This window comes from Polypterus senegalus, chromosome 10, assembly GCF_016835505.1.
Source record: "Polypterus senegalus isolate Bchr_013 chromosome 10, ASM1683550v1, whole genome shotgun sequence".
Lineage (NCBI taxonomy): Eukaryota > Metazoa > Chordata > Cladistia > Polypteriformes > Polypteridae > Polypterus > Polypterus senegalus.
The window spans coordinates 37,963,286-38,251,643 of NC_053163.1; the positions used below are offsets into that span (position 1 = coordinate 37,963,286).

Genomic DNA, 288,358 nt, shown 5'->3' on the forward strand with positions numbered 1-288,358 from the left:
AAACTGCCAAGGTCAATCATATGACAATGCATCCCACATGTCTGGACACTCGACTGGATTGCAAGCACAGATTCGAGAACTGAACGAGTTTGCTATTTATGTCCTTTGTGCGGGACACAGCCTGAACTTGGTGGGAGTGAAAGCAGTAGAGAGTCCTCTACAATCTGTGAAATTTTTTTACTTCATTCCGCATCTGCATTTCCTTTTTCTCTGTTTCAACACATCAATGGAATATTTTAGTTTCATCTTGAGGAAAACATATGGTGGTCAAGCACCTGTCAGACACAAGATGGTCATCACATTTTGATGCAGTTCATGCCGTATGTCTAGGGTTTGAGAAAATTAAGCACTGTTTTGTCTTGGTAGAGTAATATTTTACTGTACTTCCCCCTTTTGTATTATTAATATGTAGTCTTTGTCAGTATGACTCAAATCTCCCAGACTTACCACTGTTTATAAGGTACTGTACCATATAACTTCTCCCCTCCTTCCCTTCTACATTTATAACCTCAGGCAATTAGGTGTAGTAAAAGACAAGCAGGAGTTACGTGACACTTTAAATAATGTATTATTGGTAATATTCATAAATAATAATAATATGCAAAGTACATTTGAATATTGGCAACCATACAACCTGATTAAATGGTGATGTGTAGTTTCAGGTGGCACACAGACTTGTTAGTTACTTAAAATGTCTCTAGTTAAGGCATCATTTGTGGTCAGCTTTCTTCATAACAGGCCACATGCCTGTCTCAGTATGACTCCCGAGCTGTGCTCTTCATTGTGTTGTCCTTCTCAGTTCATAGTGTGCGAGATGTTTCTTCATTGATGTTTGTAAGAGAGAGAGAGAGAGAGGGTGAGGTAAAGCAAGCAAATTTATAGGTTTTCTGTCCAACCCCTACAGCCAATAGGGCATCATGGTACTTAAAGGCTTCTGATACAAGCCAATACCAAACAGCCGTACTTCAGACCAATGCGTGGACAGAATACCTTCACACCTGCCCCCAAAACCATATGTTAAGGTGAAGCTTGCCAGCTAGGCAGTCTGGCTTTCCTGTGGGGGTTGACTGGGAGAGCCCTGCAGAGAGACATTTGCCAAACTGGTTTGAGGCACTTCCCCTAACCCTGTCGTAAAATTACAAAGGACTGGTTCTTAAAAGAGGGTGGCACGGTGGTGCAGTGGGTAGCACTGCAGCCTCGCAGTTAGGAGACCCGGGTTCGCTTCCTGGGTCCTCCCTGCGTGGAGTTTGCATGTTCTCCCCATGTCTGCGTGTGTTTCCTCCGGGTGTTCTGGCTTCCTCCCACAGTCCAAAGACATGCAGGTTAGGTGCATTGGCGATTCTAAATTGTCCCGTGTGTGTGGGGTCTGTGTGCCCTGCGGTGGGCTGGTGCCCTGCCCGGGGTTGGTTTCCTGCCTTGTGCCCTGTGTTAGCTGGGATTGGCTCCAGCATACCCATGTGACCCTGTGGTTAGGATATAGCAGGTTGGATAATGGATGGATGGATGTCTTTTTCTTAAAAGGGGGAAAAGAGTTCTTAACCATCTAACCATTGCTGTTCTTATCAATGATAGACATTAGGGTTGCAAGTTACCATTAAAGACATACAAAATATTTATCAACTTATATACAAAGTTTGACACCACAGCAAGTATGTACTTGATTCTATATCAGCTGATACTGAATAGGAAATGAATGCAAGGGGAGAGGCAGAAGGACTAAGCAAGAAAATGGAGAGCCTAGAAATGATCTATATGGCAATCTTTTGGAATGACATTCTTGAAAGAATTAACAAAATAAGTAATGCTGTACAGTCTGAGAATGTGAATATACTTACTGCCATGAATCTTTTAGAGTCTCAAAATCTGTCTTCAGAAAATTAATGATAAATTTAGTGACTATGAATTAAAAGCTAAGAGTAGGTGTCCAGCTTTAGATTATAGCTACATAAAAAAACGTGAACGAAAGCAAAGTGTGCGTCTTACTAGATATGATGGAGCAGAAGAGGAGATACTCGTCAAAAATTTAAGGTAGAAACGTTTCTTCCTGTTCTGGATTCTTTCATTTCTTAATTAATAAAATGTGCAGAAGCTTATTCATTGATTGGAAATAGATTTTTCCTCTTTGGTGAATTGAAAAGAATTAATTCGAATGAGCTGAACAAAAAGTGTGAACATCTTGCTGATATACAGTATATCACCAAGATCTTGATCATAATGATCTTTTAAATGAATGAGTCTATCTCAAGCACTACGTAAGTATTGATGAAAATTGTGAGACACTGTCTGGAATTTATGTAAAAAATTATTTCAGGCAACTTGAAAGTTGTGTTTCCCAATATTGAAATTGCACTCAGAATATTTATGTGTATGATGGTTAATAACTGTACAGGAGAACGTTCATTTTCAAGACTTAAATTAATTTTAAAAAGTCAGCTTTGCAGCATTTAAACTGGCTTTCACTGATGTGTATTGAAAGTGATGCACTGAAGACTATGCTGATTTTGAGGCAAAGAAAATTCACAACGCTTGTGTTAAATGATTGATGAAAATAAATAATTTATAGTAATTTTTTTATGACAATTTCATTTATATAGCATACCAATTAATTTATTGTGCATGTGCTGAAATTTTTATTCTTCCAAATGTACACTTTTGCATTGATTATACATACATAGTATGTATTTTAAATACAGTACTAATAAAATAACTCTCAGCAAAGAAAAATTGCAAAGGTTTGTGCTAAATACTTGATTAAAAATAAATAAGTTGTAATAATTCTCTTGTGCTGTCTTTATTTGTATAGTTTAATGACATATTGGGTATAGGCTGAAATTGTTGTTCTTCAAAACTGTTATATGGTTTGGATATTTGTGTTGATTGGTCGTTATGACATTGTGAAGACCAGGGCTTGTACAGCTGCCCTAACCCAACACAAATAGACAACACCAGCAGCCTTTATTTTTATGAAAAACACACTCAGGTCTAAGAGTCGTCCCGAAGGACCGATACCAGTTCTCCTAAATAGAGTAAGCTGCCCTCTTTTCTGCAGAGCCTTGCAGTCTCTTCTTCACAGATGAACCTCACCAGCCTTCTCCTTCGACTCTCAACTCTGGCTCCCTTTGGGAGGTCGCTGGCTCCTTTGTAAGTCACAGCCGGGAGCACTTCAGGTGGCTCATTAAGGAGGTCTGGAATTGCTCCCAAGTGTGGCTAAGGCACCAAGTAGGGCTCTGCTGCACCTGCAGTTCTCACAGCTCCCCCTTGTGCCATCCACGAATCCCAACGGGGCTATGCTGGCAAATAATAATTCCCACAGAACCCTGCAGGAGTCCGAGGCGTTGTCACAACCTGGGGGGGCTGCCAAATAACAGTTCGGGGAAGGAAGCATCCCCCGGAAGTCCTCTCCAACTGTCCTTCCACTTCGGAGGCGTCCTGGCTAAGTAATGGGGCCGGCTGACATCCTTCACAGACATTTTTTCTTATTGTTTACAATCAATTTTATTTAAAGTACAAATATACAGTATGTTTAAATCTATCAACTATTTACATTTTAGTTCTTGAGGGTAGGTGCGTAGGATGGGCACAGGCTGGTAGGGGCCCAGGATGCTGTTAAGACTGCCTTGGGTGCCAGCTCATCGCAAGGTGAATACAAGCACACACGTGCACTAGTGTCAATTTTCCATCACAATATCCCCTAACCTGCCTGTCTTTGGAAGGGAACCAGAGCATGCCAAGGATACCCACCAGCAGTGCCAGTGCGACATTATTTTGTGCCCTAGGCCAAGCTTATTAGTGCACCAATTGACTGTTGGGTAGCTAACCAGTGTGGCTGGGTTCCCCCATTAACCCCATCCCCTGTGACGATGTGGGTTCTGCTCCATGCCCCCATCCACTGTTCAGGAGCCCTTGAACCCTACACCGTCGATAATGCTACCGAGATGAGCTAGACAGTGAGACAACAATTGAGCAAGGGGATGGTTTAAAAAGTGCAAAAGTGCTTTTATTAAAATAGTCAACAAAAAAAAGTTCAAATAAAGTGCAGTGCTTTCAAAATTGTTCAATAAATAATCCATAAAAGAGATGTGAAATAGTGGAGGTTAAAAATATACAAAAACTATCCTTTAAAAACAACGAGGTTCAAACCGTTACTGGAAGCACACTTCTAGATAAATAAGCCTGGTGCTCTTCTACACTAGCGTTAGCGTCAGCGTATCACCTGCTTCTCCCATGCGGGCCCTGCAACAGGCGAGACGCTCTCAATGCAGCTGACCTTCTGCCTACACCTCCTGCTACTGTCAGTCGCCTTTCCGATCCTTGGCTCCGGTCGGCTCCCCCTGACAGTGACTTGGGAATTCCTCCCATGGCCAAGGCTCTCACGTGGAGGACACCACATCCCAAATCCTGACTCCCGCTGCCATCCGCGGCCCCATGCAGAGTCACCCATCTCCCGGTCACTCCCGTACTTCCTGCAACAAATTCTGTGGGAGCGACAACAACTACTACGCCCTGGGTGTCGGCCTAACTGACTATCACTATTACTGCTCTCACTCGCTCACTCTCTCGTACCGGCGCACGGTCTCTTTCGCTTGCTTGCTTGCTTAACCTCCGTCTTTCTCTCGTTCTCTTTTTATTCCTCTCCCTAACCGTCTCGGGCTTCTCTATATATGCAGAGAGGACATGGCAGCTGCAGCACATTAGCCCCAGGAACAATCACGGATGTGGGCAGTCCCTCACCTGTGCACTTAGGTGAGAAACGCCCACACCACAGATCGCCCTGAGACGCTACAGCCACTACGACCCCCTCGCTAAGCCGCGAGCGCGGTGATTATTTAAAACAAAAACGGCCTTTGCTGGAAGAGCTGTGGACTCATATCACCCCATCCCCCTCCCCAATCTGTGCCCTACGAGAATGCCTATTTCGCCACAATTCCTACTCATTCAATACAAATGAAAGTATAGAGAGGTATACAAAAAAAACTTATTTCAATTTTGACCTTAATTGAAATATTTAGTTGTTTTTAAAAGCTTTTAATTTTGATGCTTTAAATAATTTTAATATAGACTGTTCAACAAAAGGATAACAAGAAAAACAAAAGAATATCTTATTTAAGGTCAAAATTTAGATTTTAAATATTGAATTGGTTTTTTTTCCCCATTTTTTATAAAACAGAAAACCGTTTATGGTCTTACCTTTATTTGCAAATGAAGTTCATGTGCCTATCCTTCTCCACGAAAATCTCCATCACTTTCTTGTAAAAGTCCTCCTTATTTTCCTTTAGTTTTAAAAATCTTAATTTTCCATTTTGGCAGTTAGCCGGAACAATAAATGAAAATAAACGGACCACTGCAGTGCACTGGACTTTCTGATATCGCTAACTTATTGGCACCTCTGTGTAGAAGAACAGCAGCAAAAAGCACCTGTTGGGCTCACATGCACCCGCTTCAGTGCGGCTCGGTACTGTCTGCCTCATCTTGTGCCTTTTCACTGCGGTTTTATGTCCGATCAGCAAGACTGAATATGTCACACACATTCATTACAAATATATTAGCCAGACTGTAGAAAGTCAGGGTGTATAATAAATGTGTCTCCAAACATTATATTGTTGACACACAGAGAGACAGCAACAGGCACGCGCCAATTGCAGGCATCAACCCAGTGTGTGAGGGAGAGCTCAGTCCAAGGGGAGGTGGGATTTGTTGCTGACATACGTCATGTTTCTGTATTTGAACAGGAAATGCGCAAATTCAGTGATTTTGACTATAAAAATTATCAGAATTATTGGAATCATACAGAAAACAAATTTATAGCACAAACCAGTGGACACGTTTATTTTATGTTATCATTATTAGTTGTTTTTACCTTTCATGATGGCCTCACCTGACCGCACTTCCCTGTGTATTTCATCATGTAAATGGTATCAAATATAAATCTTGGGATTCTAAATGTTCAGACATTATGAACTTAATATATTCTGTGTGGCGATCGCTGCCTGTGTGCTCCTTGTTTAAGAAGCACAAAGTGATTAACGACTGGGTCGGGGAGCACCTAGAATATGAAGTATTTAATGTGCTACTTTAGTTATGTTGGTGTTTGGGAAACTCCAGAAGAATTAAACATCAATTTTAATATGGAGGTTACGAGGTTCTACTGTATTAAAAATATTAACTACGTACAGTGATCCCTCGCTATATCATGCTTCGACTTTCGCGGCTTCACTCTATCACGGATTTTAAATGTAAGCATATCTAAATATATATCACGGATTTTTTGCTGGTTCGCGGATTTCTGCAGACAATGGGTCTTTTAATTTATGGTACATGCTTCCTCAGTTGCTTTGCCCAGTTGATTTCATACAAGGGACGCTATTGCAAGATGGCTGAGAAGCTACCCAATCGGAGCATGTATTACATATTAAATAAAACTCCTCAATGATATACGATATGCTTCCCATGCAGTGCTTCGCATAGTTGAAAGCCCAAACAGCACATATTGATTCTTGATTGTTTGCTTTTCTCCATCTCTCATTCTCTCTGACATTCTCTGCTCCTGACGGAGGGGGTGTTCACAGAGGGGTTGTTCGCACACTGGCCTAGAGGATACAGACGCTCCTGTACAAAATGCTGAAAGACTACCTTCACATTGCTGCCTTCCAAATAGCTGCTTTGTCCGGCGGTGCCTCGCATACTTAAAAGCCCAAAAAGCCCTATTGATTTTTGATTGTTTGCTTTTCTCTCTCTCTCTCTCTCTCTGACATTCTCTGCTCCTGATGGCACTCCTTTGAAGAGGAAGATATGTTTGCATTCTTTTAATTGTGAGACAGAACTGTCATCTCTGTCTTGTCATGGAGCACAGTTTAAACTTTTGACTAAAGGGTGTTGTTTCATGTCTAGAGGGCTCTAATAATGTTAGAAAATGTATTTAGAAGGTCATAAACAGGTTTTCTATGCTCTAACTGTGAAAATATGGGATGACAATGACAATTTATGATATCCCAGGCATTTAATCTACTTTAATATTATTCTATAATTGTAGATTTACACAGTACTATGCAAGTTTAGAGAAAAAGCAAAGGTTAATTATTGAAATTTAATATATGTTTTACATGTTGCAACCGTCCCTTATATGTGTTGCAACAACATCTGACTTCTTCAGTTCAAATCAATATTGTGCAGGATATGTAAAATATAATTAACTACAAGTACTATGGGTAATTAGCAGACAGATGTAAGTTTATAGTATACAAATTTGGCTGGTGTAGTCCAAATAGTCTCTGAGTAAATGAGAGGAATGCAAAAAGTGTTGCAACCGTCCCCAGTCTCCCCTATTACTTTCCCCCGACCCTGCCTGACTGCTGTGTCTGTGTATAGGAGAAAGGCAGATCCCGCTACAATAAAAAAACACGCTGTTGCTGTTTCAAGCTGAATAAAGCTGGAGTTGCTAAAGTACTGAGACTCAGCTTCGTGTTTTCGGGTGCAAGACGGGGACTCGCACGTCACAGCACAAACACACACACACAGTCACAATGCTGTAGTAAACAGTATACACTCGTACAGATGTTGACTATATGAGTGACAGAGTTAAGGCTCTAGAAACTGCAATTAATTACATTGAGCAACAAGAAGAAGCTACAGGAATCGACATAATGATGCTGCAAAGATGGCAAGACTTGACAGCGAAGAAACGGCACTCATCAGGAAAGCAGACTACGATCAAAAATGTCTTTAAATCATCACAGGACTGAACTTTTTAAGTACAGTACATAGCTGAACTTCAGACCATTCTGTAACTGTAAGTTCAGTTAATTTATTCTGTTGTTTTGTTGTAAAACATGATTATTAGGTTCATAATGTGTAAAATTATAACATAGTTTGACATTTAATAGGCTTTTTCTTAACACCTGCCATTATCCAACATTTTCGCTTATCTGACGTTCTGCCGGCCGGTTTATGTTGGATAAGCGAAACTCTACTGTAAATAAAGACACAAGCAGTCAAGGGCTGAGCATATTACAGGTGTTAAATAAGTGCAATTGTTCATTTAAGCCAATATTTAGTTTTTTAAATAGTGCAATTTAAATAATTTACACTTAAAAAAATCATCAATTTACTAATACAAATTTTGATAATGAGGCCAATATAATGCATGTTCTGTTTAATGTTGGAGCTTTTCTAGGGTAGCTTGGATGAGTCCATCCTTCTTGAGTTGGGGCAGACCTAGGTGTGCAATGTGACATTTTGGATTGTTTTGAATAATATGCAAGCATGAGACGTGTATAACAATGTCAATAAGGAACTCCGCCTTACTGGCCTTTTCAATGGTGTGACGGAGGCTCTGATTGTGGCTCTTGAGAGACTGAGCGAGGAGTCTGAGTGTCTGGGCTTGCGAGTGTCCTGCATAAAAAACAAACTCCAGGACTTTAATGACCTCTTAGGCGCAGCCATCAGCAGTGTGTCTGTTTGTGGAGGGTGTGTTGACCTTGTCGAGAGGTTTACTTACCTCAGCAGAGGCTCTGGTGACTCTTCCTATGAAATCAGTAGACGGATTGGGAGAGCATAGGAGGTCATGAGGTCACTGGAAAGGGATGTGTGGCGCTTCCGATATATATGCAAAAGGACAAAGGTCCAAGTCTTTAGAGTCCTTCTCCTTCCTGTCTTGCTATATGGTTGTGAGACATGGATCCTATCCAGTGATCTGAGGCAAAGACTGAACTCTTTCCGTACTGTGTCTCTTCAGAGAATCCTTGGATACCGTTGGTTTGACTTTGTGTCGAATGAGCGGTTGCTCACAGAGTCCCAAATGAGGCACATTACCTGCATTGTGTGGGAGAGCCAGTTACGACACTACAGCCATGTGCTGCGATTCCCCAAGGGTGATGCTTGCAGGATCCTCATTCTCGAAGACCTGAGCGGCTGGACCAGGCCAAGGGTACACCCACATGACACCTGGCTGCGACAGATAGAGGGTCATTTCTAGAGCGTGGGAGTGGGGGAGTTGCCAATCAGGATCCTAAGCTGTTTCGTCGTCTGGTGGGTGCAGCAACACACTATACCAGTGTATGCTCCCCAACCTGACCTGACACACGTTTGTTGTACAGTAGTTTGCAGTTTGAAGGGGGTTTTCATTCAGCGCATATCATGAGCAGTTTTTTCCAGAACAGAAATTTGCGGTGGTAAATAGAGTATTTCATTCTGTTATTTGCAAACATTTGTGAGATAAATGTTTCTGATTATAAATATTATTAGATATAATGTTATAAATGATATGTACTATGGAGACAGCCCTATTTAAGTTAAAAGCAGAGTATTATTCGGTTTAGAGACAATAGCAGAGACTTTTTTCCTTAAAAAATAGTGTTATTTTGAAATAATGATTGTATTATATCACAACAGAATATTATTATAATTTTTGTTATTCAAATTTTATTTTAAGAATTTACAGAAAAATACACTTTAAGGGTTTGGAAAATAAATCAATATTGTCAGCATTAGCAAATTAACACAAGATAATATATTTTTTTAAAATGTACATCTAGTACATCACCAGCTTTCAAGTTCAAATTTATTGTCACATATGTGAATAAAAAAATCACTAACTGATTGAAAATAACATTGTGGCTGATGGTGGCTAGTGCTGTTGCCTCTCACTTCCAGACTCCTAAGTTCAAGTCCTAGCTACATAGTTATTTTTATTACATGTGCTTTTTCTCCCCATATTTACGTAGGTTTTAACAGATTACTTAAACCCCAAGCCCATGCCCTCCACAAACATACATTTTGGAAATTATAAGCAAACTCCATTAAACCAATTTGCATAACTGCATTAAGTTATTAAAATGTGAGATTTCTTTACATCGTGTAACGTGGACGTGCATAAACAGGATTACTTGTACCACGGTCGCTATAATGAACTGTGTGTTTTTTTCTTCTGAGCGCTCCATTCTGAGGCAGTAAGGACATCACACCTGGAAGCGTTTAATTGGTCCACAAAACTAAATTCATACTTCAACATACTGGAAAAACAGAAGAAGAAACAGCCTGAAAAAAAATGTATAACTTAATACATTTATAACAGCAATCTATGATCGAAATGCATTTTTTTATTGTTTAAACTATGAAAAAATGGGACATATAGCAGTTAGCTAGCCTAAGAAAATCATATAGTCAACATAGCAAAGTTTCTTTTCATTATTATCTCGCTGCTCCACGACTCCAACATGCTTTAAACACTCACCTTTGCTCATGCATAAAGTGAAAAAGAGCAAAATAACTTCTAAAGGGGGAGAAGTTTTCGCAAAAATGTCCTACACGTCCACTCTGGGGAGAAAAGAAAGAAAGGTTTGTTATATATTGTACTTGTCTTATATATAAATATCTATGCGTGGAAGTGTGTGTCTGTCTGGCCAAGAAGTGAGAGGTGGAGTCGGGGTAAGGGCTCCACCTGCGACGAAACAGAAAACTCTCTTAGCCGCTAATAACACAAGTGAGGCCAGCACGTCAGTAAAACAAAACCTCAGAAGAAAAACAAAGTCGCTTAGCTGATAACATCGGCAAAACGGTATCCCTATTACTTTTGCTCCCATCGCTAATACACAGGTTAGCACGTCTGCAAAACGAATCCTCCTAGGAGAGAGACACCCAGAGTAGTTCCTTTCAATTACCTGACATCTCTACATTTCTGTTTTTTTTCTAATGATTTCAATAGTTTCTAGGACCTTAGGCTTTTTACAGTACAGGCTTACACAGCTAATATTATATATTGTACTTTATTGTATATTGTACTTGATAGTTTAAAATTACAAACGCAGAATTTCCGAAATTGAAGAATATTAAGTGCAGGTTAATAAGGAGCTCTACATTCTACAAAAAACAGTTGTTATGCAATTCTGCAAAGCAATCAATGCTTAATCTGAGTTTTAACGAAAATTGCGTACTTTTTGTATGTTTTCATCAAATGCATTCTTTCTAATTTATTCTTTGCTTTGAGAGTCAATTGCTGATCGTCACCCTTGCAGCAGCCATGAATCTGCAGAACTGAAGCGTGTGAGTGGAGGGCCAACCAATAATATGAAGAGAAGTGCTGAGATGATGTTTGTCAGCAAGGAGGCTCTCATTGAAGTAACAATTAGATTAATTTGTGAAAACCCACATTCTCACTCACTTTATGAGACTGGAATACAGCTAAGACTCTGCATACAATTGATTATAGAACCATTTAATTTTTTGTCAATGCCACGATCAGCTATCGTGGTCGAGATGCCGGTACAATGTATTGGCATGTGCTGCCACAAAAAAGAAAACCACTAGAAGGGGATTGCTGAAGCCTGCGACTGACTGTCGAGTTGGAGGGGAGACACACAACAACGTGCTGCATTATGGGTTGAATGTTTCCAGGCTACACAGTGTATTGCATTCATGGTCTACACGACTATAGTAATTTATGTAGGCATTTCTGAAGGCTTGCAACCTTTGTATGAACACATTTTGATAACAAAAGCTTGATTTTATTTTAGCAGATGTTGTAAATGTTCTAGTCTGTTTTGTCCTATTTTTATCAATTTTAAAGCTTTAGTTATTTTACTGTTGTGTAATACAGTTTGTTAAACATAAGATTTGTTTCCTAATTTGCTTGGACTGCCACATTTTTAATTTTTTGACACAATTTCCTGAATTCCTTATAAAAGTGATAAATTCATGTACAGGCCCAGTGTATGTGATGCCCCGCCACTCAGTCACATGCTGTAGGCATGTCAAACATGTTGACTTTCAGCAAGGTTTTTATTCATCATATTTTTATTAGAAGTCTTGCTTTTTGAGCTTTTTTCTTATAGATAGATAGATAGATAGATAGATAGATAGATAGATAGATAGATAGATAGATAGATAGATAGATAGATAGAAAGAAGACTTCTGACTTGGCATTTACAGCCACAGTCACAGTGAGACACTATACAGGTATTTTGTCACTGGTAAAGAAGAGCCTGAGGAGTTTCTTGACACACTTCTGCTGAATAATTTGTTGGCTGAAAGTCCTCAGTGTTAGTGTTAGGGTATCAAATTTTGTAAACTTGATTTCAAATTTCATAATCAAAATGACAAAATGTGATATGAGAGTTTACAATCAGCATGAGTTCTTTTTTTTGATATCAAGTTTCAAAATGCTAATATCAAAATTGGAAAGACCGATATCATATTTTAAATGAGTGATATCAAATTTCCAATTGTTAATGTCAAATTTTTTAAATTAGATATCAAGTACTTAACTCTTGATATCATATTTAAAACTGACGATATCAGTGTTGTAACTGCTGATATCAAGGAAAATGTATTAAATGTTAAAACGGCCCACCATACAGCTGCAGCTGTCTCAGTTTGCACAGCGCACACCCCTCTGGTGTTTGTATCACCACTGAAAAACGCAGACTTCTGCACAGTAGCACTGCTGCCTCGCGGTAAGGAGACAGTTAAGATGATTTTGGTGAAACAATGGTTAACACTGTTCCAGCTGCAGCTTTAGCTCAATCACTGTCTGGGTGGAACTGGCACATTCTCTCTTAAACGGTTTTATCTTACATCCCAAAAATATGCAGACTGGATAAGTTTGTCAAGACCAAGAATGAATGTCTCTTTATGAGTTAGTGTTCATGTGCCTGAGTTTGCTGTGTGATGGGCTGGCTTCCTGCCTTATGCTCGGTACTGTCAGGAATAATGACTCTGGTCTTGCGAATTGGATTATATAGGTTTGAAACTGAATAAGTGGATGGATACTTTCAAGGTGATTTGTGCGTGTAAGTCCACATTAAAAAAACTCGTAGGCAGGTGTATTTGGGACTTGATGATCTCTTTGGTATTATCATGTCGTTTTGATATTTAACCTTAGTCATTTCCTTTGACTCTCTTCCACTATGCATTCTAGCAGTTGTTGAAGATCCTGTGTATCTTCAATCAATGTGGTATCATCTGCAAATCTTACACCTTTGATATTTCATCCTCCTACCTTAATGCCACGCAGCTCTGTAAATGTATTAAATATCTTTTCTGTATAATAATTAAACAACTCTGGTGACAGCACATATCTCTGTATTTCTTTTAAAGATCTTGATTTACCCTTTTTGATTGCTGATGTTTGTTTCCATTGGAGATTCTCCTTCAGTGTCCAAATCATTCAGCATTACAAAATGCTCATTATGTTTGCCATTGTCAGCAGCTTTCTGATTTATATATATATATATATATATATATATATATATATACATACTGTATATACTGTATATATATATTGTGGACGCAGCCCGGACACAGACAGGCGGACATGTTGTTAAACACCACCACACATTTATTTACACTATTATTTACAAGTTTCAAGTGCACACACGAACCCCAAACACAGTCCTGGCCACACAATGCCTTCCTCTTCGGGCCGCCTCCACTCTCTCTCCTGCTTTGTCCTGCTTCCACCTGACTCCAGCCTCAAATGAAGGGAGACGGCCCCTTTTATCTCATCCCGGATGAGCTCCAGGTGTTTCCCGGCATTCCTCCCTGGACACGCCCCAATGTGGCGGAAATGCCAGCTGTTCTCCCGGAAGCTCTCCGGGTGTCCCTTCTCTTCTTTCCCCAGCACTTCCTGGTGTGGCGGAAGTGCTGAGGTCCAGGATCCCCAAGGCATTGGGGCACCCAATGCAACCAGGATGGCAGCCCCCACGTGATCCAGGATGCAGGGTGGGCGTAGACCCTCTTCCGGTCCCTCAAGGTGTCCTGGCCGGGTCGTTGCCCCTGGTATCCCTGACAATATGTGTATATTATATATAAAAGTCCATTTGTGCCTGTATGTATGTTCCAGCATCACGTCCGAACGGCTGGAGCGATTTTCATGAAACTTGGTACACATATTTCTCAATGGTCGACTAAAAATACTGTAGGGTAAAATCAGCTGTAACCCACTCCCTTCTGGGTAGGGCGGGGGGTGATCTTACAGTCTTGTTTGCATGTTATCATTCAGTTGACACTCAGAATGACCAGCAGAGGGCGACGTGGAGGCGACTGCCAGCATTCTTTATGTCTGAGCGCCACCGGGCCCCTGTTACTTTTCAAATTAAATAGAGATCTACGCGTGCAAGTGTGTGTGAGTCAGACGTAGAGTTGGGGTGACGACTCCAGCTCCGATGATACACAAGCGAGGCCAGCACACCGGCAAAAGGAAACCTCCTAAGAAAGACAGTCGCTTAGCTGCTAATACACAAACGATACGAGCACATCAGCAACATGAATCCTCATAGCAGAGAGATGCCCAGAGTAGTTCTGACGATTTCAATACTTTCTATGATCCCGTGCTGTTATTTAGTATTTAGCACGGGAATGCCAGCATTCTTTATGTTTGAGCAGCACCGCGCCCCTGTTACTTTTCAAATTAAATAGTTGGCCGGTTCCGAGCGTCAACTAGATGATAACATACATACAAGACCGCAAGAAAAACACATTAGTGAATCTTTATTGTTTGTTAATTTATTTTTATTTTTAAAATGTGTTTTTTTAACTATGTTTTTCTCAAACAATTAATTAAAAAAACACTTTATTTTCCTCCCAGGCAACGCTGGGTATTTCAGCTAGTAGTCAATAAAGCAAACAAACAAGTTCTTCAGTACTGTATTTCTATTCGATGTTCACTCAGCATCCTAAATACAAATATAGCATTTCCTTTCCACAAAACCATACTGTTCCTCTGTTAACTCTGCCCTCACTTTCATACTTATTGTAAACTAGCTAACATAGCTGAAATACCCGACTTTGCCCAGGAAGAAAATAAACTGTTTTTTGTAATTGTTTTAAGAAAAATATATTTAAAGAAAACACAACTTTAAAAATCAAAATAAATTAACAAACAATGAACACTCAGTAATGTGCTTGTCTTGCGGTCTTGTATTTATGTTATCATCCCGTTGACGCTCAGAACCGGCCAACTCTATTTAATTTCAAAAGTAACAGAAGCGCCCTGCTGCTCAAACATAAAGAATGCTGTCAGTCACCTCCACTTCCCCCTCTGGTGGTCATTCCGAGTGTCAACTGAATAACATGCACACAAGACCTCAAGATCACCCACCACACTACCCAGAAGGGGTGGGTTACGGCTGATTTCACCCTACAGTATTTTTAGTCGACCATTGACAAACATGTGTACCAAGTTTCATGAAAATCGCTCCAGCCGTTCGGACGTGATGCTGAAACATACATACAATATACACACACATACATACATTGAATTTTAAACGTACAGATAGATAATAACACATGTAAAATTATTTTTGTCGCATGTCTCATAAGCTAATCGTTCTGTGTTTTGTGTACACAACTCTTCCTGTATGCAAAAATTGATTCGTTGTTGTCATCTGCGATACACCAAGTGTTATACAGTATATGTCTTTTGCTAACTTTGTCAACTTACTAGTTTAAAGTCAACCAAGATGACACCTTTTATTGGATAATTAAAAAGATTACAATATGCAAGCTTTCGAGGCAACTCAGGCCCCTTCTTCAGGAAAAACTATCTATGGTACAAAGAAAAAAGAAAAAAAAAAATAGAACAGATTGGAAAAGTAGATATACACTGAATGTTTAGGAAAATAAAAGAATTAACGTCAGTATCAGTATGCACCGGGGACGATATTACTGTAAAAAAGAAGAGATTTTAGTATGCTGGGGGAAAAAAAGAATTCGCTTTCATTCTTTAGGCTCAGTTCTTACTCCAACCAGTAGGTGTCAGCAGTTTGAAAAAAAAATCCACGCTCGTGAGAGCGACAATCTAGTGCGCTCCCGGCTGTGTCTCGTTATCTGCGCTTCTGACGAAGGCGGAGGTCCTTTTCCTTTTAGACACCGCCATGGTGAGCATACTTTATGTTGTCTACAATCACGTAATCTATATTCATCCTTTTCATAATTCTGCTTATGCCATGTTCTGAAAGCGGAATTTTAACCTTGAATCAATGAAGATTATTTTCATACTTATTTCTTTAATATTTGACTTGTATATATTTTAAAATATTCGATGAATCGTATCCTGGCTGGATCGAACGCGAATCGCCAATAGTGTCACAAAACAATTTGTTACCTTTCAAACTAATGCATTAACATGATTTTCTAAATGTTGTAATGTTACTTCGCACCATTTAGGTTTTGTTTGCTTTAAGAAAATGTAGTTATACGTGGTTTTTACACTTCGGCGGCCTCCATTATGTGGATGGATTTACATTAATGGTTTGAAGTCCTGCGCATGGGAGAAACGTGATTTTAAATGGCAACCTGGGCATTGCAGTTATAAAAACACAAATGTCCGGGGGCTTGGTTTTAAACTGAGACGATTTTTTATACTGAGTATTTTTTTTTCTTTCTACCACCAGGCCAGAGGACCGAAGAAGCACCTGAAGCGCGTAGCGGCGCCCAAGCACTGGATGCTTGATAAATTGACAGGAGTGTTTGTAAGTGTATAAAGTTTCACTTTTCATATGTTGCAATTTGTTTTATGCGTTGCTATATATTTTTTCTTTTTCAGATTCAGCTTTTTATGTGCTATTACTGTGCTTCGTGTGAATGTATGTGTACATCAAGAATGTTTTGGGTTTTTTTAACATGTATTGTGAGATTATAATTCGACAGAGTAGAAATTATGATATCGTGTTAAGGCTTTGCAATTCCATGTAGTAGTAATGTTATTAGAATAAACAAATTAATAGGTAAAAGTTAAAGCGTATGCACGTCAGAAGTTTAAGTATTTAAATGACAGTTTGGCTGCATAAATCACAGCGTGTGTAAATGTTTACAGTTTTTTTTACCTTGTGTATATTTGGAGCCATTTCCACATAATTAAGGAGTCTCAATTTAATGAAGACCTTGAAAATAGTGGCTGGTAAAAGTCTGAGACGGTGGCTTTTCAGCGACAATACTGAACAAGACAGTAATATTAGCTCTGATATGTATGTAATAATTTGTAAATGTAGCATTTTACACAATGTCAAAACCAAGTCGTTAGAGCATGTGTGGAAACTGACAGTTTAGTGCATTTGTGTTTGCAAACAAAATCTGCATAGAAGATTAATCTGTGGAAAATGACTTCCACGTTGCCTTCAAAGGTTTCCGGGTTTAATTTTGGAAATAGTTTAACAGTTGTTGAATTGCTTGTACTAGTTTGGTACATTACTGTGAAGAAATATTTTACTAGGTGACAACACCATATAGAAGTGCTTAATGAAGACCATTCCCCTTTCAGTAAAGCCAACCATTTAGCATACGGACTCTGTGTTGGGTTCGCAACAATTGTTACTAAAAAGTTTTCTTTATTTTGTACTCCTTGTGAGTGGATATAATGGCATTATATACACACTTTTGGGCACTGATGTAAATACCTTGTTATTCAGCTATGGTAATATAGATCACTCAGAATTGTTCGCCTTTACGCTGAATTGAAATAAACTCCTGATGCAGAATATCTGCAATTTTTCCACATCTTTTGAGAAACTTCCACCCCTGTTAGTTAACCTCTTCTCCCCACAGTACAAGAAGCAACTTTTATCCCATTGCGTTTAGGAATTGTCTAACATGCCTATTTGTTTTGCATGCCTGGTGCTTTTGTGTAGTGGAAACACAAACTGTAAAGTTTAAAATTAGCTTCTTTTTTTTTTTTCACCCCCCATAACATTCCTGCTTATCACTATGAGAAGTTGGTACTCATTCAGCAAATATGTAATTTAAATAGTTTAGATGCCAGGATTAACTTCACTGTTACCCACAATTTATATAAAAAAAACTAGTTGTACCATCCAAATTTGATTCATGGAATTGCTTACATATGTGCACAATGTTTTGATCAAATTTTCAGTTTTTAATTTTTCTGTAATGTTCCAGGCTCCTCGTCCATCTACTGGTCCACACAAGCTAAGGGAATGCCTTCCACTCATTATTTTCCTAAGGAATCGGCTGAAATATGCCCTAACTGGAGACGAAGTCAAAAAGATTTGTATGCAGAGGTTCATCAAGATTGATGGCAAAGTACGCACCGACATAACCTATCCTGCTGGGTTTATGGGTAAGTAGTCTTGAATTGTTTAATCTATTTTATACGGTTGGCACACCACATTTTTAATTGTTAGATGTTAAAAAAAATTATAATGGAATTGATTGTAATCTTTATTTACCTTAGATGTGATTAGCATTGAGAAGACAGGTGAGCATTTCCGACTAATCTATGATATCAAAGGACGCTTCACAGTGCATCGCATTACTCCTGAGGAAGCAAAGGTCAGTAGATGCTTTATTCCCTTGTGACCAATTAAATTTTTTATTTTAGTAGTTTAAGGATTTGTGGCTAGTACAAATGTCTACCAAAACTATACTTTTTTCCCCTCTGCTTCTTAAGGCCTACTTTTGGTATTTGAACAGTGCACCACTTTAAGTCAAATTCTCTCTCACTCTATCTCTTTCAGTACAAGCTTTGCAAAGTAAGAAAAATCTTTGTTGGCACCAAGGGAATTCCTCACCTTGTAACTCATGATGCCCGCACAATCCGCTATCCAGATCCTCTCATCAAGGTTAATGATACAGTGCAGATTGACTTGGAGACTGGAAAGATAACACAATTTATCAAGTTTGACACAGGTATGTAAACTTATTGAATATATTGTTAGAAAATTGCTTTGTTTAGGTAGTAGTCACAAGTACGGACAAATCTGATTTGGGGTAAATCTTTATTCCTGAGCAGCGCAGTTCCAGATGACCATTCTTGTATGGCAATGGTGGGGCGAAGCTAAACACAGTTCTGAATCATGCCCTGTGGGATCTGTGTGCAAAACAGCAAATAAATGAATATCTGTGGCCAGTTCTCACTATATCTTGTTCACTTTTATGGTAGCTATACCTTGAATACGAAACATCTATTGTAGAACACAGTGTTGCATAGCTTTATTATGGGCATGATGATTGCAGCATTTTTTAACTTACGGATTGGAAAGTGGAGAAGAAAAGCAGATGATACAAACATACCAGCACCACACATGCAATGACTAGTCGATTAAATAGATCCAGTCTGCTGATGCCAAGGCAGCAGCTACGACAACAGTGCTGCCATGCAGTCCGTGAATAAATTAGTGGTTCAGTTTCTCAAGTCGAAGGGTTTTTCACAATCCTAGTAAGTATTTATTTGGCATAGTAAATTATTGAGTGAAGGAGCTTTTATATATGGGGGTGGTGGTGGGGGTAATATACCTGTCTGTGAGGTGTAGAATGAGGTACAAGGGACAGTGGTCCAAGCATGAAAGCAAAGGCATTCAAAATTGCTTTCATGGTTTAATAGTATGTTGTACCCAATTAACAGTTGTGGATGCAATAAGAAGTAAAGCAAAATGACACATTTTATTGGCTAACTGAACAGATTACAATATGCAAGCTTTTGAGGCAGTTATGGCCCCTTCTTTAGACTCTGCTTGAAGAAGGGACCTTAGCTGCCTCAGATGCTTGCATATTGTAATCTGTTCAGTTAGCCAATAAAATGTCATTTATCATGGTTAAGCAATGAATGGTCTTGAATATTGAGCCACGTCTTGTGATTGCACATACACCGTAAAGCTTCAAATTTGTCATTTGGTGAGAAGGTGTTTTGAAATTGTGAAGTTCTGGCATTCTAAAATAAGTTTGCTGCTGTTGTAATGAATTATAGCTAATTATGCTATACATAAATTAAGGACAGTCATTTTTCCACAAAAACTTGATGTTTAACTTCTCAAATGTGATGGATGTTGTTTATGTCAAATTTAAACATTCCTTTACTCAAAAACCGAGGCCAAAATAGTAAAAAAAAAAAAAAAAAAAACATAGGCAGACACTGAGACATTTTTCAAATTTTTGTTATAAAATAGTGTCAGTGAGTTTCTTCACATTTGAGGTGTTACCAGAAATGTTAGCTGTTCCTATGAAAAGTGCAGTATTTGGCACCATGGGGATCCAACCACCTCCAGAATGTTTACAGTTAGGGATGCCCACACTTCAAATATAAATAATATGTGTAAAATATTATAAAACATTTATATAACAGTTTCTCATTTATATCATATATATATATATATATATATATATATATATATATATATATATATATATACATACACACTCATCGTATGTGCACACAAACCTCCGCCCCAACACCCCAAAAAAAAAAAAACTTTATTTTGTTCACCTTTACCACATTCCTGTTTTTCAAACGTGGACATGTTATACATCGTTGGAAATGTCTGTCGCACCTATACAAAGGTATAAAGCTTACAATGGCATGATCCACAGAGCCAGAGGGACCAAACTGCAATTGCCAGATCACCAGTGCTAAGCTGGCAAGCATAGCCACTAATATTGATAACACTTCATCCCATGATAACAAGCTTGAGCTAGTTTTTATTCAGCAGAATCTGCTGAAAATTTTGATACACAACATGTCTATATTCGTTGTTAGTTTGTGATATCATATGTGACAAAACTTGAAATGTCTGCCGAATGGTTTGGCATCTGAGGTTGATTTGGATGGTAGGGCAGCAGCTTTTGAAATAACACGGCCGCATTGGGTGTCATCGGAAACGTCACGATCTCATCTATCCTGTGGTGTGAAGTTTGAAATGTTATGATTGACAGAGCAGGAACAACCCCCACATCTACCATGCTGTGTCTTTGTGTGAGATTAATGTGTGCTGCATCCATGAAGTGACACATGCATTGGCTCGTTTTACTTACAACAACCTGATATTAATGGTGTGTTTTTGTATATTTATACTGCTGTTTTGCGGAGTTGTATGTGTAAATGGAAAAAAATCAGACAATCGCCGTGTTGGTATTGTCCGGTTTTGTTCCCGTGTTGGCTGGGTGTTCGGTCTAAATGACTTATTGATTGAAATCTACTGCTGGAAACCTTTCGATTGATGTATGAAATGTGGGTATTGTATAGAATTAATTACTGGACTGATTTTAATTTATTTTGACGACATACGTACTCTATGATTTCATGCCAGATAAAGTCAACTGTGCATACTTGTAACAATGTGACCACCGTGTGTATAGTAGACCCCGTTACTTTCAAACAAAGTATTGTTTATATCTGTGTGTGGCGTAGTCTGTATGATGTGACGAAAGGTGTTTTAAAGATTTTTTTGAACCTTAATAGGCCTGTCACCGTGCACCTCAGTCTAGAAGTTGTTGGGCATGGATTTTATCCATGCAGTTAATTTACTTTTAAAATATTTTGGTTGATATATTGGGAATCTTGTTTTAAGTGTATTGGGCTTTTGGCTTCTATAGGGTACCTGACTTTTAGCTTGTTCCTAATTTAGGCTCTTCTCTGTTCTGCCTGTTGATGCCTCCTTCAATTAGAGAAATAAAAAACATGCTCCCAAGTAAGCTTCAGTACTTAGTGCCCTTAAGTGTTTTATTAACTGCTAATTTGGTATGTGTTTCTTGATAGATGGCTGGTGTTCTCTTGCCTGCCAGTATAACTGTCCACCATTTGGTACCTTCTCTTAAATAGCACCTTCTTCAATCTCGGCATGAGCATAATGTAACTGTATAAGTAAGAATGTACAAATGAGTTTTTACAGATTAGAGATAAATAATTAGACAAAAGGAAATTAACACTATAAAGGTAGTTGGAAACTGAGAATACATTTTTCCTCCATTTGTATATTACAGATACCAGCATTTTTGAACCAAACCATTTTAGAAGAAGACCAGTTTCAATGTAAACACTTTCAGTTGTTTGTAGTTTGGTGTTATTTTACTTGTTTACTACCAGTGCTACCCGATCAGAAATACAGCAGAACAATATCAAACAATATTATATCTTCAAATAAACAGATGCAAGTTAATGGATTAAAGTGTAATGTATTGCACTAATTTTAGCTCAAGTTCCAATATAAAAATGTAAGGTAAATCCTCTTCGTAAAAGTAAAGAAACTTGTGCCTTGTCTTCCTGGAGAAATTAAGGTCCATTATCCCTGTTAGTGTAAGTGACCTTAATTCAACTGACTATATATCTCTCCATTCACTAAAGTAATAATAGCAGTGTCTTTACTGTAGAACCATGTTTGTTCTGTAATGTGATTTAAGTTTTGAGTTCTTAGAGTTTGTGAATTAATTTTTAAGTGGTCAATTTTTTTTTACAGGCAATCTTTGCATGGTTATTGGTGGTGCCAACTTGGGTCGTATTGGTGTCATCACCAACCGGGAGAGACATCCTGGTTCCTTTGATGTGGTCCATGTGAAGGATTCTGCAGGCAACACCTTTGCTACCAGACTCTCCAACATCTTTGTTATTGGAAAGGTGAGGTGATAGTTTAATTGTTCTCTCTGAATTTCATTAAGTGAGTAGTCATAAGTCTACCTGAACTAGTGAGTGGAATAGCTGCAAACTAGCTAATTTGTTGAACTAATTGACCTACTAAAGCATATGAAATGTTGCTGCGGTTTGCTGTTGAATGGCATAAATGTCACCCATTGGGTGCCAGTCTCCCTCCATCACCACCTCCTTGAAAGGACTTGATGATATTGCCATAAAGAGGATGCTCAGAATTGTACATGATGCCTGTCAATTTTGTCTTTATTCTCCCCTCTATGTAGCTGAGCCTGCTATCTTAATTAGCTTATTGATTTGGTGCACGTCTTTGGACATGTTACTGGCCCAGCACCACCATAGAATATAAAATCACCCGGCTATAATGTTGTAGAACATGTAAATGATGTTACCATCCACATTAAAGGAACATGGTTTCCTAAAGGATATAAACAAGTCTGCTCTACTCTTTCTTATATAATTTCATTGTTGTTATACTAGCCCATTTTGTAATTAATATGAATCCCATAGTACTTGTAGCTGTATACCATCTCCACAACTTCTCTAGTGATTTTTCAGTCAGTTCAGTCATGTGCATAATTTCAGCAAGTCCAAGTGGTTGTGGCACACTTGATACAACATCAGTCATGTAGTTTGCCATTCCCAGCAGCACCGTCAGACTGGTGGTTTGAATCTCAACAGAATCTAAAAAATAGGAACAGGCTCGTGTATGCAACACTTGACAACCAATGAGTGCTCACCTAGAAGTAAAGTGAATATAATTTGCTCCCAGGGAAAGGAGGAACAGACTTTTTTGTATTGCACAAGCCGAAGAGCAGCTTCTCTGTCTGGTGTCTTGGGTTTGTTGTACCACAACAGATTGAAAAGGAAAGTAATTGGGGCAAGATTGCTGATGAACTTAAAATCCTTCCTACAAGCACCAGCACTTTTGGGCAGCAAACCATTGCCTGTTGGCAACCTTCAATAATTCTGGAAAAGTGAAACTGAACTGAAAAGTCTGCAAGAAGTTTAATTTACTGTTCCTTGTAGTTGCTAGTCAAGTAATCCGATACTCTCAACATTCTCAGCAACTTAAGTTTGACATCCCCCTCTCACGAGAAGTCATGAAATGCGCCTTGTGCTTAAGTAAACATTATAAAGATGTATTCTTCTGCTTCAGATTTTAGATGCTTTGATTCCCATATAGGACTGTTGCCTTCTACAGTGTTTTAGGTGCAGTTGTATCTTAATTGTTCAGTTTCCTCTCCACCCCTTTGATTTTTAAAGCTGTATTTATTTACAGGATCACTGTGTTTATAATGTGAGTAAAGTGTACCATTAAAAGGGCCAATCAGTCATCAGGTCTTGACACATGGATAAATGTCTTTTGTGCAGAAATTGGGGCCAATATCTCAAGCTTTCTTTGGGTTATTGTATAGTCATTGCTCTGATGTTTCCTTAGCTTATGGTTTATATGTGAAAATAGAAACATGCAGTATCTTTACAGTTAAAATATCTTGTCACATTAGCTCATCAAGGTTAGGTACTGGGAGAGGCTTTAGGGCTCTGGCAGTAACACTTTGTCGCACTGCACAGACTGACCTAGATACCTTCAGTTTTAATTTGGTGCATTCACAGATTCTAGTGTTTTAATTCATTACTAAGCGTGTGCTAAGTATATAACTTAAAATAAAGTTGTATTTGTAGTATGATTTCATTTTTTGTTTACTGAAAAGATGGAGGTGTATAGTTTAATTTTCAAATTTTGAGGATGAAGAGTGATTTGACTAAATCATGGGCTCCTTAGTAATATTTAAGTTTGCTTTATTGCAGCAAAATGTTTTCTGCTTAAAATTCCTCTCTTGACCTGTCAGCATCTGGTAGAAATTTGGATGATAGTGGTTCATGGCTGTCTGATCTGAAAATAGTTTTTAAATGTAGTTTTTATTTTAAGAGTACTGCTCTTAAAACCTTTTGTTCTTCAAAACAACATAGATTAAGAGGCTTTGGAAGTAAAAACCTATGACCAGCAAATACTTTCTTGTATTACAATAATTGTGTTCAGGTTTTCCTAGATTTTTCTCTTGAACATTTACAGCATTAATGAAAAGATGTCTGTCACACCTAGAGCTTGTATCTACTTAATGGCAGGCCCACCCAAAAAGCCATGTCCTTTTTGGGATTATCTGATAACTGCTCTTTTTCTTTTTAATTCCTTTTAATAGTAAGCAAATCTGTCCAGAATTTAGCCTATTTCCAGAAAATATTTTAAACTCTTTTGTAAGCTATTGGTGCCATAGTTAAAAATGACTGGTTAGTAAAGTTAAGTTTTATTTTCTTTCTTGTAGATTTACAATTTGTTTATTTCTGTTTTTGTTTTTACCTCTCCAAGTGATGCTTGAAAAATTGCCAATAAATAACTTGGTGAATTTTATCAGTTATTTTTAAGACTTACAACTCTAGTGTTGATTATTTGTAATACTGTGTGTGTACACACACAAAATGAAAATATATAGTGCATCCAGAAAATATTCACAGCGCATCACTTTTTCCACATTTTGTTATGTTGCAGCCTTATTCCAAAATGAATAAATTCATTTTTTTCCTCAGAATTCTACACACAACACCCCATAATGATAACCTGAAAAAAGTTTACTTGGGGTTTTTGTAAATTTTTATTAAAAATAAAAACGTTGAGAAAGCACATGTACATAAGTATTCACAGCCTTTGCCATGAAGCTCAAAATTGATCTCGGGTACATCCTGTTTCCCCTGATCATCCTTGAGATGTTTCTGCAGCTTAATTGGAGTCCACCTGTGGTAAATTCAGTTGATTGGACATGATTTGGAAAGGCACACACCTGTCTATAGAAGGTCCCACAGTTGACAGTTCATGTCAGAGCACAAACCAAGCATGAAGTCAAAGGAATTGTCTGTAGACCGAGACAGGATTGTCTCGAGGCACAAATCTGAGAAAGGTTACAGAAAAATTTCTGCTGCTTTGAAGGTCCCAATAAGCACAGTGACCTCCATCATCCGTAAGTGGAAGAAGTTCAAAATCACCAGGACTCTTCCTAGAGCTGGCCAGCCATCTAAACTGAGCGATCAGGGGAAAAGGGCTTTAGTCAGGGAGGTGACCTAGAACCCGATGGTCACTCTGTCAGAGCTCCAGTGGTCCTCTGTGGAGAGAGGAGAACCTTCCAGAAGGACAACCATCTCTGCAGCAATCCAACAATCAGGCCTGTGTGGTGGATTGGCCAGATGGAAGCCACTCCTTAGTAAAAGGCACATGGCAGCCCACCTGGAGTTTGCCAAAAGGCACCTGAAGGACTCTGACCATGAGAAACAAAATTCTCTGGTCTGATGAGACAAAGATTGAACTCTTTGGTGTGAATGCCAGGCGTCACGTTTGGAGGAAACCAGGCACTGCTCATCACCAGGCCAATATCATCCCTACAGTGAAGCATGGTGGTGGCAGCATCATGCTGTGGGGATGTTTTTCAGTAGCTGGAACTGGGAGACTAGTCCGGATAAAGGGAAAGATGACTGCAGCAATGTACAGAGACATCCTGGATGAAAACCTGCTCCAGAGCGATCTTGACCTCAGACTGGGGTGACGGTTCATCTTTCAGCAGTTCAACGACCCTAAGCACACAACCAAGATATCAAAGGAGTGGCTTCAGGACAACTCTGTGAATGTCCTTGAGTGGCCCAGCCAGAGCCCAGACTTGAATCCAATTGAACATCTCTAGAGAGATCTTAAAATGGCTGTGCACCAACGCTTCCCATCCAACCTGATGGAGCTTGAGAGGTGCTGCAAAGAGGAATGGACGAAACTGGCCAAGGATAGGTGTGCCAAGCTTGTGACATCACATTTAAAAAGACTTGAGGCTGTAGTTGCCAAAGGTGCATCGACAAAGTATTGAGCAAAGGCTGTGAATACTTATGTACATGGGATTTCTCAAATGTTTTTATTTTTAATAAATTTGCAAAAACCAAGTAAACTTTTTTCAGGTTATCATTATGGGGTGTTGTGTGTAGAGTTCGGAGGAAAAAAAATGAATTTAATCCATTTTGGAATAAGGCTGTAAAATAACAAAATGTGGAAAAAGTGATGCACTGTGAATACTTTTTTGCCTGTGAGCTTCTAGGATTTATCAACCTTTGGTTGAAATTTCCAACCTTTCATAAAGCTCGAGTTTAATTGCAGTTTAACTGAATGAATGTAAATGTAACTGGTTGCATTGCAAAGTCTTGGGTTTTGTTTTGCATTTGTTAAAGACCGATTTAACTATTTCCTGAACTTTTGTCAGTGGATATTTTAAATGATTAAGTTCATTTGAGTTAATGGCTGTTTTCATTTGGTTCCTGGATTCATCTTAGCTTTTCATGTCCAGTGGTATCAAAGCTGTGTCTAATGTGTGTTGAAATTTTATTTCAGGGTAACAAGGGTTGGGTTTCCCTGCCTCGTGGAAAGGGTATCCGCCTCACCATTGCAGAGGAAAGAGACAAGAGGCTTGCGGCCAAACAAAGCACCAGCTAATTAGTCCACAGAAGTCATTTTTCAATGATTTAAGAAAGAATAAAAAATATTGTTTACCTGTATTGTTTGAGTTTCATTTCATTGTTTAAATGTATTACGTCAATGAGAAATTATTTTTCGGGGGGAAATTGATATCATTTTTTAAAATAATCTAATGGTATTTGTACCAACACAGCAGCATTCTTACTTTGAAAATGTGTAGTATTTCAATATACATGGATCATGTTTTAAAAATAATGCTTATTTGTTGCTTGCTTACTTAACTTCTACTTATTCTCTTACCTTTGTAAAAACTCTAGTGCCACATTTCCCTTGTTTCCCTAAACATGTTCTTATTTTGCTTAATGGTTAATCTGTGGCAACCTTATCATGCAATACCTGCATGCAAACATTAAATCACATCACAAATTTATTTTATGTTGGCAGCAAAGAGTTGTAGTTTTTTAGTTTAAATTTTTTTTATCTCTGCATTTTTAGTTGCTCAGTCATTTAACATTTGTAAAATGCACATGTTAGCATTGTGCAGAAATCATGTTAACTGACACCTTCAAAAACCAATGGTTTTAAGTTTTGACAATGATAACAATGTGTAATGTTGTCATATACCTTACAAAATAAAAACAACCTGAGGTATAGCACAGGAAGAACAGACACAAGCAGCTGTTTAATGGTCCTTGAAAGGTCTGTTGTCCATTTAAAAAAGAAGCCTGATCAGCTCCTGCCTTGGGAGATGACCTTCTTCTTCAAGGGGCTTTGCTGGCCTCCCGGGTCTTGATGTGGCACCAGTTTCCTTCTTTTCTTTGCCAGGTCCACTGCTGTTCATTGCACTTATTTTTAAGCTCCTTCAGCACACATCTGCCCTCCTCCCCCACCCCTCATGATGTCTCACCTGCCTGTTGTTTCACAAGTATCACTACAGTAGCAATTAAAATACATATTTTAAAATTAATAAAACAAAAGTAGCCAGAGCTGGACTCCCATCTGATTTCACTGTCAGTGAGTAGTATTGTAACATGCATTTGTAAATAAACATATACATGTGTAAATAAATCACTGAAGGAAGCGCACAATTCGGACATGTTTGATATGGTTGTGAACATTCAAACTTGCCTAAAGGGCTGCTTCAGTCACCTCAATTCTCTGTATTGTGTCAGAAGGTAATGAATGTCAACTTCCCATCTCGCATCACATTTGTGACAAGTAACAGACTGCTTCCTGATGTGCTACACTGTGGCATAAGTAATGTATGACATTTGTACCACTTTACTGCCCTCCACAACCTTGAGAGGAAATCTTGCATAACTGCTCAAACATGAGGACTGATTGGCATGCAGAAGCAGCATTGTCTGAGACACATACTTCTGACGTGCATCCTGGGAGATACCTTGAGCCCCACAGGCCTCTAAGAGTCCAGAGTGCAGGTAGATTCGATTTTCTTTCATACTACCATAACTCAAATGAATGTGCAGATACAAAGAGGTGGTGTCCTGTTCCATATTTTGTTTGGTGATAAAATTGTGGCTCTTGAATGGTGTCTCTGTTCATGTCCAAGGAAAGCTAACAAATGTGACTTCCTAATAAAGTCCTTTGATTGTCCCAGTTTTTCTGACAAATATCACCATCCCCGTGTGCAAGGTGTTTTACTATTTCCACCACCCACACATCATTGAAAATGTGTATTAGCTTAAACAAATCAATCAGAGCTCATCCATGGCCAGAAGTGTGGTTTCTTTAAACACCATTCATAACCTCAGGTGGACCCAACCGCAGGCAATGCTTTTGAAGTTGTCTGATCCAAGCCGTGCCTATCGGCAGAGTTTAGGAGTTCCTCACAATAAGCCTTCCTCCTAATAAAATCCCCAGTCAAGGTCTGCACTTCCTCATCCTTGTGGAGAGACAGGTATGGGTGACACTATGACTTTACACTGCTTTGCTAAATGTTTTGAGTGCTCTTTTGAGGCTATCGCCTTTTTGACCTGCTGGTACTTCTTGGTTACATCTGGAGATCCTGCTGCTAATGTTATCCGGAAGGACATTGCCTCATTTCCAATTCCTTTGCAGAGTAAAGATCGTACCCTGCTGTAGTGGTAAGACCGTCTGTCCTAGAATGCCAATGAGTTGAAGGACCTCACTGTATCTGGTAAACCCATGACAATCATTTGAAATGACCATTGGCAGATGCTTAACGTTTAGAACAACATTGCAAAGAGTATGATTTCTATTTAGAATGTCTTGGGAGTTTCATTAGGCCTATACTGTATAAATGAAAGATCTGTTTGTGTGCATATGTAAGAAGCAGTCCATTCTGCTGACGCTCTGCCACATCCACTAGATGGCACATGCATGCACTTTTACATTTTTTTGCCGTTTGCATGCACCTGAGTTCTCACTACAAAAGACGTGTCCTTGTGAGAGAGAGTATGGAACAGGCTGCTTTCCTCACACTCGACCACAGCCACAGCAGTTGGTTTGAATTCTACAGATGTAGAAGCTTATATAAGTGTGACTTGCATTTAGTGAGATGGCGCATGTATGCCCTTTTCATTTTCTTTGGTGCTTGCATGCACCTCACATCTTATTCAACCCAAGCAGACAAACCCAGCTTTGTGGTACATGCACTTTATACACTCACACAATGAGCTGCTATACGTTTCCCTGAGCCAGGTCCCAGCCCGTCCAGCTCAATTTGTGCCACAACTGCACCTCTGCAAGTTCACCAATATAGTAAAACTGCTAGTGACTCTTCGGGTTGTTTTTTGTCCCAAAGACCACACACAACTAGTAACAACAAAGATTTTCATTTGATTTTGATATAATTTGTGCAGGTAGGTTGGTATAAATCCAATGTGTCTTGAAAAGTGAAGGCTCTGAGACACTAAATAGCCTGTGTTGCAGTAAATAAGCAGGTTTGGTTTTTGCACATAGATACAGAGGTTCAAATTCTGACCTGGGGCCTCATTTATAAACAGTGCGTGCATACAAAAATGTTAAGTGCGCCCATTTCGATGTATAAAACCTAAACTTGGTGTAAAGCCACACGCCAGCTCAATCCCTTGCATCAAAGCAGTGCTACTGTTCCTGCGTGGTTTGTCTTTATTTTTTAGATTGACATCCCTGATGCGGCTTTATCAGATACACTGAAATTAACCACATATCGTTTATTAGTTTAAGGCATTTGATTGTAATCAACTTGTAACAGTGTAATGGTTCACAGAATGGCCAGACTATTCCAAATACCATCACTCCTTTAGCGTTGTTACTCTCACTGCACCACTCAGAGTATTTTAACCCACTGCATCTGAGTGTGGAATCACATCTGTACAGCAGGTGATCGGATTATCGGGATACAACATCTAGCATACGCTGCCTCAGCCATGCGCGCAGTCCATTTGAATTTCTCCCATACAGTACAGCAAACGCTTCAGAGCCTTCATGTAGGGACCTCACGGTTCGGAAACAGTTTCATCCCAAGTGCTCTAAACGCATTCAATCAGTCCATCAATTGTTCATGGTAGAACTGTTAGTACTTATAAGAACAATCACCTCACTGTAAACTTGCGATACAGTTATATTGTACAGCCTGAGCCACTTTATTAACCATTTCATTATCTGCACTATATAGGGTGGTCCAGATCTAATTATGCAATTTTCATTACGCTATAACTTATTAAGTTTATTGCATAGAGAATTCACAAAAAAATCATTTTGTTGCAGATAGATGGCAGCACCTGCCCTGCATTCCAAAATGGCGGGGAGAAAGTTGTCAGTCGAACAGCGGGTGCAATGTGTTCGCCTTTTCTTGATAACGGGCAATGTTTCCGAGGTGCATTGCATAATTAGATCTGGACCACCCTGTATGTACATGCTTTTATATTGTATATTTTTCATTGTTTTTTATCTCATTATTAGTATTATTATTATTGTTGTTATTATTTTATCAATTTATGGGAAAATAAGTTAATGTATGATTTGCATATTGAATCTCATTGTACCATACAAAAACAATAAAGGAATTCAATTAAATTCAATAGAAGAAAGGGTGTATTTACAGATGATGACAACTGGCTTCTTAGTCGATTTAGATTTCTAAGCGCTATCTTCTTGGAACTCTTGATATCATTTTTAAGATGAAATGCAGTAAAGTATGTATATTACATTATACAAATAATTTTTTACTTCATTTAAATAATGTATATTATTAATAATTAAACATGTTGGACACGGTGCCACAGCGGTAGTGATGAACTGGCACTCAGTTCACAGATTGTTCTTGCCTCGCGCTGTATTCTTGCTGGGCTGGCGCGACACTGGAAGGATAGATGGATGGAATAATTAAACATGTACTATGAAGATATTTCAATGTTCCTTAAAAGTTTTGAAGAATCAGCATCTAAGCTTACAGATGGCTTAACGTCTATTACAGAGCTGATTGTGTGGTGATTGGGTATTTGGAGAAAGAAAAGGAAGGACAGGAATTGGTTAGTAAGTTTGAAAGAGACAGTACTGCTGCAATAAGTTATTTCATCGAAGGTCGTGCACGGTAAAGCAAGCATCTGGCATGTGGCAGGAACAATCACTGGATGAGGTGCCAGCTTGTCACTATCCCTGTGCCACCGTATTCCCATGTTTAATAACATGCTTTAACTCCTATCATCATGAAAATTATATCAAGTATACACCTCAGTATTTTAATTATTCAGAGAGCTGTAATATCACGAATGTAATGGATTCTGTGTCCTGTCGGAGGAAGAGAAAGCCCAGAAGCACGTAGTGATTCACACACATAGAGCACATAGAAGATCAAATACAAAACAAAGCATTTAATGTGCTACTTTGTTGCAATGGAATTTGAGAAAATAGTAAATTAAACGATTTTAAGATGAAGTTTAAGATGTTCTACTTTAATGACAAAATAAACTACATGATTAAAGTGAAAATTTCAAGATTAAAGTTAACATTTCAAGCTTTTTCCCCACTGTGTGCTTATTTTTTTTTTCTTTTCTCTGTACCCTAATAAGCTTTCATATGAAACTCAGAATGTGGGCTACAACTCACCTTTTCATGGCGACTTTAATATCTGACAACTTCTTTATTTCGGGCACTGTGCGACTTTGTGAACTTGAGCTTTTGAGTTTCTCCGACACTCTATGTCACTCGATCAACTTCCTTTTGTTGTTTATACCACTGTTTAAACCAACAAATAGTACGTTTTTCTTTACCTCCACTATTCACTGAAATTCTTTTTTCCCCCGTGCATTTTCCATTGTCTTTTAACTGAACACTGAACAGAAAGGGCTATTTATATTGATTTGCATATTAAAATATGCAAAATTCTGAGAGGAGTCAAGTTGCATGAGTGTTACTTTTCATGCTGACTGGGACTTATGTTGCGGAAGTGCGTGGAAGTTGGCTTACGCACAGTTTTGTGCATCTGAATTTTTTTGTGCATACGCATATTTCCACTTTTGTCCATACACCATGTTTTAGTGTGAATTCTACGCACGGCATTATGCATGAGGCCCCAGGTCACTGTCTGTAGAGTTTGCAGATTTTCCTTGATCATGTGTCGATGTTCTTTGGATACGCTGGTCTCACCCTACATTCTAAACATGCAGGGGCAACATATTACTGGCCACGTGGCCGTGTGATTCTGACCGTACCCTTCAGTGTCCAAAGTCATGGAAAGGGACACAAGGCAGGACAAGTCTGGATGCAAATGTTAACTGGGCTGATCCGAGGGATGAAGAATGGCTAGAACATTTTTCAGGGAAATGCTGCCCATGTTTATCTCAGCCTGCACAGAGCTCATCAGCCTGAATGATGGGTGATCTTTGATTTGACTCACTTTTATCTTCTTCTCTGTGTTGCTTTTTAATAGTTCGATGAATACGCCAGCCCTTCATAAATACTGATTTCCAATTACAGAAATGTAAAAGATTTTGCGCTCCTGTGCACATTTCACATGCGTCTGTTCTTAATATTTTTAATAGATTCAGTTTGCGCACAACTTGCTTTGCATTTAAAATGTAAACTTTAAAAACAACACAAATATCCAAAAACTTTAAAGCCCCTTGGCAGCATTAGCAGCAGAGAGCCATTTTGGACAGACATCGACCAGCTCACCACAGCAGGGAAGTGCAGTTCCTGCTGACATCCCTTGCTTGAGCGCTTTCAAGTGGACCAACTGCGGCTCGCAATCCTCCAGTTGTGGTCCAGATTTTCAGTTGGGACTGTCAGTTTCTTTCACTTTTTGCCACTCAACTCAAAGTGACACTTCGGCCAAGGTGCAGAGCCACACTCACACTGGTGGAATGAAACTCCACCTGAAAAAGCCTTCCCTTTATGGACCCGTTCACCCTTGAGCTTTGAGAATTTCCAGTGTTGTGTTTACAATACAAAACAATACAATTTATTTTTGTATAGCCCAAAATCACACAAGAAGTGCTTTAATGAGCAGTTCAAAGAGAGACCCCTTTCCAGGTAGGTTGGGCGTGCAGTCGGTGTCAAAAAGAAGGGGGTCAATACAATACAATACACAGAACAAAACACAAGTAATCCTCAATACAGTATAAAATAAAAATTTTAGAAGTACAGAATAGAATTTAACAGTAGATGATATCCCATAATATGATTTGGATTTGTTCAGAGTCCTGGAGACCTCATTCATCAAACTGCCTCCCCCTATTGGCCATTCCACAGCTGAAATAGCTCAAATCCAATGAAAGGACCCCTCTTTCCCACGATTCCTGCGATCCTCCATCAGGGATGACTTTACCATAGGCAGGCAAAACAACTTGGCAGGTGGGCCATGGCACCAAGTGCCACATTTGAGTACTGAGAAGAGAAACAGAATAGGTGAGGGTTAGTATCAAATTATAACTATCATGTTACTTATGTTTTTGTGCTAATGACTAACAACAGCGATGCAGTCTGTATAGTTAATCAGCAGCTCTAGTCAGGATATGCTAAACTGATGTAGTGAGTCTTCAGCCAGGATTTAAAGGCTGGGACCGAAGGGGCATCTCTTATAGAAGCAGGAAGACCATTCCACAGTTTAGGGGCCTTGTAACTAAAAGCTTGACCTCCCACTGTTATTTTATTAATCCTTGGAATCATAAGCAGACCGACATCTTGAGATCTTAATGTGCGCTCAGGTTTGTAAGTCATGATAAGTTCAGACAAGTAAGCCAGACCTTGGCCATTTAATGCTTTATACGTTAAAAGGAGGATTTTGAAATCTGCCCAAAACCTAACCGGGAGCCAGTGTAAGGATTTAAGAACTGAAGTTATGTGTTCATACTTTCTTGTTCTTGTAATAATTCTTGCAGCCGCATTTTGGATTAACTGGAGGCTGTATTGAGAACAATTTGAACAGCAAGTGGACACTGCATTGCAGTAGTCAATCCTACTAGAGATAAATGCATGAATTAATTTCTCAGAATCCTGTTTATTTAGAAAGTGCTTTAATTTCCCAACATTTTTAAGATGGAAGAAACACGATTTGGACAACTTAGTAATATGTGCTTTAAATGACATGCTAGAGTCAAAGATAACTTCTAGATTGTGGGCTGATTTAGTAAAATTAATTGGGATTCCAACTGACTTAAATGATGACAGAATATTGTTGTGATCAGCGTCATTCCCTCCAACAATTAATGTCTTTAAACACAGATAAAACAAAGATAAGTAGTTCTCATCCATCCACTCCTGTAATTCATTAACACAACTAATTAAAGACAACATCGGAGAAACTTCATTTGATTTAAATGAAAGTTATAACTGGGTGTCATCTGCATACGAGTGAAAATTAACATTATGTTTCCTAATGAGAGATCCCAGTGGAAGCATGTAAAGTGAAAACAGTAAAGGTCCCAGTACTGAGCCCTGCGGGACACCATATTGAACTTCTGTGTATAATGATGGAGTACTGTCTGCACATTTCTGTACATATTGGAATCGATTTGATAAATAAGAACTAAACCAAGCGAGCACGGGGCCTGTAAGCCCAACATCGTTTTCTAGCCTGTGCAGTAAAATACTGTAGAATGGTCTGTGGTGTCAAATGCTGCACTTAAGTCTAACAACATAATTACAGTGGAGTTTCCTTCATCAGAGGATATCAGAATGTCGTTTACAACTCGTGTTAGTGCCGTTCCTGTACTATGACCAGTGCAAAAACCAGATTGGAATTTCTCAAATAAATTGTAATGCGTAAGGTGTTACTGAAGCTGATTGGCGACTACTTTTTCTAGTATTTTAGAGAGAAAGGGTATGTTTAGCATATTGAAAGTTTTTTAATGACATTTTGTAATTGTGTTTCAGGCATTTTTCCAGCATTTTCAAAGAGGTGTTTTGCAGGGAAAATATGATTGACATCATTACCTGTCGCCATGTTGTGGAGTTGTTTGTGAGGTGATCTTTCTAGCGTTTTGATGTCTGCAGAATGTCTTCTGTGACTTTAGTGCTTTTAATGTTTTGAGGTGCTCCCAGTATGCAGTGACATTTGGCAGTGTTTTTTAAACTGGCAGCTTGGTTCTGTAAACTCCAATGCATTAGTAGTTGACTACACACATTTTGCCTCTGATTAGGCCTACCTGAATTTACTGGAAGAATAGCCGCGACTTCAGAAACAGCTCAAGCCCTGTGCTGTATAAAATTTCATTAATTGTTACTTTATGAGGCATTTACTGTGACCATAACAGCAGGAAGATGATTCTTCTGAAAGAACAGCTGTGGATCATTTATTGTTAAATAAAAGTGCCCATTACTGATCTTTACTATCACTCTGTGTGTGTGCCAGTCTGTCCATCTCGACACTCGTTACAATATTACTCTTGATGTTGTTGCGGACTGGCAACAATTACATGCAGCTTGGTGCAATATTTTAGTTTGTTATGTTTTCCTTCTTCTTCTCCTTCGAATATTGTTATAATTAGAATTATTATCATTGTGGTGAAGCTTTAGCGTCAGTTTCAGATTACTACACAGCATCATTAATATTTCCAAGGAAACTAGAAAACGTCATCATGTGTACCACCTTGTGGCTCAGGGTGTCATAAAACAGTGAAGTCATTCATTCTCAAACGTGAACTCCTACTCTTAGCTGGGAGAAGGTGCAGGACAGTTTGTGACCACATTTCTCAGGTCGTACTCTGGAGGAGAACTAATTCTTATTCTAGCCAGACTTTTAGTACAATCCCTAGAAGCAATCATGAGATAATTGATAAATACGGGCCCTGACCTGATTACATGCCAGACTCACTCAAGCGTGTTATAATAAAAGACGTCCAGCAGATGGAGCTGTTTGTAACGGTGACTTTGACTTTTCGTTATTTAAAATACTCATTTCCCCAACAGTGGTTCTGACTTGTCCTCCTCAGACAGGTCTCAACAACCTGTGGAACTTATGTGGAAAAATGTCACAAACTCAGACACAATTCCAAGCTAAATGAAACAGTGAAATCTGAAGTGTCGCATCGCATGGTGTTACGGGCAACAAATGTGTGAACACAAGAAAATCTGCATTTGCCTCGGAAGTCGGAAATGAGAATGACATCACACCCCAGTCGATCACATTCTGGTAAAGAATTTGGAAATCTAGGATGGATGCATCCAGGAAAACTTTTGTTGTGCTTCTCCATTGGAATAAATAGCAGTTGATAACAATGCATTACATGGGATTTTCTGTACCCAAACACTGTAGCAACATGTCCACAGATAGAGGTGGGACAGTACTGTGTGTACAGCTGATTTAATGAATCAAAAATAGACAAAAGAGATAATGAACAGTATAATACTACAGCTTTTACTAAAGTTTAGAGTGTATGTACCTATTGTGGATTGACGTCATGATCTAAAGTTGGACAATCCAACTTAATCCGACTTAACGGGATGTTCCAGTTTAAAATTCAGACTGAGAAAGCAAAATTTCCACTTAAAATGGGATGCCTCGTGGCTACAGATCATGACATCAATCCAAACTGAGGAAACAACTACCTGGAAATGCTTTGCTATCTTCTAATAGCCTTCATGTAATTTGTGGGCATCACTTCTTTTATTTTTTTAGAGTGCTAGGCAGCTTCTTGAAGAAGCACATGGCTGCTGATTTTTGGGACAAGGTTCGAGGAGTCAGGCGGCACGGTGGCGCAGTGGTAGCGCTGCTGCCTCGCAGTTAGGGGACCCGTGTTCACTTCCCGGGTCCTCCTGCGTGGAGTTTGCATGTTCTCCCCGTGGCTGCGTGGGTTTCCTCCGGGTGCTCCGGTTTCCTCCCACAATCCAAAGACATGCAGGTTAGGTGGCTTGGCGATTCTAAATTGGCCCTAGTGTGTGCTGGGTGTGTTTGTGTGTGTCCTGCGGTGGGTTGGCACCCTGCCTAGGATTGGTTCCTGCCTTGTGCCCTGTGTTGGCTGGGATTGGCTCCAGCAGACCCCCGTGACCCTGTATTCGGATTCAGCGAGTTAGAAAATGGATGGATGGTTTGAGGAGTCAGAATTTATACAGCTTTGAAATTTACATCACCTGGCCTTTCTTAAAGATGACTGTGATCAAGCCACAGCCCTAACAAGCTACAGTAATTATAAGTTACTTGAGACCTCAGATATCTTGGGATGCCCAGGCATTTGCATGGTGCTCATTTTCTTTTGTTCATTCTATAATTGTAGTAAATGAAAACAATACACTATCCCTGGTTGACATGCTGAAAAGAATGTATCATCTTTATCTTCTGCCTTTTGGAGATCAGTTCATCTACTATTCACTCAGCTATTGATTGTAACAGAACTTTTAATCAGGGGTGGCCAAACTTTTGCATGCCACTGTACATTAATTCTGAAACTGATGTTTCAAAAAAGTTGGGCTGGGGTAGTTTAGGACTAATAACAGTGTGACAAGTTGAAATACCAAGGTGATGTGATCGTGATCTGGTGTAGAAGCAGCCCCCAAAAAAGGTCAGGCCCCTCAAGAGCAAGCATGATTCAAGGTTTGCTTATTTGCCAATAGACACCAACAGATTTGCACTTTAAGAACGTTCCCAACAGACAAATCTGTAGTATTTTCAGTATCCACCCTCTACAGTACAGAAAATCATTAAAAGATTAACGGAATCCAATGTGTAAAAAGTGAAACCAAAAACCACTTCTGATCTCCCATCCTTCAGACGTCATGCATCTGTAATGACTACCATGACATGGGCTTGGAAAAACTTTTGTTAGTCAACACCATTCATGGCTGCATCAACAGATGCAACTTAAGGATTTACTATGCAAAGTAGACGCCATACATCAACACGGTCCAGAAACTCCACCAACGTCTCTGGGCTTGGCCTCATCTGAGATGGAAAGTAGCACAGAAGAATCATCTTTTATGGGCCAACAACTCAATATTTCAAATAGTTTTTGGTAAAAAAAAAAAACCAGCCATCGTGTCCTCTGGGCAAACAGAAGAAGGATCATCCAAGTCATTATCAGCATTAGGCCCAAAAACCACCATCTGTCAAGATGTGCGAGTGTGTCACTGCCCATGATATGGGCAACTTGCACATCTGTGAGGTCACCATTAATGGAAAAATATGTAGAAATACTGGAGCAACATATTCTGCCATCCAAATGCCGTCTTTGCCAGGGACATCCCTGCATTTTCCAACAGGACAATGCCAAACCACATTCTGCCCAGATTACATGGCTGCGTAAGAAGAGGGTGCAGGCTAACTTGATTGGCCTGCCTGGGTTGTGACCTGTGAGGTGTATTATGAAGCTCAAGATACGATAACAAAGACCCTATATGGATGAATGGGGGAAACCTCTGCTTGTTAAACTTAAAGAACTTGGGTCTTCAATGTTGAAATCTATACTAATAAAAGGCACAGCCCTCACTGACTGACTGACTCACTTATCACTAATTCTCCAACTTCCCATGTAGGTAGAAAGCTGAAATTTGGCAGGCTCATTCCTTACAGCTTACTTACAAAAGTTAAGCAGGTTTCATTTCGAAATTCTACGCATAACGTTCATAACTGAATCCTACTTACGTACATATATACGTCCATAGCCTGCAGCTCGATCGCCGTGTGAGGCGGCATTGCGTCCCCCATCCCCACGCCTCCCATGTAATTGACTGCCTGCCCATATAAAGCCGTCCATCAGCAGCAATCCAAGCTGTGAGAAAACAGTAAAAAGGAGGTGTGTCAGACGTCGTGGTGCATTTTCTGATGCAGCTAGACGAAAACAACTTCGTGACGCTGCCACCAAATACTCGCAGAAAAATCCACAATTTAATAGACACGCTGTCGCTAAATACTCGCAGGCAAATCCACAAATTCATAGACACGCTGCCGCTAAATATTCGCAGGCAAATCCACAAGTTAATACTGGGAATGCCTGTTAAACATCTTAGATTCACGAGTACTGATTTGGGTAGTGAACACTTCGATGAATGAAACCTGTTATCTTTACAACGGTTGACAAACACGAAATGTAACTTGAACACAACACTTCCTCCAAATATGAACCTGATTGAAAGAAATAATGATAATAAAATCCTTGATGACAGCAACACTCATAACAGTCACAAAACAATTACATTGACAATCATGTTACGTTATTTTTAAAATGTTTCCTTTTCTTTAACATAATTTCTTTAACACACTACTTCTCCGCTTTGAAGCGCGGGTATTTTGCTAGTGCTTAATAAGTGAAAGAAATGGATATGTTACACAGTTGGAAACACTCGACTGTCCCAGATTTTTGGAGCATGTTGTAGTCATCAAGATTTAAAACGACTGCATAATTAAAAAAAAAAAAAACTAATTCACATTAAATAATGTGCTGTTGTATTGTTTTCATTACAGTACAGGGTGAACAGAATCTACAAATAACTCTTTCCATTTCTTAGCATTTTCCACACTGTCACATCTTTTTTGGAATTGGAGCACTATGTATTTATGTTATTAATGAATGTGTTTTACAAAATAAAAATCAACTGAATAAAAATGGCTGTTTGACGAATTAAGTAAATTTCCCTGCACTGCAATTTTGATCACGACTGCTGCACCAATTCAGTTCCCAGACTCGTCAAACTGTGCGCTTCTAAATAAGGTCGGCGATTTAACATCTGCCTTTGTTCGTGTGTGGTTTAACTAGCTGTATGAACGTCTCACAATTTTCCTTTATCTACAGTGAAGTGTTTTACTAGCTAAACTTTAGGCCGATAATATTATGTCTGAGGTGAGACGGCAGATGCAGAAGAAAACAGCAACCAGAAATACCAGAACAGAATGAGACAAAAAGAGAATCACATAGCGACACTATTAATATCTAAAACTCGGACACTAAAATGATGTACGCTAGGCCAGTACTGAAAAGCACAAAAATATTAAAACAGTACTGTACTACTGGTATGCTAACTTACGCAGACTCTTGTCGTATACCTACATGATCAGAGCTCCATGGGAGAACCTCTTTAATATAATACGTATGTTACCTGGCTGGAAACTCCAAGAAAGACAACACAACACAATTCGAGGCACTGTTTTTTATATTAAAGCGCTGGGAAATCCAAGGGGAAGAGGTCCCCTGAGTCCTTGTCATGATATGCAGTGCTGGATAAGCAAGATTGTAATATTCTTTATTCGCTCTGGAAGCTTCCGTAAATGATTCAGTGCAAGACAGATGGTTAACTCAGAAAGGCGTTTAATTTATTAGAGCACACGAAACAGAACTTTACGAAAGACGCCCGTCTCCGTTACTCTCTGTTACTAACCACACCCCTTATTTATTCGTATATTTGCATTGGTTATCTGGTTTATAACAACTTTATTTAAAACCTAAATTCACAATATACCACATCCCTCTTTTTCCAAAGTACTGAGTACTGTGTGCTTATGTAGTCCTAAGACCCAGAGGTCTTGAGTACTTGGCCTACTGCTGGATCTTACATTTTCCTGGTGCCCATTACAAAATCTTTTAATCTTTCAGGTATTTTTACAACCCTGCCGCTCCTAGTGGATCTTTCTCGAACTTGACTGTCCATATGGTCTTCCCCTTGGTGGTTTTCTGGAGGTGATATACCTGCATCTTCTTGTGTTGGCACCTGTTCTGTGCTACAGTGGTCTTCTTCTTCTTCCTCATCAGCTATAAAAGTGTCACCTTTACGTGCCCTAAGATGTCGTCTGTTCCGTCTATACTTCTGGCCTGTTGAAGTCACAATGTCATATGACCTTGGTTCTTGACGTTTCCGTACCACTACTGCTGGTTTCCAGCCTTGCGGGGTTTCCTCCAAGAAAGTGACTTTGTGTGTTGATCATAATAAGTTTTCTGTTTTTGTTGCTCCTGTGTTAGTCTCTGCTTCATTTTCTTTGTGTGTCTGGGTTTCAGCATGGGACTTGTTACAGGGAGGGTGCTTCTGGGAACACGGCCCATCAATAACTCTGCTGGTGAGAAACCTAATCATGTAAGTGGTGTATTTCTCAGACTGAGTAATGCAAGATGTGCATCCGAGTTTGTCTGGAGAGCCTTCTAAAGCATTAGTTTGATTGTCTTTATTGTTCTCTCTGTTATTCCATTTGACTGGGGATATCCCAGTCTTTGGCAAACTACCGTACCTCAGCAATTGCAAAAGGAACGTGGTCACTAATCACTTTCTTAGGAATTCCATGCCTTGAAAACGCAACTTTCAGTTTTGCAATTACTGTTTGCGCCATTTTGTCCCTAATCTGCTGTACTTCTGGGTATTTAGAAAAATAGTCCACTGTTAGAAGAAATGATTGACCTTGTAGCTTGAAGATATCTACACCAACTTTGTACTACAGCAATTCATGTAAGTCATGACTTTTTTGGGGTTCTCTTTGATTTCTTGGAAGATGTTGTTGACAAGCACTGCATTTTCCTATCATTTGTTCTATATCTCTATGGTTAAATCCCAGCCAACACAGGACGCAAGGCAGAAACCAAACCCTGGGCCCACTGCAGCACCGCGGTCATGTACAGCCTATATTTCTGTTCCCATCTACACCAGTTTTCACTAACATTGCCAGTTAGGACTAGCGGTGGCGGAGGCTTAAACTGGTCCATTTCACTGGTGTAGACTTAAAAGCAAATTAAATAACTTACAGCCGGTGTTGTTGGCTGTCGTAAGTTCTGCGGGTCTCTTTATCTCGCAACAGGCAGCTCTCGCTGTTTTCTACAGGATGAACTCTCTCCACTTCTGTCACCATGTAATATTCTTTATTCGCTCTGGAAGCTTCCGTAAATGATTCAGTGCAAGACACACAAAACAGAACTTTACAAAAGACGCCCGTCTCCGTTACTCGCTGTTACTAACCACACCCCTTATTTATTCATATATTTACCTTGGTTATCTGGTTTATAACAACTTTACTTTAAACCTTAATTCACAATATACCACAAAGATGAGCTTGTGTGCTGCAGATCAGGGAGGCGGGCGTATTGATGTGGTGGAGCAGTGACGTCACACGCAGGGAACTTCTGGTGCCTTATGGGATTGATCGTCATGGAAAACATTACGCTAACTGCAGTGCACAAACATGGAAGTGTGGGGAAGCGATAAACAAATCATAACTTTTCTCTGCAGACATCTAAGAACAAATTAATATCAGAAATTAATCTTTTGCATTGAGAAAATACAAAAGTAGATGACTAAAGAACGAAAAAGCACTGCATGTAATTTCCAGGTCATAACAGCTGAGGCCCAGCTTTCAAAATGGTTTTACGCTGTGGCCAATACAGGCACCAAAAGGAGAAAGATGCAACAACAAAACACCCCTTGTAGTATTTAGTAGTGAAAACCAATAAAGATAGAGAGAGAAAACCATTAAAAACTCTGCCTCTTTAAAATACTGAAAATGTATTACAAAGGAAACAGAAATATGCAAAAATATCAAAAAGGAGCAAAAAAAAGGGTGCGCTTAAAAGCAATGCAAAACAAGTACTATTTAGTAATCCAAAGTATCCAACCAAAAAAAGATTCAAGAAGTATTTACAAAATAGGGAAGGTTCACTAAACAAGCATTCCTCATGTGGGTCGCTTGACACCCTAGATGGGTCATCAGCCTAAGTTAAAAAAAAAAGATTAAATCAGCCGTCACTAACGTTTTAGGGAGCTACTGATTGCAGATTTTAGTTTGGTTCCTAGCCAATGTGACATTTTGTTTCAGTATACTGGGGACCTGAAATAAGTCCGGTTACAAGCAGATGATATCCTACTTTATAACGGAAACCAAAAACTTAAACAAGTTCATCAAATACCCCATAGCATCACTTATTCTCAATTCTTCCACTTTAATGTTAGCCTCACAAGATTGATCCTAAAATCCTGAACCAGACAGGACTGTTTAAAGAACACAGAGCCCAGATTTTCTGAGCTATAGATTATCTTTCACCATGACGCATGGCGAGTAATGGCTGCTGTGTGTTATCTGCAGTGTGGTATCACCAAATTAAAGCCATCCCAATGATAAATATATTTGGAAACAAGGCATGCTACTTGCAAAAACATGTTAATCAACTTTTTTAAAATAAAAAAGTGAAAATCTTGAGGCTTAAAAGATATTCTCGTGTGTTTGTACAGTAAGGAAGCAGGCACTCGGGGTATTGCATTGTCTCGTTGCACATCGAAATGGCAAATGTAAGAACGCTCACACTGTTTCAGAGCAGCTCATCTTGCCTTGTGTAGTGAAATTGTAGACGAGCCAGCAAATATCACATATTAATGTCTGCATTCTCTTCACTTGCTGTAGCCCTGATTTTTGCAAATTTGTGAAAATTAGACAAGCCCAGGTTACCTATTTGAAAGATCAATGGACTCTAAGTTTGATTCAGTACTAAACACATACGTACCGAGTTATTTTTGGATAAGCACCATATTTATTTTGTCTATTATGTACAACATATTTAAATGCTTAAAATGTATTTACTGTTACTTGTTAATGATTGCCATTCAGGAGAAAATGCTAGCTGGTTTACATTAGAATGACTTCTAATAAAAGACAATCGCTGACCAAAAAGAGACAAAACTGGGCCAAAAAAGGATGAGAGCCACTGTGCTAAACCACACTTATGTAGAGGACCTGAGCCCCTGCTAGGAAAATAGGCCCATGGCAGTGTGACGATGTGGGTTCTGGCTCCACGCTCCCATGGCTGTTTGGGAACCCTTGAACCCAACACCGTCGATAATGAAACCGAGTGAGCTAGTCAGTGAAGGCAATAATTGAGCATCTGAGCAAGGGGATGGTTGAAAGTGCAACAGTGCTTTTATTAAAAAACAGTCCATCAAAACAAAAGTGTTCATAAAGTGCAGTCCATTCAAAAGTTCATTAAATAAATAATCCATAAAATGAAAACGTGGAGGTTAAAACAACAATAAGAAAAAACAATCCTTTAAAACCAGAGGTTAAAATCTTCTCTAGGAAGCAGTCTTAAAAACAACAACAAATCCGGTGCATCGTTTATTAGTGTTTCTGTTAGCGTCTCACCTGCTCCGCATGCTTCCTCGCTCCCTGTAACCTCCGTCCTCTTTCCTTTCCTTTTTCTCTCCGATCGTTTCTTTTTCACCCACCTCTCCACAACCGACTCGCGCTTCTTTTTAAAACGTGAGGGGCCATCACAGCTGTAGCATTAGCCACGGGAGCAATCACGAATGTGGCCAGTTCCTCACCTGTGCACACGGTGAGAAACGGCCACATCGACGACTGCCCCGCGGCTCGCTACAACAACGCCCCCCTCACGAAGCCGCCTCGGGTGCGGTGATTAATAAAAATGAATGGCCTTTGCTCAACGAGCTGTGGACCCATAACACCACAGGCAGTCGTCCAGCTGTATGTCTTGGTGGTCCCGTTACTTGAAACTCGATGGAGACTAAAGGCCAGAAGTCCACATGACCGTCCTCATCAAGTTCTTCTTCCATGAGAACCCTGAATACCATGAGGACTGACTGAGGTCATTTATGTTAGGTAGAATGCCTAGAGGGGGCTTGGTGGTCTCGTGGCCTGGAACCCCTGCAGATTTTATTTTTTTCTCCAGCCGTCTGGAGTTGTTTCGTTTTTTCTGTCCTCCTTGGCCATCGGACCTTACTTTTAATCTATTCTAATTAGTGTTCCCTAATTTTAATTCCTATTTATTTTGTCTTTTTTCTCCTTCTTCATCATGTAAAGCACTTTGAGCTACATTGTTTGTATGAAAATGTGCTATATAAATACATGTTGTTGTTGTTGTAAGGGAACAGGGCACATAATTAAAAACACTAACACAAAATTGAAAATACTCAAAAAAGAAATAATTAATAATGAAAACAATACTCAAAAATGACAGAAAACATGATCTGCACAATAAATTAGTTTCTGGGTGCTGTACAAGTAGCAGTCATTTACAGAAGCTCTGTTTTTCATTTGTGTTTCTGAACTAGTTTTACTAGTGTGGCAGATGGCCGGGGCCCATGCCTTGCCAGGTTGCCCCATCACCACATCTGCCAGGCGGACAAGGGTGAGAAGCCCAGTATCTCCCCCTGGACGCTAGATGGCAGCATCCCTGGGTTGCTGCGGTACCTCAGACTCCCCCAGGGCTTCTTGGGGATTGGAGTTCCGTGCAGCTCTGTGGGGTTTCGCAGGCGCTGCCAGGAGGTGCTGTACCAGGAATGACTGGCCCCTTTTGGGCACTGGTTTCTCCGCACCTGGAGGTGCAGCTGGAGGCCAGCAATCAACCACCTGGAGCACTTCCAGGTGCCTGATAAAAGGGAGCCAGAAACCACCACTCGGTGGCCGGAGTCGGGAGGAGGAGGACAAAGCTGCGGAGGAGTGTGGTGCCTCAGTGGTTAGTGCTTGGGACTGTGTGGCCGGGGGGATTACGGGGAAGACGTGCCCTCCAGCTGAAGAAAAATAAAAGAGTATTTGTTTTACATGTGCCTCCTATGTCCAATCTGTGTCGGGTCAGGCACAATATAGTGCCTTTCTTACACTAGTCACTACTACTAAAACTAGTTACTTGATTAAGATTAAATTTGACCTTGCTTGTCACTGATAGTATCCAATAGAAAATAGATACATAGATTTTAAGTGGATTTACAATTTACAGATGATCAGAACTTAATGCTGAAGGAGACGGCTGGCAGCTCAACCTGTCTGGGACGCCCTGGAAGTGGAAGGATGGGGGAAGGCAGCTGCTTTGGGACACTGCCTCCCCCAGGACACTAGTCGGCAGCTTCCCTGCAGCATAGCAGTGCCCCAGATTCCCACAGGGCACCTTGGGATCAGGAATTCGGCTTCACAGCCCTGCTGGGTACCATGGGTGCCATCAGGAGACACTGCAGGGAGACTGGGGAGTCCCTACTGTCTACATAGTACAGAAGGACCCCAAAGTCATGGGGATGGAAGCACAGAAGTACTTCCGGGCTGAAACAAATGCAAGTTCTCCATCTGACGAGTCACGTGGATGGAAGGACAGAATCACTTCCAGGTCAAGGATTATTTAAAGGACTGCTGTGAACCCAGCCAGCGAGCCAGAGTCAGGCGGAGGTGGACAACACTTGCTGGGAGGTGTGGAGGAGAAAGAATATTGTGTTTGTTGCTTTATTGTTGTGTTTATTGTGGCTATGGTGCTTTGGAGGCACTGTTTTTGAAGAAGAAAATATATTAAAAGTCTTCATTGTGTTTTTAACCAGTGTCCAGAGGTCTGTCTGGTGGGTATGAAAAGGGCAATAGTGCCACCTAGTGTCCACTCATTGACAATGCAAACAGACACCAGCTCGCCTTGACTGCCTTTTGGACAGGCTGCAAACTTGGGGGATGTTGCAAAGAAGACTTGAAGGCTACCTTATTTCTACGACACTGGGAAACATAAAAAGGCACCGAGAAAATTAAAGCGTGGTGTGCAAATATTAAAGATGTCTTTAAGTGTAATCTACTGGTTCCTTTAGGTAAATCTGACCACAGTCTGATTCATCTTATTCCCAGTTACAAGCATGTTATTAGACAGCAACCTGTCACTACCAGAATAGTGATGGCTCCAAATGACTGCTTCCAAATGATAGACTGGGAAATGATGTGCGAGTCCACTTGGGGACAATATTGAGGGACTCAGTCACTGCATCACAGGCTATGTTCTGTGTCGACACAATGGTACCCACAAAGAAGGGTGCATTGCTTTCCGAAAAAATTAGCCCTGGATTACTAAGGAGCTAAAAGGTCTCCTGAATGAGAAAACGAGAACATTCAAATTTGGTGACAAAGATGCTATGAAGGACATAAAGCATGTGCTAAAGAAAAAGCTGAGTGAAGGAAAGGAAGCTAAAATAGAAAACCAACTCCCTCTGACTAACATGATGGATGTCTGGAATGGACTTAACATAATTACAAGACTCAAGCTCTCCAGGGCTCAGGTGCTAGAAGAAGATGTGGAACAGACTAATGCCTTGAACGAAATTCTTTTTTCAGTCTGTCATTAAGGTTGTTGGAGGTGCCACTGCTGTGGAAAACATCCTGCATTGTTCCTGTTCCAAAGAGGACAGACAACTCTTCTCTTACTGGCTACAGACCAGTGACATTTACGTCTCATATCATGACCTTTGAGAGACCGGTCCTGGGCTATATGAGTCAGCTTGTGGTAGATCACCTGGACCCACTGCAGCTTGCCAATTCCATAGAGACTTCTTATTTATCTTCTCTACTAGACTTACTCTCACCTAGACAAAGCTGGCAGCACAGTGATGATTATGTTTTTGATCTCTGCAGTGTCCTAAGCGCCCCGGTGTTTAGATGTTGAGGTTCCTCTCTTGAAATAATAAGCCTTGTCAGACTATTGGCACAAAGCTTTGGCTTGACAGACTGGGTTTCAGCTTCATGTTCACGAAGAGAAGAGTTTATCGAATTTGGCTCTCCAACTTCTTCATAACTTGTTAGGTTTCAGAAGGTCATTCTGCATATTTTCCCCTCCTTGGGAGAATCCCAGAGGGGGTTCCCCAATAGAATCTCTGAACTTCTCTTAATTTGCCATTTTCTCCTTTCTTTACTTCTCCCCTTTGAGAGATGAAGGTGCATGTGGTTTTAGGGGAATGTGGAAACTTCTTCTGATTGGATTAAAATCACTTAAAGTTACAAAATTAGTGACTTGTAATTGGCAAGATTCTTCTGTCCATTTTAGTTGTCATGCTTTGAATTACAGGTCAATGTCCTTGCTTGAGTGATTTATACCATTGTTATCAGATGAAGTCCAGGGAGATCCTGGTACAAATCGAAGTTCAGTCACTTAGTTTGGAATGCAAGTGAGGGAATGTGCACCTGGATGCCCACATCCCTGTTAAATCTGCTTTCTTAACGGGCCTGGTGTGCCACTAAACCCTAGCAGAACTGGCAATGCCCACTATGCCCAGAAATGGTAGCATTAAACACTAGGCCACCATACCATATATGGATAATATAAATTTCCTTATTCTGTTTGTCTGAAAATTAGAACATTAGAAAAACTTTTGATTAGAACAATTTATTCAGACCAACAAAACTCACCAATCCTATCCAACTAATTCCTCCAACACAACAAGTCTGGTAATGTGTCCTAAGGGTTTTTAGGTAGGGAGGACTCAAGTTTCAAGGGACGATAGTTCTACTTCCTAATCATGCTGCAGGAGAGAGGAGTATGGATTAGCACATGCCAGCAAGAATTTCACTGTACTCTGTACCCATGACAGTAATGACCCTACAGCCCATCACTATATCTCAGACTGGCAACATTTAGAAAAGTAAGGACTGTTTCTAGAACCGAACCTTATGAGACACCATGTCTGCCTGCAGACAGGAATGAGGGAGTACTGCCTCCAGACATCTGTGTGCACTGAAAAATATTTTGTAGGTATCAGATAAACCCACTGCGAGCAGGGTGTGAAAATCTAATTAAATGATCAAATATGTGCAGGTAAATGGTATAGTCTAAACTTAAAAAAAAAAAAAAAGCGTAAATCTAAAAACATAATAACTGAAGCATTTTTTGCATTGCAGGATAAAAGATTATTTTTTATTTGTCCAGGGATGCTTCTTGCCTTGTACTGAGTCCTACCTGAATAAACTCTGGTCCTCAAGACCCTTTACAAGATTAAATAGGTTTGAAAATGAAAAGTTATTTTAGAGCCAGTTGGCAATTTATTAATAAATAGCCACATGACCTGTCAAAGACAGTATAAATTAAAACAATATTTGATATCTCTTGCCCTACATATGCCTTCAGCTCCTTTCCTTGGTATCTGCGTGAGAATGAACCTCTCTTGACAGATGATCCCTCTGTCGAACATGTTCCTGTAAAGCCTGCTTCTCAGACTCTGTTATTATTTTCAAAGTGCCTCACTCACCTCCTGTCAACTTTGAAGGCGACTCTTAGCACGCCTGTCACTACCCGATTTGTGCGGCCTGGTAGCCACACGTGCCTTCTGTGCCTTTATTTTTCCTCGTATGACTCACACTTGCACTTCCTCCTTCAACTGCATCACCAAAGCCCAACTGACCAATCAGATTGCTCACATGGAAAGGACACACACTGACCTTAGTGTTTTATTATTTTGTAGATAATATTTTGCCTTATTTAAAATTACTATGTTTTAAAATCCATCCATCCATTGTCCAACTCGCTGAATCCAAACACAGGGTCACGGGGGTCTGCTGGAGCCAATCCCAGCCAACACAGGGTGCAAGGCAGGAAACAAACCCCAGGCAAGGAGGCAGCCCACCGCAGTGCCCACACACACACACCAAGCACACATTAGAAACAATTTAGGATCACCAATGCGCCTAACCGGCATGTCTTTGGATTGTGGGAGGAAACCGTAGCAATGGAGGAATTTTGTGCAGAAAATGAATTAAATGCACAAATGAATAAATGTATTGTGCAATGTTACAATCCACCTTAGCAAAAGGACAAGTGCCAATGTGTCTGTTCGGTTTCTATGTCTCTGTTATATGAAACTAGCAGTGCTACCCATCTAAGACAGGTTGAAATTTAAATAATCAACATAGACCTCAGCATATTCAGCGTTAACACTTGCAGTACACCATCTATTTGAATGTATTTTGGAATTATGTAGTAATAAAATGCTTTGTATTTTTCATCCCAATATATCCCACATCATAAACATTAGCTCAACTTTTACAAATCCCACGGCATATAACAGAGACATAGCATCCAGACGGACGCACAGTCGTACACACAGACACACGTCCATTTATTAGGATTCACTTGGTATGGGATTTATAAATGCAGTACTAATATTTGGGGTGTACCGTCTGTTGGAATGCAAATGCAATGCCTTTTATTACTACATTCATTACAAAACACATTCCAAAAGATGGTGCATTTGCTAATGTTTGTGATGCATCATCTGTTGGAATGAAAAATGCAATTCATTTTCTTAGTACAATTATTACAAAATAGATTCAACAAGATGGTGCATTGCAAATGTTGAATACATCCAACAGAGAGTAACTGCTGGACGGATAGAAATCAGTTTATCCACCCTAATAAAAGGACAAGTGTCTATGTGTATATCTGTGTATCTGTCCGGTTGCTAGGGATAGGAAGAAAATATTCATCCATCTATCCATTATCCAACCCACTATATCCTAAATACAGGGTCACAGGGGTCTGCTGGAGCCAATCCCAGCCAACACAGGGCACAAGGCAGGAAACAAACCCTGGGCAGGGTGCCAGCCCACCACAGAGAAAATATTCAATATGGGCAAAATATATACAAGGGTCAAAAAGTCAAAACAGATACAAATAACTCTAAAAATATGAAAATTGGTCGTTCTGACCTATTGTGTTGCCCAGCGTTATACGCTGGCAACAGCAGCATTGTAACGACTTTCTTACACCTCTTTGGGCCACGTGAATGAGGTTTATAGCTGTAATGTTAATTAATGACTGATAACTTCATGTGATGGGTAAGAGGTAGGTGAAAATAAAGACAAATCAATGCAGACATCATGAAACCAAAGTCCCAGCTTGACTAGGCTAGAGTTGCTAAACCATGCCAATGACATGTTTCCAAGAAAAACACTTTGACTATAAAGGTGGTCAGTTTGACGAGCGACGCTGAGAGGAGGCTCAATTCTGAAGAGGAAAAGGCTGGGATTTCAACCCGTCTTAGATAGGTGGCACAGGTAGTATATAACTAAAAACACAAAAAAATGCAAGCATAAGTGATTAAATATGTTTTTGTTGCTTATTCATGCAGGTACTGGTCTAACTAGATCTTCACTGACGCTGGACAAAATGTGAAATACGCCTTGAAATGAAAAACAGCAATTTCATCTGTCAAAGCAGAGAGGGTGGACTCTAGCAGGTACTCATTTCTGACTGATGAATCGTGGTTCCAGTGGACACAGATCTTCAGCCATCAAGTGCTACATTTCCAACAGACACTTCAGGATGAATTGAGGGCTTCACAAAAGTGTTTTTCCTGCCACGGAGGCGCACAGTCACAACATTGAGAATGCACTTTGTCTGCATGGGCAATCTTGCGGCTTACTGGCATGTGCAAAGTTGTTACTGTGTGCGACCCTTCGAATACTCTCGACTCTAATGGGTTAAAGTGTCAGTTCTAACACTTATCATTTCAATGTGTATTTCTTGTTGTTTATGGTGTCACTGAAATAAACAAAGAAATAAATTCAAAAAGATATCTGCTATAAAAAACAATTATTAATTATTTTTGATCTCATTGTTTTTATTCTCATAGTTCACACTATATTTATTTATTTGAACATGTATTTATTATTGTCCAACCTATTTCTCCATACTGTTATAAATGGTTTTAAATAAATCAAATACCTCACGTCAAAGAATGTCTCTGTGACCTCTTCCTAAAATAAGGAGTGCTATTTGGACTGGTGATGCAATTTCTTCATATTTACTCCTTCCATGGTAATTAAATGTAGTTTTCATTTTTTCATTCTGGGCCACTGACAGATGAAGTCTCCTGATGAAGGGGCCTTAGCTGCCCCGAAAGCTTGCATTTGTAATCAATTTAGTTAGCCAATAAAAGGTGTCATTTCACCCTACTTTCTCCTGTATCAATCTATGGCTAACACGGTTGAACACCCGACGGGGCCTACCATTTTCACCGCCACGCCTTCTAGCAAAAAGGCACCTTCGGCATTTTTTTATTAGTACTGTATACCTGACTAAATTCCTTCTCTTTATATAAAAATAAAATTGAACAATGAAGCCAACGCCATGATTTTCATATGAAACATTACATTATAGCAGTAAAAGACAACCTTTTTCGAGTTGCGGCGCACTAAGTCCAAAAATTTTCTTTCTTGGCGCACCTGAGGGACTGCCCATAAATAAAGTCGTGACGACACAATCTATGGAAAATCGCCAATAAAAACAGTTAATTTTACAAGTTTGAAAGACATTTTATTAATGAAGGAATCAAAGGATAAATCTTAAATTTAATTAATGTGAACGTTGAGATTGTTTTTCAGCACATATGAGATTGATGCGAGGATCTATTTCGAAAGACAGACGCGCATTTCCTTGTCGATCATTTGAAGTCTCTCGCGTTTCTTAGACTTCATTTCCGTAAGTGTTCCGTTATCTGTTTTTCCAACATAAAATATTTTTTTAAACATTATCTTTTTAATCAACCAAAAGTTCAAAAACACTAGCAATTTAAATATTTTACAAAAGTTTTCGCGGTGCCCCTAGAAAATTCCACGGCGCACTTGCCCGACAATGCTTTATAGGGTTGTGAATAAGCGCATGCGGGGTAAATCCGGCTCGGGTAGTGACATCACCCTATGGGCGTGTACAAGCTATTCACTCATGCGCGGAAGATTAAGGTTCTGGTAGTGACAACAGTGACAAGGATTGAGAAATAAAATGGATCCGGCGTTATGACGACTGAAAAGAGGGAGGGGCGCTTCGAGGTTTTTTTTTATTTTTATTTTTGTGTTAGGAGGGCTGAATTGAATGAATCGGGCATAGGGATGGCCGAAAAAGCAGCAGCAAAGTATGATGGGGAAAATTATGGCAAGCCAATTATCATTAAGCCATAGAAAACCGGAATTTTTCTCTGGCAAATTCCCGATTTCTCAAAATCAGCGCTGTTCTTGTTACGGCGATAGACAGTGTAATACACTACAATTCCCAGAGTCCCCTTCAAACCGCGTGTCTCAGTTTTAGGTTCAATTCGCAGCGTGATCAGATTTACTTTTTGAAGTGAACGAAACATAAGCAGTGGGGTTTCAGACTCTTGTATATGTTATTAGTAAATCTTAAATGCGCTTTTATTTTGATGTTCTTTACAGGCGGAAACAAAAATTAAGCGGCCCTCTTGTATTTTCATCCTTGTTTCTTTCTGGGTGGAGTCTTTTCAGTGAAACACAGTTTGTCCGTTTGGTTAATGTAAAGTGAGGGACATTTAAAAAATAAAGTTAACGATGAGTGTGAGTTGCAAAGCCGACGGTGTTAGTTCCCCCGACCCCGACATCGTCTATGTTTACTGCCCGGAGTACATCGACACATGTGACTCGCTGTCTAAGGTGCCTAAAAGGGTAAGCGCGTACCATCCTTTGTCGGTGTCCGTGTGTATTTATGTTTAAAAACGTCCCATTAATGAACACGGTAGTTTACCAGATGGCAGTCTGTGCACTTTGTGTGAATAATGACGGCCAAGGAAATCCGCAAAGGTGGTGATATGAAATAAGCTGACCTCTTACTTTTAAGATCATGGTTCGTATCAGACCTGTCATGGATACCTTGTGCTGGTAGCTGGGCTGCCCTGGTGAAGTCACACATGTGTCTCAGGTAACTTCCAAGAATTAGCGTTTTACGTACTTTATGAAGGCATCATTGATCAAGAGAGAAACAACAAAGAAGTGCATTATTTGGCAATTGGATAAAAAAAATATTTCTGCCTATTTTAAATACTGGAGTCTCTTCCAGGTTAAATCCACAACTGGCGGAGCGCGTTTGTCTCTTTATGTCACTTATGATATGAACTGAGCATGTCTTGGGGAAAAATCATTCATTGTCATTTGCAGCTTTTTTGCTTATCTTGAAATTGTGAGGTGAAGAATCGAATGGATTACGAAGTAGCAACTCGTGCTAAATGTTAAAATTATGGAAATCAGGACCGCATAAGATATAGGTATTCAGAAAGGTTAATTAAAAACGTGAATTGGTGTCAGTTGGAAATAAAACTAGAAACTACAGTCATGAGGATTGAATCATTCTGGTCCTTAAATTGACCTCCTTTTTTGGATCCTTGCTTAATGTGAGCTTTTTTTATGATATGCCATGCCATGTAATGGGTGTGTTTAATTTGATAGAAACGGTGGAATTAAGTGATCTGAAATCTGTTATATCCTTTCCTTATCGATTCATTTAATTTTCTAACCCACTTAATCTAGTTTTAAAGGTTGCACAGGACTGGAGCCTGCACCAACTAGCTTGTGTCAAAAGGTAGGAAATTACTCTAAATGCATCACAGGGTACACTCGTAAGGTAGCGTATGACACACAGGCATGAGGGGGACATGCAAATCATACCCAGACGGTACCCTCGCCAGGATGTGAACCCAGTTGCTGGGCGCTGTGAGGGCTACTACAAAGAGGGGAGATATCACACCAGCATCAGCCTCACTGCACTGGCTTCCAACTAATTTTAGGATACAGTTTAAGGTCCTGTTGTCCGGTCTTCAAATCAGCTTATGCCCTTCATTCCTTAGGCCAGGTGGAAGTATAAAAGTGACCGAGCTTTTACTCTTGCGGCCCTGAGACTTTGGGTCAGCATACCCTTAGAAATATCATCAGTTGTGTTTGGTTTTTTTTTAAATCCAGGCTTAACACATTTCTTTCAGTAACTTTAGAATAGTAAATTGTCCTAAAGTTATTGACTGGTGTGCAATGGCAAGCTTTGCTTGTGTTGAAATTTTAAGTTCTCACCCTGTGCCGAGTGTATGTTTTGTATTTGTTTATGTTCTCTTAATGCTGTAAAGTACATTGGATGGCTTATCTGTTTTTAAATGTGTTTTATAAATAAAATTGTACTTTACATTGCTAACAAATTTGCAACCATGTCATCCTCCTTTTTTTAATTCTTAAGTCTATCTGTACATCCATTATTCAAGGCCGCTATATCTACTTCAGTGTTGTGGGGGGGCTGCTTTGGGTGTGTGGCACTAACAGCAGCTCTGAATGGGATGTGCATTAATTCATTATAAATAAGGATAAAGTGTGACTGACTGATTGATAAAAAAGGAGTAGGTAATACATCAGCATTTTGAACTGCCTTTACCTTCAATTGACAGCAGGTTTGGAATTAGCTAATGTAAAGTCTTACACACTTTGGCAGAAGGTGTTCAGTGAAAGTAAATTCAAATGCATGTTGTTTATTTAGAGCAGGGGTCCTGGAGGACCACCGTGGCTGCAGGTTTTCATTCTGTCTTTTTAATCAATGACCTGTTTTTGGTCCTAATTAACTTCTTTTCAAATCATTTTATTTGACTTGCTCTTGAACATGCAGACCCCTTAATTTAGGGGTCCTCAATCACAGTCCTGGAGGGCTGCAGTGGCTGCAGTGGCTGCAGGTTTTGTTCCAACCTAGTTGCTTAATATGAAGCCCTCATTGCTCAAGTAACACTCTGCTTCACTTTAGTTGTCTCGCTTGAACCCTTATTGCTTATTTTAGTCTTAATCAGCTGTATTCTTGGTTTTTAATTGATTCCTAACTAGCAATAACATGGCAATGACAAAAGAGACCAGCATTTCTCCATTTAGCTTGCTACCATTTTACACCTCTGTGTATTTATCATGCACTATTGGGTTTAATTAAATACTTGGAAGGAAAGTGAAGAGAAAAAAGTGAAGGACTGAGAATTACTCATCCATTTTAGCCTTCAAATCATTTGGATGATATCCTTAGAAAGGGAAAGAAAATCTAGGATATGAGAATGACTTGACATGGTAGAGTTAAAGCAATAACAAGCTATAAAATTACAGTAAATTATTGGCAAGAATTGCTTTCTAATTAAGCAACCGGGTTAGAACAGAAACCTGCAGCCATCCAGGACTGGGATTGAGGACCCCTGATCTAGAACAGTGTTTCCCAAACCCGGTCCTGGGGGACCCCCTGTGGCGCAGGTTTTTGTTCCTAATCAGTGAGCTGATAGCATTGATCTCATTTCATTTCTTTTAGTTTACATTCAGAAAAGCACAGCAGCCTGATTTTTACATTTATAAGACATTTAGAAATAATTCTGATTTTGCTAGAGATTTAAATGCTTAACTCTCTTTTGTTGATTTCATTCCATTGTGCCCTTTCTCTGTGCAGTTTTTCCCCTTCATTTTATCTTATTAATGATAATTAAAAATGAGCAGAGCAGACCCGCTGGCAAAGAACAGCAAATAATCAAAGGCTGCAAGAACTTTAGCATCAGACCCACTAACTAGTAAATAATGGATTAATTAAACAATTAAAACACTTAGAAAAGTAGAATGAAAATCAAGATGAACATATTGTTAAAAAGAAAAAAAAATACATTATTCCCATAAAACTGCTTGGTACATTTTAATATATATATATTACCAAACTTAGTTTTCTAATTTCTATATTGTTCCTAAAACTCAGAATTTGGGAAATAACACATCACTTAATTAGCCCAGGAGTCCAATTAATAACAGAAGCTGGTGGGAACAAAAACCTGCAGCCACAGCGGCCATCCAGGGCTGGGATTGAGGACCCCTGGTTTAGAAAATACGTTGTGGTGAAGATGTGGATTAGCCTCCACGCTGTAGAACAACAGCATTTATTTATATGGCACATTTTCAAACAAATAAGCTTTACATGATGAAGAAAAGAGAAATAAAAGACAAAGTAAGAATTAGAATAAGACAACACTAATTAACATAGAATAAGAGTAAGGTCCAGTGGCCAGGGAAGACAGAAAAAAAAAAAAACCTCCAGACGGCTGGAGAGAAAAAATAAAATCTGCAGGGATTCCAGACCACGAGACCTCCCAGTCCCCTCTGGGCATTCTACCTAACATAAATGAAACAGTCCTCTTTGTATTTAGGGTTCTCATGGAGCACGCTGGCAAACCACCATGTCAAAAGAAATTGGAGAAAAGAAAGAAAGAAACATGACTATAATAATAAAGCAGAAGTGTGCACTGCGTGTTTATTTGGATATTTTTTGGGGACTGAAGAGTGCAACATAATGCTGCTTGGCTCAATGCACAACTGTCTGCAGTGGCTTTTTTTTTTTTTGTAACTATTATCTTATGCAAAGGTAAATCTTAAATGTAAGCTATTCTGACAATCTTCTCAGAAGAAAAAAGCAACAATATTAGAAATGACAAACAAGACATGGGTTTAATTTTTCTGCAAAAAAACTAGCTTCTAATTAAAACCAAACATTGGAGTGAAAAAATACAGCTACTTTGACATTATGGAAGCTTGGTTTGAGAATCGTAATTCTGAAGCACAGCATCTCCAGTGTCTGCTAATTTGGCCTGGGGTGGGAAGCAGCTCTGGGTGGTGTTCTAGTCCATCTCAGGGCCCAGTCATGCATACATCCAGACTCACTCACTCATAGTCGATTTAGCATTGCCAGTTAATCTTACCAGAACCTGTTTGGTGGTGAGGGAAGAAAAAATGACAACCTGTGTAGACATGGGGAGAAGGGGCAAACATGAAGATGTGCTGCAACCTGGTGTAGGATTCAATGCCAGAATGCTGGATCTGAGAGGCAGCAGGGTGAGCCACAGTGTCACTCGCTGTTGCTTCTGGTTCCATAACTTACAGCTTTGATTTTAACATTGCATACTCTGTTTTGCACTTCCATTTGTATATTATGCTATTATGAGTCATCAAGTCAAGCAAAACGACACCTTTTATTGGCTAACTACAAAGATTACAATATGCAAGCTTTCGAGGCAACTCAGGCCCCTTCTTCAGGTGAGATGTAATACAGAAACTGCAGTTCCCTGTGTTTATGTAGACACCAGGACAGACACAGCATTGGAAAACCTTTAGGTGAGACATCTTAGATGTAAAAATTAATAGACCTCTCCAAGCTAAGATTCATTAAGCAAGAGGGGAGAACAATGTCTAGTCAAGATCTGGGTAATGAACTGCAGTTTCTGTATTACATCTTGCCTGAAGAAGGTACCTGAGTTGCCTCAAAAGCTTGCATATTGTAATCTTTTTAGTTAGCCAATCAAAGGTGTCATTTTGCTTGACGTGTCACCACATTCATAATGGCTAAGACGGTACAACACCCTAGTATGCCAGTGAGTCAGAAACTTATTTCTGTTCATATTTTTAACAGAGGGGTATAAAAATTACCTTTCTGGCTAAACGCATAAAATAATATATTCAAGGCTCCGTTTCTACATTTATTTAATTATATTATTCAGGACTACAGTTAATTAATAATCCCACAGTATTTAATTTGGATTTACTGATTTTTGTACCCTTGATCTTGGTTTGGAGTGATGATTTTTCTTCAGTGTACCTTATTTGTTGATTCACATGTAATCGCCATTAAGTGCCAGTTTGGTTACTTTGTTTCTGGTTTCTTCACTCACTGCTCCCTTTTTATATCAGGTTTTAGTTTCCTTAATTAAATGCACTGCACTTTAAAACTTGCCCATGAAAACTCACTGAAACCTTATTAAATGCCAGTGAATATTGGATGGCTGGAATACATGTTGGCGTTCCACCATTTGTCTTGTGCTGGAACTTGTAAAAAGGTGTTGTTTGCCCAGAACTGAGCTGGACTGTTGCGCAGATATTCTGGCATCCCTTCAAAAAACTGGAACCAGGAGACCACCATAATAACACATTATGTGTTTAATGGCAAAGCAATAGGAATGTAAATATTTGTAATAGATTACCATGTTTAAATGCTTTGATATTTATTTTAATTCATCACTGCTGCTGTTCTCTATTTGTCTGGAAAGCTAATCTCTGTTATTACATTCATTTTATTACTATCTGTGTACAATGCAGTGCTGGGCTACTATACAATATACTGTATGAAAGTGGCTGTTCAGTATTAATACTAATGTTTCCATGTCTTCCACACGTGTATATTCTTTAAACCTTATGCTGCGGCATGATTGGTTCAGTAAGGAGATGGTAGGCAGAACTAGAATTAAAAAAAAACTTTCTCATTAATCATTTATAATACTGATGTGTACTTCTTATGTAGGTATTATCCCCTCTCTAGCATATTTATGTTGATGCTGCTGCTTATGGGTATTTTGTATTTTATTTATTTATTTTTTAGGCAAGTATGGTACACTCATTGATTGAAGCTTATGGACTACTTAAATGTATGAGGTAAGTAATATTAGAAGACTTGGGTTGTATTTTTTTCAAAGGATCCCAGCCCCTTGGGAACAAACTCTTGTTAATATCATGTTAAGAATGCACACATTCAATTACTGGTATTTGATTGCAGATATTTGGTGCTGCTGCCTCATAGGTCCAAAGTGTTGGTCTGAATGCCCGCTTGCATGGAGTATTTACGTTCTCCCTATTTCTTCTGATACTCAGTTTTTCCTCCCACATCCCAATAGTGCACTTGTTCAGGTAATTATTAATAGTACATTTTCACAGTAGGAAAGAGTGTGCATTGGGAATGTCCTGCAGTTGGCACTTTTCGAGGTTGTTTCTTGTTTTTTGCCCAGATTGTCACTGATACCACCCTCTTGCGCCCAAAAAAAGAACATGAAATAAATAAGCAGGTTAGAAAGTGGACAGAGGCATGAGTATCGGTTTAAAATTTTAGTACTGGTTTGGGGCCTACCTGTAATATAAATATATTAGACAATTAAGAGTCACAAAAATAAAGATCACGTGGTGCAAAAGAAACCATACACTTCCCCTTAATGGCTACTTATACAGGATTAAAATATATCTTGTCTGGGTGGCTGGCTCATCTGCATGCCCACCTCTTAAATATCTAGTGTTTCTTTTTCTCTTAGCTGTGGCTTCTACTGCAAGTAAACCTTTGCTTCATACTCTTGTCCCACCCACCCTCAGGAGGCTGTATACCCCTCTCATGGATCATTTATACCTAAGGTCAGGGATCACAGGTTGACCACCTTTGCACTTAATTTCTATCTTTTAGGTCTGGTAGCACTGATTGAGTTTGTGCAGTCATTAAAGGACATATTTTTTAACATTTCCTTACCTTTTTTATCCAATGCTGCTGTTAGGTATTGTGTTTCCCACTGAGAGCCAGGTATAAGTGTTCCGGCCTAATTTTTGGGGTAGCCTAGTGCTGCTACGTTCCACATATAGAGATACTGTTATGCCACCTTTCTGGTAGGTCATCTTCTGTCCCCTTGGTGGCCCTCCAAAGAGTTCTTTTTCATTGTTTAGGATTGGATACACCTTTAGCACCTTTTTCATTTTTGGGCTGTCCAGGTGTACTGCCCTCTAGAAGCCTCTCTCTTCTAACTTTTGCTTTCAGTAATGCTTTGTGGTAGCCAATGTGGTACCCTTTTTCATTTGGATGTTGGATCAAGCGATGTGCCTTGCTCTGTGATTTCCTGGCATTGTCTTTGCCTCTGGTAAGCTCTTTCCAGTTGGGCACCTCATCACAACTAGTTCAAAGCACTGAATTGTCTATTTGAAAGTTCTGCATGTTGACTCTGGCCTCTTGTATGCTGTTGATTGAACACATCATTTGCCCCCTTCATGAGGACCATGACTAGATATTTATTATAAAGGCACAAAGAATCTCTGCTCTTTTTATGTCTTCAGTTCTTTTGCTTTTTCTTTTATTTTGGACACTTTAATGAGGGTTAAGACAGTTGTCTTATTTGCTAAGATCTAGATTTGAACCATTTTTTTTAGGTGCGTTCACATACAATACGAAAGCACCTACTGTGGTCAGCATGTCAGCCTGCCTGTCCACATGAACACCATGTCTCCCAGCCGACTGGGTTTCTTTAAATTTGCCATACTTATTCTTCATGGAAAGTTGTTGTTTCCATTCAGATGTTTCAGGACCCCCTTTGAAAAGCATTGTCAAATATACAAACTCTTCTGTCTCAAAGCAGGGAAATATCCTGTGCGACTTCAATTAGTTTAGTTTACTGTTTCAAATTTATCTTGAAAAAAGTGACTTTAACTTATTTGTTTTTTATACTTTCCCCTTTTTACTCATTTGAGAGCTGCTCCTGACAGTAAAACAGTGAAACGCCTTCAGAGTTGTGCATGGTGCTTGATATGCTGTGTGCGGTAGCAGCTCCTGTAGCAGCATGTGTAATCCTCATTTACAGTAGCTCACTTCTTCTGCTCCTTCAAATCACAGCAGATAAGTGACATGGTGTTTGTCAGCATACAAATTAAAAAAATACAAGCAACTTATATATATATATATATATATATATATATATATATATATATATACAATGCTGCAGAAATCAATGAAAGAGGAAACAAGCTCCCTAACTGTGGCTTGGTGACACTTTCTGCGTACCTCACAGCAGCATTCTCTGCAGATCATGATTTAGTATTTCTCAGACACTATTCATTTATTGAGAAAGTGCCACAATAATTGGCTATCTGTTATGCCCGGGTGCTGCCAACAATTTTAACTTGAGACTTCAGCACAGATTTTAAATCTTCTGCAAGTACTTCTTTTGAAAAACTTCATGTTGTTAGACAATTTAATAACAATTAACTACAGACCCTCCACAAATCAGAGCTAATAATGGGGCATTAATCAATGCAATTTCTCATCATTAGAGTTGGACTCTCCAGTCAAAAAATATTTCAGCCGCTTCAAACCTTTTTTGGGTTCCATTTTTTACCTGCATGATAAAGTAACATGGTATCATGCAACATACATTATATTTTGACATACTCTACCAATTCATGTAATTAAAATCCCTCCTTAATGTTTGGGATAAAGGCACATTTTTCCTTGATTTACCCCTGTTCTCCACAGTTTAAAATTACAAATTAAACTATTTAGACGTGACTAAAGTCACTCAGACCTTAATTTAAGAATATTTGCATACATTTTGGTCACACTATGTAGAAATTACAACAAGTTTTCTACATGGTCTCCCCATTTCTGGGCACCGTGATAATTGAGACATAGCAAAGGTAGGTATATTAAAGCAGTCATATTTATTACTTTGTTGCGTACTAAAGAACTCCTAAATGTACTAAAACACTCAACAACAGTACTAAACAACTCCTGTGTCATCTTAGCAGTATGTTTGTGTTCATTATCTTGTTTTAGGGTGAAGTGCTTTCCAATAACTTTAGAGGCATTTACTGGAACTTGAGCAAATTTTTCTATACACTGTAGAATTCATCATGCAACTGCTATCATCAATGTAGATAAGTGCACCAGTAACTGTGGCAGCCATTCTTGCCCAGGCCATAACACCTCAGCACCATGTTTAACAGATGAGGTGGTTTGCTTTGGATCTTGGACATTTCATTTACATCTTCACACTTGGCTCTTTATGTCACTCTTCTGCAGGTTCATCTTTGTGTCCACAAGACCTTTCCCAGAATTCTGCAGACTCTTTTAAATACTATTTTGCAAATTGTAATCTAGCCATCCTGTTTTTGTGACTAACTAGTGGTTTGTATCTTGCAGTGTGGCCTCTGTATTTTTGTTTATGAAGTATTCTGCAGATAGTAGTCTTTGAGACATCCACTCCTGCCTCCTGAAGACTGTTTCTGATCTGTCAAACAGGTGTTTGGGACTTGTTGAGTGTTCTTCTGTCATCAGCACTGGCATACCAGTCCCTTTGCAGTTACTCTAAAAGGTAGAGGCAAACCTTGGTATCTTTTGCTTGCGCTAAAGAAGCAATAAAACCCACCCGAGTAATCACAAACGCCTTTGATGCCAACTGTCACAAACATTATGGTGCCCTAAAATTGGGGGATCATGTAAAAAAATTGTTGTCATTTCTACATGCTGTGACCGAAATGTCTGCAAATCCCCTTAAATTAAAGTCTGCAATGCACACTTTAATCCTGTGTAATTTTAAGCTAATCAAGGAAAAATGTTTCTTGGACAAAACATGTATGGCACTGTACATTCTTTTATTACTTATTTTTAAATAATTTTACTTGTTTAATTAATAAATATGGAAGGTATTTAGCTATTATTGTCAAAGTAGGTAAAGTGAGTTTGTAACTTCATAATATTTTATCACTGTCTACTGACGCAGTTGTCAACATGGGGACCTGAACGCAAGCAGTAAACTGTTTGCAGTATCTGTTCACTAGTTATATACCAAAAGGAGCAGAAGCTGTGTATGTCGAAGCAAAATCATCGGAGCAAAAGACGCACCCAAAGGTCTTCACCTGAAATGAAGGCTCTAGGAGTCAGAGGATAGGCAAACAGAGTAATCAGCTTTATTGCAATAAGACAATAACACGGACGCAACCCAATTTAGCAAAAATTGAACTGAGCCCCGAACAGTCCAAAAATCACAGTTTATATAATAATTTCTTATCATCCTGACCTCGCTCAAAACAGCTCATTCGCTGTTCCTTCTGTTTCTCTTCTGCAGCTGGCTAGCTGGCTTCCCAAGTTTTCATGGGAACCATTATTATCTCCTGACTCCATTCTGCACCTGGCCACCGGTATTTTTACTGTGTATTGTTGATCTTTATTTTTCAGCTTCGCTTTTTTTTTTGGTCAGCCTTGTGCCTGCAGGTGTTCCCTCTCTTCCATTCTTGAGCTGTCTCTACCTTATCATGTCCCCTTCCTTGGCATTCGAGCTAGTTTATATTGGTGACCAGAGCTAAGCTTTAATTAAAAAGAAATATGGCGTGTGCCTTTATTTAACCATTTGCTTGGCAGGCCTGACTTTCATTAATATCTGCACTAAGGTTAATGCTTATACATTTTTCTATATTTATTTATGCTAATACATGAATATTCTAATTTTATTTTCCATATGTACAAACATATTAATACTGTGGTTTGTGTTGCTACCCAACAACTGAAAACCACTGGATTAGAATTCTCCCAGGTTCTGCTAATGTGAAGTTTACATGTTCTTCCAGGATTTGTGTGACTTTTCTATGGGTAGTGACACTAAAATGGCTGTGTGTGTGTGTTTTTGCATGTGTGCGAGTTTGTGTGCACGCATGCCACTTTGATCGATTGGTATCCTGTGCAAGGTTAGTTCATGCCTTGTGCCCAGTACTGCCAGTATGAGGAACTTTGGTTGTCTGATAAATAGCTGGATTTGTTCAACACAAGGTTGCTTACAAGCCTACTTGGTACTAAAGTAGCTTTGCCTAAACCCTGTTGTCATGTCATTGGACCAAAATGAATGTGTTCTGGACATTTTGGTGAAGTTGTGAGAAACCTGCTAAATATTCGCCAGTGATTTGAAGTTGGCACAGAGAGTGGTGAGTCAAAATAGGTAGTAAGAGTTTCTTGAGAATATCAGCTTGTTATGTACAGTATGTCTCATGAGGTTCAGTATTACCACAATGAGTCTGAATAGGGCATGTTTTAGGATTTGTAATTAAGAAAAATGATTCACTTGCAGTGGCCTAGATCACTGTAGTTGTCACTGATTTCTACAGAGTTAAGACTGAAGGTTGACAATATTAGGTCATAGATTGTGAAGACAATGGACATGGTCAGATTAGCACAGCAAACTGTGGTGGTTCACCATGCCTTTCAGAAGCAATACCAGAGTATTTCAGTGAATCTCCATACTTGACCTTCCTATAAAAGCCTATTTGGGGATTAGAAATTATGCCAGCCAATAGCTGAACATCAACATTACTCAAGAGTAATATTGATTAGACATTTTTTTTTCATTTTATAACTTTTTTATAACAGGCATACAAATGTGTAATTTGACCCTTCTTGTGTTGCATGAACACGAAGTGCCAAGTTTTTGCTGTGTGAAACTCTTTATGCGTGTATATTCTGGCAGTATTATGTCTATTTCCTTACATTAAGTCAAAATAGTTAAAAATAAGTATGTCTCGTTACCATCCCTATTTATTTTCAAGCACAGGATAGTGATGGGCAATGATCTATTTTAGACTCTAATGGTGGTATCTTTTGTTGTAAATGTTATCTGTTTGACCACACCTGAATTTAGTTTCCAGTAAGTGTTTTTGGTTTACAACTTGTTTTGTACCTGGCCTTTACCTGTGGTCATGAGCAATTGGTAATGACCTTAAGGATGAGATCATGTGTGAAACTAACAAACAGTATAATCCTTAAGCTTGTTCTTTCTGATGGTATGAGTAGCAGTCTATAGGTTAGGTGAAGGTTTTAAGTGATTTACATTTCTTTGCTTGGTTGAGCACACCTGCAGATCTCTTTGTAGAAATAAATTTGCTGCACCCTGCTCTTGTGAGAGAAATTTTACCTTGAGAAACAGCGCTAAAATATCGTTTTTTTTTTTCTTCTGCCATGAAGCAGAGGTGTTGGTATCTATTTTCTTTGTCATGTTAAGTTTGAAAAACTTTGTTTTGTATCTAAAATCCTACATCTGTCAAAACAGAGAAAGGTCTGATATTTTGCAGAAACATAAAACCTATATTACACTATGTATTGTATTAGTGATATTTTAAATTCTTTTACCTTTTATTGGTGAAGGTGTTACATAGTGTTGGAGACAATGTGAAACTTCAAAAGGTTTGTGGTCTACTTTTCAATAATTTGAATGTAGTTTTTTTTTTCTTTAATTCAACTTCCAAAATGTTGTATGTTTATAGCAATTATATATATTACTAGGGGGCTTTGCCCCCAGCCCGCTTCGCTCGCCAAACCCAACGCCTGTGCTACGCACCAGCAACTTCACATCTCTGCTGCTCGCGTATATTGATTTCACTTTCACCAAACAACAAAACTTTTAATTCTCGCAGATATGCCTCTTCATTTAGGAAGAAACTCTACTTTTCTCTGATGGCAACTAGAATTAGACGATCTACAAGTCTCTGACTTAAAGTTTAAAGCCAAACAATATCTACATACTTCTGTCATATTACCTATGTCCATATATTCAATCTCTTTTTGCTTTTACCTTTTCGTCAACATCACATTGAATTTTGATTCCATGTTTGGAATTATATCATGGCAACACAACACGAGTGAGTGAATATTGTTTCTTTCTCTCTACAAGAAATGTGTCTGACAATAGCATTCACATAAATGAGGAATGATTGAACCGTGTGTGTGGTTATGTGGGCAGGACTTTTCCAAATCTCTTTGCATAAGCTCTTGTCTCACGGGGCTTGAAATTTTCTCTCACGTGATTTCACTTTCACCAAACAACAAATCTTTTAATTCTCGCGGATACGTCTCTTCATTGGGAAGAAACACTACTTTTCCCTGATGGAAATACGAATTAGACGATCTACAAGTCTCCGACTTAAAGTTTAAATCCAAACAATATATTAGATTTCTTTTCGCTGTTCCGTTATTTCACTGAGTAATGATTTCCATTTGTTTGCCCTAATGTGATCTTTACTATCGTTTTTTTGAGACCTTTGAATTTTAGTACTTTTATTATCTCTAACCGGCTCTGCATGTGTATCGCGCCAACGTTTCTGAATTCTTTACAACATTCTACTTTGTCATCTACTCTTTGTCTTTTATTTTTTTTTATAATAGAGAGTCATACTTGCAAGCTTGCAGTTTTTAGTTTCTTTTTTAACATTTTAGCAATAGAATAAATTAGAATAAATTATAAGTTAGTGAGTCTTGAAATTAAGGTTCTAGGACAAAAAAATATTAATTTTGAATATGTTTGCTGAATATTTGTAGGCACTTTAGTCAACCAGTGTTTTTTGCCAAACATGCTTGAAGACAGAGTCTTAAGTATTGTTTTATGGTTTACCTTTTTAAATGTAACATTACTGGCAAATAATATTTTTTCCGTCATTTTTGACTTGGAGGCAAAACATTTGCTGTTTTTTGACCAAAACCAAAACAAAAAAGAAAAAAAAAGCATTAATCTCCAAAATTTGTTGAGATAGATCCTCTTGAAAAATGAGAATTTTCAGCTCCTAACTGAAATCATTGTTCAGGGTGTATCTTGTCATGACATGTTCTGCACAATTTACCAAGTACCTGAACTGAAATGATTTTTCCATTGTTCATTTTCTGCTACCTTTGACTTTTTGCATTGTCATTTTGTGTTTCTTTCCTAGGGATGAGGTGCTGTATTAGGGTGCATGTCTACATTTAGTCAGATGTGTGTTTTATGTCATAATTAATCCAACTATAAAAGACCAATTGCCACTTCCTTTGGCATCTGCATATTGTTTTCAAAGAAAACACTCTTCAGTTGAAGTCAAGTATCTTTTGGTGGCATTTTCGTTTGGTTTTTGTTTTGTACCACAGTAAAGACTGTCAAGCACTACGTGCTGCCAAAATTACAGCTTATCATAACTGTAGGTGCAGCTATTGAATACCAAATAACCTATACGGGCACACTTCACTCCTTTTTTCAGATCACTGCATCATTTCCCTTCAATGGCATGTGGAAGTTCAACTTCTTGATGCTTGCCTACAGAGTACCTGGTAGATCATCATCTCTATATACATATATATATATATATATATATATATATATATATATATATGTATATATATATATATATATATATATATATGTATATATATATGTATATATATATATATGTATATATATATATATATATATGTATATATATATATATATATATATATATATATATATATATATATATATATATATATATATATATATATATTGTCACGCACGCACGAGTAGGAGGTCATGATTGATTCGACAGCACCTGGGAAACCACTCGCGCCAGGGAATGGTGGGGTATTAACTTTCTCCCTCTGCTTCCTCATAGGAAAAAGACCGTCCTGCACCATAGGCATGGATGACCGCAGTGCGATACTTCCGCCCTTCCTCCGCCATCTTGCCCTGACGCCATCCTTCCCATCCTCCCTCGGTCCTTCCCGCATTCCTCCACTTCCGCTCCTCCCCAATAAAATGGCGCGACGCCAGGAGTCGGCGCGCGATTATGAACTGTTTGTTTATGATTTTGACCTGTTTTTGTGTCTGTACAATATACGGGCCGGAAAACCCCAACCCTTGCTACTGTCTCTCGGTCCTTACAAGTGGCGAGTCGGCAGGATACAGAGATCCCGGAATGACGGAGGGACAGGACCTGAACACCGTGCTGCAGGAATGAACGCCCAGCTCCAGGCCCTGCAGCAAGCGCAAGCCGCTACCAACCGGGAGCTGGAGGCCACGGGCCAGGTTAGTGGAAGCCCAACGGGCGAGACCAGACCCGCCAGGCAGCCGCCTCCTATGGTCCGATGGGCCCTTCGAGGACGCCGATGCCTACCTGGGCATGTTTGAGAGGACGCCACCCGAACGAGTGGCAGCGGTCCGAGTGGGCGCCCATCTTGGCGCCATACCTGAAGGGACCAGCCTGCGGCCTATTATGACCTCCCTGAGGAGGAGGCCGCTAATTACGACCTCCTCAAGCCCGAAATATTGGCCCGCTACGGCATTAGCCCGGCCAGCAGGCGGCGAATGGCGGAACTGGGTCTTTGACCCGAAAAGCCGCCGCGCCCAGGCGCTCGAAGTTCTGGGGCAAGATGGGCCGCTGGCTACGCCAGAGAGCCCGACGGGCGGAAAGTCGTCGAGCGGGTGGCCTGTGAAGGCCTGGTCAATGCAATGCCCAGTTCCCTCGCCCAGCAGGTCCGGGCACGCCTATCAAACATGTCGGGCCTCCTCGACGCCCTGGAGCGCCAGTTGGCGGTCCTCCGACTTGGGGGTCAGAAAAGCCTGCTCGCGGGAACCGCAGGGACGGGCGGCCACCCCGAGCCCTCGACGCGCTGCAGAAGCGCCAGCCAGAGCCAAAGAGAGGCCGGGTCCGCCGCGCTGTTTCAAGTGTGGCGAGACCGCCACCTGCTGCCAAACTGCCCCATCACATCGCCCGGAGCCTATGGACTGCAGCTGGACATCAGCGGAGAGGTATTGTACCCGCCGCATCCCTTGGCGAGTCCAATACGGGAGTGGTGTTGCTAAATGGGCACGCCGTGGTGGCTTTGTTTGATTCCGCAGCAACATTACCATTGTTGCTCGCCGCTTGTCTTACCGCAACAGTGGTTAAAGCAGCATTTGTTGGTTACCTGTGTACATGGGGGACTAGGTCATATCGCTCCGCCACTGCTATCTTACCTGGAAGGGGAACCAATCCAAATGACGGTCGCTGTGTTACCTGACCCCCTTCCCAGTGATCCTGGGACAAGACTGGTCTAAAAGAATCAGCGGTAAGCCATTCGCGCTCCCCGGCCTCGTTGGATCTTGTCATGAGGGGAAAAGGCACCCTCCGCGCCTCCACGCCGTGCACAAGGGCAGGCCCTATGGGCGCTGGTGTCTCGGGGACCTTTCCGTGGCTACGGACCTTGACCCGAAGATTCCGCCGGAGAAGGGACTAGCCAGGAACTCTCCCGGCCCAGGCCCCAAGACCCTCGGCGCCTGGACCATCAATTTCGGTCCACGCCGCCTCCTTTAAGAGGGAGCAGTGGAATGATGACTCCCGCGCTTTGCCCGAACGCGATTGTTCTGCCTAACAGCTCGACAGCGGACGGATCCACACCGCGAACCCTTCTTTGTCCTTGAAATGATCTGTTGTACCGAAAGTGGCTACCCATGAGGGCGAGGTGCGGAAGTTGTTGCTAATTCCGCGCACCTTCCGGGCGGGAGATATGCGAAGTTGGCACATGCTCACCTCCTAGGCCCACCTCGGGCGAAAAACACTGGAGAGGATTAAGCTCCGCTTTTACTGGCCTGGGATCAATGAGGAGGTCCGGCGGGTCTGTCAATCCTGTCCGAGTGCCAGACCCGCCAGATTCCTAGGAGGGACCGTGCTCCTCTAGTCCCTATTCCCCTCGTGGACATCCCCTTTGAAAGGATAGGGGTCGATTTGGTGGGACCCTGGAGCCCTCAACCCGTGGCCACAAGTATATCCTAGTCATGGTGGACTATGCCACCCGGTACCCAGAGGCGGTTCCCCTGCGCCCGCTAATACTAAAAGCATCGCACGGGAACTGGTTAACTTGTTTTCACGCTGGGCATACCCAAGGAGGTCCTCACGGACCAGGGTACGCCTTCACTTCGGATACGCTCAAGGAGGTGGCCAAATTACTGCAGATAAAGCACCTGAAAGCGTCAGTCTATCACCCGCAAACTGACGGGTTGGTCGAACGATTTAATCAGACGCTTAAGCAGATGCTCCGCAAGGTAGTCAGCGCGGACGGCAGGAACTGGGACCAGCTCCTCCCGCCGTGCTTTTGCCTACCGGGAGGTACCCCAGGCCTCTACGGGCTTCTCCCCTTTGAATTACTATACGGGCGACAACCCCGGGAATCCTCGACATCCTAAAAGAAGGCTGGGAGGCCGAGGCTCTTCCCTCCTCTAATATTTTGAGTACGTGCGCAACTGCGCGACCGACTCACAAAGATCAGGCCCCTCCTAAAAGAGCACGTGACTCGGCGCAAGCAGCGCAGGCCCGTGTTACAACCGCAACTCCGCCCTCAGGGAGTTCCGCCGGGGACCGAAGTTATGGTGCTCGCCCCGACCTCCCACTCGAAGCTGCTCGCCACTGGCAAGGGCCTTACGAGGTTAAGGAGAGAAAGGACTCGTCGACTATTTGGTAAAACAGCCCAACGCCGACCGAAAGTGAGAGGATCTATCATGTCAACCTGTTAAAGCCCTGAGAGATAGAGAGGAGCTTCCCAGCTCCGTAGGTCACTCTCCCTTTCGCAAGCACAACTGCCCTTAACCTCGGCGAAGAGCTGACCCCCAAGCAGCGGCAGGAGTTAGCCCAAACACCCGAGCCATCCCCGAGGTAGTGAGCGAGTCACCCGGCCGGACCGCGCTGATTGAGCACGATATAGTCACGGAGCCCGGGGTAATCGTCCGGGAGAGGCCCTACCGACTCCCGGAGGCAAAACGCGCAGAGGTCGAACTGGAGGTGAAACGTATGTTGGACATGGACATAATTGAAGAGAGCCATAGTCCCTGGTCCAGCCCTATTGTCCTCGCCTCCAAGCCAGACGGCTCCTGGAGGTTCTGTAATGACTTTAGACGCCTGAATCAGATCTCCAAGTTCGATGCCTACCCCATGCCCCGCATTGACGACCTCCTTGAGCGGCTGGAGTACGGCTCGATATCTGACTACCCTTGACATGACAAAAGGGTATTGGCAAATTCCTTTAACGGCATCCGCAAAGGAGAAAACGGCCTTTAGCACCCCTAGCGGGCACTGGCAGTACAAGGTCCTCCCATTTGGGCTGCACGGGCCCGCGACCTTCCAACGCCTGGTAGATAGAGTGCTGAGCCCACCAGTCCTATAGCGCCGCTTACCTGGATGACGTTGTCATCTATTCCGCACCTGGGAGGAGCATCTACTGCAGGTCGCAGCTGTCCTCCGAACACTGGCTAAAGCCGCCTCCGCATAAACCCCGGAAGTGTTTTTGGATTAAAGGAGGCCAAATATTTAGGCTACCTCGTGGGACAAGGACAGGTGCGCCACAGAGCTCCAAAGTGAAAGACATCTTAGAATGGCCCGTCCGAGTACCAAGAAACAGGTGCAGGCTTTCTTGGGGCTTGCGGGTTACTACCGCCGTTTGTTCCCGTTTCTCCAAAGAGCAGCACCCTTGACTGACCTGACAAAAAGGGCGCCCCTATACGTGGTGTGGACCGACAAAGCAGAACACGCGCTCAGTGACCTAAAGAAGGCCCTAACGCCGGCACCTGTGTTACGGACGCCCGATTTTGGGCTCCCGCTTATTCTCCAGACCGACGCCGGACACAGGCCTGGGTGCCGTGCTGAGCCAAAGCGCCGATGGTGTCGAGCACCCTGTGATGTACCTTAGCCGGAAACTGATGGACCGGGAGACCCGGTACGCGGCAGTGGAGAGGGAGGCCTTGGCCATTAAGTGGGCAGTGACCCACCTCCGTACTACCTGCTGGGTCGCGAGTTCGCTCTGGTGACTGATCACGCTGCACTTCAGTGGATGTCCCTGCACAAAGAGTCGAATCCGCGGGTCACCAGGTGGTTCCTGGACTTACAGCCGTATAAGTTCACTGTCACTTATCGGCGGGCACCCTTCAGGCCAATGCCGATGCCCTCTCTCGTATTCACGACCTCTCGGTTAGGTCCGCCCGACCTGACGGTCCTGGGCTAAGGGGATCGTGTCACGCGCGCGTAGTAGGAGGCCGCGGATTGATTCGACAGCACCTGGGAAACCACTCGCCGCCAGGGAATGGTGGGGTATTAACTTTCTCCCTCTGCTTCCTCATAGGAAAAAGACCGTCCTGCACCATAGGCATGGATGACCGCAGTCGCGATACTTCCGCCCTTCCTCCGCCATCTTGCCCTGACGTCATCCTTCCCATCCTCCCTTGCGGTCCTTCCCGACATTCCTCCACTTCCGGCTCCTCCCCAATAAAATGGCGCGACGCCAGGAGTCGGCGTCGATATGAACTGTTTAGTTTATGATTTTGACCTGTTTTTGTGTCTGTACAATATACTGGGCCGGAAAACCCCCAACCCTTGCTACTGTCTCTCTCGGTCCTTTACAATATATATATATATATATATATGTATATATATATGTATATATATATATGTATATGTATATATATATATATATATATATATATATATATATATATATATATATATATATATATATATATATATATATATATATATATATATATGTATATGTATATATATATGTATGTATATGTATATATATATATATATGTATATGTATATGTATATATGTATATATATATATATACAGAAAGTATTCAGACCCCCTTCAATTTTTCACTCTTTGTTATATTGCAACCATTTGCTAAAATCATTTAAAATTTTTTCCTCATTAATGTACACACAGTACCCCATATTGACAGACAAAAAAAATAATTTTTGAAATTGTTGCAGATTTATTAAAAAAGAAAAACTGAAATATCACATGGTCCTAAGTATTCAGACCCTTTGCTGTAACACTCATATATTTAACTCAGGTGCTTTCCATTTCTTCTGATCATCCTTGAGATAACCTTCATATGAGTCCAGCTGTGTTTGATTATACTGATTGGACTTGATTAGGAAAGCCACACACCTGTCTATATAAGACCTTACAGCTCACAATGCATGTCAGAGCAAATGAGAATCATGAGGTCAAAGGAACTGCCTGAAGAGCTCAGAGACAGAATTGTGGCAAGGCACAGATCTGGCCAAGGTTACAAAAAGAATTCTGCTGCACTTAAGGTTCCCAAGAGCACAGTGGCCTCCATAATCCTTAAATGGAAGACGTTTGGGATGACCAGAACCCTACCTATAGCTGGCTGTCCGGCCAAGCTGAGCTACCGGGAGAGAAGAGCCTTGGTGAGAGAGGTAAAGAAGAACCCAAAGATCACTTTGGCTGAGCTCCAGAGATGCAGATGGGAGAAAGTTGTAGAAAGTCAACCATCAATGCAGCCCTCCACCAGTCAGTGGCCTGTCGGAAGCCTCTCCTCAGTGCAAGACACATGACAGCCCACATGGAGTTTGCTAAAAGACACCTGATGGACTCTGAGATGGTGAGAAATAAGATTCTCTGGTCTGATGAGACCAAGATAGAACTTTTTGGCCTTAATTCTAAGAGGTATGTGTGGAGACAACCAGGCACTGCTCATCACATGTCCAATACAGTCCCCACAGTGAAGCATGGCGGTGGCAGCATCATGCTGTGGGGGTGTTTTTCAGCTGCAGGGACAGGACGACTGGTTGCAATCGAGGGAGAGAGAGAGAGAGAGAGAGAGACACACACACACACACACACACACACACACAGGTGCGTGCGCGCGCGGCAGACAGACAGACACACACACACACGCACGCAGGCCCGAGACAGAGACAGAGACAGACACGCACGCACACACTCACACACACACAGGCCCGCGACAGAGGCAGACACACACACACAGACACACGCGTGCATTGTTGCAATGTTACTTTTCTTGGTTGTTTATTAGAGTACGGATTTTTCAAATGTTCTTTTTTTTCCCTGTGCTTAAAGCTCATTAAAAAAGGTGTTTTTAGTGAGCGGGTCGTAAGGCTATAGCGTGAACTCTTGCAGTGTTAGTTTTCTCTGTTGTTCAAGGTTTTCTTAGTGTTATTCAATGTTTTTACATTTAGTTTACTGTTACGCTGTGCATTCAATGGTATAATTAACTATATTTGTGCTTAAAATCTTAAAAATATATATATTTACATACAGTTCATACGGCCTGGAACGGACTAATTGTATTTACATACAGTCCTATGGGGGAAATTACTTCGGTTCCACCGAGGTTCCACTTTATTACTGTCCGACAAAATTACAGGCATTTTACGGAAGTACAAACCAGTATTACTGAGAGAGAAAATTAAAGGCACACAATACAGTGACGCATATTACAGCCACATACAAGGTCCCTTGCCATTTAATATAGACTGTTCATACAAATGTTTATGCACTACTGTTCTAGTGCCCGTTATTGTAACGGGCTTAATGTCTAGTATATATATATATATATATGTATGTATATATATGTATATATGTATATGTATATATATGTGTATATGTATGTATCTATATATATGTATATGTATATATATGTGTATATATGTATATGTATACATATTTATGTATATATATGTGTGTGTGTGTGTGTATGACACTTTTAAGGTCCTACAATCCTTCTCAACAACTTGGGTCTGCTGATGAATAATTTCTGCTGATGGCATCTCTATGTGGCATCAAAACTCAATCCGTATTCTTTTCTTGTATAGCTTCTACCTGGTGGTACAAGATGCCAGCCTCTTTTCAAATTTCTGACTCCCTGAATATATTTAAGAAGTTTTTGAAGACTCAATTTTTTGATGAATTTCTATCTAATTGACATTGGCATTTTTTGTAAACTAGGAATTATAACTTGCTTGCATTTTGTTCTAAGCTCTTATTATTGGTGATCAATTTTGTAACCTTGTCCAGTGAAACTTGTCTTAATTAAAATGTTCCACATACTGATGTTTACTTGATTATGCTGCCCTCTTTTGTTAGTAACTTTGGATAAATTTGTCTGCTAAGCAAACAAATAAAAATGTAAATGTAAAGAGGTCTGGTAGGTAAACTGTTATTAATTATGAATGTGGTTGCTGAAATTTTATAATATTAAAATATAAAGCTTTCATTTCCCACTATATAATATTAGTTGGGGTATTACACACAGAACACATTATCATGTAGCAAAACAGTGTACACTTTGGTATGTGTCAGTTGTGAAAACTCAAATATAGATTGATTGCTGGATTTTTTTGACCTGTGTAATATGCAAAGCAGAAAACATTTTTTTTTTTACCACTTTTGGTTTAAAAAAAAATGTCAGCTTGGTAACCTCGTGTTTAAACTTGGTTAATACTAGTTTGATTTTAATTTATATACAGTATCGCAGTTACTTTGTCTTTTGCCAGAGTAGTGAAGCCTCGGATAGCAACAGTGGAAGAAATGGCAGCATTTCATACCGATTCCTACCTGGAGCATCTGCACAAAGTCAATGAGAGAGGTGATGAGGATGATCCAGAATCATTAGAGTATGGACTGGGTAAGCATATGTAACTTTGCACTGTAATGCCTTTGTTTTTAGAAATACTTTAGACAAATTAAAATTTTCTAATGATGGTTTAGAAGATGGATACATTTATTATAACAAAGATCAAAAAAACACTGTGAGAAATTATAAAAAAAGCAGAAAACAACACTTCTGTATTTGCTAAAGATTAAAAAAAAAAGTCAAAGCCACAACGAGACATTATTCAGATGTATTGCCATAATTGTGAAGAAGCCCCAGTAGCGTTTCCTGGCACTCTTCTGCTGAATAATTTGTTGGAAAAATGATTTAATGCTAGTAAAAGAAATGATGTGAAGTACTGTATTCTTCATAATGGCTATCAGATTTGTCTTCATTCCCTTTTCCGCTACTACCTGTAGTTGGTCAAGAATGCATCCCATAACTAAAACTGCTGGTTTCTTTATTCAGTGGGCCTGTCCTGAAATTATGTGGCCAGCACAGTACAGCATAGAAAAATCATACTGGCTATCATGGAGTTATTGAATATGTAAAGGATGTCAGCACCCAAGTATAAAGAACACACTTTCCCAAAAAAAGAGTCCATTCTTGTGTTTTTTGTATAGTTCCTATGAGACCAGACCAGCTTGTCATTGATGTGGGTCCTGAAAGTACCTGTAGCAGTGCAGCACCTACATATCAGCTCCCTGAATAGTGACCTGGTGTAGAGGCTTTTTGATGTAGCAAAAGTTAATAACCATCTCCATGGGTTTTACTGATAATGAGATGTAGACAATTCTCTTTGCCCAAATAAACAAAGTTCTCCATCTGATTCCTATACTCTGTCTCATTCCCCCTATCAGTACACACCATTATTGTAGAATAATCACAGAATTTTTGCATTTGACTTGACCTGGTGTTATATTTATAGTTGGAAGTGTATCAAGATGGGCGGTAGTAGTCATGATACACTGATTATGACACAGTGATTTTTTTTTATTTTTGATGGTACACGCTAGTACATTGTATCAGCACCTCAACCACAATAGCTGGTTGTGGCATCAACTACATATTCAATGATTTTATAATCAATTGTGTGTGGAGTCTTAGTTGTATTCCAGTTTCATCAAGTGATTGCGAACGTGGGTTTTTGCAAATGAATCTAATTGTTACTCCGATTAGCGCCTTCTAACTGACATAATAGTAACGCCACAGCTTCACAATAAGCGGATCATTTGTTTGCATCATGGGTCCTCCCTGTGTGTAGTTTACAAAGCACTTTGAGTAGTGAGTATTGTGCTATGTAAGTGATCAAGAATTATTATTTTTGGTATACTTGATGATATGTCAAATTTTGAACATGTTTTTTCACCAAATAAAGCACGTAGCTTGGCCTCCTTATACCTTCACAGTTCCTCACCCTTGATCCAAACTAAACGTTTCGCGTTTTTTTACTAAAAAAAGACAAATCCTAAGTGTGCAGTAGACATTGTATTCATATGTGTTATTTACTTCTATCACTTGTTATGGGTTTGTGCACTGATAGCTTTGATAGCATTAATAGTTCTTTTTTTTTATTCTGTTAAACACACTTTGTGATGTGCCTGGGTCATATATGAACAAAATATTTATTTCATTTCAGAAGGTAAACAAATGTTATTGCTAATACTGTGCACTATTTTGTTTCTATGCACTTCAAGGTGTGCCTAGGTCAGCAATAACCAAAAGTGGAAAAAATGTATTGCTACTACCTCAGATTCTGTTCAATTATGGCATTTTTTTGTTTTTTTTATGCACGTTTTTTGATATTCTGGTCCCAAATGTGCCCAAATTTAAAAGGACATTTATTTAAAATAAACATTACTTGTTTTTTCAATACATTTATTTGTGTTGGTTTAGAATTTCTTATTACCTGCTGCTTACCAGCCTCTGAAAATATCTGTCCCAGCTAAAATTTTTGGTTTGAAAATCTGGCATAACTGAATGTGTAATTGGATAGCCCTGGTATAGGACCTTCCCAAAACATGTGATGTAGACAAATGACATCGCTCATATATCGGATCTTTCAACTGGATACATTTTAGGAAGTTTTAGCAGAGATACTGTTTATGTTAATGGTAAACAGTTTTTTAGTTGAATTAAGGTGTGGTCCTGTACTAGAATGTGTTTTGAGTATGGCTGAATTCCATTTATACAGTATTCTGATATTTTAGTTGAATGATCTCTTTCCTATTATTCCCCAAGATTATCAAGAAGACCATAAACTCCTTGGAATTTGTTGATATAGTGTAAAGATGTTTTCTGGACTATCATCCAAACTAGCCAGTATCACATCAGGAGTAGATATAGTTAGGAGATAAGGGAAGCTGGGTAAGTTGCTTTTGATGATGTTTGTATTTTGTACACAGAAAAAAAAACTTGCTGGAAGATTTCATTTGGAGCTTAATAGTTCAAAGCATTCAAATACATTATCAGTACCAGCTCTATCCTGGTACCTAAGGACTTCCATAGACTGAATATTACATGTGTTTTTTTGAACAGTGACAGCAGGTCAGAGCTTCTGTGTCTTAAAATGTACCCTACATTGGTTCTGTCTCTTTAATAAAAGGTGAACCATTGGATTGCTGGTTAATTGATGATAGTTACTGTTAACTGGAGCATGCTGGCTTAAGAAAGAAGGATTATCTATTACGGTACTCTTGTTTAATGTTATCCATTGTGTTACTGAAATTATTTTAAAGAACCAAATTTGGTTTTTTATAATAACAATTCCCAGGTAGGGCGGCATGGTGGCTCAGTGGTTGTGCTGCTGCCTCGCAGTTAGAAGATCCGGGTTCGCTTCCCGGGTCCTCCCTGAGTGGAGTTTGCATGTTCTCCCCGTGTCTGCGTGGATTTCCTCCGGGCGCTCCGGTTTCCTCCCACAGTCCAAAGACATGCCGGTTAGGTGGATTGGCGATTCTAAGTTGGCCCTATTGTGTGCTTGGTGAGTGGGTTGGCACCCTGCCCAGGATTGGTTCCTGCCTTGTGCCCTGTGTTGGCTGGGATTGACTCCAGCAGACACCCGTGACCCTGTGTTCGGATTCAGCGGGTTGGAAAATGGATGGATGGATAATTCACAGATATTTAAGTTGTTCTAATCACTTAGGAAGAAACATGCCCTTATCAAACTTAATTTATAATATACGGATCTTATGGAATTCTCCAAGCCAGTTTAAATACTATTGGCAAAAATGAACATGGGTCTGAGATATAAAGCACTCTATTACTGGCATTACAGAGATATCTTCTGTTCAAACTAGGGCTGCTGTTCAATTGAAAAATGTAATCATGATTAATCACACAATTATACATTAATACAAGCGGCTGAAATGAGTTTCATCCGCAGGGTGTCTGGGCTTTCCCTTAAAGATAGGGTGAGAAGCTCAGTCATCCGGGAGGGGCTCAGACTAGAGCCGCTGCTCCTCCGCATTGAGAGGAATCAGATGAGGTGGCTCGGGCATCTGATCAGGATGCCTCCTGGACGCCTCCCTGGTGAGGTGTTCCGGGTACGTCCAACCGGGAGGAGGCCCCGGGGAAGACCCAGGATACGCTGGAGGGACTATGTTTCCCGGCTGGCCTGGGAACGCCTTGGGATTCTCCCGGAAGAGCTGGAAGAAGTGGCCGGGGAGAGGGAAGTCTGGGCCTCTCTGCTTAAGCTGCTGCCCCCGCGACCCGACCTCGGATAAGCGGAAGAGGACGGATGGATGGATGGATTATACATTTTCATTGAAATGAACTGCATATTGATTGAAATTGTATGTGTATTTCTTTCAAGTATATTAATATTTTTCTATAAAGCAGAAATAACTTTTATATCTTTCTAATACAAAATACAAACACATTTTAATAAACACTTCCCTCGGTATATTAAATTATTCCTTTTAGTTTACTTAACAGTTTTGTGAAAAAAATATGTCTTCACATAGAGGGCACAGAGCCCGCAACCCAACAATCCTTTGTGCAGTGTGCATTATCCATTGTAGGACCTTACAGTCAGTGACACTACAGTTCCCAACCAGACAGTGATGCGGCTGGTTAGAATGCTTTCGATGGTGCCCCTATAGAATGTGGTGATAATGGGGGGAGGTAGTCCTGCTTTCTTCTGTCCCTGAAGGAAGTGGAGATGCTGCTGTGCTTTATTGGCTATGGAGGTGGTGTTAACTGACCAAATAAGTTGGTGTTCTTGACCTGTTCCACCGCAGAGCCCTCGATGTACAGTGGGATGTGGACTGCATGGCCTTCCTGAAGTCAACAATCATCTCTTTCATCTCAGTCAGTCAATTGTCATATCTTTATTATCTATGCTGGCTTGTCTCCATTGCTGATGAGACCTATCACCGTTGTGTCATCTGCAAAATTAATGATGGTGTTAGAGCTCTATGAAGCCATAGAATCAAGAGTTAGCAGAGTGAACAGAATTGGGCTTGGTACACACATGTACCATGTTACCGAAACTAGCAGCCAATGTGTTCACGAAAAAAGGCATCCTCTGTAGGAGGATGCAACCCACTTAACAACAGTTTAGTTTTATAATTGCTTTCACCCTCTTTCTGCATGGAGGTAAGGCTTAATCTTTTCCACCTAAAGATCAATGAAAGGGCACATACCTCCATCCTTTCAGGCACACATGAAGGCGGGCAGAATGATGCCAGTGACAGAGGGCTTGGTAGTTCTTGGAGGTTTTTTGGGACAACGTTAAGGCAGTCTTTCCTCAAAGGGTCCTCGAGGAAATGTGTTGTCCATTACCTGTCCACTTCCTTTTAAGTCACTTGCTTGCTGGTGCTAGATTGAATGTGGCAAGAAGGCAAAAGGAGATAGAGTTTTGAAAAGTGCACATTTGTAGCTTTATTGAAGTGTGCTGGCTGGGGATTACAAAGGGTACTTCAGCAGGTGTGGAAAGGAAGAAACAGGAGTCAGGAAAAGTTCATGGTTGAGCACAGCCTAAGTTTCTTGAGCATGCATACGAGAGGTTTGCTCGCTTCTATAAAGGAACTGCTGACTCTGTCTTCAAACAAAGTCAGAGATGAAGTGATCAAAATATAATTTTTAATATTTTGACATTTTTAATATAATTTTGCAATTGTGTTTTGATTCATTTGAACTTTTTAAACTCCAGTGTTGAACCAAGCAAACAGTTATGTCTCAGAATAACACTGTGAGCATAGAATAAAGTGAACAATTGCTCTTCCACCTTTCCTTCCCTACCATTCCGCCCTGTCTTGTCTCCCAAATCTTGGCTACGATTGACCATTTATAGATTTCTAATGTGGCAATGTATATTAATTTACAACAATAGATTGATCATTAAGCAGTGACGTTTTATTGCTGTCTTAGGCAGAATATTAGGATTTTAAAATTCTGCTTGATAACTGCATTAGCCTTTCATTCCATTTTATTCCATAATGAAAACTTAAGCATTACCAAAGAATTGTAGTGCCTTATAAACATACCATCAGCAACTGAAGATAAGAAAATTAATGCCCGGATAATACTGTTATGGCAATATTATATTTTGAAAAAAAAAATAGTACACTATTTGGAGCATTTTTTTATTCTTTGAAATAATTGGAAAAAAAACAAAGATATGTCTTTCTGCCCACAGGTTATGACTGCCCTGCGACAGAAGGAATTTTTGATTATGCTGCTGCTGTAGCAGGGGCCTCTCTGACGGCTGCCCAGCTTCTGACTGAAAAAAAATGTAGAGTGGCCATCAACTGGGCAGGAGGTTGGCATCATGCGAAAAAGTAAGAGGATAGGTGTTTTAATTACATTTCATTGTATTGCTGCTTTTATTAAAGGAAAGCACATCTTCCTTTTGCATTTAAAAGGTTAAGTTTATCTTGTATCAAAAAAAGTCTGATTTAGCATAAGCCAGCCCAAATTCATGGTGTTTTTAATAGTTCAAGAAGTTTATTGTCATATGCACGGTTAAAAACACAGTGGTTCAAACCATTCAGTGAAATTCCTACTTTGCCAGTCTCCGTTACACCAAGCAATAAATTACATAGAAGTTAACCTAAAAGTAATAATTAGGCAGAAATCAGAAAAAAATATATATACTGTATGTATATGTTTATGTATGGTATGTATGTATGTATGTGTATATATATATATATATATATATATATATATATATATATATATATATATATATAATTAAATGACAGATTAAGTGCTTGCTCGCACCCTTGCACCCTCAGACACCACGTCAGACACTAGGTAAAAGTCCAATAATGATATTTATTATATCAATAATGTGCACAAAGCACCCTCCACTCCCAAATACTCCAATAACAACAATAATAATAATAATAATCCTCCACTCTCCCAGACGCTTAGCCACCCTGCCTCCCAACTCAGTTCATTGTCTGGAGCAAGGCACTGCCCTTTTATAGCCCCTGACCCGGAGGTGTTTCTGTCCCAACAGTCCACAGTTCCTTTTTCCTTCCGGGTCAGGGCAATCAGTCTTTTACTTCAACCTGGGAGCACGTCGTTCCTTCCCGTCACATGACCATGACGTATCTCCGGGTCATAAGGCACAAAAGAGCCCATAAGCCCCCCCACAGCGACTCCTGGTGGCCCCCAAGGTATCCAGCAGGGCTGTGTATAAATACTACAAAGTGCATGAGGCCCTGCTGGACCTCGGGGCACTATCCTGCTGTCGGTAGGGCTCCTCCTGGCGGCCTGGGGTATGTATATATATATATATATATATATATATAGTGGTCCCCAGCCGGGCTGGGACGCCAGGAGGATGTGAGGAGGGCTTGTGCCTCCTCCAGACCGCGAGGGCGTCCGTCCCTGGTTCTGTTGGGGCCACGGATCGAGGGCATGGAAGCCCTACCCTGTAGGGGCCGTGGTCACCGCCAGGCGGCGCCCCGATGCCGGTTTATCCTGTGTGGTCCTCGGCCGGGGCTGGAGCCCGGCCGGGACACCTTGGAGGACCAGAGGAGGGCGTGTGCCTCCTCCAGACCAAGTGGGGGCGTCCATCCTGGTTATGCAGGGGGCCTCGGTTAAGGGGCTTTGAAGCCCAGCCCTGTAGGGACCCATGGCCACCGTCAGGCGACGCCCCAGTGCCTGTTTATCCCGGGAGCCCGGCACTTCCGCCACACCAGGAAGTGCCGGGAAGACGACCGGGGAGACACGGACGGCTTCCGGGTGCGCAGCCGGCACTTCCGCCACACAGGGGTGTGGCCACCGTTAAGTGCCGGGAAGCAGCTGGAGCCCATCCGGGTTCCCATAAAAGGGGCTGCCTCCCTCCAGTCAGTGTTGGATGTCGGAAGGTAGCAGGACTGAGCTGGAGAGAGAGGACGGGAGGCGGCCAGGAAGGCACAAAGACTGTGGGCCCTGGACTTTGGGGAATCGGTGCTGGAAGCACTGGGGTTGTGAGTGCATTTTGAAACTGTGTAAATATTGTAAATAAATTGTGGGTGAAAATATGTTGTCCGTCTGTGTGTGTCCGGGCCAGCTTTCACATATATATATATATATATATATATATATATATATATATATAGTGGAACTGGACCCAGACACAGACAGGTGGACATCGTTTCTTCACCCAACACACGTTTATTTTACAAATATTTACAAAGTTAATTAGTGCACTACCCAGTGCCTCCAGCACCGATCCCCCAAAGTCCAGACCTCACAGTCACTAAATGCCTTTCCTTCTGGCCACCTCCAGATGGGCTTCAGCTGCTTCCCAGCAATCCCCCGTGGACACACCCCTGTGTGGCGGAAGTGCCGGCTGCGCACCCGGAAGCCCTCTGGGTGTCCCCAGTCTTCTTCCCCCCAGCACTTCCTGATGTGGCACCGGGGTGCTGCCTGGCAGTGGCCACAAGCCCCTGCAGGGCTGGACTTCCATGCCCTCTACCCATGGCCCCCAACACAACCAGGGCAGTCGCCCCCTCGTGGTCACACAAGTCCTCCTCCGGTCTTCCTGGGCGTCCCGGCAGGGCTTCACCCCCAGCTGCATGCCACAATATATATATATATATATATATATATATATATATATATATATATATATATAAGTGGAGGGAGCAGTGATGAATGTATTATTCATGAGTCTGATGGCCTGTGGATAGAAGCTATCTCTGAATCTTGTTGTCCTTGATTTCACACTCCTGTAGGGTGTCCCTGATGGCAGAAGTGTGAAGATACTATGTTGTGGGTGTGGACTGTCTTTGATAATATTGTGGGCCCTTCTGATGACCCTGGTAGTAGAAATGTCCTGGAGTGATAGGAAGACTGTTCTAGAGATGAAATATGCAGTTTTTATCACATGTTGGTGGTCCTTCCTGACCTGTACGGAGCAGCTTCCATACCACACTGTGATTGAACTAGTAATAACACTCTCCACTGCATATCTGTTAACATTGCTGAGGATTTTGGTTGACATGCCAAATTTCCTCAGCCTTCTCAAGACGTACAGTCTCTGCTGTGATTTCTTTGGAACTCGCGAGTGTTGTGGGACCAGCTGAGATCCTCCCTGATGTACGTTCAAGGGAATTTAAAGGTTTTCACCCTCTGTTCATGGTGTTCATAAGTAATGCAGTGATTTACTTTATGAGCTAGAAGTACATAACTAACAATAATAGTAGTATCACATATTTGAAATATTAAAATGTGTGCTTCAGTTTAAATGTTTAAAGCCTGCAAATTCGGGATTGTAGTAGAAATGTGTAATGTTTACCCTCTGTTTGAGGTCCATAGAGAGCTAGGTCCAAAGTAAAGGATTAAATATAACATTATATTCATAATCACTGACCTTAAAATCGTCTAAAACGATACCCCACATGGTTATGTATGAAATTTGTCATTTTTAACCTTCTGGGAGTGGCTCATAGAGGACTAGAACCACCGATAAAGAATCAAATATCAAAAATATTATAATATTCATGATCAACAACCTCGAAGAAGCATAAAATGATGCTCCATATCGATATTACTGATTCCCATTTTTTCGAGGTTTTGTGAAAAGGAGTAACTTAGACCCTTTACATCCCATTAAGGGGGTGAACCCCTGGGGTCAGTTGATATGGCATGCACAACTTAAAATCCTTCTTAAGACACCCATTGATTTGCTTTTTATCATAAAGGTGTAACTCCCTGCACAAAATATCATCCAAAAATGAACTAATAAGGAGGATTGTTTTGGTTTTGAGGACCAAAAACAGAGTCAGTGTAATTCATGTCCCATAACTGTTCTCTTGTTTCCATACTCTGTGCCTCATTAACCACATAAGCACTTTCAAGATTGTGCTGTAGAGGGAGGGTTATTTTAACAATGAATTCATTGTGATCCTTTTTGCTATATTAACTTTAGATTTTTTCCTAATCTTTTTTTTAAATCTTTTCATGGATGTAGCTTTTTTATTTAAATAAGTTAAGCTTTTTTAATGTCTTGATCCATTGTCATTTTGTTTTTCATGGGTGCCATGACTTTGTTTATGGTTGTCAATATGTTGCTAAGGAAATGACCTGGAAGTCTGTGACCTGTGACTTCATTGTAGCAACGGGATAAAAGGTCAGCATCAGCCATCTGTGATTTTGGATAACCTTGCGTAATTATTTTTTTTATTTCTGTATTTGTAGGTATAGCTACATTTACCCAAAATTACCATAGTTCTGTAGCTTTAGTTTGCTTCATGGGATTTTTAGCAAAAGTGTGATGCATTGAAATGATTCCATGGACAAAACATCTCCATTTTTGAAAGCTCTAGTAAAAATTCAAAGTGAAGCAGTTCACGCAAAAATAGAGAAAAGGTTGGTATTGCAAAGGAAAGTCCTTGCTTAAGGAATATTCATTTATGGTTTTTATCTCTTCATTTATTTAAGTTTGCTCATACAGTCGAACCATTTCTAAACGGTCAGGAAACTGTATGCCTATCTCATTTACAAACTGCAAATAGGTCAATCAGTCCATGCTAGCAATGAGACTAATTCTAAACTGACTTAATTAACACACTGCATTGCAGATATAGCCGAGAAGGTTCAATTTCACATTAACTACAGGGCGTAAAGGCTATACCATAATTTATAGCTATGAAAGAAAAGTAAGTTCTACTCCAATTAAATAAACACTAATACAAATTTAACTTAAAGCATTAACTTTCTATGATTGGCTCTTACACTAGGAAATGGACTCAATTTAGGGTTTGTTTCTGGTCATCTTAGTGTGAATTCAGGGAGATAAACACCATCAATTGTAATAAACCATAGCTATACTTCACCTAACCAAGGGCTTGGTCACTTGTGCAGGGTCTCTCCCATGAAGTAACTCTAGAGTAGGAGACAGACCCTCCTTGTCCATGAGTTCTGATTTGAGAGTCGGCGCTGTTTGTAGATTTGAGTCAATCTTTATCTTGTGTTTTTCAACCTCTAACAGAGTCTTTGAATACTTCTTCACTAGAGAAGCTTATAGGCTACTTTGCCTTGCCAATGCCAAATATGCATGGATTTTTCCACTCATGCCCATCACCTAAATGGCACACGACATTCATGCTTCACCTTGTAGGTGATTAAGTGGCATAGCAACTCAATATCATTTTTTGAGCTGAGCAGGGATGGACTGTGTGGCTGACCTACACAATAGGCACCCACCAGAGAATACCACTTCCACGCCTCGCTCTAGTAGTAGGTCCAAGTTAATTTTTTTGGTCAAGGTTCGCTTAGATTTATTTGGAACTATTATTAGAGTCATTTTTGATACCTGTGTTTTGCTCTTGTGATTTTGACCTTGGCTTGTATCTTTTGGTTTCATTCATCTGTCAGTTCTTTTTTTGCCAGTTTTTCTCCGGCAGTGAAGTTTGAGGTTAAAAGTGCAGGCGGGCTTTCCTTTCTTGCAACCCAGTAGAACTGTTTGTGTTATCTTCTGGCATTTTTGAGATTTTTTTTCTTCCTGCATAACATCTTACAGGATGTTTTCTATTGAGGTCTGATCAGACTTCATATCCCTGACTTTTCTCAAGATTTAGGGGAGCTCTTCCAGAGATGAGAGTTGCACTAATGCCAAGCTGAAGTGTATTCTTAATTCCCAGCACACCCTTACTACCCTTTTGGTTCATATGTGAAAGGCAGCAACCTGCCAAGTGGTGGTCATTTGACACCTCAACATCTAATTCCCCAGAACATACTCTGTAATCATGTGATCCATAAAAGATCACATGATTACAGAGTAAAACATTTACCTTTGGCCTAAGTACTCTGGTACATAATAATAATAATAATAATAATTCTTTATATAGTGTTTTTCTAACAACTCTTAGCACTTAGTGAGTAGGGAACCACTTCAACCACCATTAATGTATAGCATCCACCTTGATGATGTGATGGCAGTCATGTACACTCACCACACATTAGCTGTTCTTTAATGAAGTGGTGAGAGAGAGAGAGCCAATTAGAGACAGGGAATAATTAGTAGGCCAGAATAACTAGGCCGTGGAGGGCAGTTTACCCCAGATCTTGGGATATGCCCTGCTCTTTATGAAGGATGCCCAAGGATCTTTTATGACCACTGAGAATTGGGACCTTGGCTATATGTCTCATCTGAAAGACAATACCATGTTTACAGCACAGTGTCCCCATCATAGCACTGGGGCATGGAGATCCACATTCAGACCACAAGGTAACTGCCTCCTGCTGGCTTCACCAACACCTCTTCCAGCAACAACCCAAACTTTTCCTATGTGGTCTCCCATCCAAGTACTGCCTGGGCCCAAACATGCTTAGCTTCATGTGGAAGATCTCTTCTGGAGTGCATGTGGTATGGCTGCTGACTATCCGATATCTGGCATATTAAGAAGAGTTCTTGTGTTTGAACATGTTTCTATGGGCAATCCATGACTGGCAAATAATAACTTAAATAACAATTCACTGCTTAGGTTCAGATGGAGCCAACTGTTCCTTCTAAGTTACACCACTCCAGGTTCTCTGTAATGTGCCACTAGCAAGTTTATGTCACCAAAATGTATTCTTTGAGGAACTGGAAGTCAAACTCTGAATAGTTGTCAGTTACATACACACTAAAAGCAAAAGTGGTCACCTTAGTGTGAATTCAGGGAGAAAAACACCATCAATTGTAATAAACCATAGCTACACTTCACCTAACCTGGGCCTTGGACACTTGTGCAGGGTCTCTCTCATGGAGTAACTCTAGAGTAGGAGACAGACCCTCCCTGTCCATGAGTTCTGATTTGAGAGTAGGCGCTGTTTGTAGATTTGAGTCAATCTTTATCTTGTGTTTTTCAGACTCTCACAGAGTCTTTGAATACTTCTTCACTAGAAAGGCTTATTGGCTACTTTGTCTTGCTAAGGCCTAATATGCATGGATTTTTCCACTCATGCCCGTCACCTAAATGGCACACGACATTCATGCTTCACCTTGTAGGTGATTAAGTGGCATAGCAACTCAATATCATTTTTTGAGCTGAGCAGGGATGGACTGTGTGGTTGACCTACACAATAGGTACCCACCAGAGAATACCACTGCCATGCCTCGCGCTAGTAGTAGGTCCAAGTTAATTTTTTTGGTCAAGGTTCTCTTAGATTTATTTGGAACTATTAATAGAGTCATTTTTGGATTGTTGTTTGCTTGGTCTCCTCTTTTGCTAAAATTGACAATAGTAATCTCATCAGGAGCATGTACCTCTCAACATTCTTTATTTAAATTTCATTGAAGCACACAAGACCCTCCACACCTAAGGTCACAATCCTAGGTGGGAAGAATTAAATTGTGCTGGTTATAAATAAAAAATATACTGTAGCTATTGAGCTTTTGCTAGTTGCCACTTATGTTACTACATATTCAGTCTTCAGTTACTTTGAAAGGGACCATATCTCAAAGGCAGCACTCCTACTGACTTCCCTTTTATATGGACATACCAAGCCCACTAAGGCTGCACACTTTTTCTACCAGCAGTGTTAGTCATTTGGTCCTATTGTTAAAGGGAGCAAAATGGCTTCCTATTGGATTTCTTTTTCTCTCTCCTTTCTGGGTTCTTCTGTGTCCTACCTTTCTGTGCATTTTTAGGGCTTATTTCCTGCTGAAAGCGATGTTCCTTTTGCCCTGGCCTTGTAACACACACTGGTAATTCTAGCTAATGCCTCATTCCCTCTCTTAGAAAGTTTCATGACCCTGTTACTGCACTGCTCCACCCTTTTCAGCTTGCAACCGCCGTGTCCAGGAAGGCATTCAAATGAAAAGAATATAGTTGAAGTTTGATTGTTTAGTTTTGAATGATCACAGGTTTACTTTGGAGATTCCACAATTACTAGAGTCCAAAGTCAATTATATTGTAAGCTGGAGGGGTGATCGCACCCCAAGAGGACACAGACGCCCCTGGGAATACCCCTGAAACACAGTCTACCTTCACGTTGCTCCTTACCCTTCTCACTTGCGCTATAACGCGTAATAAAGACCTCGCGTAGTACTCCGCTAAGTTAAAAGCCTTGTGCAGCGCCTGTCAGTTTTGGAATTGATTGTTTGCTTTTATCTCTCTTTCTCTCTCTCTGACATTCTCTGCTCCTAGCGGAACTGTCATCTCTGACTTGTCATGGAGCACGTTTAAGCTTTTGAAAAAGAAACAAATTTTTGTTTGCAGTGTTTGAATAAAATTCCTGTTTTCTACAACCTCCTGTGTCTCTGTGCAAATCTGTGACCCAAGCGTGACAAGCTTGCAACCGCCTTGTCCAGGTCTGCACAATGACTTAAAGTTTATATTGTCATGTAATTATTGTATAGGATAGGGGTACAATTTAATATTAAACTTACAAAAGATATCTAAAGGTCCAGTTAACAGTAGCATGCTTTGCTTGCTAGGATAATCTCCAGCTGCCCTGCCACTCTGCCCTGGATCAGTGGGTTAAGAAAATTGATATGTGTCCATTTTCTGTGAAAAGCTGTTTAAATCTTGCCAGCAATGGTCCCTTAGTATAGATAGACACCATGAAAAAATACTTTTCTGATAATGCTTCTGTTTAAAGCAATGGAACAGTGATTTTAAATAAAGTAAAGGTCATCAAACTGATTTTAAAAAGTAGGAAGTCATTGATTTGAATTCACAGATATTTAGATTATTCAGTCATAGGCAGTCAGTCAGTCATTCTCCAACCCGCTATATCTTAACAAAGGGTCACAGGGGTCTGCTGAAGTCAATCCCAGCCAGCACAGGGCGCAAGGCAGGAACAAACCCTGGGCAGGGCGCCAGCCCACCACGACAGTCATAGGCAGAGAGTCTTATATGTTTTCTCATGACCAAAAGCATTTACTTTCATGTCATCCTTACTCTGCGAATGATGTATACCTAATTCATGGTTATTCCAAGATTGTGATTTACTATTTCTGATGCATTTCAGAATAGTGAAGCATGCACTGCTAGAATAAAATCTTTAGCTTTGACAGTCGTCGATCCAGCAACTCAGACTATTAGAAAGATGCCAACAACATGTACTACTGGTGATAGATCAGTCACAGCTCCAGCAAGTGTAGTTGGATATTACAGTTAAAAAATGGGTCTGACTGTATTTACCAGGGGTCTCATGTATAAATGGTGCGTACACAAAAAAATGTTGCGTACAAACGTTTCCACGTTCATATCACGATGTATAAAACCTAAACTTGCCGTAAAGCCACGCACATTTCCACGGTAGCTCATACCCTGGCGTATGCAAGTTCTGTGCTCAGTTTTGCAGACTGGCACCACCCAGCGTCAAAGCACTGCTACTGTTCCAGTGTGGTTTCCCTTTCTTTTTTAGATCCACATCCCTGACGCAGCTTTATAAATACACTGGAATTAACCGCATATTGTTAATTAGTCTAATGCATCTGATTGTAACTAACCTGTAACAATATGATGGTCCACAGAATGGTCAAACTATTCTAAATACAATAGCTGCTTTAGCGTTGTTACTCTCACTGCACCTTCTTCTTCTTCTTTCAGCTGCTCCCATTAGGGGTTGCCACAGCGGATCATCTTTTTCCATATTACTCTCACTGCGCCACTCGGAGTATTTATATCACTGTATCTGAGTGTGAATCACAACTGTACGGCAGCTGATCGGAAAGAAAATTATCGGTATACGGCATCTAGCACACGCTGCCTCAGCCATGCTCTCTATTGAACTGCTCTCATATGGCAAATGCTTCAGAGCCTTTCCTGTACAGACCTCGCTTTTCAGAAACAGTTTCATCCCAAGAACTATAAACACACTCAATCAGCCCATCAAGTGCTCCTTGTAGAACTGTTTGTACTTATAAGTACAATTACCTCACTGTAAACTTGCGATACAGTTGTAATGTTACACAGCCTGAGCCACTTTAAAAAGCGCGTATTTACATATGATGACGATATCATTTTTAAGATGAAATGCAGCAAAATATGTTTATTATATTATACAGATAAAATTTTGTAACTTAATTTAAATAATCTATATTATTAATAAATAAACATGTGAGGACATGGTGTTGCAGTGCTAGCAAGGAGCTGGCGGTCCGTTAACGGATTGTTCCTGCCTCGCGCTGTATTCTTGCTGGGACTGGTGCAACACTGGATGGATAGAATAATTTTACATGTACTACAAAGATATTTTAGTGTTCTTTAAAAGTTTTGAAGAATCGGAATTCTAAGCTTACAGATGGCTTAACATCTGTTACGGAGCTGATTGTGTGACAATTGGACATTTCGAGAAAGAAAAGGAAAGACGGGAATTGGGGGTTAATACGTTTGAAAGAGAAAGTACAGCTGCAATAAATTATTTCATCGAAGGTCGCACAAGCATCTTGCGTGAGGCATGAACAGTAACTGCGCCACCATGTTCCCATGTTTAATAACATGCTTTAACTCATATCATCATGAAAATGATATCAAGTATACATCTCAGTATTTTAATTATTCAGAGAGCTGTAATATCACAAGTGTAATGGATTCTGTGTCCTGTCGGAGGAAGAGAAAGCCCATTTAAGAAACACGTAGTGATTCACACACATAGAGCACATAGAAGGTTAAATACAAAACAAAGCATTAAATGTGCTACTTTAGTTACGATGGGATTTGAGAAACTAGTAAATTAAACAATGTTAAGATGAAGTTTATGATATTCTACTTTAATGACAAAATAAACTATGTGATTAAAGTGGAAATTTCGTGCCTTTTTTCCCACTGTGTGCCTATTTTTTTTTTCTCTATACCCTAATAAGCTTTCAAATGACACTCAGACGGTGGGCTACGACTCGCCTTTTCATAACGACTTTGATATCTGACAACCTCTTTTTTATTTCGGGCACTGTGCGACTTTGTGAACTTGAGCTTTGGAGTTTTTCTGACACTCTATGTCACTCAATCAGCTTCCTTCTGTTGTTTATACAACTGTTTAAACCAACAAATAATGCGTTTTTCTTTGCCTCCACTTGGTATTCACTGAAATTCTTCTATTTACCCCCGTGCTTTTGCCATTGCCTTTTCACAGAATGCTGAGCTTAAGGGCGTATTTATATTGATTTGCATATTCAAAGAGGCGTAATTCTGGGAGGAGTTTGGAAGTGGCAGCAGGTGTGTGCACGTTCGTTACTTATCACTTTGACTGGGATTTATGTAGTGGAAAAACGTGGAAGGTGGCGAATGCACAGATTTATGGATATGGATTTTTTTGTGTGTACAAATATTTCCGCTTTTGTCCGTACGCCATGTTATAGTGTGAATTCTTCACACGGCGTTATGCATGAGGCCCCAGGTGACCTCAACCTTGTTTTCTTCCTTTACTTCCAACTAAAATATCATATTACAAGTCAACATTGTTTTAGCTGGTCTTTCAGCAGAAGTCACAAATAGAAGAAAGCAAAATGAGTTACAGTAGCTGATTGGACAGAGCAATAGCAATGTGCCATTGCCCAATCTGTTACCAGTACACAGAGTGAATTGACACAGGCCATATGCACAAAAGATATTAAGAACTTTCTAATTGAATTTATATAAACTCCAAAATCATTTTACCAAGTAAATATCAATATTGCACTACTAGTCTCATTACATTCAACATACAACATCCAAACATCATTGAATTGTCATTTCGTTAATGTCCTGAGGCCATCCATGCTTCTGAGCTATGCTGTGCATTACTGCACAAGCCATCACAATGTAGCAAACGTTTATGAAGCTAAACAGCAGTATGCTGCCTGACGAGTTGTGGTATAGTGGGTTTGTGGTTCACAAAAACTGGGTGTTTTAATAAATAAATAATGCACTCGCTCATGCTGGGGAGTGAAGCAGGTGTGAGTAATTTGCCGTGAAGATGCTGCTTCTCCAGGTTGGTGTGAGATATTCAGCCATCCATGGATTGCCTTGCTGGCACATGCAGGCAGTCTGATTGCCTTATTATCAGCAATCAGATGATTACACCTGCAACAGCTCCCAGTTCTATAAAGAGGAGCACAAGATCAAAAGAGGGGAGAGTCAAGAAAAAAGAATAGAGGTTGAAAGACAGGAGAAGAAGCAGGCTGGAGAGAGAGAAAACAAGCCGGTGTAATGTACGGAAGCAGGTGGACGGGAGTGAAGCCCTAAAAGGAGCGTGTGGCCATCGCTCAGGAAGAGGGCTATGGTTCCCTCCTGTTGAGCACTTTGGGAGCAGGAGTAACCATCATGCTCTGGGGTGCTTTTGCCGGGTGGAGCCATTGACAGCTATGGAAACGCAATGCGACTATGCCAGGTGGAGTCTGGATTGTCAGCGGTTTGGGTGGAGTAGGGCTTGGGATTGCCCGTGGATGCCGTGGGATTGATGGCGGGACACAGGCTGGATGAGGTGGGTGTTTGCTGCTGCTGGTCGATGTCTATCTGGGCTGCAAGGTCCAAATAGGATCAGCTGGAGAGGCATTAGCTTTAAAGGAAGGCACCAGGGCTTGCAGATTTTTAATGAGTTTCCTGCTTTGCATTGTTTTAACCTTGTTTTTAAAGGATTTTTCTATTTATTGATTTTAACCTCCTATTTCACTTCAGTTTATAAATTATTTATTTATGGAAGAGTTTTGGAGCACTGCACCTTTTGAAACACTTTATTTTAATAAAATCTCTGAGCACTTTGCACCTTCCCCATGCTTTAGTTGTGTTTTATCCTCATCTGCCATGCTTATCTCAGTTATGGTACTGGCAGTGTTGAGTTCAAACGGCTCCCATTATAGAAGAGGGAGCAAGGAGCCAACCCACACTATCGCACGAGTCCAAATGCTGCCGTCTACCTTTTAATGAACCAATGGTCTATTCTATCATTGTGTTGTAGGACAAAGTGTGCATTGTCTATTCTGCTATGCTTTTAAAGTACAAAAAAAACCTAAAGACCTCCCTTTAAAACCACATGCACCACAAACAAGTAGTTGGAAGAAGTGTGAGGAGATGAGAAAATGGCAAGTTGAGGGAAGTTCAGGGATTCTCTCTGGGCATCCTTCTTGGAGTTTTCTCAGGGAGGGGAACTCTACAAAATGACTGAAAACATCTGAATCCTGATCTCAAACAAAAAGCTATGAGCCTCTTGCTTGGAGAGCCTAAACCAACAAACTTTTCTCTTTGTGAACCTAAGAGCCAAGATACAGTCTGCCAAGCTAAACACTGAGCCCTGTCTGCTTAGGAAGAGCCATTACTTCAAGAAGGGAGCTTCAACATCTAAACTCTTGCGCAAAAATTGACCTATGAAGTGGCAAAAGACAGCAGACGGCAACATGAGAACACAGCAGCACAGTAGTGACCATGAAAATGCGGGAAAGAAAAAGAGTGCACTCCAACGCACGAAGAATCTTCCATTTGAACCTGGAGCAACAACAAAACACCAGCTCCACACATTGGACATCATCCATCAAAGACTTGATATTGTAAATCTATTTTCTGTGCCAAGATAAAGAAGAACTCTAAATGCCAGTAAAGAGCCAGCCTATATTTTATGTTTGCCTGTCTTGACTATCTGCGTCAAGTCTTATATTTCAATATATTGTGTATATGACTTTATCATATTTCTTTGCTGCTTAATAAATTGTATTATTCTGTTTCTTAATACGAGTGTGTCTCAGTTACCTTAAAATAAGTCTAAAGGCCGGAGACCCCATCCTATAACAGAGACACATAAGGTAAATAAAGTAGGAGCCTTTCCAAAATATTGGATTAATCCAACATTATTATGCCATCCTCCTGGATGACCGTCTTATTGAATATTAAGCAATAAAAATTCCTACAGTGTGCAGGAATTAGGTTTACGTACCATTAAGCCAACCTTGACACTCAGCGTAACCCTAAAGTCTGCTTTCCAAACTACTGTTTGATAAAATAAACAAATTGTGGGATGAGTTGTGCAACAGCATTAGTCAGACACATTTGAGCATCGTATGTTCATTGTGTATTGACTGAATGAAAGTGCTTTTTGTTTGCAAAAAGAAATTAATTCCATGATGGTACCTTTATCGCAACATGGGTGCAATCAATTGTAGCTATTACATTAGGAAAATCAGCAATTACCGTAAATTGCCTTTTGTTCTTGGTTTTCTCAACCTGATGATAAGGATATTGTATGTATCTGGATGTATACCACCCCATACAGATGCTGCGACTCTGCTTAGAGATGACTACGAGAGTCCTAATCAGTCAGCCAGTTCAAGCTGAAAAGCGCCTGTTGCTAAATACCCTACAGTTGTTAAACCCTGTAATGGAACAGGGATTCTGTGATGGTCTTTGTAATGTAGGTCTCAAATCAGCATACAACTCAGAGGACAGCTATAGAGAGTCTAAATTGGCTTTTAAGCCAGTCATCATCATGAGCCAAACATCTAAATTGGCTTTTAAGATCATCATCATCATAAACCAATCACTGCATTCCCAGAAAACTTGTTTTAGTCTTTCATTGGTACATTCTGTATAGTACTTGCCTGTAACTTTAAGCCAAATTCCATGCCAAGTTAGAGTTTTATAAATCCAGACTTTGAAGGAAGAAATAGGATATGCACATTTCTGAGGGCAACAGGTTTTTTTAATATATTAGGCTTTGGACTCTCGATTCAGCTGTTTTAGCTTTCACAAGATACATTTATTAATGTAATTAAAATGCATTATTTTGCCATCTCATTACAGTTTTAGTTTTTTTTTTTTTAATTTTAAGAGATGAAGCTTCTGGGTTTTGCTATGTCAATGATGCTGTCCTTGGAATATTGAGATTGCGGCAAACATATGAGAGAGTGTTGTACATAGACATGGACCTACATCATGGTGATGGTAAGAGTATTTTGAAAGAATTTATCTTTATGTTTGCCAGAAAATATACAGTATTTACATTTTAAACATATTATATATTTTTGTTATTTCTAAAGTTCTAGTAGTAATTATGTAATAATTGAAGAAAACTATTTTAATAAATGTATTTTAATAATGGTTTATTATGTCAGGTTTTTAACTTGATGGTTTTGTTGATTCTTAACACCTGCTCAAATTATTTGTAAAATATTGAAAGCTTTGAAAAATATAAGCATATTTTTAATTAATAATTAAAAATGTAAATATTTTATAGATTTTAATATGGTTTTTCAACAAGTATACATTTTTAAAAGTGCTAAAGAATTAATTTTCCATTTAGTATCACAAGTTAAAACTGCTTAAAGAATTTAGATTAATTTCTTATGTCAATCATGATGATGCATTTTACATACAAATTTGACAACTTTTATATACAAAACATGTGGATACAATATGCCTATGTGAAATATGCAAAGTCCCCTCCTGTGAGATGGTAGGTGTTTAATATTAAAATACATGAAAGCCCTTGAAACTCCAGAGAAGACCACTAGATGACATGATTGGGCTTTTACTTAGTTCTTGTTAATAGCAATTTATTAATCATAATACTTGTTAGCAGCAGTAAAAAATCTTTTATGCAATGATTCAAATCTTATCAAATGTTCTTCTTAAAAGACAGTGAAACTTAATCATGAGTTGTTCTCCTTTCTTTCCTCATCAGGACCCACATTGTCTTGTGCATGATGTGGGGAGAATGATGGTACAGATTAATCAACTATTTAATTCATTCATTCTTTGAAATATCAGTTTAGCAAATTTGAAAATGGGAAATAAGTGAGGGTCAAGCAATTAAATGAGTTTTTTGTTAAAAGAGGCAGGTGAGAAATCTTACACTTAAGTGGTTAGTTGATAACTTGTAATGTTTAAACAAAGACTTTTTGCTTTTTTAAAATGGCTGTCAAGAGTCTTTTATTTTTAGGTAAGTTAGACAGAAGCTGAAATGTAATCCCTGACTCCACATTTGAAATGTTAACAAGTCACACATACAGAGTAATACACTATAACAAGGAAGTGTTTTTTCATGTGAAACAGGACGTGAAATTCAGCATGATGTTATCAGCTCAGCTACAAATGAGGTAGCAGATATAACGACTAAACTAAACTAGTTTTCAAGCCTTAGAAAAGATGTTGGGGGAGGCCAACCAGCCAAACTGAACAATCATAAAACAAGGGCAATGGTTAGACAGTTTCTTTAGAGTTAAAGGGCTGCCACAGTCATGAAATTTAGTTGACCAAATAATTGTTATAAAAATAACTGTGATTAATGATTTAACTATATAAATTTAAAATAGATATATAATAATATATAAATAGATATAAATAAAAATGCATTTCTGTTTGCCTTTTTGCCTTTTAGGCTTTTTAAACAAAAATTGTACACGTACATATGATATAAATAATATGACAACCAATAACACAATAAGCAAGGTACCATAATCAAAATAAACAATGTACTATGGCCAAAACAGACCATATCCCTGTCATCTATAACCATGTTCAATCATACTCCTCACTGGCTAGGCAGAAATTGGGCAAGAAACACTAACATCTGGTTTAAAGCAACATCTCACAGTGGTCACAATGCTGCTAGCCAAACAGAACATTCTGTTAGATGCAATGCCTGTTGAATTATTATTCTTAAAGTAAAATACCTGTGTTATTTAAAAAATGTTGCTTTGTTACTATGGAAGATTATTCTTGCCACTCAGAAAAGAAACGACTGTGTTATTTGGCAGAAGTATTGCCTTTTTTACTTAAAGACGTTGCCTTTCCATGTGAAGCTTGCTTGAGGTCAGCAATCAAAACAGTACTTGTATACTTGTGGGCAGCCTGTTCTATCAGCACAGTAACATTCTGCTAGTCAGGAGTTGACAGTGTTTGGTCAAAGTCTCTAACCTAACAATGCCACAGCTGAGAAAGTGAGACTGCTGATAGAAGTGTGCCTATTATTACTGGATTTAAAAGGCAAAAGAGAAAGTGGACGGTCAGACACATTAACTAAAAGTGGTAAAAGGAGGTTGAGTATAATGTTCTTGTGAATGGGTGACCTACATAATGAGGAAATGCACTTTAAATAGTTTTGCATGTCAGTCTTGTACTTTGATGACCTGCTTCCCCTGTGTAACCTGTCTCTCCTTGAAAGTCACCACTTTAGAAAACCCATCACGTACAAGCATTGGCACATCGCCACATCTGGTGGCATTCCCCCAAGCAGCTCTTGAAGGCAGCACAGATCAGTCAAATCAAAAAATAATGAACAAAAATTATAAGTGTACGTGTTATCCTGCATGTACTGAGGTGAAAATTTTAATCCACCCACTTTTTGGTCACAGCAAGCCAGTGATGTTCGCAGCAGTGCTAGTTGTATGGCAAGAAGCGGATGTGTTGTATGCTAAGAAACTGATGTGTTTTAGCAGCCGTGTGGAATACAGGGTTCCCTAGTGCTGTGTCTCGCCCTCCTGCACTGCTTAGGAGGCTGCTTTTTATATTGCCAATTTCTACAGGTATTCTGCCCCTTCAGACCGCTCTTGGCTACCTGTGGTGCATGTCCCTCTCTGGTTCCAACCTAGGTCAGCTACATTATATATAAAACACAAGAAAATTATCACATTTTGGGCATATTTTTGGTCGATGTCATGAAAGCTGTTGGGTTTAGGATTTAATCACAAACGCTGGCCAGTGAAATCTCCAGTTTTCATACAAAAGAAGAAAGAGTAATGCAGAAGTAACACACTGTTTGTATCACATTTTATAATAAACAAATACAGTATACCTCTGAAATTCGTGGGGTCTACGTTCCTAGAACACCCACGAATTATGGATGTAGTTAAAAAAAAATTCCTTTTTATAGTTTAAACCCTAACTATACCCCAAAACACTAATTTAATTTCAACCTCAGCTTAATGCATTACCTAAAAAAATGTAAAGGTAAACCCGTATACTGTACAGTACTGTACTGATATGTCTCCCGTAGTGCTAAAATGTAAAATACCAATTTTACCATTTTATGGATTGGAATTCATGCAAGTGCATTTTAATTGCCAGAAGCCTTAGAAGGTGCGGGGCGTTTTGGCGGCATCTTGGGACTTTGACCCTTAAACTGTCACATACTTGGGGGTTAATGCATCCCTGGACGCCAAATACTTTTTTGCTGCACTTTTTAAGTAAATGTCACAATTCACAAAGAAAAAGTGAAATTTTAATGGAACACATTTTTTTTCATGCAAAGAGCATCACAATTATTGCAACAGTGATCATTTTACACACTGCCAGTGAACTGTAAAAACTGTTTTAAAAACTTCTGAAACAATAAGTACAAGGTGCAACTGACGCCAGTGATGAAATTCAGTAAATCACCAAGCCAACTGTGCTTGAACTGGCTGCACGCAAGCACACAGAGTTAAACTCTGATGCTTGCAGGCTAGTCTAGTGCAGCGGCTCAATCCCAGAGACAGTGATGCTGCATTCCTTCTGGGGGCGACAGTGGTCATGAGCTGGCTGCTCAATGAATGTATGGCACTGACTGATCAGCTCTGTTGTGCTGGTAAATTGCACTGGGAACCGACTATAGCCGGTTGCGGCCTTCAATGAATGTACATCGCCGAATATACTCGGCTCCTATGTGCTGGCAAATGTCACTGGGTTTAAGGGTTAAGAAGAACAAAATGGAAAACATGAGAACACTCAGCTGGAGATGCGTGACAGGTCAGCAGTCGATCAGCAGTAAGGAGAAATGAATAACACTGTAGCGGTCTGGAGCTGCTAAGATTCACACCGTCGAAAAGATGGTGATTTATTTATTTTATGGTGGAGATTCCAGGGACGCACCCAGTGTTTACCTGACCCGTACGCACTCACAAACAGAGACAAAAACAAAGCAAACCGGTAATCAAACGACAAATAAAGAATGTAATGAAAACAATGAAATCACCTCTGTTCCCCTTATGGCGATTATACATTAAATACAACATAGCACAAATAAAACATAGTAAAGTCCGCATGAAATGTAATGATGAAAATAGATAGTCCAGAGATCTGCATATTCAATGGGAATGTAAAGATAGTCCTACCGGTAGTTCCTGAAATGGTGAAGACTGTGTACGGGTTCAGGAGCGCTCCTTTCTTTGCAGGATGGTAATGAATCCACTTACTGTCCTCATGTACACAGGCAGACGGCAGACAATCCAGACCCCAACCACGAAACGATGCAGGACAAAACAAATAAGTACACGTAACCCAACAGAAAGCAGGCAGAGTGACAGGAACTTGAAACACAAATTACAAAAACTTTTTTTTTATTTTGGTCACCGGCCCCCTTTTTAAAAGCCGCGCTGACATCCTTTGACCCCAATAGCCCCTGCACCCTCAGCAGAAGATCAATCAGAGCCACTGCAGGGACTACTGGGAGTTGCAGTTTCAAGCTCTAGTAGAATACAACGCTCTCGGATTGGCTACTTTCACCATCCAAAGCTGCGTTTTCCTCTACAGTTGCTTCCCGTTCTCTCTACAGTTCAGTATTGCCATGAAAAAAGCCATAGAAAATTGTGGAGGATATTTGCAGTTTCCACTAACAATAGGTTCTAAGGAAAAATCCGCGAACGACTGAGGCTGCGAACTCTGAACCGCGTCTTTGTGGGGGTCTACTGTATTTACAGTAGATACTGTTTTGTAAGTAAAGAGTAATGCAACTAAGTTACTTTTAAAAGTAATGCTCCCTAGCTCTGGATGTCATTAAATGAGTGCCAGTCACACATTACATGGTGGAAAATGATGTGGAAATAGTGATAGAAATACAATATTTCTGTGTCATCCAGCTATTTTAATACAGATGGAAACAATTCTAAAAATTATGCAAAATAATCATGGTCAGCTCAAATAATCGCAATCAGGTAATTCTGTAATAATTGTGACAGGCCTACTCCAGTGTGCTCCTGACCTAAGACTGGGTTGAAGATTAGCCTTCCAACAGAACAATTAGTCTAAACACAAAGCAAAGACAATACAGGCGTCTAAGGACTGCTCTGTGAATGTCCTTGAATTGCCTAACCAGACCGTGGACTTGGGCCCAATTGAACATCTGTGGAGAGATGTGAAAGCAGCTGTCTATCATCAGTCTCCATCCAACCCTGAAAGAACTTTAGAGGATCTGCAGAGAACAATGGCAGAAAATCCACAAATCCAGGTGTGTGGCACTTGTCCAATTAATACCCATGGAAGATTTCCAGCTATAAATGGGTGGTGCTCCAACTGAATGCTGAATAAAAGTTCTCAATACTTGTGTCAATGTGTATTTCAATTTTTTATTTTGAATAAACTTTTAGAATTTTCTAAAATCCTGTTTTCACTTTGTCGTTCTGGGATATTTAATTGTCCGCAAAACAGTGCAAAAATATAAAGGGACAATGTGCCACTTGCAGGCCCAAGGATAGGTGTTTTTTCATGATGACTGTTTACAATGGCAGAGAAACCATTGGTCCAAATTTTTTTTATACTCAGGGTTTAGCTGTAGTGTTATCCAAAGGACCTGAAGTTTGAAAGTCTTACTGCAATGACTGTAAATGATGCATTACATTATGATTTTGAGCACAGTGGTGACCTGTAGTAAACTTTTTTTCTAATTTTTTCAAGGTGTGGAAGATGCCTTTAGCTTTACTTCTAAAGTGATGACAGTTTCTCTTCACAAGTTTTCGCCAGGATTTTTTCCAGGTAAATTTCGCTGTATTTTTAATTACTACATTTTTAAAATTTTTGCATCCATTTTAGAATCAGAAGTTTTATGCCTAAATGTTGACAATATCAACTGTTATGAATTTTCACTTTTTTTTTTTATCTTCCTTGGACCTTCTGTTCATACCACAGCAAAACTATCTATCTATCTATCATATAGTGCCTTTTCTATCTATAGTGCATCCGTAAAGTATTCACAGTGCATCACTTTTCCCACATTTTGCTATGTTACAGCCTTATTCCAAAATGGATTAAATTCATTTTTTTCCTCAGAATTCTACACACAACACCTCATAATGACAACGTGAAAAAAGTTTACTTGAGGGTTTTGCAAATTTATTAAAAATAAAAAAATTGAGAAAGCACATGTACATAAGTATTCACAGCCTTTGCCATGAAGCTCAAAATTGAGCTCAGGCGCATCCTGTTTCCCTGGATCATCCTTGAGATGTTTCTGCAGCTTAATTGGAGTCTACCTGTGGTAAATTCAGTTGATTGGACATGATTTGGAAAGGCACACACCTGTCTATATAAGGTCCCAGAGTTGACAGTTCATGTCAGAGCATAAACCGAGCATGAAGTCAAAGGAATTGTCTGTAGACCGAGACAGGATTGTCTCGAGGCACAAATCTGGGGAAGGTTACAGAAAAATTTCTGCTGCTTTGAAGATCCCAATGAGCACAGTGGCCTCCATCATCAGTAAGTGGAAGAAGTTCGAAACCACCAGCACTCTTCCTAGAGCTGGCCAGCCATCTAAACTGAGCGATTGTGGGAGAAGGGCCTTAGTCAGGGAGTGGTGGTGCAGTGGTAGTGCTGCTGCTGCTTTGCAGTAAGGAGACTGTGGAAAATTGTGGGTTCGCTTCCCGGTTCCTCCCTGTGTGGATAGCGCTTTGAGTACTGAGAAAAGCACTATATCAATGTAATGAATTATTATTATTATTAATATTGAATCCGATTGAACCTGATGGAGCTTGAGAGGTGCTGCAAAGAGGAATGGGCGAAACTGGCCAAAGATAGGTGTGCCAAGCTTGTGGCATCATATTCAAAAAGACTTGAGGCTGTAATTGCTGCCAAAGGTGCATCAACAAAGTACTGAGCAAAGGATGTGAATACTTATGTACATGTGATTTCTCAGTTTTTTTATTTTTAATAAATTTGCAAAAATCTCAAGTAAACTTTTTTCACGTTGTCATTATGGGGTGTTGTGTGTAGAATTCTGAGGAAAAAAATTAATTTAATTCATTTCGGAATAAGGCTGTAATATAACAAAATGTGGAAAAATGTGTAATACTTTCCGGATGCTTGCTTGCTATCTATACTATCTATCTATCTATCTATCTATCTATCTATCTATCTATCTATCTATCTATCTATCTATCTATCTATCTATCTATCTATCTATTATTTTTTGTAATATATCTTGTAATTTATTTGCACAAATTGCTTTATAATGCTAAACTGAAATGACTTTTATAGATCCTCCTACATGCAATTTATAAATATAACTCTGAAATAATTTTATAAATATGCAGCCCATTGACTCCTAAATGAAGTCAGGCGTTTCCAGTTTCCAGGTCACATAGGTGAACAAGATTTGCAGGGTGACATGATTGAATACAAAATGCACCATACTGTGTAAAGTTTCATAGTAATTGTAATCAGAATCCTGAAAACTAATGAATTATTTGTACCTGTGGTGGTTAAAGATGTGAAGAATAACAGAGTCAATCACAGGTAATTAATAATTTATTCATGTGCATGTAAAACCAGATAATTTACTGTTCCTTCCTTGGAAAGTCCCAGAAGAATCTTTAATATGGTCTTTTATGAAAATTAACCTCCTGCAAGGTATCCAACGTTCAAATCATTATGTGACTACAGTATAGTGGTACCATAGGCTGTTCATATGTAAGGTTGATATTTACAAGAGCTTGTCTTGACCATTATTAAGCAGAGTTCACGCAGGATTATATGAGGGTGGCAGTTGCAGGAGCTTTTTTGGGCTGTTAGAGTAGAGTCCCAACATTTACAACCATTTTATATTAACGTTTTATTGGGTACTTAGCATAAGTAAAAATATTTCAAGCTTTGAACAGACTACAGAGTTAAATCAAGATTTGCCTCAGCCACTCTGTTATAGAATTCTGAAATGACCAGTGGCAAGAAGTACAGTATATAAACATCTAAACAATCAGTGTCCTTCAAAACACAGTCATTTTCTTCATTATGAAATGGAAGGAAGGCCTTTTTTTTACTAATCTGGGGCAGAGTGTTACTCTAAGCCAAGTGAAGTCTTGGTGAAAAATGTAACCAAGACCCTGGTGTTTACCATTTTACTATTATTAATTTTGTTTGAATATAGTTTAGATAGGCAATAGAATATTTTTAGTTCTTTATAGTATCAGTAAAGGTTATACAATTGAGACAATTTAGAATTTCAGGCACCAAAAATGAAAATAATGGATTTGTCCTAGAGACTCAAACCTAAACTGATGTAGTGTTCCACCATGGATCACTGTATAATGTTTTGGTCTTTGAGCCATTGAGTAAGAAAGGTGGTACTTCTTTCACAGTTTCAGGCACTGAGAGGCTCCTGTACCCAAAGCTGTGTAGCAGGTGTGGGTGGTATTGGCAAAAATGTATAATCTCTTCTATATACAGTCCATATACTTTTTAGACTGAATCTAGTTTAGGTGCTTCTGTTGGCCCAATTTTTTTGGTTAACAGTGAGTATTCTACTGTAATGTTTATTTTCATAAGGACCATTTTAATCAACTAAAGTTGCAATTATAATAAAAATATGCATTATATTTATAAAGCACTCATGTTCAATGCACTTCACTGAATTACAGAATGAACAATAGGGGAAAATCCAAAATAATATCAGATACACAATAATTTCAGCATAAAGATTAAATAAAGGTAGATACAGAAAACTGAATGCTTAACATTGGATACAAAATAATATTGGCATGAAAAGTAAGTAAAGATAAATACAGGGAACTCGAATCATTGAATTAGAATAACAGGCAAAATTGAAAAATAGAAATACTACAATAAAATCCTGAACAAATAACATAATTTGTGATATAAATGAAAGTTATTTTGATCACAGAGGTAAACTGAAATGTCAGGGAAATTTAAAATGTTTTCCTGAACCAATGAGTTTTAAGCTGTTTTTTAAAGGAATAATTTGAGTCAGCAGATCTAATTAATTCACATTCAAAATATCTATTATTGTGCAACACAGAAAATAAGAACTGAACATGAAATAAATTTATATGTATTATTAAAAAGACACATCATCTTTAAAATGTGCACTAGATACACTATACAGTAAAAAAAAAATGAAACAGGAGTCACAAAAAAAATAAATATTCAAAGAACTGTTTTTCCCAATTCTTTTGGTTCCCTATTGAACAAAAACAAGCAAGTCTAACTAAACTTTCACACTAGCCACATGAGTGATTTTTGAATTCTTCTTTGTACAGAAGTCAATGTTGGTGGACAATTTTTTAAAAAGATATAATTTAATCTAATGGAGAAACGTCATTATTTGCGTGAAACAAAGCATATCTGATTCCACTGTTTTCTAATTTTGATGATATACATCATTTCAACATACCCCTACTTATTGCCTATTTATAAGTTTATTTATATGTAAAGGTTTTTTCCGAACTTTATAAAAATCTCAGTGTGCTCCATTTCTCTTGGTGCCCTAAGTATGTGCTTATTTTCTTATTTGTTAATCCAGGGCTATTATATTATCATAATCACTACTGGATCAGAACAAGTAACAATACTCTTTTTTTTTTTTTTATCAGCTTGTAGTATAATCGCGGGGTGGGAGATTGACCTTCATTGAAGCCCAAAGACACAACCAAATCGAAAAATTATTTTGCAGAGCTATAGGGTGTGGGGTGGGATGGGCTTCCTCTTTAAAATTTGAAGATTCAATTGTATACAGTTTCTGAAGCAGCAGCAAGAGTTTGTGGTTGTGCATTACTTGAAACGCTAGCTGTGTCAGAAGGTAAGTGAATGCCCACTCCCCGCCACACACTGTCACTTGTACAATAAGTAATAAAGGCAGCTCCCTGATGTCTTCAACCATGGTAAAAATGAGACGCAAAAATTTCTACTGGTTGACAAATTTCTACCATTGTCTCATTTCTAGCAGTATACTGTACACCACTAATCTGTAGCAGTGATTTGTGCCTATCTTAGCATTATTAACTACTACATTCACATATGAAGATTAAATAGAAAATGGTGCCATCTATACCTCATTCATACCACTAGAACAGTGAGTTTAATGGTATAAGCATACAGTCATACAGTATGAGGGATTGTTTCTCGCTGTAGTTGATCAGCTCTGGTAATTGTGGAGGTAGTTTAATAAAATAAAGTTCTATCATGTAGATTGTGTCAAATACCATGTAAGCATTTGTTGCAGGTCCACATAGAGACATTTTTTGATAAAAAAAAAAATCCTGATTATTGTCACATCTTTTCCATGTCCAGTCTTTCATGAAGCATGTTTGGGAAATCCTGGAATCAAAACTATTTCTTCCCCTCTTCCTCTGCTGATCTCTAACTCCATGGATGATCAGTTTCAAAGTGCTTGGCTAGACAGGCCCTAAATTATCATTCACATCCGCTTGTTTTGCTAACTATTGAGTTTACTATGATGCTAGTAACTGCCATATGAACAAAGCAAATTTCTTGACCCAATTGATAACTTGCTCTAAATATGGAATGATCTCTTACTATTGTGTTACCTTTCCTGTACACTGATACAAATGAGGGAATTTTTGCTGGGTAGAAGTATCCTTTTCTTAGTATTTTTTTATGATCGATTTTTTTTATTCAACTGTCAAAAGCAAAACGTAATACAAAAGTGATGAAATCCCATCCAATCCATAACTACAATATATATAATCACGTTCCACCAATTTTAGACCAAAGCCATAAAACCACAACAAATGTTAATCAAAAGCCAAGCCACCCATCCCAATTAGCTCTCTGGAGTTGTGTAAAGTGAACACAATGAGAGAGAAAAAAAAAAGGTGCTAAAAAAGACAAAATATTAAAAAAAATAGGATACAGTATATAGGATATTAGGGCATCAGCTGTTGCCATCCACAGACTGAGTGATTTAGAAGAGTCATAATTAATTCTAGCAGTAGATATTTCAAAGTGAATTAAAAGATAAAAAAAGATAGTCTGGTGTTGTACAGAGATTAATCCAGGGAATTTTCCACTCGAAGCAAAAGTTGTTGCATTTACAGAATCTTAACAAGAAGACTCTCTTTTGATAATAATTTAAAGAAACACAAAGAACTGCTTTTCCTGTCCATTCATATTTTTTTTTTGGTTGTCTCGTATATTATAGCTTAAAAAGAGAAAAGCCATTGGATGCTTGTGGCAACTCTCAATAACCAAATAAGACTAAAGGGACAATGCAGTACTAATCCCTTCTGTCAGACAGTGCTAATTTACATAACATCTGTTTTTATGTTTAGTTGTGACTTCTGACCAAACCATTGCACTCTGAATGTTAAGCAGATATCTTATAGACTTTTATTATGAACAATGTCTTGTCTCTTTAAATATTTCTGATGTAAAAGGAGTTACATGATCTACATTACCCTGTGGTGGGCTGGCGCCCTGCCTGAGGTTTGTTTCCTGCCTTGCGCCCTGTGTTGGCTGGGATTGGCTCCAGCAGACCCCCGTGACCCTGTAATTAGGATATAGCAGGTTGGATAATGGATGGATGATCTACATTATTAAGATCTCTTTGAGATTTCCCACGTGTGAAAACGCCTCAATTAGTTCTTCAGAAATTGTCTTGGCAGGACATCTATCAGGTGGCATAACTGACTATCAAGAAATGCATGTGACTGCAGCATATTTTTCATGATCCCTTAAAACAGTGTCTCTATTAATGGTAATGGTAGATTTAGAGTACTCATATATGCCTTGGTAACTATGGGCAAAAAGTGTAATATCTCTTTTCTTCCCAAAGTTTCTTGAGACAGTTAAAACACTGCCATATTATCATAATCAAATAAGTAGCACTCCCATCAGATGATAATTAATTCAACATAATTGTCCATATTATGCTTTGGAAACCAATGTTTATGCATTTCTTTCTTGGAAATTATATGCTGTATTGAAAAATAAATCACAAGTATGAAATGTGGTCCCTGTGGTATGTAGTCCTGCAACATGTTAGCATTAACTGAAGGCACTTGATTTCTTATATGCTTCACAAAATCAAGTGTTCCATTATCTTTAAAACAAAGAGATAATCCTTCTTTAATAACTGTAGGGTCGTGGATTGTGTTTTCCTGATTATACACAAGCGTATGTATCGCCTGCAACCCCAGAGGTGGTGTATCCATATGTGACCTTTCTCTGGGACACAAGATTCCATTGGAATTCCATACCTCTGGATTTCTATTTGCCTTCCATGCATTCATTGATTGATTTCTGTTGCCTTAGCTTTTGCATATATTGTAACATTCGGTCCTTGACACTGCACAAACAAAATTAATAAACATTTCTAATTTTGTAATTGTAGAAATGGTTTTGGAGTTTTTCAACAAATAAAACAGAAAGCAAACTTGATTAATCTTCAAACAAAACTTGATTCTGTTTTTGTCTTTTCTGATTTAATAAAACTCAAAGATGCTACCTTCAAAATGGAATTGAAAGGAACAAACCAGTTGTGGAAATTCTGTTTACATTAGACAAAGTAAGCACTTATAAAGATTTCTTATTACTGTGGGTATGAGACTTGTGTGCTAAAGGAGTTGACAATCAGCTGTTCCCACACCTTTCTTTCTTATGTTTGTAGAAAAGTGTGTTTTCTTTATAAATAAACCATTCCTAGAAAACCAAAAGTGCAACTTTTCCTGTTGCATGCCTTTCGATAAATAATTTATTTTTCACCCTACAGTGCTGCTGTTAAGTGAATAACAATTATTTTGGGATCACTCCAAGAGCTACGTTTCTACGTTTTCCTGCATTACTGACTCACACCAGGGGTTTTTTAAGATTAGAGTAACCGTAATGTAAACAGTTGCAATTTAATGACTTATTTGGTTTGGACAAAGTTGAATTTTATGTCAGGGTTCTCCTATTTACAGTGATCCCTCGCTATATCGCACTTTGACTTTCGCGGCTTCACTCCATCGCGCATTTTATATGTAAGCATATCTAAATATATGTCACGGATTTTTCGCTGGTTCGTGGATTTCTGCGAACAATGGGTCTTTTAATTTATGGTACATGCTTCCGCAGTTGGTTTGCCCAGTTGATTTCATAAAGGGACGCTATTGGTGGATGGCTGAGAAGCTACTGAATCAGAGCACGTATTACATATTAAATAAAACTCCTCAATGATATACGATATGCTTTCCGCGCGGTGCTTTGCATACTTAAAAGCTCTAACAGCACCTATTGACTTTTGATTGTTTGCTTTTCTCTGTCTCTCTCACTCTATCTGACATTCTTTGCTCCTGACGGAGGGGATGTTAGTAGAGGGGCTGTTCGGACACTGGCCTAGAGGATATGGACGCTCCTCTAAAAAATGCTGAAAGACTACCTTCACATTGCTCCCTTCCTTGCAGCCATTTTATTGCGGTGCTTCGCATACTTAAAAGCCCAACAACACGTATTAATTTTTGATTGTTTGCTTTTCTCTCTCTGTCTCTCTCTCTCTCTGACATTCTCTGCTCCTGATGTGCACTCCTTTGAAGAGAAGATATGTTTGCATTCTTTTAATTGTGAGAAAGAACTGTCATCTCTGTCTTGTCATGGAGCACAGTTTAAACTTTTGACTAAAGGGTGTTATTTCATGTCTAGAGGGCTCTAATGATGTTAAAAAACGTATTTAGAAGATCGTAAGCAGATTTTCTATGCTCTAACTGCGAACATATTTGATTTATAATTAACGAATCCTACCTCGCGGAAATTCATTTATCGCGGTAGAGTCTGGAACGGATTAACCGCGATAAACAAGGGTTTAATGTATAGCATCTAATGCTTTTGTTTGTGGATTTTTGTGCAGTGTAAAGTTTCATCCCGGTAAAAGTTCTCTCATTAGATTTTTTCATGGTCTTGTGTAACTGATAAAGGTTTAGTTATGTCAGATTTTTTTTCACTGTTTTCCAATTTCAGTCTCTGCTTTCATGTCCTGGAATACTGAGCAGGGTTGATCTACAGATTTTGTTAAGTTTTTCAAAGTGCTCCAGAAATGTCATTGAACAGTTCAGGAAAGAGATGTTGGTAAAGAGTGCACAAATCTTTTTGCTACAATCATTTCCACAACCCATTTCACTGGAAGCAACAGTTTTACAGTCACTAAGCAAAATTTCAAAAAGGGTGCTGTTTTCTGTTTTTTTTCTGCATTGTAAAACCACTTTAGGAATCCTTAATGGTATAACCAACATATTAGATGGGATACAAATTAACAAACACATACATATTTTAGCCTAATTTTTGCATGTTCAAGTTTATTGTAGGTGTTTTAATTACTGTAATGTGTCAGTGTAATTGTGAGATTTTGTAACACATGCTTATTCCTACCTTTTGTGGAATAAGGGGCTTAAGAGGCACTTCTTTGGTTGCTCATTTGGTACTAATGGCTTTTGCAAGGATGATTTGATGTTTTCCCAGTTACTGTTGGATTTGTGGTATCTAATCAGATATAGAATTTCACAAGTATTGGGTCTCTTTGCCTGGATGATCATTCTACTTACTATTCCATTGTAAATTAAATTCAAACACTAGCTAAGACATTTGTTATCCCAAATGAGGAAAACCCTTGTGGTCCCCGGGGGGGCACACCAGCTCCCCAAACACTTGACACAAAGGCTTGGATACAAGTTCACTATATAGAAAAGGTTTAATGGGGTGAAACTCTTCACAGGTACACTACCAACATTATTCTCACACGCAGTAATTCACTATCGTCTCTCTTTCCTTCTCTCCTCTGCTCCTCCTCTTCCTCCTTCCGACTCTGGCTCCCTTTGTTGAAGTTGGCAGCTCCTTTTATGTAATACCCGGCAGCATTTTCGGTGTCCTGAAACTGTGGTTTGAAAACACTTCCAGGTGAGGTCGGAGCATGATGAAGTAGGGCTCGCTAGTCCCTTCAGTGCCCCAGGAGGCAATCACGGAACTCAAGAGGACTGACCCAAAGTACTACAGTTCCCACTGTGCCCTGTAGGTATCTGTAGAGTATCGTATGCCAGAGGGACTGCCACCTAGCCAACTGAGGGAGACGATGTCCTAAAAAGATTGTCTTCCCTTGTCCCTCTATTATATTAGTGTCCCGGTCGGGTAAGGATCCTGCTACAGCTATGGCCAGGATGCCAGTCCCAGCATGGCACCTCTCATGCCAGTTTGAGGAATAAAAGGTAGTGGTGTGCTAGCATATCTCAAGTGGTGACCGTTGAAGGTAGTTGCAGTACCCAGATGAATAAAGATGAATGGAAGACTCTTTAAAGGGTTATACTTTTCACTAAGTCAAGATCAGGGTATGATTTTCACTGCAGGTTCAGAGGTTATCTGGCTTGAAGGAAAAGAAACAGATACTGTTCATCACTGCTTAATATGGCCACAACACCTGCCTGTGGCCATACTTTTGACACGCTACATTGCAATATAGTAAATGGATTCAGAAAGTGAATGGCAACAATGTCTTAATAAATTTTTACTAAAAATAAATGTGTTTGATTTATAGGGACTGGGGATGTTTCTGATGCTGGACTTGGAAAGGGAAGATGGTATTCGGTGAATGTTCCTTTGCAAGATGGAATTCAGGACGACAATTATTACCACATTTTCCAAAGGTTATATAATTTCATTTTGGAAACAATTTATATCTTAAATGTGTTTTTTGGAACTAATGAATCCTGTAATCCTTAATCACGGCAATGAATTTCTGTTCTCTGGAGTAAGCCTTCATTTAATTGACACTTTCAAATCTCAAAATGCTTATGCCCTGTCATGTGGTGAGGATGACTCAAGGCAGAGTGCAAAAACGTTGCGTCCACTACCTGCCATGTAGCAGAGTTTCTGCTTTGGGATTTTAGCAGGAGGTCACAGACAGCTTGTCTTTACCTTTTTGAATGAACAGTCATAAGTGGAGCACTTAAATTGTGCTGCGCTTCAGATCTCTTGTTTACAATTTAGCTAAAAGCTTGTAAAAGCTAGAAGTATCCCTGACACAGTTCCTCCCGAGACTGCCAATTTACTAGCTGTATACAATTCTGTATTATTCATGCAAGGATAAAGCAGTTTTTAAGATAGCAAGTTTTAAGCAGGTGTTTGATACTCTGTAGGTTATTGTTATCATTGCTCTAGGTTCAAATGAAGAAATGTGATGGAATACACTCATTTTCTCATCCGCATGTTTCTTTGCCTATTGTGTGTCATTGTTTTTCTCAGCTCACTTTCAATGTTAGGCTCTTTGTTATGTCTTCTGCAATTTTGTATGAAAAAAGAGCAACCCCTTCTGTCTCAAGTGCTGAGATTGCCTTTTTTAAATTAAGGATTCTTCTCACAGATTGAGTTCTGTTAATGGCTTACTCTCAAAACCTCCAAAAGCTGATCTTAGAGTTAGCTATTCTCCCACCTCTAAGTGGTTTAAGTAGATAATAGCTTCCAGCGCCAGATCTGTCTAGTTGTTAACAGAATATATAACTTCTGTTGAGCTGTTAGAGTTCACTTCCTGGTGCAGCTAAGTGCCTTGCTTGTATGTACATGTGGGTTTTCATCAGATTAACCAAGACTGTAAATTGTACTTACAAGGTTATTGTCCTCCTAGGCATCTGTTTTGTCTGGTGCCACCTGCAGAGATGTTATTAACACATCTCATTAAAAAATGAAATTCAGAAAGGAATTTGGTCACATGTTAGCTAATGTATATCTGCTAAAACAAATGCCCTTTCTGAATGCAGGCTAGGCGGGAAAGCCATCTGCAACATTGAAAGGCTAGCAAAATGGTCAATTAACCACTTTGTCAAACAAGTGTCTGTGACGTCTTTTAATACAGTGGTTTTGAAAATGATTTGGACTGATTTTGCCAAAGTCTGAGGTATTACAGCTGCAGCCAACAGTCACATATTTGCATAAATTTCAAGTTACAATGGAAATGTTTATTTTACTAAATACATTAATGTAAAATAAAATACTAACATTAAAGTCCAGAACCATGAAGATAGTGTAATGACAGTGGCATCACAGTGCTGATGTGTCTTTGGCCACATATAGTCCTTCCAGGTTGAAGGCAAGATCGATTTAAAAGAGATTCCCATGCATGCAGTAGCAGAGATTGCATGGACAGTAGAGAAACTGTGAGTCTGAGGAAGTACCAAGGGAGAAGGAAGGCTTGCTATGAGTAGAAAAGAGCAGTGCAAGAATGAGTAAAGGTTACTGTTCACAGGGCCTGGTGGTTAAAAAATGTGAAAAAATAAGTATTTAATAAAATTTCAGTTAAATATATGGACATCTCAAGATTTGATCTTCATTTGAACAGTACCTATAGATAAATATGATGCAATTGGGAAAAAACAACTTAAAATTTGACTTTTTTTTAGCGAAATAAGAACAGATATGTCAATTCTGTCTGTGGAAAAAGTAAATACGTCCTTGGCACTAATAGCTGGTATTACCCCCTTTGTCAGAAACAACCTCAAGTAATCATTCTCTATAACTGCCTAACAGCTCTGGCATCATCTCCACTCTTCTATGCAGAGGTCTTTCAGCTGTGCAGTGTTTGAGGGATGTCTTGCATGTACAGTCCATTTCAAACCACCCCATAGCATCTCAGGGGGATTTAGATCTAGGACTTTGACTTCGCAGTTATAAAACCCTTTATTTCTTTCTTTTTAGCCAGTTGTTATTACGTTTATGGACATTGTCATGCTACAAGGTTAATTTTTGGTTAAGCTTCAGTCTTTTGATGTATGATCTCACATTATCCTCAAGCATCCTCTAATGCGATGAGGAATTCATACTGGGTAAGTGGCCCAGGCTCCCTGAAGCATCCCCAAACCTTAACATTTCCATCACTATGCTGTACAGCTAGTATCAGTTTCTCCAGGTCAAATGTCATTTTTAGTTTTCACCCAACTTGTCTTCTAGTGCTGCAGCCAAGTAATCTTTGCCTTGTCTTTCCAGAGCTCATTGGTCCAAAAGTCCTGGGGCCTCATGTATAAACTGTGTGTATGCAGAAAAATGTTGCATACGCCCGTCTCCATGCTCACATTGCGATGTATAATAACTAAACTTGCCGTAAAGCCATGCATATTCTTACACCAGCTCAAACCATTGCGTACACAAGTTTTCGGCTCGGTTTTGCAAACTGGCGGCACCCAGCATCAAAGCAGTTTCACTGTTCCTGTGAGGTTTCCCTTTATTTTTTAGATTCACATCCCTGACGTGGCTTTATCAAATACACTGAAATTAACCGCATATCTTTTTTTAGTTTAAGACAACTGATCATAATCAACCTGTAGCCATATAATGGTGCACCAAATGGTCAAACTATTCTAAATACCATAGCTACTTTAGTGTTGTTACTTTCAGTGCACCAATATCTTAACCCACTGTATCTGAGTGTGGAATTACAGCTCTACAGCAGCTGATCGGAAAGTTCTAGCGCAGATCGTGTCAAGAGTGGAAAGAATTTTCGGGATACAGCTTCTAGCACACGTTGCCTCAGCCATGGACACAGTCTGTTTAAACTTCTTCCATTCGGCAAAAACTTCAGAGCCTTTCCTGTAGGGACCTCGTGGTTCAGAAACAGTTTCATCCCAAGAGCTATAAACGTACTCAATCAGTCCATCAAGTGCTCCCGGTAGAACTGTTTGTACTGTAAGTACAATTACCTCACTATAAACTTGCAATACAGTTGTAATATTGCACAACCTGAGCCACTTATATTTTCATGTTGTATATTTTACATTGTTTTTTTATCATATTATTATTATTGTTATTTTACCATTTTATACGAAAATAAGTTTATAGAGGATGTGCATATTACATCTCATTGTACCATAAAATAACAATAAATTAATTCAATTCAATAGAAGAGAACGCATATTTACAGATGATGACTGGCTTCTAAGTTGATTTAGAAGCTCAATATAATTTTTAAGAAGAAATGCAGTAAAGTATATATATTACATTATACAGTGTCACAGGTGGCTGGGGGTGGTACCCAGCTGGGACACCCAGGAGGACCGGAGGAGGGCTTACACCTCCCCCAGACCACGTGGGGGCGACCATCCTGGTGGCTTTGGGGACCACGGGAACGGAGCTTGGAAGCTCAACCCTATGGGGGCCCATGGTCACCGCCAGGGGGCACCCCAATGCCTTTGGATCCCTGGCGCTAAGCGCTTCCGCCACACCCGGAAGTGCTGGGGGGAAGAAGACCAGGGACACCCGGAGTGCTTCCAGGTGCACAGCTGGTACTTCCGCCACACTAGGGAGTACCGGTGGAAGATAATCGGGAGGCACCTGGAGCACGTCCGGGTGTGTATAAAAGGGGCCGCCTCCCTCCATTCTATGGCTGGAGTCGGGTGGAAGAGGATGGAGCTCGGAGGAGAGGAGTGAAGGCGGTCAGGAGAAGAGAAAGGCATTGTGAGAGGCCAGGACTCGAGGGGTGATTAGTACGGGGTACTGTTTTGTGTGTGTTCACTGTAAATATATTTGTAAATAAACGTGTGTTGGGTGACCAAAGATGTCTGCCTGTCTGTGTCTGGGCTGTTCCCCACAACAAATCATTTTTAACCTAATTTAAATGATGTATACTGTTAATAATTAAATGTGTGGAGACAGTGGACAGTGGTAGCAATGAACAGGCACTCCGTTCAGGGATTGCTCCTGCCTCGGGTTGTATGCTTGCTGGGACTGGCGCGACCCTGGATGGTATAGATGGATGGAATAATTAAACACATACTACGAACATATTTCAATGATCCTTAAAAGTTTTGAAGAATTGGTGTTCTAAGCTTACAGATTTCTTGACATTTATTAAAGAGCTGATTGTATGGTGATTGATTGCTTGAAGAAAGAAACGGAAGGACAGGAATTGGGGGTTGGTACATTTGAAGAGACAGTACTGTACAATAAATTATTTTATCGAGAGTTGCGCACAATGCAGCAAGCATCTTGTGGGAGGCAGGACCAATCTCTGGACGGGGCGCGAGCTTGTAACTACCACTGCTCCACCATGACCACATGTTTAATATATACTTTAATTTCTATCATCATGAAAATAATATAAAGTATACTTCTTAGTATTTTAATTGTTCTGAGAGCTATATTATCATGAATGTAATGTATTCTGTGTCCTGTCGGCATAAGAGAAAGCCCGTTTAAGAATCACGTAGTGATTCACACACATAGAGGACATAGAAGAACACAGAATACAAAGCATTTAACGTGCTACTTTAGTTACGATGGGATTTGATAAACTAGTAAGTTAAAATGATTTTAAGATGAAGTTAATGATTTCTACTTCTAATGACAAAGTAAACAATGTGATTAACGTGGAAATTTTGATCTTTTTTTACACTGTGTCAGTTTATTTTCATGGCGACTTTGATATCTGACCACTTCTTTTTTATTTCGGCACTGTGCAGCTTCCTGAATTTGAACTTTCGAGTTTCTCCACCACACTATGTTACTCGATCAACTTTCTTTTGTTGTTTTCACCACTGCTTAAACCAGCAAATGGTATGTTTTCAATGCCTCCACTTGGCATTTGCTGAAATTCTTTTTTCCCATACTTTTGCCATTGTCTTTTCACAGAATGCGGAGCTTAAGGGCTATTTATATTGATTAGCATATTCAAAGAGGCGCAATTCTAGGAGGAGACAGGGTGTTGCAGCAGGCGCATGCACTTGCGATACATTTCATGCTGACTGTGATTTATGTAGTGGAAGACCGTGGAAGTTGGCGTATGCACAGACTTATGCATCTGGATTTTTTAGTGAGTACGTACATTCCTGTTTTTGTCTGTACGCTAAGTTTTAGTGTGAATTCTACACACGGCGTTATACATGTGGCCCCTGGTCTTTACCTTGATGTTCATGGGCAAATTTAGTCTTGCCTTAATGTTCTTTCAGGACAGCAAAGGTTTTCCCCTGACACACCTCCCATGCTAGACATATCATGAACTTTGACATCAACAGCGGGAAGATCTACCTGTAGGTTTCTTGATGAAGTTCTTTTTTTATCTGATGTAAAAAAGAGAAAAAAAAACATTTCATGAGATGGATCACTTTTTTTTTTATTTACTCTTTTTCAGACCTTTTCACAGTGGCCCACAAAGCAGGGCAAAGTTCATGTACAAGGGCAATGATCAGACAAAAGCCAAATTGTTATAAATAAGTAAATAAATAAATATACCTCAGTAACAAACAACTAAACTGAAAGTTCCAGCATGAATATCAATACATAGAAATCAAACAAGAAAATTACAGTGAAGTTACAATTCCTTTGAAGACTTGATAAATAAGGTGTTTCAGTAATAAGATGATCATGCTTTTGACCTGGGTTACTTATCAAGGATTGTATGTTAGCCATCACTTGGCATGTTTTTATTTAAAATTGTGTATGTACATAATTGATTAGTGTGTCTGAGAGATTTAGATGCTCAGATAAAATGGATATTGCCTTTTTGGCAGATAAACATGTTTGCAGAGCATAGTTTGTCTAAGGGTAGCACTTTGAGATCCACTTTTTTTTAAAGAAATGTCCTAAAGCAGAAGAATAAAATGCCATAAGATCTACATTAATACAGAGGGACAGAGCTGAACTTTTGTATATAAGTTTGCCACTTCACAATAACAGCTTTACCTTTGAAAGGAGTCAAAAATCACCTTAATTAAAAATGGCGATCAAAAAATAGATTCAATTTGTAATAAGGTATTAATTTGAGTGGTAATTGGGGTTTAGGATTGGAAGTGTTGAGCCCTGTTCATCTCAAGAACTGTGATGTTTCATTTCAAAGTTTGGAGGATTTACTTGGTAAAAGAGGATACAAATTAGAAACTTTGCAAGAGATGGGTTTAACAATAGCTAATAATTGTAACTACCACAGTTTTACTTGGGCGGCACGGTGGCGCAGTGGTAGCGCTGCTGCCTTGCAGTAAGGACACCTGGGTTTGCTTCCCGGGTCCTCCCTGCGTGGAGTTTGCATGTTCTCCCCTGCGTCTGCGTGGGTTTCCTCCCATAGTCCAAAGACATGCAGGTTGGGTGCATTGTCGATCCTAAATTGTCCCTAGTGTATGCTTGGTGATTGTGTATGTGTGTGCCCACCCTGCAGTGGGTTGGTGCCCTGCCCGGGGTTTGTTCCTGCCTTTCGCCCTGTGCAGGCTGGCATTAGCTCCAGTAGACCCCCATGACCCTGTGTTAGGTTATAGCGGGTTGGAAAATAACTGACTGACAGTTTTACTTTGTGTAAATAAATACCATTTTTACAGCACAGAGACATGAACTAACAGTTGTAATGGGATTTAAAAAAACAAAAACAAATGGCACATCACTTTTACTGCCAGGGAAGTCATTGGAACATTTGGAGGGCTTGTACTTAAAGGTTGTATTGCTACAGTAATTTCAGTTATCGTGCATATTGTAAAAAGTCTGCATGTTGTGATCACAGTCTGTGCTCTGGAGTGTGGTTCTTTTGTGTAAAGTGAGTGGTAGTTTTATTTATGGAAAGTAGAATTTTAAAATCTGCAGTAAACGTAACAATGTTTACCAGAGCTGTAAATAAAGGAGTTGTGCAGTCAAACAATTTCTAGCTATAATCCTAGCGGCAGCATTTTGAATTAACTTAAACCTGAAGATACTTTATTAATCCCAAGGGGAAATTCACATACTCCAGCAGCAGCATACTGATAAAGAACAATATTAAATTAAAGAGTGATAACAATGAATTTATAACAGACAGACAATAACTTTGTATAATGTTAACGTTTACCCCCGGGTGGAATTAAAGAGTCTCATAGTGTGGGGGAGGAATGATCTCCTCAATCTGTCAGTGGAGCAGGACGGTGACAGCAGTCTGTCGCTGAAGCTATTCCTCTGTCTGGAGATGATCCTGTTCAGTGGATGCAGTGGATTCTCCATGATTGACAGAAGCCTGCTCAGCACCCTTCACTCTGCCACGGATGTCAAACTGTCCAGCTCTGTGCCTACAATAGAGACTGCCTTCCTCACCAGTTTGTCCAGGCATGAGGCATCCCTCTTCTTTATGCTGCCTCCCCAGCACACCACCGCGTAGAAGAGGGCGCTTACCACAACCGTCTCATAGAACATCTGCAGCATCTTATTGCAGATGTTGAAGGATGCCAGCCTTCTAAGGAAGTATAGTCAGCTCTGTCCTTTCTTACACAGAGCATCAGTATTGGCAGTCCAGTCCAATTTATCATCCAGCTGCACTCCCAGGTATTTATAGGTCTATACCCTCTGCACACAGTCTCCTCTGATGATCACGGGGTCCATGAGGGGCCTGGTCCTCCTAAAATCCACCACCAGCTCCTTGGTTTTGCTAGTGTTCAGTTGTAGGTGGTTTGAGTCGCACCATTTAACAAAGTCCTTGATTAGTTTCCTATACTCCTCCTCCTGCCCACTCCTGATGCAGCCCACAACAGCAGTGTCGTCAGCGAACTTTTGCACATGGCAGGACTCCGAGTTGTATTGGAAGTTCGATGTACTGTATATAGGCTGAACAGGACCAGTCAAAGTACAGTCCCCTGCGTCGCTCCTGTGTTGCTGACCACAATGTCAGACCTGCAGTTCCCAAGGCGCACATACTGAAGTCTGTCTTTGATAGTCCACAATCCTTCTTCCATGCCCTACAAGTCACTCTGCTTAAAGCAATTTTCTACGATTTTCTAATATTTCTTGGCACTTCTTTTGTAGTGCAGCTATGTAAAGACTATAGGATAGGTAAGTTCTAATGTGAACACCTAAATTGTATATATAGTAGATTCAGCAAACTTAATGCGAAAGCTGAGTTAAATGTTAAATTTCTTATCAGAAGTCTTATACAAATATACAAAATATGTGTGGACAATTTGAATACTTCAATGGCCCCATTCATTATGGATTCAAGGGTAATGTCTCACAGTCAACATATCATGACCCAGCATTCAACAAATAACCAAGTTCTTTGTTCTAGCTTCCTCTGTATTGGTTTGCCAGTGATGGGAATGAGTGTGATCCCACTTGAATTGAAGCATACCTTTGTCTCTACATACTGTTTCTGCCTTTCAGGTTTGTATTGAAGACATTACCTAAGTCATTCCTACAGTATCTAATAGTTTCACCCCTCAGCTTTTCCACTTCTGAACTTTTTAATCATTATAGACCTAACTTTCACTTTCTTCCATGGCATATCTATAGACTTGAGGAGTTATTTAAAGCCATAAATTTCTTAATGATATCTCCTGCCAAGGTCATTTCCAAAGGCTGGTTAACAATGGCCTGGGTGATGTTATTAGAACCTCTTTGAGGCCACCCAAAAGTCGTTTGTAATAACATTAAAACACTCCAATCAGCCATTGGCCTGTTTTTGACCAGTATTAGTTGTACTAAGTTCTTGGCCTCTTGATACCTTTTTCTCAAGTTCAGTTCAGTTACTTTATTTTAAGGTGCAATTCCAAGCGTAAGCTCAATGTGTTCAATCCAGACACCTACCTGCTGAGATTGCACTCAAAGTAAATCCCTATAAATACATGGTTTCCACACCATTTGGGTTCAATGATTCAAGTTTTGGTTTGGTTCCATTCTGATTCCCTGTTTTCCTTGAGATGTGAAGCGGTTCTTTTGGAGTTGAGATGCATCTGTTAGCCATTCCCGTGATAAATCTATATGAATATAAAATCATTGATCTTTGACCATAGATACTATTATACCAGGTATAATTAACAGGCTTGTGTTCAGATATAGTATTTCCTGGAGACAATCCATAGAAATCCTAAAACAGTTCACCATTTGAAATGAAATTAGATGTGCTCCTCCATCCTTTCATGCCCCCCAAAGCCCCAGGTATCTTTATCATTCATCATGTGTGCAATGGAGTCTTCCTTTAAAAACCAACTGGCTAATCTTAAACACAAAAAACACTGTTTCTAAACAGGCTGGATACTCTGAATAGTTGTTAAATATGCATACTGTACACCATCATCAGCTAGAGCTTTCATCTCTGCTAATCAATTTTTCATTGAGATGGCACTCTTATTGCTGAATGCAAACTCATGTGATAGCTTGTGATTTTATTTGTATCCACATGGCTTCTTTTTAATGGGGAAACTGTAGGGAAGTAAAGAGAGGCCCACAAATGGAGCGGTCTAGATTCAGACCCAGTGCTATGTGCAGTAGCAAGTCTGGCTATATTTAGTCTGGTTTTTTTTTTTCTTCATTTCTCCATCCATGCCCAAACAGCTCATTTTTTTTTGCAAAGGTCTAGTAAGTCTAAATGTAGTGTGCCCATGCCTGTCACGCTAGAGCAGGGGTCTCCAACCTTTTTTTCCCCTAAGAGCTACTTTTACAAAATGAAAATGGCAGAGACCTACTCATGTTTTCTAACGTTTATTCTCATAGCTTATTTCAACCCAAACAAACTGAATAAGCTTGTTTTGCCTGAACATTTACAAAATGTTGGTGTCCACAACTCACATTTTGCATTAAAACATCACAAAAAAATACTTAGTTCACCTGCAAGTGCATTTTGTATGTTTGTATGCATTTTCTAGTGTATCTCACACTATTGAATTAAAACATGAATGCTGTCAAAACAAGACAATTCAATTCCAAATACACAGATATTACTTATTAATTTGTCATTTTGTTACATGTCACTGTTTCACTTTACAAGAGTATTCACATGTCCAGTTGCATGTATGATGTGTTTTTTAGTTAGTCAGATGACTGGCACTGCATGGAGTCAACAAGAGAGGTGTATGGTGGAGTGGAGCCACTTAAGTTAGCCACTTATGGAGTCATTTAGATGTTCATCTCTCAGTCTTGTTCTGAACTTTGATTTCATGACATTCATGTCAGACTTCCACAGGTATGTAGACCCAATAAAGCAGACATTTTCAGAGCTGCTTGGTGAAGATTCTTAATGTTATCTGGCTTTACTAAGCTCCAGAAATGCAGAGAATGCTATTGAGACTTTAATTGCACATTACTTTGAAGGTTTACCAAATATAATATATAAAATCCAATGTATGTCTGTCTGTATGTCTGTCCGCTTTAAATGAGAGGACTACTTAATGGATTTAGATTGTTTTTTTTTTCTATAATTTGCTTGAAAATTCTGGTTTATTTCGCGACTTCTCTCATTTCACTATGTATCATAGTTTGCTGGCAGTACCGATTTCTTTGGGCAAATTCAACTTTGTTTGATATTTGAAATAAAGATGAGTTTTTAGTCCGGATATTCTCTTAAGTGTATGCCACATTGAAGAGAGAGATTGCAATTCAGATTGTGCATCGTAATATGTTTTTTTGGAAAGATCGGCCACCTGTAATTTGACTAATCAAGTTTTCAAGTTTATAAAGGATTCATTAACCCTTTGGCGAGCTACTTGGAAAGGGGCTGCGAGCTACCGGTAGCTCGCAAGCGACGTGTTGGAGACCCCTGCACTAGAGGAACCAAACATGACACACACCTATTTACCTCTAGGTGGTGAGCCTCCATAACAGCTTCAGTTTTCTATAGACTAAATTTAACCAGACTTTTTGGATAATCTGTCCCTCAGGCATTTATTAGTCACCACCAGGCTTGGATCAATAAGTGAGTTATTATAACTTCTAAGTATGGCTTGTTCCTGGTCTGGTGAGTTGCCTAAAGGTAACTCTTGAAGGAGAGAGCACAGAAGGAGCACAGGTACTTCTGAAAATATTTGTTTTAAAATGTCTGGGTCACACAAGTCATACCCTAGAATGCCAATATTTTCCTCATTGAGAAATGTACAAACTTGACAGAGTGACAGAATTCATTGATGTTTTTAACAAGATCACATTAAGCTGTGTGTGTGTAACTTAGCTTTAATGATTTGTTTTTTTTTTTTTGTTTCAGTGTCCTGCAGGAGGTTCATGCTGCTTTTAACCCTGAAGCATTAGTATTACAGCTAGGTGCAGATACCATCGCTGGAGATCCAATGTGCTGTTTTAATATGACACCAGTGGGAGTTGGAAAATGCCTCCAGTATATTCTACAGTGGAACCTTCCGACTCTTTTACTTGGAGGAGGTGAGGTTATAAATTAAGCAGTTTGACATTTCTAGTAGTGATAAATGTAATTCGTTTTTCATTGAGTATTGGCTACAGCATTTCAAAAGTGTGCCTAAGTAGGTTAATATGTTGATTTACATTTAAAACCAAGAGTAAAATTCATGATAAAACCCATGAAGCATCATCTGTTTTGTGAATGAACAGTGCAGTTCATTTCTTGGCATACAGTATAACAACAACAACATTTATTTATATAGCATATTTTCATACAAATAATGTAGCTCAAAGTGCTTTACATGATGAAGAAAGAGAAAAAAGACAAAATAAATAAGAAAATAGAATTAGGGAACGCTAATTAACATAGAATAAAAGTAAGGTCCAATGGCCAGAGAGGACAGAACAAACAAAAAAAAAAAACTCCAGACGGCTGGAGAAAAAAAAAAAAAAAATCTGCAGGGGTTCCAGGCCATGAGACCACCCAGCCCCTTCTAGACATTCTACCTCACATAATTGACCTCACAATCAGTCCTCAGGGTTCACATGGAAAAAGAACTTGATAATGACGGTCATGTGGACTTCTACACCCTTGATCTGAGGCAGTGGTTTTCAGACCTGGTCCAAAAGTACTGTTGCTGCTGCTGATTTTCATGCCATGTAATAGATTAATCAGAGTCCAGGTCTAGCCTTTATATTAACTTGTAGCTTATCTGAGAATAATATGTGTTTTTTTCTTGTTTTCACACTTAATATTCTTATTAATTTTTACTTAACTTCTGCAATGAATTTAGTAAAATGGATGTTTCCTCTGTTTACTTGCTCTCTATTTTTGCTCACAATGTCTGTTGTTAATGAAGTCCTTCCTGATAAGAATAACACCAGCCAAGTATAGTGGCAAATCACTAACATGAAAGTGCATTCTTAAACTGATAAAAATAAAGAGAATAAATCGAGGGTGATGTGCTAAATGTTACTTGAACAATACACTGTTCCTTTCATTTTCTATGTATGGTTACCTGCTGCAAGCAGTAGGACAACAAATGTTTCTCATTGTTTTACAGCCCAATTCCTAGTTTGCAGAATAAAAGCACAAGTGAGACCTTTAATTAAACAGATTCATGGATTAAAATGAGATATCATTTGATTAGAAACTGGGTAGTTTAAAAACCAGCAACAGAAAATACTACGGAATTGAGTCTGGCAACCCTTGTTCAAAGGCAATCAAAGCACTTTCTAATTTAAAGCTTTCTCCCTTTAACAGATAATGATGTCATTTAGTTTTGTACATTTAGTATTGTAACTTGCAACAGATGCTGTAACAAATTTTCTTTAAGAGCACTATTAATACTCCCTTCAAAAAACATTTTTTGGTATTATAACTATCAGTGTAGTTCTTATATAGATGTCAACTTGAATTATAATGGCTTTTTGATTAGGGATCTGAAACTTGAAGAAAAACACTTAATACCGGTAGTTTTTTTTTCCTTCATTATTTTTTGCACAATGAAGATAAAATAAAATTAAAAACTTAATTTTATATACCATCTTCCTTAAACAGGTAAGCAATTTTTTACTTAAAAATGCATTTTATATATATACTAGCAAAATACCCGCGCTTCGCAGCGGAGAAGTAGTGTGTTAAAGAAGCAATGAAAAGAAAAGGAAACATTTTGAAAATAACGTAACATGATTGTCGATGTAATTGTTTTGTCACTGTTGTGAGTGATGAGTGTTGTTGTCATATATATATATATATATATTTACACACACACACACACACATAAACATATATATATCTATACATATACACATAAATATACACACACACATATATACATACATATATATATCTACATATATACACACAAATACATATATATATATATATACATACACACACACATATATAAACATATATACATATACACATACATATCTACATATATACACACACAGCTATTTCGTATCAGTGCAATACGCTGCTTGTTAAAACGGATGACTCCCGCTCTTACGTGCAAGTCTGCGTGGATATTATGAACTATCGTATTTGTTCAAGTTCTATTTAAATTTTAAATAGAAGGAATTTTTATTTAGTCGACAGAAATATCTTTGGTAGGAATGGTAAAAACAGACAGAAATATTATTCGGGAATAAATCAACTCAAACCTTAAACAACTTATAATATTTTGCTCTCCATAAAAATATATCCTGTCTAAATTATACAAGTTAGAAATAAAGTAAACGTTAAAAGAACTAACATTCAAATTTCTTTTCTCTTATGTAATTTTATATAAAAATAAACTTAGATTTTAAATATGCCAAAAGATTTTGCTCTCCATAAAAATATATCCTGTCAAAATTATACAAATTCAAATATGAACATGCTGCATAACAAAACCTAGAAATATAAATAAAATGTGTTCCTTTCAGCAATAACAAATCAAATCATTCAGTTGTCTTTGCTCATATGTCATTTTAGAGCTGGACGCCTGGCATCTTTTTTTGGCAACAAGTTCGTTTATGTTTGGTGTGAGGTTCTGTGTTGTGGAGATTCTCAGGATGGATTGCAGGTGCTCATCCTGTGTGCTGTTTTGTTAGTCTTTATCACTGAGAAGAGCTTCTCACACAGATATGTGCTACCAAATATGCACAAGGTTCGAGCCGCATGTAGACGGACTTTTTTTGTTCTTCAAAGTCACCAAAGCGCCGTGCAAACTCAGTGCGCTCAGTTTATCAGCAAAGTGCGTATTTGGGAACACCGGTGACGACTTGGTTTAACATTACTTGGCAACAGGGAAAGTGGGGCAAATTGCACTGGTGCATTTGTGTCTCCCATAAAAGCAGCTTCACTTGAAATCACTTTGTGATTGTGCACGGTAAAACGTCCGCTGAAGTGTCAGATTCTTATTTAATTTTTCTGCTTTCTGTATCTTCTGCATTGCATTCAGGTTACCCTGATGTTTTGTCTCATAGTGCCGTCTTAGATTAAATTCTGTAATTACAGCCACATTAGCTCCACAAATGAGACACACGGGTTCAGTAAACATATACTCAGCCTCCCATCGGTTTTTAAAGGCTCTATTTTCAGAATCAACTTTTCTCTTCAGCATCGTGTGAGCTAGCTTCGCAATAACTTGCAGCATCATAAGCTACACTTGATTAACGCGTAAGTGTTCGGCAAGGCAGCTGAAGCGCTGCATTATGGGATCTGTAGTTTATTGTGTTACCAGCGCTTCATATACCGGGCCATTAATAACAATAATACAGTATATAAAATGATCTCGCGGGCGGATGTGGCCGCGCCCTTGAGTTTGACACATATGGACTAAATAGAACTTGAAAAGATATATTTTTTCAAATGTGATCGTGCAATTCAGATAGAGTTGACGCGCACTACAGCCTGCATGCCTCAATGAGTCATCCTCCCCTCGCTCTTACTTTTTTACCGTTCATCTAATGAATACACTGAGTATGGCTTTACCAAAACAATCATTGATGGCGAATAAAGTATCCATTATTCGAGTATGTAGATCGGGATATATATATATACATATATATATACCAGCGTATCATAGCGGAAGTAGTGTGTTAAAAAGCTAGAAAAGAAAAGGGAACATTTTAAAAATAACGTAACATGACTGTCAATATACAGTATTTGTTTTGTGAGTGTTACTGAGTGTTGCTGTCATCAAGGATTTGATTATCATTATTTCTTTCAATCAGGTTCGTGTTTGTAGGATGTGTTGTGTTCAAGTTACATTCCGTGTTTGTCAATCGTTGTAAAGATGACAGGTTTCATTCATCGATTCGTTTCTTACTGCATCAATAAACAGCTCGTCTTCTTCTTTATCTGAGACCTGACACACTGCATGCCGGGTTTTTACACTGTCTTCCTTTAGCGGGACATTGACTTTTTCCACCGTGTGCTTTGTTTCCGCAGTAGCTGGATTTATGAATATGCTTATCAGGCGCTTCATATTTTTGCTGCCTTTTCAATTGTGTAATTCGGTTTTGTTCAGCGCTCTTTGGAACTGTTGCTTTTATCTGTGCACTCGTCAGTTCACGTGAGCCACTCGGTGTACATGCATCGAAGGTTCCCAGCTGTGCTGGTGCCATCTCGTGCTATGTCCATGGCTGTATTTAATGTTACCTTAGTCCTGGCACTTAAAACTTTCTCTCGCAGTTTCGCTGAGTTTGTGTCAAACACCACCCTGACCATCTCATCTTCCTCTCCATAAGCACAGTCCTTCACCCGTGAATATTTACCCGTGGCAGTTTGCTATTGGATTGCCGCTGACGGACGGCCTTATATGGGCAGGCACTAAATTACAAACGCCAGCGTAGCCTGTCTATGAACTTAATTTAAAGTGTAGGTTTACATCGTGCTTTGTTTCAGTAGCAGAACTCATGAATATGGTTGTATATGTCACTTTCGCTTCGCTTCTTATTGTTTCACTGCCTTCTCAATTATATAATGCATGTTTTCTTGCGCTTTTTGAGGTCTTCCTGGTTTTCTATGTACTGCGTGATTACGTGGGAGGCGTGATGATGTCACACGAAACTCCGCCCCGGCGTTGAAGCTCATCTCCATTACAGTAAATGGAGAAAACTGCTTCCAGTTATGACCATTACGCATAGAATTTCGATATAAAACCTGCCCAACTTTTGTAAGGAAGCTGTAAGGAATGAACCTGCCAAATTTCAGCCTTCCACCCACACGGGAAGTTGGAGAATTAGTGATGAGTCAGTGAGTGAGTGAGTGAGTGAGTGAGGGCTTTGCCTTTTATTAGTATATATATATATATACACAGTATATATATATATATATACACAGTATATATATATATATATATATATATATATATATAATTCATATTCATAGCATCCGTTGTCTGAGTCCTGATCTGATTGTATAGGTGGTTACTTACCAGGTAACGCATGTGGTTGGTCAGCCAGTCGGCAAACATCCGCCACAGGGCCCTCCCTTTATATATAATACTGCCTGACATATACCCTGCATTTTTAAAAAAATATCTTGTAATTTTGTTTAATATTTTTCCTTTCAAAACCTGTTTATTTGGAATAAAATTACAAAAATGGGTAAACTTAATAATATCTACCAAATTCAACATTTGTTGATTTATCTGCCATCAAAATCTCTTGAAACTAAGGTGTCAGAGATGAAAAACAGACACCCTGGCTGGGATAAAGCAAGGATTCATGCTCGGCCAGGAGGCCGTGTTGGAAGGAGCAGACGAACAGGCTTACCAGAAACGGAGCATTTCCCCACAGGACAGTTGGCAGTGTTACTGACCTGGATATGAGAGTAGTTTAAAAAGAAGCCTGTTGCCTCAGTTAAAATGAGACAGAGTCAGGAGGCAGTGGGCAACATTCTTTTGGAGGAAGAAGGAGGATTTGTGAAATATTTACTTTCTTGTGTGGTATAAGTGAAAGGCACTTTGTAAAATAGAAAACCTTTATTTGAACCTGGAATTGTGTTGGGTATTGCCATGTCTGTGGTTTGGGGCTCAGTGGTACCCCCTAGTGGTTAAAATATATTACCTTTATATCCATAACTGTTTCTAAATCTTCGTATATAATACGCTACCGTGGCTGTCCGTTTGTCAGTCCAGAATTTTAAATCGCCTGTAGTTTGCAAACCGTGTCACCTATTGACCTGAAATTTGGCACACATATACTACGTGACCTCTACTGTCCGATTTCGGGGTGATGATTTTGTTACTCTTTTTATTTTATTTTATTGTAGAATCAACTTTTGGCAGCAGGGTGGCTGTGTGGCACATGCATACGGCTAAATCATTCTTGAGGCAGATTGAACACTTAAGTGCCAGCTCAAGTGAAAAATTAAGAAAAACGTACTAAGTAATTGCAACACAAAAACTGACTTAATCAGTTTTAACGCTAAAAGATGCCGTTGGAAGATGAGGAGAAGCGGGCTGCAAGAGTCGAGAAAACGAGCTGCTCACAAAGCAGCAAGCGCATCAAACTCTGAGCAAATTAATGCTAACCATACAGAGAAAGAGCATGAAAACTAGGAATACTCAAGTCAAGTGTATTCACTGCACATTATTGTGCAGTCCGTCGTTACTGGTACTTGCGTAACACAGTTCATTTACCTGCATGAGATTAACAATGTAACTTATACACACAAAAAATATCAACAGGCAATTATTTTAATCATGTTATTATTTATTTTAATTCATGTATAAGAAACACAACTCCACCTGTTGTCAAGTGGAGTTGGAAATGTTGCTTTTCTGATATAGAGTGTGCTACATTTCACTGCTGTATGAAAAATAAACTCTACATAAATCAGCTTCCACAACCACAAAAAACATTCAAAACACACAGAAAATCTATTTTGCTAACCATCCTTAAATTTTAGTTCCTCGCCATGTGTAAATATAGGCGTTATGAAGAATGTGCAGCATTGCTGTAAGGGGGTGTTCTCTTATGCAAATTTACTAATTTTATGTAAATATAGAATTTGGTGCCGTTATAAGTTTAGGGCAATGCAACAGTCACATCAGTCATTTTCTAACCTGCTTACTCCTGAACAGGGTCGAGGGGGCGCCTATCCCTGCTAATAGTTTATATTTATTTTTAAAACCGGGCTGCTTCTAGTGCCAGTACAGTACTTCACTACTCATGTTCTAGGTTTTTGCAATAGTGATAGAAATCAAGATAGAGATTTGAACAAAAAAATGCTATGTTGGCTTCAAAAATGGAGCCATCTCACCTACAACTCTGTCACTCTACATAGCTTTTCTAGTGATTTTCAGACACAGACTTCATTTTCATAATTTTAATAAGTCATGGGGAGGCACGGCATAACACAGCACATTCTTGTGAACACCAGTTATGTACTTTGACGTCACCAGCAACTTGGTTACACCAGTCTGTTGGTCACCCTGGCAAAAGAAACAAGTCTGATTTTATCTTAAGCTGTACAATTGGGCACTGTGTATGTTAGAACTAACAAGCAATGAGCGCCCACCCATATGTACAAGTATGCATTGCAGCCATGAAGAAACGGGCTTGCATGTTTCGGACCTCGCAAACACAAAAACAGTTGTAACACAACAGCATGGAAAAAAACAAATGAGATTGTGTCTGAACTTGCTGTACCTGGAGAGCATTTGTACAGCACTGGTGTGGTCAGGCAGCACATTATTGTCTGTCAGAAAAAGGACTATGCTTGTGATGCTTTGGAAATGTGAAACCATGCTGGAAAGTCATCATGGAGTCTTGTAGTTTACCATCTTCTCCAATTCCTGGTTGTGTAATCTGAGATCCTCAAGCAATGAGATCAGCAGCTTCAGTCATCAGCTTTAACAGTCCCTCAGACTAGTATTTATATAATATAACACTGGCTTTACAGTTCACTGTGGGCTTATTGGAATAAAGGAAACTTTAAAAGCATTTCTACTTGTAGGGTCTCTAATGTTTTTAATGAACCTTGTTTTTCAAATGAGTTGTCTGTTAACTTTTCAAGGACGTTAGATTCAGTATTGTATCAACAATTTTTAAAATATTATTTACTTTATTCTTATCAACATGTAAAGTATATCATATTATTAAACATTAGACAATTTCAAATTATTATAATGCATACAGAATATTTCAAATGAAATATTTAATTATGTATTTATAAAGAAAAAACATAAATGATGGACAGCCTTTGCATGGTGCTGCTAAATACATTGATACGTACAAAAACCTGAATTGAATGAAATAATAGATAGATAGATAGGTACTTTATTAATCCCAAGGGTAAAATTCACATGTCATCTCTAAAACTAACAGCTGTAACCGAGTTTGCCATGAAGGCTACTTCATGTTTTGTTGTAGATTGCCAAAATATAGATATAAAAGTTACTGTTCCCAGATACAATGCTCATTTCTGTATCTTCAGATCATAGCTTCTGGTTTAGTTACATAATTTATACATTTAGTATTATTTTTATGACAATATTACCTGGCTTTGCCTGGAAAAATCCATAAGACAATGGGCCTCACTTATAGTGACTTTGTATAATCCGGTGTATCAGAAATGTAACTATGTAACTAAGTGCTTTTCTGTATTATATTGGTAGATTTTGTACCAATGGCTAATCTTACTGGGAGGTGGTGTGGTGTAGTTGTTAAGGATTTGGTGCTAGGACTTAAGATTCTGGGGCTGTGGGTTTAAATCCTGCTGCTTACACTATGCTCCAATTGGAAAAACAAAATAAATGTATCCAATTGTATCTTAAATGTTTTATGTTACCTTGGACAATGGCATCAGTGAAATAATAATAATATACTATAAATACTTGTCCTTAAGTAAAACATTCCTGCATTAGATAAGTTCCTTCTTTTGTGTGCTTTATATTTCTAGTGACTTGGCTTTTGTTGACGGTCATATCATAGCACACTTTTAAAGGAAAATTACCAAGATGAGAGCAGTACACTTCTTAGAGTGCATGTATTCAACAGGATAAAATAGCACTTTGTAATGATTGAGCTTAGCATCTTCCTTGAGCTTTGATGAACCTTGTCTTTCCATCTCACAACGTGATAACATCTCTTTATATCTGTCCAGAACCCTCTCGGTTAGTGGTGATATTTGCATGGCCTGTCAATCGCTTTGGCTCTGTCCTTCATTTGCATAAAGTATGTTTTCTGTGCAGAGTATTTAATTTAGCTTAATATTAGTAAATATTGACAAATAAAAAAACTACCAACAAATTAAAAAAATGTGTAGGCTAATTTTCTTTTGTCTACAAGGTCACTGAATTTCAGTAAAATCTATCAAAGCATTTTAGAGCTTTTGAGGTATTTAGTTTTTTCTTAGTAGATACATAGTGCCCAAGATATGCCATCCTGACACATTTCAGCTTTTTAATTAAACAGTATATAGTGTTTTTTATAGCTGTGGCAATATTTCAGTATGATATGGTAAAACTTTATTTCAGATTTACCTGATTATGCTGCTGAGGTGAGACAGCCAACTTCAAGTTGAATTTAACCAGAGGAGAATCTCTTTGGAACTGTCACACCTGTTATTTCTTTGTCTGCTTTGAAAATATATACAGTATATCATAATATATGTGCACTTTACTTAGTTCTGCCCCAGAACAGATATAATTGTTGGCCCTTGTTGAGTCCTATATCTCACTTTGGTGGATTTCATGTTTAGAATTAGTTTGCCTTAAGTGTTGTTGACTATGTTACACATTTACTTAGGTTATTAAGTGTTTTTTGGCCAATTTCCTTTTATTTTGTTCTTTTATTTAATCATGAAATACATTTTTGACTTGTTTCTTTAACTTTTTATGTAAAAATTTGAAATGTACTATATGTTGAGTCTAATACTTACCGATGAGGGACAATGAGTAATTTGGACTGATAGCTTGTTCATTATTGATTCCAACTTTCAATTAAGTGTTGCCAGAAAGGACTCCAGCCTCTCATGATCCTGTACTGGAAATATGCAAATACAGAAAAATTAGTGAATAATGTGATTTTTTTTTTTCATTAGGAAATGTTATATACAGACAGAATATCAATGAGTGCAAACCAAACATTTCTATACTATACTCATATTTCATACGTCTATACTCTCTACTTTCTTTTGATGACTGAGTTCATTGCTTTATCATGATGTGTGAACTCACTGACGCAGAAACCTTATTATTGCACCTATGACATGTGACATCAGTAATAAAGAAAACTGAGTGATTTGTCCTAGGTCTAAACTCCTACTTCACTACTCTAACATACAGGTCAGTCAGAATCTCAATCTGCTTCTAGTCTCACTGAATCCAGACGTGTAATATATATGTCTGGAGACATCCATGAGACAAAATTTTGTGGGAAAATTTTTTTAAAATAATTCAACAGCTCATAAAGATGGCACTCAAAGTAGGGGCAGTGATTTTGAAGTGTAAAGCTCAGAGGTACTCTCATTAACCCGGTCAGACAGAGAGCATATTGAACTATCTACAGTTTCCTAAAAACTCTATTAGACATATAAATGTGTGTACAGAGAACACATTGCACGTTTTAAAAATAAACATAACCTGATTCAATGGGAAAAACATTTCTGTTGCATCAGATTATATGTTGGCATTTGACAGCATCAATGGATGAATGGTAAACATGTACAATCTGTTGTCACAGGAGCTGTGTGTGTTCTGTGTTGTTCAGCATTACAACAATTGCGTAGGAGTCAATGTAAGCTTAAAAGAACTGTCAGCTATATATTCATGAAAATATGAACTGCAAAATATGCATTTGAAGTAAAAGGTGTGTCACACTCCGTCAAAAGGACTGCCATTAAGGGAGGTGATAACAAAGAGCCATAGGAGATGCAGATTTCAGTACTCAAAACACCCAAATCAATAGATCTGCCAAACAACCCCAATAGATTCACGGATGAGGCTGCATAATGTCCATCATTTGACTGTACTTCTAAACAAAATAATTAAAGAAATTTAACATTACTGTCGAATTGGAAATACAAACATGCATGACAAAGTAGCCACAGCATTTTAAAATATTGTATATCCAGAGACCACAATGCTTTTCTTTTTTTTTTTTTTTTATTTATTAATTTTATTACAATCAATACATAGCAATCAAGTTTTTACAAAAAAAAAGAATTATGCTAAGAACAGATCGATCCCCACCCTTGAGAGAGAGAGCAAGCCAAACGGTGTAAAATTTAAGGCTTTTAAAAATACCTAAATCAACAAATTCTCTGTGCTTTATAAAATCATTTCAAAATATTACTGATTAGATCCTGCCATGTTTTGAAAAAAGTCTGCACAGATCCTCTAACTGAGTATTTGATTTTTTCCAATTTTAAATAATATAACACATCAGTTTCCCACTGACTTAAAAGAGGAGAGTTTGGGTTCTTCCAGTTTATCAGAATGAGTCTGCGTGCCAACAGTGTAGTGAATGCAATCACAGTTTGTTTGTCTTTCTCCACTTTAAGACCCTCTGGAAGAACCCCAAACACAGCTGTTAATGGGTTAGGAGGGATTGTGAGTCCAAGACTGTCTGAGAGGTAATTAAAAATTTTTGTCCAGAATAATGTTAATTTGGAGCAGGCCCAGAACATGTGACCTACACACAATGCTTTTCTAATCTGTTTCGGGTTGTTATGTCATATAGTGATGCAATAGTTAAAATGACAGAAAGATATTGTAGCAGACAGAGGCACTTCTCAAGCGTCTGGAGCCCAGTAGCTGTGGTAATCTGTGTGTGTGTCTGTCTGTCTGTCTGTCATCACTGTTGCAGGACTTATTACAATGTGCAAATTAATTATTAAGCTTCATTCACTTTACGCTACTGAGCTCCTGAATAGATAACATTACTGTAGCCTTTTGTTTTCTATTCTGATCAAATTTTTTGTTCAGTATCTTTTGCTGTCTCCCTGAAATCCCGCTGGCAGGTTAGAAAGGTGTTTTAGGAAGAAGCCCTGTGGCTGTAGCCTTTGTAGTGCAGGATTTCACCACTGTTCACTGCAGAGTTTTTATCAGATTGTCCCCAGACTTGTGAGAATTGCATCTGGTCATTGTAGACTGCTCTGCATCTTACTACCAGTCATAAATGAGTTCCCAAATGTGCCCAAACTACTTTCATGAAGGTTTCTGTTTTCACTCAAACTGGCCTCAGTTATACCACATTTTTCATTAAGGCAATTGCAGATACAGTACTACAGATGGCTGATTTTCTGGCTAGCTGCTTCAGACAGTACGAGGCAAATAAGCAAAGATTTGACCTCTAACCTTCCTCTTCCCACTAATCTTAATGCAATTATAGTTAACAATGCATTTCAAAGTCAAAGTGAACTTTATTGTCATCTCAACCATATACAAATGTACAGAATTCTTCAATTTTTAGAAGTTTTGTATGCAATCTGAGTCTTTATAAAAATGTAAAACTATCGGAACACAAAAGACTAAAAATGAAGAAAAATGCCATGCACAGTTATTTGTATAGATTTTGTACGTTTTTTGTTTTATCTTAAATTTACTATATCTGTTCATCTATACAATGCTCTAAATATATCTAATAGGACATGCAGAATTTGAAAAAAAATTAGTTAAGCTGCAGCCAAAAAAAAAAAAAAGATTTTTCAGAAAACTAAAAATTGTAGTATGCCCTGATAACACTGTTTATGGGCTTATTTTGTGAATGGAATTAATTTTCTCATAATCACAAAAATGCACCTTCACTAACTGAATGTATGTTATTACTATTAAAGAGAAACGCATTGTTAAGTGATGCAAAGAGGCAATATTTTGACTGTAATATTCTTTTTTGATTGGAAATAGGAGGCTATCACCTTGCCAATACAGCCCGATGTTGGAGTTATCTGACTGGCATTGTCACTGGCCAAACACTATCCTCAGAGATTCCAGATCATGAGGTAAGCCTTCTTGTAGGGTACGTCATTTCATTTCTCATATTATTTCATAGGTACTACTTAATGTAGCTTAATGACAACTTTTATAAAAGAAGAAAATACTGAAACATCAAAGTAAGGCATATCTGACAAATACTTGTAGAGTGATATAGTGCTGAGTTTTCCTTTCAGTATATTTAAAATTGGGAATTTACTCCGCCTTGTATAAGCATGTGTCCTCACTGTCTGTTAATGCTAAGTAACCCTTTTTGAAGGTTGGTTGTGCCCAGTTGAGATATGTGTTTTCAGTTCAATGAGTTATATCTGTCTAAACTTGGAATGCTTTTCTTTAAATATGATCATAGGGTACTGGTAGTATAATGCAAGTCAGGTGTTACTAAAAGCTGCCTTGTTCTTATTTGTTTCAGTGGGTGTTGGTGGGCTTGACAGAATAATTTCTGGTCCAAGAATTGATGATCCAAAGTATCACTGAGATTTTGGATATTTTTGACAAAACTGAAGCTTTCCATATTTTAACTGTTTCAGGTTATGATTATAAATTACTCTTTAAAATTGTCATAATCTGTAGCCTGCTGTAGTTATGGGTTACTTTTTATCATTTGAATCTAATAAGAGCCAATGAGTTATTTACAACTTCAAATTTCTTTGTAGAGTTTGCACTTTCACCCTGGACCCATGTCTGCATGGGTTTTTGTTTTCAATACAAAGATGTGGCAGTTAATATTAATTGGCAACTCATAACAGTTCCAGTGCCGTAGTGTTAGCACATTCTCACAATATTTTTGCTTATTTTTTTTCAATTTGCTTCCGTTCCCTTACTCCTTCTAAAGATGAGCCTGTTACTTTAAAATTGTTAATCGCTTTGAGTTGAATGCCTGGCAATTTTTATTTTGATTTCTGTTGTGACATTTCAATCTTTTTTGATCTCTTGCTGTAGTTTTTTGGTATTCTGCTGATTTGGAATTATCTGGCTTTTTATTTTCTTGTACAGTGTTCTTTTTAGTTTTACTTTTTAATAACACTCCTATTTATCCATTTTGGGTGATATATTTTAGTCTTTTTGTTTTATTGCTTTTCTGAATAAACTTAATTTGAGCCTGTATCAGAAGAACTCTGAAGTGACACCAAACTGTCATTTATAGTCACTGAGGTTTTGCTTTTCCATTTGATGTTTTGTTTGACACTTCCTCATCCCCATAAATTCTGTCTCGAGTTATAATTCTTTGTTACCTGTACAGTATTGCTACCTGTTGCCTGTTTTGTTTGCTGCTATCTCTATAGGCTTTAATTCCCAAGTAACTTGTTGTGATGACTGATTATGAAAATTAATGTGTCAAACCTCAGCTCCAAGCAATGCAAACTCTGTCTGTCTCTGAACCAGTAGGCATACACTTAGTCTGTCCAGAGATGTTTAAGGGGTAGTGGAACTTTGTTAGTTGTATGTACATTTGGAGATTGCTTTGATCTTGTACCCCATGGCTTTTTGTGGGAGATGAAACAAGACTGGAGGAGCTCCCTATGCTGCTTCTATTTTCCGTTGAGTCCCAGTATTTACTCCACAGTCGTTTGTATGACTTGACCATTGGTGCACATTTAGCTGTAAGTTTGGAGACCTATGAGTTTTGCTGGGAATGCATGGTATCAGGGAATGTGCTCTTTAAAAGATAAATTAGAAATGTGACTACCCCAGACTACTATGTTCATTCTGACAGAAATGTATTTGTGCCCATTTGGTCAACTATGGACAGGAAATATTTCATTAAATGTAGCCATTGTGCTGTGCTGTGAGTATCATTTGACATTAATTTCTCACAGTGATGTAAAAATCTGGTGGTTCACTATTTCTTTAGAATATGGTACCAGTGCAGGAGATACTAGGAAACCAAAATATTAATGTAAATTGTACACATTCAGTACAAATATATATGTCCTCCATTCGTCAGATATAAAATATATGGTGGGACTGAAATGTATGGAAATACCCTTAAATTTATGTCTCCAATGTGCACTTTAATCACATCTGAATTGTTTGATTTGTAATTTCAAATTGTGGAGCGGGGGTGGTCAATCAAGGAAAAATGGGTCTTTGTCCCAAACTTAATGGAGGGTACTGAATATATACACTCATATACACCTGCCATTTTATTAGGTATATCTTGCTAGTACCAGGTTGGAAGCCTTTTGCCTTGAGAACTTCCATAATACTTCATAACATAGATTCATAAAGGTGCTGGAAACATCCCTCAGGTTTTTGGTCCATATTGACATGATAGCATCACGCAGTTGCTGCGGATTAGTTGGCTGCACATCCATGATGTGAATCTCTCTTCCCACCACATTCCAAAGGTGCTCTATTGGATAGAGATCTGGCGACTGTGGGTGCCATTGAGTCCAGTGAGCTCATTGTCATGTTCATGAAACTAGTTTGAGGTGATCTGAGCTTTGTGACAGGCTGGAAGAAGCCATCAGAAGATGGGGTACACTTTGATCATAAAGGAATGGACATGGTCAGCAACAGTACTCAGGTAGGCAGTGCATTTAAACGATGCTCAGTTGGTACTAAGGTGCTCAAAGTGTGCCAAGAAAATATCCTCCACTCCATTATACCTCCAGTCTGAACTGTTGATACAAGGAAGGATGGATCCATGTTTTCATGTTGCCAAGTTCTGACCCTGCCACCCGATTGCTGCAATGGAAATCGAGATTCATCAGACCAGACATCATTTTTCCAATCTTCTGTTGTCCAATTTTGGTGAGCCCATGAGAACTGTAGCCTCAGTAGCCTGTTCTTAGCTGACAGGAGTTGTGTCCTGCTGCTGTAGCCCATGTGCTTCAAGGTTCGACACATGCATTCAGAGATGCTCTTTTCGCTTGTAACAAGTTGTTATTTGAGTTACTGTTGCCTTTCTATCAGTTCAAATCAGTCTGGCCATTCTCCTCTGACCTCTGGCATCAACAAGGCATTCTCACTCAGAGAACGCACTGGATATTTTTCCTTTTTTGGACCATTCTTTGAGATGGTTGTGCATGAAAATCCCAGTAGATCAGCAGTTTCTGAAATACTCTGACCAGCCCTTCTGGCACTAAAAACCATGTCACGTTCAAATTTACTTCAGTCACCTTTCTTCCCCATTCTAATGCTCAGTTTGAGCTTCACCAGGTTGTCTTGTCAATGTCTACGTGCCAAAATGCATTAAGTTGCTGCCATGTGATTGACTGATTAGATATTTGCATTAATAAGCAGTTTAACGGGTGTACCTAAAAAAGTGGCCAGTGAGTGAGTGTGTCTGTGTGTGTATATAAAGAAATATCTGGCCTTCTTTCTTAACCTTTTAATATTTACTGTAGCAACTTTATTTTCTAGCCATATTAAAATATAGATAGTATTTCTAAATTATAGCAGTGCCTTCAAAAAACCACAAGTATAGATAATCTGAGACTCCACGCTTTCCTTAGTATCTGCAAACATAATCTATGTCAGCTCAGGATTGTTCATCCTGCACATTTTCACACAGCCCAGGGCCATTCTTGTGAGAGCTGCTGTTGAGTAACTGCATCACCAGGTCAGATGTTTGGGGAATGTTTACGTTTTATTGGAGTAAAACCTTTGTTTATCAGGAGGCATTGGGATCATAATATTCCTTAATCTTTTAATAACCCTGTTTGAGATAACATCTGATTATAACCTTCACTGCTACCATGCTTTATTGGCCTGCTAACATAAATGCATTGGGAAAGATGATCTATTTTTATTTCTACTTAAAATAAAGGTATTTTATAAGGAACAATTCAGTACATTTTTAGAATCAGGCAAGCATTTGTTAACGCTTTTTCAGTTAACTGAACAAGTTAAATCCCTGCCAACCTATGGGATATTTCAGTGTATCTAAAGCTAGCATTATACTACAGAACATGACTTCTAGTTGGACAGCACATGAAATTCAACAACAGCAGGGATAAATGATTTTATAATCCCTCATGAGATTTGTCATGGTTACAAATCACTTATTTAACCAGAAATGCACTGTAACATTGGTAGCCAGGTAATGTGGAGCTCACTGCAATAAGTGGCAGTATCAGGCACAAGCAGGAAACTTTGTATGGGTATCTGTGCTGGTTTTAAGGTTTGGAGAGCCTTCTCACCATTTGCACCCTCCAAAACACCCACTTTGCTTGCAGCCTTGCTCAGTGTTTGTGATCATTGTTTGCATTGTACAGGATTAACAGTGGAGCACCTATTTGCTTTTGCCTCTTGCAGACACTAGAGCCACTAGACATAGTGAGTCACTATGATAAAATCTAATCAATTTGATTTTGCTGAAGTGAGTCACTGGGGCTGTTAACACAACACACCAACATTATTGGGTGCGCACTGTGAGTTTCGTTAGGTTTTGTAAATGTCTCCAACTGAAAATCTTAGGAAATGCCATTTTGTGTGGTGCCAAAGTGATTACTTTGTTCTTTTATTTTTTTCTCTGTTTTCTTGATGTACGATGTACAGTGTTTCTTACTGCTCTGTAATGTGTTTATTATATTGAATAGTATATAATAATTTTTGCGGAGAAGTAGATAGTGTAAATAAGTAGACAAAAAATTACTTAAGTGAAGGAGGACCAGATAATGAATATAAAAAAGATGATCTTAAATTAACTCTTATACAGTTTTCAGTATTCTTCTTTTATTTGCTGCTAGAACAGAGTTTACATGTTCTATTACTGCTAGGTTTCATTCATCAAAGACTATGAAATTAATGTTAACCTGTGCAAAAATACAACTGAAAAACAATCGATTAGTTTTGTTTTAACACATTTAACACATCTAATCAGCATTTAAATAAATCAATTTTCAGTAGGCCAGGTTACTGATGCCAGAGGAACTTTGTGTATTTAATACCCCATGGTGTATTTATTCGTTTTAAAGCATAATATTGTAATGCTAAAGAGTTAAGTCTTGATGTTCTGAACTTGTGTGACAAATTAAATAAAATAAAAAAAACATGGTCTGTGAAGACTTAGACCGAGCAGTCTTATGGCTTTCTTGTTTCTCAGGGTAACAACGTGTAGGGATAAATAAGCAGAGTATTATAAAATGCTTATTATATAGGGTGAGCCAAAAAGAAGTACCACGTTTCAAATGTTTATTCTACAAAAACGTTACAAAATAATATAATATAAATTTCATTACGACACAAGAAAGGGTATACAAAAGATTTTTTTCAATGTGTTTTAAAAATGATATCTTCAAGGTGGTGGCCATCATTAGCGATACACTCTTTGAGACGATTTCTGAATGCTCGCTTGACTCATTCAGCAATTTTAAGAATAGCGGCCATATGCGCCATACGAGCTGTTGCTCCATACTATTCAAACCAGGCATCCACCACATCTATTTCTTCCAGTTGGGGGCCACAAAAAGTTCTCTAGCATTTCAATGTAATGTTCTGAAGTGACGGTGACCGTCCCCCCTTCTCAAAAAAAGTAAGGGCCTACAATGCCAAATTCTGCAACGGCACACCAAACTGTAACACACTTACTGTGCAGAGCTCTCTGATGAAGTTCATGAGGGTTGGTTTCAGCCCAATAGTGAAAGTTTTTCTTATTTACGCAACCATTCAAATGGAAATGTGCCTCGTCACTGTACATGTTGATGGCATCTCAATGAGCCATTGGCAGACTGTTTGTGCACAACTCTCTACGGCTCTCCCAGTCTCTCTCTGCGAGTTCCTGTACTACCACCATTTTGTATGGATGGAAATTAAGGTCTTAATGCAAAATTGTCCTCAAAGACATGTTGGAAATGCCTGAAGCATGTTTGTGTGCTGAACGTCTAGGAGACCGCAAAGTTGATGCCTTTATAGCTTGGATGTTCTCAGGCGCTCGTACAGTCTGAGGACGGCCTGGTGATTTTTTTCTTCAATGTCTAAACTTAGCCACCCACTGAAGAATTGTTTTCCGATTTGGGACATCACTGTTCGGAGGAATGCTGAAGTGCATTCGGAAAGGCAATTTGCATAGTGATGATGGATTCGTTGTTTTTGAAAAACACTTTGACAGTAAAAGCACCATTGCACTCCGTACTAAGGCATGTTGCCGACTGAAAACTACAAGGGATAGCCTATTAAAGGACCCCCCCTCCCCCAACCCACTTGGCTGCCTCTACCTCGTACAGTGACCTTGAGAAATGTGGTACTTCATTTTGGATCACCCTGTAGTTAATTAAATCCAATAAAAGAATCAATAGAGAAGTAGCATACGTCACCTCCCATGTAACAGCAGAAGAGAACAGGGGATTTTGCCTGCTCCATTATTACTCCTGCATCTGCCAGTCAGCTTAACATGAAAGGGTTGACTTCAAGAAAATGCATTCTTTAAATAGTCCGGTTTATTTGTACTGGGGAGGCAGCATAAAGATGAAGGACGCCTCACACCTGGACAAACTTGTTAGGAAGGCAGGCTCTATTGTAGGAATGAAGCTGGACAGTTTAACATCCGTGGCAGAGCGACGGGCGCTGAGCAGGCTCCTGTCAATCATAGAGAATCCACTGCATCCACTGAACAGGATCATCTCCAGACAGAGGAGCAGCTTCAGCAATAGACTTTTGTCACCATCCTGCTCCACTAACAGACTGAGGAGATCGTTCCTCCCCACACTATGCGACTCTTTAATTCCACCCTTAGGGTAACCGCTAACATTATTCAAAATTATTGTCTGTTTTTACATGCATTTTTATTACTCTTTAATTTTTTTTTTTTTTTTGTATCAGTATGCTGCTGCTGGATTATGTGAATTTCCCCTTGGGATTAATAAAGTATCCTATCTATCTATCTATCTATCTATCTATCTATCTATCTATCTATCTATCTATCTATCTATCTATCTATCTATCTATCTATCTATCTAGTGAATGTGACTAATGATACCTAGTGTCAATAAAAAATGAATATGGAAGCAAAACAGATAGGAGCCTTATGCATTTCTGGCATTTAATATTTGAATGAAATCTTTATCCTTAAAATTTTTTAATCCCTGTTAAAAAAAATATTACCACTCTATAAACACATGGTTTGCTAAATGTCTCATTATTTATTTATTTATTTTGGTCTTTACATACTCCTTAAGTATTATCTGCTTGTTTTATTTTGTCCTGATCTTTATTTCCTGGCTACCAGGAATTCTCTCTCTCTCTCAGCTCCATTCCTCCCACCCCTTTCCTGAAGTCTCTCGCCGTATCTGCACTCTAGCGTGCTGAAAAGAAGGCTCATGATTCACACATTTCTTGGCTCTGCTTCTTATGCAATAAAAGAGACTTCTAAGACAACTGTGAAATCCTGTGGTAACCACTGTCCTTCTAACTAAACATAACAATGGATGTCTATATTTCTCATTAATGGTTTGAGACATTCACCCTCAATTATGAAACTATTGCAGACCTGACCATAAATTTAAGCAAAAATTTAAAAATTAATTGAATAACAGCAAATTCCATTCACTTTTGGCATGCAAGAGTGAAAGAAAAGCTCCTTCATTTCATACTGAACTTGAAAAATGGCTACAGGTTGAAAACAATGTCCCATTCCAGAAAGCATATTAGTCTAGTGTCATAAGGCCTTATTATAATTTTCTTTCTCTGAAAATTAACTTCTTCAGGTCTGATTTTTGTTCTTGCAACCACCTTTCCACTAATGGACCACACTAGAGTAAATCAGAAATTAATGAGATGTTTGCAACATTTGGACTGTTAACAAATAAGACAAAATGAAGAAATAGACATTACCTCATGTTTATACTCACTATATTTTGCGAAATGCAATCACTATGCAGATAGATAGATTTTATTTCTTTAAATGTGGGAAAACTAGAAAGCTCAGTCAGACTGCAAGGCAAACAGAATTTTAAAGGAAAGTGTTTTGAAATGGGTATTTAGTAAGAATAATGTGAATATTTAAGTATATATTATCATCCTTAGTAGATGTTTATGATTTTCATTTATTTCTCTCATGTACAGTATATCTTTTTGTGAGTTGTATGTATTACCTTTTTAAAGGCTGCAGCTGTAAATATGTATGGAAAGAAGTGTTTGAAGTGGCTATATATAAGTGAGAATTGTGGAGCAGTAGGTTCAAGTGTTGATGCAAAACGTCTGTGGCTTCGCCATCAGAAATTCAACACCACTATCTAAAGCCGATGCTGCGTTATTGTGCGATTTTAGCTCTATGACTGAAGAGCGAATAGAGGTTTCAAAGCCCCCCCTTTTAGTTTTAAGCTCTGCAGTTGTGTGCTGGAGGTCAGCAGAGCACAATGGGTAACAAAGATGAAAGGCGGTACGCATCTAAGGGTGCAAGTAGTCAACAGCAAAAATAAGAGTTTGCTATCCATTGAGCTTTGTATCGTCCTTGAGCTTCACCAAACTTTCTCTTTCCATTTCACACCGTGATCAGGTCTCTTTTTTCCTGTAGAGGACACTGCCCTGTCTTTAGTCATCCCTCCACACTCTTGGATGGTGGTGCTATTTCTGTGGCCCATTAACTGCTTCTTCTCCTTCCTTCATGTGCATAAAGCTACATCAGCACAGTGGAGAGCATGTATGTAAGCGTAATATTAATGAATATCAATAAGTGAACCATTTATGGACAGATGAATTTCTTTCTAATTTCTTTTTTCAATCAAATCAGTAAAAGCATTTTTGAGATTTTGGTGTACAGTATTTGCTTTTTTTTTGTTACCACTGAATATTGATATATCAAAATGTACATCTAGTGGTCTAGATGTACCATCCTGACAAATAACACTTTTTTTAACACAACAGGAAAAGGTGTTTTTGTTAAAAAGATAAAAGAGTGAATTAGTCAGGCAGCTTTGCATTATCATTAATTATCTAGCAGACACCATTATCCAAGGGGTGTGTGTGTGTATATATAGATATATTATAGGTAATAATCATTGTGACTACAGTGTGATGTGGATTTAATCAAAAGTGTACAGTAAAGTGTGTTCAACAATTTAAAAGTTACAAAGAAAAAATGAATATTGTGTAGAAACTTTTATGCTTTACAGAAAAGAATGTACAAAGGGGAGTGCCTGCCTATCCAATATATTCGTTGCTTAAATGATCACTATTGCATTTCTGATAACTCCCATCTAATTATATGTTATATTCATCTTTAATTATGTATCTATTTATTAACATGATATTTATACCTACAATGAGCTTTAAATTTAAACAAACAATGTGTTTTGCTAGTTTTTCACAGAATATGGCCCTGATTATGTTCTGGAAATCACCCCAAGCTGTCGACCAGATCGTAACGAGCCTCAGCAAATACAGCAGGTTATTAACATTATTAAACGTAAGTCTTTTAATTTCTGTTATAAATAGATCATACTTTTTTATTTCTTCATAAAATATTGCAAATCAAAAGATATTTTCAGACAATGCCTACCCTTTGTGCACCTTTCACACACCATTCTGCCATATATTTTAAGCACAGTTAATTTTTTATTTCTGAGGATGACACATCAGTCAGACATATTAATTAATCTTGTAGCAATCACAACAGTCTAACTTGAGAGAATATAAGCATCACTCTGTATCCCAGTACCTGAGAAAGCAGTGTTTTGTTTAGCTTTACTTTTTTTTGTAAATGTATGAATGTCAGTATTGTAGATCAGTTGTTCTTCCATTCTTTACAGAAGGTCTAAAGCAATGTGCGGATCCACCCAAAATACAGATATTGCTTATGTTACTTACCTATGTAGTTTGTAGTGATGGGCGAGAAAAAATTTAAATCTTATCATTTTGTGCAGAATAGAAAGAAGAAAAGTTTGATTCAATAGAAGCCAGTCATGACCAATAATAAAATATTGTTACATAAAGTATATACGGTACTATAGTATCAGTGCACATCATAAACAGGAACCCAAAGTCTGAAAAGAAAGAATTTTTGAATTAAAGACCTCCCTGCTCCCACATTCACTGATCAAGAGTCCTCCGCAATTACTACAAACTACATATGGGGTAAGTAACATAAGCAATATCCGTATTCCTTCAATTCTTTAATACTTTGTGAAGGTGTACATTTGACAGCACTTATAGCACATGCCTAACCATAATGCCACAGTTAACAGTCTTCCTTATCTCCACAGTACGGAGTTTTGTATGCAGTTTTAAGACTAGCTAGATTTGCTGTGAGTCCCTTTGGGCAGGCTGTTTGGTTTGTTGCCATGCCTTTATGGCCTTTTTAGAAGGCTTCACACCCATTTTGCTTTCTTTGGGACTCCCTATCACAACATTCATAATTAAAACTTTGTCCACATTAGCCTCTGGAAAGGTTTTGTATATTGTAAGACGGAAATATTAGTCAGCGGGTAGATGTTGCCTCTAAAGCTACCTTTTAAAAATGTTTTTTTTTCTGAAACGTGACAGCTACCTTAAAAAAACACTTATTAAATAGGAACCTGATGAAATATTTTTGTTTCAAAAATGAGCTTTGTGCTGTAGGTTACCACAATAGACCAGGTGGGTGTTATAATATGTTTGTTATAATATGAAGTTTAATGTCACTATCTCTGTGCACACTCTTATGGATTCATTCATACAGGCAGACCACATATGGTGCACAAGGGCTCAGCATTTAGAATTGCCAGCCAAGCATAGACTAGATAGCCAAAGACAACTGGAGGATTGTACAGTCAGCCTAAAAGACAGAATAGTATACTTCTGTCATCTGTCAGCACAAAATCTTCTTTCCTTGTTGGGAGAATGAGAACTGCATGTAGGCATTGTGCTATTCCTGTATTTTTTGGAGGTGGAGTTGCTTCCTTTCCTGTCCTTGTTTGGAGACCAGAGAAAGAGCCTGCACGTGGAGCAACCAGTATATAAGGATGGACCTACTGCCAATACACTTTGAAGCCTATGGATGGATGATGTCATCCGTCCAGAAAAACCTTTCAGCACAGTGACGAAAATAGCAGAATCTATAGATCAAGATCATACCTTGATATAGTCTTGCTATGGCTTCCTTTCATCTGTTATACCGCGTAAAAGCATCATTAAAGAAAGCTAAGTATAATTCTCTCATGTGATTCTTTGTTTCTACCGCCGTAATCACTATGGGAGGGATATCGCCTTTTAATATCATATCTCTATCTTTTTGGTTACTTAACATGCTGCAATTTAAAAGAACTTATTCCAACAAGGGAGCTTTTGCTTCTAAAGGAAACGGCGGGCTTCTGTCCTTTCCATGTATCTGTTTGTGGCTTAGTTTGTGCTATGCCAGTGCTCTGTATGGGAAACGAATGAAGACTACATTATACATTGAAGATGAGTTTATTTTAAGAAGATACTCATAGACTATACTAATTGTTTCAATATGAACAATAAAAACTTTACTAAGTAAGTCCATGTTGCTCAAACTTAAACGTAGAAATAAAATGTGATCAGCATTGTTTTTGTTTGTTTTGATTTGTTTCATTCGGATTCTGATACCAACATTGTTACATTAGAACTTTAAAGCAGATGCGATGAAAACAAACTATTCAGTTTAACAAACTTGTTAATCCTGTTCACCTAGATTGTCCAAAGTAATCAAGTCAGATTTGAAGGTCCCTAAAGTCCTATTGTTCACCACAGTTTATTCCATCTGTTGTAGTACCACATAGTACTTTGCTTTCCTCCAACACCTTCCTTTCTTTCAATCATCTATCAGAGAAGTGGTAATGACATGCCTTACTACACAGTGGTGGTGCATAATAAAAGTACACCCTGACACAATAAGGAGCCCCATCTGTACTTTAGCAGCAGGAAACATAATCTGGTGAAGATAACAGGGTGTGTGCTTGCTGAAAAGAGAACATAGTTTATTTTCTAGAACAGCGTATTTTGATTGTGCAGCTGAATGTTTATACTGGCTTCTTCAGGTTGGCATTTAAGGAATTCACGGAGTGGTATCTTGTTTTTGATTCTCCTGCAAAATGCATTGCTCAGCAATTGGTGGAAAAAAAGTTTTTCTACTGGTTGTGAGCTAATCACCAAAACCAAGAAATTCATCCATCTATGTCCCAGAGGTTGCATGGTATCATTAAAACATCATATGGAAAGAAGCCTTCATGAGTCGATGCACACTAGACGGGCTGAGGTCTGTTTTAATGAACATGTCGCTGCATAGAACTTTGTCAGTGGATACTGTTTAAGGCACAGTTTTTTAAATGGTCAGTAACGTTCTTTATTAACATCCATTAATGATTATTAGTTAAATAAATTAATATTCAAGCATAGTATAGCATTTGTTATGCTTTATTATTGATAAAACTTCTAATGACGTTGACACTAAGACTAGGCTGCTTTTCCATGACCCCCCCCAGTATACAGTATCACGAGTAGTAGGCCTCACCAGACAGTTTAACATGGCATTTGCAGTCTTCTGAGACATACCTTATTACCTAATGTCACTCTAGAGTCAACACAGTACAAATTGTGTGACATATTTCAATAGATATAAAACATCTGAACTCGGGAAAAGTGTTAATTTTAACCTATAAAAAGTTATGTTTCTTGTGCATGTTGGATTTATTTTCAAATACTTATAAATGAAGTGTCATATACTATATAAGCTAATCTTTTAGACCACCAATCAAAGCTGTCAAATTACTAGCACAATGTCAGCCATTCCACACCAACACTGGAGAGTGCAATGTGAATGAAATTTGTGTCTGAGTAATTGTAAAAGATTTGTTTACATCAAATAAAATTAGTGTATTACAGCGTGGTCCAGATCTAATTATGCAGATCCAGATCTTCTGGATGACTTTGATTTATGCGGGGACAATTCCAGTTCGGCACGAAGACGATTCTTCATGTCGGTAGTTCGCACACTTCTCGATGGTCCGGTATTTTTCGGGTGATTTTCTATGTAATAAACTTAATAAGTTATAGCATAATAAAAATTGGAAAATTAGATCTGAATCACCCTATAGAATTAAGGCTGCTATTACCAGATGCATTTTCATTTTAAAATCTGCCAGGGACAGACCTTAGTACACAGGCATCACCTTCTATTATATGAAAGATTAGCTTCTAGGTGGTGAAGTAACAGGCCATTTAATTAAGACTGCTGCTTGTTTGCTTTAGTGTGAATGTGAAGATGGAGGGAATCAATCTAGATGGACTTAGAAAACAGGTATTTTTATAGCATTTGCATTTGGCAGAAACTCTTCTCGATCTTATGAATATCTTACATTATTTTTTCAGTATGACTAGCAGTAGGGAAATGTAACTAAGTGAAATTCTATAACATTACTTGAACCTAGGGTGTGACTCTGTTTTTTGACAGCTTTAACTCTGCACACTCTTCCCCCACTTTACGAGCATAATCCATTTGTAAAAAAAATCTTCATAACACTATAGCGTGAGGCCGGGGCCCTTGCCCGGCTGGGATGCCTCCATGCTGGGAGGACCACGGGAGCAAGCGTGGCCAGAGCGTTACTTCCCCCAGGATGCTAGATGGCAACCCCCTGGGTTGCAGAGGTGCCTGAGACTCCTGCAGGGCTTCATGGGAGTTGGAGTGCGGTGCAGCCCTGTTGGGATCCACAGACGCCACCAGGGGGTGCTGCAGAAGGAGCTGCTGAGCCCTTATGGGCAGTTCTTCCACCATACCCAGAAGTGCTGCCGGAAACAAGTAATCGAGCACCTGGAGTAGTTCCGGGTGCATTATAAAAGGTGCCAGCAGCCACTACTCGGGAAACCAGAGTCAGGAGGAGGAGTGACGAAGCTTGACTGAGGAGTGAAGGAGGAGAAGGAAAAGAGTAAAGGAAGGGATTCATTGTTTGTGCTGTGCTTGTTCCGGGACTGTGTTATACTTGTGGAGATCGGGGAAGGCGTTTCCCACAAGGGAAAAATAAAAATAAAACTTGTGTTCCGTGAACTTGTGTCCCACGAGTGTCTGTGTCGGGTTCAGCTGACGTTGCCAACCTGGTGGGCCACAACACAAAAAATGAAACTTTAACACAAAAAAAATCTGTGTAAAAATTCTTATGATTCAAAACTGTAATTACATTTTTTTTTCACTAGGGAGAAATTGTGTTCCAGAATCCCAAAATTGATGCCTTTTTTTTCTCTTAAACTAACACCAAATTCCATTAAAATGAAAAACATTTACTTCAACAATTAATAGTAGAATTCTAAAGAGATCTTTTCTCTTTATTAAAGACTCAGTAATAAGTCTGTTTACCAGCTCCTAATAGGCTCATTCATCTCTCATGTATCACCTAAATTAATGCAAACATATTATATTAAAGCACCACATCAGCACAGGGTGGCCCAATGGAAATGACTCATTTCTTGTGGAACTTTTAGCTTGCTGTTTTCTGAAAATGCCCGCTTACTTAGCCACTGCAGATAGCTAACTGTGGCTGTGGTTTATATGAGCTCTCCTCAGGTGGGCACCAGAGGCAGATGGCTAAATTACATAATGGTCTGCTTGGTGGACATATAATGTGCTCCATTTTCTGTGGTGCACTTCTTGCTGCCAAACCTCTTGTTGCAATTATCACTGACATTGCTATTTCAATATGATTTACAAACCGGATTCCAAAAAATTTGGGACACTAAACAAATTGTGAATAAAAACTGAATGCAATGATGTGGAGATGGCAAATGTCAATATTTTATTTGTAATAGAACGTAGATGACAGATCAAACGTTTAATCCGAGTAAATGTATCATTTCAAAGGAAAAATATGTTGATTAAAAATTTCACGGTATCAACAAATCCCAAAAAAGTTGGGACAAGTAGCAATAAGAGGCTGGAAAAAGTAAATAACGAAGAGCTGGAAGACCAATAAACACTAATTAGGTCAATTGGCAACATGATTGGGTATAAAAAGAGCTTCTCAGAGTGGCAGTGTCTCTCAGAAGCCAAGATGGGTAGAGGATCACCAATTCCCACAATGTTGCGCAGAAAGATAGTGGAGCAATATCAGAAAGGTGTTACCCAGCGAAAATTGCAAAGACTTTGCATCTATCATCATCAACTGTGCATAACATCATCCGAAGATTCAGAGAATCTGGAACAATCTCTGTCGCGTAAGGGTCAAGGCCGTAAAACCATACTGGATGCCCGTGATCTCCGGGCCCTTAAATGACACTGCACCACAAACAGGAATGCTACTGTAAAGGAAATCACAGAATGGGCTCAGGAATACTTCCAGAAACCATTGTCAGTGAACACAATTCACCGTGCCATCCGCCGTTGCCAGCTGAAACTCTACAGTGCAAAGAAGAAGCCATTTCTAAGCAAGATGCACAAGCTCAGGCATTTTCACTGGGCCAGGGATCATTTAAAATGGAGTGTGGCAAAATGGAAGACTGGTCTGTGGTCAGACGAGTCACGATTCAAAGTTCTTTTTGGAAAGCTGGGACGCCATGTCATCCGGACCAAAGAGGACAAGGACAACCCAAGTTGTTATCAACGCTAAGTTCAGAAGCCTGCATCTCTGATGGTATGGGGTTGCATGAGTGCGTGTGGCATGGGCAGCTTGCATGTCTGGAAAGGCACCATCAATGCAGAAAAATATATTCAGGTTCTAGAACAACATATGCCCCCATCCAGACGTCATCTCTTTCAGGGAAGACCCTGCATTTTTCAACAAGATAATGCCAGACCTCATTCTGCATCAATCACAACATCATGGCTGCGTAGGAGAAGGATCCGGGTACTGAAATGGCCAGTCTGCAGTCCAGATCTTTCACCTATAGAGAACATTTGGCGCATCATAAAGAGGAAGGTGCGACAAAGAAGGCCCAAGACGATTGAACAGTTAGAGGCCTGTATTAGACAAGAATGGGAGAGCATTCCTATTTCTAAACTTGAGAAACTGGTCTCCTCGGTCCCCAGACATCTGTTGAGTGTTGTAAGAAGAAGGGGAGATGCCACACAGTGGTGAAAATGGCCTTGTCCCAACTTTTTTGGGATTTGTTGACACCATGAAATTCTGAATCAACATATTTTTCCCTTAAAATGATACATTTTCTCAGTTTAAACTTTTGTTCCGTGATTTATGTTCTATTCTGAATAAAATATTAGAAGTTGCCACCTCCACATCATTGCATTCAGTTTTTATTCACGATTTGTATAGTGTCCCAACTTTTTTGGAATCCGGTTTGTACATTGTTTATGTATACAGTATTGTTTACTGTATACTTACTGTTACTTTTTAAATATTAGACAAAACATTTGCCATAAGTATTACCCTTACTGAAAAAAACGAGAAAGAAGAAGCTCAGTTGGCAGCAGATTCATTGCTGTGGGCTGTTTGGTGATTGTGGTAGTAAGTGAGAGGGTGATGGAGAGAAGGAAAAAGTGAAAATTAAGAGACGCTGAATTTTTTGAACGCAACCTCTAGATCACTGGCACTTTCTGCCTCTTTTCTTTCCATTTGCAACGGGAGGTTGAGAGATGTCAAAGGTTGGTGCTGTAGTAATTACATGTTTTATCTGTAGGTTTTGTGTCTTTATTTTCTTTTAACAAGTGACGGTGATTTTTAGAACTTTCAAGCCAATATTGCCTATTTTCACAAAGTTTATTTTTTATTGTATGTTGTCTGTTCTGTTGTATATTCAACACTGGACTGGTGTCATGTGACCGCAATGGGCACATATGTGACATAGTGGTAGTTAAATGCGGTGGTTGTTAGATAAACTTGTTAGATAAACTTCAATAATCTTTAGCATTAATTAGTTTGCAATTAAAGTAAGCCAAATGCTAGGTTTCATTTCGAGTTTTGAATTCCATCGTGTCTTTTACTTTCATGTTCTGTTTGCCTCTTTACTAAGCACGCTTGTGTTTCTTTTTGATCTTCCACTTCCTACCTGGCTTGGCCCTAACTACAGTTCTCATCTTGTGTTATTTCCTCCCAGTCTTTTGTCTCTGATAATAATCTCTGGAGACACCATTTTGTAACAGGAGCATTGCCCAAATGAGAATAGTACAATGTACTTTACATATATGCTGAAATTAGTATGCTGTATCCCAAACAGAATAACACTGTACAGAAAAGTCACATTGGTTCTTGAAACTTCGAAGAAGAAGATATTGCATACATAGAAAACAACAACAACAACATTTATTTATATAGCACATTTTCATACAAACAGTAGCTCAAAGTGCTTTACATATTAAAGAATAGAAAAATGAAAGACACAATTATAAAACAAAATAAATCAACATTAATTAACATCGAATAAGAGTAAGGTTCAATGGCCAGGGGGGACAGAAAAAACAAAAAAAACTCCAGACGGCTGGAGAAAAAATAAAATCTGTAGGGATTCCAGACCATGATACCGCCCAGTCCCCTCTGGGCATTCTACCTAAGGGGTAGTAAATAAATTCCCTTGTAAATATTATGATGTGTCACATTGCAAAACTTAAAAAGGGCTTTGATGAGGCCTAAAGATAAAATCAACCTGGCCCTAAATTTAAGAAGCAGAGTTTGTGGCCTACACTGTTCAGAATGAACCAAGACTGAAAATTGAAAATGGTGGGAAAACCATGAAAAACCCGAAGGCCTCAAATAACAAAACAGTGTTCCTTTAATTTTTTTTTCCAAAATGTAATACCAAAAAGCAAAACAAGAAGTCAAAAATGATCACCAGAAAATTAACAAAGTTAAACTTATATACCCAGAATCCAAACTTTTGAGACCTATTAATTAACCAGAAAAATCATAAAAAGGTACTTACATAAATGAAAGCTAAAAATCCAAAACAGCAGACAGCCAAATAAACATGTGCATAAGCAGATGCTTCAGCACTGGGGCTGTGGTTTCCAAAAACTAATAGCGGTCATTGGGTGGTCCCACAGCTGCAGCATCAGGGGGCCCCATCAGTATATACAGTTAGGTCCATAAATATTTGGATAGAGACAACTTTTTTCTAATTTTGGTTCTGTACATTACCACAATGAATTTTAAATGAAACAACTCAGATGCAGTTGAAGTGCAGACTTTCAGCTTTAATTCAGTGGGTGAACAAAAGATTGCATAAAAATGTGAGGCAACTAAAGCATTTTTTTAAAAACAATCCCTTTATTTCAGGGGCTGAAAAGTAATTGAACAAATTAAATAACTGGAAATAAAATGTTCATTTCTAATACTTGGTTGAAAACCCTTTGCTGGCATTGACAGCCTGAAGTCTTGAACTCATGGACATCACCAGATGCTGGGTTTCCTCCTTTTTAATGCTCTGCCAGGCCTTTACTGCAGCAGCTTTCAGTTGCTGTTTGTTTGTGGGCCTTTCTGTCTGAAGTTTAGTCTTCAACAAGTGAAATGCCTGCTCAATTCGGTTAAGATCAAGTGACTGATTTGGCCATTCAAGAATTTTCCACTTCTTTGCTTTAATAAACTCCTGGGTTGCTTTGGCTGTATGTTTTGGGTCATTGTCCATCTGTATCATGAAACGTAAGCCCAATCAATTTGACTGCATTTAGCTGGATTTGAGCAGACAGTATGTCTCTGAACACCTCAGAATTCATTCGGCTGCTTCTGTCCTGTGTCACATCATCAATAAACACTAGTGTCCCAGTGCCACTGGCAGCCATGCACGCCCAAGTCATCACACTGCCTCCACCATGTTTTACAGATGATGTGGTATGCTTTGGATAATGAGCTGTTCCACGCCTTCTCCATACTTTTTTCTCGCCATCTTCTGGTAGAGGTTGATCTTGCTTTCATCTGTCCAAAGAATGTTTCTCCAGAACTGTGCTGGCTTTTTTAGATGTTCTTTAGCAAAGTCCAATCTAGCCTTTCTATTCTTGAGGCTTATGAGTGGCTTGCACCTTGCAGTGCACCCTCTGTATTTACTTTCATGCAGTCTTCTCTTTATGGTAGACTTGGATATCGATACGCAGACCCCCTGGAGAGTGTTGTTCACTTGTTGGCTGTTGTGAAGGGGTTTCTCTTCACCATGGAAATGATTCTGCGATCATCCACCACTGTTGTCTTCCATGGACGTCCAGGTCTTTTTGCGTTGCTGAGTTCACCAGTGCTTGCTTTCTTTCTCAGGATGTACCAAACTGTTGATTTTGCCACTCGTAATATTGCAGTAATTTCTAGGATGAGTTTTTTACTATTTTCGCAGCTTAAGGATGGCTTCTTTCACCTGCATGGAGAGCTCCTTTGACCGCATGTTGTCTGTTCACAGCAAAATTTTCCACATGCAAGCACCACACCTCAAATCAACTCCAGGCCTTTTATCTGCTTAATTGATAATGACATAACGACAGACTTGAACACGCCTGCCCATGAAATAGCCTTTGAGTCAATTGTCCAATTACTTTTGACCCCCTGAAATGAAGGGATTGTGTTTAAAAAATGCTTTAGTCGCCTCACATTTTTATTCAATGTTTTTGTTCAACCCACTGAATTAAAGCTGAAAGTCTGCACTTCAACTGCATCTGAGTTGTTTGATTTAAAATTCATTGTGGTGATGTACAGAACCAAAATTAGAAAAAAGTTGTCTCTGTCCAAATATTTATGAAACTAAATGTAAAGAACAAGGATAATAATCAACAAAATTAGCATTAAACAAACTTTTTTTAAAAAAAAAAAGACATGCTTAAAGAATTAATTAAAGAATATGGTTCTTAATGAAAGTAAAAAAAAAATTCAATAACATAAATCACAAAATGCAGCAAAATAAATGAATCAAAAGAAAAGTTATTAGAGTCAGGGAGGAAACTGTGGCCAAACTAAGACAGTAAAAACAAGACCTCGTAACTCGGGACATACCTGTCAGCCCTGACTTCTACAGTGAGAGGGTATTAGACTCCACAAGTTCGTCTTCATTTTCCAAAAGACAAGTGCAACATACTGTGTACTCCTCAAACATACTGTCATTTTCTTTGATGCCACTATACATTTTTTCCAGGTTTAATATGCAATAAAATGTAGGAGAAAAGATGACTCTTGAAAGGACCTGTGGAAGATTACACTAACATAATATAACATTTAACATTAGCAAGATTTTGCGGGTCCATGTCTGGCAAAAAAACTAATGCCGCCAGTTTTTGGGAGATGACGGTTTAAAATGAAAAGTGCTATTGTAGAGGAAAAATAATTAATATATGTTTAAAACAAATTATTTTGACGTGAATAAATTATAAATTTCACCTATAATTGTTTTAAATATAGTTACTGTGTGCAAAACTTATATTTGGTATTTGATATTTGGTAGCTTTTCCCTCTCTTCTAATTCTTTGAAGGTGTTTCTTGACCAACAGACGACTGCTATCGTAGACTCACTCCACTTTCTAATACAATCCAAAAAAAAAAACAATTGAGAGTGTAGGAAATGGTTTATTGAAGACATGGTGCACCCAAGTGCTAGGCAGGAAAAGAAATGCTTCTCAGCTCATTCCTTGTAGTTTTCTGCCTTTGTATTCCCAAGAAAATTGTGGCCAACGTGTTTCTTCTATAACAGAAGGAGCGATATATTCTTTTACTGTTTACTTACCTGTTACCTGGAGAAGGCAATTAATGCATCAATCCATTCTTGCATATCTAATATATAAAGCAGAGTCGATGTATGTGTGTGTGTGTGTATGTTTGTTTGTCCGCCATACAAATCTGCACTGGGCGTCCGATCGCCACCAACCTGGGCATGGGGCTCCTTTGTAACCAGGAGGAAGTGATGGGGTATGTTTGGTTCGGAAAAATGTTCATGGTGAACCGCAGGGCACCTTTTCACTGACAAAGCGTTCGGCACACTTCCCAGTACTTATGGCCGCACGTTGCAACAGAACTTCACCATGGCGCCATCTAGCCACAGCTTTGGTCCCTGTGCGTCACTCTTTACCCTTGTTTCTTTAAATTGCCAAGAGATGGCGGAAGTGTCCAAGTATGAGAAGGCCGACTGCTTTGATCGGGTGAAGGGGAACTGCCGTATCAATGTAAAACGTGAACGACTCAGCAAGCGTGACTGGCTGACACACCCGCGTTTCTGCAAGTCACACTCCCACACGCACTGATAGTACTGTATTTCATTCGCCAACATTTGTTATATGCCAGCACGTTTGAACAGAGACTCACCTTAAAAAAGACAGCATCTTTCCCCCGCCATTTTCCACACACGCAGCAGCAGTTGTATGTCACTTTTCTCTGTAGTTACCATCGCCAACGTCCATTAGATAGCAGCACGGTTCAACACATGTGCTCCTTACTGTACCACTTGCCTTTGTGTCAAGACTCTCTATCCAAATATTATTGAAACAAATATCATGACACGTTGGGCAAGACGTAAAGATGTTTTCATACCAAGAATACTGCTGATTCCGAGTGATTTACCCTTTGATTTCAAACTGCTCCAATTTCCTGTTTGTTTTGCTTTTGCTATGTCAATTAATAAGGCTCAAGGGCAATCACTACAAGTTGCAGGCATCAATTTCGAAAATCCATGCCTTTCACAGGGACAACTCTACGTGGCATGTTCTACAGTTGGCAGTCCTCAGAATTTGTTCATTTTCTCACCACAAGGAAAAAAACAAAAATATAGTGTATCCAAAGGCTCTGGAATGAGCACTTTTATTACCTATTACAATAAAATGTGAATTAGAAAACTGTTTGTTCTATTTCTATATTCTGTTTCTTTCATTTCAGAAATTCACCGGTTATAGATTCCTGGGCAATGCCGGGTACTCCTGCTAGAATATTTATATAAAAACATTTCAACATCAGCAGCATTCTTTGACCTAGAAATTCCAGGCTGTTTTAAAGGAATAAGAAGTGTGTAACAAAGTTATTTCCACTTCAGCTAACAGTAAGAACAAGGAAAACTGCCATTTTTCAGTTCAAAATATACTTAAGATAATATTTTAAGTAGGAAGATTTCTTATGCCCTAAAATAAATTTAACTTAACTTGATTTTTCCAATAAAAATATAAAAAGAATTTTTCAAAGTAGGCTTTTTTCTTATTGAAATGGTGTGTGGTAGAGAAACTCCAATTTTAGAAAGAGATTCAGAACTCCTACATCTATTAAGTACAACAATTCTTTTGTATGGGAGGGTTTTGGTGCAGACCAGTTCTATTAAATATGTTTCTTTTCTAAAATTTTAATTTGTCCACCTTACTCTTTTTTACAGGTAACTTAAAAAATGTGGTTTAAGAAGTATGCTGGAGTCCAGTTGTCAGAACAGAATATCCAAGAAAATTCCTGAACACGGATTTTAAAGACTTTTTACAGCAGGATAATAAAATTTTACTTGACAATATCAGAGGACCTTTTAATGGGACAAACGTCTGAGACTATCAGTTTTTTGGTTTTTTTAACTCGTTTTGTTTTGGACTTTTTAAACTTTTTTAAACAATAACTGAATGGTTTAAATTCAGTGTTTTCAAGTATCTGTTTATGTCTGAAATTAATTGTATTGATTCAGTTTTTTTATTTTGTGGAATCATTAAATGTGAACATGAATTTGAATATTCCACATTTTTAATAAATATGTTTAACTCTACACAAAGTTTTACATTATGTTTAAGCAATTATGTTGGTCAGTTCACCCTTTATTAGAATGCTCTAAGTGTGTGAGTGTTTGACCTGAAATGTGCGAGTAACTTTTTATATTTACTTTTATGTTACAGAACACCGAGGTCATATGTATAATGTATTACAGCAGATGGTTCACAACAAGCCTGCTTTAGAACTGGCGGAATGTGTGGTGCACAGACGGACGAGATAAGCATCTGAACACAGGTGGGGAGCATCTAATAAATTCTGAGTACATCGCATACAAATAATTAAGGTCCATGCAGACTGACGATTGTGTGCAAGAAAGACTGAGGACATCGAGAGTGTAAACGTGGTGCTCAGAACTTAGTGCAGGAAACATATTCATAGGTCTTTAAAGAACCCATTTTCCAGTTTTGAAATCATAAGGTTTCTAAATAGTACAGATGAGAAGGACCTGATAATAAAATATTGCAAAAACTCTACTTTATTCTCTCACGGAACCCATGTTGAATATTTGCTAATATACCTATTCTAAACATGCTTTCATTAATTTGCCTCTAGTACGCATGTTAAACTTACTGGCCTATAGGTGCTTGAATCTTTTTACACATAATAGGGATAATAAGCTGCCAGTCTCCCCAGTGTGCAGAGATTTAAAAAAAATAAACATCGGGGGTTTATATGTACTCCCTAACTTCCTTAAGCACGTGAAGATAAATATGATCTGGTGATTTGTTAGTTTACCACATATTTAATCCGAGCAGTATTTCTCCCTCTAGAGCAGGGGTGTCAAACTCAATTGCACAGGGGGCCAAAATCCAAAACACACTTTAGGTCGTGGGCCAAACAGGATAAACATTTATTGAACACACTAAAACTAAACTTTTAAAACTTAACTTTTTTGAACATAAATATGAATAAAAACAGACAGGAATATTATTCCGAAATAAATCAACTCAAACCTTAAATAACTTATAATATTTTGCTCTCCATAAAAATATATCCTGTCTAAATTATACAAGTTAGAAATAAAGTAAATGTTAAAAGAATAAACAATCAAATTTCTTTGCTCTTATGTCATTTTGTATAAAAAATAAACTTACATTTTAAATATCCCAAAAGATTTTGCTCTCCATAAAAATATATCCTGTCAAAATTATACAAATTCAAATATGAACATGCTGCATAACAAAACCTGGAAATATAAATAAAATGTGTTCCTTTCAGCAATAACAAATCAAATCATTCAGTTGTCTTTGCTCATATGTCATTTTAGAGCTGGACGCCTGGCATCTTTTTTTGGCCACAGGTTCGTTTCTGTTTAATGTGTGAGGTTCTGTGTTCTGGAGATTCTCAGGATGGATTGCAGGTGCTCATCAGTGAGGCGACTCCTGTGTGCTGTTTTGTTAGTCTTTATCACTGAGAAGAGCTTCTCACACAGATATGTGCTACCAAACATGCACAAGGTTCGAGCCGCATGTAGACGGACTTTTTTTGTTCTTCAAAGCCACCAAAGCGCCGTGCAAACTCAGTACGCAGTGCGCTCAGTTTATCAGCAAAGTGCATATTTGGGAACACCGTAGTGCCGAGTTGGTTCAACATTACTTGGCAACAGGTGGGGCAAGTTGCACTGGTGCATTTGTGTCTCCCATAAAAGTAGCTTCACTTGAAATCACTTTGTGATTGTGCACGGGTAAAAACGTCTGCTGAAGTGTCAGATTCTTATTTAACTCTTCTGCTTTCTGTATCTTGTGCATTGCATTCAGGTCTTACAGGTTATCCTGAGGTTTTGTGTCATAGTGCCGTCTTAGATTAAATTCTGTAATTACAGCCACATTAGCTACACAAATGAGACACACGGGTTCAGTAAACATATACTCAGCCTCCCATCGGTTTTTAAAGGCTCTATTTTCAGAATCAACTTTTCTCTTCAGCATCGTGTGAGCTAGCTTCGCAATAACTTGCAGCATCATAAGCTAGACTTGATTAACGCGGTAAGTGTTCGGCAAGGCAGCTGAAGCACTACATTATGGGATATGTAATTTATTGTGTTACCAGCGCTTCATATCGCTGGGCCATTAATAACAATAATACATAAAATGAGCGGGCCTTGAGTTTGACACATATGCTCTAGAGTTTACCAATCACTCAGTACCTCCTTATCGTCTAGTGCATTTTTCAGTTATTTCTCGTTCTTCTTCTACATTTTTATGTATTAAACTGCACTGCTGATGCCAGAGCACACTTGTAAAATATAACAATGTCAGACCTGCTTGATATAATTTAGAGATGTAGGTTACTGGGCCCTAGACAGGGCACCAGTTTATCGCAGGGCCCAAACTGATTCACACTCACAATGGGCAGGATTTGAAATTTTCAGTTAAGTTAACATACATAGCTTTGGGGATGTGGGAAGACACCCATACCCAGATATGGGACAGCATCCAAATTCCACATGGATGAGAACTGGACACTCGATTTCAACCCTAATTTCTAGACATATGCTAGCAGCTTAATGCCCTGCACCACCGTGCCATCCTTGTTAAGTGCTACTGTGCTGTGATAAGACGGAAAGCACTCCTGTGTCCCCTCCTCTTCTGTTGTCACTCTTATGGACAGATGTTCAAGTAGTGGAGAGCTGAAACGAGTTTTATTTTTTCTTTTGGACCCAAATAGCACAGAGCTTGAGTTCAACTGACTACAGCACCACACACTATTTTTCTCATCTTTATGTCCCTACGCCAAAACGAAACAATGAGTCAGTATTACCTTAAACTCTCAGTATTTAAATGTTTAATGTGGCAGTAAAGGAACATGAATTATTTTTTCAGTTTCAGTACTTATTCAGGTTTTGACACCAACTGCTTATTTGTAAGAGGTTCATAGAACATACAAACTAAAAAAATAAAGCAAACTTGTAAATATGGGCTGCCTTATATGGGGATCATTTTGTCTTGACAAATATGGCAGAAAGTAAATAATTCAGGGTGTTTTTTTATACTGGAGTGAACATAAAAAGTTTGATAAATAAGAGGAGACCATTCAGTCTATCAAGATTGTTTTGTTTAGTTAATAGCTAAACTGCTCCATTATCTCATCCAGATACAGTTGTGCTTCAAATGACCTAAAACATCATCAGATTTTCACTCAAGTCCTAAAAGTAGATAAAGAGAAACCAGTTAAACAAATGAGACAAAAATATTATACTTGGTCATTTATTTATTGAGGAAAATGATCGAATATTACATATTTGATATTTGTGAGTGGCAAATAGTTTTTAAAAAGTTGTTTCTTTGACATTTGAAGTGCCCATCATTCCTCTAAGTCACAATTATTTGGCTGTTTTTATAATTTCATTTTACAGTGATCTTTTCAGTTTTACATTTTAAATGATGCCATTCTTATCCATTAAAACTAGGCTTTCCATTTAAACTAAACACATTGTTGCTGCAATTCCTAAGTAAAGGAAAGCATAAGATTTTGCAGGTGCAGAGGATATTGGATATTGTGGGAATACTAATTTCATATAAAAAAGGGATTTTTAGAGTGTTGTATATTTGAATTGTGAGTGTCCCATCTTTTCTTGTAACAGCGGTTGCAAAACATTTCAGACTCAAACCTGCTTAATCTTAACCCTGAAGAAACAGCCCTGGGAAGAGCGCCACTCTGTCACAAATGTTCTGTTTCCTAGAAGATGAAAGGACTTGGTGACATTCGCACCAAGAATAATGGATCTGTGAGGCAGCAGTGCTAAACACTACACCACCATGCCAGTGAGATGGCATCATTTGAAGTGCAGTGATCCCTCGTTATATCGCGCTTCGACTTTCTCGGATTCACTCCATCGCGGATTTTATATGTAAGCATATCTAAATATATATCATGGATTTTTCACTGGTTCGTGGATTTCTGCAGACAGTGGGTCTTTTAATTTATGGTAGATGCTTCCTCAAGTGGTTTGCCCAGTTGATTTCATACAAGGGACGCTATTGGCGGATGGCTGAGAAGCTACCCAATCAGAGCACGTATTACGTATTAAATAAAACTCCTCAATGATATACAATATGCTTCCCGCGCGGTGTTTCACATACTTGAAAGCCCGAACAGCAACGTAATGATTTTTGATTGTTTGCTTTTCTCTCTCTTTCTCTCTCTCTGACATTCTCTGCTCCTGACGGAGGGGGTGTGAGCAGAGGGGCTGTTCGCACACTGGCCTAGAGGATACGGACGCACCTCTAAAAAATGCTGAAAGACTACCTTCACATTGCTCCCTTGCTTGTGGCTGCTTTGTCCTGCGGTGCTTCGCATACTTAAAAGCCTGAACAGCACCTATTGATTTTTGATTGTTTGCTTTTCTTTCCCTCTGTCTCTCTCTCTCTTTCTGACATTTTCTGCTCCTGACGCGCACTCCTTTGAAGAGGAAGATATGTTTGCATTCTTTTAATTGTGAGACGGAACTGTCATCTCTGTTTTGTCATGGAGCACAGTTTAAACTTTTGAAAAAGAGACAAATGTTTGTTTGCAGTGTTTTAAAGTCACTGTCTCTACAGCCTCCTGTGTTTCTGTGTAAATCTGTGACCCAAGCATGACAATATAAAAATAACAGGTTTTTACGAAGCAGATTTTCACCTTTTGCGGGGGGATCTGGAACACAACCCCCACAATCAAGGAGGGATCACTATATATTAAAGCACAACCTATTGTGTGCAGGTTGTAGTGATGCATATGTATTGTATTAGACGTTTATTCCATTGCCTCCTAGTTCGTGTTTAAAGGGTAAAGTGTCGCTTGTCACTGTGTTCTTCTTTTGATTCTTCTTAAGCCTAACTCTGCTGAGCTGTTAAAAGCTGTAGTTCAAATAAAGCTCACTATGGTTCTTCATAATGTCTTTAGATAATGTGCTGCAAAAACAGAGTTCACTTTTTGCCTCTCTCAATCAGTGATACGACATGTACTGCTGCAGCTTGAAATCCTGGCCTCGTCACTGTGTGTATCCAGTTTTCACATTCTTTCTTTGTCTGTGTGGATTTTCTGCAAGTACTCTGATTTTTTTTCCAGCATCCCAGATACATGTGAGCTGGTCGGTCCTCTTTAAGTTAGTGCATCTTGGAGTGGACTGGTGCTTCATCCAGGGTTTTCACTGCCTCGCACACCACCCATGCACAGAGAGTCAGATTCTAGTCACCCACAACTCTAATGTGGTAAACCAGGTGAAGAAAAGCACCAGAGATTTTCCCTTGACGTTATGAGTTATATCATAATGCGTTTCTTTATTACAGAGCTCACATCACCTACCAATCAACTAAGACCTCTATAACTCTCACAGTTACTGTTTAAGGCAGTATGTGATGTATAAATAAATCCACCCAAAACAACACATTACAGCACTCAGAAACAGGATGGTTACTTTTTTCTTTAACAAATGCATTCGTCAGTGAAGATAATAGTAAAACACAATGGCTCTGTGGCTAAGGATCTGCGCTGGTATGTGGGAGGCTACCATTTCAAGTCCCATTACTGCCATAAAAGATCCTACTCTGTTGGGCACTTAACACTAGAATTACCAGAGCCTACGAAAAAACTCGTGAATCCGTCCCACCTTAAATCGCTTCTTAAAATCGTTCACACCTCTCCACCAGCGTCTTTTGTCATCTAAATGTGCTGATAAAAATCAGGCTGCAAGCAGCCGTCTATTCCATCCCCCCACCGACTTAGAACGTGCACAAACTTCTCCCAGCTCATGCCTTGATTGATTTTCTGGGAGTGAAGTGGAGTTTTAGAGTGGAAATAATAGATCGTTGTTTGGAACACACGCATTTCATGTCTGTTCCGTTTATACAGTAATCTGTGTAAACACATTGTTAAAACAGAAACGTTTTTTATATTCTACTAGTAGATGACAAAATGTAGGCATAAACTATATAATGTATGAAGCCTGAAGTCCAAATAGCAAAGAAATATTTTCACAGAAGGTACAAATCTAACACAACAATTGCGCTTTTATTAAAAAAATAACTGCTGAAACAAAAAGCTGCCTTAACATGCAACATTGACATTCGTTTATTATGACTGCCTCCGTGGCGCAATAGAATCAGCTGCCGATTGGGAATCCAAAGGTCGCTAGTTTGATCCAGCACCACTCCGTTTTGAGAAGTAAACTGCTCTTAGTCTTACTATTTTAGAATAAAAACATGCATTTGATTTCAGTCTGTAACAGCCGGTGTAACTTATGATACTTGTAAAGGTTAGCTTTGGGTTATTATTATCTCAGCCGCGTTCACGAGCCCAAACACACCCCACACCCACATCTGATACTGCTGTTTTCACATAGACGCGCTGTAACAGAGGTAAACTCAGCTCCCTTCTTCATCGGAGCAAGAATGCACATACCATTGCTTGCATACTAAAGTGTCAGCAGGCACTTTTCGTGGCATTACACACAGTTTTGAGCATGCCCTCTGCACACTACTTGTGACTTTAGGCTTTAGGAAGTAAGTAAATAAATAAAGGTAAATCGTGTCATAAAATGATTTTTTCAAAACGTCGAATGTTATTTATTTGGCACGGACATGCTCAAAAAATACATGTGTAATGCCACAAAAAGTGCCTGCTGACACTTTAGTATGCAAGCAAGGTTTTGTCATACTAAAGCCTTGCGCTCCCCACACTTAGACAAGGCCCAGCCTATGAATCCTAAAAGGGAGAGAGAAAGCCCAAAAGCAGCCCTTGTTCTGATTAAAATAAAGTTCTTTAAGAAGTTAACTTAAAATTAAAAAGCTCAATACAATATGTTGCCTCAAAGTCCAAATCCACCCATCCATTTTCCTAACCCGCTTCATCCTGGACGGGGTCATGAGGAAGCTGGAATCTAACCCAGCAAACATAGGGGGCAAAGCAGGAACTGTCCCTGGGCAGGGTGCCAGTCTATTTCAAAGCACACACACACACACACACACACACACACACTGAACAGCAACAATTAATTTTTTATATAGACTAAAATCACACAAGGAGTGTCACAATGGGCTTTAACAGGCCCTGTCTTTTGATAGCCTCCCGGCCTTGACTCACTAAGAAGATGAGGAAAAAACTCCCAAAATATTCCCTTATAATTAAATAATGGAAGAAATTTTAGGGAAGGCAAGTTGATTGTTAAAAATGGAGTACGTACAAACACAGAAAACAGAACAGAAGTAATCCTCTTCACAGAGCTAGCCGGCCAGTCTATCAGTGTCACCACAGAGCTACAGTACCACAATACAAAGCAAAATGCAAGAGCAGATTACATCGCATGTGAGGATTCACATTTGTTCAGAGTCCTGACCATAAATCAGAAGTCTAATCCAGAAACAGGAGCAGGCAGAAGTTCGACAAGCAAACAATTCAAAAGAGAAGTTCGAATATCCAAAAATGCAAACCCAAAATCCAAGATTGAGAGCCAAACAACAAAACCAAGTGGACTGACGTCTCTGAGGCCTTTATAAGGAAACTAAAGTTAAAAGATGTTATTGTTCTAGACACCATGTGATTGATCATCTTAATGCTGGAGATGAGTGTTTAAAAGAACCCATGATCCAGGTTTGAAACGTTTATACCAGGGTCTCCAACTCCAGTCCTGGCTGCAGGTTTTCATTCTAACCCTTTTCTTAATTAGTGACTAGATTTTGCTGCTAATGAACTCTTTGCCTTCATTTTAATTGATGAACAACTTAAGTCTCCGGACCCTTAATTATTTTTTTTTCCTTAATTAGCAACCAAACAATATTAAGACACAAAATGTACTAGGCCTCAGTAATGTTGATCTGCTCAGGTTCACAAAACATTTTGACAGCCAGCGCTCTTAAAAAAGAAAATCAACAGTTTTGGAAATGTCTGCCATGTCAGAATGAGCGCCTTGGAATTAAATAACGGGTACAAATAGCAACGAAAATAAGAGAATGAATGAAGTGAAGTTGGTAGGAGTTTGAGGCCGCAACTTAGTTGGTCATCTGTTGGCTCATTTCACATCCAATTTATGTTTAGGTGCAGTTTAATGAAAAAAGAATCACTTTAGCAGTCAGAGTCTCAAGAAAAGTCAATTAAAATAAAGGGAAATAGTTAATTAGCATCAAAAACTGATCACTAATTAAGAAAAGAGTTAAAATGAAAACCTGCAGCCACCATAGCTCTCCCGGACTGGAGTTGGAGGCCCCTGATTTATACAACAACAACAACATTTATTTATATACACAGTTTATTTTTGTATAGCCCAAAATCACACAGGAAGTGCCGCAATGGGCTTTAACAGGCCCTGCCTTTTGACAGCCCCCCAGCCTTGACTCTCTGAGAAGACAAGGAAAAACTCCCAATAAAAACCTTGTAGGGAAAATGGAAGAAACCTCGGGAAAGGCAGTTCAAAGAGAGACCCCTTTCCAGGTAGGTTGGGCGTGCAGTGGGTGTCAAAAGTAGGGGGTCAATACAATACAATACACAGAACAGAGCAATTCCTTAATACAGCATAATAATAAAAATTTTAGAATTACGGTTTAACAGTAGATGATATGACATAATTAGGTTTGGATATTTTTAGAGTCCTGGAGACCTCATCCATCTAGCTGCCTCCCCATTTGGCCATGCCACGGCTGAAACTTGCTCGATGAAAGGACCCTCTTTCCCATGATTCCTGTGATCCTCCATCAGGGATGACTTTACCATAGGCAGGCAAACAACTTGGCAGGTGGGCGTGGCACCAATGGCCACATTTGGGTACCGAGAAAGAAACAGAATAGGTGAGGGTTAGTATTCAAATATAATTATCATGTTACTTATGTTATAGTGCTAATGACTAACAACAGAGATGCAGTATGTACAGTTAATCAGCAGCTCTAGTCAGGATATGCTAAACTGAAGTAGTGAGTCTTCAGCCGGGATTTAAAGGCTGAGACCGAGGGGGCATCTCTTATGGAAGCAGGAAGACCATTCCACAGTTTAGGGGCCCTGTAACTAAAAGCTCGACCTCCCACTGTTATTTTATTAATCCTTGGAATCCTAAGCAGACCGGCATCTTGAGATCTTAATGTGCGCTCAGGTTTGTAAGTCATGATAAGTTCAGACAAGTAAGCGGACCTTGGCCATTTAATGCTTTATATGTTAAAAGGAGGATTTTGAAATCTGCCCTAAACTTAACTGGGAGCCAGTGTAAAGATTTAAGAACTGGGGTTATGTGTTCATATTTTCTTGTTCTTGTAATAATTCTTGCAGCGCATTTTGGATTAACTGGAGGCTGTATAGAGAACAGTTTGAACAGCCAGTGAACACCGCATTGCAGTAGTCAATCCTACTAGAGATAAATGCATGAATTAATTTCTCACAATCCTGTTTATTTAGAAAGCCTTAATTTCCTAATATTTTTAAGATGGAAAAACATGTTTTGGACGACTTTGTAATATGCTTTAAATGACATGCTAGAGTCAAAGATAACTCCTAGATTGCGGGCTGATTCAGTAAAATTAATTGGGATTCCAACTGAGTTAAATGACGACAAAATATTGCTGTGATCAGCGTCATTCCCTCCAACAATTAACATCTCTGTTTTATCTGTATTTAAAGACAAGTAGTTCTCATTCATCCATTCCTTTAATTCACTAACACAACTAATTAAAGACAACATCGGAGAAACTTCATTTGATTTAAATGAAAGGTATAACTGGGTGTCATCTGCATACGAGTGAAAATTAACATTATGTTTCCTAATGAGAGATCCCAGTGGAAGCATGTAAAGTGAAAACAGTAAAGGTCCCAGTACTGAGCCCTGCGGACACCATATTGAACTTCTGTGTATAATGATGGAGTACTGTCAGCACATTTCTGTACATACTGGAATCGATTTGATAAATAAGAACTGAACCAAGAGCACGGGCCTGTAAGCCCAACATCGTTTTCTAGCCTGTGCAGTAAAATAGACTGGTCAATGGTGTCAAATGCTGCACTTAAGTCCAACAACATAATTACAGTGGAATTTCCTTCATCAGAGGATATCAGAATGTCATTTACAACCCGTGTTAGTGCCGTTTCTGTACTATGACCAGTGCGAAAGCCAGACTGGAATTTCTCAAATAAATTGTAATGCGTAAGGTGTGACTGAAGCTGACTGGCGACTACTTTCTCTAGTATTTTAGAGAGAAATGGTAAATTTGAAATAGGCCTATAGTTATTTAGTATGTGTGGGTCTAGGTCTGACTTTTTAAGTAAAGGTTTAATGACTGACACTTTTAGTGCATCAGGTACTGTGCCATGCAGTAATGAACTATTGATAATGGTTAGAATAGGCTGCAAGAACATCCATTGCACCTTTTACTAGTTTTGTTGGCACTGGATCTAGGGAACAAGTAGTGGGCTTCATTTTAGTAATTAAAGTTAAGACTTCCTGGTGAGTTACAGGATTAAAATTATTAAAGTGCTGAATGCAATGTGACAGGGTCTGCTAAGCTAGTATTTGGTTTGTACTGTGATGCTGAGATCTGGGATCTTATATTTTTAATTTTCTCATTGAAGAAGTTCATAAAGTCTGTACTGCTAATATCTGTTGGTATTTTGCACTGTTGATCTGAATTCCCATTTGTTAATTTAGCCACTGCTCTAAAAAGTACCCTAGGATTTTTATTATTGCTATCTATTAATGTAGAATAGTATTCTGAGCGAGCTTTAAAGAGGGCTTTTTATATTTATTACACTCTCTGTCCATGCAATTTGAAAGACATGTAGCTTTGTTGTTCTCCATCTGCTCCAGTTTTCGACACTCTAATTTAAGAGCTCGAGTATTTTCATTAAACCAGGGAGAGTTTCTATGTGCTTTGATCACTTTTGTTTTAGGGAGCCACTGTGTCCAGAGCATCTCTCAAGGTCACATTATAATGTGATATTAGCTGATCTAAATTGTTTTCCACGTTTACATTTGATGTTAACTGATCTAAATGGTTTTCCACAATTACACTCGACTTACTCAAGGTATCTATAAATTTTGAAGCAGAATTACAATCTAGATGTCGCACTGTCTTTGTTTTAATCTGCGAGTGCTGGCATGGGCAGAACTAAATCAAACGTAATTAAGAAGTGATCGGAAATAACTACATTTAATGGAGTAATATTTAAATTTTGAATTTCAACTTTGTAAGTTATAATTAAATCTAATGTATGGTTATGATTATGAGTTGGACCTTTGACAATCTGACAAAATCCTACTGAATTTAACAAATAAGTAAAACATTTGCTAAAAGTGTCAGTTTCCACATCAATGTGTACATTAAAATCCCCATCAGAACTACGTGATCATAATTTATAGCCAAATCAGACAGAAGGTTGCTAAATTCAGTCATGAACAATGAATATGGCCCTGGTGGTCTGTAGACTAGCACTATAATTGTGTTGGAATCTGTTTTAATATTTAAAATGAATGCCTCAAAGGATGTAAAGTTGCCTAAATTTTTAGGAGTGATTTGCATTTTGTTACAATGAATTATTCCAAGGCCTCCTCCTCGACCAGAATCTCTAGACTTATGAAGGAACGAGTATCCATCTGGTGACGCCTCAGCTAGGGAACAGTGTCACATTTACTAAGCCAGGTTTCAGTAAGAAGACACAGATCAGATTTTGTACTTAATATTATATCATTTACCAAAACAGCTTTAGTGCCAAGAGAGCGAATGTTCAATAAACAGCATTTAAAACTGCATGGTTCTTTCTGAACTGCTGATATATTTTTGTTTTAATTTGAATTAAATTTCTATTACAGATGCCCCTGGTGGAGTGTCTGGTTTTATCCCTTGGTCTAATTATACACCTTATTTTTGGTTATCAATTAATTTATGGTTTGTATCAAGACTAAATTTACTGGATGCCCCACAACAGGGATTATGGGTAACAGCTTCAGGAAAATAACAGGTGGGATAAAGAACAGCCTGTGATTTAAGATCACATGACTGCGCCTGGATGGTGCTCTAATCAGTCAACCAGGCAGTTTTGCTGCCATATTTTGGGATAATACATAAGATCCCCTCCAGTTAGGATGAAGACCATCTCTTCTGAAAAATCCAGGCCTTTCCCAAAAATCATCCCAATTGTTCACAAATGCTATGCTTTTATTTGCACACCAGGTTTCTAGCCAGCAGTGAAAGGAATGCAATCTACTATAAATCACATCCCTCTATATAATCTTGGTAAGGGACCAGATACAATTAAATTCCGACATTTTGTTTTAGCTTTGGTGCATAGAGAGATGAAGTTCCGCTTTAATACCTCAGATTGCTGTAAATAAATATCATTAGTGCCGACATGCAGCAATAAGGTAGATACTTCATCGTCGGCAACACGGTCCAATGCGGCCTTTATGCCAGAAATCTTGGCCCCTGCAAGGCACTTAACATTAACTGCTGGTTTAACATAGTTTGGAATTCTAACATTCCGCACTATGGAATCGCCAATTATGAGCACTTTATTATTCTCAGTTTCCACAGGCGCGCTGCGGAGAGCTGAGAACCTGTTCTGGGTCCGAATTGGTGACCTGGGTGCTGGGGGACTAAATTTTGGATTCTTAGACCCCCGTCTTACTGATGTGCTATATCTTATATAGCACATCTTTATACAAAAAAGTAGCTGAAAGTGCTTTACATAATGAAGAAAAACAAAAGACAAAATGAGAAATTAAAATAAGACAACATTAGTTAACATAGTAAAGGAGTAAGGTCCGATGGCTGGGGAGGACAGAAAAAAACAAAAAAACTCCAAACGGCTGGAGAAAAAAAAAATAAAATCTGTAGGGATTCCAAGCCACGAGATCGCTCAGTCCCCTCTGGGCATTCTACCTCACATAAATTAAACAGTCCTCTTTGTATTTAGGGTTCTCACAGACGAACTTGATGATGATGGTCATGCAGACTTCTGGCTTTTAATCCATCGCTGTTGGAACATCACGGTGCTTTGAGTAGATGGTGGTGGCGCAAGGAAAAAGAAACAGAAGAGAGAGTAGAGATTAGTACAGATTTTAGAGTCACCATGAATAGTTATTATGATAATTTGAACATACAGAGTATCAGGATTAAGTTAAAGTGAAGTTTTAGAAAGGCCATGTTAAAGTAATATGTTTTCAGCAGTGTTTTAAAGTGCTCTACTGTATCAGCCTGGCGAATTCCTATTGGCAGGCTATTCCAGATTTTAGGTGCATAACAGCAGAAGGCCGCCTCACCACTTCTTTTAAGTTTTGTTCTTGGAATTCTAAGGAGACACTCATTTGAGGATCTAAGGTTACGATTTGGAATATAAGATGTCAGACATTCCGATATATAAGATGGGGCGAGATTATTTAAGGCTTTATAAACCATAAGCAGAATTTTAAAGTCAATCCTGAATGACACAGGTAATCAGTGACATCAAAACTGGAGAAATGTGTTCGGATTTTCTTTTCCTAGTTAGGATTCTAGCAGCTGCATTCTGCACTCGTTGCAAACGATTTATATCTTTTTTGGGTAGTCCTGAGAGGAGTGCGTTACAGTAATCTAGTCGACTGAAAACAAATGCGTGAACTAATTTCTCAGCATCTTTCAGTGATATAAGAGGTCTAACTTTACTTATGTTTCTTAAGTGAAAAAATGCTGTTCTAATGATCTGATTAATATGTGATTTAAAATTCAGATTACAGTCAACAATCACCCCTAAGCTTTTTACCTCCGTCTTGACTTTTAATCCTAATGTATCCAGTTTATTTCAAATAGCCTCATTGTATCCATTATTGCCAATCACTAAGATTTCAGTTTTCTCTTTATTTAACTTGAGAAAGTTATTATTCATCCATTCTGAGATACCAGTCAGACATTGTGTTAGTGAATCAAGAGAATCAGGTCATCAGGTGCTATTGATAAGTACAGCTGTGTGTCATCAGCATAGCTGTGGTAGCTCACGTTGTGCCCTGACATAATCTGACCTAACGGAAGCATGTAGATTGAGAAGAGCAGTGGACCCAGGATAGAGCCTTGTGGAACACCATATTGGATATCATGTGTCTTTGAGTTGTAATTCCCACAACCCAAACCCAAACCAATTTAAGACACTGCCAGAGAGGCCCACCCATTGACTAAGGCAATTTCTAAGAATATTGTGATCAATGGTGTCAAATGCGACACTCAGATCTAAGAGGATGATAACAGATAAATGGCCTCTCTCTGCATTTACCCGCAAATCATTTATTACTTTAACAAGTGCAGTTTCTGTGCTGTGATTTGTTCTGAAGCCTGACTGAAATTTATCAAGAATAGCATGTTTATTGAGGTGGTCATTTAACTGCATAATGACTGGCTTCTCCAGACTTTTACTTAAGAAAGGCAGGTTAGAAATGGGTCTAATATTTTCAATAGCCGAGGGGTCAAGATTATTTTTCTTAAGTAGGGGTTTAACTACAGCAGTCTTAAGACAGTCTGGGAAGACCCCCGTATCTAATGACGAATTTACTATGTCAAGAACATTATCAATTAGCACGCCTGATACTTCTTTGAAAAAATTTGTTGGTATTGGGTCAAGGACACAGGTGGAGGTTTCAGTTGAGAAATTATTTTATGTAAATCAGGTAAATCTATCCTGGTGAAAGAGTTTAATTTGTTTATATCGGAGTACTGGGGCTTAGGAGGATCCTTAGTGTTGGGGAGATATACTGTATTAGTTCTACAGTAAACTGGAGGTGTTTGGCATAAGTTAAGAATCGCAGTGCTTTCAAAGTGACAGAAGGTGTGCACTGTAGTCAGGCGCGGTCCTGGTCCATGGGCGTTAGAACATCTTCTGTTTCTCATTAAGACTGAGCTGTTGATTTCAACAATAGTTCACATGGGTACAAACATCCAGCTAGTGTGGCTTGTTCACCTAACAATGAATGTGAAGTTTCACACTGGAGCACATGAGTCGTATTTGCTATACGCACAATAAGATGAAGTGAGTGAACTCTGCTTAATCTGGACAGCACTTTTGGGTGAGTGGTGGAGATCTGACATGTTATTGGATAGCAATTTTTAAAAAATGTTTGCTCCAATATGTGTAAGTTATACAGGCATTGAGATCCACCTGGGTATATCCTGTTCTTGACTGGCGGGCTTTGCACCTTGTAGGTGATAAGCCCATAATGTAGGTCTATCTTGCTTTTTGTTATTGAGCCTCACCGCACTGTTTGCAGCTGATGCTGTCCTTTTGGCATCACCTAATATGAACATTAGAACTCTAGACGAGAACAGGCCATTCAGCCTAACAAAGCTCGCCGGTCCTATCCACTTATTTCTTCCAAAAAAAATATCAAGTTGAGTTTTGAAAGTCCCCAACGTCTTACTGTCTACCACACTACTTGGTCGCTTATTCCAAGTGTCTATCGTTCTTTGTGTAAAGAAAAACTTCCTAATGTTTGTGCGAAATTTACCCTTCACAAGTTTCCAGCTGTGTCCCCGTGTTCTTGATGAACTCACTTTAAAAAAAGTCTTGATCCACTGTACTAATTCCCTTCATAATTTTAAACACTTCAGTCATGTCACCTCTTAATCTTCTTTTGCTTAAACTGTAAAGTCTCAGCTCTTTTAATCTTTCCTCATAATTCAATCCCTGTAGACCTGGAATCAGCCTAGTCGCTCTTCTCTGGACCTTTTCTAGCGCTGCTATGTCCTTTTTGTAGCCTGGAGACCAAAACTGCATACAGTACTCAAGATGAGGCCTCACCAGTGCATTATAAAGGTTGAGCAGAACCTTCTGTGACTTGTACTCCACACATCAGGGTGCTATATAACCTAACATTCTGTTAGCCTTCTTAATGGCTTCTGAACACTGTCGGGAAGTCGATAGTTTAGAGTACACTATGACTCATAAATCCTCATCCTCATAAATTCTCATAAGGTGTACTCTCGATTTTCCGACCGCCCATTGTGTATTCAAACCTAATATTTTTACTTCCTATGTGTAATTCTTTACATTTACTGACATTAAATTTCATCTGCCACAAATCTGCCCAATTCTGTATGCTATCCAATTCCTTCTGTAATGATATAACGGATTACAAATTATCTGCTAGTCCTCCTATCTTGGTATCATCTGCAAACTTAACCAGCTTGTTACTTATATTCCTATCTAAATCATTTATATATATTAAAAATAGCAGCGGCCCTAGCACTGACCCCTGTGGAACACCACTCTTAACATCAGCCAGTTCTGATGAGGTTCCTCACACCATCACCCTCTGCTTCCTGTGTCTGAGCCAATTCTGCACCCATCTAAAAACATCACCCTGAACCCCACTTTTTTAGTTTGATGCCCAACCTCTCATGTGGCACCTTATCAAATGCTTTCTGAAAGTCCAGATAAATAATATCATAAGCTCCACTTTGATCGTATGCTTTTGTTGCCTCCTCATAGAATTCCAACATGTTAGTAAAACACGACCTCCCTCTTCTGATCTCATGCTGACTGTTCAGAATAACTCCTGTCCTTGTCATGTGTTGCTCAATCTTATCCTTAATAATTACTTCCATTAATTTTTCTTTTATGCACGTTAAGCTTACTGGCGTATAGTTGCTTGGATCTGCCCTGTCATCCTTTTTATATAATGGGATGATATTTGCCATTTTCCAGTCCTTCGGAATCTCTCCAATGCGCAGTGACTTCCTAAAAATATGTGTCCAAAGTTTATATATGTACTCACTAGCCTCCTTAAGAACTTGAGGGTAAATATTATCTGGTCCTGAAGCTAAGGTCCTTTTTCGGAAATAAAAGTAGTTTGTTCTTTTCAGGGCAATCACCTCAGTATAACTCAGTGTCATGTTCAAACACAAGGAAATTCTTGATCAAGAGACTGAACAATGAATTAGAGTTGCAGCAGTTCTGCAGATATTGTACTAGACTGTGGTGGTGAAGTGGAAACTACAGGTAAGTCCTCTGACAAAGCTCTCGCTTTACTAGTCCATTTACATCCCCATCCTCACCTGTGGTCCCAAGTGTTGAATATAATGGAGCTGCGACTCAATACAGCAGAAAAAGTGAATAGGACTCCAAAACGACCAGCCATACAAGAACATCACAAAGTCTGAACCCTAATTGGGACTCAACCCAGGCAGCCTGACCCCAAACTTAAAAGGCTTTCATTTTCATTTTAATTTTGGCAGCATTTTTGTATGCAGACCTTAAATATGAAATTGCAGAAGAGAGATTGCATTTTCTTTTTATAAATTTTATTTTCATTTTCGTTTTTGCAGAAAATACCTCCCATAGAAACCCCTGCATTAGCATAATAATGACAAAATTCTTTAAAATTCTACAAAAATTGACTGAAACAACTCAAATAATCCAAATAAACTAAATATCAAATATAAATCGCAATTGCCTGGAAGCATCTGGAATCCCCAGAAAGCACTGAAGGAAGCTGCTGGGGAGAAGCCCAGCTTGGTGTATTGCTATTGTGACCCTCATCAGGATAAACTGAGCACTAAAGATGATTTCATTTCATTTTCCACTCTCTTACCAAAACCGGGTAGCGGGGGCAACAATCTTAGCACTGAGGTCCATAAATCCCCTTCCCAAGCCACACTTGCCAACTCATATTTTGGAATCAATCCATAAGCATTCCCAGGCCATCTGGGGGGTTTAATCCTCCCAGTGAGCCCTGGGTCTTCCCCGGTGTCTCCTCCCAGTTGGGAAAACATCCACATCTGTATCAGATGCCCAAACCGCCTCAGTTGGCTCTTCTTGATGTGGAGGATCAACGGCTCCACTCCAAACCTTTTCCAGATGTCTGCGTATCTCACCCTATTTCTAAGGGAGATTTCAATTCACCGACTTGTCCACAATCTTATTCTTTCCTAAAGCTCATGCCATAGCTGAGGGTAGGGACGTTGAGCGAGAAGTAAATTGAAAGCTTCACCTTCTAACTCCGCTTCTTCTTCACCACTGCAGATCAGTATATCAATCACACCATTCCTTTACCCCTCACTCGTGAACAAGATACTGAGATACTTGAACTTTTCCACTTCAGGTAGTAACTCTCCTCCAACTCAGAGAGGGCAGTCCACCTTTTTTCCCCACTGAAGAAAATGACCTTAGATTTGGATGTGTTGATCCTCATCTATGCCACTTCACATTCAGTCACAAACCGTTCCAGTGCACCCTGGAGTTCACAGCCCGATGAAGCCAACAGGACCACATTGTCTGCAAAAAGGAGTGACGTAATTCTATGGCCACCGAAGTGAATAACCACCCTCCGCCAACCCCATGACTGCACCTTGATATCCAGTCAATGAAAATTACAAATAGGATAGGAGACAGAGCACAGCCCTGGCATCGCATACCCACTGAGAACGGGGCTCATGTTTTACCGAGTGTGTGGACACAGCTCTCAATGAGATTACACAGGGAAAGAGTAGCTCTGATTTGGGACCCCAGAACCCAGTACTCTCCCAACACCCTCAACAGAATCCTACGCCTTTCTCTAAGACCACGACACACATGTAGGCCGAATCGGCGTACTCCCATGCCCCCTCTACAATCCTCATGAGGGTGCAGGCCTGGTCCACCGCTCCACAGCATGGACTGAATCCACATGGCTCCTCTTGGATCTGAGGTTCCACAACTGGATGGACTCTCCTTTTTGGAACCCTGGCCTACACACACCCTCCTGTCCACCATTAATGATGAGAATGATGTATATTTATGGATTTTAAAGGTTTTATTACAATTAATACATTATTGTTAGCAAGGCTTGCAATATTACATATCATTCCAAAGAGATCAGGTACCGATTCCTTTACTCATCCTGGAGAGCAGAGAGAGAAAAACAAAGAAATTACTCACTGAATTTCAAATGACCTGAAAGGTTAGCAACAGGAAAGGATTTTTCAAAGTGAGTAAGATAAGAGAGTATGCTAACGATGTAATCGAAATGATCACAGTAGATATTTTATCTACTCTCTCTCTATATATAAAATCCTAAACCTAAAAGTGCAACGATTTTATGTCATGGTTTAAATCTGGCTTATTTTAAAACCAACATATATATGTTTGGTGTCATCCTTTTCAGAATTTATCGAACTTTAATGTGATGTTGTTAGATTTTCAGATTCTTATTCTGTTTTTAAATTATAACTAAAATATCAAGAAAGTCGTGGTTTATAAGAATGTCAGTTAAAATGAATGGATCGTTTATTTAGTTTCTTATAAATACTCATTGAGCATAGTGGACCTCAGTTTAACAGGAATACTCTAATCGATAAAGAGGAAATATTTTATTCTCATTTCATGATTTTTACTCCATTAAATAATAATTAATTTTTCTTTTACATATTTATAGAATTTCGTGATTTTGACTCCAATAAATAATCATTTTTCTTTTGTACATTTACAGATTTTACTAATATTCTGGCCACAACTGTGGGGGTTGGGTGTGCCCCCCTAGTTATGTAATAATGTCCCACTGCATATTAGAGCGATGACTAGAAATTTACTGTAACCGCATCGATTTCAGTGCTGGGGTCCAAAACTCCATTTGTTAAGTTACAGATAACCTACAGTTGAGCCAAGCAATTTCTCAGACTTCCTCAGTGCATTACAGCTAACTGATCTGCTACTCCCAATTAATGCGACACATCTGACGGCATCATGCCAGACTACAAGATGGATGTGAGCGTCCTCAGCAGATGTAGCTGCCAAAGGGATGGTAATAAGAATTAAGTTGTAGTCATAAAGGTTAACAAACAATTACACCTAAATGAATTTACATAATACAAGGGGACTGCTATCAGAAAAGCACCTTGCCTTTCATTCATTGAGATTTATGAGAAAAATTACAATAAAGCACATTATTCAAAGCTGTTTCCTCTCTTGAGCGTACCTTAATACGACTGAAACAGTGAATTATCAGCAGATGAGCAACAAAGAAACTTGAATCTCAAAGCCAGCACTGGGAGTGAGCATTCAGGTATTTAGTACTGTGGTACCCGGATGGGGGTGGTACCCAGCCGGGATGCCCGAGAAGACCTGAGGAGGGCTTGTGCCTCCTCCAGACCTCGAGGGGGCGACCGTAAAGAGCTGGGAAGCTCAACCCTGTAGGTACTCGGGGTTACCGCCAGGGGGACCCCAATACCTGGAAGACCCTGGACCTCAGCACTTCCGCCACACCAGGAAGAGGAACAAGGACACACTGGGGCGTGTCGGTGGAAGATTGCCGGGAACACACCTGGAGCACATCCGGGTGCTTATTTAAAGGGGCCGCCTCCCTTCAGAGGGGGACAAGAGTCGGGTGGAAGAGTGGACAAGGTCTCTGGAGGAGGCAGGAGGCGGCCTGAAGAAGGAAAGAGAGAGAAGGCATTATGTTGGCCTGGACTGAAGGGTATTGGGGGGCTTGTGAGTACTTGATTATACTATGGAGACCCTGAATAAATGTGAGTGGGGCAATACAAACGTGTCTGCCTGTCTGTGTCTGGGGCAACGTCCACAGTAATTTTGATTGATGAATGAGTGTCGCTGCCACAGTAAGTGAAACTCTCGATGAGGTGGACACTCTCTCCACACACAGACACACTGCTGGTGGCTGTGCCCAAGAGTCATTAAAGGCCTGGATCTTGGTTTTTATCCAGGACACTTACAAGCTCAGACACTCCTAACTCCTAACTCAGTCTCTCGAGTACCCCAATCAGAGCCTCCATTGACTCCACGAAGATCACAGCATCGTCAGCAATATCAAGATCCGTGAGCCTTTCTTCACCAACAGATGCCTCACAGTCGCTGGACCCCACAACCTTCCCCAACACCCAGTCTATACAAGCATTGAACTGAGTAGGAGCAAAAACACACCCCTGACGAACCCCAGAATCAACTGGGAAAAACACAGAGGTCCTGCCTCCACTCTGCACAGCACTCACAGTGCCAGTGTACAGGCCGGCCTTGATATCCAGCAACCTCGAGGGGATCCCGCAAACCCTCAGGATGTCCCACAGGGCAGCTCGATCAACTGCGTTGAATGCTTTATAAAAACTGCGTTAGTGCTTGATGAGAACCCTCGGTGCCAGGATGCGGTCGATGGCAGACTTCTTAGCCATAAAACCTGACTGTTCCGGTCGCTGGTAGGTGAGCAAGTGATCATGGTTCCTATTGAGGACGACCCTAGCAAGGACCTTACTCAGTACCAAGAGCAGTGTTATCCCCCTGTAGTTCCCACAATCCAGGCGATCACCCTTCTCTTTCCAGATAGGGACGACAAGTGAAGTCAGTAGACGGTTTAGGAGAGCATGAGGGGTCATGAGGTCGCTGGAAAGGGGTGTGTGGCGCTTCTGATATCTTTGCAAAAGGACAAAGGTCCAAGTCTTTGGTGCTTCCTTTTTTGCTATGTGCTTGCGAGACATGGACGATGGCGCAATGAAAACAGTGCATATCAGGTGAGATTTAGTTGTCTTTTGGCAGGTGTCCTGTTGACGGGTGTCTTGTCCTTCAGTCAGTTCGGCCTGGTAATAAATGTCCTGTCTCTGGGGAGCCTGGGTTTTAAAGCGCTCTGACCAGGAACGGCAAATTCAGTTGCCTTCACAAGCAAGAGCAGCGTTTGGGGGTGGCAAGTGGGGCAACCTCCCCTGGCCCCACTTTTGAGGACCGCGTGTCCCATTTGAGCGGATTTGTCAAGTTATATTCTCCAGTGTATATATATTTGAGATGCTTCTAAGAGGAACCCTTTTAAAAGGTCCAATTCCATACATGTACGTCTTTTGAAACCATTCCAAAGTCTGAATATTAATGCACAAAAACATGTATCACTAATGATAACTGGCTGATATGACATCATCGTGAGTTCTGAATATGACATCCGGCATATCGAGACTCAGAGGATACTTGCAGGTTGGGTACTTTTCTAGAGGAGACCCTGCTAATTTTCGCACAACACCACATTGCATTTCGCATTGTCGTGGTATTGTCATGAATTATGAATTGCACTTTTTAATAGATTGTATCATTATATTTTGATAAAGTCCATGTATTATCTTGCAAAAATGTAGCTAAATACTGAAATGAGAAATTCAGTGTATGTTAACATTAATTTTATTAAATTTGCATGCAAGTGAATACAGTCCACACATACCAGTAACAGCGTTTGACGTAACCGGACCCACGTGGGTTTGGTGAGGCCGAGGCCCCGCACACCCCTAAAGCCCCCTCTGCTCATAGGGCACCTTTCGGAGCTGTGAGACGGGCGGGAGACAACACGGTTAGCGACAGCGAGGGGTGGAATGAGATACCACTGATGAGCCTGGAAGGTGCTGCTCTGTTTGCATGCATCACATCATCGATGAAGTAAACTGATCTACGGAAATTCCAGGGGGGTTAACAGAATATAAATCTAAATCTGCTGGTATTGTTCTTGAATTTGGACAAACTGTTCACGGTAATATTGAGTTCTTGAACTATCTGAAGTTTCAAAGTTGCTGCACTATGCTTTTTAAATTAAGAATTGGAGAAGCTGTCTCTGAAATATAAATCCCCTATCATTCCACAATGTATCAAGTTTTCTTATAGGGGTTTTTGTCTTGTTAGGGGTTGCCACAGGGGTTCATCTTCTGCCATATTGTCCTGTCTTATGCATCTACAATATATCAAGTTTAAAATTTGAAACTATTGATAAGATGAGGTGGCTGTGAGAATTTTCATTCAAACTCAGATGGTTTCAGTTTCAGTTACAATGAGCTTTACAACGCAGACGATATTGAAAGAGGAAAATAAAAGTATACAAGTAATGAAGACAGTTTGCAAAACAACTATGCGCCCGAAAATGTTCTCTTTGAATTTATACTTGCTGCTCTTTTTTATTTATACGGTGGTAACCATTGCTGCCCCGCAAACCCATAATCCATCAGGATTGTTGGCAGGCTCTCTGCATAGGCCTTTCTTCTCACATTCCAAATGTGCGTGTGTTTGGTTGCTTTAAAGTTCTAAATTGACCACTGCAGGTGGTGGGTGAGGACTGAGGTAGACTCCAGCGCCTGCACTTCTGAATGCTTAAGAGGAGTTGGCACCGTTATGTCCTCTATTTGTATTTTACTTGTTCTAATATACCAATCAGCCATAGCATTGATACCACTGACAGAGGAAGTGTGATGTGATGGGCAATGTTCCCCTGGGAAACCTTGCATCCTGGCATTCATGTGAATGTTACTTTGATACATACTTACTACCTAAAGATTGTTGGAAACACATACACCCCTTCAGGGCAATGGCATTCCCTAATGGCAGTGGCCTCTTTGCTACACTGCAAAAATTGTTCAGGAATGGTATGAGGACTCCTCCTCGAACCGCCACCTTATCATGGTGGAGGGGTTTGCGTGTCCCAATGATCCTAGGAGTTCTGTTGTCCGGGACTTTATGCCCCTGGTAGGGTCACTCAAGGCAAACTGGTCCTAGGTGAGGGATGAGACAAAGAGCAGTTCAACCAAACCTCCTATGAAGAACAAAAACCTTGAACAACGTTTTCCCTTGCCCGGACACCGGGGCCCCCCTCTGGAGCCAGGCCTGGAGGTGGGGCTCGATGGCGAGCGCCTGGTGACCGGGCCTGCACCCATGGGGCTCGGCCGGGCACCGCCCAAAGAGGTAACATGGCTCCTCCTTCTCATGGGCTCACCACCTATGGGAGGGGCCAAGGAGGTCAGGTGCAGTGTGAGTCGGGTGGTGGTCAAAGGCGGGGACCTTGGCGGTCCGATCCTCGGCTACAGAAACTGGCTCTTGGGACGTGGAATGTCACCTCTCTGAAGGGGAAGGAGCCTGAGCTAGTGCGCAAGGTCGAGAGGTTCCGGCTAGATATAGTCGGACTCACCTCGACGTACAGCTTGGACTCTGGAAGCAATCTTCTTGAGAGGGGCTGGACTCTCTACCACTCTGGAGTTGCCCCCGGTGAGAGGCGCTGAGCAGGTGTGGGCATACTTATTGCCCCCCGACTTGGAGCCTGTGCATTGGGGTTTACCCCGGTGGAAGAGAGGGTGGCCTCCCTCCGCCTTCGGGTGGGGGGACGGGTCCTGAGTGTTGTTTGTGCATATGCGCCGAACAGCAGTTAGGAGTATCCACCCTTTTCGGAGTCTCTGGAGGGGTTGCTAGAGGGCATACCTTCTGGGGACTCCCTCGTTCTACTGGGGGACATCAATACTCACGTGGGCACTGAGAGTGAGACCTGGAATGGCGTGATTGGGAGGAATGGCCCCCCGATCTAAACCTGAGCGGTGTTTTGTTATTGGACTTCTGTGCTCCTCACGGATTGTCCATAATGAACACCATGTTCAAGCATAGGAGTGTTCATATGTGCACTTGGCACCAGGACACCCTAGGCCTCAGGTCGATGATCGACTTTGTGGTCGTGTCGTCAGACTTGCAGCCACATGTCTTGGACACTCGGGTGAAGAGAGGGGCGGAGCTGTCAACTGATCACCACCTGGTGGTGAGTTGGCTTCGATGGTGGGGGAAGATGCTGGTTAGGCCTGGTGGGCCCAAACGTGTTGTGTGGGTCTGCTGGGAATGGCTGGCAGAGTCCCCTGTCAAAAGTAGCTTCAACTCCCACCTCCAGCAGAACTTTGACCACGTCCCGAGAGAGGTGGGGGACATCGAGCTGTGGCCGCAAGGTGGTCGGTGCTTGTCATGGCAGCAATCCCCGAACCCATTGGTGGACACCGGTGGTGAGGGATGCTGTCAAGCTGAAGAAGGAGTCCTACCGTATTACATATATATGTGTATACTAGGGGTGTTCCCCCCGGCCATCTATGCCCAACCCCCAATCGATTGCTTGCTTTGCTTGCTTTTGGTGTATGGTGGAATGAAATAAAAAAAATAATAACACTTTTTGCAACAATTTCAATTGGGGGAACCCAGGATGTGAACTCACAACCTCATCCTTACTGCGAGACAGCTGTGCTACTATTGTGCCACAATTCTGCCACTACTGTTCATAGCGGAGCAGATGTACATGTTGTGTTTTTTATGTATTCATGTTAAATTGGTTGTATTGGCATGTGAGTATCATTGTTGTATGCTGCTAAAGAAGACGAAAAAAATGATACATATACGTCTACTATATCATGTACAGTTTTGAAGAAAAAGGAGCATTGCATGCAAACATTGCATGATTTAGCTAATCTTTTGATATAAATATATATACAGTATATATATATAGAGAGAGAGAGGTTGGGGGGAGCGCTGATAGCATGTTAATGCACCAACCACACGACAAACCAACTGGCTTGGGGCCCAAGTACAGTGGGTGACACCGCAGCACCACACTGAACAGTGTGAGGGTTTTGATGGTGGCTGGAGTGCCAATCCTGCCACCAACCCCCAAGTTTTCCCTGTAAATTGGAGGACCTGCTTGTAGGGCTGATGCAGATTAACGTCATGCCCAGGACAAAGTAATTGTAGGTTTAGGGCCCAACGGAGTAGAATCACTTCTGGTGTTTATGGGATTGAAATCAGCAAACCTTCCAATTGCCAGCACAGATAACTGGCCTCTGAGCCATCATTCCGCCCCAGTATATATACAGAGTGTGTGTGTGTGTATATATATATATACTGTATCTTGTTATATACGTGCACTGGGGAGGCAGTTAAAGGACCCGTATAGTGACAATTCCATGTCTAAGCAGGGTGTTGCAGGGTGCACTGACTTTCTCTCTGTCCTCTGCAGACCATTCACGGGAAATTCCACAGGGTTCCCAGCGACTGTGATGACGTCACTTCCTGCTCCCAATGACGTCAATTCCGGAGGCCCGGTGGCCATGATGATGTCACTTCCGGTTCCGGCAACTCCATGATAACGTCACTTCCTTTCCAGACCTTTAAAGCTGCCATCTTTGTCACATGTCATCAGTTCTGTTTTGGACATTGAACCAGACACAGCTCCTCCAAAAATTAATATACATAATACCCAGGTGGCTGCCCCAATCCTTTTTTGTGCTTCCTGTCCATTCTTGTCTGTATATATAAATATGTATCTTATGGCGCTTTTCCACTGTAGTACAGCATGACACGGTTCAGTTCAGCTCACTTTTGGGGGGTTTTCCACTGGGAACAGTACCTGGTACCTGGTCCTTTTTTTAGTACCACCTCAGCCGAGGTTCCAAGCGCGCCGAACCGTTACCAAAACGTGACATGTAAACTCTGCTGATCACTGATTGGCCGGAGAAAATCGTCATTACTGCGTCACTGAACTTGCGACATGAGACACAACAGACCCACTAGATTTTTAGCACAGCCAGCGAAGGTTCGGACGCACCTTTAACCAAAAATGGCTGTTTCGTGGTCTATTGAGGAAGTACAGACGTTCCTCTCGTTGGTAGCCGAGGAGCGGATCCACCGAGAGCTGGATGGGGCGACGCGGAATGAAAAAGTTTTTCAGGAGGTCGGCGCAACTATAACGACACGTGAATAATCCCGCCCACTCTAAAGCGGTACTAAACTGCAGTCGAAACGCAAATTGAGCCGAACCAAGGTGAGCTGTACTGAACCGTGCTGTGTCGTACTATGCAGTGGAAAAGCGCCATATTATATAAACAAATCTTGGGTCGAGACATGATTTTCTCAGAGCTGCTGTACAAGCTTTTAAATGTTCAAAGCGCTGGGCAACATGCCGATCTCACAGCATGGCACAAGCAGCAACAGCAGCAGCAAGCCAGCTGATCAAGCATAAAGAAGGTAAGTTGTTTCCCATTGTATCACCGTTTAAGAGGGGGTTTCGGAGGAGTGACCGCGTCTCCTAAGTGTGCGTTCAGCTCCTCTCTTCACAATGCAAGAGGCTGAGATGTGAAGTATCTGGCGCATAGCGAACAGGGGACAAAGCCCCCTAGTATATACACATTGTGAGAAACCTGCCCAGCCACAGACAGACACCAAATGTCCTGAATACGCACACTTTTATTAACACTGCACTACACAATACCTAAACCGGCCAACTCAGTTCCTTTCTATCTTTCTTCCTTTCTCTCTCACTCTTCAGCCATCTCCTCCTCCTAGCTCAGGCTCCTGTCTTCTCCCTCCCGACTCTAGCCCCGAGTGGAGTGCAATGGCCTCTTTTTTACAGCACCCATATATATATATATATATGTTGAATGTTTTACTGTCAAATAATGCAAAGAGTACGCGACACGTGTTTCTCCCTAATTCTGGGCTCATCAGGCGTACACACTCACTGCACCCCCTCTCGGGAATCGAACCTTGGACGTCATCAGAGGCGAAGCCTCTTTACGTTGCGCCATGGCGTGTGGTTCGTTTATTTGACAGCATGTAGATCGGGGTAATTACATTCATGGCATTCGTAGTCTGAATCAACCATTCTATGATGTGCTTCTCGCAACTGAAAGAGGGCACCGTGGTGGACGATTCCCGACTTGCAGACCAACCACAAGCTTTACCTGGTAGGTAACCACCAATACAATCAGACTGTGATTCAGACTACGAATGCCATGAATATATATATGTATATATATAAATGAAGGTACTTACCTCTGCTTTTATTAAACATTAACACTTATTCACCCCAACATCCACTCATCTTATTCAATACGCAGTATAAACGAACATGGCCCCAGCATGACCTAGATGACATACACCACCCCTCAGCCCCCATTCCCTTTTAAAGTGCTGCTGTGCTGCTTTCAGGGATTTGAAAAGAGAACAATCTGAGGCCTGCTGAAATCCAAGGTGACCCTGCAAGTCCAAATGTTAGAAACGAACCAGTATGGAAAGCAGCATATTACGTACTGTGCATCATAACAGCCAGAAGCCTTTTCTTTTTTTAGTTACAATATGGGAGTTTAATTAGGCGTTACATATTTTAAAAATTTTCAAGAGACATTTTTGTAAACTCTACTTGATTTTTCTGGTGGTTATTCAGTCTTTGTGTAGGATAGCAAAAGTCCTCACTGGGTGTGTGTAATCACTACAACTCAGCATTTCTGGATCACGTAACATCTTGATTACTAGTTTCTTCAATTTCCATGGGAATATTAAATACCACTGAGGCATATGCTTTTATTATTTCTGAAAATAACAGTTTACACTGTACTAGAAGCTACCAGTTAATTATCAGTAAATCCTACATGTGTACGTAATAAATTAGTGTCATTTAGGGTAAAACACAGACATAAATGATGTGTACATTGCCATTAGGCTGAGCTCTTTGGTACTTAGAAGACAGCAGCTTTTTAGCTTGCAGTTTTGCATTTTATTTTGAACTGGAAGTAGGTATTGGAAGGAGTGGAGCAGACTAAGCTGACTCTTCCAGACAAGACACAAGGAACCGTCCTGTCACTTTCTCCCTTCACCCTGTACAACATGGAATTTAACACCAGGTCATGGTCACATGTACAAATTCTCAGATGATCCTGCACTTATGGTGTGTATTGATCAGGGGGATGAGGCAGAAACTTTGTTTCTTGATGCAAAGAGAATTTTTTGTATCTTAACATCAGCAAAACCAAGGAACGTTCCTTCTCCCTGTAGCAGTGTTGCCAGGTCTGCAGTTTTCCTGCCCAATTTCTCTATTTCTGATTGTCATCCACGGGAAAAAAATGGGTTTTTGCGGATTGCATACTTTACGCAGCGTTTTTAAAATCAATGTGGTATTTTAGGCTATTTTCTAACCTCTACCACATTTTTACCATGTTTTTCATCTATCTGGCGCTCTTTCCTCTGCTAGTCACACTTGTAGTTTTAACATTCAAAAATCCCCCCCATTTTATCATCGTATATACCCATCCTATAACTCTGAAATGTCTCAAAGGGGACCTTACTCTGGCTTTGGTATGTACCTAACCCTCTTAACCATCTGTGTGTGTCTTGTGTACCTCAGGCACTAAGCTATTTTTTAGCAGATTTGCTATTTTTAATCTCTCATTTGGGCTATACATTTTTTAGGAACCTGGCATCCCTAACCCTGTAGTGCCTCCTGACAGAGTTGTCTCTCAGGACTATGAACCCTATGGTTCTCTGTAGGTGTCCATACAGTGTCCACGCCAGAGGAGCACAGCCACATACCGGAAGTTCACCCTTCTACAGTAGCTGATCGTTCAGTTCTACACAGCAGTTATTGAGTCTGTTCTCAGCTCATCCATAACAGTGTGGGTTGGATCAGCGACTAAACATGGCAAAAACAAGCTACAACGAATAGTCAGATCTGCTAAAACGTCATTTGTGCGAGTCTCCCCATCCTACAGGACATGTACTATTCCATAGTAAAGAAACGGGCAGGCAAAATTATCACCAACCCCTCACATCCAGTCCACAACTTTTCTGAAGTTCTTCCATCAGCCAGGAGTTATAGATTAATATGTGCCAAAATAAATAGATGTAACAACCGTTTTTTTTTCACACAGGCCATCAAGCTCACAAATGGTTTATTCAGCTTAATCAGGTTGAGCAACACAACCACCAATCCTCCCAGGATCTTGCAATACTATTTGCATATTGTTAATACTTGTTTTGCAGTATTTATTTATATGTATGTATGTATTTATTTATTTATATTGTCAAGCTTGGGTCACAAAGTTGCACAGGAGAGCACAGAAAGAAAAGCAGAAGCTTTATTGCAGTTCTGGCAGATACAGACACAAGACTCTTTCACAAGCGGTCCAGTCACACAAGGAGCAGCTGTCAAACGTGACACTTCAGCCCCGACTCCTGGTCAAAAGAACAACAGTCTTCCTCTTCAAGGGGGTACAGCGGCTTGGAAGCAGCGACCAGAGCAGAAGGACTCTGGGGGAAGAGAGGACAGGATGACTTTTAAATGTTTGAAGCCCCACCCAAGGAGCATATCACACAGCAAGCCAGCAAGTCTGATCCCATGAAGAGGAGGGGAAAGAATGTGTTTGTTTCCCATTGAAATACTGTTTAAGAGGGAGTTTCTGAAGAACAGCCACGTCCCACAATGTATATATAAATAGAATATATAAATATAAAAACAATACAGAGAATATATCTACTGTATCCTAATAAAAGGCAATGCCCTCACTCACTCACTCACTCACTCATCACTAATTCTCCAACTTCTCGTGTAGGTAGAAGGGTGAAATTTGGCAGGCTTATTCCTTACAGCTTACTTACAAAAGTTAAGCAGGTTTCATTTTAAAATTCTACACGTAACGGTCATAACAGTCGATAACGGTCGACAAAGTCCGCCATGTTGAACTTTCTTATTTATGGCCCGATCTTCACGAAATTTGGTAGGCGGCTTCCCTGCGCTAACTGAAACCGACATATGTACTTATTTCGGTGGTATGACGCCACTGCCATATTGAACTTTCCAACGTCACTAATTCTCCAACTTCTCGTGTAGGTAGAAGGCTGAAATTCGGCAGACTCATTCCTTACAGCTTACTTACAAAAGTTAAGCAGGTTTCATTTTGAAATTCTACGTAACGGTCATAACGGTCGACAATGTCCGCCATGTTGAACTTTCTTATTTATGGCCCCATCTTCATGAAATTTGGTAGGTGGCTTCCCTGCGCTAACCGAAACCAATGTACATACCACTGTCAGCCGCCATATTGAACTTTTCAACAGTCTTTGTTACTTATGGGCCCATCTTCAAGAAATTTGGTACACGGGTTCCAAACGCTAACTGAATCCTACTTACGTACATATATACAGTACATCCATAGCCTGCAGCTCGGTCACCGTGTGAGGCGGCATTGGGTCCCCGCATCCCAGCGCCTCCCACGTTGTTCGCTGCCTGCCTATATAAGGCCGTCCGTTGCTCCGGTCTCTCTACATTCCCTTCCTTGCTTCGCCATGGGATTCACGTCTCCCTGCTGATAACTGCAGCCTTTTTATTTAATCCACGGCTTCTCCACTGTTTTATTGTTCGTTTATTACGATTATAGTTATTGTGTAGGTATTTTAGACTTACTTTACATTGTTCAGGTACCCATTTCCTTTATCGTTCCAACCGTACCCCCATTAACATGTCTATCGAGGTGATCACCATCAATCAAAGAACTGTCACTTACCGAGTGGTTTCCATGCCCAGAGATGGCACCTGCCTTTTCCATTCTCTTTGTTACATATTGCACGGCCATATCAGGCTCACTCTTGATATCCGGAGGAACATTGTGTCTTATGTATTGAATGACTGGGACAGGTTCAAGGTGTGGACTGATGACAGTACAGGAGATAATTATACTACACAGGAGCACTAGAAGAGTGAAATGCTTAAGCCCTTCACCTATGGTTCTGCATGTGAGTTGATGGCTGCTGCTGAATTGTTTGGTTGTCGCTTTCAAGTGTACCGAAATGGCCAAATATTTTACACCTTTTGACAACCGCCAATGGTTCTTAAACATCTTAGATTGACAGGTGACGATTTCAGTAGTGGACACTTTGATGTTTATGAATATTAAAACTCTCAAAAGCTGGATGTGAAGTTATCGATGAAACCGGTTGTATACTTACAACGCTTGACAGATGCCGAATGTCTTTTCAACACAAGTCCTACAAATACTGTCGTAATTGAAACAAACCATGAAACTCAAACCGATTATGACAGCAGCAATCCAAACTGTGAGATCTGAAACAAGATTACTGTTCACATGGCCAACTGTACATTACATGCTCAAGAGTAAGCTCAGCGCACAGCCTGGTCATATTACAACCGGAGGTGCTGAACTGACAATGTGGTATACAAAGAGATCCTTAACAAATAATAATTGGTATATTTTCCCTCAGTTTAAAAAGGTTTAATTTTCTTCTTAATAAAAATTTTAAGGCAGTACTTCGGCGCTGCAAAGCGCGGGTATTTTGCTAGTATATATATATATATATAAATATATATATATATATATATATATATATATATATATATATATATATATATATATACATACACACGCATTCTCTGTCTTGTTTTTTTATCACTGTTGTGTTTATGTCTATTATGCAACTTATACTTGGAGAGTCATGAAATCCAGAGTCGAATTTCTTGTATGAGTGCATACTTGACCCATAAATGTGATTCTGATTCTCATTGTACTTGGGGAGGAGCCGCTCTTGACCAACAACTTCCCCCAGTCCATCCATTAATTTTTCACCCAGACGGGGTAAAATTCAAGCACCATTTCGGCTGGGTTATGCTTCCTCTCACATTGTCCTTCTGTTATGGCTTCCCAGCCCGGGAAAGATTCACTTTCCATCTCAGTCAGGGTCAGGTTCAGAGATTCTAAGAGGTTGATTTAAATCCAAAAAACATAAACTTATCAAGATTAGTCCACATTGAGAGTATAAGGAAATGGGGTGAGCGAAAATATATTAAGCCTCTTTTAAAGTTTGTAGCTCTCATAGGAGCCCAGGGGTCCAGAAATAAGTACTACTTTGTGCCCAAGCATAACTTTAAACATAGTGAAGTTTCTAAAGATTTCACTTCAGTTGAACATAGAAGCTGCATGTTCTGTTTTTCTGTTATTTGTTCATTTGATCGTAGTGTGGGAACCTCACATGGAACTTCGAGATGCACAAGTATAGTGTAACAGTTCTCACTGGTATGTTAAGAAACATTGCCTGTACTCAAAACTGAAAGAGCACTGCTCGGGAAACTAAAATTAGGAGAATATGCAGCAGGCAGTGTCTGAGTATGGTAACTGAACACATGATGCTTGAACTGTAAAACTGCACACCATGACATTTCAAAGTTACACTAAAAACAGGACTTTCAAACCAAGTGTAGTGTCAGGTCCTTCATTAAACACATTGTTCTCAATAAAGACAGAACTGTAATCAGAATCTGATACAAGGTTTGTGAGTAAAAATGCGTAAAGATTAGCTATCTTACACACCATTTTTTTCCTGTCTTTTACATAAAGCTATGACATTAAATATAAATGACCAATCATAGGCAGCTGTACATCATTGTAATGGGCTGAATTTCAGCTGTCCAGTGGTAATGATCCTTTCACTGTATGTAGCTTAACGTAGGTGAGATCTTTGACAAAGGCAGATTCGCTCAGTTGATTACCTCGGGGTGTACTGTACATGTGCAAATCATATATTTTAATACCGTATATATTTGTGGATAAGTTCTCCCTCGGATAAGTCAGGACTTGATTTTACCGTGTAATTTCTGGTATTTTATAACATATAAGTCGAATGTGGAAATGTCACGCTGATTGTCCAAGAGATTATGATATGCTATCGCCCTCATGAGAGAGTAACCACAGAGCACACGGCCATTTTTTTCTATGCATTGTGTCTACATGACCACACGGTAATACCTGTTCCGAAACAATGTTTGCACTGATTTGTGTTTTTTGTATCTCATACCCTCATACACCTTTATCGTAAAAGCATCCCTTATCTACGATGGAGCGTTCAATCAGAAGAAAATATAAAGCTGTTTTTAAATTAAATGTCTTTGAAGTAGCAAAAGAAATTGGTAACTGCGCTACTGCAACAAAATTTGATGCGTCTGAGAAACTGGTGTGAGATTGGAGGAGGCAAAAAGATTTAAAAAAAAAAATGTGTCACATTTTTGAATGGGCATATAAGTTGGGGTCTGATTTTATGATCAATTTTTCAGGTTTCAAGACCCGACTTATACATGAGTAAATACAGTAACAAAAGTCAGCAGACAACATGGAAACCTGTGATTTATTTGAAAGAAGACACCACTGGGTATGTAAAAATAGCATTGTTGCTTTTGATTGTCTTGTGGGTTTACTTTGATGTACACAAACAACTTTGAAATATGGCTGTGTTCTGCTGGCGGGTCACCCCATGCATATGTGGATTAAAGTATGCCTCCCAGTGACCCATACCAGACCCACAGAGCCTCAATTTCAATAACCTGTATACTTTGTAACTGGTATATGGCCTACCTAATGCCCAGAGGGGACTGGGCAGTCTAATGGTCTGGAATCCCTACAGATTTTATTTTTTCTCCAGCTGTCTGGAGTTTTTTTGTTTTTTCTGTCCCCCCTGGCCATTGAACCTTACTCTTATTCGATGTTAATTAATGTTGACTTATTTTCTTTTCTTATTGCATCTTTTATTTTTCTATTCTTTATTATGTAAAGCACTTTGAGCTACTGTTTGTATGAAAATGTGCTATATAAATAAATGTTGTTGTATTTGGGCCTGTTGCAAATGGAGCTGTAAATCCACCAATGACTATATAATAATTCCAGACAGATTCAAATTTACAAAAAATCCACCAGGTTCCAAATTGGAAGCTGCTTTGGAGATTTGTTCCTTCAAAGGATAAATGAGACTCCAAGAGCTCCTAAAGGGAGATCTAGCCTAGTGTTCTTCATCACAGAAACGATGCAAAGGCTTAGCCAAAAATGAGCCCAGGATGAGGTTTAAAGTCAGAGCCCAATAGATCATAGACACTGCGGACAGGACTGAATAAATGCTCAAAGTGCTGGTACTAAGGAGGCCAGGGTGTCAAAGAGAGAGGCCGTAGGTCTTCTTCCTGTTTTTTTGTATTGTGTGATCCCAATGTGTACATTTACTTATTTTGGTTGTGGACGCCCAGGAGGATGTGAGGAGGGCTTGTGCCTCCTCCAGACTGCGAGGGGGCGTCCGTCCTGGTTCTGTTGGGAGCCACGGGTCGAGGGCATGGAAGCCCTACCCTGTAGGGGCCCGTGGTCACCGCCAGGCGGCGCTCCGATGCCAGTTTCTCCCGTACGGTCCTCGGCTGGGGCTGGAGCCCGGCCGGGACGCCTTGGAGGACCAGAGGAGGGCGTGTGCCTCCTCCAGACCGAGTGGGGGCGTCCGTCCTGGTTATGCAGGGGGCCTCGGGTACAGGGCTTGGAAGCCCAGCCCTGTAGGGACCCGTGGCCACCGCCAGGCGGCGCCCCAGTGCCTAATTATCCCGGGAGCCCGGCACTTCCGCCACACCAGGAAGTGCCGGGGGGAAGACTTTATGTGGCGCCCGGAGAGCTGCCAGGAAGACAGCCGACACTTCCGCCACTCTGGGGCGTGGCTAAGGAGCGAATGCCGGGAACACCTGGGGCTCATCCGGGAGCGTTATTTAAGGGGCCGCCTCCCTCCAGTCGGTGGTGGAAGTCGGGAGGAAGTAGACTGAACTGGAGAGAGAGGACGGGAGGCGGCCAGGAAGGCAAAAGGACTGAAGGCAAAGAAGGCACTGGGGGTGCACTTGAGGAAACTTTGTGTAAATAGTGTATATAATAAATGGTGTGTGGTGACAATATGATGTCCGTCTGTCTGTGCCAGGGCCAGCGTTCACAGGTAGTCAAAGTTCAATTATTAATGTATTAACTCTTTAATGTTGTTTCTCAGTGTTGTGAATAATTTGACTCCTCTTTACCGTATTGAACATATTAATGCTTTTGCACTAGAATATATTCTGTGATCACATGAGTACAATTACAAAGATTGCTTTGGCAAATGTAAAGTGTGCCACATCTGTCTCAGATTTAAAATGAGCCTGAAGACCATTATTTTACCATAACCTATTAGCCTGCTCTTGTCGGAGTCGGCTGTCAATGTTACTTATATATCTTTGGTTCTCACTTGCAGTCTGTAAGTCATTATTAGATTATTTTCTCCTCAGCCCCTGGGCATCAAACTGTCATTCCCTGCCATGTAATTTCTCTAAGCTTTGTGACGGGAGACAGACTAACAGAAGTGTTGGATCACACCTACCACACTATTTATATTTTGGACATTTCAGGATTTATCATTTTAGATTCACAATTCAGTGCTTGGATGACAAGCTGGCCATATTAGACCAAAGTTTTGCTTACTATAAAGTTAATGGAGAGCAAATGTTTTTTTCCATGCAAATTACACCACACATTGGTAAATAATTGTGCTTTTTTAGTTATTTTGTATTAAATCATTTATTTGATACTAGCAAAATACCCGCTTTTATTAAGATGTGGATTTGCTTGCGAATATTTAGCGGGTGCGTGTCTTTAAACTTAATTTAACCTTTCCCAGTCACGTGAGCCGCTCGGAGTACATGCGTCGAAGATTCTCAGCTGTGCTTGTGCTATCTCGTGCGATCTCGCAATGTCCTCGTCGTTATTTAATGTTAGCCAAGACCCGGCACTGCTGAGTTTGCGGCAAACACTATTCTATCCCTGACCATCTCATCTTCGTTTGCACTGTCTTCCTTTAGCTGGACATTGACTTTTTCCACCGTGTGCTTTGTTTCCGCAGTAGCTGCACTTATGAATATGCTTGTATGCATCACTCGCTTCTTTTTTTGCTGCCTTCTCAATTGTGTAATGCATTTTTTTTCCGCGCTCTTTGGAGCTTTTGCTTGTTGTCTGCGTACTGCGTTCACAGTCAGTTCATGTGAGCTTTTATTAGTATAGATAAATAGTTTCCTAGTCTTTCGGCTGTTATTGGCTGACTTGTGCAGGGTATTATAGGTTTTATTTATTTATGTATTTTTGGTTCCGACCACGAAATACAGAAGTAATACATGTTTGTGAACTGTAAAAAATATTTTTGTTCTGAAAACATCCTAAAAACTCTTTATTACTGTATAGAGAAGGTAGGTGCAGCCACGGCACAGGCAGTCATCCTGCTTTAGCTCCATTCTTCAGATTAGAAGAACACCAGTGGCTTGGAATCGCCGTTGTGGCAGACGCGGTCTGAAGAAAAGAGATCAAGTGACTGCCACATCATCGACAAACTGCATGATGTAAGTCGGCCTCTGTGTTATGATGACTGGGGTCAGTAGTAGATGAGGGCAAGGCATCTGCATTCTCTAAATCTATAGATGTACAAGTGATCAGCCGCAGAGAAAGTGCATCAGCATTCTGTTGAGCATTACCTTCTCGGTGTATTGGAACCCAGTCAAAAGTGTCAAGCTCGAGAGCCCATTGAGCATGTGGGCCCGTTCTGTCCCCATCAATGGGTTTATACTTCAAACCAAGTAGAGGTTTGTGGTCCGTTATGATAATGAGTGGCAGTTTGTAAAGGTTGTGACAGAACTGTTGTACAGCCCAGACAATGGCCCATGGCTCTCTATCATATACAGACCACTTTTTCTAATTATTGGTTAACACATGGCCGGCATAGGCCACAACACGCTCTTGCTTATCACTGACCTTTACCAGCACTGCACCAAATCAGGTCTTAGAAGTGTCCATGTAAAGCACAAAAGGTTCTGAAAAATCAAGGACTGCAACAACAGGAGGATTAGATAAGGTACAATTCAAATAACTAAAAGCTTCCTGAGAAGCAGGTGTCCATGTGAACACAGCATTCTTTTCAGTAAGGGCATGGAGTGGTGCAGCATGGTGTGCAAACATTTGTATGAACTTCCTATAATAGGAGCAAAACCCAAGAAATGCACATATCTCAGTCTGTGCACCAGGAGTAGACCAGTCTCTTACACCCTTGATATTTCTTGTCTCAATCTTAATGCCTTCCTTGTCAGATGGGCCAATAATGTCACATGATCTCTATCAAAACTGCATATGCAAGTGTTTAGCATAAGTCTAATCATGTAGAATGTCACATGATCTCTATTAAAACTGCATTTCAAGGGTTTAGTTTAAATCCACTTTTGTAGAACTGAGATAGGATGTCCTCCAAGTGTTTCAGGTGGTCACCAAAGGAACAACTGAAAATTAAAATATTATCTAAGTAAAGAGGTCTCACATAGAAGATCACACAGTACTATCTCCATCAACCTCTGAAATGTTGCTGGGCCATCGGTCAGTCCCATGGGCATCACTTTGAAATCATATAGTCTACGTCGTGCTGTAAGTGCAGTTTCTTTCCAGTCACATTCCTCTACTTCCACCTGCCTTATGGCATGTCCAAGGTGGAGAACCATACTGAACCTGCTAAGGCATCTAAAGCATCATGGGAGTCTTTAATTGTGACTGCATTGAGCTTAACAAAGCAGAAACCCGATGACCACTGGTGCAGCCCAAAGACTGAAACTTTCTTCAATAATATCTGCATCTAATAGTTTATTAACCTGCTGTCGCTTTTCAGCCTATTGGTCAGGTGTCACTCTGTAAGCTTGTTGTTTAAAAGGTGGAGCGTCTTCTGTGTGAATTCTGTGGGTGATGATATTTGTATGTCCCTTATGTAGTAATGTTTCAAGGGATTGTACTTCAGTTTCAGTTAATGTTGCTCTGTCCAATTGCACCAGAGGTAAACTTTTTGTAGGAGCATGCAAAGTGGTGCAACAGGAAAGCATCAGTGGTCGGGGTTCTATAACAGGCACAGATGTAAACCTCTCTAAATACTGACCTGCATGTAATTCCAGGTCTTCGTTAGAAGAGTTAAGGACTCAATAGTAAGTCCATTCTGTACCTGACTGAGGGTGCGAGCCACAACAACATCACAATTGGTCTGGGGTTAGAACACACCAGAACAGTTGTCAGGAACTGAAGAGGGTAATGTGAGTGTGCCCACACTGGCAAAAATAATAATTTCACTCCCTATTGGAACAACAACACTGAAACATTGCAGCGAGTAATGATTTCTAGTTGTTTTTGACAAAATGGGACTTTTCAGTCCCACAGTGACAATTTACCCTCTGCAGGTCCACAACAGCACAATGCCTTTGTAAAAAATCCCAGTCTATAATAACTGGCTGGTGGGTACGTCATATTAGATGAAAATCATGCTGTAAAAGTTCTTTTCCAATACAAATGCCAAGTGTCAGACCTCCCAAAATATCCAAACTCTGTCCATTAATTGCACAAAGGTAGCACAAAGGTCGTTGCTTCAAAGATGTGTGAAACTTTCGTAAATCCTCACTAATTAAGGAAATTGATTAGCCAATGTCCACTAGAGCCAAAACGTCAAGTCCTTCCACCACAGCCAGTAAATTAGTGGTGAGGGCTAGTGGCATTGTTTGATGTATGTCATTAATATTATTGTTATATGGCTTGTGCACAGCATGTAGGGCTGCTACTGTTGAAGCTAATGTGTGCTCCTCAACACTAGCTACTGATCATTTCCCAACCTTGGAGAATGAGAAGCAGGGGATGGGAGAAAAAAAGTGAACAGAATGTGACTGGATTCTTATAGGACTAACTCCCCTATCACTGGGCTAGGATGTGAAGAGATGGTGTGGAAATGTTATGGACTCCTAGACTAGACAGCTGGTGCTGTCCTTCAGGTAAACAATAGAATGGATATTGGTGAGGGTCATCCACAGCGGAAATAGAATAGTCTCTTTTGTAATGAGTGGGTTTAGAGTAGGAAGGATGATGTCTTTCAGGATTATATCCTATCTGTCAGGCAAGCAGGTGATTTGATTCCTGCAGCTAATTAGATGTGTTTATAAAGAGTCCACCTTAAATGGAAGATTTCCCATAGCACACCACAGATAGCGATCACTGTTTTCAGAGGTATTCACCCGAGAAACAGATGGCTCAGCAGTGATAGTAGCAGTAAGGGAGGAAGACACTGGCTGAGATGTGGAGGTAGATGTCATATGTAGTAGTTCTCTGGCTCTCTCACAACAACTAGCCACTGTAAGGGCCTCTTTACTTGTGCACCCATCTCATGAGTTTTAGATTGAAGCATGGAGTCTAAACCAGCAACAAAGCGACACAATTTTTCACCATTTTGTGCATTGGTGTCAAAATCTGGAAACTCCTCAAGAACAAGACATGTTATTTCAGCTCCATAAGCTTCAAAACGCTCATTACATTTTCATGGATCATCATTATTGTAAGTCTGAAAGAAAGGCAGAAATAGTTTAAAACCAAAAACATCCTTCAACTTAGATGAAACTGTAGCATATTGGTTTTGTAAAGCTGTGGGGAGACTATCCCAATATAAAAATGGCATTTCTGATAAACGTGTAGGAAACAGAGTTGCTAACATTGGTTGTAGCTCTGATGAAGGCAAGGAGCGCAGTGCTGCAACAGCCACTTCAGATCACCATGCCCAACTTGCAAAAGGTTCAGACCCATCACCTTTAAAAGCAGGAGTCAAGGTAATAGGGAACAAATGGGAACAGCGTGGTAGCTGAGCTTCTGTCATTCTCCAGAAGACACTTAAAATATCCCTTAGGTGCTGAGTCAGCTCCTACAGACATCTTCACAAGCACAAGGTGTCTTAAACAAAGCTTCACAAAAGGGAAAAATGCTCAATCTTGAAAGTCCATAAGTGCCAGGCAATAGAACAGAAAAAAATTATACCACTTCTTACCAATCTTCACAAATCACAGGACACAGTAAGAATGCAATCAGTAAGAGATGTCAGTGTGTAGTTAAAACTAATCCCTCAGTGCATATCATCCAAAAAAAAAAGAGAAAAGGAAATTGCCACACTGCTAGTCACCAAATGTAACAAAGTATTTTTTCTGAGGTGGATGGAATCCTTTTAGGAACAAGAAAAAGACTGGAAGGAGGGAGATTTCTTTTTCAAAAGAGCAGCATTCTCTGTAGCTGCTAGCACAAGGCAGGGTTCCTCTCATATATCCTCTCAGATCTTGAATGCTTAACTTTATAAACACTACATTCTAACACATTACCATTAACAGGGTAATGAACATTGCAAGTCTAAATGTATGTATATGTATATATATATATATATAGTGAATTTTTTTAACTCTTTTGAGACCCTCCCTAACGGGGTGACGCACCAAAACATGATTGATGTGTCTGTTGAGGGCTGCTTGTCTGTCACTGAGGTAACCGCAAGTTCACAGCGCCTGCAAGCTCACAACCTGCTCACGCAACACATCTGTCCCCCAATGGGTGATGCGGTGAACACTATAACTTTTCCGTTGACCTGGCCCCTGGCCCACCCATTTTCTGTGTTTGTGTGTGGTAGAGTGGTAGATCCCACTGTTATAACCTTGCTTCTTCCTGTTTCAAGTTGAATAAAGCTGATTTTTCTGAAATCCTTAGACTCAGCCTCATCTTTTGTGTGCAAGGCAGCGACTCACTAGTAACATGGTACCAGGAATGGGGTCTTGTACCAATGGAACCCCAGGAAGCTAATAACATCCTGATACTGGCAGAACAAGATGAGGCTCCCGTGGGCACTCCTGTCTTTGCGTGCTGATGAAGACGACTCCCTCGGATGACTCACAGTGTTTCCTGTTCTGCTTCGAGTGCATGGCAGTTGAGCAAGGGTATGAGATATACAATCAACGGCCACTTTATTAGGTACACCTGTTCAAATGCTTCTTAACACAAATATCTGATCAGCCAATCACATGGCAGCAACTAAATCCATTTAGGCATGTAGATATTGTTAAGACAACCTGCTGAAGTTCAAACTGAGCCTCGGGTGGGAAAGAAAGGTGACTTTGAATATGGCATGGTTGTTGGTGCCAGACAGGCTGGTCTGAATATTTCAGACACTGCTAATTTACTGGGATTTTCATATACAAACCTCTCTAGGGTTTACAGAGAATGGTCAGAAAAAGGGAAAATATCCAGTGAGTGACAGTTTTCTGGGTAAAAATGCTTAGTTGATGCCAGAGGTCAGAGGAGAATATCCAGACTGGTTTAAGCTTATAGAAAGGCAACAGTAACTCTATTAACCACTCATTACAACCGAGGTGTGCAGAAGAGCATCGCTGAACACAATAAACGTCAAACCTTGAAGGAGATGGGCTACAGCAGAAGGAGACCACACTGGGTGCCAGTCCTGTCAGCTAAAAAAAGACAACTGTGGCCACAATTCACATGGGAAAAAGAAAATTGAAAAAATGTTGCCTGGTATGATTTGGGTATTAGGTTCAGAATTTGGCATCAACAACATGAAAGCATGGATCCACCCTGCCTTGTACCAATGGTTCAGGCTGGTGATGGTGGTTTAATAGTGTGGGGGATGTTTTCTTGGCACACCTTGAGCACCTTAGTACCAGTTGAGCATTGTCTTGTTGAGTCTTTTGTTGATCATGTCCATCCCTTTAAGACCGCAGTGTACTCATCTTCAGATGGTTTCTTCCAGCTAGATATCACGCCATGTCACAAAGCATGACATTAAGTGCTTTGTACTCAAATGGACCCCACAGTCATCAGATCTCAATCCAACAGAACACCTTTGGGATGTAGTGGAACAGAAGAATCACGTCATGAATGTGCAGCCAACAAATCTGCAGCAACTACGTGACACTATCATATCAATATGGATCAAAACTCCTGAGGAATCTTTCCACACCTTGTTGAATCTATGCCACAAAGAATTACGGCAGCTCTTTTTTTTTTTTGAAGTTTTATTAATTTTATTGCAATCACTCCATACAAATCAATCAATTTTTACAAAAAGCAGGATTAAAAACAAGTCGACCCCCACCCCTGAGAGATAGAGCAAAGCCAACGGAGTAAAACTCAAGGCTTGTAAACATACCTAAATTGATGAGTTTGATAAGCCAATAGAAATGAATGGAGAAAAAAAGGAATGCAGAAATAATTGCTTCCTCTGTGCTTTAAGAGCTTATTCTAAAATATTACTGATTAGATCCTGCCATGTCTTGAATAAAATCTGTACAGATCCTCTAACTGAATATTTGATTTTTTCCAATTACAAATTGTATAAAACATCGGTTTCCCACTGACTTAAAAGAGGAGAGTTAGGATTCTTCCAGTTTAGCAAAATCAGTCTGCATGCCAAAAGTGTAGTGAATGCAATCACAGTTTGTTTGTCCTTCTCCACTTTAAGCCCCTCTGGAAGAACACCAAACACAGCTGTTAATGGGTTAGGAGGGATTGTGAGTCCAAGGCTGTCTGAAAGGTAATTAAAAATTTTGGTCCAGAATGATGTTAATTTGGTGCAGGCCCAGAACATGTGACCCAGTGAGGCTGGGACTTGATTGCAGCGTTCGCAGGTTGGATCATGACCTGGAAACATTTCGGAGAGTTTTAGGCGAGACAAATGTGCTCAATATATAATTTTGAGTTGAATAATTGTATGCTTTGTGCATATGGAGCTTGAGTGAATTCTCTGCATTGCTATTTTCCACTACTTCTTGTTATATTGATTAAGAGATCTTTTTCCCAGTGTCCTCTTGGATCTTTGAAAGGGAGAGACTGTAAAATAATTTTATATATTGTAGAGATGGTGTCTGAGTCCTTGAGATTGAGCAATATTTTTTCCAGCATGGATGAGGGTGCAAGATGAGGAAAATCAGGCAGGTTCTGTTTAACAAAGTTCCTAATTTGAAGACAGTGAAAGAAATGTGTAGCTGGAATGTTAAATTTGGAATGTAATTGTTCATAGGATGCAAAGACGTTGTCTATATAAAGATCTCTAAGCAAGTTACTAATTCGATAATACAGTGTTTGATACTACCAGTAGTTGTCAGAAGTCATTTTAAAAGTTAAATAGAGTCTACGTGTGTGTTCTTATGATGTTTCACATGATTCAGGTTAAAAACACCCACAGGTGGTTAAGTACGCTATGGAGCATTCTGGGATACAGTTATTCTAAAATCATTGATCAAAAGAAGGAAAAAATAGCATTTAGATGCTTAGAAAAACCACCAAATCTACAGTAAAGTTACAGTATTATGACTGTAGATTTGGGATAGGAGGGATTCCTTCAGAACTGAGTCTCTGGTATGAATTGAATTATTCAGAGATGGTTACTAAAAGCCAAGTGTGCATTTTGAATAAAACTGAATCTTGGCAGACAGTTTTAATACTGTAACACACAGGAATGTGACAGATAGAGGTATGGAATTAACAAAATTGGCAGTGGTAGGTTCCTTAAAGGACCATTGGTTCATTAATGGCCTAACCTGTCATCTCCTTCTTATGCTGCTATGCAGTACCACTCCAATGTTCTGCAACACACATTCCTGGCTGCCGCTCCCTGTGTCTGCACGTTCATGCTGCCAGCTCTTTTGCTCACTGCTCAACTGGGACCAGTGGCAATATCATCTTCCACACTTTCCTCAGCTACTCCAAAATCTAGATCCTACCTGTGCCTTGCCAGGGGCCACACATTCAGAATGACTTTACTGGTGGAGGAGTTGTCCTCTTTATATACTTCTCTTAAGTGCTGGGCGCCCCTCTTTCACATTCTCAGAGGCTGCTTTTATTGCTGGCTTCTTGAGGAAGCCCCACCCATTCTGATAGCTCACAGCTTGCAGGAAACATGTCCCTCTTAGGTCTAGACAGAGGATATTACATTACATTTTTATATACTGAAATGGTAGAATAAATAGATCACACTTGCCTTAACAAATTCCAAGAAATATTGCTAGAATGGAAATGGAGATGGTGTCTTCTATACCAGAATGACTCATATGATTTTGTTGTTAAATGTCCATACAACCACTTCAAAGATATATACACCAAATCTCTCTGTATATTGGGTAAGACATGTTTATAAATTTAGACACTCACTTCAGAAGAGGTCATCCTTTTGTATGAATGGATCCTGAAGCCCCAGTGCAGTGATGGCAATGTGCTGTAAAAATGGTGTTGTCATTTGGATAGATTTAAAACCGGTCCTGACTCTGTGGTCAATAAACATCCCTGGGTATCCTTTGTAAAGAGTAGGGTGTATCCCGTTGTCCAGGCCTAATCGTTATGGCCTTCTAATCATCCCTTGTCTCTATTGAGTATCTCTCTCACCACCTCACATCTAATGTGTGGTGAGTGTACTAGGACAAAAATGGTTGCCATTGCATCATCCTGGTGGATGCTACACATTAGTGGGGGTTGAAGTGGCTCCCCACTCACTGTGAAAAGCATGTTGAGTAGTGAGAAAAGCATTATGTAAATGTAAAGAATTATTTATCATTATTAAAATACCTGTATATGCTGTGCATGCACTGTATGAAAAAAAGAATACATTGGCTATACAAATCAATCTGTCCAGGCTGTCGATGTATCAATCCATTCATTCATTATATAACCCAATTTATCCAGAACAGGGCTGTAGGAACTGGAGTGTAACCCAGCAGTACTGGGTACAAGGCAGGGACTAGCTGCAGACAGAGTGGCTGTTCATCACAGGGCACATTCACGCATACACTAATACCATTTAACCAGTTATTCACATCATTGGAGCTTGGGTTGAAAGTTACAGTATAAGTGAGTGTGTATGTCTGGATCGGTGTGTCCTATGCACAACATTGTTAGATTATTCTCCAGCTCTCCTCAACCCTAAATGGAAAAAGCAAGTTAATAAGATGGTTGAATGGCTGAATTTATAAGTAGTTAACATCTGAGTGAGAAAGGTGCTTTAGTATTTATTAAGTGACCTCTCTATTTACTTTTCAACTGTGGCATACTGTATGTGGTTTTCTCAATCTCTGCTGCTTAAGCAGATATAAATGTTTTATGCAATTCCCACAAAATTAGGATTTATCATTTTATACAACATTTAGCATTCTATGTCCCATTTATTTTTGACCATAAAAGATTCTTTTTTGAAATGAATTAGGCAATTTCAAAGAAGAAGTGGCTTCCAAAGAATTCATGAAGATAAGATGAGATTCTTCCACCAGTGCCCATTATCTCAACATGACCTGAGAAATGAATAAGAGAGATAAAGAACACTTCCATCCATCCATTTTCCAACCCGCTGAATCCGAATACAGGGTCACGGGGGTCTGCTGGAGCCAATCCCAGCCAACACAGGGCACAAGGCAGGAACCAATCCTGGGCAGGGTGCCAACCCACCGCAGGAAGAACACTTTTAAGTTCAAATAAATATTTTGAGTCTGAGGAGGATCTTTGACAATCTAATAGCTATATAAGAGTTCCTTCTGGAGATATTGTGTGACCAGTATGGCACATTGTCTTGCTGTACATACTACATCTGAGATTAGTGTCTCGACCAAATGAGGATGTTTGATTTGCCACTGTGTCAAGGGTAGATTGAAATTCCTTAACTTGTAGTTATTTGCTTGAATGTTAAGAAGCAGGGACATTCTGGACACTAGGACATTCCATTTATGAAGACTTTTCCATGATTTTCTATCAGATCATCTGATTTCCATTTAATGTAGGTAAACAACCCACTTAGATGTTTTCTTGAAGGTAGATGGGCTGATGATTAAGATTATGGACAATCATTAAAGCTTTAAATGAAGCCGTTTTATTTTTTTTAGACAGAAAAATTTTAATGAGAAGTCATTAGATGTGACGAATGAGGTAGCTTGGGTTTGTGAGTTACTTGGACTTAGTCCTAGAAGCCTCGTTCTTTTTTTCCTTTTCTGTGTTTGCAGAGTCTCTTTGTGTATAAATTGTGCCATTTATTACATTAACTAACTCTTAACTTGAAGGTTTTAAAGTAAGATTTTTCTGAATTTACATGAAACTTAACTGTTATCTTTGACACTGATCTTACTCTTAGAGGTCACATTTCTGCAGTATCAAAGATCTGCTTCCTAAACTTATAAGTATTGTGCATGTTCACTTATCTGTAACAAGAAAAATTAACTGACGCAATGCTTTCTTTATTGTCATACTGCTCAGATTGTTCATTTACTGTGCTATAGTTAATTTAAGAATATTATAGGAAAGATTATAGCAACAACCAAATTACATTTTTAAATGACAGCCTTTGCTACCAGTTACATTTATGGAGCTGATTTTAAAATTCTCAGTTTTTACATAATATAGCATACTATTTTGAAATTAATTAATCCATTTCAGGGATTAGAGACAATACCACTAGCATTGTGCACAACACTCATGCACACACCCACATAGGCCTATTGTACAAATATAACATAAAACATGCATATACATTCAACAAAACACATGAAGATGTAATATGTTCAAATAAGTTTATAATTATCTATATCTAAATATCTATGTATATATCTTCCTCTCAAATCTAGACCAAAATGTCTTTAAGTCTAAACACTATTACATTAACCAAAGAACACAATATGAGGGATAAGGAAAGGAAAAAACAAAGTATTCTTCAATGATATTTATTAACTACTTTAATCATGTAAACAATACATGAATGATAATAATGTGTGTTTAAAGACAGAAAAAAACAGTTATTTTATTGAGTGGTGTCCTGCAAATAGTAAAGTAAATAATTAAAACTCAAAAGACTTGAATTTTAGTTTATCTGAATCCATTCCAAATATAAGTATATTCTTTCATGTGGATTTAACCTTCCATTGTCACATTTCTTTCCTTTCTAAAATCTGCTTCCTCTGCCTTAGAAATAGTGGTAAATGAAGGTGGTCTCTGAAGATGCATGATGTTGGAAAGCCAGTTCCTTTATTATGTCAAAAAATATTGACTAATATGGTGCTTTATGAGCAGGCTGTTAAAGTTCATTACTCACTATTCTTTAAAGTATGGATTTGAGACTCCAATGTTTAAATGACTTAAAAGGTTAGAACCAATTTTAAAGTACTTCTTCTCATGTACAAAACTATAAATGGTTTGCCACCTTACTTTAAAGACCTTGTTAGTGCCTATGGTCCAGTGTGTGCATTGCGATATCAAGACACAGACCTTATTAATACTCTGACGATAAGTAAAATTAATTTAGAAGTCAGAGCTGGAGGCTACAGGGCACACACCCATTTTTTGCTATTAGTATTTTTCCTTAGCAGGCGTCTAGCAGAGTTTGGCTTTGAAGCCAGTATGCTGCTGTAAGGTGTCATTTGTAGGTTTATTCTTGAATCACTTTCTTCCAGGAAATGCAGTCTTGTGCTATTTGTTTTGCATATGGTTTTGTAGGTCGTGCTTCTCTTTGTTTGGTCCAGTTTTTCTTTGGTACTAACCTTTGTATTTTCCACTGCATTTCCTCCAAAGTAGTCTTGTGTTGGAAGTGATGTTTGTCCATTCTGCAAATGTAGCCAAACCAGCATAGATGCTGCTGTTGCATATTTTTTTCTTTGATTGTTGGTTGTTCAAATAAGCTTGATTGGATATTGTCATTTCTAATGTGATCACACAGACTGATTCCCAAGATTTGATGGGGGCATCATATTTGGAAGACCTCCAGTTTGTTGAGAACTTCCTTCAGATTGGCTCCATGGAGCTAGTACTAATGCTCTATACATTCACATCTTTTGATATGTTTTATCTTTTCCACAAACATCAGTTCAGTGATCCAAAGGCAGCTGCTGCTGACTGTGTCCAACCACAGCCAGTTCCATGTCCAGGTAGAGGAGGAAGGTTGGTCCCCCACCAAGGTACTATAAAATTGGGTGGGTATCTATTGAAAATGGACACAAAGAATCCACCCACCCAGCAGAACAATCTGCCTATAATTAATATGGAAGTCCCCTTAGTCTCATTATTTAAATGAATAATTCATTATTTTAACATCATATACTGGTGTTTAGAGTTACTACTGAGCTTGTTCCATATTGTTCTCTTATTGTGCTTACTAATTAAATATAGTACATGTTTTTGATTTGCCAATACAGAGTCTTTTTCGTCAACAACTTCCTACATGAGGAGGGAACAGACAAACATGTCACTCTTTTATCTGTAGCCACAACCCTTTCCTGTGTACCCTTTAAATCCTACCTCATAAACCTAGTGGAAAGATTATATTACTGACATTCTGTAGCAGTGTACAATATATGTGTTGTAGCAAGAAAACAATAGAAACAAACATTTCGGGGTCCTTGCTGGGGAATGGTAAATTGCCATTTACAAATAAAAAAAACCAAGATGAACAAAGAGCTAGAGAGAGTGTCTTTACACCACTGGAATGGTTTGACAAATGGCACAGACTTCCTGTCTGAGATCCCTTCTATGCCTCATTACTTAGAAGGGAGTGATGCTCTTTTGAGGGCTCTTCCAGCTTGATTATAGAAACATAGAAACAGAACTGTAGATAGCAAAAATTCAACACCCACCCCTGACTACCGTGAAACCCTAAAATTTGTCCTGATAAGAGACTTGCAAGGCTCTCACTTGATTTATGACAGTATAATTTTGTGAATGCAAAATTTTCTCTGTTTATTTTTTGCACATTATATTTTGAGTTTATGTTGCACTTCTTTTCATACTACATCTGTAATTATTTTGTAGCACACTGGGTTCTTAAATGAAAGTGTGCTTAAAAAGGATAAACTGCAAATGCCAGTTTCCTTAGATTGTCTTTTAGCTTGACTTCTTTTATAGATGATGAGAGGTTAAGTGGCAACTACAGTTCTATCCATTTTTTCCAACTACAGGGTATTTAATTTATTTTTTCACTTAAAATGTTTAGTATTTTTTGCTGTGGACATGTTTAATAACTGATTTCATTTATTTCCAAAATTTCCAACCTCTAGTTCCTTCAATTTACTGAACTTAAATTAAACTAAATCAAAATAAAAAGTAAAACAAAATATTGTTTGTGTTTCTTAATGACATTACTTGATGTGCCATAACTGAGGTAATCTCTTGGCTATGGATTGCAGTTTATGTTGGAGAGTCACAAGGCCGAAGTAAAGAAAAAATAATAATCTGGTAAGTATTTCTTACAAAATTCTCTATCCTACTGAAAGTTTCTTAACCAATAACAGGCACATTTGCAGGAGGGTGGTATTATGCCTTCTATCACTTTTTGCCTTGAAAAGGAAAGGTTGATTAAGAAATGGGGATGACTGGGAGAGGAAGCAAGCCAAAGTCAAATCCAGCGATCAGTTGTATAGCTCATAACAACCAAAACACTAACCAAAGAATCATAGTAAGTAAAACAGAAACAAAAAGTAGGGAATTGGGAATACTAAAGCTCTTGTACTACACACATGAACGAATAAAAATTTTTTGGGGAATATTTACAAACTTGGACAATGTTGTATCTGATCCCGCAAACTTAGATAATGATGTGTCTGATGCGCCACTTTTTGTAGTGCTGCATTGAAGACCTTCGAAGACCTGCTCCACATCAACAGTCGTATTGTTACTTAAAATGGAGGTGCCCATAAAAAAGAAAATGGAGACAGAAATGGCACCTTTTAATTTATTAATAACTGAAAATCATGTTAATAAAAATAGTACAAAATATGATCTAGCACTTTAGAAAACCCAAAATGGGAATAGATGTGAACAAAAAGAAACTGCCATGAGTGCTCAGGAATCTTTAAGACACAAAGAATAATAAGTTAAACGGTCGTCACCCCAACTGCTGACTAGTCATGTCAGTTGATAGATGGATAATTGCAGAAAAGGCCCAACCCACAAAACTGGTGTATAATTATTGCATATGCTATAGTAATATTAACTATTATTACTTTAAATCACATAAACATGTAGTAGAATTTCACAATTACATTAGGGCTGGTTTAATTCCTAAATAAAATTTTATATTAGGTAGACATTGAGATAGACAGAATCTCTTGAATCACACAGTGTAATTAGTTAAAATTAGCTCATTAAATGCTTATTTAAAATAAACAGCCAAATGACTGGAGGATACGGTTTATGTATCATGAAATATGAGAATTCAGGAAAAAGATAAACATTCATCCATCTGTTTCCCAAATCTGCTTATACTGAGTTAGGTCGGAGAGAATCTGGATCCTATCCTAACAAGCAGAGGGCGCCAGTCAATAGCAGGGTGAAAGGTGAACATGAACAGATGAAAATGACAGACAGGAATATAAAAGCATAAATTTCAAATCACAAAAGTAAACCCAGAAACTGCACATACACTTGAGACCAAGTAAATGTAAGTCACTGTGTTGAAGCATTATTATTTACATTAAACAGATTTAGGTGACTATAAAGTTACAGCAAAAGTGAGTAAAAGTGGGGTAAACAGCCCAATCATGTGTATGATACAGTGTTGTATGTTTAAATAGTAAGAGTTTGCCCATTAATGTACTGAGAATGACATTATGTTTCAACATGAAAATAAAGTTACTGCCTTTTTTCAAGAATGAGTGGAACAATGCCTGAAAAACTAGGGTATTCCTTAAACCTGTTATCCAGAGCTCCGGGTTCCTTGCCAACTGGAAATAGTGTGGGGAATCAACACATAATCCAAAGAAAACAGTATAGATTTTTGCGAGCAGCATTCAACTATTTGTCAGCCTTTAACCTTACTATAATAGATAGATAGATAGATACTTTATTAATCCCAAGGGGAAATTCACATAATCCAGCAGCAGTATACTGATACAAAGAAACAATATTAAATTAAATAGTAACAAAAATGAAAAAATGACAAAAATAAAAATAAAATTAATGTTAGCATTTACTCCCCCGGGTGGCATTGAAGAGTCGCATAGTGTGGGGGAGGAACGATCTCCTCAGTCTGTCAGTGGAGCAGGACAGTGACAAAAGTCTGTCACTGAACCTGCTCCTCTGCCTGGAGATGATCCTGTTAAGTGGATGCAGTGGATTCTTCATGATTGACAGGAGTTTGCTTAGTGCCCGTCGCTCTGCCACAGATGTTAAACTGTCCAACTTTACTCCTACAATACAGCCTGCCTTCTTAACAAGTTTGTCCAGGCGTGAGGCGTCTTTCATCTTTATGCTGCCACCCCAGCACACCACCGTGTAGAAGAGGGCACTCGCCACAACCGTCTGGTAGAACATCTGCAGCATCTTACTGCAGATGTTGAAGGATGCCAACCTTCTCAGAAAGTATAGTCTGCTCTGACCTTTCTTACATAGAGCATCAGTATTGGCAGTCCAGTCCAATTTGTCATCCAGCTGCACTCCCAGATATTTATAGGTCTGCACCCTCTGCACACAGTCTCCTCTGATGATCACAGGGTCCAAGAGGGGCCTAGGCCTCCTAAAATCCACCACCAGCTCCTTGGTCTTGCTGGTGTTAAGGTGTAAGTGGTTTGAGTCGCACCATTTAACAAAGTCTTTGATTAACTTTCTGTACTCCTCCTCCTGCCCACACCTGATGCAGCCCACAATAGCAGTGTCATCAGCGAACTTTTGCACGTGGCAGGACTCCGAGTCATATTGGAAGTCTGATGTATATAGATTGAACAGGACCGGAGAAGGAACAGTCCCCTGCGGCGCCCCTGTATTGCTGAACACAATGTAAGACCTGCAGTTCCCAAGACGCACATATTGAGGTCTGTCTGTAAGATAGTCCACAGTCCATGCCACCAGTTGTGAGTCTACTCCCATCTCAGTCAGCTTGTCTCTAAGGAGCAGAGGTTGGATGGTGTTGAAGGCACTAGAGAAGTCCAGAAACATAATTCTTACAGCACCACTGCCTCTGTCCAAGTGGGAGAGGGATCGGTGTAGCATATAGATGATGGCATCCTCCGCTCCCACCTTCTCCTGGTATGCGAACTGCAGAGGGTCGAGGGCGTGGCGGACCTGTGGCCTCAGGTGGTGAAGCAGCAGCCGCTCTATTATAATATAATATTCTTGCAGCAGAAAAAATCTTAACTAGAAAAAGAAAATCTGATTACATTTCACCCATTTTAGCGTTGTTACATTGGATACCAATACCGTGTCATTTAGAATTGACTTTAAAATACTATTACTCGTTTACAAAGGCTTAAACAATCTGGCCCCATCCTTTATTTTGGAATATCTGTCCCTTTAAGCTCCAAGTTGTAACCACAGGTCTTAAAATGAAGGTCTGCTTATACAGTGGTGTGAAAAACTATTTGCCCCCTTCCTGGTTTCTTATTCTTTTGCATGTTTGTCACACAAAATGTTTCTGATCATGAAACACATTTAACCATTAGTCAAATATAACACAAGTAAACACAAAATGCCGTTTTTAAATGATGGTTTTTATTATTTAGGGAGAAAAAAAATCCAAACCTAGATGGCCCTGTGTGAAAAAGTAATTGCCCCCTTGTTAAAAAAATAACCTAACTGTGGTGTATCACACCTGAGTTCAGTTTCTGTAGCCACCCCCAGGCCTGATTACTGCCTCACCTGTTTCAATCAAGAAATCACTTAAATAGGAGCTGCCTGACACAGAGAAGTAGACCAAAAGCACCTCAAAAGCTAGACAGCATGCCAAGATCCAAAGAAATTCAGGAACAAATGAGAACAGAAGTAATTGAGATCTATCAGTCTGGTAAAGGTTATAAAGCCATTTCTAAAGCTTTGGGACTTCAGCGAACCACAGTGAGAGCCATTATCCACAAATGGCAAAAACATGGAACAGTGGTGAACCTTCCCAGGAGTGGCTGGCCAACCAAAATTACCCCAAGAGCGCAGAGACGACTCATCCGAGAGGTCACAAAAGACCCCAGGACAACGTCTAAAGAACTGCAGGCCTCACTTGCCTCCATTAAGGTCAGTGTTCACGACTCCACCATAAGAAAGAGACTGGGCAAAACGGCCTGCATGGCAGATTTCCAAGATGCAAACCACTGTTAAGCAAAAGAACATTAGGGCTCATCTCAATTTTGCTAAGAAACATCTCAATGATTGCCAAGACTTTTGGGAAAATACCTTGTGGACTGATGAGACAAAAGTTGAACTTTTTGGAAGTCAAATGTCCCGTTACATCTGGCGTAAAAGGAACACAGCATTTCAGAAAAAGAACATCATACCAACAGTAAAATATGGTGGTGATAGTGTGATGGTCTGGGGTTGTTTTGCTGCTTCAGGACCTGGAAGGCTTGCTGTGATAGATGGAACCATGAATTCTATTTTCTACCAAAAAATCCTGAAGGAGAATGTCCGGCCATCTGTTCGTCAACTCAAGCTGAAGCGATCTTGGGTGCTGCAACAGGCCAATGACCCAAAACACACCAGCAAATCCACCTCTGAATGGCTGAAGAAAAACAAAACGAAGACTTTGGAGTGGCCTAGTCAAAGTCCTGACCTGAATCCAATTGAGATGCTATGGCATGACCTTAAAAAGGCGGTTCATGCTAGAAAACCCTCAAATAAAGCTGAATTACAACAATTCTACAAAGATGAGTGGGCCAAAATTCCTCCAGAGCTGTAAAGACTCATTGCAAGTTATCGCAAACGCTTGATTGCAGTTATTGCTGCTAAGGGTGGCCCAACCAGTTATTAGGTTCGGGGGCAATTACTTTTTCACACAGGGCCATGTAGGTTTGGATTTTTTCTCCCTAAATAATAATAACCATCATTTAAAAACTGCATTTTGTGTTTACTTGTGTTATATTTGACTAATGGTTAAATGTGTTTGATGATCAGAAATATTTTGTGTGACAAACATGCAAAAGAATAAGAAATCAGGAAGGGGGCAAATAGTTTTTCACACCACTGTAATTCCAAAAGCCAACCTGAAAAGAAGTGGAGAGGCAGCCTTTTGGTGTTATTCACGTAAAATCTGGAATACTTTACAAATAGACATTTGGCAAGCTAATACTGTAAAACAATTTAAAAAAAATGCTTAAACCCCATTATTTTAAAATGGCGTTTTTGCAGCTACATTTTAGTTGCATCCCTGTTAGTGCATATGGGAATTAAATTATCAATTCTCTCTGGGTTCTGCAATTCTCTACTAACCTGTACTATTCTCTGCTGTATTTTTCCAGTTCTTCTGTAGTGGTGATCTGTCCCACCACCACCTGATCAGGGTACCATGCTGCCCCCCGCATTGATGAATTGAATGGCAAGTGTTCCAGAAGTCCACATGTCCATCATCATTACATTCATCCATTTGCATCCTGTAAACCATGAGGACTGATTTAGACTATCTTAGTTGGGTAGAATGCCCAGTGGGGGCTGGCTGGTCTTTTGGTCTTGGAACCCCTGCAGATTTTTGTTTTTTTCCTCCAGCTTGGCCATCTGACCTCACCTTTTTCTTTGTTAAATACTGTATAATATTATTACCTAATCTTGTTTATGTTTTATATATTCTTTTTTATTTCACATGTAAAGCACTTTGAACTACATTGTTTGTATGAAAATGTGCTAAATGAATAAACATTGTTTTAAATATAAAATGAGATATTACTTCTTTAAGGAAAATGAATTAACTAAAAAAAGGCAATCCACTATTGCAAAGGTCATTGTTATTACCAGAATTATAAACATGTACGCTTGAAAACATATCCGTAGTGTTGTTATCGTAAACGGCCTAAATTGCGTTTTTCAAGAGCCATTTCCACAGGAGGGCGCCGTCTATAACACTTGGGTTACGTGTTGGGCGGACGGCATAACGCAGGATTAGAAAACTGCGAGAATTCTAACGGTAACTTTATAAACATCAATTATGTATGCCACCACAAGCAAATCATTGTGTGACAAGTACAACGAGAGAATTCCAGCTTTCTAACAATACCTGACTCCTACAAAGATATGTTTAAGTCCGGTGGATATCGGTTTTAAGAAAGACAAAATTACAGAGAAAGAAAACTAGACATTAAACACAAGCCTGGCTTTGTGAAGAAGGGCTTCGTCCAATCCGGAAAAATATGTGGGTTAGTCTCAGCCAGTGGTAATTAAGAATCTTTGACTCAAGATATTTGAGGAGGCCAATAGGAAAATAATATTGGGGTTACCAATGAAAAATGAAGAGCACAGCCCCGGGAACCAATCAGGAAGCTCGCGCTCTTGGAGGAGGACGCGCCAAATGAGTGCGTCCCCATCCATCCGGCAAGATGGCGCTCCCTCTTTGTTTGCTTGCCTCTTGTTAATTTGCTCTCCCGTTTAATCGCGAAACCTGTGCAAATTTCCCAAGATACCAATTCCAAATGAGAGGCAAAGCGCGCCCCTCGTGTTTTCGATCAGCAAGAGATGACTGCAGAGCCTAAAAGGTAAAAGTTAAAGGTAGCATTCTGAACTGATTTTCTCGTATTTGCGGGCCTTTTTTTCAAAATGTACAATGTGAACCGTCCGGCATTTTGCGTAGTGATCCGGTTCATCACGGCTGTTACAGAAGGAAAGCGGACTCTTATTGGATTCCTGTAAGACGACAGATAACAAGTATAGTTGTGCTGCGAGTTCGTAAGAAAGAGGGTGTAGCATCTGAGCATCACTTTCAGAATGTTTTCTCCACGTTTACTAGTAGTGTATGTCCCGGTGTAATAAGTCCGTTCCAGAAGTATCGTTTACTTTTGTGCTGAAGTCAGAAAACGTGCCTGCACCGGAATGTCATGGAATAGATATTGTCACGTGTAGATCAGGACCCAAGATTTGTAGGGAGGGACACAGTTTAACCTTCATACATAATCTTAATGAACGAATATTAGGACTATTCGCAACTATCACCCTTGCTTGTTCACTGACATCGATGCCTGTGTGTTTCTTTTGTGAGTAAATGCAGCATCAGTAAAGTACTTCTTTTGAGCTCTGTTCAGAAGTGTGAGAATTTTCTTCAGGTGTGATGTGCTTAGCTTCTTCAAAACCATTGTTGGTAGTATATGCAGTGTTAAAAGTAAAGCTGCACATGATGTCAACTTTTGATTTCGCTATCTGTCATCACTTCAACAGCAGTTTGTGTTTTACGATGTAGCATGTTTAGGAGTAACACGAGGATTTGAAGCCATCCCTAATTCCTGACAATTGTGATGCTCTAAATTTTCTGTTGCAGCTAATGCAGTTCCGATAACACGAGTCCTGCGGGTACAATTCGTGCTGAGCTTCTTGACTAGAAGGAAAGAATAGTGACCCGCGGCAACTGTTTACACGTCTGTTGACACTGCTGTCATTCTGTCTTCTGCAGTCTTTTGGCATAAGAACTTTATTATTGATCCAATTTAAATTGTCATTACCTTATTCAGGTTTCACCGAAAGAACAAGATAAACTATATTTTGTGTATGTGCATCTGTTTATTTTATAATGCGATTGGGGCCACATTAAGTTCAATCTGCACATCTTTACGATGTTTTGAACTTCCTGCAGTCTGTGCGATCGTTGCTTAAAATGTAGGTATTTGAACCTTCACTGTCTACTGTTGATATTGTTTTAGGGACTTATGGCAAAAACATTTACTTATTTGGCTGATGCTTTTATCCAAGGTGCCTTACAACATTTATGATACAATTGGTTATGTTTCTTTTTTGTTTTTCCTATTGGAGCACAGGCAGGTAAAGTAAGTTGCTCATGGTCACACAATGTTAGTAGCAGGGTTTGAAGTCCAAAGCCTTAACCACTACATCACATTGTCTAATACATTACAGTTTTTAAGAACAATGTGTTTTTATAGCTTTTTTTCTTTTTTTTAATAACATTTGGTGGCTGGTGGTCATAGTACATGTACATCCACCTGAACACTACTTGCACTATAGTAAGTTCAACTTCACCTTGGAAATGTGCCAGTTTGCAAAAGATTTTTTTAAACAAATGGAAGCCTGCAGGATCAGAAAAATACATTTACCTGATGTGACTTATTAAAACTGATTGTTATATGTTAATTTTGAAAGGAGTAGTATGTATCATAGTTAAGAAGTTACTTAGTGAAAGTGATATATTAGGGGTGGTTATCAGGACTATTGTCCCCATTTGATTTTGATTTGTTTTTTAGAGATTACTTAATCTTACATAGAGAACATTAATATAATGTGACAAATTTCAGTAAAACATTATTTGAAGGGCTTCATAACATATACATTAGCATTGAATGACATTTAAGAAGCAATACTTAATTAGTAATGAGCAGAACATCAGTATTTGCAAGATATGAAAAAATATTATTACTCTGAGCACTGCACTGCAATTCACCATAATTTAACTAACATGTATCACCACATAAGAATCCACACATATCATGGGGGCCCCTTGTTTTAATACATTGCCGTTACATTGTCTTTATATAACATCAGTCTCATCTTGTGAATAATATTATAAAATAATCAAATATTGCTTCTTAAGTAATAAATGTTATTCAGTAACCTATTTGTGTGTTATGAATCTCCATGTTGACACCCTTCAACTAAACAATTAGCATTTTGGACAATAGTCTTGAATTAGTGCAAATTAAAGATATAGAAGGAAGACTTGAGTCATTCTATAAATCTACAAGTTACACATCTTCAGTTGCTCATGTGTAGCAGTCATATTAATCTGTCTCGAAAATGTGTCCTCACAGTTCCACATCAAACAAAAAGGAAGTGTTTTATAATGAGCATCTAGAGCTGACATATGTTGATGAGCGTTGGATGAATGGAACATAATGGATTTAAAAACAACCATCGTGAGTGACAATGCCGCTAATATGATCTGTGCGCTACAGTTTTATGGAGCTACATCACGTCCGCTGCTTTGCAACCATGCTTACTTTGGTATCACAGGCTGCTGTGAAAATTCCAGCGGTTGCATGCTTTTTGGCTGGGTGAGGCACATTGCCAACTTTTTCTACCATAGCAGTACAGTGAACCACGTGCATAAAGAGAAGCAACATTTATTGGACTTACCAACACACAAACTTGGTAGTGATGTCCTGCAATGGAAGAGCACATTGGAAGTGCTTGAAATATTTTTAGAACAACAGCCAGCCATCTCAGCAGCAAAGTTGCTCCCGGTGTGACTGGCATTCAGTGCTGTTGTCTGCAGCACTTCCGCCACAAGTGCCCAGTAGTTTTTAATGTAGTGTCATGAGAGGCGTGGTGATGTTTTGCTTAAGATCTTCATAAAGCCTAGGTACTATAACTTCACTCATTTGCTTTCTGGTTGGTGTAACATTTGGCAAAATCCCTTGTTTTCAGCAGTGGTGTAAGGGCTCATATATCTACAGATTAAAACTGCTATATATTTTATTTTTTTGGCACAAGGCAGATTAAATGGAAGCATGGAGCTAAATGTCATCTCCAGTGTTTAGGCTCTACTGGTTTGGCTGTCGAATGAGATTAAATTTATGGGTGATGTTGGATAAAATTATTTCTGAGATTTTTTGTTACAACATACTTCTGAGTTGCACAATTTACATATGGCTTTGCTAATGTCCAGTTGTTGTTTACCAATACACTGTTTAAATCTGCAGTAAATCCATGTATCAGATTTAAGTGTAGGTGCTAATTTCAGCTGAGGAGGGCACACCATTTTATGCAGTGGGGTAAAGTGCATTTTCCATAGATGGCATTAACAGGCACATTAGCGACATTTGCTGGATAGGATGTCAAAAAGGAAGATTAGCACAAATCTACATAGAGTAATTGAACAGGCTAGATATTCACAAGCTTGATCTTGAAACTTTAAGAATTGATATTAAATCGAAATGAAAAATAATGATTAATCTGAAAATCAATATTTTTACCCAGGCCTGTTATTTATAGAAAAATAGTTAATCCTTAATAAAATGAAACAGATTGCACATAGCTCAGTAAACATTTCTGCCGAAATGGATTTCATTTAGTATAAGCTATTTGTATTGCATTCACACAGTTCGAAAATATAAAGTAGGCATTATCAATAATTCTGTTGGCCTTATTTCTTTCTTTGTAACCCACTATTTTTACTTAATGAGTTATGTGAACAGTTAAAGAACATTTTTTTTTTAACTTTTTGCATTTTTTTGTTGCTAAAATGCAGCTGATTGATATTTGTTAGGATGTGCTAAATTTCAGCTATATGTTAACACTAGAATTACCAGAATCTACGAAAAAACTCATAGATCCGTCCCACCTTAAATCGCTTCTTAAAACCGTTCTCACCTCTCCACCATCTTCCTTTGTCCTGTAAACGTGCCGATAAAAACAAACTGCAAGCAGCCAGCAATTCCATCCCCCCACTGACTTAGAACGTGCAGGAACTTCTCCCAGCTCATGCCTCGATTTATCTGGGAATGAAGGGGAGTTTTAGAGTGGAAATAATAGATTGTTATTTGAAACACACACATTTCATTTGTGTTCCGTTTCTACAGTAATCTGTGTAAACACAATGTTAAAACAGAAACGTTTCTTCATATTTTACTAATAAATGTTACAAAATGTAGGCATAAACTATAACGTGTGAAGCCTGAAAGCCAAAGATCAAATAAACATTTTCATAAAAGGTTCAAGAGTTTTACAACAGCTTCCGTGGCGTACTGGTAAGATTTCGACACTTATAGTGCTGCAGACTTGGTGTACCTCGAGATCAGAGTTCGATTCCCCGCTGGGGAGAATATTTATTTATTTATTTTTAACTTTCGCCGTTCTGCCTGCCTGAACTCCCTGTCTATCTATATAGTAATAACAGTAATTTTATTATTATATAGGAGCTTCCCTGTCTACCTATCAAATAGTGCCTTTCCTTCCTATCTATCTATATATCTATCCCCTTAGCTGTTTTTTATAGATCTATTATACAGTGCCTTCCCTGTTTATTTATATATGTAGTGCCTTCTCTGCCTGTCTGTCTGTCTGATTGCATATAGTGCTGAACTTACTGCTCTGTACTATTCTGTCCTCTGCGTGTCCTGGAGTACAAAAGAAACACCACCATATAGCAACATGTGTGAACTGGCAAGATCGGGGAAAAAACATGCGGTCACTGATTACAAACCGCAAGATGAATGAAAGAGACAATAAATTTAAAAACATCATCGCACTAATGCAATATTTGAAAAGGAACAGCGTCAGATCGAGTTTGAATATGCGCCCGATCTGACGCTCTTCATTTTCAAGTAATATTGCATGTACTGTACTATTTTAGAATAAAAACATACATTTGATTTCAGTCAGTCTGTAAGAGCCAGTGTAAATGCATGATAATTGTAAAGGTTAGCTTTTTTTTTTTTTTAATTCAGTTCCATTCTCTCAGTCACGTTCACGATCCACCCCCTCCCCATCTGACACTGCTGTTTACACATAGATGCGCTATAGCTCAAATGTGATTTATTTGGAGACGCGCTATAGCTCGAATGTTATTATATAGGGAAGAAAGTACAGTGTCAGGTGCTCATTCAATGTAATAGGAACCATAGCACAGAGAGATGTGTACACTGCAACAAGTACACTTGTCGCAAATGTAGGAAGGGTGTGTGGGAACTGTTAATATTTGAATGTGATGATTTTATATAGCACGGATCGGAAATCAGTTCTTAGCATTGCACCACGCAAGCTGTCGTATCAACTGCCTACTGTATCTTGCTTTATTTTTTCTTGACTTATAGTCTAGAATAAAAGTGCACTTGTTTTGTTATACTTGTACACCAACATATGTTCCTGTGTTTGAGCGACACGGGCATGCTCAAAAAATAGATGTGTAATACCACGAAAAGTGCACGCAGGCACTTCAGTTCGCAAGCATCGATATGAGAATGCAGTCACAAGTACGCTGCAGAGCTACAGCACATCTTTATGTGAAAACAGCAGTGTCAGAGGGGGTGTAGGGAAGGATCCTGAACACGACTGAGAGAATGAAAATTGAATAAAAAAAAATAAAAAGTAACCTTTACAAATATCATAAATTACACTGGCTGTTACACACTTAAATCAAATGTATGTTTTTATTCTAAAATAGTAAGAATAAGAGCAGTTTACTTCTCAAAACTGAATCGTGCAGTATCGAACTCATGACCATTACGCTACCATGCAGTTGAAGTATGTGTCAATGTGGCATGTTAAGACGGCTTTTTTTCTGCAGTTATATTTTTGAATAAAAGCATACTTGTTTTGTTATATTTGTACCTTTTGTGAAAGTGTTTCTTTGATATTTGGACTTCAGGCTTCATACATTATATAGTTTATGCCTACATTTTGTCATTTACTACTACAATATGAAAAACGTTTCTGTTTTAACATTGTGTTTACACAGATTACTGTAGAAACGGAACACACATTAAATGCGTGTGTTCCAAATAACAATCTATTATTTCCACTCTAAAACTCCACCTCACTCCCAGATAATCAATGAAGGCATGAGCTGGGAGAAGTTTGTGAACGTTCTAAGTCGGTGGGAGATGGAATAGCTTGCTGCTTTTCTTTTATCAGCACATTTAGATTAACAAAAGACGCTGGCGGGGAGGTGAGAATGGTTTTAAGAAGCGATTTAAGGTGGGACGGATCTACGAGTTTTTTCGTAGGCTCTGGCAATTCTAGTGTTAAGGATTTTGTTAAAGTGAACTATGACAATATTTGGGACCTACTACTACGGATGCACGATAATATTGGATTTATATCTGTATCGGCAGATAATGGGTTAAAAGTTTAGCGCATCGGACCGATGACTAAATTAGACCGATAATTCGAACCAATATTGATGACACATTCACTGTGTTCGGGACATGCCAGACGTTTAGGCGATGCTAGGCTACTGTGCGAAAATGTCTGAGTTGTGGAAGTTTTTCAAAGTGAGTGAGAGCGACATAAAATATGCCATTTGCAACACTTGTTCTACTAATGTTTTGCGAGGAGGGACCAATGTGCCAAATTTTAATACCACCAACTTAATTACACACTTGAAGACACGCCATCCTGACAAATATACAGAATTCCTCAGAGCAAAAGAGGAGAATCCTACGCTACCACGCACAAAATCAAAAACTTCAGTTGCTCAACATGTTGATCAGTTACTTGTTAATTTGATAAAGATAACCCTAAAGCTCAAACAATTACTGCAAAGGTGATGGAATTTATTGCTCTAGACGATCAGCCATTTTCCGTTGTAGAAGATACGGGTTTTCGAAGGCTGCTTGAGCATCTCGAGCCCTGTTACCAGATACTCAGTCACCATTATTTTTCTGACATAGTGCTTCCAGAGATACATAAGATTGTGGAAAGTCATGTGCACAAAATCCTTGCTGAAGAAGTCACAGCCATACTGGTAAGATTTACCACTTTACCACTGATATATTGACATTTGATATGAGTGCTATTAGTATGCTTAGTATAACTGCTCAGTGGATCGACCGCAAGTTTGAATTGCAGAAAGCAGTCTTGCATGCCCACGAATGCTCTGGATCACACATGGGTGCTGCACTCTCTGAGGCATTTAAAAGAATATTTGAAACATGGAAAATACCCAAAGAGGAGGTTCATGTAGTATTACAAGACAATGCACACAACGTTGAAAAGGCTATGGAGGAGTGTGGGATCCCAAGTTTGCCATGTATAACTCCTAATTTACAGCTTGCCATGAACAACGGTGTACTATCCCAGCGCAGCGTCTCGAATACAATAGTGATTGGCAGAAAAATACTCAGTCACTTTAAGCATTCACAATTAGCCAACTCACATCTGAGTTTGGTATGCAGCCGAAAATGCTTCAACAAGACGTTTCAACTAGATAGAACAGCACATTCTATATGCTGCAAAGCTTGCTGGAGCAGAAAAGAGCCCTTGGGGCTTATGCCTCCGATTTTGAGTTACCTGCAACTCTTAACGCCTAATCAGTGGGGTTTGATCGAGAACAGAATCACACTCCTTGCTCCATTTGAACAACTGACTAAAGAAATTTGCCAGTCTGAAGCCTTGGCTTCTAACATTATTCCCTCAGTTAATGCTTTAAAACGACTGTTGACTAAAAGTGCTCATACTGACTTCAGAGCCAACACCCGTAAAAGCGCTCCCTTGGAGGCTGTAAACAAACGTTTCATTGAGATTTACACAGAATCCGTGTACTGTGTTGCGACTATTGTAGACCCAAGATACAAAGACCGCCATTTCGATGCAGATGTAAAATCACTGGCACTCAAAATGTTGCAAGCTTAGATGGAACTTGCATTGAACAAAATGCAAATGAGTGAATCACAGATAGGTTGTCCACAACAGAAAAGGGCCAAGATAAATGACCAGGTGGAATGCACGCTCTTAAAAATGTACAACAAAATTCTTGAAGAGAACACATTGATGCCTCGGGAAAACAGCCAGATGACAACAGAGGCGAGTTTAAAAAATAAAAATAAAAAAAAATAAATAACTAGGGCTGTCGGATCGAATATCACTATTCTAATATAATTCGAATGTATAAAAAAAATCTTGGAAGGCATGAAAGAAAAACGGCAATCGAATGTAAAAGAGCGGATGTTGGTTTTACCTCGCACTAACTTTGGCTTCATGTTACTTAAGACGTGCTGGACACTATTGTGGGATTTTACAGATCTGTTTTTGCACGTAACTTTTTTGGATCAGCGCTATACGTGTTTCTGAATTGTTAACCCATATTGTTATTAGTCATTAGTTAAATGGTCAGCATCTTCTGTGTTAAACACACCCATTTTAAAGAGTGCTAGTTTTCATCAAGCGACTGAGGAAACTATAGCCTGTGCTGCTTTGCTTCATATTTTTGTTTGGTGCGTGTTAACTAAACAGTTTCATAAATAAACACTTAAATTCATTTTACATTTTTTTTTTTTTACTTTGAAAAATGCTGTCTGCTAAATAATAGATTATAATACACAAAATACTTAAAAGACCACCACAAAGTAACATTTAATACACTTGTTTCATTTGTAAAACACGTAAAGGGTCACAATGCTTCACTTTATTTACTGTAAAAAATAGACACAGGGATATAAAGTCCTCTGCCCTATAGGAAAAAAGAAAAAAATGACTGCATTTACTTTGTTTGAGCAATCACTGACAGTTTTGTTTGTTTTTCTTTTGAACCTTGTCTTTAGAAAGTGCCAGTGCAGTGTGTGTCTTATTTCTCTTTGCGTTGCTTTTTGTGGGAAAGCCAATCATGTTCATGGAAGCCACTGTTTTAGCCCGAGTCTCTTAAGCAATAATGAGCAACTTGTAAGCAGATCATGATCTACAGTGAAAAGCAAAAATATTAATAATGTTTCAAAAAACAGCAAATACAATACAGACATGCATTCAATTCAAATGCCATATAATTATTTTTATTGTAAGGACTCTAATCTGACAGCCCTGGTAAAAGCCAAAATGCAGATCTATCATTTAGAGATGAAAGATGACACAGAATATAATGCTGTATATGTATGCATACTACTCGGCAGGTGCAGGGATTTCTTTCTGAAGCACAAATCCCAAGGAATGAAAATCCACTAAAATACTGGAATAACAACTGGAGTCAGTTTCCTACCATTACCAAAGTAGCATGCAAGTTCCTGTAAGTCCCATGTACTAGCGTGTACAGCGAGAGATTGTTCAATTTGGCTTCCATTGTGATCAATGAAAAGAGAAACAGAATTTCCTGCGACAAGGCAGAGATGCTCTTGTTCCTTAAGAACAACCTCCCCATCATACTTTAAAAAAAAAAAAAAAGAATAATTTTTTATTTCTTTACCGTTGTACGCTTTTCTGTTTTTTAAAATTATAGGTTGGTTAGGTTTATTCCTGGTTAGATTTATTCCTTTCAAAAAGAAAGAAAAAAGTATTATTTAGTATTTAATACTGCAGATTGTAAAACAAAGGATCAGATAGTCAGCCAAATGTGGTTGAGCAGAAGCCATTTTAATGATTGTAAATAATCTGCAAAAGTTGTTGTTCTTAAGTGGTATGGCTTATTTCATTGTCATTGTACATTTTACCATTTTTTCAGTTTTCATTTTTTCCGATTATTGTATTTGTTCCATCAAAAAGAAAGAGAAAAGTGTTATTTAAAGCAACAACCTGCAAAACTGTTTCCCATACAACCAACAAGTAGCCAGCCAAATGTGGCAGATATCACTTATTTTTAATGATTGAATGTGGTGTGCAAAATTGTTATACAAATAAATGTTCACTTTGTCTATAATTCTTGTCCAGACAGGTCAAGTCTCATTTTTCTCGGTATCTTATAAATATGTATATTGGCTTATAAGTACATAGACATTATCGGATATTGACATCGGCCCAAAATTCCCATATCGGTGCATCGCCACCTACTACCTTTTGATTCTGTTTACTTTATACTAGCATAGTACATGTACATTTTTTATGAGAGTGTGAGTCTAACAATAAATATGAAATATCTATCCACAAATAAGTCAAAAGGTTTTGATTACAGTCTGTAGGTACAGTTTAATTTCTGTGTTACTGAATGCAAAATCAGTGATTGGGGATTTTTTCCGCTTTGGATCGAAGGAAGGAAGTGAAGAATGTGTGAGTACCTGTGACAGTTTATGATTGTTCCTGTTATGTGTCTTACAACTGATCCTTGCAAGAAACGCGGCCTGCTCACAATGTTGGCAATATTTATTTATTTTGTTTGGAACAAATTTCACTTGTGATTAAACATTTGGAATAAAACACTGTTTTGGTACATACTAAGTGAAACACTCTGAAAAGTACTGAGGAACTAAACTCTTAAGAGCTCTAAAAAAAAAAAAAAAGAATACTGTATTAAAATCAGTCCTATAGGAAGCTGATAAACAATACAATTATGAATTTCACTGTACTGTTCACATGTAACTAATAAACGTATGATCAACCACATTTATTTTTATAGCAAATTTTTATATATAAAAGTAGCTTAAAGTACAATAGTAACAGCTACATCATAAAGTATATCAAACAATTTAAAAGAGTGAATAAGCTATAAAACATATTTATTAAATGTTATGTAGATCAGTAGGATTAAGAAATAAAATATCCAGCATGAGAAATGCTGTGATGAGATGAACAAGTTGGAGAGGAAAATAAAAATTGCAACTGACTTCTCTCAGGTCAAGAGCCAGCCCAATTCACAGTGCTAGGGGTAGTAACTAACAATTATTTTGATAATTGATTAATCTGACAATTTTGTTGATTATTTGATTAGATGGGCTGTAAAAAACTGTATTTGAAATTAAACACAAAATTCATGAAAATGGGACTTTTCACTAAATAAACAGATTTGTATAAATTTTTCATAAATGTATAGAAACCTTTATTTTGTTTAAAATATACATTTAATAATACTTTTAAAATTAAACCATAAAAAATAAAAATGAAACTCTTAGTAGGACTTTTGCCTCTGGGTGTACAATAAATACACACGCTTTCCTTAAAAATAAGTTTTCCATAAATTAACTAAATTCACAATTTGGCTTATGTATTCAGAATTACACTAAACATGATTCAGAATTAAACATGATTTATGTTAAGGTTTTTTCCCAGTTTCTGGTAAAGAGATTATTTACTGGCAATGCTCCATCATGACTTTTTTTTTTTTTCTTTTTTCAAGTCTGCAGTAATGTTTGAAATTAGTTCAGCACAACAGACTATTTTCTTTTTTGTAGCAAAAGTGGTTTCATTTGTGTGAAACTTAGTTCTCCCTTTGCTATGTAATAAGCTGATTTTATTTTAACTGAAAGTTCATATCTTTTTGCATTATCATTTGTCTTATTTTATGTCTAGAAACATTTTACCCCTGCTGATTCTTTGACAGATTGTCTTGCAGTCAAAACATTGTTGTAACCTGATGCACGTCATTTGCTGTCGGGAGTGTGCTGTTAGATTTTCACGTTTGAAAACTGTGTGATCCTTGCACAAAATATGTTTTAAAGTAGGCATGGTGCACCAACACTTACACATTTTAGCATCTTCCTCCAGATTGTATAAAAGCCATTTGAAGTCTGATAGCCAACTAGTCTGGAACATTTGCTTTCCCACCCCACTTCTGCCTTTTGACTGTGAATGAGCAATACACCCTTCAGTTGTGGTTAATGTGCTGTAGCATTCACCACTGCCCTCTCTCTGAGTTTTCTGATCTCCTTTGCACCCAAGACTGAAAAATTAGTTTTTTGTAAACACACACACACACACACACACACACTGATGTTACATATGAAGGTAAGTGTGTAATGCAGCACCATAATTTAGCAGAGAGACCGTGTCCAAAAAAACACAAACATGGCTAGTGAAAATCTGAAATGTGACATTAGCCACTAGCTAGTAAATAATTTTTTAGTTAATTTAGTTAATTTATGGGTATCCTCAGTCTAAAAGTGTCTGTTGATTGATGATAGTATGGTAGAGAAGATAGTTACTGAAATAAACCACTCTCCTGAGCAGAAAAGTCATGGTAAACCATTTGCTTATTGCAGTTGCTGCCATCCTTTCACTGTAGAGGACATGTGGGTGTTTTTAGGGCATAGTGGATAAACCAGCCCAGACGTGATACTGGGGAGTATTTTCCGTATTATTCATCCTCTGATCAGATGCCTCATCTTAGATGAGTTAATGCTGGTGAAACTCATCTGGGATAAGTCGGTTTTTCAAACGCAGCTGTGTAGTAGATTAGTCTAGCTGGACCTAATCATCCGAAATGATTGAACGTGCCCATGCTGATTGAAAAACCCATAAATATTGAGTCTAGAAAACATGATCAGCAAGTCTTTGATAGGCTGTAACAAAATGACGAAAGAACTGGCACATTTTTTCACACAAGCGGAGCAGGACCTTTTATTCGAAGGATATGAAGAATTTCAAGATTTAATATGCACAAGGGGTAACACTGCAAAAGCAGCCCAAACCAGAAAAGACGGCTGGCAAAAAGTGGCCGACAAGTTAAATGCGTAAGTTGTGTGCATTGTAGTTACTGAATGCAGTGTTTCATTTCCTATATGTCAGATTAATAATTATTTAATGTCATAATTCCAGATTAAATGTGAGCAGAAGAACATGGGAACAGGTTAAAGTGAAGTACAAGAATATACTTCAAACTGGTAAATATTGGTATATAAATATTTAAAGAATTGTTGACATAAAGAATCATATATAATATAAAAAAAACATTAATTTTAAAGCTAATAAGAAGGCAGATAAGCAAAAAACAGGTGGAGGTCCATGCGGTCCAGACCTAACCCCTGCAGAAGAGTTGGCTCTCCAGCAAAATGCCCATCACCCTGTTTCTGAGGGCATTCCAGTGGCAGGATGCAGTGGTCACTTCATTTCAGGTAAAGGATGGTCATTGCATATATTTGTCCTCAATGTGTGCCATAGGTATGTTCCATACAGCCCTCTTTTTTGTTGGGTCAGTTGCAGTGGATGACATATCCCTAGAACTTGTGTCTGACGAAGGTCAAATATTTGATGAAGACACTGTGTCTGATTCATCAGGAGGAGAGGTAAATTTTCCAAATAATGTTTGATCAAACTCCACTCTGATCAGTCCCATGTGCCCCACTCACATTTGGAAATCCTGGGTAATGAGAATGTTAGGCTGATTGTGAGATTCTTTATAGAACTGTGGATGTTTTTGCCTGTGTATTACCTACCTGCAATGGCATGAAACGCCTCTTTTATTGTCTGCACATGCAGGTGTCCAGGAAACGCAATGAAAACCCGAAGAAAATATTTCAGAGCCAAACAGACTTTACAAATTGCCTGGCAAACTGCACTTTTAGATAGATTTTCCGCATCGCCTACAGAATATATAAAAAAAAAAAAGTGCCGCTTGCAAAAAATCACAAAGCAATGCATACTATCTATGTGGTTGTGAGAGCCCGACTTTGCCTTGTTTGACTTTGAATATAAGGTGCTAATAAATCTTTGAGGTACAATATTCACCCACCGGCTAAAGTGGTATCTTTCGAAAAGAATTTCCTCCAGGAGCAATACAGGATATTGCCGATCGTGCAAAACCATCTCTATATGAAATTCCCTTCTTATAATTTGTGCACCGATATTAATTGGTCGCTCCTTCATGAACGGCAAAGCCATAACTGAATGAATTCCATACATGGCCATTGATTAAGTGTGAGCAGGTGTGAGGACTTGGATGTGCCGCTATGACAACACATCCAGCAAGAATTTTGAAAAACCGACAGATCCAGGATCAGGCCAAATCATCAACAATTACATCTGGCTAAACGTGTAATCTACGTATGAAAAATACCCCCCGGTCCGTAAACTGACTTTTTCCGACACCCATTTTCGGGGAAGTTATGGGTATCTTTTTTTTTGGTCATTGTGAAGCACCTGCATTTTACCAATAACGGTAACTATGATGAAGCCATGAAACTGTACAAACTTTGTAATGTGTATCACGTGATCATCAAAAATATGCAGAAGGTGTATGTTCCCATGAAAGTCTTATGGGTTATAAGAGAAAGCTGTTGTGAGTACAGTATATCACATTCAGACCGGCATGTTTCGGTATCTCGTTATCCATGTAGTGTGGAGCAACCTGTGGTTACATCTGGAACAGTACAAAATATCTTAATATCCGCTCAAATGTTGTCTATGTGCATTTGGGACATAGACTTAATCTACTACAGCACAGCTGTGAATACTAGATCTGTCTTTCCTACTTTGATTATGTTAATGTTTTGGTATTTGCAGGCTTCTTTTACACAAAATTTTTGTTGGAAAAATATTTTTCACTTTTAGCTTGATTTTTCTGGGGGCATAATGCTAAGGAGGCTATGAAAAGCAAGTTAGATACTGGTTTGAAATTGCTTACAATTGCACAATCTTTAAGAGAACAAAACGTATATTTACACATAATTCAGTCAAAGATATAGTCGCATATGCGGTACAGTGGTATAACAAAAAAACCAAAAGATCCATCAAAAAGAAAATGCAGACAGCCTTCTTCCCCTACCCATGTCGGAGATCAGTTTGACAAAAAAAAGACTCGGTTTGAAGTCTCATTGTAGTTTTAACAGCAGCAAAGGTCAAGGAAAGACCTGGGAAAACTACAATATGTTGCAATAACATTATTGTATTCTTGCCACATTCTTAAAAAATTATGTGACTGTTCCATCAAGAAGGAATTTCATTGTTTCTAGCTTTAGAAATAAGAAATTACTTTCCCATTGAGATATAAGATAGTAGATAGGTTCACTGCACTGTGTAGCTTCATAACAACATTAGAAGCATGCTGTAAATTTACATTTAGCACACAAATGTATTATGAGATATTTTGGTACTAACTTTTTAAGGTCTGGCTTAAAATTTTCTAGATTCTTGTCCCCATGAAGGGGTAGAAGCCTGTAGCCATTGTTTAGCCTTGACAAACATTTGTGTATTTTTAGCAGCATCCACTGCATGGCAGTATAGATTGCTTGTTGAACTGAAGATTTCATATTTTAATTCTTTTTTTTTTAACACAGTACAGCATCACATACTTGCCATTGCTGTCATCAAAAGAAGTACTGTACAATAAGCAGAGAAATTTTGCATATGATTAGTTGATTTTGACTGTCGTAAGAAATGGAAGTGACATGGAGACTGCTCTTGTATTATTCCCAAGTTTCAGTGCATGAATTGGAAAAGGAACATAATTATACAAGTGTATTTTCTTTTCAGGTGCTTATCCATCTTGGTCGTGCTCAAATACCAAATGACCCATCTTTATGTATCTGGGAAAACAAGTTTTTTTTTTTTTTTTAACCATAATTTAATTTGTCACTAAACTTCAGCCCTACACCACATTTATATCCACTGTCATATCTCAAAATGTTATTATTAGCATTGTTTTTGGTTAGTGAAGTGACTTGTGTAATACATAGTAGCTAATTGGTAACAAAATTAGTTGACAACTATTTTAGCCTCTTATTATGAATGACATTGATTAGTTGTGGCAGTTCTAATGCAAATGTTTTTTTTAAACAACAGGTTAACTACAGCATTTTCATTTACTTCTGGAAAATACCTTTTTTTACTAATAAGCATTGCTCAATGTCCATAGTGCTAGCCATAAGGCCATGCTGAACATCCTTGAAGAAAAAGGTGGGGACTAGGGTTGAGCTGATTCTAAATAAAAATCATCGATTGGATTCAAACATTTGCAAAAATTTCCTCAATGTGCCATGTCTTGTTATTTTTAATCTTGTGCACCTTACAAGAAAGCTGTCAGGCAGTCATATTCTTGGCAAAAGACATGTGAGATTCTGGTGCTTTGTTCGGCAGGAGTGCTCTCAATGTCCTGTAGTTTTACAGAAGGCATTAATGAGCAGAGTTTGAATGGGAATAGCTGCAGTCTTGCTGTTTGTCTTGAAGTACTCAGTGTGCTTGAAGTGGGACTATGCCAGCTGCACTGGAAGCTTCAAAGAGACCCCCGCCCCAATATTGTATACTAATATATACACCCTCTGACACAAAACCACTGTCATGTAATAGTAATGATGAACTGGAAGATGAAACATGATTCTGACTAAACATTACTGCCAGTAATTTGATTTCACATCAAGTACTGCTTGCAAGCATATCGTGTAGTGTCTCAGCATTTGTTTTTGGCACCAGCCAGTACAAAGGTCAGTGGCCAGTAGACTTCAGCCTGTGATATAAACTGAGGGCTGAGCTCACCATGCTCCCTGAAACCATTGCCGCTCACTGGAGAGTGCCCTGTGCAGGTCTCTATGCAAAGAGACGAAAGGGTTAAAAATGAGAGCCGATGCAAGATAACGAACAGGACTGAAAGGAGCAAAAGTGTGCATGTTAGTGATAAGGCATGCTTTGGAGCCAAATCAAACACCAGAGCAGCAGTCAGGGTAGTAAACAGAGTTTATTTCTTTTCTTACTGTAATGTCATTTAAAGATGTTATTCCTATTCCCTTTTTTTTTATTTCCACAATCCACATGGTTCTCCTTTGTCCACGTGAACGACCTGTACAGTTGGAATATATTTGCACTGTGTACACAAGATCATATTGAGAACTTTTAAGACATTGCACAGTCCTAGTTGGGCCTGGATCCATTGGGCAAGTCTAGGACTTTAATTGTGATGCTGTCTTACAAAGCTCTAATTATTTTACTGAAAACATGTAAAATATTTCTGGTTTAAGTAATGACATGATCTCATTTGTTTTAACAGCTAGTCAGTTATTGTGAACAATATCCTATGGATGCTTCTATTGACAGTTAGTGGAGAAATTGTATTCCTCCAAATGACTGTGTACTATTTTAGCAAAGACTAGTATGCAGAAGTTAATTAGATCTGTCAAGTTGGCCAAAAAAGTTTGTATATTCTAATTCCTTATTATGGCGGCAGTGACAGCAACAGCAAGAAAGGTTTCTAGCCTTACATAGCATCTGTTACTTAATAATAATAAAAGCCATCAAAATGCTTCTCATCTGCACTGCCGTATTTCTTCCAGTGTACTACTGATGGCTGGGTGCACAATTTCTTTTTGTGAACAGCGAGCCTTGAAGCAGCCACGAGAAAAAGCTGAAATCCTTATGAGCCACAAATGCTGGCAATGCCCTCCAGTAATACATTTTTTTTTTTTTTTTATATACACACTTGTGCATCTGCAAGTGATGAACCCCTTATGAAAATGTTGTGTGGGTCTTGTATGTAGCATACAAGCTTACTGTGATGTCTCTTGCTGCTGTGAGAAATGGGAAGCAGGGTTAAAGTGCAGGCCAAGGAAAGCACTTGTCATGAAGGTCTGCACAATCTTAACTTTTTTTTCTCTTTTACAGTCAGTTGAAGTAATCCTTCTATATAAAAGCGGTCAGGATTGTCCTTCCGTCCCGTGAGTGCTACGCAGGCGCGGAGTTTCACACACGCCCTGTCCATTTTGCAATGCACAATGGGATTTGTAGTTTTGTTTTTCCAGGTAAAAGATGATTTTCTACTCCAGCCTGTGCGATATCTTCTTTCTTACTATATAAAAGCGGTCGGGATTGTCCTTCCGTCCCGTGAGTGAAAAGCGTAGCGGTATTCCGCATATCACAGACTTACTACTTGCAGCTTGCGGTACGAAGCGACATGATATGAGCAGAGTTCTGGTGCTCCCATTGTTCCCTTGCTTTTGTGCGCGATGCGCTGGAAAAATAGACAAAATTATGTCTCTGGAAATAATTAATGTTGATAGAGTACAAATTCCACACCGCGTAGTAAATATCAGAGGGGTTCAAAAGGGCGACCTCAATATAGAAAAAAAGTAAAGCAAACAACTGTTCTTTGACAATCCAATATCAGCTTTTACGTTCCAGTTAGGTAAGTGGGTAGGTTGGGAGCATGCACTACCACACAACAAACCACCTGGATTGGGACCGGAGTGCAGCTTTTTTTTTTTTCTTTTTTCCCCTCAGTGGCTGCAGTGCCAAATCTGTCACCATACCCTGAGTTTTCCCTGCAAGTTGGAATTTGACCCTTTTTTTTTTTTTAAATAAATTTGAATAGTATTTGAATAATGACCTTTAATCTGACAGCCCTACTCTGTTAGGGTTGAACGATAAATTGATTTCAAGTTGAAATTGTGATTTGAAACAAAGTGATTAGCAAATAGCAAATGCTGTGACTTTAGGATATACATTATCTTAAGCAGCGTGTTTTTCCGACCATTTGGGCTATCCGATTGAACTTTGCAATTCGAATATAATTTGAATTCATTTTAATAAAATACCTTCTTCAAACCCAACAGCTGAGATTCGATTGTAAAAGAATGGCTGTTTGTTTTACCCATACTAGTTTAAGCTTCCAGTTACTCAAGATGTGTTATGCAGAGCCACAGTATTTTGCAGATGTTTTTGCACTTCCACAATCGGGCTATTCATGATTTTGAAAGTTAATTTTTTATTATTAAAACTTACAGCTAGACCCCTTCAAAATTTTTTTTCTTCCTAACTGCTGTGCTCTTGGATCAACAAGTCAGACCTGTTACTGTTGGCTGTCTGCTAGGGCCATCTATTAATTAATTTTTTAATGAAGAAATACTCTTTTGAATAAAATGTGCATACTGTATGTACTTGTAGATTCACACAGAACCAAATACAGTAGGTGAGTTTTTGACTGATAGGTGCTCTTCTAGCGTGAATGATGATATGTCGTATCCAGACTGGTTAGTTGGGTTTGACAGTAACTTGGCATTATCTTCGGCAGAAGGTTGTGTGTATGTCACCAATGTGGATTGTTAATAATTGCAAAGCATAGCACAAACTTTTTTTAAAAAAAAAAAAACAAAACACTACATTATAGATATTGGAAAATGTCAGACATTGCCCTGGTTCGTTAGTTACATGACTATTTACCTGATTTTTCACTGGAAGATCCTTATATTGCCAGCAGAATTTAACTATTAAATGGTATCTGAGAGAAGGCGCCAAGCAGTCGGACAGAATAACCTGTGCCAAGTTTGATCACTTTAGATGACCTCTGCATGGACATTCCTAACCAATTCGTAGGGAGGGAGCTCCATATGGGTAAACCTTTTACTTTGATTTCTTATTGTACTTTGCTGCATGTGGGCAAGTATCCTGTAGTTGTCTCTTCCTTTATACATGCGTGTGTGCTGTCTGGCTTGGTGATGCACTATTCTGATGTTCAGTGTGTTATTAATAGTCTGTAGCACTCAATTAATATTCTGAAGGCTGCAATGAATTTATTAGCTGGTTTTATTATTATATTGGAGGCCTTGGCTTAATGCTGTTCTATTGTGCAATAGCATTCACCTTATTTAAAATTAAAACATGTACAGTTCAGTAGGTGCCTTCAAAATAATAACACAATAATAAAACACATTCTTGTGCCTAGCTATATCATTATTATTTTTTTATTTGTTTTACTGGTGAGACTACAAAGCATGAACCACTTATGACAATGTTTCTTGGTTCTCGTTTGTAGCACCCAGCTAGTGTAATGTGTTGTGTCTTGCTGCTGCATGGACAGCTGTTAGGAATGGGAAGCAGGGCCGTGGTGGAGCCCAGGTGAAAGCACTTTTTGTGATAGTACATGGCACATCCGTGGGATTAATTGAGTGAATAGGTTAAGGGATAAGATTGTGCTTTCACGCCAAACAGTCGGTGTAGTTTAAACTTTAGCTGTCGGTAATAGACTGAAAACAAGATGGTGGTGATGCTTCACTTTTATAGGGTGCAGCTTCATTGGATTTTGATGTCTCTTATTTTTAAACTACAGTTGCCTGAGTACCTTTCAGATTGTTTAATCATGTTTAAAATCCGTTATACAGTGAATATTAAATTGAAGCTTGACTAAAAAAAAAATCTCAAAATCTGTCAGAAAAATCACAATTCGATATTTTCCCCAATCGGTTCAGCCATACTGTCAATATCAATTTTCCCCATGCTGCCTCTACTTTTTTTTTTTTTTTAATTCAATAAAAGAAACTATTTTCTTCTCGTTTTTAAATGGTATTATAAGTTCTTATGTTTTCCCCACCTGTACTGGGATATCTGTTAGTGTACTTAACTGCTAATGATGAATTTGGGTTGCAAATGTAATTTGGTTAATGAACTTCCTGTAAACGGAGAGCTGAAAGACGTGGAGAGTGTGGAGGCAGGATTATTGCCTTTTAAATGAAGTAATAAACTGGGAAAAGGGAATCTGAGGATTTTTGCTGTGCATGTAGAAGAACTGCAAAGTGTAATTGAAGAGATGCATTTCTTGGGCAGAAATTAGAGGATAAGTGTAGACTGTGAGTGAGCTTGTGTTTGGTGCAGAATCTCGCATTTTTAAATAGAGAAAAACCGATGAAGAATTTGCCCTCCCTGCTTAGTAAACCGTAGACTCATTTGGCTTTTAAGCTGAAAAGCCTATTTTATGTGTAAACTTGTTAAGCATATTAGTCTTAGATCTTCTTGTTAAACCTGAACATTTTATTAGAATTGTTAAAAATTCTTGTCATAATTACAAGGAACAGTTATTGCACGTGTTATTGATAAATATTTTTGTATGTGTTTTACCAGACAAAAATGAGTTTTTTTTTTTTTTTTAAATCAAACTGCACTTTAGAAAGTATTGTTCACTTTTTCAGCTGACTTTGAATCCAAATAGATTAAGAAATGTATTGATCAGTGCACTTGTCTTAGTTATCCAGTGTTTAATATGTGTAAATTAGCAAATTAAAGTAATAAAATATTAGAATTAAGTAAAATTATCATTATGTGTTTGGGATTGCTGTCAGTTAATACAATAGATAGATTGATTGCAAAAGCCTCAAACACTAACTTTACATGTATTTTTTTGAAATGTGCTGAGTTTATATTTCCCAGTCATTTTTGTGCATACCTAATACTGATTTGCATGATTTAATATCCTCATGTAATGCGTGTCTGTTTCCTTTTTTCCACCCACTTTTTGCCCACTGTTTAAAAAGCATTGGTGCAGCATTGTAGAATGCTAAAGTTTGATGGAGAATCAGAGTACCTATACACAATTTCCACTTGAACAATTGAAGTTTGTTACATGCTTTTTAGTTTTCAATAAAATAAAAGCACACAGGTTTTTGGTTAAAACTTAAAAAGAACAGACCTGGAATTTACTAGATGTAAAGTGTGGGTATCCTTTGTTGCACAAAGTTGTTGTTTTCATTTTTATAGTTTTTTTTTTCTTGTTTTTCAATGTACCAAGATCCTAAAACAATTTAATTAACAGCTCACAAGGCTTGAATTTCAGGGTGCATTTGATTTCCAGTCCACCTTAATAAAAGGAGAAAATTCTGCTGGTCAGTTTTTTTTATGAGCAGCGAGCTTTTGGGTGTGATTTTTACTACTGCAGTAAAAAGTGTGTAATGAGGTTAAGAATTTTGTGTAAGTTTTTACTGTAATATTTGAACACTTTTTCAGTCGGGGGGTGGGGGGAACCAAACATTTTATAGGGGAAGTTATTTTGAAAGAGGTTCTGTGGTTGCAAATGAACATGCTGTCTCTTGAAGGAAAACATTTTATATATACATATGTAATGAATAGTAAATATCTATTTTTTGTGGTGTTTTCTGTGTACACTGTTCACAGTGGGTCTTCAACAAAAGTCTTTTACTCTTTAAAGTCAAGCAGTTTGATTCCTGTCTGTGGGTGTTGTGTGGCATACATAAGACTAAAATTGCTGGACTAATTGAGCTGGCTAATTGTAGCTCATGGTAGCTCAACTGCTTATGGTTTGCAGTTATTCCATAAAAAAAGACCAATAATTTCAAACATTAATATGTATTGTGTGTTCAACCCTTGTAAATGTGCAGTTTTTACATAACTTGCATTTTTTTTGAGTATTTTATGTATATTGGTACAACTGGTTATCAACCACACAAAATATGGAGAATTGGTTCCATTTAGAAGAAATTCCTCTTTTGTAAAGATTTTTGTGACATGCACTTGAGAAATCATTTTACTGCAATGTTTTCAAAAGAAAACAGATAGTATAAATGACACAATATGAGTAGACTATGGAATTGACTAATTGGCACTGAGCTCACTTGTTAGATGCTAAAAAGCCATTTCTCACTCATCAATAAAATCCAGTTCAACACCCATGGCTATGAAATCGATTGTTTCAGATTTGAGACAAATCATATTTTGTGATTACTATTGTTTCATTATTTTTTTATTAAAATGTATAGAAAGTTTTAACCATGCACTGATTTTTATATTTGATGATTAGTGATTGTTTAGATTTGTCATTATAAGAAGGTTCTGCTGAATTTCTCTTTCACATTATGCAACATGAGCTAAAGTTAGGGTTCTTTTATAAAAGGGTTCTTTTTTGCAAATAAGCTCTTCAAAACACTTTTTTATGTAGTTATGAATTAGGGCTGTGCGATGTCTTAAGTTCATATGTCAAGTCGTCATTTAAATACATCGATGATGCTCAGTATCGTTGAGGGATGTAATGGAGCATGTATGGAGAGATGCTTATGGATTATGAATAATTAGCTGCTCTACCCATGTACTATGGAAAGTGACTACACAGGCTGATTGGGGAAATGGTGTGTAGTGTTTTAACTTGGGATGCAGGAGTTTTTTATTTTCTTGTACGCGTAGTATAAAGTATAGTAATCACGAAAAAATTTGACTGATCTCCTTGTTTCATGTGCTCCTGAACACATTTTGACCTTTTTGAATCTGTGTGTGTATATACAGAAACCTGATAACTTGAGAATGCTTTGAGCTAGATAAATCAAATTTGGCATATTGGTGTTATGTCAAAGTGTTATGTTTTTTATTAACTTTTGTGCAACATACATCAACTGGAAGTGGTGCTTTGCCTGAACACATTTCAAAAGTTTTCAAATAAACTGGTATAAAGTTTAAATAAACAGTTAATTGAAATTTTGTAGTGTAGTTTTTTATGTGAAATTTCATTATAAGAAGAAAAAAGAAATTGAAATTTTATATCGTCGTTAGTTAGGGTAAGAAACACATGGATAAAGAATTTCACCTTAATTGGCTTTCCAGAAATGCCAGAAATGGTATTTTAACAGATATAAGCACTATTACCTATGCATTATCTATACTAATAAAAGGCAAAGCCTTCACTGACTGACTGACTGACTGACTCACTCACTGATTCATCACTAATTCTCCAACTTCTCGTGTAGGTAGAAGGCTGAAATTTGGCAGGCTCATTCCTAACAGCTTACTTACAAAAGTTGGGCAGGTTTCATTTCGAAATTCTACGCGTAATGGTCATAACTGGAAGCTATTTTTCTATTTATACTGTAATTGAGTTGAGCTCGAAAGCCGTGGGGGGCGGAGTTTCGTGTGACATCAACTGACTGTCAACGTAGTACGTAGAAAACCAGGAAGAGCTTCAAAAAGCGCTGAAGAAAACATGCATTATATAATTGAGAAGGCAGCGAAACAATAAGAAGCAAACAAGTGACATATACAACCATATTCATGAGTGCTGCTACTTCGGAAACAAAGCACGGTGTAAACCTAAAGTTTAAATTAAGTTCATAGACAGGCTGCTGCTGGCGTTTGTCATGCCCATGGGTAATGCGGGATACAAGTTTAATGAGAGGACGCAGGATATAAACGAGAGTTGTGATCACTTTGTAACTAAGTTAAAATTGCAGGTGAGGGGCTGTGCTTATGCAAATTCCGAGAGATTGTGTTTGTGGGGGATTGACAGTTAAGGCAGGTGGGAGAGTCACGTCATCATCTCCCCTCCCATTCACCTCATTTCGATCTGAGCTGCGCTCCGCAGCTAACGCAGTGTTACGACTTTGTGAAGCTGCCACTAAATACTCACAGAAAAATCCACAAGTTAATACACACACTGTGTCTAGAGTTTTTCCACACTGAATCCTCCAGGATAGATATAGATATATACAGTATATATATATATATAGCAAAATACCCGCGCTTTGCAGCGGAGAAGTAAAAAGAAAAGGAAACATTTTAATAACATAACATGATTGACAATGTAATTGTTGTGTCATTGTCATGAGTGTTGCTGGCATATATATATATATATATATATATATATATATATATATATATATATATATATATATATATATATATATATATATATATATATATACACACATATCTACATATATACTGTATATATATACACATATCTACATATATACTGTATATACACATATACACTGCTCACAAAAATTAAAGGAACACTTTTTTTATTGGGCCTGGCATGAAATCAATTAAACCTGTCTGATAATTTTCTGGTTGGTTAAGCAGCTAAGGTCATTGTTAATCACTTTCAGCTGTATTGGTGTTCATGGACTTAACGACAGGTGCACTAAAGTGGCAACAATTAGAAAACCCTCAAAACAGGACTGGTTTTACATGTGGAGGTCATTTCAAGTTTCTCCCTCTTGATCTTTTTTGGCTGGTTTTCCACTCGTGCTAGTTTTGGCTTGAGTAATCATCTCTACTGGCAGTATGAGGCAATTCCTTAACCCTACAGAAGTTGCACAGGTTGTCCAACTTCTCCAGGATGGCACATCCACACGTGCTGCAGCAAGAAGGTTTAATGCGTGTCCCAGCACAATCTCCAGAACATGGAGGAGATTTCAGGAGACTGGCTGTTATTCTCGGAGAGCTGGACAGGGCCGTAGAAGGTCCTCAACCCATCAGCAGGACCGATACCTGCTCCTTTGTGCAAGGCGGAACAGGCTGAGCACTGCTCGTGCCCTACAGAGGGCCACTGGTGTGAATGTCTCTACCCAAACAATCGGGAACAGACTTCATGAAGATGGCCTGAGGGCCCGACGTCCTGTAGTGGGCCCTGTGCTCACTGCCCAGCACCATGGAGCTCGACTGGCATTTGCTCAAGAACACCAGAATTGGCAAGTCCGCCACTGGCGCCCTGTACTTTTACAGACGAGAGCAGGTTCACCCTGAGCAGCTGTGATAGACGTGAAAGAGTCTTGAGAAGACAAGGAGAACGATATGCTGCCTGCAACGTCGTTCAACATGCCAGGTTTGGTGGTGGGTCAGTGATGGTCTGGGGAGGCATATCCATGAAGGGACGCACAGACATCTACTGCGTAGGAAATGGTGCTCTGACTGCCATAAGGTATCGAGATGAAATCCTTGAACCCATTGTCAGACCCTATGCTGGTGCAGTAGGTCCTGGTTTCCTCCTAATGCACGACAATGCCCGCCTCATGTGGCAAGAGTATGCAGGCAGTACCTGGAGGATGAAGGAATTGAAACAATTGAATGGCCTTCACGATCCCCTGACTTAAACCCAATAGAACATCTGTGGGACATTATGTTTTGGTCCATTGGGCGCCGCCAGGTTGCTCCTCAGACTGTACAACAGCTCAGGGATGCCCTCATACAGATCTGGGAGGAAATGCCACAAGACACCATCCGTCGTCTCATTAGGAGCATGCCCCGACGTTGTCAAGCATGCATACAAGCTCGTGGGGGCCACACAAGATACTGAAAAGCATTTTGAGTAGCAGAAATTAAGTTTTTGAAAAAATGGACTAGCCTGCCATATCTTCATTTCACTCTGATTTTAGGGTGTCTACACAATTGAGCCCTCTGTAGGCAGAAAACTTTTATTTCCATTAAAAGACTTGGCATCCTTTTGTTCCTAAGACATTGCCCTGTCGTTATTTGTATAGATATCCAACTTCATATTGAGATCTGATGTATCTAATGTGTTTCTTTAAAGTGTTCCTTTAATTTTGTGAGCAGTATATATACAAATCTACATATACAGTAATCCCTCGCTATATCGCGCTTCGACTTTCGTGGTTTCACTCTATCGCGGATTTTAAATGTAAGCACATCTAAATATATATCACAGATTTTTCGCTGGTTCGCGGATTTCTGCAGACAGTGGGTCTTTTAATTTATGCAACACGCTTCCTCAGTTTGTTTGCCCAATTGATTTCATACAAGGGACGCTATTGGCGGATGGGTTAGAAGCTACCCAATCAGATCATGTATTACATATTAACTAAAACTCCTCAATGCTATAAGATATGCATCCCGCGCGGAGCTTGATTGTTTGCTTGTCTCTGACTCTCTCACCCTCTCTGACATTCTCTGCGCCTGACGGAGGGGCTGTGAGCAGAGGTGCTGTTTGCTTAAAAGATACTGACGCTCCTCTAAAAAAAATGCCGCTTTATTGCGGTGCTCGGCATATTTAAAAGCACAAAAGCACACGTATTGATTTTTGATTGTTGCTTTAATCTCGCTCTCTCTCTGACGTTCTCTGCGCCTGATGGAGGAGATGTGAGCAGAGGGGCTGTTTGCACAGAGGCTTTTTGCTTAGAAGATGCTGACGCTCCACAAAAAAATGCCGGCAAACTTAAAAGCACACGTATTGATTTTTTGATTGTTTGCTTTTCTTTGTGAGCGCTCTCTCTCCCTCTGAAATTCTCTGCTCCTGAAGAGAAGATGATCTATTTGCATTCTTTTAATTGTGAGAAAGAACTGTCATCTCTGTCTTGTCATGGAGGACAGTTTAAACTTTTGACTAAAGGGTGTTATTTCATGTCTAGAGGGCTCTAATAATGTTAACAGTGTGGGAGAGTTTATAAGAGCTTAAAATATGTAAAAATAACTACACAAACATATGGTTTCTACTTCGCGGATTTTCGTCTATCGCGGGGGGTTCTGGAACGCAACCCCCGCGATCGAGGAGGGATTACTGTATATATTAGGGGTCGGACTCGATTAAAAAAAATCCAATTAATTAGAGGCTGTGTAATAATTAATCGTATGTAATCACACATGAAAATTTGCCTCAAATCGCAAATCTTTTTTTTTAATTTAAAAGGGTTTTAGTGGGCGACAGAATCAAATAATAGACATGGGCATGAATATTGTAAACTCAAGCTCTTTTAATTTCTGAAAAAAAATGCTTTTAAACTGCATTTGAATTCAAAAGAGAAACAAAAATATCATCCCTGGTTAAAATTGGGCAGACTTAAAAATAAAGTGGTAGTTTAAGTACTTTAAGTACATTTCAGAATGGTATTGTCTTTAAATAATAATAACCAAAATTTCAACATAAAGTGCAGTTTTTCTTCTTAAAAAAATAAGTCAGAAACATAAAAGGTAATTTGACCAACTTAATCTTTAAACTCTGAGTAACCTTAGCCAAAGTTATTTTGTACATTAGGCTAAAACAGTGTGATCATTGAACATTTTGTAATTAGATGTAATTAGAATTACTAACGGTCACGGAAGTCCAATGATCCCCAGTAAGAGCCACAAAGTCCGCTTTCTGTAATGCATCTAATTTTGCTTGCTTTTCAGTGTGCACAAAACAATGCTTTTATCAAGGCTTTGGTCGGGTAGTCTTTTGAAATTAAATTTTCCTCCGATCAGTCGAAGGAACATGCTTTATTCCGACTAACATTGTTGTAGCTGTGATGTGTGCATCAATGTAATCGATGTACCAGGAAATCGTGCATTGACAAAAGTTCCCCTTTGCTTGGAATTGAAAATGTGATTAAATGCGTTTTTTTAACGCATTATGGAGTATATGCATCGAAGCTTCTCAGCTGTGCTTGTGCTAAGAAAAGGAAACATTTTAAAAATAACGTAACATGATTCTGCGTTAACCGCATATTTTTTCATACATCCCAAACCAAGGAGATGCGAGAGTAAAATGAATCGGGAAGTGCGCGTACATACACAGTGCATCCATTCTCGGGAATCGAACCTCCGATGTTGGCGCTAGAGGCGAAGCCTCTACAATTGCGCAATGGCCTGTGGCTTGTCTATTTGAGAGTATGTAGATCGGGTATATATATATATATTCGGAGCGGAGAAGTAGTGTGTTTAAAGAAGAAATGAAAAAGATAAGGGAACATTTTAAAAATAATGTAACATTATTGTCAATATACAGTATTTGTTTTGTGAGTGTTACTGAGTGTTGCTGTCATCAAGGATTTGATTATCATTATTTCTTTCAATGAGGGTCAGATTTGTATGATGTGTTGTGTTCAAGTTACATTCTGTGTTTGTCAATCGTTGTAAAGGTAAGAGGTTTCATTCATCGATTCGTTTCTTACTGCATCAATAAATAGCTCATCTTCCTCTTTATCTGAGATGTGACACACTGCATGCACGGGTTTTTTTACACTGTCTTCCTTTAGCGGGACATTGACTGTTTCCACCGTGTGCTTTGTGTCCGCTGTAGCTGCACTTATGAATATGCTTGTATGTATCAGACGCTTCATAGTTTTTTGCTGCCTTCTCAATTGTGTAATTCGGTTTTTGTTCAGCACTCTTTGGAACTGTTGCTTTTTGTCTGTGCACTGCGTCAGTTCACGTGAGCCGCTTGGTGTTCATGCGTCGAAGGTTCCCAGCTGTGCTGGTGCCTTCTTGTGTGATGTCCATGGCTGTATGTAATGTTAGCTAAGACCCGGCTCTTAAAAGTTTCTCTCGCAGTTTTGCTGAGTTTGTGCCAAACACCACCCTGACCATCTTATCTTCCTCTGCATAAGCACAGTCGTCCACCCGTGAATATTTAGCGGCAGTGTTTCTATTGGATTGCCACTGACGGACGGCCTTATATGGGCAGGCACTAAATTACAAACGCCAGCGGCAGCCTTTCTATGAACTTAATTTAAACTTTAGGTTTACACCGTGCTTTGTTTCCGAAGTAGCAGCACTCATGAATATGGTTGTATATGTCAGTCGCTCGCTTTTTATTGTTTCACTGCCTTCTCAATTATATAATGCATGTTTTCTTCAGCGCTTTTTTGAGCTCTTCCTTGCTTTCTACGTACTGCGTTGACAGTCAGTTCACGTGATTACGTGGGAGGCGTGATGATGTCACACGAAACTCCGCCCCCCACGGCCATCCAGCTCAACTTCATTACAGTATATGGAGAAAAATAGCTTCCAGTTATGACCATTACGCGTAGAGTTTCGAAGTGAAACCTGCCCAACTTTTGTAAGTAAGCTGTAAGGAATGAGCCTGCCAAATTTCAGCCTTCTACCTACATGGGAAGTTGGCGAATTAGTGATGAGTCAGTGAGTGAGAGAGGGCTTTGCCTTTTATTAGTGTATATATAGATAGATAGATAAACAGTGGAACCTCGGTTTGCGAGCATAATTCGTTCCGGAAACGTGCTCGCAATCCAAAGCACTCGTATATCAAAGCGAATTTCCCCATAAGAAATAATGGAAACTCAGATGATTCGTTCCACAACCCAAAAGTATTCATATAAAAATGATTAATACAAAATATAAAGTAAAATACATAATACAAATTAACCTGCACTTTACCTTTAAAAAGAATCATGGCTGGTGTGAGTTTCTAAACTCATGTGGGATTCCACCCAACGGGACTACACGCGGAAGAGTGTCCCAAAGCAATCGCAGTCTCCCAGCGATGTAACAGTTCGCTGTATAAGCGAATCCAAAAAGATCGCCGACATGCTATAAGCGCCTGTCGTCAATGGGTTATACAAGGGACATTATAAAGATCCCACTACATTAAATAACATCGCTGTTGCTGTTTCAAGCTGAATAAAGCTGGTGTTAAAGTACTGAGACTCAGCTTCGTGTTTTGGGGAGTAAGATGGGGACTCGCACTTCACATCGCACACACACACAGTCACCATGCTGTAGTAAACGGTATACGCTCGTACGGATGTTGACTATATGAGTGAGGCATACAGACTCAGACAGAGAATAGGAGACAATTGCCAGAGAGAGGGAGACGGGTGAGCAAGTGAGAGAGAGAGTGACGCGCTGGGCAAGCGAGCTAAGGAGAGAGAGAGAGTGACGCGCTGGGCGAGCGAGCTAAGGAAAGAGAAAGACTCGCTGGGCGAGCGAGCGAGATAAGGAGAGAGAGAGAGAGAGACGCGCTGGGCGAGCGAGATAAAGAGAGAGAGAGAGAGAGAAGAACCATCAGCTCAGTTGTGATTACATGACGCTCAGCAGACAAAGTTTATCCATACTACTCGTATTGCAAGACATCGCTCGTTTATCAAGTCAAAATTTATTAATTTTTGCTCTTCTTGCAAAACACTCGTAAACCTTGTTACTTGTAAACCGAGGTTCCACTGGATATAGATATAGATATAGATATAGATAGATATATAGATATATAGATAGACATGACAACAACGCTCATATCAAAGACAAAACAATTACATTAACAATCATGTTATTTTTGAAAATTTTCCTTTTCTTTTTCATAACTTCTTTAACAAACTAATTCACCGATGCGAAGCGCGGGTATTCTTGCTAGTTACCATTATATAAATAGATATAATTTATATTGTGTATGATCATTACAACCTTCTCTCCCCCCTACCCGATATAAAATTTGACCTTGTGGTATATTACTGATCAGAGAAAACAATCGGATTTGAAATTTCAGTTTGACTGGATTACCTGAAGTAGTTCTTTGGTATATAAACTTAAATTATAAATAAAAATAAGTAATTTAAATTTTGTAAGAAACACACAGATATGAAGTTTCATTATAATCGAACAACCACAAGTGGTATCTACTTTACCTGAACAGTGTGGTAGATAAGGGGCGCTCTCGCTCTCTTGAACCCCTGTCCACGACTCCAAACACCAGATAAAAGTCCCAATAAAGACTTTTTTAATCTTCCACAGTGCACAAAGCACCCTCTCCTCCACAGTACTCATACAAATCACAAATAATCACTAAGAAACAATCCTCCAGCTCCCAGACGCGTTGCCACCCTTCCACTCAGCTTAGCTCAGCTCCCCGTCTGGGTGCTCCCACAGTCCTTTTATATCTCCTGACCCGGAAGTGTTCCTAATCCCCAGTCCATGTGACTCTCAATCATTTCCGGGTCAGGTACAAGTTCTTTTGTTTGCCCCGGTAGCACGTCATTCCTCTTGTCCACGTGTGCTTCCGGGGCGTAGGGAAAATATCCATTATTCCTCCCTGCAGCGTCCCCTAGTGGCCCCCACGGCACATAAAAACTACATTGTCCATGATGCCCTGCTGGTCTTCTGGGGACCTCCATGCTGCAAGGAGGGCTCCATCTGGCGGCTTGGGGGTATTGACCAGGATAAACGGCCGGCCATCCACCACAACTTGTATACGGAAAGTTGAGCGGAAAACAGTCCAGATTTTTTTTAATGCTTTACGTGTGGTGCTGTACAAAAGACAACTGGCAAATTGGCACTCATCAATGCCCTTAACAAAATAACAAACTGTAGTTGGTATACGGAAGTATACTTTCGATATTTGGTATGGATCATTGTGACACATCTGGTATAATCAAAGTTTATTGCCTTGTAGGATTGATGGTTTTATGGACATGCTAGTAATGATTGACTTTTTTTTCATTTACATTTTTTTGAATTTATTAAAAGCAAATCAACCCCCACCAATGAGAAAGAGAGTAAGGCCAACAGCCAAAATAAAATTTTAGAGTAGAAAAAAGGGAGAGAAAATCCTTTTCCCCAATTTAAATGCTTATTCTAAAATATTATTGATGAGATCCTGCCAGGTTTTAAAAAAGTTTTGAACAGATCTTCTAAGTGAGATTTAGATTTTTTCCAATTTCAAATGGTATATAACATCAATTTCCCACTGACAGTTGAGCAAGATAATTCTACATGGCAATAGTGATGTAAAGGTAATTACAGTTTGTTTGTCCTTCTCCACTTTAAGCCCATCTAGGAGTACTGTACACCAAACACAGCTGTTCATGGATTAGGATAGTTTGTGACACCAAGGATGTATGAAAGGCATTTAAAGGTTTTGGTCCAGAATGATGATAATTTGCTGCATGCCCATAACATGTTGCCCAATGAGGCTGGAAATTGATTGCAATGTTCGCAGGTTGGATCTTGCCCTAGAAACATTTAGGACAATTTTAAACAAGACGGATGCATTTGATAAAAGATTTTAAGTTGAATAATTGTATGCTTTGCACCTATGGAATTCAAGTGAATTCTGTGCATGGCTGCCTTCCACTCCTTTTCTGAAATGTTAAGAGATTTTTTTCCCATCGCACTCTGGGATCTTTGAAAGGAAGGGACTTCAAAATGTTTTTATATATTACAGTAATGCTCTCTGAGTTCTTGAGACTAATCAATATTTCTTTTGGAATAGTAGTATGTGAGAGGTGAGGAAAATTGGGCACATTTTGTTTAGCAAACTTTCTAATTTGTAGGTCGTGGAAGAATTGTGTTGATGGAAAGTTAAATTTGAAGTGTAATTGTTTGTAGGATGTGAAGATATTGTCTATATGCAGATCTCTAAGTCATTTAATCCTTAATGTTTTCCAAACATTAAAAACTGTGCACGTTTGGAAGGTGGGAAAAGGTGGTTATCATGCAGAGGTACCACAGATAAAAGCTTCTCTAGCTTGAAGTACTTCCTACATTGGTTCCATATTCTGAGTGAATGAATCACAGTTGTTTTGTTAGTATATTGGTGAGACCTTGTATTTACTGGTGTACAAAGCATGGAATATAAAGAAGTACTGCAGGATTTAATTTCTGTTGCAGACCAAGCTAGTGTGTGTTCATCTATTTGTGTCAATGTCCAGGTTTTTATAGCTTGTATATTTGCCACCCATTAATAAAATTGTTAGTTAAGTAGTGCCATGCCATCTTCTGCCTTAGGTCTTTGTAGGGTTGCCCTTTGGATGTGTGGATGTTTTGAAATCCCAAATAAATTAGGTTATGATTGAATCAAACTTCTTAAAAATTATTTGTTAATGTATATGGGAATTCTTTGAAATAGAAAAAGAAGCTTAGGAAGGATCTTCATCTTGACAGTTTTAATTCTTCCAGCTAAAGTGATATGCAGTGTACACCATTTATGCAAGTCTTGGCTTAAGTTTTTCCATGTAGACAGCAAAATTTTGTTGATAAAAAGCTTGATTACTTGTGATGTTTTACTCCTAGGTATGCAAACTGATCTGCAGTGATAAATGGGAAGTGGTATGTAAACTGATCTGCAGTGATAAATTCTAATATTGTGTGCTAGAGAGTTCACTGGAAAGAGCACACATTTATTCAAATTAATTTTGAGACCAGAAATCTTTTGAAATTCTGCAGGCACAGTATTTTGTGGATCTGATATAAATAGTACCATATCATCTGCATATAGTGATATTTTCTGTTCCAGTCCTTCTCTGATAATCCCCTTTATCTCATAAGAATTTTGAAAGTGAACTGCCAGTGGCTCAGTGGCGATTGCCACGTTCTAGTTTTGAAGTAGTATGAAGTAATGTTGTTAATTCAAACTGAAGCTTCTCGACTAGTATCTAGTAGTTTGATACATGCACATATGCTCGGACCAATCCCAAAATTCTCCAATGTAGTGAAAAGGTCGTCCCATTCAACCATATAAAATTCTTTTTCTGCATCCAATGATAATATCATCTCTGTGGTAGTAGACTTTTTAGGTGAATATATTACATTAAAAAGGCGTTGAAGATTGGAAGCCAACTGTCTGCCTTTAATAAATCCAGTTTGGTCTTGTGATATTACCAAAGGAAGCACTTTCTCAATCTTTCTAGCCAGAACTTTGGAGAGTGTCTTAACATCATTATTCAGAAGTGAGATTGGTCTGTATGATGCACATTTGTAATAAGTCCTTATTTTCCTTGCGAAAGACAGTAATTAATGCTTGGCAAAAAGTTTGAATTTTATTGTCTGGGTTCTGTAAATGTTGGAAATTAAAGGGGAGCTAACTAAACATTATTTTTATTTTTATAAAATTCAGCAGGGTAGCCATCAGCCTCTCTGTGAAGAGAGTTTATAGCATCTAGTAATTTTGAGATGGTCAGAGGTTTATCCAATTCCTCTACACTGAGTATCTAGTTGTGGAATCTGTGATGCTTCCAAAAACGCATTAGGCTGTATCTTGTCTCCTTTAAACTGAGTAGAATATAACAACTTTTATTACTCTCTAAATCTGTGCATTTAATTTTATGGTCAGTGATTTTGCCTTTGTGTGTGTTGGTATTTACTGTTATGGCATTGCGAACTGTTTCTGGATTTGATGAACTTAGATCTCATTAGCCTTCTCTCTGTGTTTATAGTAATGTCATGATTTAAAAATGAGTTGTTTCGTTTCTTTTGTTAAGAGTTCGAGTTCTTAATACAAAACCTGTCTTAAACAATAAAGTGACTTATTTAGAAACCTGGTGTGTTCTTGATCTATTCTGGTAATTTCACTGATTAACCTTCTTGGTTTCCAATTTAGTTTTGTTGGAGAGAAATGAAATATGTCATCTTAAGGAAGCCCTCAGTTTCCACAGAGTATTCCTGCAGGGACCTCTGAGAATGTATTTGTCTCTAAAAAAAAAAAAAAAATATGTGCTTGGATATAAACTCTGTACAGTTCTCATCTAATAAAAGTGGGTTAACACGGCAGCTGTGAGATAAGTATGTGGGGCATGATGATTTGAGCTCCATGGTTAAAGGGGCGTGGTTGAGATAACAATAGCATTGTACTTAACAAGATTTATCTGTGGCCAAGAAATTGTTATCTACAAAGAAATTCTTGAGTAACTGTGATGCACTGATGAGTAGAAGGAATATGCTCGATTTTGGGTTTAGAAATCTCCAGGGTCTCTTAAGTTATGATCAATTACAAACTGTGTAATTCTTTTTGCAGTGTTAGGCCTGGTTTATACTTCACGCGATGCATGCTGCATCGGATGCTCCTGCTACGCAAGTGTTTTACTGTTTATACTTGCGTGCGTACTTTACATAAATCTGGAGGAATCCAGCAGGTGCTAGTGCGAGATATTATCACGGTGAGAACAGGTTCGGCTTCTCTGTGTTGTAAATTGCCTGGAACACCCATTAAATTCCTATGACACCTTACTGCAATATCTCTGAAAAGGATGTTTAATGATTAAATTCATCAATCCAGGGATGTGTTCATTCCAGCAAAGTGTTAGGCACAAGGCAGAAACAATCCCTGGACGGGGCCTCAGGTCATCGCAAGGTGAATACAAGCACACACATAAACTGGAGTCATTTTAGCGGCACCAAATCCCCAAATCTACATATCTTTGGAAGGAAACCGGAGCACAGTATGGAATCCAAGCAGGGAATACCAGCGACGTGACTCCCCGTGAGACAGCAGTGCTACTGCTACACCACCGTGTCACCCCCATGTCTGTAATTATTAACAATATTCATTATTTAAATGAAATCAGTGATTTATCTGTAAAATGTAACATACATACTTTAATGCATTTCGTCATGAACGTGATATCAAGTATAAATCTAAAGAATCCAAATTTGCAGAGAGTTGGAATATCATACATGTAATGTGTTCTTTGTGGTGATCTATTGCTGCATGCCATAGCAATTAAAAATTGGGATGATGATTACGATGGTCTGCTTTAATGATAAAGTAAACTGAGGTTGAAATGGACATTTCAAGATTAAAACCGAAATTTCCATTTTAATCACAAAATACCCGTTTTCACCGTGTCCTTAATTTTTTTCTCAGTGGCTTACATACAGCGCTGTACATTATGTTGCTGTTGTGAAGTTGCAAAAAAAAAAAAAGACGGCACAAAAGATATGTGAGGTATTTAAAATGTATCGTGTCATTACGATCAGGAATATGTGACGCTTGATTATAAAAGCACCACGAATGTATCTGTATGTCAGCATTTTGCTTCACCACATAGAACCATTCATCAAACATCGAAGCGCGCACATCAATCCTGTAGGATCCGCATAGAGGCTTTCTGTCACACGTAGATAGTAAACAGAGACTCGACGTCACGTTCCGACTTTTAGCACACTGAACCCGACTTTTTGCTGGTACTGCAACTCGTGCACGCGTCGCGTTAATTTCTGAGGACCTGCTCGGAGGATGTGTCAAATGAATGCTGGGAACGTGTGGCAGCCATGATGTGGGCGTCCATGCGTTCTGAGCGTGAAGTATAAACGAGCCCTTAGATATCATCGCCTCTGTGGCAGGAGACCTATCCAGGTCTGGATTTAAAATACAAGTCTTCGGCTATTATAATTTTATGAGGGTTCACATTAGGAATGGATGCAAATACGTTTTGGATGAAGACCCTATCATCCACATTGGGTGCATATATATTTTTCAGAATCACTTTACAGTTAAATTACACATGACAATCACATATCACCCTTCATAATCAGATACTGCATCTAATACTACAAGTGAAGTTGTTCTTTGTTGAGCTGGAGTGGAATATTTGGCCAATCCAGTCTCTGTGCAACCAAAACTGATCATTTCTTAATAAGTGGGTTTCCTGTAAAAATACTGTTTTAGTGTTTCGATCTGTTAGGTGAGAGAATACGTTCTTTCTCTTTAATTCTTGATTGAGACCTTTAATTTTCCAGCTCACAAAGTTAACTTGTTTTGTCATAGAGACATTGCTTCTGAACTTTTGTTGACATTTTGTAGTCTTAAAATTAAGACTACATTATTACATAAGATAGCTTTGACCTTTAATTTCCAGTTTTTCCAGGACTAATTGCCATGAAGCCTATTGTTATGTTGACACTTAGAATTTTAAAGATTAAAAGGATAGATTAGAATTTTAAGGTTTAAAAGGATAGATTAGAAATAGCTTGCTGTCTTTGTTTCACCCCCCATTTTGCCTCCTCATGTGAGGCAAGACAACACTTCACAAAGTCCCAGTCCTTTGATATACAGTGGAACCTAGGGTCACGACCGTAATTTGTTCCAAAACTCTGGTTGCAAAACCGATTTAGTCGTGACCCGAAGTAATTTTCCCCCATAGGATTGTATGTAAATACAATTAATCCGTTCCGGACCATATGAGATGTATGTATATATTTTTTAAAGATTTTTAAGCACAAAAATAGCTAATTATACCATAGAATGTACAGTGTAATAGTAAACTGAATGTAAAAATACTGAATAACGCTGAGAAAACCTTGAACAGAGAAAACTAACATTGCAGGAGTTCACACTATAGCCTTACGAACTGCTCACTGTAAAAACTTTTTTTTAATGAGTTTTAAGCACAGGGAAAAAAATGAACATTTGAAAAATCCATAATTTATACAAAAACTAACCATAAACAACCAAGAAAAGTAACATAAAGTCCCTCTGCGCGATGCACATCTGACCGAGAACAATGTACTGTACAGGTAGAGACTGAACATGTCCGGAAATCATTGGTGCGTACGAACCAGAAGGGAAACTGGCTTGTTCGTAACCCGAGTGTGTGGTTGTGAGCAGATGCAAAAGTTTGGCAAACTTTTTGGTCGTAACCCGATTTGTACATGTTCTGAGACGTTTCTGAGAGGTTCCACTGTATGTAGAGACAGAGCACTTTAAAGCAAAGCAAGCCCCCCAGCAGTGGTGTATAAGGATTTAAATTGAGATATCTGTTGACAGTACAGCCCATTATAAACATAAAAGATAATCTTAAACAGGTTCTGAAAGAGTAAACCCAACAGTAGCAATGGATAAGCAGATAACATTTGATAGTAAGTCCTAAAACATTAAAATAAGGGTGTGATGTTAAACAGTCCCCTTTGAATAAAAAAAATATATATACGTGTATAATTGAAAAATGACCTAGAAGGAAATAGGATGTATAATTACAACACAAGTCTTATTGCGAATGGCTCAAACAGCAGATAAGATATTCTTTGCCTTGTCAAGACACAGTGATACTCACAATCTTATTTCAAGAAGTGTTGGAATCAATTTTCTTAGCTCACTTTTTGCTTTCTGCGGAGAAGTAAAAATGTACATTTTGCCTTGAATGTCCACTTTCAATTTAGCAGGATACAAGAGGCTGTATCTAATCCCGGCTTTCCATAAGTGCTGTTCAATGTTGTAAAATGCAACACATTCAGCAACTGTTGAAGTTGAAAAATCAGGGTAACTACGAATGTGGTAATTTTGAAATATAATCTCTTGTTTCTGTCTGAGAAGTAACATTATATTTAATTTAGATTGTAATTTGTCAAAATGCACAATGAGGCTTCTAGGTTTTGAGGCATTCAATCCACGTGTGCGGTAAAATGCTGATATCTTGGTGTCCAATTTAAAGTCCTCTACAGTTATTTTAGAGAATAGTTCAGCTATGAATTTCACTGAGTCTGTACTTTCACGTTTTTCAGGGAGACCATTGATTTTGATATTATTCCTTCTGTAGCCATCTTCCAGTGTAGTTAGTCTGCCTCCAAGCACATTTGGAATTTGCAGCCATTGCTTTTCTGTCAGCGGTAGTTGCCAGTTATTCAGCTATTTCAATATGAGTCGTGAATGTTTGCTTAATGTCTTCAAACTGAGCACCAAGTGCTCTAAATTTATTCTCAAACTTGGACGCATTTTCCTGTATTATTTCCTCAATTTTTTCTAGCATAGCTTTAAAGGTTGCCTCAATGCGATTACTTAAACGTTTCTCCTGGTCTTTAATATCCTGAAGCAGCTTCACATTGGTCTTGTGTATGTCCTTTATATCACTTTTATTCTTCTTTATATTATTCTTCAGCTCTTTTATGTCCAACCTGAGAGTGTAGATAATTGTGGCGATCGTTACCTTCAGCTAAGACAGTTTGTTTCGGTCTTCCTTGTGCTTCACGGGTGGAGTAGCAAGCCCAGCTGGAATTGGTGTTGCTGGCTTGCGACAGGTTGTTGACAGCGCGGAAAATAAGGCCATTTTCTGGAATTGGCGAGTACTCCTGGCCCGACTCACTTGCACATTCGCTTTTACTTTCGCTCTAGGCTGGAGACGATGCAGCAGTGTCAAGTCCCAGGAGATCTTTGCTGTCATCTGTATGTTCCAGGTCAGTCTCTGGCAGGCCGAACCTTGAACTTGAGGCCTGTTTAGGCTTCGACGAAGCTTTACCTGTCTTTTCTATTTCTTTCTGAGCCATTTTCTGCAACTTATTGTTATATATACTAAAATTGAAGCCCCTCGGTTTCAGTAAATACAGGATACCTCTAGATGATTAAAAAAAAAAAAAGAAAAAAAACACTGCCGCTAACGAAGTTCCGTCTCTCACGTACATCTCCCTGAAACAGATGAGACCAACTCTAGACTGACAATGTTACAATATGCTTTCTTGACAGTTGGTTCTGTGATATTGTTGAAGCAGGTTTATTGATCATATTTCGACATTTAGGAACTTGTTACTGTCTTGTAAGGCAAATTGTTTTAAGCTGTTGTTATTTTAAATGTACCTTTTGCTTTTTTTGGTTTTGTGCTTAAAATACAGTACTTTTAGTGATTTGATAGTGTTTGTGAAATTTTCCTCATTGTGCTGGTTCCGAATTCCATGAAAGGTATTTAATTTGTTGGTGAAATTATGAAACTTATTGTTAGTATTGTCAGAGGTGGCTGGGGTGGCGACCCGGCTGGGACACCCAGAAGGACCGGAGGAGGGCTTGCACCTTCCCCAGACCATCTGGGGGCGACTTCCCTTGTTCCTTTGGGGGCAACGGGTACAGAGCTTTGAAGCTCCACCCTGTAGGGGCCTGTGGTCGCCGCCAGGGGGCGCCCCATGCCTTTGGAGCCCTGGACCACAGCACTTCCGCCGCACCAGGAGCAGGGACACCTGGAGTGCTTTCGGGGGGGATACAGCCGGCACTTCCGCCACACGGAGATGTGTCAGTGGGAGATTGCCGGGAAGCACCTGGAGCACAACCGGTTGTGAATAAAAGTGGTCGCCTCCTTTCATTCGAGGCTGGAGTCGGGTGAGGAGAGGACAAAGCAGGAGAAGAGAGAGTGGAGGTGGCCCAAAGAAAGGCAGAGAGTGAGAGAGGCCTGGACTTTGGGGGACTTGAAGGGGCTTGTGTGCACTTTTGGGAACTGTAAATATTGTGAATAAACGTGTGGTGGTGGAATTTCAACATGTCTGCCTGTCTGTGTCCGGGGCTTGTTCACAGTATTTGTGTTTTATACTTATTAGATTGGCTACATATGAACACTAACAGAGTTGGTAATTTTGTTTTTCACTATTACACGTTATTTTGTTAACAAAATTAAATTTTATTTTATGTTTATTTACGGTGGTTGTTTGAGCTAAATTAATATATTACAATCAATAAAATCATTGTTTTATAATTTTTCCGGTAAGAGATTATTTTTAGTTAAAGTATAGATATTCTTCACCCTGTGGTGGGCTGGTGCCCATGCCCAGGGTTTGTTTCCTGCCTTGCTCCCTGTATTGGCTCAGATTGGCCCCAGCAGATCCCCATGACCCTGTAGTTAGGATATAGTGGGTTGGATAATGGATGGAAGGATGGATAGATATTCTTTACAATTTAAAACCTTCCTGATTTTTGCTACACATTTAGTTTGTTCTTACGCTTAAATCCATGAATTGTATTTCATATATGTTTTGATCTTTCATCAATTTTGTTCTATTTTTTCTTATTTTTGGATTGCCTGAACATTTTTTTTATTACCTAAATTAAAATTTTTATTTAAATTTGAGAGTTGAAAAGCGAACAGTATTGCAAAGGCAGCAGAAAATTGATCATTTGCATACACATTTACGCTGTGATTTTAGGATATAGCGGGTTAGATGATGGATGGATGTTTCATATAAAGAGGATGAAAGAGTTAAAGACAGGGCTAGAATAATGCATAATTTTGAAAATTTCTTATTCATCTTATTAACAGATAATTAATGACGTTGCACATATTTTAGTAACAGATTATTAATTACATTGCCAATATTATTTTTAACTGTTATTTAACAAACACAAAATAACATTGTAATTTGAAATTTATCATTTCAAAGTAAAAGTATGAAATAAACTTGAAATTTAAATAGTTATGTTTCACAAATTGACATATTCATACAATTATTATATAATATCTACTTATGTGAGAAAGCCGAGTGGAGAGCACTCTAGATTTTTTTACCTGTGAAGTAGACAAACCGTTTGTAATATTTGTTAATATTGTATTCTTGGTAATTGAGGTCCTGTGATTTCAGTTTCATACATTAAATGATAACTGTTTCTTGATAACATTATTTTAATTTTTCTTCTAGTAAGAGCAAGTTGAATACATTAGTGGAAAAACTTCATGAATATTTAGCTTATTCATCAGAAGAATCTGAAGATTCTCCAACTTCAGGCAGGTATCTTGGTAAGTGTTTTAATGTGAACATGCGCAGAAGAGAATACTAAATATTAAATATTAAGATGAAAATCACTTCGCTATGTTAGCATAAGATAATAGGGAACAATGCAAAATGTTCTGTAGTAGTTGCTAAGGTTAGGTTCTATATAGAGAGTAATCAGTTTAGAATGTTAAGTGTGTTTAGCTAATGTTAGGGATGTTGAAATACAAGGAATTTGGTAAACGCTCTGTATAAAGAATTGGAAACGTGTAAATGTGTACTTTTTACTTTCAAGTTACAGCAATTCAAAATGTGCAGATTTGATGTTTTTCTTATTTTTGGTGAATTCCGCCAAGTACTGGGAAGGTCATGTGGTCCTGTGCCTCTAGAATGTCTGCTGTACTAGCATGATAGCACGCCTGCAATTTATTCCACATTTTATGCTTATGTACAATAGGTGGTTGGTGCCTAAGCTTTGGGAGCTCTGGTGAAACACATGCAGTGTGCATTCTTCGGTTTGCTATTAAAATCTTTCTTTCATGGCTTTGGACATTTACTTTGTGTGCTTGTTCACTCTCTCATTCGCTCACTTCATGCTGGGCAGACACAAAATGGCTGATAAAGTAGTTGATTCTGCCTGCTTCTGTTTGTTTTTAGGCATTTTAATTCTTTGTTTAAGAAGATGAATATAAACGAATTTTTTTTGGCTCTTTTACTGAATTTATTAAAAGCATACAACATTCCATACAATCAAGTCAAACTTAACAAAACTAAATTTAAATCAACTCCCACCCGTGAGAGATGCCAACAACCAGAGCAAAACTGTTGAGAGTAGTAAAGAGAGAAAGGAGTCTCCTCACCCAATATATAGTAAACGCTTATTCTAAAATGTTATTTAATAGTTCCTGCCAGGTTTTAAAAATGTTTTGAACAGATCCTTAAAGTGAGAATCAGATTTTTTTTTTTTTCCCCCAATTTCAAATAATATATAACATCAGTTACCCACTAACTTAAGAGGTTGGTTAGGGTTCTTCCAATTGAGCAAGACCAGTCTATATGCTGGTAGTGAAGTAAAGGCAATTACAGGCAGTCCCCGGGTTACGTAAGAGATAGGGACTGTAGGTTTGTACTTAAGTTAAATTTGTATGCAAGTCAGAACAGGTACATTATTTTAATAAATGATATTGTTGACCATCTGTAACCAAGTGCTCTGCCAATGAATGATGGGGTTTCACCTCTCTCTGACCTTTTTATTATTTCTACTTTATTTTCAATGATGATGGTTTTCTCTTCTTTACGGTATCACTACCACTTGCATCGGATTTGTGTTTCAGAGACATTGTTGAAGGGTGAAGACAAAAGGTTAAGATGAGCTCTTCTGCACAGCACTGTACAGCTACCACAGCAGAAAGGCACCAGTCATCAACACGTCTGATGTATAGGGTGGTCCAGATCTAATTATGCAATTTTCATTATGCTATAACTTATTCAGTTTATTACATAGAAAATCACCCGAAAAATCCCGGACCATCAAGAAGTGTGCGAACTGACGACATGAAGAATCGTCTTTGTGCCGAATTGGAATTGTCCCTGCATAAATCAAAAGTCATCCAGACGATCTGCATGATTAGATCTGGACCACCCTCTACTGACAAGAGACAACTTCCTGCTATGTGTGTAACAGTACAAGCAGGCTTGCTATTGAGAATGAATGGGGGCAGCGAGGGCTGGTTCATCACCAGCCCACCTCACAGTCACCTCCATTACAGTATGCTGCCTGCAGCGTATGCAACACCACTGCCCCTATTCAACACACAGCCATCCGAGGCACACTACAAGGCTACCCCCCGCCCCCCCGTTCAGCCACAACCGGGTCATTACCAGCATTACCAGCTGCCCACCTAGAATGAATGGGGCAGCCGTGTGTGGTGGGCTGGCAGTGAAACCGCTTGCTGCTGGGAGCCGCCCGAGGGACACAACACTGCGCTTGCAGCGAAACTGCCTCCGTCCAGCCACCATTTGCAGCGTCCCCAGACCGAAGATGATGGATCGGCAGTTACTGAGGCGCATGCATCGCCGCTTGCAGCGTCCCCAGACCGAAGATGATGAAGCGGCAGTTACTGAGGCGCATGTGTCGCAGCTGCAGCCCCGTTCGTATGTCGTAGGTCCGATGTCCTAACCTGGGGACTACCTGTTGTTTGTTTGTCCTCCTTCATTTTAGCCCATCCAGGAGTACACCAAACACAGCTATGAATGGTTTAAGAGTGATTGTGACATTAAGGCTGGTCTGATAGGCATTTAAAAATTCTTTGTTCAGATTGTTAATTTGGTACCAAGCCCAAAACATATGACCCAGTGAAGCTTTAGCTCGATTGCAACGTTCACAGGTTGGATCTTGCCCTGGAAACATTTTGGACAATTTTTAATGAGATATATGTGCTTGAATAAGTTGAATAATTGAATGTTTTGCACATATGGAGCTTGAGTGAATTCTGTGTGTGGCTGCCTTCCACTCTTACTGTTGCATAAGAGATCCATTTCCCACTGTACTCTGGAATCTTTTAAAAGGAAGGGACTTTTAATTTTTTTTATATATTACTTGGGGGGCAAGCCCCTTTGGTGCCCAACCCTCAGTTGCAGCCGGAATATTAGTAAAATCTGTAAATGTGTGTACAAAAGAAAAATAATTTATTGTAGTGAAAAATCACGAAATTCTATAAATATGTAAAGAAAAATTAATTATTATTTAACAGAGTAAAAACCATAAAATGAGAATAAAATATTTCTTCTGTTACCGATTGGAGTATTCCTGTTAAACTGAGTTCCACTATGCTTGATGAGTTATTTATAAGAAACTAAATAAACAAGTACTATTCTATCTATAGTAGATAGAAATGCTATTCGAGTCCCAAAGACTGATCATTATCTTGTCTGGAATAGAAATAGGTGGGAGGTGAGGGCAATTGGGCAGATTTCATTTAGCAAAGTTTCTAATTTGCAGATAGTGGAAAAATTGTGTTGATGGGAGGTTAAATTTGCAGTTTAAGTGTTCATAAGATGCAAAACATTATATACAAATTTCTTAAGGATTTTATCTCATACGTTTTCCAAACATTAAAAACTGTGTAAGTTTTTGAGGGTGGAAAGAGCTGGTTATCATGTACATGTGCCACAGATAAAATATTCTCTAACTTGTAGTGCTTCCTACATTGGTTCCATATTCTGAGTGAATGAATGACAATTGGGATGGTAGTATATTGATGATATCTTGTATTTACTGGTGTACAAAACAAGGAATGTATCCTTGTGATGTTGATCCCTAGGTATTTAAACTGATCTGCAATGTTAAGAGGGAAGGTGCCCAATCTAATGTTTGCTAGAGAATTCACTGAAAAGAGCACACTTTTATTCAAATATCTTTTGAAATTCTACTAGTACTGTTAGGGACTGTAGGTCTGAGATATACAATACTGTATCATCTGCATGTAGTGATATTTTCTGTTCAAGTCCTTCTCTATAATACCCCTTTCTTATACCACCTAGCTAGGGCTTTGGAGAGTATCTTAACATCATTATTTAGAAGTGAGATTTGTCTATATGATGCACATTGTAATATGTTCTTATTTTTTTAGGAAAAATGGTAACTAATGCTTGGTGAGAATTTTTTTTTTGTCTCTAGCTTCTATAAATGTTGGCAATAATAGGGAAGCTAACTTGACTGAATTTTTTTTTATAAAATTCAGCAGGGTACCCACCAGGACCTGCTGCTTTCCAACTCTAAAGTGAGTTTGTAGCATCTAGTAATTCTAATAGTGTCAGAGGTTTATCCAAGTCCTCTTCACTGAGAGTATCTAGCTGTGGTATCCATAATGTATCAAAAAACACATTGTGTCTTGTGTTCTTAAACTGAATAGAATATAAGGACTTATAGTAGTCTCTAAATTTGTGCATTGTATTTTCATGGCCAATGATTCTATCTCTGTCTGTGTTGGAGATTACTGATGTTGCATTGCAAACTTCCTGCTTATAGATTTGTTGGAAAGAAAATTGAACAGAGAACGAGAATCTTGATTCAGTTAGATATTACCTGTTTACACAGTTCAGATTAACAGTTATTGGTTTACAGTGTTTACCTATCATAAAACAAATGCCCTAAAGTAACTAACTGCAATTGTGGTACTAAAACAGCAGTGTAGCTGTGTCTTTTCTAGGTTCCCAATTTTGAACAGTTACTGAGTTGGCAAGGTAGGATCGCACATGAGTCAAGCGCCTAACAAAGTAACATCAGTCTAATAAAGTTTGTTTTAAAAAAAAGTTTAGTAAAAATTTTATAAAAGGAACATGTCACAAAAATAAAAGAATGCTATTACATATGCAGGGAAAAATGGTTTCTCCTTTTAAAGTTTGGTTACTTTCTATGCTTGGTTATTTTCCATGGTAAACTTGCATAATCTTCACTTCAGTGCGTCAGTATATTCAGTATGCTCAGTACGTTCAGTAGATTCAGTGCAATTTTGCAAGGCAGCTCTTAAACTGAACTAGTCTGTAGTCAGAATGATAAATAATTAGAATTTTAAATTGATAGTTTAGCTTGTGATGGTTATAATAAAGCCTGACTGTGCAGTACTATATAGGTAAATATTTTAACATATGATGGAAGTATTTCCTTAGTTAATATAACTAACAAATGGCTCTTGCAAACACCAAAGTTGTGTAATCGATCCAGTAGGAACAAAGAGAGGAAAAAGAAACTGTTAGCGTGCAAGCATTTTGGTTTTGAACACATCATTTTAAAAACTTGCATTATTATCCTTTATGATAAGTAAAATGTTGAAGAAGATGCAGCGTTGCTCATGACCAGCCTACCAACATGCATTTAAGCAGAATAAAGAGCAGCAGTCACAAGTAACACTATCAGTACTTAAAATGTTTGAAGCACTATGTGGTCTGTAACATTGAAAACTGTTATAAGTGAAGATAAACATTGCATATTGTGCTCATCATATGTTTTGATTCTGAGATAGTTTTGGCACAAATTTTTTTTTTCCTTAGCTTGAACACAAGTAAATACAAATGCTAGTATCTTAGTCTGACTATAGTATGAATTCTTAATTTCTTTGCTAAATCCTTCGCTATAGCCTCACTGCTTCTTCCTTGTCTGTGTTATAAAAAAGTGCAACTGCCAGTGAGAGAGCACTTATTGGACTAATAAGTCATGATCTGATAGCCTTTGTTATTAGAGTGTGAAAAATAGGAGGAACAGAGAGGATGTGTGTCAAAACCCATTTTATCAAGGTCTGGCAGTGTTGTTACACTTGATTTGATTCAGTTGTGAAAGTTGAATTTATAATAATTGACCTGCGAACCCCCCCAACTGGTTTTCAGTTTCAAAACAGTTTAATTTATGAGTGTTTTTTAATTATATCTTTTGGACTAAGCCTCAGACACAGACAGGTAGGCATGTTTGTTAACACCACCACATGTTTATTTACAATACTACTGTTTACAGTCACAAGTGCACAAACCCCCAAAACTCCCCAAAGTCCTGGCCTCACACTGCCTCTTTGCTTCAGGCCGCCTCCTTGTCTCCTCCAGAGACCTTGTCCTTCCTTCTCTCCCTATTCCAACCACGAATGCAGGGAGGCGGCCCCTTTTATCCACACCTGGATGTGCTTCAGGTGCTTCCTGGCAATCCTGGTGTGGTGGAAGTGCTGAGGTCCAGGGCTACAAAGGCATGGGGGTGCTCCCTGGTGGTGACCACGGCCCCTACAGGGTGGAGCTTCAAAGCTCTGTACCCGTGGCCCCTAAAGGAACCAGGGGTGTTGCCCCCAGATGGTCTGGGGAAGGCGCAAGCCCTCCTCCGGTCCTCCTGGGCGTCCCGGCGGGGTCATCAACCCAGCCACCTCTGACAATCTCTAGTTAATATATTTTTATAAATGTAGGTTTGCCTTGATTGCTAGTTAATTCTGGCTCAATATATACTTCTTTGTGAAAATTTGGACATTAATTAAAGTTTCTCTATTTGTTACCATTTACATAAGGAAACTGAACAAGCATTTGGTTTACTTTTGTGTGTATAGTCACAATTTATTCCCGTTAGAAAATTTGTAGAAAGTCTGTTTGTATTCACTTAGTGGCTACTTCATTTAGATTCACTTGCTCTGTAACACAAATTGTCTTCTGCGCCAAATGGCCAGTTAGTTATGAGCTGGCAGCACAGTGAATATAGCATACAAGTATAGTCAGCAAATCATCTTTGGTCAAATATTAGAATGATCAAATTCCACAATCTAAGCAACTTTGACCATAATGTGGTTACTAGTGCCGAATTTGGTAGTTCCAGCATCAAAGAAAACTCTGCTTCATTACTAATGCACTACAGCTTCATAAATTAACAGATAGGTGTATGATAATCAATACATACAATAAATAGTAGTCTTGTGGCCGATAAAGTTAAAAAAAGAAAAATAATTGAGAGAGGACAGAGGACAATGGAAATACTTGTTCAAGCAAATAGAAAGGTTACAAACACTCAAATAACAGTTGTTTACAGCAGTGGTTTATAAATGAGCATCTCTGAAAACACTGTGCATTAACTTTTATAGTAAAACAGTGTACAGCAGCAGAAAATAATGCTAAATTCAGCTTTTGTTACATAAAAAGGGAGGTCGCCAGTCAGTACAGTCTAAAAAAACAGCAGTTCAACATTGAAAAAAATTAAACGTAATCTGGCAAATATGAATTTTTGCTTTAACATGAGAGTAGTATGGTCAGAATTTGGCATAAGCAACATGGACTCATGGATCCTTTCAGTCTTGTGTCAACAGTACATGCACTTGCTTACAGTGTAATGGTGTGGGGAATTTATTCTTGGTTATATGTTAGGCCTCTTAATACCAAGTATCATTTGAATGCCCTAGTATACTTAGGTATGGCTGACACCACATGCATTCTTTCATGGTTACAGTTTCTCTTTTCAAATTGATACTTCCAGCAGGGTAATGTTAAATCACAAAGCATTTATCACGTCATGCTAGTTCCATGAATATTATGTTGACTTCAGTTTACTTCAATGGGCCTACATAGTCCACAGATTTCTTTGTAATAGAGCATCAAGAATATGGAGCCAAAAAAAAAAATCTGTTAGAAATGTGTAAATTTTTTCATGTTAGCATTGACATGAATCCCAGTATAATCAGTGATTTACATGTTAGGTGTTTTATTTTTTAATGTAATACCTGATTTAAAAGAAGGTAGCACATGTAATAGTAGGCATGTACATGTGTTTTCCAGAGTGCTGAAACTTTGATTACCTTTTCATTGATTTTTGGATATGCCCAATCCACTGCCACAGTCATTAGTTACAAAGTGGTTTGTGTTCTTTTTTTCCCTGTACTCCTCCAGATCTTCATTTAGAAATTTTAATTTAATTTTGTTTTTGACTTTAATTAAAAGTTTTCCATTTGTTAGTAACAGAGCTTATAGTTTTAACAGCAGTTGATGCTGGATTGTAGTTTACTGTTCTTTTACTACTTTACATGTCGTTTTAGTTTTTAATTTCTGAAATTAATTTAACATTTTAGTGAATTGTTCCTAAAAGTTTGAAATATAATCTTGCATATTCAATAGAGCTACCATACTTCCAGCTTTGGTTTCCTGGTGAGATGGATACCTCTGTCACTGTTGCTTTTTCATTGTCTTTATTTGCTAAAACAGAACATGGCTACCTGAGGATTAGTTATGCCTTGTTGAGCTGGTCACATGCTTCATGGTGATAAAAATTCCTAATCGGTATTTAACAGTAGAATTACCAAAGCCTACGAAAAAACTCATAAACCCGGCCCACCTTAAATCCTTTCACACCTCTCAGTCACAGTCTTGTTTTGTAAATGTGTCAATCAACACAAGCAGCCCATCTACTCAAACAATACAGCTCATGTCGTAATAAGCGATAAGCACAAGCAGCCTGCTATATCATCCCCCCCTCCACCGCAGAAAGGGAAAGAAGTTCTCCCAGCTCAAGCCTTGATTATCTTGGAGTGAAGTGTGGGAGTTTTAGAAGGGAAATAATAGTTTTTTGGAATACATACATTTCATGTGTCTTCCATGTCTACAACAATCTATGTAAACACACCGTTAATACAGAAACATTTTTCATTTTTTAGTAATAAATGACAAAATGTCGATATGAACTGTATAATGTGTGAAGGCTGAAGTCTAAATATCAAATAAACACTTTCACAAAAGGTGCAAGTGCATTATGATAGCTTCCGTGGTGCAGTGGTAAGAACCGCTGACTTGTAATCAAAAGGCCGCAGGTTCCAACCTGGGTGCCACGCAAATTTACCGTTTTGAGTGGTGAGTTGCACTTATTGTTAATATTATACAATAAAAACATACATTTGATTTGCATTTGTAACAGCCAGTGTAAATATATAGTACTTGTAAAAGTTAGCGTTTTTTTTCTTCACTTTCATTCTCTCGGTCATGATCACCATATACGAACCCCCCACACTCCTGCCCCCAAGATCTAGTGCTGTTAGTTTTTATTTGAAGTTGGGAATAACTAGATGCGAGTGGTGTTTTGAGACAGTGGAACTGGAAATTCTCTGATCTAGAGAGATAAAAGCTGCCACACAAACACTGCTGAATCTGCCTTCTTCGTATCTCACTGTCACTTGATTTTTTTTTTTTTCTGTTTTATTGAGTGTTCCTGCTCATGCTGAATTAGTATGCACCTTATGGTCCATGATGTCAAAGCCCCACTGACGAAAAAGAGAGACCTAGGTTTATATATTTGGAATAATTCATTTTATGACCTGTATAGTACATTTCAGAAAACTTGTAGCACTGATGCAACATTATTCATATTTTTCATATTCATTCGCATACCTTCTTGCGGTTGTAATCAGTGAACACGTCCCGTCCCCCCCAGCCCCGATCTTGCCCAGTCCCCACATTTTGGTGCATGGTGGTGTTTCTTTTGTAACCCAGGACATGCAGAGGAAAGAATAGTACAGAGAGGTCAGTTCCGCGCTATACGCAATAATCAAATTCAAATGCTAACAGTTCCCCCACACCCAAGGACGTCCTTCCTACATTTGCGACATGTGTACCTGTTGAAATGTACACACTTCTCTCTATGCAGTGGTTCCTATTACATTGAGGGGCACCTGACACTAACTAAGTTTGCTTTCCTGTGGGAAGTGGCGGTCTTGGAGCAGAAGCTTGTCGATGTTGCATCCTTTTTTTTTTTTTTTTTTTTTTTTTTTACTACATCGCCTTTTCTTGTAAGAAGTGCCGACGAAGTTTCTCTGCAAGGTGAACCATGAACACTCTTCTTTTCTCAGTGGCCCCCGTACATGCCTTGCACAGTACATGTGCGTTCATCTCCACCAGATCAAGCATGTTGTAGCACATAGCAACCGGCCATCCGTGTGCTTCTGCTTGCACTGAATAAACTCGCGCCTTCTGGTGCATGATGTCAACGCAGCACCGGGGAAAAAAAAGAAAGGGACAAATATATGTGATATTTTGAAGAAATGATTTTATGACCTGAATAGTACCAATCAGAAAACATCATTGCACTAATGCAACATTATTTGAAAACAAACAGCGTCAGATCCGGTGTAAATTTATGCTTACGCTGTTAGTTACGGTCAAATCAGGAGGTTGGGAGAGTGTGAACGTGACTAAGAGAATAAAACTGAAAAAAAAAAAGCTAACTTTTACAAGTACCATAAATTTACACCTGATATGATGATGTTCACTGCGGTGGGTTGGCACCCTGCCCAGGATTGGTTCCTGCCTTGTGCCCTGTGTTGGCTGGGATTGGCTCTAGCAGACCCCCGTGACCCTGTATTCGGATTCAGCGGGTTAGCAACTGGATGGATGGATGATGCTGTTCATTTTTAAATACTAATTCAGTGTGAGCAGGAACACTCAATAAAACTGAATAAAAAAAATTTCAAATGACAATGAAATACAAAGAAGGCAGATTTACCAGCGTTTGTGTGTCAGCTTTTATCCCTCCAGATCAGAGAATTTCCAGTTCCATTATGTCAAAACACCACTCACATGTACATTTATTCCCAGTTTTAAATATAAACTAACAGCGCCAGATCTGTGGTGGTCGGGATGGGTTGTATCGTGACTGAGAGAATAAAAGTTGAAAAAAAAATGCTTTTGTTTACACTGGCTGTTACAGATGCAAATCAAATGTGTGTTTTTATTGTATAATATTAACAGTAAGAGCAACTCACTACTGAAAAAGGTAAGTTTGTGAGACACCCAGAATCGATCCCGCGGCCTCTTGGTTGCAAGTCAGGAGCTCTTACCACTGCACCACGGAAGCTGTCATAGTATACTTGTACCTTTTGTGAAAGTGTTTATTTAATATTTGGACTTCAGTGATCACACATTATACAGTTCATGTCCGCATTTTGTCATTTATCACTAAAACATGAAAAATGTTATAACGATGTGTTTACATAGATTGTTGTAGACATGGAACACGCATGAAATGCATGTGTTCCAAGTGACGATCTGTTATATCCCCTCTAAATCTCCAGCACTTCACTCCAAGATAATCAAGACTTGAGCTGGGAGAAATTCTTGCCTTTTCTGTGGTGGTGGAGGGGATGATCCAGAAGGCTCTTTGTGTTGGTCAACACATTTATAAGACACAAGGTGCTGATGGAGAGTTGAGAAGGGATTTAATGTGGGCCGGGTTTTACAAGTTTTTTTTGTAGGCTTTGGTAATTCTAGTGTTAAAATTTTGACTTTCTATTTATGTAGAATCAGCCGTGCTTTGTCTGGTTCCAGACAAAGACTATGGTTTAGATTCAAGTATGATTGTCTTTCTCATAGCACTGAACACCTTATGTAGAAAAATATCCAGATTTAAATTAGACAGGCATAAAATATTTTTGTCTATAGTATTTTTCTGCCTGGTATGTAAGTGGAATTTAAGTGATCATAACCTGAGATGATTACTGTGTAAGAATTCACTGTGCCAGAATTGTTCTTAGTTACGTGCTTTGAGTTATAGCCTTTCTTGACCTCTTGATAGTGGAAACTGAAACACATACAAAAAAGCAAGTCAATTAAAAAAACAGGATCGTAATTATAAGAAAGGCTATTACAAATGTAACATAGTTTTATATGTAGCTTTCCAGAATGAACTTAATGCCACATTACAACCTTTTAAATATTTTTAGTGCTAATACTTTAGTTTCTGTCAGTATAAATGCTATTTTTATATTTACAATTTATTTCTCTATTATCAGGTAAAGATTTCACTGGAAATAAATTGCACAAAAAGGACCAAATCATGGAAGAGGTGGGTCAAAAGCTTTCTTTTCTTTCATTCTGTGCTTGATAAGCTAATAAAGTTTGTATTGGTATAACGTGTTTAACAATTAAGTGATTCTAGTCTTTGAAACAATCACATTTAAAGATAATGCCAACTCCAAGCTATTACTGACCCATTAGACTTGTCTCTTTTAGGTATCATCATCCTTTTAATTCTGGCTTTATGTCATGGTAGTTGTGCAAGTGCTTATTTTTTCTCTAGTTTCAGTATCCATTGTTTGTAAATCACCACAGATAGCTATGGTGTATTATGGTAATGTTTCTGAATGACTTGCTTCTGTTGAAAGTTAAGCTTAAGGATGTTCTAATCATCCTGTGTGACTTTGAGGAGGAATTCTCTACATACTCCATCAAATGACTCAGTTTAATTATCCTAATTCTTTAGCTTGCCTCTGCTCAGTGATACAAGGTTTTTTTTGTTTTTTTTTTTTTAAATATATGCATACATACAGGAGCTTCTGACCACACTGACATTTGATTAACTTACATTACATTAAATAAAGGCGTAACAAGCATTATGACATTGCTCATAGTTATAAAGTAAACCTCATTAAAGGAAAAGTAGCTTTAGTGCTGCTTCCTACTCCTCCTCCTCTTCATCTTTTCCCACTTCCATGTAGGGTTGATGTGCTTGATCAATCCTCTCCATCCAGCTTGGTCCTGCACCTCTTTCCCCGTCAGACCCTTTTTCTTCAGATCTTTTGTTACTCTATCCATCCACCTCTACTTTAGCCTTGCTCGCTTTCTGTTCCTTTGTACTTTCATTCCTATCACTCTTTTGCCCACATATTCATTATCTTTCCTCACCACTTGTCCATACCTCTTTGATTGTCTCATTTGTCATTCTTACCCTTTTATAGCTGCACACAGCTATCTCAACATTCTCATTTCTGCCATCTCTATCATTGGCTTAGAAGAAGAGGTAGAAGGTGTTTATTCAAAACATCCTCTGGGGTGAAACTTTGAATTTTTATTCATGTTGAAAAATGATGGCATTGAAGTGATGTGCAGTGTTTTTACATCCTTCTCCACCAGGCTACATGTTGGGCCTTGGTGTTTTACAACAACAACAACAACAACAACAGCATTTATTTATATAGCACATTTTCATATACACAGTAGCTCAAAGTGCTTTACATAATAAAGAATAGAAAAATAAAAGACACAATAAGAAAACAAAATAAGTCAACATTAATTAACATAGAATAAGTAAGGTCCAATGGCCAGGGGGGACAGAAAAAACAAAAATAAACTCCAGACGGCTGGAGAAAAAAATAAAATCTGTAGGGATTCCAGACCATGAGACTGCCCAGTCCCCTCTTAGCACTAGAACAGAATGCTGTTAAACCCTTTAAAGTTATTTGCCATTGTTTTCAATGACACTATTCATACCTATGTGTGTTAAAAATGAGCGACTTAGAAAACTCCTGCATGCAGCAGTTTTTGAGCATTTTCGGCCAAATGCTTGTTCAGTTGAAATGGTAATGCTCATAAAATACTGTTAAAAGAAACCAAACAAACTTTTTGCAGTGTTTATACAGGAAGTCGGTGCCTCTTCCTCAATGAAGACGCACACTGAAATAAGAAAATAAAAAAGCTATCAAGGGACAGATTAAGGTATGTAGTTTACATCCATCCATCCATCCATTATCCAACCTGCTATATCCCAACTACAGGGTCAAGGGGGTCTGCTGGAGCCAATCCCTGCCGACACAATCCCAGCCACTGTATGGCACACACACACACACACACACACACACACACATCCACCCACCCACCTATCAGGCACACACTAGGGACAATTTAGAATTGGCAATGCACCTAACCTACATGTTTTTGGACTGTGGGAGGAAACCGGAGTACCCGGAGAAAACCCACGCAGACACAGGGAGAACATGCAAACTCCATGCAGTGTGGACTTGGGAAGTGAACCCGGGTCTCCTAACTGCGGGTCAACAGGGCTACCCACTGCGCCACCGTGCCACCCTGGTTTACAAACAAGTGGTGTTAATTCACCAAAAGTTATAGGTATAGATTTAGTTTTAACCAGGTTAAAGTGTAGTACAAATGTGTTAACAAACAGACACAGATTTAGCACAGAGTTCTTCCTCACAGCACCAACTACATGAAGTTTACATGGTTTGCCTGTGCATTTCAAAATTGATTGGTATTAATGAGTGTGCATCTAAATTAAGAAAATGTTTACCTCTTTCTGAAGTTAATAATAATAAGTAGAAAATTAATGTTCTTTCCTTTTTTCCATGTACCACTGTATCACACCATTTTAAATATATTTTGTAAATAACTGAATCAAAACTAAACAAATACATGGGTTTCAGTTACTGGATTGCACACAGCACTCTTTTCTGCTTGGCTGTGTGATAGAGCCCTGAAAATGTTGGGTGCATCATGTATCACGTGTGCTTCTTACCTTACACCCAATGCTACTGCGGTAATCACTGGCTCCCAGTGATCCTTAACTGGGCAGTTTAGAATTTACACCTTGCCACGTGCTAGATGAAATTTAAATGAATGCAATGTATGTTCAGTTCTTTTGAGATCATTACCCCATTACACTTATAACCCTTTCCTCAGTATTTGTTACTAGATGGCTGTTTCATGCTGTTGCATTAAATGTTGCACTAACAGCTGGCATTTTTTCTTGCATTATAATGCTATTAATCACCACCCCCCCAAAACACTATTTATGTGCTAAATCATCACCTGTGTGTATGGATGTTTCCTGCTTTATAGACAATTCAGAATTGCCCTATGTTGCAGAACAGTGTGCATTCAATATGTGTGCTCATGCTATTGACCACACTTCCTCTTCAGTTCCGTGATCGTCAGGATGAAAAGCAGTAAAGTCATAGACATTCTGGAAAACAGCAATAGCGTCACAACACAACACCATCTCACAACCTACAAAATTGAAATGATATCAATCATACTGGAAAAATACTCAAGATATGCTTGAAAAACATTTGTAAAGCATGCCAAAATGTGAGAAACATTTAAAACTTGCTAGCAACATGACATTTAAATGCTTAGAAAAATGCAAAACACACACTTGAAATGTACAATGATCAAGTGTGAATTAGCCCATTATCTTGTTTTTAGCAAAGTAGTATTAATGAATTTGAAGATATTCTTGATTATTAATGCTCCTTAAACTACATGAAAGTTCTTGACTGTTTTTGTCAGCTGTTTTTGCTTTTTTATTTGGTCTTCCAGAGTCTGTCTTTATTTGTACTTTTTTCATTTTACCTTGATCTTTTTTTAATTGATTTTACTGTTTTATTCAGTAATTGTCCTTTATCTGTATTCCTCCTTATGTTACTTTGTCTATCATTATTGTTGTGATGTTTTTGTAATGTATTGTATGTCCAGGATTTGCTGATAATCATTAAATATTTGCCTTTTAAAATTTCAGATGCACTTATTGTAATATTCCATGTGTTTTAGTGTAATAGTATTGTACTGTTCAATTTTTATATTTATAATAGATTATACCATTGCTAGCATTTTAAAGTGCTTTGTGTTGATATAAGCTGCTGTTTGTGCTATAAAATAGGTCCTTGCAAAGGAAGGAATGTTAGGATGGAGGAGGAAGGGACCTGAAACTGTGGAATGTGACTGCAATCATCCATTGCAGATCAGACTTGTTGGCAGTGGAGTAGTTAAAGAGAGCGAAAGAAAGCAGCAGGTCAATTCAGAGAAAAAAAAAAACACTTTTTTACTTTGCGTTGGGTGTGTAGAAGAGTCAGAGTGATTTAAGAATTAACAAAAAGAGGGCATAAGCAGTGGTGAAGGAGGACAATGTAAACACGCAATTTATATAAAGACAACCAACAAGTAATTTCTTGTTAGGAAATAAAATGAAACTGGCAAAGTGCAACAAAATGCAATTTTCACAGCCCTGTATTTACAGTGCTCTTTAAAACATACACAATAAAAATCATGATTTAAAATAGATACTGTATTTGCATATTTACAATGCATCCAGAAAGTATTCACAGCACGTCACTTTTTCCACATTTTGTTGTTACAGCCTTATTCCAAAATGGATTAAATTCATTTTTTTCCTCAGAATTCTACACACAACACCCAATAATGACAACGTGAAAAAAGTTCACAGCCTTTGCCATTAAGCTCAAAATTGATCTCAGGTACATACTGTTTCCCCTGATCATCCTTGAGATGTTTCTGCAGCTTAATTGGAGTCCACCTGTGGTAAATTCAGTTGATTGGACATGATTTGGAAAGGCACACACCTGTCTATATGAGGTCCCACAGTTGACAGTTCATGTCAGAGCAAAAACCAAGCATGAAGTCAAAGGAATTGTCTGTAGACCTCCGAGACAGGATTGTCTCAAGGCACAAATCTAGGGAAGGTCACAGAAAAATTTCTGCTGATTTGAAGGTCCCAATGAGCACAGTGGCCTACATCATCCATAAGTGGAAGAAGTTCGAAACCACCAAGACTCTTCCTAGAGCTGGCTGGCCATCTAAACTAAGAAGGCCTGATGGTCACTTTGTCAGAGCTCCAGAGGTCCTCTGTGGAGCTAGGAGAACCTTCCAGAAGGACAACCATCTTTGCAGCAATCCACCAATCAGGCCTGTATGGTAGAGTGGCCAGACGGAAGCCTCTCCTTAGTAAAAGGCGCACAGCAGCCCTCCTGGAGTTTGCCAAAAGGCACCTGAAGGACTCTCAGACCATGAGAAACAAAATTCTCTAGTCTGATGAGACAAAGATTGAAGTCTTTGGTGTGAATGCCAGGCGTCACGTTTGGAGGAAACCAGGCACCGCTTATCACCAGGCCAATACCATCCGTACAGTGAAGCATGGTGGTGGCAGCATCATGCTGTGGGGATGTTTTTCAGTGGGAGGAACTGGGAGACTAGTCAGGATAAAGGGAAAGATGACTGCAGCAATGTACAGAGACATCCTGGATGAAAACCTGCTCCAGAGTGCTCTTGACCTCAGACTGGGGCGACGGTTCATCTTTCAGCAGGACAACGACCCTAAGCACACAGCCAAGATATCAAAGGAGTGGCTTCAGGACAACTCTGTGAATGACCTTGAGTGGCCCAGCGAGAGCCCAGACTTGAATCCGATTGAACATCTCTGGAGAGATCTTAAAATGGCTGTGCACCGACGCTTCCTATCTAACCTGATGGAGCTTGAGAGGTGCTGCAAAGATGAATGGGCGAAACTGGCCAAGGATAGGTGTGCCAAGCTTGTGGCATCATATTCAAAAAGACTTGAGGCTGTAATTGCTGCCAAAGGTGCACCGACAAAGTATTGAGCAAAGGCTGTGAATACTTATGTACATGTGATTTCTCATTTTTTTTTTATTTTGAATAAATTTGCAAAAACCTCAAGTAAACTTTTTTCACGTCATTATGGGATGTTGTGTGTAGAATTCTGAGGAAAAAAATGAATTTAATCCATTTTGGAGTAAGGCTGTAACATAACAAAATGTGGAAAAAGTGATGCGCTGGGAATACTTTCCGGATACACTGTAAATGTTTCTCTTGGCCTCACCAGCAAACCATGCACTTAATGTTGTAAAACTCATTGGTGATTTTTCTTTATTCTTATTCTTTTGCCATTACTCTAACATGATCATAAGAAATCTTAATATATGAAATATGTAGTGGAGGGGGAGTAAAACTTAATTAACTTAAATATTTAATACATTAGAGTGTCCATCTCTAGTTTGCATGGACATCTGATATTTTGCATGACAAACATTTTATTTTGCACAATTTAAAAGAGTCAATTATGTTTTATTATATTGCCAACATAAGAGAATGGAATTTAATACATTTAATTGATGCCAGTTTGTAAAGGACTAAATACCTTATTTTCCCATCCAAGAATATGTCAGTTATTTATATAGTTAAGTTTTGCCTTTTGTAAATGTTCTAATTTTTTAAACTTGTGTTTGTTTTGCCCCAGTAACCGTTCTTTTTTTTTTTTTTTTAACTAATTTATAATTATTATTATTAAATTAATGAAATTTCTCAGTTTTACTCAAATAAGATATCAAGATATCCACTTGAAAAAGTGGATGAATACCATTACACAACTTTAACAAATTAGTAGCTGTTCTGTGATGGATTGCAATTTTAAATGGGAAAGATTGTAAAAAATGTGAAAGGATTAGCACTAATGAAATACACAATTTTAATTACAGGCAGTCCCCGGGTTACGTACAAGATAGAGACTGTATATTTGTTCTTAGGTTGACTTTGTATGTAAGTCAGAACAGGTACATTATTTTAATAAATGCTGTTGTTGACTGACTGTAACCAAGTGCTCTGCCAATGAATGATGGAGTTTCACCTCTCTGACCTTTTTTTATTATTTCTACTTTATTTTCCATGGTGATGGTTTTTCTCCTCTTTGCTATATCACCAGCACTTGCATCAGATTTTTGTTTCAGAGACATTGTTGAAGGGTGAAGACAAAAGGTCAAGATAAGCTCTTCTGCACAGCACTGTACACGCTATCACAGCAGGAAGGCACCCCTTGTCAGCACGTCTGATGTACTGACGAGAGACAGCTTCCTTCTATGTATGTAACAGTACAAGCATGCTTTCTATTGAGAATGAATGGGGGCTCACCACCCGCCCACCACATAGTCACCTCCACTTGCATACAGTATGCTGCTTGCAGGGTCCGCCCACCGAGAATGAACAGGGTGCGGCCAAAAGCGGGTAGTGAATTGCACACCTCTGCCCCCATTCAACAGTCAGCCACCCGAGGCACACTACAATGCTTCCCCCCGCCACCCCATTCACCCTCAATGGCCTCCGTACAGCCACAACCATGTAACTACTTGCAGCATCACTAGCCACCCACCAAGAACGAATGGGGCAGCCATTTGAGGGACACTGCAAGGCTGTGTGGTGGGCGGGCAGTGAAACTCCCCCCTCCGCCCCATCCAGCCTTCGTCCAGCCACCGCTTGCGGTGTCCCCAGGCCGAAGATGACAGAGCGGCAGTTACTGAGGAGCCTGCATCACGTCCCCCAGACAGATGGAGCAGCTGCAGCCCCGTTCATAAGTCGTATGTCGGATGTCCGTAACTTGGGGACTACTTGTACACAGCATATTGATCGAAATTGAATGACTGATAATTTAGATTGCGGACCAGAATTGATAATTGTACCAGTCATGGAAAAATTTTAATTCAAGAAAAGTTGGAACAAATTATGAACTCTTGAAAGGAGTGATTCCACTATATACTTTAGGGTAAGTAAGGATTGGTTTAATCAGTTTAAAGTGAGAGTTAATCTACATCATATAGAAATTAAAGGGGGAAGGCCTAGTGTTAATTTGTTTGCAATAAATAATTCATGAGTATTTTGATAGAGATCATGTGGGTAAAGTGGGTTGGATTATTGTGTTGAGTACTGGATAAGTATATTCAGTTCCAGGTCATAAAGCCAGTAAAGAATTGAAAACCTTACTACTTGGTGATACTGGTGAATTCAAACAATCATCTGCTAGATTACCTTCTTAAAAATCAACATGTGCTTGTAAGCATTTTAAGAACAACATCAATAGTCAATTGGAAATTTAGATCTGAAGGTCTGGATCATGATCTGGTTTTTAGTTCATATTGTGTATTTTAGCATTAATATAACTCTAAAAGTCCAACCTTCAGTCTGCTTCTAGTTTTTCATAATGCCCCTACTCTACCTGCAAGTTTGGATGATGGCCATCCAAATGTTAATGTATTTTTACCCCCCAAATACCAATTTTTTTGGTCCAAAAGTGGGTCAGTTGATCTTTCATTGCCTTTTATTTTCAGTATTGGTTCACCCAGGCTGTCTGAGCAACCTAAAAACTCAATTTTAGAAGTTATACACTATATATTATTTCATAAGGCACAGTGCTGATACTTGGAATGAAGTCCCAGGATATAGCATTCAAGTTGTGTCCTCAGCTTGAGCAGTTCAGAAGATTCTCCTGAACACACTAGAACCATAGCAAAGAAAGCAGCAACATCCTTGGGGTAGTTTGATTTAGAAGTTAATGAAGAAGTCATCACAGCATAAATTGAATGTTATGGAAAATTACTTGGCAATAAAGATATGATTCAAATGGAGGCATAGATTTATAGAGCAGCATTAAAACTGAAAATAACATATAGCAGCTCACCTGAAAATACTTAACAGGAGCTGTTAATTTACCAGAAGCAGAGACAGCAAAATTTGAAAAGTAGAACTTAAAATTCAAAAGATTTAGAAGGTGTGCAGAAAAGTTACTGAAGTAAAGGAATGTGTTACTTTAGATGACATTCAGGAAGAAACAGGATATTCTATATCAGTATCAAACACCTGTAGGATGTTTAAGCATAAGGTTGGCACACTGTACATCCCCATGGTTCAAACTTTTACTGAAACTGTGTGTGTTAATATGATTTAAAATATAATAGTTCTTCACTGTTTCATTAATACAATTTCTTATTTTAAAGATAAAAATAAAACTTTATTCAGTTTTGCCCATTCATTAATGGACATTTTCAGTATAGTTCCATCTTGCATACTTCAGCAGGATCAGAACTCTCTGTTTTGTAACTGGAGACCTTCCTGGACATAGCCACATCTGTAAACCTAATAATATCAATGGAAGAATTCCACTCACCAGAAAATAGCTGACCTAAAAAAGCAATATTTGTAGAAATTTGTGCCATTGACTAAATCACATATGAGGCAAACAACAGTGCTTCAAAATATCCTCTTACTTTTGTCTTTATTTTACAAATATGAAAATTTCATTCATTCTGTGCAGAAAAAAGTAAAAAAAAAAAAAAAAATTGTACAATTTTTATCATCTGATAATTAGAATATTTTAACATGAGAAATTTTAATTTTTGTATTACATTTATTTGACACTATTAATGCATAAAGAAAACTAACATGCTAAGTAACTTTCAGTGTTCATTTTTAATGTATCTAATTTTATTTTTTTTTAGCCTGGTAGCTCCTGTGAAAAGTTGAAGTCCTCCTCTTCCCGTTCAAAGAGGTAAGTATACCCTGTTGTTTCAATACACTAAAGGTATTTGAATGTAGAAGGTTATGAATATACAAATCTTTTAAAGTGTTCATGAATATTTAGTTGGTATTCAAAAAGTATAAATTGTTTTTTAAATAGTATATGTAGATAAAAAAAAATGTAATCAATGTGATGAGCCTTCAGCTACTCAAATTAAGTAAGATCTTTTTCTTCCTCATGTTAGACATTTAAAAATAAGAGATTCAGTTTATAAATTAAAAAAAAAAAAATGCCCTTACATAGGAGATGCCTTTGCACCAGGCATTAACATGCATTTTTCGTGATTGAATCGCAATCATGTTAACACATTACTAAACAAGGTGTAAATGTACTTGAGATCACTTTGTGTTTGAAATGCTCAGAACATTTTCATAGATGTAACATGACCACATGATCCAAATAATTTTTGTATCCACCTAAAACAAACGCAAAAGTGGAAGCTGTGATCTGTCTGGACCCAACATGGGGCCTAGAGATGTATTTTAATGCCCAATGTTCATTTAATCTGTTTAAATTAACATTTGATACAATTCAGATACAAAATGCATACTAATTCCTGGGTTAAAGGTTCCAAAGAGTCAAATGGATGATTTGAATAGAACCTGTCAGCTTTAGGTAATATAATTTTGATATAGTATACAGTAATCTACAAGGTTACGTACATTGTAAAGATATACTTTACATAAAACACAAAGTTGCATGCACCAGCATAAAAATGCAGTTCAATACTTCTATTCAAATATGTGAAACAGACACATGAAGTACATATCTAAAATCTAAAGGCCGTTATTGAAAATTTGCTTTTTCCACTTTTTTTTCACTTAAATTTATTTTGATTTTAAAAGGTTAAAGGCGAGAAAGTGTCTAAAAGGATCTGTCTTGATTTCAGCCTTTAAGTCAGTAAAAACTGAAATTTCAATAATGATTTTTGTACACTTCTTATATCCACTTTGTATTTGTCATTCCAAACGTAGCAAGTATGTTAATTATCAGTAAATACTGTATCAGGCAATATTGAAATGCATGTTATTGTAACTAATAGTTTCATCTGCTTCCTTGCATCTGATTAGCATTACCTGTTCATAGTTCAGGAAGTGAAAAACTGGGATCTTTTTGATATGTTGAAATTAATAATGTAAAAAAGTACAAAGCCTACCTTCAGTGCTTTGTAGAAAAATGAATAACTCTGTCCAGCAGCAAAGTACATTTTTCAGCAAATATAGTAAAATAAACAGTAATTAAACAACAAAAGAGACAAAAGTTTTATGTAATTCATTTAGAATATAATTGCTTTAGAATAAAACCATAAGAAGTTAATACTGGTTTAAGCAGATGAGTCTTTAAGGCTCCTGCACTTCACATTATATTGCTGCTGGGTAGTAGTATTCTTTTTTTTTCATCCAGTTTCTTCGTGAAGCTGACCAGAGCAGACATTCAGCGTGCACACTTTTACAACAGGAAGACCGGTCAGATGGTATTACTTCAACATCATTACATAAATTATCCTTTTTGATTAATAAGTTGACATACCTTTCTGAAAACATATTTTCACTTTGTTGTTTTCAGTTATTGAGTGTTGATTGATGGTCAAAATTATTAAATTAAAATTTAATGTACGACACAGTAAAGTGTGGAGAAAGTGAAGGGGACTGAACACATTGTGAATCCTCTGTTACAAGCTGTTCCACCTCATTGGTGGTAGTTGTTGTAACCTTTTGTTTAGCATCCTTAATTGTGCATGTTAACTTTGCACCCTCTGCAAATGCAGGAATCAAATATTTCAAATGACATCATCTAGTTGCTACAGTCCTACTTTACCTTGTACTGGGAAGTCTGTCTTTTATTATTGTAACTTTAGTATATGAGGCAAGCAGCTTAGACTAGGTAAATAAGCACCCTTGATTACATTCTCGTTTTTTTTAAGAAAAATTCCCATTTAGAGCGCTAATTTTAAACATGACTGTGAAAGTAGAGACTTATTATTACTGTTATTGAAAATGTGAGTCAATTTAAGATCAAGCTCAGTAACATCCAGTTTGCATCACAACTCTCATTAATAGTTGCAGAATATAAAGTAGTGATGCAGCCTCTTTACATACTGTGTGTTATTAGAAGAATATATCCAAATGATGCTTTTGATATTTTCCTTTTTTTTGCTCTCTGTCTCATCTAGGAAACCTTCTGTAGTAACAAAATATGTTGAGTCTGATATTTCAAATGAAAGTGGTCATGAAAACACCTCCAATGATAATACTTCTGAGAATAATTTGGATGTTAACAGGTTGCCAAAAGGTAAATTAGTGGTATTGACAAGTTTTTTTTTTTTCCTTTTGCATTTTGATGGTGACTGGAGTAGGTGGAATAATGACAATGACATTCCTGTACTGTAACATTTTTTTAACATGAATAACTGTCCTTTAAAGTTATGTGTTTATTTTACTGGTATGAAGCGATCCGTATACAAAAAAAGCACAATATGAAGCCCTTCATTGTGTAGTTGCAAAAGTGTTTTTTTTTAAATACACAGGATTGCTTCTTAGTAAAATCCACTTGTTTTTTGGGAGTAAGGGTATTTCTATTGAATGGGTTTTATTTCCATGCTGTCTAGAAAAATTGAACAGGTAAGAAGATGAGATTGTTTTATATGGATGTTAGTATATAGTAAAGAGAACAGATAAACAGAAATGGGCTGTGTTGCCTTATTAATCTTGAAAGTTGTTTTTGATCATGCTTCTTGTTCTTATCAGTTTAGAAATATTTAAAAAATATATAAGATAACAATGTATACATGTATTAATCCATTTCCATACCCAGTCACACAAGTTCTTTTGTTAGTATAACACATTTTTTGCAGAATTGATTGTCTTCAGTTTTGAACTATTTTTTACCTTCACATATAGTATGCACTAAATAAATGTTTTCTTAGATTTAACATTCAAAATGTTTTCTAATGAAATGTTAAGTATTAATTTCATTTCTTTTACCTTTCTAGGAACTATTGTTGTCCAACCTGAGCCAGTATCAAATGAAATTAAAGATGATTTTAGAGGTCCCGAGTTTAGGAGTCGACCAACAAAACCTAAACCAGACATTTCTAAAAAGAGAGGAGGTATATATTAAATTTAGAATATTAAACTGGTTAAATTACATTTTTTTGTATAACAATTCAACTTTAAAATATTTTTTGTGATTCTGGGTGATATAAGTTTTGATTGTTCCTTCAGTTTGAGAATTTTATCGTATTTGGGTTTAACTGCAGTAGTTTTGTAATGCCAAAGTACATTTTTGGCAGACAAGTTTTCATTTTAAATTGAATTCACTTAAGATATTTGGAAGAAAATATAGAACACAAACACTTGTGTGTAACATTGTCTCTTTGCATTTTTTTGTTTGATTCCCTCACTGTTTCACAACTTGTTCTAAGAAAACTACGTCAACTTCTGCTCTGTGTCTTCATAATCTGTGTCAGGATTACAAAAGCTTTTAAAAGGCTTTCCTAAGGCCAGGTTTATACTTCACACTCAGAACGCGTACGTGCACACATCATGGCTGCCATGTGTTCCCAGCATTCATTTGGTGCGTCCTCTGAACACATCCTCAGAAATTAATGTGACGCGTGCACGAGTTGCATTAACATCAGAAAGTCGGTTTTGGGGGTCTGGTGCAGTGTGATGTTAGGGTCTCTGTTTACTATCTACATGTGACAGAAAGCCGCTTTGCGGATCCTACAGGATTGAAGTACATGCTTCGATGTTTGATGAATAGTTAGATGTGTTGAATCGCAATGCCAATGTAGAAAGGCACTTGTGGTGCTTTTATATTAAGTGTGTCATACTCGTGACATGATGACATGATACATTTTAAAAGTGTCACATGCCATCTTCTGTGCTGTCTTTTTTTTATCAACTTCACAACAGCATCAGAATGTACGGCAACGTATTTGAGCCACAGAGAAAAAAATTAAGGACACAGTGAAAAGATCTATTGTGTGATTAAAGTGGAAAGTTTGGCTTTAATCTCGAAATGTCACCTTTAATCATGTAGTTTATTTTATCATTAAAGTAGACCGTCATAACTGTCGTCTTAAAACCAACCCAGTTGTTAATTGCTACATGCTTTTGGGGCTTTCTCCTGAACTGACAGCAGTGGCAACCAGCAATTACCTCACAGAACACATATAATTTGATATTCTAGCTTTCTGCACATTTTAAATCATTAGCTTTATACTTAATGCCACTTTCATGATGAAATGCATTAAAGTATGCATATTACATTTTACAGAGATATAAATAATACTTTTAATAATTACATATCTGGCGGGTGGCATGGTGGCAGAGCGGTAGCGCCTACTGCCTTGCAGTAGGGAATCATATCCCTGGTGTTCCCTGCCTGGAGTTTACATATTTTCCTGGTGGGTTTCCACAGCGCGCTCCCGTTTCCTTCCAAAGACATTAAGGTTTTTTGGGTTTGGTGAGGCTAAAATGACACTAATGTATGTGTGCGCTTGTGTTCACCTTGCGATGAGCTGATGCCCTGTCCAGGGATTGTTTCTGTCTCGTGCCCTATGCTTCCTGGAATGGTCACATCCTTGGATGTAATCACTAAACATCCTTTTCAGAGATATCATGGTAAGGTGTCCTTGGAATTTAATGGATGTTTCAGGCAATTCACAAACCGAACGCTTTCTCACTATGCTGATATCTCATACTGCCACCTGGTGGAATCTTCCAGATTTACATAAAGTACGCATGCAAGTATAAACAGTACAGTGGACCCTCGGGTCACGACTGTAATTCGTTCCAAAACTCTGATCACAACCGGATTTGGTCGTGACCTGAAGTAATTTCCACAGTAGGATTGTATGTAAATAAAGTTAATCCGTTCTGGACCGTACAAGTTTTAAGCACAGGGAAAAAAAATGAACATTTGAAAAATCCATAATTTATACAAAAACTAACCATAAACAACCAAGAAAAGTAACCTTTTATGAGTCGAGTTCTGCCATGAAGGAAGTGAGGAGGAACTGGGTGAAGACGAGATCACAGTTTTGAGGTAAAGTCTGTGACGATGCGGGTTCGCTGCATGCTGCCATCTTGCTTCCAGGAGCCGTTAAACCTGTCACCGTCGGTAATGTTACCGATGAACATGACAGTGAGGCACTACAATGGAGCAATTAGATGGTGCAAAAGTGCCAAATGCTTTTATTAAAATCAATAAAACAACAATCAAAAACAAAGTCTAAATTAAATAAAATGCAGTGCTTTCGGAATCCTTCAATAGATAAATGATCCCATAAAAACAGAAGTGAAGTGGAGGTTAAAATCCAACAGAAAAAAGTCCTCATTAAATACAACAAGGTTAAAACAATGCTCAAAGAAGTCTCTTTAAAAACAAGCCCAGTGCATTCTTTAACTGCCTTCTCGGCCTTACGTGGCTAGCCATCCTTCTTCTGGTCACTCCAGCTCCTTGATCGCTCAGCTGGAGTGACTGCTTCCTTCTGCCCCACTGAGTGTTGGCCAAAACACCCCTGCTTGGGCTCACTGTCCAGCTGCCTGCCTGCGAGCATGTGCTCGCTCACTCACACTGGTTCTTTCCACACTGCTTCCTGCTTACTGCCTTACTCCGCAAACTCAGTCTTTCTTTTCTTTTTCCTCCCTTTAGCCGCCTTGCGCTACTATTTATGAAGAGGACGTGGCAGCTGTAGCAATCAACCACCATGCCCCCTCTCTAAGCTGCAAGCTTGGTGATTATTTATTTAAAACTGGCCTCTTGAAGTGAGCTGTGGACCCACTATACCACAAAGTCCTTCTGTGCGATGCACGTCTGACTGAGAACAATGTATTGTACCGGGAGAGACTAAACACGTGCGTAAATCACTGGTGCGTACTAGGGAATCCATTCCTGGACGGGTTTATCCATTCCTGGGAATTCGGGAATCCCGCATATCATTCCTGGGCTCCCGAGGATGACACAGTGCACGGGCATCTCGCATGTGAACGGTTTTAGAACGACCAACACTTATTTTTAATAAAACTACTGCAATATGTTGACACCAATAAAAGACTAACCTTATCTACAAGCAGTTCATGCTGTCATATAAGTACATGTATCTAGTTAGTTAGTAATAAGAGCGTAGAAAGCACAACGTGTCCAGCGTGTGGTCGTCCAGGCGAGAGCGCACTTCATGCAGAGTACATCAGCTGCTGAGAAAGCATGCTTTGCCTCCACTGAAGCAGGCAGCACAGTCATCAGATACTGATACACTTGTTCTAAACAATGCCCGCTTTTGCTGTTGCCCTGAAACACCGCCATTTCAGCTTTTACTTATTCATCCAGTTTGTCATCATTCTGTGATGGCAAGTTTCTTGGCACAGATAATGCTGATGCAACAGACTGACGCATTGCAATTTCAAGTTGCTGTTCAAAGCTGTTCTCTGACAGATGTCAATGAAGTCTGCCCCGTCCCGGCATTCGTGAGTTGCAGAGTGCAGACTCCTCCCAGTCCACTGTGCTCAGTCTTAGTTGGAGCCGGGGGACTGACTGCTTCTGGTCTGTTGTTGACTGAATTAATCACCCTTTTAATTGCATTAATTTGAAGACCTGTAGTCATTTAATGCCGACAGGGTGCAGCACAAAATTGCTTTGACTAGGTTATTAAACCTTGAACTACAAAGAAAGATGCAACCAATCATAAAAAAGGTTATTTAACATAGGTAATTGCTAGTTGTACTTGTCCTTGGTTCTCTCTCTGTTCTGTCTCCACAGTCAGAAATGTAGTTAGGAAATGGAAGGCCATAGGAACAGTCCTTGTGAAGGAAAGATGTGGTAGGCCAAGAAAAATATCTGAAAGGCACAGCCGAAGGGTGGTTAGAATGGTCACAGACAAACCACAGACCATTTCCAGAGAGCTACAAGAATATTTGGCTGCTAATAGTGTCATTGTACATAGTTCCTCAGTCCCTAGAGCACTTTGTACCGGAAACAGCTCGGTGGAAGGGTAATTTTCAAAATGCCTCTTCTGAGTACTTACCACAAGAAGAGTCACATGAGGTATGCAAAAGTGCATCTGGAGGAGCCAGAAACATTTTGGAATAAAATACTGTGGACAGATGAGACTAAGGTAGAGTTATTTGGTCACAACCAGAGGTGCTTTACATGGCGCAAAAAACACATAGCATTCCAGGAGAAAAACTTGCTTCTTACTGTAAAATTTGGTGGAGGATCCATCATGTTATGGGACTGTGTGTGATGCTCAAGTCTAATGCTGAGTAGGTTAATAAGGTTTAGTGAAAATTTTAAAAATCACAAAAATACACCAAAAAAGTTATTACACATGCAGAATAAGGCCAAAAGGAAATAAGTTTCTTCTGTTACATTAACGTGAAAAAGCTAAGATTGTTAACTTCACTTACTTTCCCTACCTAAACGTTGTGTTACTTTTCTATTGCAGACTTAAACAGGGTTCACTTCAGTACATACAGTATGGTTTCAAACTGTTTGCCCTCCCTGCCTTACCAACAGCAAGGCAAATCATAAACTGAACTAGTTTCTAGTCAGAATGACTAGGAATAATTACAATATTCCATTTACAGCTTAGCTTGTGGGATTTATAATAGAACCTTTTGACTGGGCACTAATATATATGCAAATGTTTTTACATAACTCATAAAATACTTCTATCAATTTAACATTACCTAACGAATTAGCAAATGGTTCTTGCAGCCAGTGGCATATTAAGTGACTTCTGTTTGGAGATGATGTCAAAGCATGACTAAACAAAGGTTCCTTTTTCTATGTGGGTTCTATTTAAATTTTCTTCTTTCTTTTTTTAATCCTGGTCCCCAAACGTTTACTTCTATACATAGGTTTCACATTGTGTTCTGGGCCGAACAAGAAAACATAATATTACAAGAAAGCCTTACATTTTAATTGGACCACTATTCTGTTTCTGTTGTTTTGTGTATAGCTACACTTGGATGAAGTTCTCACTGTTATTTACTGTGTTAAATGTAATGTAGTAATTTTTTGATGATGGTTAGGTTCCTACTATTTTAACATTAGCTGTTTATTGCGTCAAGTCATAAATTATAGGCTGTCTAAATTGGTAACACCTTTCCTTTATTCACAGATGAAAGCTTGCATGGCATTGTTAGCTGTACAGCTTGTGGACAGCAAGTTAATCATTTTCAAAAGGACACCATTTTTCAACATCCTGCACTTAAAGTTCTTATTTGTAAGGTATGTAATTTCTAATATTTTGGCAGTTTGCCATCAGAAAGTGTTTTGGTTATTTACTGGAAAATTCATGGTTGCTGTAATAAAAATGCTGGTGTTTTTACTTCAGTAAGGTAAGTATTGTGTTAGGTTACTGGTTACTTTAAAAAGTAATCTGACTACATAAATCTTGTTACCTTTCACACGTTACTCTACTGCTCTCGAGATAGTGCTGTTAACTTTAGCACTCTATGTTCAGTGCATCGCCATAAATGTATTAGTTTCTGAAATATTGAGAGATTATTTCAGCCAGGAGAAAGAATAATGCAATTGCCTGAAAACTTGCCTCTGCAAATTTAATTTGTGGATATTTCCACCAGTGACTGCTGAAAGTGTATGCAAAGCAAATACATGTGCAGGTTGACACATAAACACTTTTTTAATGAGTTTTAAGCACAGGGAAAAAATAAAAATTAGAAAAATTCTTAATTTATACAAAAACTAACTATAAACAACCAAGAAAACTAACCTTGCAGCAAATCACCATGCATCTTCCTGGCTTTCTCGCATAACATGGCCTCGCTTATGCTATCCCCTGCAAGTTGCTTCTTGTTCAACCAGACTAGCAACAGTTTTTTACACCTCTTCCAGCACTTGAGGCCTCTGCTTGGTTAACACTGTAACTCCTTTTGCAACATCAGCTGCTTTAATGGCATCTTTCTGCTTTAGCATACTCGAAATCGTAGATTTTGATTTCTTGTACTCGCCGGCAAGATCAGTAACGCGAACGCCATGCTCATACTTTTAAATTATTTCTTTCTTTAATTCAATTTCACTTTTCTTCGAACCACTCTTTACTTGCATAGAGGCTGTGGTTAATTGCAAAATTAATGCAAAAGCACACGAAATAGAGCACAAAGAGTTCACCGTGAATGCACGCACGTCTGACCGAGAATAGTGTACAGGGAGAGACTGAACACGTGTGGAAATTATCGGTGCGTACGAAACAGAAGGGAAACTGGCTTGTTTGAACTTTTTTGGTCGTAACCCGATTTGTACGTACTCAGAGACGTTCATGACCCGAGGTTCCACTGTACACTGTACTAGGGAGGCAGAAGATTAAGAAGATGGAGAATTTGGATTTATCCGTTATTTGCTTCGGAACAGTTTTGGTACTGGTACTGAGGTTTGGAAGCAGGTATTGTCAAAATCTCAGCATCAATATATGACAATGACAAAACAATTACATTGTCAATCATGTTACGTTATTATTAAAATGTTTCCTTTTCGTTTTACTTGTCCGCTGCCAAGCTCGGGTATTTTGCTATATAGAGATAGATAGATAGATAGAGATAGATATGACAACACTCATATCAATAACAAAACAATTACATTAACAATCATCTTATGTTATTTTTAAAATGTTTTCTTTTTCATAACTTCTTTAACACACTACTTCTCCGCTGTGAAGCGCGGGTATTCTGCTAGTATAATATATATTTAAACTTCTAAAATCGTATAAATAAGATCATATAAATGTTTTCCTATACAGTAGAACCTTAGTTTGCGAGCATAATTCGTTCCGGAAACGTGCTCGCAGTCCAAAGCACTTGTATATCAAAGTGAATTTCCCCATAAGAAATAATGGAAACTCAGATGATTCGTTCCACAACGCAAAACTATTCATATAAAAATGATTAATACAAAATATAAAGTAAAAATGCATAAAACAAATTAACCTGCACTTTACTTTTAAAAAAAATCATGGCTGGTGTGAGTGAGTTTCTAAACTCTTGTGGGATTCCACCCAACGGGACGACACGCGGAAGAGTGTCCCAATTCAATCACAGTCTCCCAGCACTGTAGCAGTTTGCCGTATAAGCGTATCCAAAAAGATCGCGGACATGAGAGAGAGAGAGAGAGAGAGAGAGAGAGATAAGGAGAAAGAGTATAAGACGCGTGGCGAGCGAGCGAGAGAGAGAGAGAGAGACGTGCGGCGAGATAGAGAGAAGAACCATCAGCTCAGTTTTGATCACATGACACTCAGCAGACAAAGTACAATACAATACAATACAGTTTATTTTTGTATAGCCCAAAATCACACAGGAAGTGCCGCAATGGGCTTTAACAGGCCCTGCCTTTTGACAGCCCCCCAGCCTTGACTCTCTGAGAAGACAAGGAAAAACTCCCAGTAAAAACCTTGTAGGAAAAAATGGAAGAAACCTCGGGAAAGGCAGTTCAAAGAGAGACCCCTTTCCAGGTAGGTTGGGCGTGAAGTGGGTGTCAAAAGTAGGGGGTCAATACAATACAATATACAGAACAGAACAATTCCTTAATACAGCATAATAATAAAAATTTTAGAAGTCCGGTTTAACAGTAGATGATATGACATAATTAGGTTTGGATATTTTTAGAGTCCTGGAGACCTCATCCATCTAGCTGCCTCCCCATTTGGCCATTCCACGGCTGAAACGTTGCTCCGATGAAAGGACCCCTCTTTTCCATGATTCCTGTGATCCTCCAACAGGGATGACTTTACCATAGGCAGGCAAACAACTTGGCAGGTGGGCCGTGGCACCAATTGCCACATTTGTGTACCGAGAAAAGAAACAGAATAGGTGAGGGTTAGTATTCAAATATAATTATCATGTTACTTATGTTTTAGTGCTAATGACTAACAACAGAGATGCAGTATGTACAGTTAATCAGCAGCTCTAGTCAGGATATGCTAAACTGAAGTAGTGAGTCTTCAGCCGGGATTTAAAGGCTGAGACTGAAGGGCATCTCTTATGGAAGCAGGAAGACCATTCCACAGTTTAGGGGCCCTGTAACTAAAAGCTCAACCTCCCACTGTTATTTTATTAATCCTTGGAATCCTAAGCAGACTGGCATCTTGATATCTTGAATGTGCCTTTAGGTTTGTAAGTCATGATAAGTTCAGACAAGTAAGCCGGATCTTGGCCATTTAATGCTTTATATGTTAAAAGGAGGATTTTGAAATCTGCCCTAAACTTAACTGGTAGCCAGTGTAAAGATTTAAGAACTGGAGTTATGTGTTCATATTTTCTTGTTCTTGTAATAATTCTTGCAGCGCATTTTGGATTAACTGGAGGCTGTATAGAGAACAGTTTGAACAGCCAGTGAACACCGCATTGCAGTAGTCAATCCTACTAGAGATAAATGCATGAATTAATTTCTCACAATCCTGTTTATTTAGAAAGCCTTAATTTCCTAACATTTTTAAGATGGAAAAAACATGTTTTGGACGACTTTGTAATATGTGCTTTAAATGACATGCTAGAATCAAAGATAACTCCTAGATTGCGGGCTGATTCAGTAAAATTAATTGGGATTCCAACTGAGTTAAATGACGACAAAATATTGCTGTGATCAGCGTCATTCCCTCCAACAATTAACATCTCTGTTTTATCTGTATTTAAAGACAAGTAGTTCTCATTCATCCATTCCTTTAATTCACTAACACAACTAATTAAAGACAACATCGGAGAAACTTCATTTGATTTAAATGAAAGGTATAACTGGGTGTCATCTGCATACGAGTGAAAATTAACATTATGTTTCCTAATGAGAGATCCCAGTGGAAGCATGTAAAGTGAAAACAGTAAAGGTCCCAGTACTGAGCCCTGCGGGACACCATATTGAACTTCTGTGTATAATGATGTACTGTCTGCACATTTCTGTACATACTGGAATCGATTTGATAAATAAGAACTGAACCAAGCGAGCACGGCGCCTGTAAGCCCAACATCGTTTTCTAGCCTGTGCAGTAAAATAGAATGGTCAATGGTGTCAAATGCTGCACTTAAGTCCAACAACATAATTACAGTGGAGTTTCCTTCATCAGAGGATATCAGAATGTCATTTACAACCCGTGTTAGTGCCGTTTCTGTACTATGACCAGTGCGAAAGCCAGACTGGAATTTCTCAAATAAATTGTAATGCGTAAGGTGTGACTGAAGCTGACTGGAGTGTATCCATACTACTCGTATTGCAAGAAATTTATTAAAAAATTTAGCTCATCTTGCAAAACACTCGTAAACCAAGTTACTCGCAAACCGAGGTTCCACTGTATATAATTTTTCATCCATTACTTTTTTCTTCTGGTTGAAATCGGATGGCTGGGACCTACGTTGGTAGCCTGGATTGTTGGGTTAGAACCAATCCTTGGCTGCACAAATTTAAACAAACTGCACACATTCTCTCTCTCTCTCTCTCTCTCTCATATATGCCAGGCCAAATTAGAGTCTTCAGTCATTGTGGGTCTTGTAAGTATAAAAATTCTAAGAGATTTTGTGATTGGAATATCTCAAGGTACTGATAATTTGAACAGCAGCAAGTACAATGTTTTAACACTAACGAAAACGCACATTCTCAAAAATTTGAGAATCCTGATAAAGGACACATCTAAAAATGCTAAAGGAAAAAATGAAACATAAAAAAAAAAAAAATAAAATAAAAAATGGGGTTGCTTCAGAGCCACTGTGATCCAGGCCCAAAATAATTATATTCCAATAACAAATCAAATGAAAAGACTAAAGAAATAACCTAAATGCATAAATAAAGGCATTATTAAAAATGTAAAACTAAAGAGATCATTCTGCACCAGTGGTTGGTAGCCAATCTATATCACTACCACTGGTCTGTTCCCCAGACAACAGTTACTATTTTCTGTCAGGCTGGTATTTTTATTGTAGCTGCAGTGGACTTTAGAGCAACTAGAAAAATAAATATACTTTATGTTAATGAAGGTAAAGACAAAAGGATCTTTATAAACACACACACACAAATAGGTTTTTAAAATTATAAAAATAATAAACAATTTTATTAATATATACATGCAAATGTATGGACAGAGGCAGTCATTCAAAATACGCAAGGAATGCTGCATTATTTTGTGGTGTGTAGACTGCAGTATACTGCATGATTTTGAACTGCTTATGACTGGACTGTTTTGTAAAACCATCAGGTGGAGCAGTGAAAAGTTGAAATGGCATGTGGTGTATTTAGGCTTCTGTCACAAAACCCTTCAATCTGAATCTTATTCAAGGCTCATTGGCAACCTTTTCCATTTACAGAATATAACTTGCTAACTGTTTAGGCTTTTATGGACTTTAAACTCTTGCTAT

The 288,358-nt window shown here is 38.9% G+C and overlaps 3 protein-coding genes across 7 annotated transcripts in view; all 3 read left to right on the forward strand.

Annotated features, from left to right (window-relative positions):
- Window positions 1-10,293: 10,293 nt before the first annotated feature.
- Window positions 10,294-26,947, forward strand: rps4x (ribosomal protein S4 X-linked). The gene is made up of 7 exons (XM_039767596.1): window positions 10,294-10,332; window positions 16,185-16,463; window positions 17,887-18,067; window positions 18,182-18,279; window positions 18,465-18,636; window positions 22,176-22,333; window positions 26,784-26,947. Exons 1-7 carry the CDS (start codon window positions 10,294-10,296, stop codon window positions 26,883-26,885), a joined length of 1,029 nt encoding a protein of 342 aa, XP_039623530.1. The 3' UTR covers window positions 26,886-26,947.
- Window positions 26,948-52,943: 25,996 nt separating this feature from the next.
- On the forward strand, window positions 52,944-157,820 carry hdac8 (histone deacetylase 8). 3 transcript variants are annotated; one of them, XM_039765740.1, is made up of 11 exons: window positions 52,944-53,430; window positions 59,171-59,223; window positions 75,430-75,560; window positions 81,166-81,307; window positions 95,697-95,809; window positions 101,516-101,593; window positions 111,363-111,471; window positions 122,727-122,899; window positions 135,229-135,323; window positions 144,562-144,667; window positions 146,126-146,367. In XM_039765740.1, the coding sequence occupies exons 1-11, from the start codon at window positions 53,317-53,319 to the stop codon at window positions 146,197-146,199; spliced, it is 1,188 nt and encodes a 395-aa protein (XP_039621674.1). In that variant the 5' UTR covers window positions 52,944-53,316; the 3' UTR covers window positions 146,200-146,367. The 3 variants fall into 3 exon arrangements, with proteins under 3 accessions (XP_039621674.1, XP_039621675.1, XP_039621676.1); XM_039765741.1 differs by lacking the exon at window positions 146,126-146,367 and adding an exon at window positions 157,450-157,820 and having other exon boundaries at window positions 52,947-53,430; XM_039765742.1 differs by lacking the exon at window positions 52,944-53,430 and having other exon boundaries at window positions 59,174-59,223; window positions 75,435-75,560; window positions 146,126-146,366.
- A 55,366-nt stretch (window positions 157,821-213,186) lies between these two features.
- The window catches only part of atrx (ATRX chromatin remodeler), a 352,828-nt gene continuing 277,656 nt past the window's right edge, over window positions 213,187-288,358 (forward strand). Inside the window, exons 1-7 of one of the 3 annotated variants that reach the window (XM_039765743.1) lie at window positions 213,187-213,369; window positions 254,483-254,580; window positions 265,843-265,895; window positions 274,918-274,967; window positions 277,171-277,289; window positions 277,990-278,106; window positions 283,126-283,235. In XM_039765743.1, the coding sequence (XP_039621677.1) occupies window positions 213,350-213,369; window positions 254,483-254,580; window positions 265,843-265,895; window positions 274,918-274,967; window positions 277,171-277,289; window positions 277,990-278,106; window positions 283,126-283,235 (567 nt within the window). In that variant the 5' untranslated portion in view covers window positions 213,187-213,349. The remainder of the gene's footprint in view (window positions 213,370-254,482; window positions 254,581-265,842; window positions 265,896-274,917; window positions 274,968-277,170; window positions 277,290-277,989; window positions 278,107-283,125; window positions 283,236-288,358) is intronic. The other 2 variants (XM_039765744.1, XM_039765745.1) reach the window with 2 other exon arrangements.

What these genes read in the sequence shown, in the direction of transcription:
- rps4x (XM_039767596.1), top strand. Translation starts at nt 10,294, where the DNA reads ATGTCCTACACGTCCACTCTGGGGAGAAAAGAAAGAAAG. An exon ending in TGGGGAGAAAAGAAAGAAAG is followed by an intron (nt 10,333 to 16,184) that starts GTTTGTTATATA and finishes AAGAAAATGTAG; the next exon opens with TTATACGTGGTTTTTACACT. An exon ending in ACATCTTTGTTATTGGAAAG is followed by an intron (nt 22,334 to 26,783) that starts GTGAGGTGATAG and finishes ATTTTATTTCAG; the next exon opens with GGTAACAAGGGTTGGGTTTC.
- hdac8 (XM_039765740.1), top strand. Translation starts at nt 53,317, where the DNA reads ATGAGTGTGAGTTGCAAAGCCGACGGTGTTAGTTCCCCCGACCCCGAC. An exon ending in GGACCTACATCATGGTGATG is followed by an intron (nt 95,810 to 101,515) that starts GTAAGAGTATTT and finishes AATTTTTTCAAG; the next exon opens with GTGTGGAAGATGCCTTTAGC. An exon ending in GGTTATTAACATTATTAAAC is followed by an intron (nt 144,668 to 146,125) that starts GTAAGTCTTTTA and finishes TATTTTTTGGAG; the next exon opens with GTGGAGTTGCTTCCTTTCCT.